Below are 283886 nucleotides of genomic sequence, written 5' to 3' on the forward strand. Positions count from 1 at the left end.
GCACCAGTCAGAGACGAGTGTTTCCATCTGACGGCTGAGGGACGGATCTCAGACGCCAGCTGATGTGTGGCGGAGCCGTCAAACATTACCGTTTGCGTGTTGTTAAATCATGTGTGCGTGCTTAGGAAACAGGTTTTGTCGGATGATTATTGTAATTATTTGGAGGCTTTGCTGGCCAACGCCTGTTTGTCCAACTCCAACTCTTGGTTTCCTGTCATCGCTCATCCTTGGAGACTCGTTTCTTTGAAATTCCAAAGTAAAAGCGCACCAGATTCCGCTGCAGTGGTGGAAAAATACTGAAAAGAATGAACATATTTTCTCTCTCTGCTTCGACAGCATGGATAAGAGAACATCACACAGTCAGGAACAGCAGGAATATTTAAGCCTTCCTAAAACCTCCTGCCCCGTGTCTCTGTTCCCTCTCACCTTTCATCTCAGTTTCCACCCTGCTTTGATCCTCCGGGTTGGACTTGGGACTCTTGCAGTTGTTCCAGGATGCTGCTGTGGGGCCGCTGGCAGAGTCGGCTGCGTTCGTTAGAGCTTGATCGGGCTTCCCTGCCACGCCTGCGGCTTTCTTCCCGTCCACAGTGTCCATCTTCACCAGGCAGAGAGTCTGCAGCAGACCCATGGCATCAAAGCTCTCTCCGGAACATTCGCCTCGCTTCCTCAGCAACTCCAAGACCTGCAAACGAGAGAGGTCCGGTCAAAGAAGAGCGGCTCACGTGTTCCTTCATGAGTATGTTCTCATGAGCGTGAGATCCTCTCAGTCTAAGAGTGGCAGTGGTTTGTTAGCATGTTTACTAGCTCCCTGGGCAGCACAGTGCAGAAGATGGTACTTTTTTGGCTTCACAAGCTCCTGAGCAACTCTCCCAGTGACGAATACGGCGGCTCAGTTGTAAAATGAGACTTGGATGAAAACTGCAGTTGCTGATCGAGAGGAATGAGAAGCAGCGACGGGTCGACCTTGATGTATTTGTAGGACTTGAGTTCGCTGATGTTCTCCTCCAGGAAGAGCAGATACACAGCCAGGTCATCCCATTTGCCAGCGGGGGTGGGCAGGACACCCACGGTGGGCAGGGATTGGTAGGTTTCCAGGAAGCTGGCGTACCCATGGCAGAAGAGGGGGCGGAGACTGGCGTAGATCACAACAGGGATCAGCGCAAGGAACAGCACCAGGTTGACATAGCTGGGAAGACAACGGCGGACGGAGGAGTGTGACATGTTGGAACTGTGCTGTACTACAACATGGATTTTTTCTTTCCAGGACTTTTCCACTTTTTCCAAGAAAAATTTGATGAGTCTCAGGAGACGAGACAACAGACAAATACCTCAACAGCGAGAAGACTCCCACGGCGATGAGCTTACACTGCACCTTTTCAGGGATGCTGGGGTCGGAGGCCAGCAGTCCGACACGCAGCGAGCAGCCAAACTCGTCAGTCACGGAGGCCAGGCGGAGGTAGTAGCCCAGGTAGACGCAGGCACCCAGCAAGGTGACCAGAGTCAGGACACGACACAGCAGGTAGAAGAAGAGCAACTTCAGCGAGCAGCGTTTGGTCATCAGAAACTTCTCCACCAGCGGGTAGTTGAAGCATCCCTCCGTGGGGTCGCTGCTCAAACACTCAGACGTTAGAAGAGCATCACTCAGAGGGAGAGGTTGACGTTAGCTGGTCGATAAATCAGCTCGCCACGCTACCTGTCAGTGGGGAGCATTCCTGAGGCGGTCATGCGTTTGGCTAGAGTGACGGCGCGATTGTAACACCTGTCCAACTCCTCCATGATGAAGCTGAGGTCCGACTGCAGGAGCGGCACCGCGGAAAACCTCCAAAACAAGGCAGGCGAGTACATGAGGACCGCCACCAGCAGCAGGATGTAGGGGAAGAACTAGCGAGGAGAGACGGGAAGCATTAGAACGCGACACTCTTCCTAGATTCCAGCCCAAGAACTCCGATAATCATCGACTTGACTTTGGCTTCCGAACTGGAGACTCTCAGCTGCGCACGTCTGTGTTTATACACTGTAAAATATTAGCACATTGGCTCCACCCACTACTGCTACGTATCCGTCCCTGACAGTACAGCAATACTTCAAGTGTTGGAATACTTGTTTTCTTAGAGCAGCAAAGAACCAATTTCCTGTCTTTAATATCAATCAGAGATAACTGAGCTAACTGGGAAGTAGCAGGCTAACTGGGAAGTAGCAGGCTAACTGGGAAGTAGCAGGCTAACTGGGAAGTAGCAAGGCGAATAAATTACATGATGCAGTTTTTGATTAAAAAAAAAGAAATAGGGCTGGGGGGGAACTCGGTTAAGATTCAGTTTTGTGTGTGTGTGTGTGTGTGTGTGTGTGTACCTTGTGCAGCCACAGAGGGAGAGTGTGTGTATGAACAGACGCCCAGCAGTAGGAGTCAACATAAGCAGCCTGCCTCCAGGAGAAGTTGGTGGGAGCGAAACAGCTGATCTGAGTCCCTGAGAGAAGCAAGAGCAGGAGGTGATGAACGGGCGACCTGATCCATCGAGTCGCGCCCAGCATCTCTCACTTCGCTCGCTGTCGTCTGGTGTTACTTTGGTACGAGACCAACCACACAACACCACCTGACCTCAGCTCTCAGGACGCGGCTCTCCAACCACACAGTTCCCTCTGGGCTATTTTTTTTTTCCTCGCCCAGACTGATCTTGTGACAACACGTTGCGCGTGTCATGGCGATCAGCTCAGACGTGATTTGTCCACTTCTATAAAGATAAAAAGGTTGGGCCTCACGATTGATTTGAGTGGACGGCGCTTCAAATTCTTCAGGATATTCAGGTTCTCTCACAAATTCCTCATTTTGAAAGAAAGCGAACTGGAACTAACCCGGATTTTTGGGAACCTGTCCCTCATTTTTTGAGAGCGCCTCCTCTACGGCGCTCTCTCAGCTTCCTGTCCGAGCCACGACTCACCAACTGAAACTTCCTGAGCGAAGGCCAGAGAGATGAGGAGGAGGGGAAGTCCCACGGCCACGCACGTCACCAGCTTGTCCACCGCCAGCTCGGTGCGGACGCTGCGGTATCGAGCCTGGCTGGGATCCTTCAGCAGGAAATCACTGAACACATACTCGGTGGCCACGTGGGCGATGGCCATCTCTCCACGCCGCTGACACCTGAAGCATCAATCACACACACAAACACCACAGAGAGATTCAGGTTCTCCTGCTCTTCCAGAGGCCCTTCATCCCCACGCATCCTTTGAGGAACAACAGAATATCTGGTTAACTGCAACACTTTTATTTGTTCGTCATGTTTTTTACATGTTTGTATTTGAGTCAACCGCCTCCTGACGGTAGAATTTGTTTCAGTTGGGTTAAATGTTGTGTTCTTTGTTGAATACAGGCAGGATTCACGATATCCGATTGTTTTTTTGTTTGTTTGTTTTTGTTTTCCCAGTATCCCATATTTCACACCCCATTACGGTTAATAGCTGAGAATATCAGGATGAGAACAAGTTTATATGATAACCCAATCTGGTAGATATTGGAAAACGCTGGGAATATTGTAAATTTGAAAAAGAAAATGTTTCATTCTTTCCAAAAGATTTGGAAAAGCCCACTGGTGTTTTTGCTCTGGTCTCTTGAGCGCCGATGTAAGGATCGGCCATCGGGGCGACGTGGGAACAGCTCAGAATCAGATTACTGCTCCTGATAGATGACAAACAGAACACTCTTGTTGGCGGATGAGGAGGAAATGAACTGTTCCTACAGATTAATCTGTCAGACGTTATTTAGTCCACAGTTTAGTCTTGCAGACAGGAAGCAAAGCCTGGTGGCTATGATATTGCCCCCTGTAACCGCAAAGATTTTACTGGAGTGTGTGTGTGTGTGTTACACAAAGCAGAGAGTGACAAATACGCTGGTTTACAAGACTGAAACCAGTCACCAGATTGGCAATGATTTGCCACCACTTCTCCTCTGCATCATTCACAGGTCACATGTATACGGTTTGCCTGGACGCATGACACTGAACCAAAATGTATTATCACATCTTTTTCTTCCCATTTTTTTAAAGTTAATGATAAACAAGTCTCATTTTAAGTCCAAGACTCGTCAGTTCATCTCTGTCAGACCTGACGACATGAACAGCTAAGACGGGTTTAACTTAAATGTTGCGGGGAGGGGGGGTCATATTGTGATTATAATTTAGTTCATTAAAGTATCAGAGTCCACAGGTTTGGCTGTCTGGATACACTGATAACTAAACCACAGCAGACAGCGGACAGGGCCTGTCTGAACCCACCGAACAGCCATGAATCCCCTGTCTCAGTCTCCGTCGTTCCAGCTGTGGCTGCTTTGTGTCCTGAGAGGGTTAAAAAAGGTCAGGCCTGCTAATTTAATACAAATGATTGAAAACAAACTCGTGAGCTCCGCGTCCAACAAACCCCTTGTTCTCTGTTTCGCTGCCAGTCTGCGGCGTGACGTCACTTGAAGCAGCATTTTACAGACTTTCGAGGGTTCCACAGGTGTTTATGAGCGCTCCAGCAGCTGGACAAGCTTAAACGGAAGCTAAACCGTTTATCCTGGTAAGTTAGTGGGTTAACAGTCCTGGACGAGTCACAAGCATCCCCACATGAAGCTTTTCTTCAGCTCACCAATTCAACGAAAAGCGGGAAAATGAACTTGAACTCACCTGCGTAGGTTGTTGAAATTATTACGCTGTCATGACGTCAGTAAAAAAAAAAAAACGTCGGGTGCATCAAAAGTGAGATTAGGTGTTTTCCAGGTTTCGAGGTGACTGGTGAGGCAGACGGGGAGTCATTCAACGTGCAACACAACCATCAACTTTCGCAATGAATGTTTTTCCTGTGGACAAAAAACTAACTTCCGTCAAGATTGTTCACGTGCCAGCGGTCAGCTCGGATTTTTCGGACACGGATGCCACCTCTCCAGGAAGCTCCATAAAATGTGGCGTGTTTGCGTTTACTTTTTGCCCCGAATCATAGAACTAGATTCGTCTTCATAGAGGGGAACACTCGATTTGGAATTTGGGGGACTTAGGCTACTTGTTTTCATTGGAATTGCCCTTCACGGAAATTAGATTTTACATGAGATTTAGATTTATTGGTAAATTCTCACAGCCTTGTTAAATTTTTCAAGGGGGGGGGGATTAAATAAATCTTTTTTTTTCCTCTTTGTTATTTCTCGTTGGAGTTTGTGAATTAATTAGCTCTCATTTCCTCTAAAACGAGATGTGATATACGTGAATTTTTTTTTCACATAATTTAAAATGGTGTACATGGTATACTTACCGACGGTTTTATGTTTTGATGGAGTGATAATATATTAATTTTTGTCCACCCCTCCAAAGAAAAAAAAACACAAAAATTCCTTTATTATATAGTAATTTAGACTTCTTTAGACTTGCGACCTGTCCAGGGTGAACCTCTCGCCTGAAAGCCGCTGGGATAGGCTCCAGCCCCCCCGCGACCCTTAACAGGATAAGTGGAAGAAAATGGATGGATGGACTCCCTTAAATTATAAATGTATTTAAGGTTGTGTCACCCGTTTAGAGTCCGTTTTGGACTTCTCTTGTTCCAAAGCAAATACAGATATTCTTTCACTATTTTGAAAAAAATAAAATCGGCATATTGTATTAAATACTGTGTACTAGAACAGTATTTGGAACAACAGATGCAAATTAGCACAGCTTTCTAAAAATAAAATAATTAACACTGAGTATTTTTTTCTGAACAAAATAATTCCTTTCATTATAAAATCCCAATGTGATGTTAGTGTATGTAAACAGATTATAAAGTTCACCCACGAGGGAAGATTGTTCCTCTCAGTGTTCAGAGTCTGTACATTTACAAGTCCGTGAATGCAGCATTCATCCCAAGCGGCGTCACAATGTACATAGCATGCTAATATCTCCTATCTTCAATAAAAGCTGCACACGTTGTGAACGTTTATTTTATTCACACGAATATCGTGATACCAAATTATAAGCAAGGCGGATTTTGTGTTTGGTTCCCACCGGGGTCGTGTTTGTTCTTGCTGTTAGGATGGTATGTTCTTTTCTGGAGACATTTGAGGAATGAAACCAAAACCATTTTGAACTGCTGCTGATGTTTTTCTATCGCGATAAACCACTCCGGTCCTCCCAACTTCTCGCTCTGTCAAGTTGCCGTGAGGAAACCGGAACAAGAAGGGTGCGTTTCTTCAGCATACTAATTTGGGACATATCAAGAACTAAACGTACTGCTAAGCCGCTTTTCAATTGTATTTCGAGTTGTTTAGCTGACATTTTTGGTGAAAGAACAGTGGCGAAATTAAGGCTTTTGGTTGGTTTTCTTTCTTATATTTGATACGAACGTCCTTGTTACTTTTATGTTGAAAATACTTCCCGGAAGTTGCTTTCTCTCGCGCTCAGTAAATTCACGCTTGTAAACTACGCTTCAGTCCTTCCATTCATTTAATTCGCACAGTCGCATCCCAGAAGCGGCCCTCCCCTCCTGTTTCTCTCCGCCTGGAAAGATGGCTGCTCCGGCGGTTTTGAGGAGCTCCGGCCCGGCGCTCTGCCCGAGCTTCGCGGAGGTCTGTTCGTTTATGGAGCGGTACGGTGCGGCGCTGGACCTGCCGGAGATGACCTTCCCGCAGATGGAACGGTATCTGCGGGACAAAAACACAGGTGAGAGGCTGGCAGTGGCGGGTGAAGAAGTGGTTGAAAGCTGCGACACTTGAGACCGGAGGAGAAGGGGGCCACTACCACCACCACCATCACCACCACCATCATCATCATCATCATCTACACCAACACGGTTGTGGTGATGAAGATGTGCGTGTGTATACGTGTGTGGCCCCTCAGAACAGCGTCAGATTAACACTTTATTCCGGCTGCTTTTACGGATTATTTACCCGGGTTTGAAGTCAGCTCCTACTCGAGAAACCAACCAGACCAAGTTTTTAAGTTCTGACAAGGAGAAAACGCTGGTTGCTAACATCGAGCTAGCACCCAAATCACACTCTCACTCTCTCTGTCTCTCTCTCGCTCACACACAGTCTCCGTCTCTCTCTCTCTCTCACTCTCTCTCTCTCTCTCTCTCACACACACACACATAGACACTTCTGACTAAAGGTTTGTAGGGAAGTTGGAGAGAGCGGTGTAGGGGATTCGGCTCAGCATCCCTCCAGCAAACCAAGTGTCAGGTCGACGGTGTTCATGCTAGTATAGACGTGAATGCTAAACTTGGTGAGGGAGCCATGATGCAGCAGTGACCACACACAGTCAGCCAGTTAGCTCCGGAGTGTTGTCAGGTGTAATTTTTCAACGGCCTCGCCTCAAATAGGCAGCCGAACAGCAACCCCGACAATGTCCGCCGGCTCGATACGCTGATTATGGTGTTATACTTTCCGTCTGACTGTATTTTAACCGGCTGTCATTACCGAGCGACGGATGCCAGCTAAAAACAGAGGATGTTATTTTCTTGGAAGAGTGGCTGTCAAATGTGCACATGCGCAGTCGGTTATGTAGCCGACGAGCTGCTTGCTGGCTAGCTAGGCGAGCTAACTTAAAATCCCGTCAACTTTTTGTTGTTGTTGTTGTTGTTGTTAAAGTTGTACTTCCACGTTGCTGTGTTTTGTTTGAAGGCACTTTGGGGATCAGTAGCTCAATAACCCGGCCTTGCTCCTCGGCTAATGCGGGTTTTGTGACAACATTCCCGTTAGTTCAGTGGCTCGTCCTCGCTTTCCATTTTGCAGTGAAAGAAAGTCCCGATAGCTGCGACTGTTTGAGGTTCTGATCAACTCATGTTAACAATGCTGTGGTTCAGTTAAAAGCAGGGGGAACTTAACCCCCCCCCCCAATTCAAAGGTTTCTTTTCAGTCTCACACTTCACACACACGTCTTTACATCGTGGAAGTAGAAATTAAAGGATATTCCTCATTTATTTACCATGAGTGGGGGAAAAAAGGTGTTTTTAAGTCTCCATTCGTTGGTGCTGCATATGTTGACTTTAAAAAAGATGTGTAAACTGGTGTTTTTTTTTAAATTTCAAGATTCTTCACTTCAAAAAGGTCACAACTGTGTAAACCACACAAGTCGCGTATGGGATAGCGACTGATTTTTGAACCTGCGAGAGTGAGAAGGGAGAAAGTCTCAGCAGACAAACGTGAAATCAGCCGTCTAGTTTCAGGCTGGCTGACGTCACCCTGCACGGTGGACGTCAGACCAGTGGTAAGTAAAACACATTTTGAGTGGAGGAGGACCTCAAGTGTTGGTACCTGGCTGCTGGGAGTGTGAAACACACACACACACACACACACACACACACACAGCGTACAGCGAGTCAAGTAAAGTCATGTTTATTTATAGAGAAGAAGAAAAGAACTTCATTGAAGGATTAAAACCCCTGAGATGAATCGTCTGGTTATCCAGGGGGTCGTTAACAGCGAGCACCGCAACAAACCAAACTGAAGATGATTTTTGTGGGTTAAGATGAAGAAAAGAACTGACAAAAGTTCTTTCTTTTTTTAAATTCCTGTGCAAAACTGAGAAAATGTGCTTGTCAAACCATATCGAAAGTAACTTGAATGCTGTTGATGAAACATCTGGTGCGTCCCTGTTCTGGTTTCGTATGAACTCAGAACACTTTTGGGGGGGGGGGTTATTTAGACAAATATTGCGATTGCGGTATGACTCGTTATTTTAGAGGGAATTTTTTTGCTGTCAGTTTCACTGCAATAGGTTGAAGCTATGATTTCAGCTGCAGTCGGTTCTAAGCGGGCCCGTCCCCGTCCCCGTCCCCCTCGGTTCTAGAGAATCTGGATCATGTCTGATAATGAGAGTGTTTAGAAGAGCGCCTTCTGTGGTCCTCAGGGGTCTGACGTATGTCACCAGAAATTGCAGCTCATGTCATTTGGATAATATTACATTTGATTGCAAAGTCCAGTCCAGTCAACAAAGGTAAAACTGGGTTATTATCTTTGAACAGAATTTGAACGTCCTTCTCTCTTTCCTGGAAAGCACTTTGTTCTCAGACTGACAAAGTTTTTTCCTGTTATTATTGTTACCTAAACATCGCGGGGTAGTCGGATGACACGATGGCCGTATAGGTCATTTTCCTTCTTTCAAATCGAACGCATTTGCCCGTCATAAATGGGTGTTTTCCCAGTGCTGGCAGGAATCTTCGAGTCCAAAGCAGCGCCAAAGCTGTTTCTTGTTCTTGTCGGCGTGTTTGAGCGTCTGTTCTTTTCAGGCCTGATTCAGGGGAAGACGACACGTATCAACACAACCAGCCAACGATCTTTGTGTCACTGATTTTTATTTAAATGTGAAGGTTTTAGCGAGGCAACGCCAGTGAGACTCTCATTCCAGAAATGATCAGGGCCGCGTTTCATCTGTTTTTGTTTTGTTTTTTTCCCATTGTGTGTTTTTTCAGTTCCGAAACCTCTTGTGGAGCTCCATGTGAAGCTGCTCCGAAAACTTGGGAAGACCGTTACCACTGACCGCTGGGAAAAGTACCTGGCCAAGGTTAGTTACTCACTGTGTGTGTGTGTGTGTGTGTGTGTGGCTTCCGATCACATGTGCTAGCCTGTCCTGACGATGCACAACCACCACTCAGCATTACTTTGGACCCAGATCTCCTGAACGTGCCAGCAGCTGAGGTGATGTGTTGGTGTTGAAGTTTTTGGATATTTAGGGTCATAACAAAGATGCGTTCGACCTGAGGATGTCCCATAGCTCTGTTTTACTCCAGCTGACGGAGGGTGAACCAGATGTGGAAGTTGGGCTTGTATGCAACCACTAAATGGCGTCGTTGTCCCCGCAGGTTTGCCAGGAGCTGAACAGCACCTGGGCGTGGGAGCTGGAACAAAACGGCTACCAGGAAATGACCATGGAGTCTAAGTCCAGCATCCTCAAAGTACGACACTTCCTCCTTTTGATAGCTTTTGTTTTGTCAGTCTATCTGTGGAAAGGCCCATTCCCGTGGGTGCGACATCTATCAGGAAGAGGGAACGTGTTCGCATTTGGGACGAACGTCCACTAGGATTCAAGGATGAGCTGATTCGGTTGTGTGTGGCCTTTTTTTTGGCCGTATCTCAGGAATTCATTAATTGGTTATGACAAAATTCCACATAAATGTCAAAGGCGAAACTGAAGAAGTGTTGACATTTTATATCCAGGTTACAACATTCTGCAGAAGCACTTTTCTGGCCCGATTGGCCCTGAACCAGGGCTGGGAAAAATATTGATTTTTACAGGCTTCATTCCAATATAGTGATGAGATTTTCTGAACTTCTACAACTGCTCTAACATTTGCTTTGTCCACTTAACTATGATATCAGTGATGTCGACCCCAGGGCATCTAAAATGACAGCGTGTCTCACTCGCTCATATTTACGCTGTTGTCTTCACACCGAAACTCGCCTCCATGAGCTTTCGGATCTCTTGAATACTGTTGGTGTTTGTCAGCAGCAGAAACAAGTGCCGGCCATTCCTCTCAGCGCTCTGCTTTTATTTATGTTGTTTTTGTTTTAACCTGTCAGTATCTCTGCGAGTGTCAGTTCGATGACAACCTCAAGTTCAAGATGGCGGTCAATGAGGAAGACCCCGAGAAAATGCGCCTGCAGCCTATCGGGCGGGACCGTCAGGGCCTGATGTACTGGCTTCAGCTGGACCAGGAGCAGAACATCCGGCTGTACACGGAGGAGCAGGACGACCTGGACGGATCCACCTGGAAGTGCATCGTCAGGTAGACCTGTTCTCTCGCTCTGGTTCAGTACAGCGTGCTCTCACGGCCGCCACTCTTGTTTTCTCTGGTCTTTTCAGGCTCCGAGGTAGTTTCAGGGTTCATGGGGTAATGAACATCCTGACAAAGTCGTTAAGTTTCCAGGCATGGAAGATTAATTGTGATTGCTAATGATGCAAAGCCCTGAGGTTCGAGTTTCAAATGCTCAGTAGAGGTTTATGTGTGTCTATGACGCGTGTCCACCGTCTACGACGCATGTCTACGACGCCTGTCCACCGTCTACGACGCATGTCTACGACGCCTGTCCACCGTCTACGACACGTGTCTGCAGTGCGACTAGCAGTAGAATACTAGAAGAATACAGCTGTGACCCCCGTCCAGGTCTCATCCTTCTCCTCCTGCTTTACCGCAAAAGAAATGTCCACTGAACTGAAGTGTCTCATTAGGACTCGTAACGACCTGGCGGATGCTCTGGAGCTGCTGAAGGCCCAAGTAGAACCAAACCAGAACCGGGATCAGAACCAGGCTGGATCCAGAAGTGCCAGCCCTACAGAGAGAGTTGCAGGTATGTTGGGTAAATGAAAGAAGTACAGGCTGGAAACGTCGGAACGTAGCGTAACAAAATGAAGTTGACAACTGAAATGTGCTCAGAACTAAAACTCTGTGAGGTGCAGCTTTAAAGACAACAACCAAAAACAGTCGCTGTACTGAGAGAAAGTTGTCGCGACAAACGGAGTTCACAACGTCAACATGTCATTGTGTCACATGTTCTGTAGTGCCAGGCTGAAGTCGGAATAATGAGAGAAAGAATGAAAGGAACCAGCAGGCCAAGATTTCTGATTTTAACTCAAGTGGGTGAAGATTTACTAACGCGGTTTCCTGTGTGTGATTGTTATGATGACTTAGAGGACGAGGCCAGCGGAGGCACCGACCCCCGACCCTCCAAGACCCCAGAAGAGCTCTCTGATGATAAGAAGGTTGCCCAGGAGGAGAAACCGCCGATCGAAGGTAACGAAGACCGCTTTTATGTTCGGTTGCTTCTGCCATGTTTGTGATGGCGTTTATCAGCAAGACTTCTTGATAAATGTGTGTTCCACACTGCTGCCTGACGCAGGACGCAGACAATCCCCTCCCTTCAGTTCGATGGAACTGACACACACTGTGACATGCATGGGAGTGTCAGCTTTCATCAGGGTTTCAGCACCAAAGTGTCAGGGGCCAGAATCTTTCGCTTGCAGAGGTTTGCGCTCCTCAAGTGCTTCCTACTTCACCAAGGTTCCCTTAAATTGACATCAGCTCCACACGCTTTGGTTTAACCAATTATTTCAATACCTGCATGTTTCTGGCTTTTTTCAACATGTATGATTTTCTTTTACTTTTTTTTTTTTTTTTGCAGTAAAGCAGGAAGAGACCCCAATTATCAAGCAGGAGGAGAAAGAAGAGAAGCCCAACCATAAACCGCCCGTCTTTGATAACCGCGTGAGCACAATCACCACCGTCAGCAAATCAGAACCCAGTAACACGGACGCACACAAAAATGCCGTGTCTGTCGTCATGGCAGCGGGCACGGCTGCTGTAAAGCAAGAGATGAAAAAGGAAGAGGAGGCAGAGCGGGCGGTCGTCAGGAGCAACCAGCAGGCCAAGATACCGCTGAAGAAGAGGGAGCTCAAACTGGCTGAGAGTTACCACAGCAACCATCTCAACAACAGCAACAGTAGCAGTATAATCGTGTGTAACCCATCGGTGATCCAGACCAAGGAGAGTCAAGGGACTCTGCCTCTCTGTCCAGCGCCCCCTGGGGGGCCACAGCCCCCCCAGCAGCTGCAAGCAGTGAGTGCACTGAGGCAGGAACTGACCAATGGGAGATCATCTGTCCTCCTGCCACACAAAGAAGGACAAAATGGAGTCATAGGGGTCATAGGTCAAGTTGTAGGTCACGTAGGGGTTATCCGCAGCTCATCTGAGTGTCACAGGACACCCGGTGCGGAGCAGCAGGAACAAAATGGGCCGAGTTTAGATCATCGTGGCTCCAGAGCTGTGGAGGAGGAGAGGGAGGTGAGCCGGCAGTCGGTGCTGGTGAGGAAAGGACCTGTGGAGGCCAAGACCACCATGTCCTCAGTGTCTCAGTCCACAGAGGAAGCCAAGACACAGCCGGCAGAGGATCAGGCTAAAAAGATGATAGAGGAACAGTCGGGTAAGGACATGGGGCCAAAAACTGGGTTGAGCAGTCATGATGATACGGACACGAGAGATGAGGGGACTAAAGGGCGGTCTGGGAGTCCTGAGGCTGAAGACGGAAGTAAAGATAAGCAAGAAAAGAATAAAAGCACTTTAGCAAAGGTGGAGGCAGAACCAACGAGCGCTGTCCTACCTCTAAAAGAGGGTCAGCCAGAGGGGATCAATGGCGGGTTGGCAGCCCAGGTTAAAGTGAAGGATGCTGGGCCTGGATCACAGGAGAGGCTGGCTCCCCTGGAGGAAGCCTCCTCTGAGCTCCAGAAAGAAGGAATCAGGTTGAAGATTAAGATCCCTCCTCATCGCAGAAACAAGTTGAGGGAAAAACAGGCAGAGAAGAGCAGGGAGGAGGTCCAGCAGGAGGGGAGGTCACTGAGGAGATCTGCAAGGATTTGCAGGTATGTGGACGATAACATTCATGAGACTAGTTTCAGCTGGTCTGAGTGGACGGACAGTAAATACATCTGCACCTTTTTTCTTGAAGATCGTCTGCTTTGCCAACCTGCAGGCCAAGCTCGAAGGTGGCTGAGAGCCAGAGAAAGAAACCACAAAGAAGAAAGGCCACGCCTAGCAGAACGAGGGAAGAAGAGGAAGAGGAGGAAGGAGAGGAAGAAGATGAGGAGCACAGCTCAGCGACCAAGAAAGACAAAAAAACGGAGTCTGTAAGACAGATAAGGAAACGAAGGGTAAGTGTCTCCTGTCCTACCAACCATGTTTTCAACGACGTCGACTTCTCTCAGCAGGGTTTTGTAAAAGCTATGAGGCGGATCTGGACCAGGCTTGGTTGAGGGTGTCGTAAGAGTCCAGGAAGACCCCAGCAGTGTCATGATGTTTTTGTTATTTTTATACACGTACATGTCCTCCTCCTGGGAGCTGCAGGACTGTAAGCTGTGATTCTCTAGATCATTTACAAAAGACATTTTTCAAAATAGAGTGAAAACCCAGCTTGCTGTGTCAGCAGGAAGTGCTATTTGCACCTCAGTGCAGCGTTTGCCTGCTCCTTCATGCCACTTCCACCACCCTCGCTCAGAGCAGCCTCACGCTGCTGGCAGCTTTCATCCCGACGCAAAAGTGCTGGGGCTGAAAGTTAGCTGTGGTGGAGCTATGCTTTCTCTCTCAGTTCCTTATGCTGTCTGTCCTTTTTGCCCTTTTCTCTTTTTAATGTTACATTTTCAGGGTAAACGGAGGCATCGACATGCCCCGTGGTCCAACATGCGCTTGAAAAGACGCAAACTGAACGAGGGACAGGAGGTGAAGGATGGAGGGCGGGAGCGAGGAGAAGAGGAGAGCGAAGGAGGCAGCGACTCGGAGGAATCGTGTAAATCCGAGGAGATTCCCATTGAGGACGCCTGCACCCACTGTGGCCTGCCCAACCACCCTGAGCTGGTGAGGGAGGACTGATTTACTAATTCATTACACACACATGCTCACACACACACACACACACACACACACGAGTAATTGGACACCCACATAAACACAGGCTGTTGTTTAAAAGTTGAGGTCACTTAAAGATTAATGCTGCAAGAAGAAAGGAGACAGCTCCTGTCCCTGGACCTGAGTCTGGACCTCAGGCCCTAATGGAGCTGCGTGGATGGAGCTGAAGCGGAGCGCTAAGCCTGAGAGCAGAAGACTGGAGGCTGGCAGAGCAGCAGTGTAACCCTTGTGGTGTTGTGACATCCCAGTCAGCACAGAGCACTTGATGATATCATTCACTCAAGGTTGTGGCTCATTCTTCCTTGCACGTGTCCCTTTTGCTAACATACAGTTACTTCATGTAGAAGCACCTGCTTGTGGCCTGACGGTTGAGCAAGGGCACCATTTGTAAGGTGATAATTTAATCCCTAACAACCCAGCAGCAGCTCAGTTCCTCCAGTGGCAGCACTGGACCCTGAGCTTTACTATGATCTCCCCCTGAGCCCGTTACCAGGCGGCTGGCCTGACCCTGGCGCCAGACGCAGCAGCGCTCCAGGGCTCTTTACATGGCAGCGGTGGGGAAATTAAGACAATAGGCCAGTCGTGGTATATTCCATAATGTAGCATGAATCCAGCCAAAGTTATGGAATAAACGCTGCCGCATCTATCTTGATCTTACAGCCACTGACAAAAGCTTGTGAGTGTTCGTGTAGATTTATGGGTCCAAAGCAGAACTTCTGGTTGGCTACAGATCGTACCGTGTTTAAATGTCGGCAGTCCCGACAAATCCGTTATCAATTCCAGCGTCAAGTTGACAAGTAAAAGTGTCAAGAGTGGAGAGTGTAGGAAAGTATCACATTCAATCCCACCCCTGTCCATATGTGTGTACAAATACGTGTTTATAGTTGGTTGTCATCCTCAGATCCTGCTGTGTGACTCTTGTGACAGCGGGTACCACACCGCCTGTCTGCGCCCGCCACTCATGTTGATTCCAGATGGAGAGTGGTTCTGTCCTCCCTGCCAACATGTAAGCACTCATACTGGATCAGACTGGAAACCACTTACCACTGATATCACATGGAGCAGAAGTAGTAGTAGAAGAAGTAGTAGTAGCAGTAGTAGTCGTTGTTGTTGTTGTAGTAGTCGTAGTAGTAGTAGTAGTAGTGAGGGAGAAATTGTCATGATTTTCAATCTGACTGCATCAGATGAGTGCTTTGGTTTTTCTGCCTTCAGAAGCTGCTATGTGAGAAACTGGAGGAGCAACTACAGAATCTGGACAGTGCTCTCAAGAAAAAGGAGCGAGCAGAGAGGAGGTACAAACACACACACACACACACGCAGACACACTGGAATACTTTGAGGGACTATCTGAAACCCTCTCAGGCTACAAACATGCTCAATGTAAGAAAGCAAGTGGCTCAACTGCAGCAAACGCACGACCGCAGTGAACATCCCCGGAGTCCCGTCACTGAAGAAGCTCTATAAACACGCCAGGGCTGCCCAAAGTGCTGCCGGACCAGGGCCCAGATTTGGCCCACCAGATGTAAAAAAAAACAAACAAACAAAACAGACCCGATCTCATTTTAAAAAATGACACTGTAAATCCCTGTTGATGCTTCATTCTTTTTTGTGTTGTTTAAAGATTTAGGATCTCCATTTTTAATTTATTCTGGACGGTTCGACATGAGGAAAACAAGAAAAAAAGCATTTCAACAACATTTTGTTTGTTTGTGGCCCAGCACCCTTCATGAGTTTAACTGAAGCCCCTCCAAGGGAGAAAGTGGAGACACCCCAGATATGAACTTGATTTACTTCGGAGGTCACAGTGAGGTCTCAGTTGCAAGTGAGACCAGAGTACAGAGATAAAAATGATAATAAAACATTCTGGAAACGGTAACGATGCAGCAATGATGGTAATAAAGTGAGAGGACTGCTGTGGGCATCATTGTGCTGGTAGTGTGCACGGAAAAACGAGGAGTAGAGATTCAAATGTTCGTTTGGAACGTGGTGGTTGTGGTCGTCACGACAGACGGCCTCAGCGCGAGCAGCTCTGATCCAGTAGCTCACATTAGCGTCGAATCCATTCCTGTATAGCATTCTCACGCTTCTTCAGAGGAGGAGGGGAGGTGTCAGAAGGATGAAGTCTAATAATTAGCAGGGTGACGCTCTCCTGTCCGACAACTGAAATGATGATGTGAGTTTTGACCCTCGTCTCTTCCCGTCTGTCCAGGAGGGAGAGGCTGGTGTACGTGGGCATCAGCGTGGAGAACATCATTCCTGTGAGTAAACTGCTGAGACCGTGATGTCTTCCAGCTCCATCTGCTTTTTGACATCACCGACCCCCCCCCCCCCCAACTCCATAGCAGGCGTTTCTATTCACAGCAAGTTCTCACAAGACTTAAAATCAAAATATAAATGTCAACTCAGATCTGCTTCTTTTCTGTTTCCTGTCAAGGAATCAAGTCTTACAGGTGCTCATGTTTCTTTCAGCAGAGATGCTGGCATTTTCGTGATTTTAGAAGGAAGGTCAACAACGATGTCATCTTGGGGAATTATGGGAGTCTGCAGTGTGGTTAAGACTCGTCTCGTCTGTTGCAGGAGGGAGACGAGGGAGACGAGGAGGAGGAGGAGAAATCGGCGAAGAAAGACTCCAAGAAGAGTAAAAACCTGGGGAGAAGGTCGACCAGGACCAGGAAGCACATCAGCTACAGGTTAGCTTCTTTAACTCTACTCTGTCGGCAGAAAGTGATGGTTGGTGAAAGTGATACTTGGTCCAAAATGTAGCCGCCCTGCATTCATGATAACATGTCCTGCCGTGGACTTAAAGGGGCTCAACAGCTTTGCAAAGGTTTGAGAGAAATTCTGTTCATGATTAAAACAATTCTCCCATTTGTCATGACGAGCAAATCTAGCGTTTGTAATCTTTCTTACCATGAGAAACTCCCAGAAAGAGACGATCAGCTTCCTGTTTGCGTGTGCGTTTTTTCAGGTTTGATGACTTTGACGACGCCATTGATGAGGCGATAGAGGAGGACGTCGGCGACATCTGTGGCGGTGAGTGAAGGACGTTCAAGCTCTCGATTCTCCAGTGCAGCGTTAGCATTTAGAGAATCATCAACTCACTCCTGGTACTGTGTTGAATCGTCTTCATCTCTGCCTTTAGACGCCAGGCTTTGGTTTGCAGTTCAGTGTTGAGGCTGAATCTCAGTTTGTAGTTTGTACCGGGAGTGAGGATGTGATCGCTTCCCCGGAAGTTGCTCCAGTAACTGGCACACTGACATGGAATGTGGCCTTTATTAATGTTCCTGGATCACACACCTCTTCATCCTGCTGGTACACGACAATTTTCTGGCTGACTCGTAGCTGCGATTCAGGATTTTGATGTGGAACTAAAATTCCTGTCCTGTGAGAATCACGCACTTTAGCCAAAATTGTCAGAGAATTTTCACAACATGAAAATGATGGAGTCTGATTCCCTAAGAGAGTCACACCTACAACTGCGCCTAACCTGGATGACTCTGATGCAGCAGGGCGGGGCAAAAACGTGACCTCCATCCTGTCGGAGGATGGGAAGGAGGGCCAGCGGCCAGCCAGAGGCCAGACTCACCTGGCCAGGAGCAGGAAGAGGCGGAGGCTGAACGACCTGGAGAGTGACAGCACAGCGGCCGAGAGCGAGGACGAGTTCATGCTCAGCAACAGGTGACTTGCTTCCTCATTATTATTCACCACTCGCGCTGGTTTCCTCTTTTTATTCCCCCTCTCCTGCCATCTGTTCTCTTTTTATGACTTCAGTTCTTTCAAGAAAAAAATGTGTTTGTTTCTTTCAGTTCATGTTTACTTTGTTGAATTTAAGTTGTAAGCACGAGGTCATGAGGAGTGGCGACAGTTGCAGAATTGTGTGAATATTGAAAAAAGAAAGAGAAGCTGGAAACTTTCCATGGTAATGAACAGGAATTAACGGGAAACAACAGGAAACTTGGGGTCATTCGTATCTATAAACATGATCGACATTGTGAATTTACTTGGGTTGAACTTTCATGGTTTCTTTCACTGAGTCATGGGTGTTGAGTCCAAGGAGTATCCTCTCTATGTTCAGTTCAGTGAGCATAAGTTACCTTGGGAACTTGTTCATTCAGCATTGGAACTGAACCTGGCGCATGTTGTCCTTGTGCAGCTCAGAGGATGAGGATTTTGGTGCGTCGGGTGCAGACGATGATGAGGAGGAAGATGAAGATGCGGGCAGTGATGTGGGCAGCTGGGCCAGCGGGAGCCGACCCAGGCGGGCACTGAAAGCGGCGCCGAAGCAGAAACCCGGCCGTTTTCAACACAGGGCCAGAAAACGGCTGAGACGGCGGCGGAGACACTCGTCTGAGGAGGAGGAGGAGGGCAGCGATGAAGAGATGGGTGGGTGCAAAGAAGCGCAACTGAACCACTCGACTTGTAAGGTCGTGTGTGTCAGCGGCCGATTAACCATCAAACTAACCCTGGAGGACGACAGTCACACCCTCTGCTGTAAGCTCCTCCCATCTCAGCTTTGGCTGTAGTTCTGCACGCTCCCATCACCCTCCTGCCAGGTGCATGCAGGTGGACGTCGGCAGGAACGCAGCTCGTTGATGCCGTTTGACCGACTAGTCCAGTGAATAACGAATGTGAACGAAACGAGTTGCAGGAAGTGCCGTAGTTCCATGTCACAGTGGTGATTGTACACTTGGAGACATGTTTGGTAGAAAAATCAGCCTCAGAGCTTCTGCATAAACCTGCTGACAAACAGAAAAAAAACAAAACAAAAACGAGCTAAAATGGCCTCAGACGATGGAATCGGATCGAGTTTTCCCGTTCTGATAAAAATCTTGTCCTGACATCTGTTTCGTCACAGTCTCTCCTCCTGTCTCTCCAGACTCAGATCAGTTCAGTGACATGAGTGACAGCGATGCAGACAAAAAGAGGGGCGGTCTAAGGCGGGGCCAGCGTCAGCAGGTCAACTACCGTGAGACGTCCGACTCTTCAGACAACTCCCGGGCCTCACCGAAAAGAAACAAGAAGAAGGCTCGTGGTCGACCACGCAGGGAGCATCTCTCCAGCGACTACAGTGATGGTCAGTTGCCATGTCTTTTCCTCTCTGATCGTCGGAGGAAGCAACAGCAGTCGTAGTATTAGTAGTAGTAGTATTCTTTTGTAGTACGAGTAGCAGTAGTTCCTTATATAACAGTTCTGGATGGATAACAAAGTGTCTGACATGATTGCGTCCTGCAGATTTACTCCACGCAACAATCTTTCCGTCTCTTTCAGTGTCACCTTCTTCCAGAGACTCAGAGGATGAGGAAGACTTTGAGGATGAAGAGGAAGATGGCCGGAGAAGGAGAGTCAACAGGAGGAGAGGAGAGGAGGAAGATCTCCACAGAAGCCGGAAGAGAGGAAAGCGGAGGCGATACTCCGACGAGGATGAGGAGGATGACGGGGAGAGAGGGAGGAGGCTTAAAAGGAAACTATCAGGAAAGGAGGAAGAAGCAGAGAAGGGGAGGAGATTAAAGAGGACAGACAGAGAAGAAGAGGACCTGGAGAAGATGGGAAGGGGGAGGAGGAGGGAGATACTGTCGCAGCAGCGGCGCAAACGGCTCGCTCAGATGCTGAAGAAACGGAGACCTTCAACGGATGATGACGAGGACGAGTCCGACGACTCCGAGTCGTCTTCGGAGGAGGACCGTCCCATCCGCAAAAGACTCAACCGCATCGACTCTGATGAGGAAGAGGAGGGGGAGGAAGAGGAAGACGATGATGATGAGGAGGAGGAGGAGGAGGAGGGTGGACAGGAAATTAAAAACTCTGCGCTGGCAGAGAGGAGTTCTCGCTGCGCTGATAGTGACGCTCAGGAAAAGGGGAGGGGCCAAAGCCTGCCTCCAACAAACAGACATCGAACCTCCAGAGGCCTGGCGAAGCCGGAGGCTGGAGGTCCAGCTGAGGCCAGAGACAGTGCAGGACCAGGCAGGCTGGACAGACACAATGGCCCCTCACACACAGAGGAGGAGGAGGAGATGGAGGAGGAGGAGGAGGAGGAGGAAGAGGAGGGCCAGACAGACTCGTTAAACTCTGTCCAGAACAGTCCGCAGTTGTGATGCTGCGTTTGTGTGAATAATCTCACTTCTTTGTTTCAGTTTTCTTCTTTTTAACGGTCGGGCCCACAAACCACCTTTGAAACTGGATAGCTCCTCCCCCTGGCTCCCTGTCTTGCTCCTCCTCCTCACTGTCGTATTGTGGTAGTCCACCAACACATAGCAGAAACTCACGAGTACCGTTTGCACTCATCGTCACCCCCGGCAGAGCAACCGGCCAGCCGGACCAAAAGCTTCCTCGCACCAGGACTGGCGGCACTTGACGTGTCAGTGGGGCGAGCCGGAGGTCCCAGTGACCGTTTCCCTAAAAGTTACTGACGTCTTTCTGGTGGGTCCACTTAGCAGGATGATGGTAGATCAGTCCGGTCTGGGCCTCAGCAGTCTGTTTGTAGTGTACCTCCTTCTTAAAGCACTTCTTCATTCTCATAGCACTTAAAAACCCGCCGCCCATCAGAGTGCCAGTATCAAACCGAACACTTTGGGTCCGATCACCTGACCACAACAGCTAAGGGTCAGTTTCTCGTCTGAGATTTCTGCCTGGCAACACAGCGGAAGCGTGTTTACTTGTGAGCGTGTCGCACCTTGTTCAGTTGGCTTGAGTCGAACTCTGGGCCATTTTTTCGTCGCGGCGCAGTTCGTTGGGGAAGGCGTGAACACAGCAGTCGTACTTACACGCGCCCCCAAAAGCTGACAGAGACCTTGTTGAAGAGGTGGTCTGCTTCCAAATCAACACAGCTGGCGTCTAAACGGCTCCTGTAAGCAGGCAGACGCGTCACAGCCTCCGAACCGCAGCAGTCAGCGTAGAAGAAATAGACACAAGGAGCGACTGAAATATGTACGGTTGCTCATACATGTAGAAATACGTATGACAGCTGCACAGTGGATCAGCGTTCATGAGAGCTCCTTATCGCTTCTCTTTTTTTCTTTTTTTTCCATAATTTGATCAGGCTTTATCTAGGATGTCAATGTGGCACAAGTGATGTCATAAAAACTGAAGAGGGACCAGAGACAGAAGCTGACAGACCAAAGTCATCAGAACTAGACAGGAAGTGTGTTTTTGGTTTTTTTTTTGTTTGTTTGTTTGTTTGTTTGTTTGTTTTTCGTCTGAACCGGCGGGAGAAGTTTGGTCACGTCTGACGTCGAGGCCGTTTGTCCTGCAGGAGGTGAACAGGAAGGTTTTAGAGTTGTCAGTAACCATTAAAACCAGACACACACACACACACACACACACACACACACACCCCCCTCCTCTGTGTTGTGGCAGAAATCTCGTTCAGGTGTGTGATAGTGGCGCCTGAGCTATGAGACTCTCACAGGTGAGTGAGAAGATGCCTTTTAACATTTGAGTGAATCAACTTTCTACAGAAGGCGCACAGTTGCACATGTAAAGTCCATCAAGTTCCCATGTTGAAGGTAGAGCTGCAAGTGTTGATGGTTGATTAATCCAGAATTCACTCAGTCCACACTCAAAAACTATTAACAGCTGTTTTAATAGACTTTTATTGTTTTAGGTCAATAAAAAAAAAAATGTGGATTTACTGCTTTTCTTTGTGATCGTATGGAATCTGGAATTTTTAGAGTTTATTCTGTGAAACAAAAACAAGCAAAAACTAAACACTGAAATATGCTTTTTGAGGTTTTAGCAGGCGTTTTCACTATTTTTGACATTTTATGCATTAAATAATCAGTGGATCAACAATCGATAATCAATCAATAATGGAAGTAATCTGTGTTGACATCCCAGCTAAATGCTTCCTTCGAGTTTATTCCCGCGGTGATTTTGTGTTCAAACGATGAGGAAGCAAAGCGCAAGTTCCGTGTTCCATCAGCTCAGACGGTCAAACGGTGACGTTTAGCATCCAGCTGCTGATGTTTGCTGGGGTGGAGGCGTGTCCAGATGTGCTGGTGTGGGATTTTTTTCCTCCTCTGAGTTCCACTGATCACCAACTCGCTACGACCCTCGTAGCTAGCTAATGTTAGCATAGCAAACAGTTGCAGGAGCTAACAGGACAGGAGCTCGGTTCTCTGGTCCTTCTGTGTTCGTGAAGGACCTCGCCAACCTTTTGGGGAATGCACTTCCCCACCGCCCTCGCCAGTGAGTTTTCAGGACCTGAGGCCTGCTAGTTAGCATAGCACAAAGGGTGATCGTGGATGGGCTATGTAGCGCAATTAACTGCACTTTTCTTTAAAAGGAGCTTCACCTGCGTTAATACGATAATGGTCGTCCTCAACATTCATTGTCAAGTAGTGACTTAAATTAGAGATTGTAATTTCAGAGTTGGAGTTGAAGCAGCACCTCTGGACAAAAGGTTTGAGAGGAGCGACTGCTGCTCGTGATCACCGCCGCCTCGGTGAGAGGAAGAGGAGGATTCCTGCTGGACGGACCGACATCCTGGCTAATTTGCACCCAGACGCACAGAAGAGGAACTGCATGTTTTAGAAGCAGGGGGGACGAAGATGGAGGCTTGCTAACACTTCCCATCCACTACCATTCATTGTGCTAAGCTAACTAGCGGTCTGCTCATCCCTGAGCGTCTCAGCTCCCCGATAAAGGAGGAGCAACTGACCTCTTCTCTGGCGGTGGGGACATTGGTGAAAAACTCTTTTTACCCCTAAAAATGGTGGCGTTTTCTTGGAGTTTGTTAAAAAAAAAGTCCACAAAAACGAGAGCCGGGCTGCGTTCAAATGTTTGACAGGAAAAAAGAAAAAAAAAAACCTACACTGGCACATTTCTTATATCATGTAGTTCAGAATTTCTTGTTTTAATAGAATTAATTTAAAGGTAAAAGAAGAACGATTGGCCCATCTGGATAAACTCTCCGGCAGCCAAAGTGTTCGGTTTCAGGTTGTAGTGTGGACGAAGCCTCGGGCCGGCGGGAACATGTTTGCTGTACATACTCTGCCTGTATGCTGTTCCTTGTAAGATAATGGATGTTCTGTTCTTAGTCCTCTTGTAAAATATAGTGCTATATTTTCTATATGAAGGGGAGGAGGAGAGGCGCCGCTGAGAGCGAGGCGGGGGTCTCTCAGCTGAGAGTTGGTCAGCGGATGTTCATGAAGGGAGACCAGCATGGAGCCCGAGTCAGACGCCTACAGAGAACACCGCTCGTTCTCGTCTTTCTTTTTAGGTTTTTATCTCTTCACATCCCCAAACGGAACACTGATACATGCAGACTAGTTTGGTTCAAACTTTTTTTTTTTACTAAAACTCTTTAATCAGGCTGGGTGGTTTCACAGCTAAGCTGGTCTCTTTGTTGGGTATTTCTTTAACTCGTCACGGTCAAACCACTGTTGAGGTTTTAGCCTGCTGCCGTTCGCGCCAGAAGAGTCTTGTACTACCAGTGTCTTGATTTGACCCCGTCAGGCTCCCGTAGGAATGATGGGTTTGATCCGAGGGGGTCAGCAGGTTGCAGCAGACGTCGCCGCGGTGACCTGAACCGATTAAAGGTGCAGCAGCTTCATGTTGTTCAAGTCTTGATCCCAAAGATGCGTGGCGGATGAAATAATCTCACCTGCTGATCCAGGCTCTTGTTTTCAACGGGTGACGGCAGGTTATCCTTTTTCCAGATTCTCCGTTTTAAAACGCAGGCAAAAACAGATTCTGGATCTTTTTGTCAGCACCTTCTCTTTGGTTATTGCGGGCCACCAGACGGAATCATTTCCCTCAATTTAATGAACTCATGGCCACAAGGTAATTTGTGCCCTTGACTGAAGTCATTTGTGGCCACAACATAGATTTTGTTTCCACAAATGTTTGGCTCATTTCTTGGGACACGTTGTATCTCACAGCCTCGGTTTGATTGAGTCGAGGGAACGCGTTATGGCCAAGAGTTGATTAAGGTGAGGGAACGTGTTACCTCTTGTGGCTGACTGAACAGAGCCTGTAATTTACTTTAAATATCTTTGGCGGGGAGAACTTGTGGATCTTTTTTCCGCTCACAGACGTTCTCTGTGCTGAGTTTTGTCTTTCAGGCTCAAGCTGACGAAGTGGAAATGTGCTTGTTTTTTTTGGTACCATTTAATCTGGTGAACCGCATGGTCGACGTGGAAGAGCGAACTTCCAGAATTGTCCTGCTTTTATTCTGTTTGTGTGTATCGAACGTCCTCGTCCTGATTCACAGCCCCCAGAGAGCTCGGGAGTAATCGTCACACCCAACGACGCGTTGGGATTCACCAACAAAATCAAGTGTTTCTCACGCCTGATTCACGTCTTTTTGAGGCTGAACGCAAAGTGGGTTTTTAGCAGAAATGTCACCGTTTCACAAATAAAAGTCCAGCCGTGGCAGGATTTCTCAGGATTCCCTCCCGACCTGCAGGTCCTCCTCGGCAGGTTCAGACAGTTTCACCTCTAAATTCTTCAGAGATGTGCTTTTCAAACATCCGGCTCCCAACTGGCTGAAGGTTCTTTCAGGTACTTTCCTGCGGCGGTCCAGGCGTTGACCGGGCCGAGGCTCCTCACCTGTTCTTCCTTCAACCGCCCGGTTATTTTCAGTATTTGGCCAGGGGGGTCCTGGAAAGTCCCCCGCATGCAGGTCACTTGACCTTCAGGCCATTTGGGCTGCGCCGCTGCGGACATTTCCTCTTTGACTTCATAGATTTGTCATCATTCCTGACAGATGTGACCTTGACATGATTAAAAAGAACAAACCCCAAAAAAAGAATCCAACCCTCATGTTCACTTCTAGAAATCAGCGAGTGGGTTTGCTGTGAAACCACTGGAACTCCCCAAGGATGAACGCAGGTCTCGGCGTCGTCCCCCAGAGCCTGGCGTGCGTCTGCTGTGTACAAAACAAACAAGAAAACCGTTTGTTCAGTGCGACTAATCAGGATTCACCAGCTGATGTGGACGAGGCTCCTTCCACGTTGTACTGTTAACTGTAGTATCACTGTCGCATCAATGTTTTCTAAGTTATTAAACCGACATCCAGGCATCTCCTCAAACCGCCCTCGTGTCTGTGCTTTATTGAAATACTCACAGAGACGACGAAGGAGGAGGAGGAGGAGGAGGAACCGCTCGAATCACAGTTTCCTGGCAGATGTTTTCAAATCCACCTCAGAGGTGCAGCACTTCCGCTCACCTTCCAGGTTACTGCACACTCTTCTGCAGGTACCGGGGATGAGGTCATGACCCCGACACCTGAAGGCGTGTGTCTGTTCCCTGATGGACCTGTTTGTACACAGATGTCACATGTTTCTGGTAAATATCAGGGTTGAAAATAGTAAATGAATGGACAGACATGTATGAAAAAGAAATTTTTACATACGTACATTCTAAGAGGGGGGAAAAAATACCTAGATTTTAGCTGTAAAGTGACTGTAGGTTAATATCGGTGCTCTTTTCTATTTTTTTAGGTAAAAGTACTCTTTAAATAAATAGGAACACTAAATATTAGGGTTTATTTAGCATTTTTGAGAAAGTGCTGAGTGGTATTGCAGTTAATCACTGGTTAAGTGGAGTTAATTTCGCATGATAAAGAACATTAATCATTAATCTGATTATTTCAGCCTGTCGTGTGATGTAAGCGCCACTAAAAACAAAATACAGTTATGATTTATTCATGTTGATGTTCAATGTTTATGTTTGCAGATTCATAATAAGAACAATCAATAGTATTGACAAGTGTTTTTGTTCCAACCATATTTATCCACGGAGAGAACCGCAGCGTCAAATATAGGACGAGGGAGGGCTGTCCTCTAGTGGCCAGAATTTGTCACTACATGTTCACTGACATTAAAACTTTAAAATTAAAGTTTCACTGAGACGTTCATATACACACTGACTGATTAAATTTATTAAAATAATGATAATTTTAAATAAAAGAAAGAAATCTTGATTAAAATAAGTGTATTTATCAAGGAAAATTCTACTTTTAAATATTAAAGTGGATTTAAAATAAAAACGGACAAGCAATCATCATCATATCATAATTAAATCAGTTTAAGGGTTTAGAAGTGTAATATTACCTGACTTTTTAAATTGTTTACAACGCTGAAGTTGAAAAGAAAAAAAACTGAAAAAATAAATTCTGGGTGAAATTTCAATCATGAATGAAATGTTGTTGTTGGTTTTTTTTAAATTTATTAATCTTTATTATAAAGATTTTTTTCAACCCCCCACCAAAAAAAACAACTTAATGGGTTTACGTTTAATGATTAGATTCTGATTATTTTTGATTGTCTAAAGTTGAATTTATTCGAGTCGAAATATTTGATTATTTAGCTTTTACTGTTCTTACTCGTTTTCTTAATGTACAAATTGAAAGGTTCCTTTTTTTAATATAAAACAGAAACTGATTAAGTTTAACAAGTGTCAATGCAAATATAATAAACAATAGCACGTTTTTTGGATTTGACGTTGATGTAGTTCTACTATCTGAACACTGGAGGGCAGCAAGCACTCATTTAAAACGACTTAAGTTTGCAAAATAATCGATTGGTCCATTTTTTTTTATTATCCAACTCTTATTTGCCCGTATCTTTCGTGATTTGGGATGTGATATGTGTATTTAAATATATATGTGTATAATAATAGGGAAGGTTTACTTTCTAAGAAAATTGATAGTGGCGGTTTCAGTGTCACGAACTACACTTCCCAGCATGCTCCCCGGCCAAACATGGACGCGCTCAACCCGCTCGACTGAGGACTTTCAGGATAAGTTCTCTACTAAACCGTTAGCAGCGATGCAGAGTGTTGTCGCGATGATTTTGCTGTTCGGGGGTGGCGTGTCTGCCTCGGACGCTACAGGTGAGTTCGTTTAAACCCCCCCCCCGGACGCGAAAGCTAACGCGTCACTGAACGTTGGCGCTGTTGTTTGCTAGCTAGCCTAGCCACCTGCCCTCTGCTCACGAGGAGCAGGTGAGCTAAACCCTCCTCTCTTTACAGTCGCTGAAGGTGCAATCAAATACCCCGGCAAGTTTGTATGAATTCAGTTTGTAGTTGAATTTTAACATGTTCCTGGATGTTAGCCGATATTCTAAGCTATGCTAGCTGGTCTGTCTTTGTGTACCCACGCGATTCTCTCTCCCCACCAGTGTCCCAGTCTCCCCGCAGTCCTCATGGGAACTACTTCATGTCGATATGGCACAACAGGCTGTACTTGTACACAGCTGCTGCTCTGGCCTTCGGGCTCTGGCTGTCACTGAGGATGGCGCTGAAGAAGGTGGGTTGGTGTCCCACTGGGGTCTCAGCTGCAGCCCTGCGAAGGGAGGAGCGGCTGATTGATGCTGCGGGCTCCATACTTTCAATTCTGAGTCCTATAAAATATATCTTTCTATATATAGATATATTTTACTTCAACTGTCGGTGGCTGGCTACTGCATCACCTAGTTTGTGTAGCAAAACGGCCGTCAATTTTAAAAGTGACCTACCAGAACAATTGGTCTTGTAAAAACCGTAATAAAAATTATCTGTCATATCAAGTATAAACAGTTGGTTGCGCGCTGCTGTTTTTTGAAATTCAAAGTTGTTGAGCCTCAGAAACTTTTGAATATTTTGTCTTGCCGTGGAAAGTAATTCTAACGTGCTGTCACGTTCTTCCGTTTGCTTCTAGAAGAGCTTCTCCAGCGACGTGGGCTCATGGGTCTTTCAGCCTGTGAAGAAGAACGACTGCTCCGGCAGAGAGGCCGCGGTTCTCGTGTCACGGGTCAAAATCTTCTATGGCTCCCAGACTGGAACCGCAAAGGTAGAACACCTCCGTCCTGTTCTACTGATTCACAGTGCAACGTACATGCAGTGCTCACTCCTTACTTCTTAATCATGAGAAACACAGCAGACAACACATTTCCTCTCGTGGGCAGAGTTTTGCCAGCGAGCTGTCAGAGGCGGTGAGGACGTCGGGTTTGCCAGCCGAGGTGATTGACATGAAGGACTACGACCCCGAGGATCACCTGGCTGATGAGGTGAGTCTTGCACTGGCGCGGCACCTCCTCTACCGTTGGAGCCCTGAGGAGTGAATCCCAGCTCTTCTCCTCTGGCATCGCTCAAGCCAATCAGAGAACGTGTCCCTTCATCTTTGCGGTTCTCGGTTCAGGATCTCTTCTCTAAAACAGTCTCTCGGATCTGTTTGTACGTGCTTGAAGCTGCATTTCAGTCTGTCTGTTTGTACTCAACAAAACAAATCAGAGCTTAATGAACTGTAACCGTCCGGTTGTCGTCCGGCTGACTATTGTGTCCTCCTCACCACACAGTGCACCAACAAGTCAGTCTGTGTGTTCCTGGTGGCCACCTACACGGACGGGCAGCCCACCGAGAACGCCGAATGGTTCTGCAAGTGGCTGGAAGAGGCGTCCACTGACTTCAGGTACGGGAAGACCTACCTGAAGGGCCTCAGATACGCTGTGTTTGGTCTCGGCAACTCCGTCTACGTCGGTCACTACAACACGGTGAGACACAAACTTTTTCTTAGCCATTATTTGAATTAAAAGAAGATCCAAAACTAACAAGTTTGACAACTGTGGTGTGATGCACAAAGTGCAGCGGGAGGACATGTCGGCAGCACGTTGAATCTGTTGAAACCGCCTTCCCCTCTCAGGTTGGTAAAAACGTGGACAAGTGGCTTTGGATGCTGAGCGGCGTGCGGATCATGACCCGGGCGGAAGGGGACTGTAACGTGGTGAAGAGCTGTAACGGCAGCATCCAGGCAGACTTCCAGGCCTGGAAGGTCAAGTTCCTGAAACGCCTGCAAGCCCTCTCAAAGGGAGAGAAGAAGAGCTGCAACGGGAACTGTAAGACCGGAGGTTCCTGTAAGAACAAGGAGGAGACGGAGGACGTAGCGGCTCAGAGTGACGCCTCCGAGGTAATGACCCTTTGTGCCTGTGCCAGTATTAGAGCTGACCAGAGAATTTGGTCAGAACTGACTTCAGATCAGTGTCAAGGTCACTTCATCGCTGGAGGAGAGGATCGAACCAGTGACCCTGTGGTTACTCGACAGCCTCTCCTCCTCTGAGTCATGCCCTGCAAAAATACCACAATGTTGAAGTGACGCTGTGCTGTCTTCTTCTGATGTGCAGCATGTGTTCTCCAGCGCCACCTAGTGGATGCAGGATCTGTATGCGGTCGGGTTTCACCACCCTAGCTCAGACACGCACCGTGGAATGAGTGCAGCTGTAATCAAGAGCTGCTAATTACAGAATATTTCAAATGCAGCTCTAAAATTAGCTCGTAATCACAAAAATCAATCATAAAATAAAAAAAAAAATCATAGTCATCAAGACGCATCGTTTCATCACCGGGTCGAGGCCGCCTGATTGCTCCCCCCTTCTCCTCATTGGTCTGTTCCAGGGTTTTGAGTCGGGCAGCCATGTTCATCAGGGTTTGAGATGTTTTGCTCTTCACTCATTCACAACCAAGTCAACCATCAGCAGCATTGTTTTGAGGACGCAGCGCAGAGCTCGCCGCAACATCAGCTGGGAGTCGGCAGGTCAAGAGCGTTTTAACAGGTTTAAGAAAGGCGGTGGGAGGGTGTTGGGAGGTCAGATCGTTAGCTTGATGAGAGCTTTCACCGTCACAGAGGCACTCCAGATAAAAAAGAAAAACCCTCATCGCTGCCGTCAGAAGGTCACCAGCTATTTCACTCTAGCAGTGATTAAAATCAGCAGGGGACTCCGAATATCTCAGGAAGACGAGTGTTACTCTCAGATTATCGTGTCCCTATTTAGCAGCACCGATGGTCTGAATTGTCAGAGTGTTACAAAATGTTCTGCACGGATCTCATGCAGTTTCTGTTAACGCCATCCATCAGAATATCACTCTCTCACTTGCCAATCACGGAAACTACACATTTCACAAGAAGACACACACACACACACACACACACACACACACACAAGGCTTTTATACGCATCATGGCACACAGATGACCAGTTGTCATGGCAGCGGGCACCTCAGAGCCAAGCTCTAACTGAGACTTCTTCCTCTCTGCCGGCAACGCTCAGTGCACTTAGCCGAGGTGGCATTCAACCGGAACCCAGAGTAGCTGAGAAGGGGCGTGGGCGGGGGGTGGGTTTGGGGGGGGGGGGGGGTGGATGTGGGGGTGGGGAGCTCTTTGATATGTCTTCCTCCTCTTCTGTTCATGCTGGCAGCACTGGTGCTCGTGTGTTTCATCCAGTCGCCCCAGAGCGGCGAGTTGGGATGTACAGTAAACGCCACGTTGGCATCCAGTCTCATTCATGGATGAGCTGTTACGGGATGGAACCTGTGACCCCTCCCCCCGCCACCCCCCAAAATTATTCACGCTTGTTCTCCCAGTTATGTCATTAGCCAGCAGGTGGTTGGACCGGAAGTTGGAAGAATTATAAGTCCTTTGATCAGCCTTTTGAAATAGAACATTTTTTTTTAAAAAGGAAAAATGTTGATTGGTAACACTGCCAATAAATTATAAAAAAAACAACAACCCAAAATTAGAAATTTGCCGTCTCCCGATCCTGCTTGTCTGACCCCTCAAAACAAAGACGTGTCTTCTGCTCCTGTAGGACGACCTGGTGGAGTCCAGCAGTGATGAAGAGGAATCTGCCCTGCAAGATGAGAAGAAGTCCGTGGTGGACGTGGAGGATCTGGGCAACATCATGAGCAGCATGAAAAAAGTCAAGGTCAGACTCCACAAGCTCAGTGGCGCCAAAGCCAAAAACAATTTTTTTTTTAAAAGTGTGTGTTTTCTGGTTTGTTGCTGACTCACCAAGTGGAGAAACCAGGAAGGTTCCAGTGAGTTTGGTTGTAGCTGAAGTCAAAGTGTTTGTGCTTCACTGAGGAAGAAAAAAAAACCTTCATGAGCTGCAGACACCTTTTTGGAGTGCTTTAAAGGCAAAATCTACTTTTTTTTTGAGTAAAATGTTTCCTTAGATAACTACCAGGACGCTTCCTAAGCCTCTGGGCCGCTGTGCAGTCAAACATGTTTGCACGGCTGCTCGTCGACTTCCCACTTACACGGTCAGGTGGTGGAATCACGGCGAACTGGAGTCCAGCGGCTCTATTTTTAGCCTCTCTGCCGGCCTCGTCCTGTCATTAAGCTCCCAGCGCCTCGGTCCAATCTGAGTGAAGAGAAAAGTGGTGTCATTGAAGGAAGATGTGGCAGATGGGTTGATAGACAGCAGAGCCGGGCAGGCGAGAAGCAGAGGCTTGCGTAAGAGCGAGGACGCCCACCTCACAGACTTGTGAGGGGTGATGAGTGACTCAAGATGAGCAGGAGAAAAAAAAAAACCCCGAAGGAAGCGATGTTACCAGTCCCCTTTTTATAGGTTGTTGTCATGCACGGGCCCAAGCGAACAGGTGGAGGGGGGGTGGAGATGGAGGGGACAGAATGCTGAGGTTTCAGACCCTCGGATGAAGCTGTGCCTTAAAATCTCTGAATTTACCAACAATGGATCAAACAAATACAAGAAAACCGGCAGGAAAACTTTGGATTTCAGGGGCCGGTTTCAGAAAAGAGGGTCAAGAAACTCTGAGTCTCACCCTGAGCTGTGCGTTGACTCACCCCCTGACAGAAGAAAAACTCTTGAGCTTCCAGTTAATTTAATGAACAATTTGAGTTCAGCACATGTACCAGAAGCGTAAATAGCCTACATTAATGGAGCCCTGATACCATGATTCGCCATGGCAACCACTAGCAAAAGAAGTACAAACCCTCATGCAAACACACTTTCAGATTTTAATATCTTTTACAAAACTATTTTTAGGGGGAAAAAAGTGATGTGGATCGAGAGAGAGAGAGAGAGAGAGAGGCACTGAAGTTAGGGCGTGTCGTCGTTTAGGCGGAATCCCGCGAGCGAATGGTGAACATGGAAGCAGCTGAAAATGAAACACAAACGTCTTGTTTAATCCACGTATCAAAGCAAATATCATTGGGTGGCGATTTCAGTGTGATGTCACTTTGGTTGCAGTGGAACGAGTCGTCTTGAGGAAAATGCTCAAAATTCTGATGCCTGTGGATGTGGCGGGAGATCCCCGACCAAGGTGCCGTGCTGGGGGGCAGGGGGGCGTGTTTTTAACCCTCCGGACCGCGTGAGCTAACGGGGACCTTTGTTCGGACGGATGGCGAAACAGCAAAAAGGCCTCCAGGCCAGGTTAGGTTCACAGATTCTGTTACCGTAGTAACCGTTTGCATTGGCTCCCTCTGTGTTTCTGAAAACTCAGACTTTCCCCCTGCAGCCTCAGGGGTCCTCAGGTGTTTGTTTGATTTTTAATCTCAGTTTGACGTCTGGAGTGCTTCTCTACGTTGATGTGGAAGTGTGGGTCCTGTGTTAAGTCCTTGGATTCACGTGTGGTCCAAATGACCACGATGTCAAACATCCCCACCGTGACTTCCTGTCAGTTGAAGTGTTATTGCCGCTTCATTTTGCTATTCCCCATCAGGTGCAGGCTCGGTTTGCGTTCGACCACTAGATGATGACAAAGCCTCTCGACTGCTGGAGGCTGAATGAGCTGCTGGTGTTTGGCGGAGCTGCATCAGAAGCTCTCGCCTCACCGCGGCACTTGACATTCCTCTCACTGGCAGCAGCCAAAGATGGGAGTCTGAGCTTGTTTCGCCAGGGCCGCGTGTCAGCTGATCAATAGGGACCAATATTGAGTTACAACACCGTGACGGCTGCGCGGTGATGACATTGGACATTTGTTTCCCATCAAATTTCCCCACAGTCGCTGAATTACGGGTCATATTTGTTCCTCCAGTGGACAGAAAAACACACGGGCGACTTTGTTGTTGATTAAAAAAATATCATAGACGCACAACGACATCAGTGTATCGATAATATCTGCAGAAGTCAGTCCTTTTCCTCCTAAATCAGCTTCGGCGAGATTGAGGTGGCTCCTGTCTTTGCTCATCATCAGATTATTTATGATGAAGGAACCATGGAAGAAATGTATGATTTTATCGACGAGATGTTTTGGAAGTGAAGACAAATGTTACTTTTTCAAAATTAACCGTGTTTAAAAAAAAAAAAAAAAAAGAGAGAGAGAGAGAGAAAGAAAAAAGTTCCCCATATGCACAAAATGTGAATATCTCATTAGCTTGTTTTCATAAAGATAAGATTGCAAAAACCAACCAAATCAGGTGTAAAAACAGAAGAACCTTTGAAAACTTCCTATGTAATGCACCTTAATTAAGATGATCTAAAATGGTGATTAAAAAAAATAATAAAAATACTTTATTCGCATAGCAACTTTCATACAAATGGCTCCATGTCGTGTTAATTTTCTTTTAATTCGAAAGCCCTACAAAGAAGTGTATTCTGCAATGGTGGATATATTCCAGTGTGTCAAGTCTAGCAAACGTCAATCGTTTGCCTTCGTCCGTCTTCTCTCGCATCAGCCCTCGTGTGAGCCGCCACGGTTCTGGAGCCCAGTGTGTCGCTGAGATGTCCCGGTTCTGTTGGTCCAGACGGGCAGCTTCAGGACCGGGCCTCTGACGGCTTTCATGTGAGGGTGGGAACCACAGACGCAGGAAGGGATTGCTGCACCGTCGGATACATGTTGAGTTTTCAGTCACCGTGGTTCGCGTCATGGATGCTCTTCCTCCGAGCCGACGAGTCTCATGAACCCAGACGGTTGTTGGTAATTTGCAGCCTCCTTTTTTTTTTTTTTTTTTTTAAGAGCTTTTGTTGTTTTTCTTCAAGACAGAAGTTGTGGATGAAAACCCACTACAGACCTTTTGATGCACATTAGTTCCTATAACCAGGATCAGATTGAGCAGACGGGTCGATGCCCCTTTTATTCAGCATAGTGATGTGATCTGGTGGTTATTGGTCATATACGGTCGTGCAAGAGCTGCAGAATCACCATCCTTGATCTTCAGGGCTGTCGAACATCAAACACTTTAGAGGAGCTCTTTGAAAACTCCTGCTTTTAAGTTAGTTCCTTAAATGCTGAGCATCACATCATGGAGCAAGCAGCTCCTCAAACTTCCAGCAGGCTTGTTAAGCTCCTCTGGAGTCTGTTTCTTTGGTGATGAAGATCTGAAGTTATCCTATCACGCATCTCCTCCTCCTCTTGTGTTTTGCTTTTTTTTTTTGTGCCGATGACCTTCGCTGTAGCTTCTCGTTGGAACATTTCAGATCTTTGATGTTGCAGCTTGCTGCTGCAATTTATTCTGCCAGCATGTCGGGACTGTAGATGGGGTTGAATAAAAGGCAGGTCGCACCTCCTCATCGGCAGGTGACATGAAAGCCTGTTAGCGTCTCCCAATGACTCGCTAATGGTTCTTTAGCTGTTAGCTGGAAGAATAACCCTGCCGGGTGACAAGTGTGTGGATGCAGACACTTGATTTGCTCGGGAACATATTTCATCTCACTGGAGGCAGAGAGCATTTTTGTAGTTTGCGTCTTTGTGTTTGTACTGTTGATTCGCAGTTGCTGCTTGACGAGGGAGGGAATAAACAGCGGCTGTGGGTGAGCGTGGATATAAACGGCCTTCTTCACCGCAGATACTTTTTTCTTGACAAAGGTGCGAAATGCAGACATCCATTTGCGGGCTCAGATTTCGGTAATTGCGTGAAATGCTCATCTCGCACCTCTGTGCCACCTCCTGGGTGGAAGGGTTTTGACTTGTATGAAACAAAAATAAATATGACCCATCAGGGAAAGTTGCGGTGACGATGACCTTGACCTTTGACCACCAGGTTCTTCTCAGTTCGTGCAGAAGTCTCAGCGGACGTTAGTGTCTGTTTTATTTTGATAGCTGATGATTTCCAGGCACTCATGACGGTTGTAGCCTCAGATTTGCATCGAGTCGACGGGCTGTTCCCTCTGCTGTTTCTGCATCCTGTTGAGAAAGTCTGCTGTGAAAAGGGGCTGTTGAATACGTGCTGACTGCGGCTATTTGTCATGTTATTGTTCGATATACTCGACACGTTCCCTGTATGTCCTCACATCAGTTGTCACAACATTGGTAGACCGGTGTTGGTGTTAATAAATAATACTCTGTGGGGTTCTTTTCCTTTTTTTTTGGTTAGCTGCATTGTTATTTTTCCTCCAGGCCCAAACTGACACCTGAGCCTGATCTGTCATGGATTCCATCCCGGCTGTAAACAATAACTTCCCTCTGTGTGTGTGGCTACAGAGCAAAGACGAGGTCCAAGGAAATGGCCAGTTGGTGAAACTGTCCAAGAACGGAACGAGGAAGAGCAGCATCGAAGGTGAAAGGAGAGAGATGATCACCCCGGCTCTCAGAGAAGCACTGACCAAACAAGGTGAGGCGTATCCACGGCTCGAGACGAGAGATCGCGCATTGTACTTGATAAACAAAGAGCTCTTCATTTCGACCTCTGTTGACTGATTCAGTTGAAATTTATGAATCGTTGGCTCTTGGATCTGAAACTGATTCACTTCTTCCCGGGGTAACATCTGCTCGGTGTCAGCGGATGAATATCCAGCTATGAAAAATACATTACAGACCGAACACGCCAGCTGCTCGACGGTGTTTGTGTAACCTTGTGTTTCCACAAGAGCAGCGAAGATGTAATTCACTTCGCTAAATTACGAGCCGTGACATAAAAAAAAAAAAATCACCATCAAATCCAACAGACATACGCGGTTACCGGTGCTACAGTCAGTTTAGACTGTTCATGTTCCCAAACTCGCTGTACCTGAGCTACTCAAGTCCACATTCAGGTCAAGGACAGGGCTGGTAGAGGGACGACACAACAAGCTTGGTCATGTGCAAAGGTCAGAGGATCAGCTAACCGGACGCTGTTGGACGAGATGTTCCAGAGCCGAAAGGCCCTCTGGTACACTTCGTTCTCATCCCTGACTCTGGAACAGTTCAGAGACCAGACACACACTCTGGGAGGTTGAAGGTCGCGATGGGCCTTCGAGGTAATCGGTGAAACATGCAGGTGCTGTTCGGCCATGAACTCTGCCTGGAACGTGTTGGGATCGTTCCTGTTTTCTGCAGTCACCAGTCCAGGGCTGGCTGGTCAACATCCTCCCCTGCTAGCTTACACAGCGCTCTATAAATAGCACCCAACCAGCAAGGCTTCACTCCATCTGACCAACTGTTGACCCGTTTGATGGTTTGTGAGTTGGCAACTGTCAGTCGGTGTGTTTTACTTGGACGAAGGGATAAACGTTTGGCGTGGCTTTAAAGATGGCGGGTCCCCCGGGAGGCCGTTTACCTCGACTAAACCTTCTCTGGCCTGGCATGGAGGCGCACGTCTACGAATGTCTGAGAAAGTTTGAACTTGTTTGCTTTTTAGTGTTAAACGAAATCATGTAGAGTCAAACTTTACAGCAGTGACCCGTCACGGCAGACATGTTCCCCCGTGACCCGTCACGGCAGACATGTTCCCCCGTGACCCGTCACGGCAGACATGTTCCCCGCTCTCTTTCCTCTCACATATATATATCCACATATATGTTCTGATAAAACCGTATCCTGTGTTGGCAAATATTTAAGGTTATAAGCCCTTAAGATGATCCTCGCTAACATTATCATTCCTCATCAGAATCTTTTTGCTGTGTCAGAGGATGGCGTGAACACAGAGGTTTAGTCTCGGGTCTTTTTGATGACACACAAGCATGCTGGAAAGTTAGCAACAGTGAAATGGGGGGGGGCTCCTTCGGACCTCTCAGAGCCCATTAACGGGATTTTCTCACACCTCACCTCCTCGACCCGCTCATTTCATTTCCTCCAGACATCTTGGAACAGGTGATGAACCCTGACGGCTCAAGAGTAACGGTTTTGTTCCAGTGAGTGTTGTACTCGCGGCCACAGTTGGCCATCGTGGGGAACAGAACAGGTTTTGTGCTTTATTTCCTGTGCGGAACAGCTGCTCTTCAACAGGAGTTCGCGGAGAGATGGATGCTGATACTCTGTGTGGATGAAATGTGCGGTAAATCAAAATAAACTGACGTAAAGCGACTGGCCACCGGTGAGCCCTCATTGATCAGCCCTCATTTACCGTCTCTAATCAGAGCTGCTGGCAAACTGAAGTCTCTTACCAGTTGGTGAGGAACCAGCTGGCACTGATCTGGAGTTCAGATTGTTTGAGGAACAGCAGATTTCTGTCAGACCGGTTCGTTTTTGTTTTTTGTTAAATGCCTCAAGTGTGAAGTTGTGCTGAGAATATATTAGTGAGCTGGTTCATTTCAGGTCTTCGGAGAAGAACCCGGACCCACTGAGATCCCGTCAGTCAGGCCCCGCGTTCCGAGGTGGTCTGGCACGCGTGACATTTATGCAGAAAATATCATTCCAGCTGGAAGAACTGAAAGTCAGAAGCGCCCCCACACTTGAGATGCTTTTGTTTCAGCATTGCGCCGACGTGCAGGATGGGGTCACGTCATCCCTCCCCCTCTCTCGTTTGTGTTGTTGGTCTCTCCACTCTCACCCAGATGGGCCCCCAGAACCCAGAATGTGACAGGGGCTGATTTGCTGTGTATTGGTACTCTGTTTACCTCGCCAGGCAGCTGGGTTCCTGATATCACACCATGCATCATCTTGTCAGGCTTCATGTCATGTGTTGGTGTCAGAACTGGACAGCTTCCTTTGAGGAGACGAGGGTTGCGGTTTGGGTGTGACGCCATTGAGACGTGTCCTCTCAAAACAACAATGGCGGCTCCTGAGGAGGCTGGCGTCGGCGCCGCTCTAGCGTCAGTCACATCAGAGTCGGTTTCTTTGACAACCCCATTAAAATGATATGGATGGGATGTTAGTGTGAATCTGTGCTGAACGTGATGTGCAGGCAGGCCGCCGCTGTGCCGCCACGTCGGCCTTTATCAAAGATCCCACCTTCCCGTGGAAGTTGCAGCAGGCCGTATCTCAGTTTCATTAATTGGGCATCCCTAATTATTCTAGAATTAAGAAGTGGAAATGAATATAATGGATCCCTCGAACATCATTCATAGTTAAGCTGCCGGCCGGGCTGTGGGTGTCTCAGGTTTGCAGGCCAGTTTTATTGATATTTCCGTGTTTCTTGCAGTTGCTAGGAGTGAGATCACGGGAGGATATGTGAGGGCCCAGTATTTTCAGGTGGAAGACCAATTTGATGTCGCTCGGTGTTTTGTTTTTTTTCCCTTTCTTTCTTTCTTTTTCCGGAAAAATTAAAAATCCTGGTGAACATTCTGGTGTTTGAAGAGGGAATTGAATTCTCTGCGTGTAGTCTTGTGCCTCAGAAGCCATCCCTGTATCATGTCCTGGTATTTCTTGAGCAGATTAAGTGGTGGAGATTACTCTCTTTGATCGGCAGGCATCATAGAGGAGGACCGGCAAAAGCGCAGAAGCTTAGTTGGATGAGGAACAGGGGGAAAGTCTTGGGAGGAAAGCGAATTCTAACACTCTATTTTAACAGTTTATCCTCCCCCCGCAGAGAAATAGAATTTCATCTCCTTTTTCTCGACTTTTTCAACATGAATATAACTTTACATTATTTCTTTTTTTTACTTTAAAGAAATATGACCTCCGCTTCTCTGTGTATCGAGTCTCTTTTGAATGTTATAGAGGCGTAACTGATTGACAGCCTTTCTCTCTCTCTCTCTCTCTCTCCCTCTCTCTGTGTAGGGTACAAACTAATTGGAAGTCACTCGGGGGTAAAGCTCTGTCGATGGACCAAGGTATATGAATTCACTCTTCAGTAAAGAATTAAACCTTTTGGCGGCGAATGCTTGATCCACAACAAAGGTGTTTTTTGCATGTGTTGGTTAGTCTATGCTGCGAGGTAGAGGAGGCTGTTACAAGCACACCTTCTATGGCATTGAATCCCACCGGTGCATGGAGACCACCCCCAGCCTCGCCTGCGCCAACAAGTGCGTCTTCTGCTGGAGGTACGTAACTGCGCCGCGACGGATTGGGTGCTCAGCTGAGCCAGAAGCCATGTTTGTTTGTTTTTTTCTTTCTTTCTCCTCAATACCACATCAGTCAAGAACAAAGATCTTTGGAAAAAGGGAAGGATTTCATTTAAAGCTGCAGTTCATCACATCAATTAACATCTCTTAACACTCCCAAGCCCAAACCAAACGAGATCACATGATGCTCGTTAAGCTCATTATGACCAAGTGAATCCCTCTACCTTCCACACGGATAATTGATTCCCTGCATCGCTGCTACAAAAAATGACTCGACAAATGTGCAGATATGTAGTAACTTGTCAAGGGACTCTTGGTCATCAAGAAATGCCTCATGTCATTCCATTTATTATTAATTTTGTCTATTTCACACCAACCTCCATCTTACCTGCAGCTTAATTTCATGGTTTGACATCACGTTGTATGTTAGAGGCTAACTGAACCGTACTAGCATGCATCACAGGTGGACTGGGAGCCTCCACTCACAGCATTCCAGGATTGTTGTCTGTCCTGCGTGCTTCAGGATTAGCGCTGGCCCTCTCTGAGCCCTGCTTCTGTACCTCGTTAGCCGAGACCGCTCCCTGTCATAAACAAGCTAATGGTTTTCGCACAGGAGGCTAATGGCCAGCATAACGAGGTCAACAGTTGGACACTGATTCCTTGTGACACCGGCAAGACGCAGGGTGTTTTACTCCCTCCATTTGGAAAAGGCGACCGCGTTGAGCGCTGAAAGGTCGCTGTCAGAGTGTGCGGCGGTGAACTGCTTCCCTGTCACCACAGATATGCTGGTCTCTCTTTATCCAGCGATGTAGGATGACAGGACGTAAGCAATTCCAGGACACGTATTTATTGATGCAGCTGACCTCCCCATCCACCTCTGTTGGGGGGGGGGTCTGATGGGGAAGGGCAGAGCGCATGGAGGGGTGTGCTCATATACATGTGACGCCCGAGGACTTGTTACACCTAGACATCACACTCAGTCTGTCAGAAGGCGCCATTAACACCCAAAGGAGGTGTAATGCTTTACAACAGGATGCCTTGGGTACTTTACATGTTTTTGTATGGGTGGCAGGACACATGGCCTTTAAATTACAGTTTCAAGTTGGTGAATAAACTTCTGCCTTTAATATTTTATACATATTTACACATTTTGGTCCTGCAGCGTGAAATTCATCAGTAGCTAGCGCACGTGATTGCTAACAAGTGGCTAAATGAAACTACAGAGGTTGTGGAGGACATCAGATGTCATCCTGCTAGCGACAGAAGCAGCGTGAAGTTGAGTTGTGCTGGAGTCGTGTGACCGGTGTAGTCTGAGTGCGCAGTGTTAGCTTTTTTTTACATCTAGCGGTTGTGTTTCTGCTTCAGAAATCGTTTACCACTGAATTTATTTCCTCTAATAATTTAAATCAAGTGTATAAATCCCGTTAGATTTTGGTTGAGGGAAATCAATGGCGATGCAAAATTTCTTGTTTGCCAACTAAATGTCATCCCTGCACTTTTCTATAACCCCAGATTACTGTGAGTCATGATCGGGAGCGATGCTCCGGGGCACTGAACAAGTAGAATCCCAAACTGAATTTGTCTTCTCTCACCTTTTCTGTTTGTGCTGGTCCCTCTACAAGACACCACACCAACCCTGTGGGCACAGAGTGGCGCTGGAAGATGGACCCTGCTGAGAAGATACTGCAGGACGCCCTGGAGAAGCATCAAAACATGATCCGACAATTCCGAGGTCAGTGCTCCAGCATGGCAACAGGATCTATTTCTTTTAGATACCTTAGAGAAGTCTGTCTGGGTCTCTAAATACCCCTCCACCAGTTAGGGGCCATGTGTCCTGATCTGATTTATTCTCTGCTTAAACACCAAAAGCAGCACCGTCTTCAGGGACTCGCGGTGCACCCTGACTGGCACTGTGGCCTACTTTTAAAATGTCATCCATAGTACTTGTAGTTCACGCTGTTAAATTTAGCAAACAAAATAGAGATCGCCATCAGAGACTGCTTAGTCGACATGTACCACTGTAGTTACTGCCAGAGAACAGAGGCCGACCGCGAGCTGCGGATCCCATTATTAAACAGTGAAGCCGGTGAACTCAGGCAATGATGCCAAGTCCTCAAACCCTCTGAGACGTATCTTCTTCAAAGGGCTACTTAATGGCTAATATCGTTCTCAGAGCAGTTGTTCATGGCTGGCGTTATAGAAAATGTAATTTTATGATGCGATCATAGAAGCACACTGGAGAGTAGCACAAGCCTTTATTGTCCTTGTGTTCATATTTTCCTTCTCCACGTCTGGTGCAGTGTACACACAGTGCCTTTGAAAATCTTCATTACGTTTGAATCGATTCTTCTCGGGCTGAATGAAAATGAGTTCAAACTTGTTCTTATTTATGCCTGAAATGAACTTTTCACCTCACCAGCCAAACTTTCTGGTCGATTAAAAACTCTACCTGCCTGACTCTTTCGAATAGTCAAGGCAGACTGGAAGCAACATAAGTTAATTTGTGTTTTGCATTAATGATGATGATTATACAAAAGCGCAACAAAGCACGACAGCTCTTTTTTCTTTCATTGTTTTATTGAATTTTCAAGATTGAACGAGGAAAAGGAAATGACCCTCCTGTCCTTTTGAGAATGTGTGTCTGACTTTAGGAAATGCAAATGAACTTACGACAAAGTCTTTCACCGTTTTCCGTTCTGACTGATTTCGGTGTCGGAGTTTGCAAACTCCACCTGAATACGACATGAGGCGGCTCATTTAGGTTATTAGTAGGGCTGTAGTGATACACTAATCTCACGATACGATACACAATGTTTGTCTCACGATACGATATATATCACGATATTCAGCTAACGATACAATTCGATACTTACGTGCTTTTCTGAAGGATTTTAAAGAGACAAAGTGACTTTGGTGACATCTTGTGAGTTCCATTGACTTGGATTGAATGAATTGAACTGAGAGCATCAATTACACACCGTATGGCTCTGACTGGCAGCTTGCAAATGCTGGACAAAATGAATCAAAGATGTGGTGAGAAAACTAGTTTCATTTATTGAAACTGAGTGCAAACTGTAGCTTTCAAGCTTCTGAAAAGTAAAGTGAACAATGGAGAGTTGAAGTGCAGCCAGTGGCCTTCTTAGGCAGCTTTTTTAGCTTGATACTGAACATAGGAGGTAGCTGCTAGCCAGTATAGCCACCAGACAGACAGACAGACAGATTACTTTATTAATCCCTTTTGGACGTTCCGCCAGGAAAATTGCAATCTCCTCCACAGTCACAGCACTGTTCCCATAAAGGTAAAAAGAAAAGACATGAAAAACCAGATTAACTAAGAAAAAACCATGGCAGCCAATAATTCAATTCGTGGGTGACGACAGCACAGCGGAGCTCCATCGCGTTCACCATGTTTCCCACCACCCAATAAGGTCTCAAATCCTGACAAATAAAGTCAGCAACGGACTCCGAAATTTTCTGCGACCTCGGTGAAGAAAATGGGAACTTGAGGCAACAACCGCCGTCACTGTCCAGCGTGGTTTGTTTCGGGTCGCGCCACAGCTTCTTTGGCCCGGTCTCAGTGAGCATTTCCTTGTCCAGGTGATGACGTTTTAGGTGGGCTCGCAGGTTGGTGGTATTTCCAGAGTCCTTAACGTTTGCGTGACAAAGTTTGCAAACTGCCTTTTGTCTCAATCGTCGCTTTTCTGTTCATCTTTGAACCCCAAATGCTCCCACACGTCTGCGTTTAAGCCTGCAGGCGATGGATTTATCCTCGCCGCCATTCTCCTGAATCTCTCAGCTCTAACCGGCTGAGAGAGGCATCGGCGTCTGGGGAACTAGAAATGCTCTACAGTGACACCAGCGGCTGGCAGACCGAATTGTGCGGGACACGGGGGATTTGAATGGGGCGTTAATTCATCGATACTCATGGCTGAAAAATCAATGCTCTCTGGAAACAAAATATCGATATACATATCGCAGAATTGATCAAATTGCTCAGCCCTAGTTTTTAGCACTAACTTTGCTGCATCGTAATCTGCTCCAGGAGCAAAATGAGCACGGCACATCAAGAAGGTGATGTCATAGCTTCAGTTGCAAAGTCGGTGCATGCATGCATTAAATATTTGGGTCTGCGATTCTCTTGGTCACAACACAGCACTGAATTTTTAAAGTAACCCTCTCTAGTCATGCGTACCGCGCTGCAACCTCCATCCCAGCATCTGTGTGCTTTTGTTTCACCAAGTGGATGAACGGAGTAGACGGGACAAAAAACAAAAACAAAAACTGCCACCTGAAATCACTGAATTACTCGTCAGTAAGGGAAAAAGAACAGACCTTGACCGCAACTGGTGTTGAGCAGATCCTCCAAACCCCAGGTGATGCAGATGGAGTCTGGAGGACATAGAAGGTCCTTGATTTGAGTCGTCGCCTTCAAGTTGACGTGCGGCTTCTATTTCAGTCGCCAGCCGTAAGAAAGCTGCACGTCCTTTGTTGATACTTGAGTTTTATGGGACACTTCAGAAAAATGAGTTTCCCCACTGAACCTCAAGATAATGAACAATAAGAGAATGTTATATATGTATAAAAAAAGAGGTTTCACACTGGTGTGGTAAGAGGCGCGCGCTGGCCTCCTCAGCTGCCAGAGTTAAGTGGGATCCTCCAGGGGGGGAAAGTTGTTTGATGTCTGTGCAGCTTCGTCCTTGAGAGATGGCGCACCAGCACTCTCTATCTTGCTCCACTGTGGATGATTTCCCCACAAAAGAAGCAGTACGATACGAATTAATAAACACAGTGGAGGCTGTATAATAAGGCGTCGTTGGATACCGGCACTGCTGTTCTTTCCGGTACATTTACGTGCATTCCTTATTCTGTTGATTTTTCTCTTTGTGCTGATGTGTTCACGTATACACTGACATTTTTTTTATTTTCCCAGAACGAGGCACATTGTTTTACATACTTTTGATTTGATGTATTTTTAATTATCATTCAGTTTCTGATTCGAGTTCAAAGAGAGATGTGTGTGTGTGTGTGTGTGTGTGTGAGAGAGAGGGAGAGAGGGACGCAGCTCTACATCTGAGTCGATGTCAGACTGGGCAGGTGTATTGCTGGCCTGACCTTTCACTGTTAAGCCCCACGTTTTTGTTTTTTTTGTTTTTGGTAACCTTTCTATCAGGAGGTCTTTAGTCTCCGACTCCATGTGAGGCCCCTTGATTCTTTGTTTGGAGGGAAAAGTGGAGTTCACTTCAGAAGAACCTTTATTGATCCGGTGACTTTTCTGCATCCAGGTGTCCCTGGAGTGAAGGCCGAGCGATATGAGGAGGGTTTGACGGTGAAGCACTGCGCCCTCTCACTGGTGGGCGAGCCGATCATGTACCCTGAGATCAACGCCTTCATCCGCCTCCTCCACTCCCACCGCATCTCCAGTTTTTTGGTCACTAATGCTCAGTTCCCACAGGAAATCAGGTAGGAGCCAAATGACTCACGTGACTGTGGTCGGCCTCCATCTTGCGCTCGTATCATCCTCCGGCTTGTCTGCTGAGGCTCGTATGAGCCGGTGCTATTTCACCGCTCTGCCTTTGCCGACCATCTCCTTTGAAGTATGGGTAGATTAAATAGAACGTAGGGATTCCCTGCGGTTAGACGAACCCCAGCAGATCTTCACACAGACAGTGTGTTGCATTAAAACATTTTTTGTGGTGCTCAAAGTATTAGAGTGAATTATTCAGTAATTATTACTCAAAACTTGGGGGGGGGGGGTGCCAAGAGGAAACAATTACTTTTTAGAATGAAGTTCTCAAAGCCAGCTCTGACAAAATGATAAAGCATTCTGGCTTTTAATTTGAAGGGGGAAATAACTGCATTGGAAGTGACTTTGGTGGCAGCTGATCCAGCATCACGAGGCGGATAAGTGGAAGTAGATACTTCTGAGATACGTTTGAAATTATAAAACCCATAAAAATGGACTCGCATGAGTTCAACTGCTTCAGAGAGCAGACAGGAACAAACGCACGTTTTGGTGGAAGTGTGTAGATGTTTGTTATCGGAGGGGTGCTTCTGTCATTCTCGTGCTCCTCCATTTTCTCTGCAATTTCCAGGAGCCTTGTGCCGGTCACTCAGTTGTATGTGAGTGTGGACGCAAGCACCAAAGACAGCCTGAAGAAGATTGACCGGCCACTCTTCAAGGACTTCTGGCCTCGTTTCCTGGAAAGCCTCAAGGCTCTGGGAGAGAAGGTGAGCTGCCTGAGTTTGGTTACTCAGCCAAAAGATCCAGAAGATGCTGTCGGTGCGTGGAGCGAGGCGCCGCTCCTACAGCTGCACGGTGCCGGATTGCTATGTTTTTAAAGTTTTTTGTTGTTGTTGTTTTTTTGTTTTGTTTCACGTAACTTCTTTTCATCTCCCTTCAATTATGATCCAAGAGGTGATGTGTACTTGTGTTAAAGGAGGCAGTGTTTTCGGCGTTCAGTCAGGTTTTATGACCAGCGGATCTCCAAACAGAGCAGGGTGGCTGTGTTTGCTGGGAGGTTTCACTCGTGTGTTTGTGGATGCACACCCTACTCTCACAATATGGTTTGTCTCTGTTGGACTTCCCAGTTTCCAAAAATAAACTCCCTTTTTCCCTCCCCTCTGTTCCCACCACCCTCCTCTCCCCATGCCTCAACTCCATATTCCTAAGTCTCCATTTCACGGGGGGCTGTATCACCATCCTTCCTGAGGGCTTATCCCTCTCTCTTCTCCGTCTGACAGCTCTCCTCCACCTGGCCTCCCTGCCAGTGTGCTGGGGACTGATAGATTCAGAATTGAGACTGCTTGAAATGTCTCACCTCCCTGCTTCCACTGGCCAATTATTCTCTTCCCTGCTGGTTGAGATAACCTTCCAGTGAGAGAGGGAGTAGATGAGGGAGAGAGTCCACTTTTCTCCTGGTTGTCCTCTATTTTTTTTTTTTTTTTTTTTTTGTATTATCAACTCTTGGTGTCCTCTGCCTGCACCCTTCCCCTACCTCCTCCTTTCCTTGTGTCCTCTAGATAACCCTCTCTACAGATACACAGCCACAGCAGCTCTGAACTGTGAGCAGTCCTGTTTTCAGGGGTTTTTTTATTTACTGGGGGAGAGTGAGAGCCCCAATCTCAGTCTTCTGTTCTAACGTAGGGCAGACTCGGCTTTGGCCCAGTTGCCTGTTAGTTCTTAGAAGAATCCTCACGTCGTCACCGCCCTGAACACTGAGGCTTAAGTTTGTTTGGAATTTTTGTGGGTCACTAATTTTTTTCATCGAGTCACAGGAATGGGATGGGATGGGAGGATTCCTGTGGGAATGGGAGAATATTCTCATGCCCACCTTGAGCTGCTATGTCCCTCGTGTATCTGGGGGGGGAATTGCGCTCCATCTGCAGGAGTTTAGTTGTTAGCTCTCCACAGTCTGGTGCCACTGTACCGCGCTGAAGTGAATCTCTTCCAACTCTGACCCAGTCAGAAAGAAATGTGGCCATGGTGTGGAGGGAGTCCGCCTGTCAAACAAACCTGTTTGGGTGCAGTATGGTCGGGTCACCCAGTGTGAGTGGGCCCTGAAAGCTGTTGGCGACTCTATTTTTGATTCGTTGCATGCTCACCTCCCTGGTGACTGGCTCACACAGCTCCAGAGTGCCAGTGTCTCACAGAGTGAGACACTTTTGACAGCCTGGAATAAACAAGATGAAAGTGTATTGGGGAAAAGGCTTTGTACAGCAAATAGCTTTCCAAAAATTCCTGGCATTGCCTTGGTGCCGGTCCTTGAGACTGTCATCCTGGGTGTGCACTCACAGCAGTTGTTAATCAACCGCTAACAGCCTTCATTACAATTCAGACAAAGCTGCAGCGTCGCCTCCAGAGGACGGACATTGGTGGTTATAAATCGTCACGGTCAGAGATTTAAATAATGCGTGGAATTTTAAGTTTGAATTGACCAGAATCCTCAGAATGTCTTCCTAGGATGTCAACCTTGGCTTGGATGAACCACTTTTTTTTTTCCCCCATTCCTTAGCAAAGCTTCTTTCACCTTTTTCACCGCATGCGTTGACACTTAGCATTTTCTCTCATTCAGAGGCAGAGGACGGTGTACAGACTGACGCTGGTGAAGGCCTGGAATGTTGAGGAGATGCAGGCCTACTCGGAGCTCATAGCTTTAGGCCAGCCGGACTTCATCGAGGTCAAGGTGGGCACCGGCGGCATCTTACCCTGTATCTGTTTGGGGATTACGGTTGATGTCTTATAGAGCGGCACAGGCTAGTTTTTGTTTTTAATCAGTCTGAAAGTTAGCATCACCATGGGTTCCTTCAACCAAAAGCCAATGGGATTTTTACACACATCGCTGAAAATCAGCTCTGTGGCCAAAAAAAACAGCAAAAAAGCAGAGGAGACTCATACGTTTTGTTCAAAAAGATCATGTCCCTCAACGTTAGGGTCGCCACAACCAGCCTCTCAATGGCGTGATGACGTTTCTAGTCTCATCTGGCTGCTTGCTGGCAATTGCCTTAAAAAAAAAAAAAAAGAAAAGAAAAATCACATAAACCCTTTGAAATTCTTGAGCGTGCTTTTGACTGATTTATTTTACAGTGCAGAACAAAACGCTCAAATTTACTGAGCTAGCTTAACCACAGACGTCTGACAGGAAACCCATTGGGTGTGGGATGAGGGAACCGGATGCTCAACAACTTCCTTCCAGGTTTGAGGACTCATTCCTGTCCCGCTCCATTTGTAAGTAATTATATTTCTCTTTTCTAGCTTAACTGACCCCTAGCTGTCTATTTGTATCAGCACGTGTCTGCACGTAGCTTTGATGAATGTCACACTTGGTGCGAATAATCCGAGGACATCGGCCAGCGCGCTGTTTTTTCAGCTGTGTTTCATTCAGGATGAGAACTTGGCACGGTTGCTTCATTCACATGCCCTGCAATTCCTTAAAATTGATGGAGTTATATAACAGATGCAGTGCCTCAGAAATGCGGGGAGTCTATTCCCAGGTGAAAAGAAACAAGGGGAATTAACGGGAAAGGTTTGTATTGAATTATTTCAGCAGCCTCGGAAACGTACCTAAATATTTCAAGTAAGAGCGACCCGCCAGCATCGCCCTGGCTCCACGCGTTTAACCAAGGGCATCCTCGCAATGTCAACTTTGCTCAAGTCCTGTATCTTAAGTCCCAGCTGTTTGTTTGTTTGTTTGTTTTTCTAAATATAAAAGCCCAAATACATTTCATGGAATATTATGATTCCTCTTACCGGGAGCCTGAGACACATTAAGCCTTTATTATTTAGGAACATCAGGGTCCTCTGTGTGCAAGTACATTTATTTTTGCCTAACAGTATAAATTATTGACTGTCAGAGACTCGACAAGTCTGCGTGTTTGTCTGTTTCTGCCTGCTGCTTCTTCTTCTTCTTCTTCTTCTTCTTCTTCTTCTTCTTCTTCTTCTTCTTCTTCTTCTTCTTCTTCTTCGGGGGGAGTTTTTTGTGGTTTTTGTCATTTGTACTGTGAGCTTTTTACCTCTCTTGTTTCTCCACCTACCTGTTGGGGCCTCTACCTGGAGCGTTTTAGCTGACAGATCCTCGTGTTGTTGGAGGAGCACTTTGTTGCCCCTCTGACAGAAATGTGCTGACAGTTATTTTTCCACATGACATCCGTAGTTATTTTCGCACTTAAAAAAAAAAAACCCGCTGTGAAGGATTTGCGATGTCAGGATGTGTCTGCGTGTACCGTGCCCACCTCTCGATGGACGGGGCTGCGCTGGCGTCGCAGGCTGGGAAGCACAGAGACCGTTACCAGTCTTTTAGTGGACATCCTATTAAAAGTATGGAGAGCGGCACCGTTGTGTGTCGTGGTTCTTGGAACGGCAGACTCAGCAGAGTGTTGGTTCTTCAGTGCATCAGCGGTAGTTGAGTACAGATTGATTGTTGCTCAGCTGTAACAGCAGAACAACGAACAGAGCTGTTCAGCTGATATCAGCCGGTAGAGCACGCCAGTGGCTGCAGTCTGAGACGCCAGGGATAGCCGCTACGTTGTTCGTGTCGTGTTTCTGTTTTCATGCTACAGATGAAAATGGAAGTCGTGTCTGAGGACACGCCCACATCTTTAATTCTACTTGGTCGTTTCCTTCTGGAATTTGACTTGAACTTGGTTCCTGTCCTGGTACAATTCGAGTTTTTTTTTCCTTCCTTTTTCCAGCGATTCAAAACGCTGTGCTACGAGCCGTTCGTAACTCTGGCCGGTCGCTGGACCGTAGGGCTGCAGAATGTGTGTAACTGTTACTGTTTTGACTGATCTTGCAATGTGATGTGCGCTGCTGACTGTAGCGGGGGGGTAGTCACCCCGTGCTGGTGTCTGACCCTGGTCTGTGGGTACCAAACACGCTCACCGACCAGACGCCATATGCATACTAATAGTGCATATTTTTAACTGACCCTTGAAACTATGATTCATACTGAAACATTTCAACGCTTCTTTTAAAAAAACCACAATTTATTTTGGGTGCTGTCCTTCATTATTTCATGTTGTACTCTTCAGAAGCGCCTCCTCTGAGTTTGATAGTTTCCAGCATAAATCTTTGTGCCCACAAATAGAGTTGGAATAGACTTGAAACTTCTTTGTTATGATAATGTATTCTGCCTCACCACAGTACACAAAACTTAAATTTGCTAACCGGTGCAGTTTATTCTCGGCTCCTTTTAAACAGCGCCTGGACTCCATGAAAATTAGACCAGCCCAATTAATTGCCGCCACTTCAGATAGCCGTGATAAGAGAGGGCCGTGACCTTTGAAGCGCTGTAAAGTTGAGATTCAGCTGCAGTCTGTTTTCATTTAGCTGCAGGAGTGCAAGCTAATGAGATAGAACAGGTGATCTGCTGGTATGCCAGACCTCATCCTGCCTCCCCTGACACACACACACACACACCCACACACACACACACATATTGATGCCCTCATTCAGTTTCCATACTCACGCCTCCCTCATCCTGAGTTCTGTTACCGAGACAACAGGTGAGAGGCTTGGCTATCAAGAGTCCCTCCTCCTTACTGTCATGGGAGAACCTCCTCACAGACTCATTCATAATCCAGAGCACATCTCATTCCTGCTCCACCTGACAACATTAGTTCCTCCACGTCGGCGTCCGCTGGGATCCCACTGCCCACAGCTATTACTTTCTTTAACCCTCGTTCATCCTGGTGAGGCTGATTAAGCTGACTGGTTCTTTTCTGCTGCAGCAGGCTCAAAGTTCCACGGGGCCGCACCGGGGAACAGCCAGGACCCTCGGACTCTTGGAACTGCTGCTTCAGCGGTTTTAGTGTGCAAGCAGCAACGGACAGCTCCTTTAAAAGCAAAACAGAGTGTCCGCCATGTTGTGGACCAAACCCCCGCCCAGGGTCACATATTGGTCTTAGCCTGCAGGATGTGCTGCTTACAGTGGCCTCGGAAAGCAATGCATTCTGGTTATTTAAAGTTGAGCTGAAATCACAAATGGCCTTTGAACCCTTTTTGGTTAAGATTCTTGGTCGAATTCCTCAACTATTCAAAAATACCATTTTTTTTATTTTTTTAAGAACAGAATTGCTGCTAGTGTGACATGAGCAGTAAAAAAGAGAAAAAAACGATTGGCATTTTGACATCTGGATGACAGCTTTAGGGAGAGGAAGTGCTCAAATTTGAAAAACTGAAACTGTTGGTTCATTCATATTTAACCGTAAGTCTGGCTAACGCTTTTTCCTCCAGGCTGCAGCACCCAGGAGCAAAATTTTTCTCTCCGTCTTTGCTCTTCGCCTCTGCTGATGTTCGGTAGTGCTGGTGGTGCTGAAGCGGAGGCCGACTTCACTCACCAGAATCCGTTATGATTCCTGTTTATTTTGTTGAATACGTGCAGACGCCAACCCGACCGTCGGCGTCTGGTGGTTATAGCGCTGGAGCCTCGAGCAGCGTATTGACTCGACTCCTCACACCAGACGTGAGCGCGGTCAGATCTGCAGCGCCGCCCGAACCATAGAACACACTCAACAAACCAGTGATGCCCACTCTTTCATGCAACTTCACACACACACACACACACACACACAACTACATTTTTAACTCAAAATAATGAGGTGAGCCTGTGTTGTAATGAGAGGATGGAAGTGTTGTGGTGGAGGAACAAAAACTTTGCAAGGGGCCAGCAGGCGGCTGGATCGTCTGCGGGTTTCCTACTGCAGGATTGTTATGTGAAGAAGGGTTGTTTTCTCCCTAATTAAGTGTCTGTGGGAGTCTTGCTCGCCTTGCAGTTTGGTCCATATTAGAAAATAACAAGTTCCTGTAACACCGTTCCCGTTTACCAGCGCCTCGTGTGAGTGCAGGTGCACAGTATGTCCACCCAGTGAAACATCTTTGCACTGCAACCATACATCACCTGTCTCTCTCTCTCTGTCTCACACACACACACAAACACACACACACAGGCAGAGGCAGCATATGTTTAGGGGTGGATGTTTTTCCATGTGAATTGGAGGCTGTTTGTCTGATTAAAGATACAGACCAGAGCCAGAGTTGTGTTTGGAGCTGCGTTCTATAAGAGGACGACTGCAGGGAGTGAGCAAGAGCCAGCCAGGCAATTAAATCAAAGCAAGATGGATGTGTGTGTGTGTACATGTAGAGGATCGATCAGGAAGGCTGGGGAGTGGGATCCTATTGCAAACTGGGAAAGGGGTCTCAAGGCAACCCTCCAGCGGTTACCGCTAACTGGGACACACTGGTATAGAGATGACACAACTCTTTAACGGAACCACCGCGGTGATGCCGCTGAAGACCAGGAGAACCCAACAAGTCAGAGATAAATAAATCCTGCTGCCGAGCAGTTACAGGAGGAGAGAGAGCTCAGGGTAAAGAGGCTGACGTAGAACCACGAGCAGGGAGGAAAGTGAGGGCCGAGGCAACCGGGAATCCACTCAGACATCCACACAGGAGCCGAAGCATGAGGATGGTTTCTGGAGCTTTGTTGGAGAGTCAGTGAGTCAGCGCCGAGTGCTGGTAGGCGAGGCTTCATGTCACCTTCCACAACCTGACCTTTGCAATCACGCAGCGGCCTCAGGTTAGGGTTCATCACCCCACAGATCTGAACCAGACTCAGGCGCCTCTCGCAGGATCAGCTATTGGATCTTTCAGAACTGATCCTGACTGTAACCAGTGACAACACAAATATTTTAAATTCAATATAATGAAAGTGAACATTTATTATCAAGTATTAAAACAGACAAGCCCATGTGCTGCTTTCTGAGAGTTTTAAAGTTTGATTTATTAGTTAATTTTCTCATGGCACTTCCTGAACGCGCCACTGAGCATCACACCTGTTATAACGCTGGCTGTCTGCGAGCCACTCGTGGCGCCTTCCTCCATCATCCAGGGATATGAGAGACTGTTTCCTGTTTCCGAGCCAGGGTTGGTTTGTTCTCCTTAATTTAGAGTGTTTGTACTGAACGTTCCACCGTGCAGGTTTCATATTGCTAGCGATACGTCTGACGCTGGTTCTTTCGGCCCTGGACTTATCGGGAACGGGTTTCGCAGGCTCATTGGCTCATTTCTACCAAAAACCTGAATTCCCTCATCTTATCAACTGCTGTCTCCACTCATCCTGTCAGTGCATCCCTGTCTCCTGAGTGCGTGCAGGTCTATAAATATATGCAGTGACGGGCCCGTGTTCAGTCAGTCTCCCTCTGCTACCTCGTCTCCTCTTTGTCTCTTTTGATTCTGTCTGTTTTCAACTCTGCTCTTTCTCTGAGGTTTGTCGTGTGCTGTAAATGTCAGAGCAGCATTTTACCATCTGCGCGATCGGAGCAGCCCTCTGACAACGAGAGCGTTCCTCCCCCCGTCACCTCTCCGTCGTTCCTCTGAATGAAACTAATCTTCTCCGCTTTACTGCAGTGTTTTACTGCTTATTAAGGAATCATCAACCTGCCTCAGGCAACTCTTGGCTTTATGACGGCGCAGCTAATGGGGGGAAAACAACCGAGTATTGATTGAACACTGCACAGCATTTCATTATATCAGCGTGTAGCCGTAAGAAGACAGTATAATAAAAAGGGAGTTTAATAACGGGGAGGCAATCGGAGATGCTCATCAAATGTGTTGAACACACCGTCTACACGTGAGCCGCGACGCTCGTGTAATCAAACTGGACTGAACGTTCCGATTTGTTCATCTGCTGCTTTCTGTTATCACAGTGAAGGAAACAAATTAAAAAATGTAAACCGTCCCTCGGCGTGCGCTGGAGGGAAGGGAAATAAATGGCAGTAAACACTGGCGGTTGATCAACGAAACCAGCAGCTTAATCATGGGATGGTTGCAAGTGATCCTTCAATACCCGACTGGTTCCGGTCGGTTTCACTTGATTTCTCTTTGTGAAGTGAATAATTCCGGTTTTTGGTTTGGAGAAAGAAAAAAAAAAGCATTTAGAAGGAGAACGTCACTTTTTCACTCTATTTTCTAGACTTTTATATTTCTGTGAGCCGCGACCAGGCCGGTTGTCCCTAGATGGAGGGTTACAGCCGGCTGCCCCGAATATTTCAGACGCGTTTGTGAAGGTTTTGTTGTTGTTTTTTTGAAGTTGCAACAAATACCACATCTATGAGTAACCGGAGGATGTCGCCGTAGACATATCAGCCCATTTCTGTGACAAGTTCAGACACAATGTTTCATGTTGTTCTCGTCAAGATTCTCCTCGGAAAATCACTGATAATGTTGGAAAAGTCTCTGTTTATCTGCTGGCGTGTGCAGAGGAACTTCCCTCTGATGATCAGATACTGAATTACTAATTTGCACATTTATAAACTGCTTTTTTTGGGAGTATAAACTGACATCCTATTGGATATTTACACAGTTACTCTTTCATAGTTCCCAGACTTATTTACTGGATGTGAAAACAAATTCCAGATTTCAAGTTGTTTCTGAGATATTGTGTTGATGCGAGGTGACGGTGACCTTTGACCTCAGAAATCTCTCCAGTCACTTTGGCTGTTCGTTGAAGAAATCCCCTCCAAGTGTCCCTGGGACGTCACATGGACGAGAACAGGAGGGACGCAGGAGCGGATGGAGTGACGAGCAAAGCCAGAGCTTTGATGAGATGAACATCAACAGTTTGAGCTGTTCTGTCTCACCAACACAGTCAGAGGTATTTAAAGTTAGAAAGCCCGCGTTGCCTGGCATTTGATAAATTGTATTAATTATTAAGTGTCTGACCTTCAGGGCAGTGAAAACTGTCCTGAAGCATCCGGCTCATCCTGACAGGCTGCTATTCCACCCGTCTGACTGGCGCAGGCAAAGGGAAACTCTCGTTTCTCTCCCGTCCTCTGTATTATCGCCTCTGTCTCTCATACCTATCCGTCCTCCGCACGTGATGTCCTCCACTGAGCAGATGACCCCCGCGGGCTGCTGAGCTTGAGGCGAGCTAACAACTGCAGCATCATGAGCCCAGTAATCAGTGTGTCCCAGGATGGGCTGGTGACAGAATGACAGAGGGAGCCGCTCGGTCGGATCGCCAGCTCTCATTAGTCCTCCCTGCTGACTGATGGGGATCCAGGGCAGGAGCAGGAGGGAAGGGTGTTAATAGCCAGCTAGCATCTTATGTAATGGGACTAATGGTTATTTAAAACCATGCAGATGGTGAACCTGATTAAACTAGAACTGCTGTTTGGGAGCGGAAGTGCTCTGCTCACCTGTTGTTGTCTGAGTAGTGTCGACCAATCACGTTGGAGCCAGCTTGCGTCCCCTGCGGGTGACGAGTGTATTTTCATCTGTACTTTTGATTTTTTTTACCAACATTTCCGTTTTCCCCTTTTTTATAAAAAACAACAACAACAATCTGTGAGAATGTCGACGCATTCATCATCAAGATAAATTGTGTTTTTACACGTGTCCGCCAGAATATCTATCATTGACCCGCTAATTATTTGTCCACCATCTTATGCTGCGCATCACATCCTCCCTGCATAATTTTCCGCCCACTGTCCAATTGTTGTCCAGTGTGTGATTTATTATCTCACTGTTGCATCAATTCTACTTACCTGCCGCTGGTCCAAAGCTGCCCAAGAAGGAAATGGATTACTGGGATGGAGAGAGAGAGAGAAGGAATTGGGCAACGGTGTAAAAGTACCAAGATAAATACCGTCTGCAGACAGGCTGCGTGTTGTGCACAGAGACGGGAGGCCCGGAGGATCAACATTTATGATTTCCATTAAAGGTAGAAGACGTAATTTATTTGTGAAGCGGTGAAAGGTTATCACTCTTTCCCTCCACGCTTTCCACGCGCTCCCGAGGTCCTTGGTGATGCCGTACATTCATTCCTCCCTCCTCCGGCTGGGCCCGTTCATCGTGATTTATCCCAAGTCCTCGATAGTTGATGTTTATTCAGCGAGCCTCCGGGCAATGCAGATAATGCCGATGTCCCTCATCAATTCTGTCCGGCGTCCCTGTCCAGCTGTTCTCCCTGCCACGCCTTCACTCCGTCTGAATACTTTCACACTACTTTGTAGGGTGAAGTCACAAACGACCCTAAAAGACAAACGAGGAGAAAGGACCCCAGATGATAAAAGCGGAGTGAGAGATCCCCTTTAGCTGCAGACTGGACAGGCTTGATTAGACGTGAATGGCAATTTTGAAATAACATGGCCGGCGGCAGAGAGACGTCAGCTGTAAGAATGTTCCTGGTGTAATCTGCTGAAACAGAGAGCAGGTAAACAGCCCAGAGGAGGACTGGGTTCTGCGTCCTCTGACAAACCACCCATTTCATGGGTATAATTCCACCTTATTAGATTTGAGAATTTGGCCTCGGCTATCAAACGGGTGGAGTTTGTCTGGTCGCTGGTGTTTCGCCTTCTCTAATTTCTGGTTTTGTTATTTTCAGTGTTCAGAACAGTTTAGGTTCACCGAGTTGAGAGTCGCAAGGTGCTCGACGACTTTAGCGTAGCAAGTGTGTCCCGCAGGGAGCGGAGAGGTACCTCCTGAGCAGAAGAAGAATCCTGAGTGACGCCAGCATTCAAGCTGCCTGTCGCTTCAGGACGTGAAATACGAGAGGCGCTTTCAGTGCGGCGGATACACACGAGAGAGTTGGTGACCACGGTGATGCTGCTACCAAGGTTCCAGGAGAAGGTCTTCACCTGGCCAAAGACTTGTGGGCAAACCCACTGGGATGTGGAAATGCACATCCGTCTCTGAACCTGTCTCTCAGTTTAATGCCGGTACTCAAACTATGCGATGTCTGACCTGGAAGCAGCTGAGAGATCCAGGCAGCAGCGACATCACATGGCGTCTAACTGAAAATCGAAAACACTGTTGAAACTAAACTATGCATGCGAAAGACGATGAACGCCAGTAGAGACATGCAGCGGCAGCAGTTCTTAGATTTAAACCTCTGTAGTTTCAAGCAAATTAAGCGTTTCATGAGGTTGCGTTTTGAATCTTCGAAGACAGAAAACTGAAGCCTAAATCTACTTAGTGTGTTTCCTCAGGGGAACTGGAGCCGTCCTGTCCCGGTAATGACTGAGTGCTCCTCTCTGTGCAGCAGACGCCATCATAGCCGGAGATTTTGCCACAGCAAATCATTGCTGTTAAAGAGACTCAGGCAAAATCTGTTGTTCTTTTTTAACCTCACCGAGGAGAGGGTGCTGCTGTTTTTATGTACCAACAGGAAGGGAGCCATTGTTCAGTGTCTGGCATGACTATAGAATCATACATCTGCCTTTGCCCGACGTAGCGTGCGTGTGCTGTGCAGGGGGGGGAGCTCATGAATAACCAGCTGGAACAATGGGCTTCTGCAGGCTCCTGAACATTCACGCCACAAAGCCGCCTTTTCTTTCTTTTGCTGCTGGTTTTGAGGAGTGATCGGGTTCTGTGAGACAGAAGGGAGGATTGCTGGCTGCTTGACACCGAGATTTGCTCCTGTTAGTCCCCCTTCAGTTACCTGGTTTAGGATCAGACGGTGTTGCTGGCCGACAAATCCTGGAATATCGGTAACACAGCTGCTGCCTCGGCTCCATTACTGGTGCTGGCACACCCACGGGGTGTGTGTGTGTGTGTGTGAGAGAGAGAGAGAGAGAGAGAGAGTTGTAAGTTTAACCTCTGTTGGAAAGACACAGAAGTCTTTCATCAAGTGGTCAAGTCCAGTTATTACTTTAAAAAAAAGAAAAGAAAAGCCATGACAAGCCCATTTCAGTGTCTGGTAGGGAAGAGAGGTACGTTGTTAAAGTGAGAGCAGTTCCGTGCGATGGCTTTGACTGATTGAAATTCCACGTTTGCACCAAAGAGCTGCGGCAGCACGGTGTTACCAAGGATCCCGCAGGCATGCGGAGGACTTTGGCAGGACTGAAGCGACTTCGGTGCCGTCTGGTGGACAAGCACACCTAATAAGGCCGTTTCTAAAGGGCAGCGTTGTGCAGGCCTCAAGACCCTCACAATAACTGTCCCTGAAAATACCATTTCACACACGAGCAAAGACTTCTCATCCACTTATTTTCCAGGTAGTAACTTTTGTGAAAGTCATGAATATAAGAGCGCTGTGCCCAGTTGTTTAGAGGGAGCTACAGCAAATGGAAAATAACCGGATGTTAATCAGAAAATGACCAAATTTACAGAGAACGGACAGGAAAACGACCCTGTGGTGAGTTTGCTGCTCCTGAATCAGGAGAGGTCGGCGTCTTCGGTCCTTCCCGTCACAGTCTGGACATGGACTCCATCCTTGGCCAAGAGCTGCAGCTCCAAGAACCCTCTTATATATGAGAATATGTTATATGATACCGAGCTGTCATTGAAACAGGTGCACCTGCAGCCCAAATGTAGTTCATTATTTATCTAAAAACTCCTGAAATCTTAATTACTCCTCTGATCTCCTCACTCAGCACTGCCTTCGTTCTCTCTCCCTCACTGATGCTCATGTAACCTAAAACTATAAATTAAGAAGCAGCTCTCCTGATGGCTCTGCTGGCTCCGTTGGACCTGGCTTATCGACACTGGTTTTTCAAGAACTCTGCCAATCCTGCATTGTACCGGCGGAAATCTCAGTCCAGGTTTGGTTCCCGGCGGCAGCCTGACAGGGAACTGCAGTCGCGATGATTTTAGGTGGAGATCACGTCTGACAGGAGGAAGAGTATCTTCACGCCCTTTGAGTTTGAGTTTTTTTTGTTTTGTTTTTTTCCTGGGGTTGGATTATGGATCCTGTGAGTTTGGTTTGGGGCTGGAAATTATATGAATGAACCAAAGCTGTTTTAATTTAAATTATTAAGTATTTGATGATGGTCACTGGTCAGGATTACGTGTGATGAATAATTGGTTGGAGTCGCTGGCTAATGGTTTGTGGGGATAATAGGAACCTTTGTAATTATTATTAAAATTAGAAGGCACAAGAAGAAGAAAGGTCGCATAAATCCTTGAGCTCCAAAGATGCAAAAGCACGAGCAAGCGGAATAGATTGGAACGGGGTTTGGTAGGAGACGGGGACGAACATTGGTGGCGTGTTTTCCGTTGGACAGGTCACTCACCAGCTGTTGCAGCTCTCATCCCCAGATAAACCTTTCGTCCTGCTGTGTGTGCAGGGAGTGACGTACTGCGGGGAAAGCTCCGCCAGCAGCCTGACCATGGCCAACGTTCCGTGGCACCAGGAAGTGGTTGCCTTCGTCCAGCAGCTGGCGGACATGTTGCCTCAGTATGAGATCGCCTGCGAGCACGAGCACTCCAACTGTCTGCTCATTGCTCACACCAAGGTAAGAATTCCTCCTCTGACGGTCCCGGGCGGTGCCAGAATCCACAGCTCGGCGGACTTCACTCTATAATCCGCTGACATGGCACGTTGGATGTTTATTAGGTCCGACTTACCAGCCACTGCTGTTTGTGTGTGTGTTGGTGTTTGTAAGACATCATGGTGAATAGAGGAGACAGCGTAAACGTCCCTTCACTCATAATCATAAATAATGTGCAGCTGGTGCTCCAGTGTGCAGCTCTGATAAGCCTGCATCAGTTCCTGTCAGACACAAACACACATTCTTCATCTCCAGTTTCCTTTTAGGTGCTTTTCCAGACAGCTCAAACACTCACCCCCCGGCTCTGGGTTATAAGTTATCGTTTTGGTTTGGTCTGGTCTTGTTTTATTATATATATACATATACACACACACACACACACACACACACACACACACACACATATATATATATATATATATATAATTCACAGTCAAAGTGTCCTTGTGATACGGGGCCCCTCCCCTCAGCCAAAGGAGATGCTGGTGCCAGTGCAGCCGTTCTGTAGCCTGGATGAATCCTGCATCAAACCCTTACATCTCCAAATCATTTCAGCCCCGTCGCGTATGATAATAATGGATTTAAATGGAGACGCTGAAAACAAAAGGTCAAAGGCACCTGAAGTGAGAGTGGGACAGGTTGCTGTTGGTCGTATTTCAGTCATCGATGGTCGTTCTATTTCAGACAGCAGCAGAAAGGGTCGCTAACGTGTGGAAGTTCAAACGTTTGCTTCTGTTAAGACGCTTAGAAAGTTTCGCCGATGTCTCCGAAAAGCAAACGGAAAACGTAGCGAAAGTGGATGCAATCAGTAGGGAGGATCGGGGGTGTGAGCGCAGGGTGCTCCACCAGTAGAACGGGCTAGAGGGCTGCCGCTAAGCAACACCAAGAAGGAATTTACGAGTCCAGTTCGCCTTTGTTTAATCAAAGCAGCGGCTGGCAGAACTGGGAGTGCCTCAGTACCCGGACCTTCCCGCTAACATGGAGCAGAAACTGGAACTTCTGTCCCAAACAGGAGGACCAAACGTCTTCCTGTCAACCCCGGCCTGCCGAGTGTGAAGCAGACCGGGTGGATGGTCTCAAACAGTGAATGTCAAGAGCAATAAAAGCATCCTGTGGACTCGCCTGAGTTAAAAAGCCAATTGTGAGTTAATTCTGTTCCTTTCCTCACACACCAGTGAGGACGCAGCCAATATGCTCCTGAATTGATTTCCACCTCCCCTCCTCCCTCCCCTCTTTCCTCTTCCTTCTCAGTCTCCCTCTCTCCAACACTCAAGTCTCGATCTATAAAGGTGGCCGCTTGTGCGAGTGCTCTAGACGCCATAATCCATTTGCACCTCCTTGCCTACGACTGTCAGTATTTCTTAATATACTCGCACGCTTACGTCCTCTCCATCTCTCTCCGCTTCCTGCTCTGTCACGCAGACGGCGGCGTTTTGTGATTCACTGAAGCAGATGTATCCTCCTGTTAACCAAGAGCTCAAGCTGAGACACGCTGACCAGAGCAAACAGAATTATGCACTCTGAGGCTTTTTTAGCTTCGATGGAACCAAGACATGTTCAGGGGGGGGAAACCCATAACAGCCAACACTCCTCCCCCCGTTATCCTCGTTTCCTTGGTTTCCAAAGGCACATTTGTCATTTGTTATTATTTGTATGTATGTTCCTCCTCTGTGTCCAGAATTGCTTTCGAGGAAGTGTGTCAGGGTTGTCATCGCAATGTGAAACTGAAAAAGTGAAATGAGTTACAGATTAAACCGCCATCAGTGGCATGAATGCTGACGGGATTTTTCCACAAGACGCGACTGGTCGGCCGACGGTGTTTGTTGATGCAAAACTGCCTTTTAACCGGCCTGGACACGGGCGGCCATCTGCCTCGACCAGTTGGTCCATCCGTATGAGTCCAGGCGCAGAAGTGAATCGCTGGAGGGACTTGAAATCGAACTGAACGCCAAAGCAAGAATCTCACTGGTCTCACTGGACGTCTTCGGGCGTGCCGCGGCGCCACTCTCCTCTCGCTGTTGTCCGTAATCCAGAAGGATTAGGGAACAATTTGATGATTTTATCCAGCCTCCCGAGCGCCATCCCATAGCACCGTCTCGCAGGGGGAAAAAAAACCATCCTGAAATCCTCCAGGTTTTAATGTTAACTTGCATAACAGCAGAGTTTAAAAGGCATCGCAGGGACGCACAGTATCATATTGTCGGCGTCTGCGTGCCTGCAGTCCTCTGATCTCCCAGTTCCAGTTGGAGGATATCACTTTTTGATGTAGTCTTTAAAAGACATCAGAGCTCTGTGTGTGTGTGTGTGTGTGTGTGTGTGTGTGTGTGTGTGTGTGTGTGTGTGTGTGTGTGTGTGTGAGATCACTCACTCCAGCAGCGAGTGGCGTTAGATCCTCCCTGCAATGACACTTCATCATCATTAACTCCTTTCCAACCCCTGAGATCTCCCCATTGATAGTCCTTCGCTCTCTCGCTGCATCAACCCTACGTCTTCCTTCTCTCCCGCTCTTTTTTCTCTCTCTTTCATCTCCCCCCCCCTCCCTCCGTTTCTTCTGCCTTGCTCCCCATCTTCTTCCACCCTCCTCTAGTCCCACTTCCCTCAGAGGATGGTGTAATGAAAACGCCTCCTTCACAAACCTCGCAAACTTTCAAACGAACATCGCTCTGGTGCTGTTAGCGCACTCGTGTGCGCTCAAGTCCTACGAGTCCAAGTCCTCACAAGTCTTTTTTTTTTTTTTTTTAAAGGGAACTGTGTGACTGCCTTTCACTGCCTCACAGGCGGAGAGCTTCAGATTTTCAGTGTTGACGTCTGGACGGGCAGAAACTGAAGCTCTGAGGGTCGATGCTCAGACGGCCGACAAATCTGACTTGTTTTTCTGAAACCTGTCTATTTTTTTTTTCAGTCACTGCTGTTATTTGCAAATGATGAGATTGGATTTGTTGTCCCCAGACATCACCCAACCTATCTTCATGGGTTGCTATGGTAACAGCGTAGCCATCAGTAACGGAGACGTGCCCTCAGAACAGCAGGGGTGCAGAGCTCTTCTCCTGCTCCAGACCAGGTCGGGGCAGGAGGGGGCTGGTTTGCGTCATCATGAACGGTACCCCTGCCATGGCGGTCTTTTGGAACGCCAATTTTGTAATGCAGTGGGAATGTTTGTCAGACAGACAGTTAGTTAGTTTTTAGCTGTTAAGAGTGTCGAGAGTCCCACTGGGATCACGTGACTCGTCAGGTCAAGCGACATCAGTCAGGATTGTGAACTGCAGGTTGTTGTTTCTGCCAGCAGACGTCGCGCCGTCCATCGTTGGTTCCCTGTGTTTCAACGTGTTGATCCAAAATATGTCTGATATTGAGCTGCACATTAGCCTGAAGTGCTTTTACTTTTGCATATAAATGCCCTGTAAGTACGAAAACAAATGAGATCTTCAAATGGCAGTTGTAGCTGAACCGGTAGGATGCAGAGCTCCTCGTCTCTGTGGGCTCGGGGGTCAAATGTGCTGCGAAAACCTTCAAAGACCGACAGGTTGGAGCGAGTCTGCTGAATAATCCACTCGACCGGGACCTGTGTCTGTGGGAAGGTTCTGCAGGGATCCGTTTGATGCGCAGCAGCCGGAATGATGAGCTGCCTGGTTCCACCTGAGATGAAGCCGTCAGTGAGGGGGCGGGGTTATGCCCTGCTCAGGAAATACTTGCAACTTAAAAAAAACATGATTTAATTCCTACTGAGCTGGAAGGGTGGAAGAAACAGGCCTTTATTTTCCACCCGACTTCATCGAAAACCCAAGCTGTTTGCGCAATACGGGGCCTTTTTCAACGAGAGAAAAGGTGTTGGTCCTGGAGTTGTTTTTATTTTTATTTTTTTTAAAGAGTCACTGATGTCCCGGTAGCTCCCTCCTGTTGTGAGAATGACAGAAGTGGAAGCTGTTTTCTGTTGGGGAATTTTAAATAGCAGCCCAGGCGTTCACATGGGGACATGAGGCACCCATAAACTTGAAAGAGCTTTTTAATGCTGAGAGCTAAAAGCATAACAGACATCCCCTGTGACATCTTAGTGGAGTTCTTCATGTAGAAAAAAAACCTCCCAACAACACCCGGGAGTGCGCCCAAGTCACCAAGGAGCACTTTGAATATTAAACTTGGATAAACGCTGCTGTACGACTCTCAACTTTGAATAAAAAGGTTATTTGGTTTAAATTCCTGCTTTACTCGCCACCTTTACAGGTAACAGGAAGCTGATTGGATCTGCTGGAGAGCCCTATTGCATGCTGGGAAAGTAAAGTTCCCCTCTCCTTCTTTACTGATTTGAGAAAGAAAAACTTGAGCTTGAAAGGCAGAGCGATGTTGGAATCTCTTCTCTCAAACACACACACTCACACACGCTGCCTCCTCCGTGGTAGTTACACTCCGTGGCGGCACACTCGCATGTAAAAACACACACACTCTCATTTCTCACTTCGCTTCACCGCTGTCCATTTATCTCCCTCTCTTTCACTCTTTAGCGTGATGGATGATGATTTGGATGAAGGAGCGTGCGAGCGGTGATTTATGAAAAGAAATATGTGAGGCGAAGGGAAGAGATGGAGCCGAGGAATCGACAAGGCCGAACCAATCAAACGGGCCTCGATGATCAGCTTTGAGTCCCATTCTTTAATTCTGAGTTTAGAGACGGCAGCTCTCCTCTAGAGCCTCACATGTTTGACCAACTGCAGGTTTGGTTTGTTTTAATCGCAGAAGGATTAAATGTGTGAACGTTTAAGATTTGAGTGTGGTGTCGCAGCGATGCCCTGACTTGGAGCAACACTTTTCAAGTACTGCATCGATTCTGCGAGAGTCCAGAGTGCAGAGAAGAGCCAGCCACGTATGTTTAGCTTAAAGCTAACGGCTATTCACAGCTAACAACAACCCCAGAAGCGAAACTCCCCACAGACTTCAGTTTGTCAACTTTGAAGAGCTTCATCTGGCATAATTCCCCCCCCCAAAAAGGTTTATGGACATTTTTTTTGACAGTTTTTGCTTTGGCTTTAGCAGCTGTTGGCCGTTAGCCTCAAGCTTGATATACGTGCCTGGCTCTTTCTGCGTTCTGAATAGGGTGGCCATACGTCCGGATCTAGGCAGGACAGTCCGGAATTTAAATGCCTTGTCTGGCATCCTGCGCAGCCTCAAGCAGGACGCTTATTTGTCCTGCTTTTTGGAGCTGCACTTGAACGCAACGCTGCATATCGTCCAATGGTGTAAGCGCGGTTAAAAATGTGCAGGCTCCAGAGATGCATTAATAAGTCCTGGAAAGGTAAAATACAGATTTGGGGTGAAGTATCACTTAAGAAAACATCTTTTGTTGCTACAGATCCAAACAAAGTCACATAAACATTTTAAAAGAAAACAAAGTGACTTCTCACAAATCTGTTACAACATCAGTCCCAAAACAAAAGTCTGATTTAGAGTTTAATCAGAGTTGCGCAGCTTCATCAAGAGCCACGTTTCTCGCCTGTGTGCCTGAGGACGTCCTCACGCTCTCAGCCTCCATTTCTCTGTTTCAGTTCAAGATGGACGGTGAGTGGTGGACGTGGATCGACTACGAGCGTTTCCAGGAGCTGGTCCAGGCTCATGAGGCCAGCGGGGGCCATCAGAGCTTCTCAGCGCTGGACTACGTGGCCCAGACCCCCAGCTGGGCTCTGTTCGGAGCCCGGGAGCAAGGTTTCGACCCCTCTGACACACGCTTTCAACGACGCAACAAAACTAAAGACATCTCAGGATGTTGATAGGTGGGATGAGCGGAGGTTTCTGATTGGTTCTGCCCTTCATAGTTCCAGACAGGAAGCTGGGCCGGATCTTTTTATTTCTCTGCACTCGGGTCCGAGCTTCCTCTTCTTTTAAAGATCAGGCCAAACTGCTAGAGTCAATTCACGTATGTGATTATTTCAGAGGCATTCCACTTGACTGTAACTGCTTCCTTTTCTCTTTATCGAGAACTTTGTTGCGACCCTTTTATTTTGAATGAGTCATTCTTATAAATGTCTCCAGCTTTGATCTTCCCGACCGTCTGGCGGCTCCTGGGAAGGTTTATATCGGTTAAATGAACTCACAGGGGCTTCATCACTGCCCCGTCTCTGTTATCGTCCCGGTTCTAGGAAGGTTACTGCACTGATTGGCGCAGCCCCTCCACTTCTTCATCCGTGGGAGCTGCGCATCTCTCCCAGACATTTTTGCTCTCCCGCCCACTCATTAGGACGGTGGTGGTCTTTGCTGTGTGGTGAGAGAGGTTTCTTCCAGCGCAGGCCACTTATTGCTTCGTCTTTTACAGAGAGAGAGAGAGAGAGAATCACACACAGACAGTCCAGCTAATCTTCCTCCTGTGTGACCCTCTCAACTCGTTCACCTGCTGTTTAAAACATCCAGGGGTCGTTTGTGGGAGAGATCAGACTCACTACTTGCAAAGACGTACGCCGCAACTGTCATTTTGGTTTTCCATGCAGAAATAATAACAAACAAAACACAGATAAAACTCTGGCAGCTCAGCGTTGAACAGAAAGACGATCGGACACGCGGGGGGGGGGGGGGGCGTGAACGTGCAGCGCAGTTTAAAATCAGCGTTCAGCTTCCAATCAGGAGACGCACCAAGAGCCGCGATGTAGCTTCATGCGCACGCCAGCCCGCGTCCGGCTGCCGGAACTAAGCCATCCCTGGTATCTGAGTTATGGGTGTGTAAGTTTAAGGTTAGTTTGTATTCGTCTCATTTTGAATCTCGTTTTTGGTTTGTTTTGTGAATGTTGATGTTGCAGCGTCGGTCAGGAGGAGCAGCAGGTGTGTGTTCATACCTGTAATAAATGATTGTGGACGAATCTGCCTTGTCGTCTGTGCACCGCCTCTACAGCACACCTTCATACACCTGCATCCACCTCCCACGCGCTGTACTTCTAAATATGGTTATTATTAATAATGTTTCTAACCAGCCAAAGAGTGGAGCCTGACATTTCAACACCTCCCAACAAAAGTTCTCTGTGCTGCTCTCAGGGGCCGACAGCAGCGCTCCAGTCATCACGACCGGGCGGCTGGTGGTGCCGCCGGTGTGCTGGTGTATTCTGGGCACCGGCTGGAGGAGGAAGCCATTAAACTTTCCAGCAGATCGGTTTTTAAGAGGCAAAAAAAACCTTTTCCTTTCCACACTGGCCTTTGCGGAGGTCTGTGGTTTCAGAGAGGCTTTCTAACCGCAGCGAGGGTGAAGGACCTCCATCACCTCCTCCGAAATCCCCCCAAATCAAACTTGTCTGTACATTTTTGTAAAAGACAAAAACAGGTGAGAATCTCCAGTGCGTGCGTGCGCGTGTGTGTGTGTGTGTTCTGAGGAATATTGTGCTACATGAGGCTTTCAACGCTGCTGCAATGTCAGGGAAGTGGTGACAGACGGCAACTGCTTCTGTAGGAGATTTATTTATTGAATCTATGAATTCCCAGGGCTGGAATATTGAGACGGTATTGTGAAAAGAAATTGTGAAAGACTTGGAACGCCTCTCCTGAAATGCTAAATGCTAAAGATGTAAAACTGCCTGAAGCAGCAGCTCCCTAACTTTTCCCCTTGGAGGGCTGAAACTCAAACTCCTGGTTGGGCCACGGGCCAAAGCACACACACACACACACACACACACACACTCACACCGTCAGCGGTGAGTTTGGTCGGTGTCCCGCTGACGGCCTCTGCTGCCTCTTAGCTTAATTCAATTCAGCCGACATCACCGAGTGTCGCCGTGCAGAAGTGATCATCAGCATCTTGCATCTTTAAAGAGCATCTGTGTTTGTATGCTGATTTCATGTTTTTTAAAAGTGTTGTATATTTTCAGCAGGAGGAAGAATTGTTGTTATTAGTCGGACCAGATTTGGCCCCTGGGCCCCACTTTGAGCAGCCCTGGGCTGAAACAAAGATTTCATATTTGTGAGTGATATGTCAGCGTCTTGAACTCCAACAGAAAATTTGCAAGGAGAAAAGAAAAGAAAAGGGCCAGTGATTTACAAAGGCTCAGCACAGATTCCAGCGGTGAATCACTGAGTTGCCATAAACCGTTACTTCCCATGGCGGTGATGCGCTCGTACACGAAGCAGGAGAGAGAGGAAGCTGCTGGGCGGGCGAGCCGGAGACGATGGAGGCGAGCGTGTGTGAAACCATGGAACTGTGTGGTGTGTGAGCAGCCGCTGACCTCCACCTGCCATTCATCAGCTGCATCACACTTCCACACATCTACAGTGTAAATCTGTATCTATATTTATCTATACGTGTGTGTGTGTGTGTGTGTGTGTGTGTGTGTAGATACACATGAGTGGGTATGTGTGACAGAGTACATACCAGATATACATATGTGTGTGTGTGTATGTTTTATATATACAGTGTACTGCTGCAGTACTGCTGTTGCTGCTTTCTGCACTAGTGTGTTCATATAGCTTTAGTATTAGCATTACTGCAGTACTATCATGTACTGTCATGAACAGTATCCTGTATTCCTGACTTTTCCTGCTAAAGTCCAGCGGTGTTTTACGTCCTGAGAACTTCACCCGACCTTCCACCTGCAGGAGGATGAGTGGATGAACCTCCATGTTTGGGTGAACTGTCCCTTTAACTCATCTGCTGAACGCTGAGAGCGAAGCCCCGCCCACCCCGCCTCCCTCCCTGCGGTCAGGAAGTTTACTGAGGGAAACATTGATCTTGCAGAGTTCCTCCAGGGAGTGTGGAGAGACAACCCTCCTGGAGACGGTGACAGGGCCCTGGGGATGAAGGCTGATGGCTGCGGGGCCCCGGGGAACCCTGGGAAGCAGGTTGCACAGCTACACCTGCATCCTGGTCCATTTATGTATCACCCAGACAAACTGTTGAGACCTTTTCCTCCACAAGTCACGGTTACCTGGTCGGTGTTTCAGGAGGTCGCCGCTTTTATGCGTGTCGTCCTGAATCAGAGGAGAGAGGCTTTCAGTGACAAATCCTGCATGAATTATGAATGCAGTGACAGACTTTTAAAATGCTCTTTTCACAGCAAAATAATGAATATTAAGTGACTCACGGTGAGATTTGTTCCGTTTCGGGGGGGGGGGGGGGGGGGGGATTGTAGTTGGGTTGAGTGGCGCGTTCAGGGTCGGTCGCTTCACCTGAAACACCTGAGCGATGCATGAATTCAGGAGAGCGTTTTCTTCATCATAATTTACTGTCAAAAACAGCACAAGGCTGTGGTTCTCGGGAGCAGGTCTTCTTGTGCAGCAGCAGAAGTAGCAAGTCTTCATGAACTCATCGGTGGTCATGAGGTCGCTTCATTGGGGTTCAACAAATATGGCTCTTTACATGTGTTTAGTTAAGACTGAGATCAAGAATTTCTTCCAGAAAGAAGCTATTAAAATGCAAATGAAGTAATTAGGATAAAAAAAGAAAAATATATTCTCAGTCGCAAACATAAACCACAGAAGAAAGAAAAAAAAGGCATCTCGTGTTTTAGACGCTAGATTCTAACATCGGTTATTCGTAATGTGAATGCAGTGATAATTGTTAAAATGTGGGGTTTTTTATCGTCCTCCAGCAATGCTTCAACACCAAAGAGATGATAATTAAAAATTAAAGACGACCTGAAACAGAAAATTGAAGAATTGGTTTTGGTTTTGTTTTGTTTTTTGTTACCGGGGGTGCAGGATTTTGTGGGAGGGCTGAGAAATGAACAGAGAAGATGCGCTTGATTCCAGCCCTCCTGTGGGGCCCAGGATTTATCACAGGGAGACTGCTGGAGGCTTTCAGAGTTTACAATCCCACACCTCAAGAACCGTGTCCCACACACGCTTCCTAAACGTGGAGTTAAAACATTTGAAACTCAAAACACATATTTGGCTCCTCAGGACAACAGATGGAGAGATGAATGGCTGCACGTCATCCAAAATGCTTCGCTGAGAGGAAAAAAATAAACCCCGCCATGTAGAAAACACAGGATCCAGTCCGGGGAGGCGAGACAGCACGAGTAATGAAGTGTCCCCCGGCGCGGGGCCGGTCGCCATCGCCTGGAATATCCAATGAAATAAAAGAGAAGGGCCCAGGACAGAAAAATGAACATGAAGTCACTGAGTTAACGTGTGACCTCAAACGCCTCCAAGGAATTCCTGCACTTGACACCAGCGTCCCGAAGAAAAAATGAAACAGAAACGACATAAACAAGGATTTAAATCATTCTTTTATTTCGTTTTTATGATTGTTCCATCTGTTTTTGTAATTATCATTATTTATTACAGTTGGCTGGCAGAACTGAACTGAGCGGTGGGCCGAATTTGGCCTCAGGAGAACCTGGATTCGCGATCTGTAAATTATATGCCAGGTTCCCGGATGCCTTCGATCGGACCTCCAGTGGGAGGAAGCGGTGCCTCGTGGTTTGAATGTGGACGTCACGCCGCATTCGTTGGCTCGCCAAGGCCAATAAAACTGGCCACAAAGACCAAAACAGCTCGCCGTCGAGCGTCCTGCCGTCCGGCTCTACCTGTGCGCCCCACGGCCCACGTCGTGATCAGTGTCCCCGGCTAACGCTGGAAAATGTGACGGTCTGTTGTCAAGGTCCTGTGCTGCTGCACACTTGCGCGCTCCGGAGGAGAGGAGGCCGGCCTGCTCGCTGAGCAGACGTCAGCTTGCTTGTTTGTCTTCGGAGCAGCGGGAAGTCCGCTGAGCTCACAAGCGCCGCTGTTGGAAAAATAGCTGCAGGTGGTGATGTTTTCCTCTTGCTTTTGTTCCCGCAGGTCTCATCCATTTTAGAGGCCTCCTTCCACGGCGAGGCTGTAAACGGCTGGCGTGTCGTTGTGCGCGCAGACGCTGAGGTTTGTTTTTAGATGAAGGTGATGTCTTCACGCGCGTGAGTCTGGTCGCTGCTGCTGCTGCTCAAACCTCAAGCCATCGTCGACTTCTCATTATTACTACTCATGAATGTGTGTGTGTGTGTTTGCTCCAGATGTCCAAACATCTGGACCCGTGCAGTCCTCTGGCTCATCTTACTTGCCTCCATCTGTAACTCAGTATCCTCTAAAGCAGCTCAGACCTGGTGGACCAGGTCCAGGACCCGGGCCAGGCAGTATCATGGACTCAGAGTGTCCTGGGATGCTGCTGCTTTGTGGTAAATAAAGAGCCGCTGGCAGACGTGTGAGCGGGCAGCAGGTCCCGGGCTTCAAGTCCCCCCTCCCCCAGTAAACCCCAGTCCTGCCTGGCCCAGACAAAGAGACACTATGCAGACTGCATCACAGCTGCGTGTGACCTTGACCTTTGACCACCAAAGTCTCTCCAGGTCATCCGGTGGTCCCAGTGGACATGAAAGCCAAATTTTTGAGAAATTCCATCAAAGCACCCCAGAGGTGTTGTGTTACTGCGTTTTTATTAGTTTCTCATCTCTCTTTGCTCTGTTTTATCTTTTTATTTTGATTAATAACTTTTATTCTGTTTTAATTGCTCCCTATGCGTCAGTCTCCGCCTCCATTTTTGCTCTTTTTGATTCACACCACATTGGATATGAGGTGAGAGTGACCTCTGACCACCAAAATCTTTCCAGTTCATCCTTGAATCCCAGTGGACGTGTGTCAGGCCCTCCAGAGACATCGGGTCTGACCGGGCGAGACCGGGCGTTCTGTGGGTTGGAGCTTGGTGGGAGCTTTGATGTGATTTTCGGCTTCTCTCTGTCTCTCTAGCAGGCGGCAGCAGCTCAGCGTTTGGCTCCGGCTCCCCTCAAATCTGCTGGGTTGTTGGTGCTGGCGAGACGCATTCATGTGCAGACACACAGGCGAAGCCACGCGTTCGTTCATCCATCTGAGGCGCAGTTGGTGCAGGCAGGTCGCTCAGTTCATAGGTTGTCCTTTACACACGTGTTGAACTATAAATCTACAAAGACACCAGGACAAACGTGCCAGCCGTGACTCACACAGGCACGGATCAAATAGGATACACACACACACACACACACACGCTGCATCCTCTTCAGTAGTGGCTGTGGACGCTCGTGTGAGAGCTTCACCAGAGAAATGCGATTAGGTGTTGAAAAGCGACCCCCGAGACAACTGAGCGAAAAGAAATCAATCGGTTGTGATGAATGTGAGGAAATCCATCACAATCACACAAGGTAGGAAAAATGACGGGGGAAAAACGGGAGGGGAAAAAAATGTCGGTTCTATTCAGATTTGGTCTGATGTGAAAACTACGTCATGTTGCGATCTGAGGTGGAGAAGTGGAGGTTCCAGTGGAGCTGGACTGCTCTGTCCTGGGGGGGCAGGACCAGGGGATCTGAATGTGCTGCTGCAGGTTTATTCATCACTGGAAAGTCAGCTGGAAAGTTTGGCTTCGTTTCCTCCGTTAGAAAGTCTGCGTCTGCAAAAACGACCGTATGACATCACACAGTTGGCCCCTCCCCCCCCAACGAGCTGGGCTCTTGCATCCAAGTGAAGCGTGTTTTAAACGAAGAGCTCAGGATGATTGAATGTTGTGGTAGGATTTTATTTGTGTCGCCCAAACTCTCAAATGTCTCTCCGTGATCCAGGCTCCCAGCGGCGTTTTCATGAAGGTGTGAGCGTCCTCCTCCCCGTCCCCGGGAGACAGAACCAGCTGGACTTGAGAACTGGACCTCGGGGTTTGTTTCCTGCTGCAGGTGAGGGGAGGTGCTGCCACGAGTTTAGCTCTGTTTCACATCTGAACCTTTATTCAGTCGAGAGCTTGACGATAAAACCTGGAGGTGGGACGTCCCGTGAGGATCAGCTGATCAGGCCGTGATCGGACCTCGTGCCCCCTCCACACCGCACGTTTGAACCTTCAACTGAGACAAAAACCGGGTCAGAAACAGGCAGAAATCCTACGGTGCACTCAGAACACAGGCTAAGACAAGAGGTTCTAATTTAAACCGGTCCTTTCACACCAGAGCTCCCTGGGGTGCTCCTGAAGATCCTGGCTACTGGACTCAGGTCACCGGTGGCCGACTCACCAGCGCCGCGTCACACAGCTGGTTAGGGTTAGGGTTAGGGTTAGGGTTAGGAAGAGTGATTGATGGGGGGGGGGGTTTGGGAGGTGTGGAGGTGGAAGAAGCCCTCAGAGAGAAAAAGAGAAACTCCAGCACTCGAAAGCAGGAAAACGTGTGCAACATTTGGCTCAAGGAGCCTCCTCGGTGGATCGTTCATTGACACTAAAGAATAATTCAAGGCAGGTCAAAATAAACAAGAAGAGTCTCTTAGTCTTCTTAGACAGAGATGTCCCATGAGCCTTGGTTCATGGGACATCTCTGTCTAAGAAGAGTCTCTTCTTAGACAGAGATGTCCCATGAACCAAGGCTCATGTCTCCTGAGAGGCCAGTTACCGTCTTTTTCAAACTGAGCCTTATTTTTTCCCATGAGTTGAAAAATTAATTAAGACCGAAATTAATTCGGAATTAATAAGGAGAAGAAACAAACCCGCTGCCGGGCACATGCACGGGGACCCTCCCTGGGACTCGGGAGCCGTAAACGACCCCTGGAATGACTCGCCGGATCCTTCCATCGGCTCATCGCTGCCCAACAACTCAGATGTGTTCATTTTCCATCAGTCCTGATAATGCTAGCCCACATAACAAGTAATTACAGGAATGACTGCTGAGGTACTGCGGGAGGAAAAAGCTCTGTTGACGTGTGTGTGTGTGTGTGTGTGTGTGTGATGTTTTTGGCTCCAGCTGTATTTGATGCCTCCATCTCCTGGGCTTCAGTTCATTTTTCACCTGACTGGAAGCATCAGAGGAGCTCAGCTGTGATTATAAGGCAGCAGACACACACACCTGACCTGCGTTGTGGGAATTCTCTCTCTCTCTCCCTCTATATTCACAGAAATATTTATATATTTGCACACACACACACACTCACACTCACTCTCACGTATTGAGCATCTGGAGGTCTTGTAGCACATCACTCAAAATTGTAGCGAACGTTTGCCCCCTGAAGTGAGAAGCTGTGACCGTCTCGTCTTGGTGAGCGACCGTTGCTGTGGCCTTGATCGGCCCCTGTGCTAATCCCCCCCCCCCCAGAGAAACTTACTCAATTATCCAAACGACCGCCTAACGAAGCCATCACCTTGCATATTGATGCCTATTGATTTGCATTCCAATGCAGTAATGAATTCTCGCCTGACTACTGACGGCTGGTAAATCGCACGGCAGCGCGATGAATCATAGAAAATCTGTCTCAATAATGAGTGTTGAAGTGTGTGCAGCGTGCCGAGCGATTAGCAGAGATACGTGCTAATTGCCTGCTGGGTGTCCTGGATCATTCCCTCCGTCCTGCGGCTCAGCTGTCATATGGTCGGTTTCACAAATCATCGCACGAGGAAGAACAAAAGTTTTCACAATATTGTTGTAAAGGAGCTTCTGTGTCTCCCCTGCAGCACCGAGACGTCCTGCGTCACGCCGGTTAGCTGCAGCGACCCGCAACAAAAGGGGATCTGCATTGTATTCATTTTGTACAGGGTGTAGGATGGTTAGTATATGAATGAGGTACCGCACCCCAAAGATGTACTTTCTCTTTAAAGTACTAACAAAAAGGTATCCCGAGCTCACAGGGACATTTTACCTGCTTCTTTGTGACTCCAGAACGCCGTAAGAGCCCGTCACCTACATTTAGCTTAAGGCTAATGGAGACTGATGGCTTTCAACACTTAAAGCTGTCAGTTCTCCAGAGCATCAACCTACTTAATCTGCGTCTTCCGTTTGCGCCGCTGCGCTCCCCAAACCACAAGAACTCTTATTCCAGCTAAAAACTGAAAGCAGAACCCTTCTGCGGGCATCCTGTTCCTCCAGCTGGTCCTGGATCCCCACCAGTCCAGCTGGTTCATGAAGTCCCACCAGTCTGCTCCAGGATGCACCTCCAACTTCACCCACCCCCCCCCCCCCCCACGTTTCTCCTTCCTCTGCTGTGCATGATGGGATACGGTTGCCAAGCCAGCAGCTTTTCCTTCAAGCTGAGTCCCAATCTGATTGACATCACTGTAAAATAGTCTCAGTTCAGGAGGCAGCTGAGATAAATGTCACCAAGGGTTCGTCACGTGAGGCGGCCGCTGATGCTAACCAGGTGACAGCGAGCAGCAGGTCAGCTGTTTGGCTGCGCTGCATTGAACCTACATGGTTATATAATATATCCCAGTTACTGAACTACATGCCGTCCCGTGGATGGCGGTGAGGGAAGTCGAGCACGTGTTAGCATGTTCCTGAACTGCGTGTGTGTCTGCCAATGGAATATTTAACAAAAAAAAGAAAAACATGAATGAAGCCTAAATTGAAAGATTCCATTTAGTGATTGAAGGCCTCCTCACCAGGTCATTGGTGTGACGCTGCATTTGAACATTAGAAAACCAACCCAGCGCCTTCGCTTTTTGAAATATTTGAGCAAAATCTTCTCGTTTGAATTTGAATTCTTTTTTCAAAAATGCAAGGAAAAGGACACGAGTACTTTGGCGAGATGCTCGGTACAAAGCGAGGCGATGAGAAAAGGAATAATCACAACATGACGTCACTCAAAGGAAGTGAAAAGACGATCGTCATTTCCTTCAGATATTAAAACGGCCTCTCAATGCGCCCTTCGAGCGTTGGGATCGAATGTTCGTCATGTTGCTGAAGGAACCTCGGGAAACCTTTGGAGAACCCAGAGTGCGGCGTCGTCCAGCTCTGCCTCAGGAACAAACCTGACGGGGTTCATGGGGGTTTTTTTCAGTCACAAATCTGACTTGGTTCTTCCCGACTGGTGCGGCGCTGTGGTTAAACGACACGAACCGTGAGAGGGCTGAACAGAATTTGAGCATTTTCATACTAGAGCTTGTAAATATCCATCAATCTGTGCGTGCCTGCTCTCTGCACATGGACCCGGTGTTGCACACGACCAGTCACGGAGCACAGATGCCCCCCCAGTTGGTCGATGCGTGTGCCGAGCAGATCTACGACACAGCGAGGGAAGGAGCTGGAGCTTTATGTGCTGACGGCTGCAGCTCAGCGGCGGTGATGAAAGGAAGCGGCAGAGACATTTAGAGAGGCATCCCGATAACCTGTGAAACGTTTGGATCATACAAATGAAGTGGTTGACATTTCCGGCGCTCGCGCAGCGTGTTGAATGTCAGTCCAGAGTGTTGACGGAGAGATCCGAGTAAACAGCAGCGGCGCACGGAAGTATATTTTATCTATTTGTTAGTGACTGACATCTCAGGAAGGCTTTGATTAAGTCTGAAATCCAAAAGATGGAAAAGACCGAATCAATTAGCAGCAGAAATCTGCAAAACCACGCAACGGGCGAACGCTCCTTGCACCTGGGCAAATATTCTTCTTCATCCAGAAACCCTGCAAGCACAAGACTAACGTGCTGGAACAATCCCACGGCAAACTCAAAGCCAGCAGGCCTGTGACATCACAGGCGCGTGCGTGTGGTCAGAGGAGGCTGCGGTTCAAGCGCCCCAAACATATTTATCCTCAGATTTCATCAAATTTTACAAAACTGAAGCCAGGTAAAAAAAAAAAAAAGCATACGAAGCTAAGCTGACTAGCATTCGGCCGTCTGGCCTGTGGCTCTAAAAATGAAGGACTGTGAGTTTATTTCCCTAAAAAGTTGGCGCATCGCTTTAAATCTGGAGGATTAAACCATAAACTGCAAGAAATATGAGAAACATAAATGCAGGCTGAAAGTTGTGGGGAAATCAGCAGCCTACAGAGATTCTTAAGGAAATTAATGAAGTCTGTTCGAATCCACTTTTAAAAGCCATGAGAAAACAACAACACACAAAATGCAACCAAACATTCCCGGTATCCATGATTTCCTCTTTGAAATGTCATTGAAAGTGATTTTCTGCTTTCACGCGGCCTTGAGAGCCTTGTGGAGGAACCTGGAGGGCGCGGACAAACCCTGAAGAGGGAAAATAAAAATGGTTGCTGTTGCCTCAAGTCAAGTGCAAACTGGTGTTGGTTTTTATCAAATCCGACAAGCAGCCCTGGACCCTGGACACGGTGGAGGGATTATATCTCTCGGCTGGCCTGGGAACGCCTCGGGATCCTCCCGGAAGAGCTGGTGGAAGTGGCTGAGGAGAGGGCAGTCTGGGCTTCCTTGCTGAGACTGCTGCCCCCGCGACCCGGACCCACCGGATGAAGCGGAGGACGACGAAGACGAAGAAGCCCTGGAAATATCACCACGAAGAAATCATCCCTGATAAAAAGTCTGCTGCTGATTGGACGTGTTTACTGGCCGGCAGCTTTGACCTTCGACATCTGTTAGGACTGACCTGTGGCGATTGATGAGCATGGCTATTGATTAATGATTGGTTATTCCTCTGCAGACTCTCCCTCTCGTTGTACTCAGGGAGCAATCAGGGTGAAACGACCCTCAGCTGTAAACCCAGAGGTGCGCAGCATCTGGAAGGACGTCTGCACGCTCTCTGTTTGGCCTCATGACTTGAAAAAGATCCGGCTTCATTCACAAAGTGACAGATGCACGGCTGGAGGTGTGAGTGTGTGAGACGGACCGCTGGCGTTTGTGCTCCCCGCCCGTTGCCTCGTGCGTGCCGGTGAACGGTGAATTTCATTGGCTGGTTCAGACAACAGCACCAAGCTGGTCTGGGATCAGATCTGCGAAGGTCAGGAGGCGGCAGGTCAACTAGACTGAGTCTTTTTCTCATCACTGTCGTCAGGTGTTGCTCACAGGGAAGATGGAGGTGTGAGGAGTGTGTGTGTGTAAGTCTCTCTCTCTCTCTCTCTCTCTCTCTCTCTCTCTCTCTCTCTCTCTCTCACACACACACGCACACACACCTGCTGTACCTGCAAAGATCAGGTAGGATAATTTCTCTTATGTCTGTCTGTCTGTCTCTCTCTCTCTCACACACACACACACACACACACACATCATCTCTGTTGCTGCTACACTCCAATAGGAGGAAGGGAAAGTTGAAGTATTTATATACTATACAACAAATTAATCCACTTAATTTCTGTGTGTGTGTTTCTGTTTGTGTGTGTGTGTGTCACTTAGGAGACAGGGAGTGTTCATTATCTCACTCTGTTGCTGGATCCTTTGTTTCGGAGCATCCTTGATTACGGTCCCCTGGTGGTCTCGGTCTGCAGCAGATGCTTTCACTGCTGCCTTGCTGTTTAGAACTGGTTTGTTCCGGCACCAGAAGGGAAACAAATAAATGGACTGAGACCTTCCCTCCTTCCCTCCTTCCCTCCTTCCTTCCTTCCTTCCTTCCTTCCTTGCTGTACATGGAAACGGCTGCACGTTTGTTTCTGTTTGTATGTTGGATTGATAAATGAAGGCCGTTATAATGTCAGTGTGAACGCGCTCTAAAAGGGCGAACACGCACTGAACTGCTTCACCCTGCTTCGACGGAACCACCTGTAGACCAGTGGTCATTGCTGTGACTGTGAACGGGCTGTGGGCCGTCACTGCGCCGTCACGTCACTGAGCCGTCACTGAGCCGTCACTGAGCCCACAGGTGTTGCTATGAAGGGGATTGAAGCTGCAGTTTCATCTCAGCTGTTAGATTGGCTTTTTGAAAAAGTTTGATGAGACTACAGAAGGACGAGAGAAAGTTGTGACTCGTTCCGACACACACACACACACACACACACACACACACACACACACACACACACACACACCCCTCTCATAGTGATGAGCTTTCCAAGGCTAATCTGGTGTAGGAACTGAGCACAGATTGTATACATGATACATGGTCTGTGTGTGTGTGTGTGTGTGTGTGTGTGTGTGTGTGTGTGTGTGTGTGTGTGTGTGTGCAAAAGAAACAGATCAGGGAAGCTTACAGGGTTCCCTGCAGGAGGCACATAATAAATCAAATCCTGATAAAACTGCTAAGACTGCAGTTTATTTGGAAGGGAGTTTCTCTCTAAATCACTCCAGTAATAATTCATCAAGTTCATGTGCTCACTTATTACTTTGTTTCTCTACACTACAGTACAGGCGTCTTTGACTCAGATTCTAAATGTTTTCATTATGTTCCTGTGGGAAGCTTGCAGCCGTTGTTGCAGTCGGTGTACTCGACCGATGTTGACGGTTCTGGTTCCAGGACCGGTTCTCGTCCGTTAGGTTCCCTCTCAGTCTTTGAATAAAACCCTCTGATGTCGCCATGTTGGGAATGAACAACAAAGTCTCTCGCTCTTTGCCTACCAAAAGTATGAATGTATCGAGGTCCTCATGTGGTACTTTTCTGTGTACTTGCAGTATGTCATTGTTTGTTTGTTTTAATTTACCACGTGACTGAATCAGTGTGTGTGTAAATAACAGGCACGGATGATTGCAAGCAACAATCAGGTGAATCTGAGTTTATTTTCTGACTGCATGCACTGATTATAGTGTACAGAACAAAGTGTACACAGTAAAATGGGTCTGTTATATAAAGACAAAATGGTGCAGATCGTTCCAGAACCTTCCTGTGAACAAAGCTGTAGGTGATCTGAACCGGCTCCAAGCTCCCAAACGGCACAGGGGTCAGAAGTAAGCTGGCGCTGTCGAACGTCTGTGGGTTTTGACCTTAAAGGCCTGGGGTTTGACGTGTGGTTCACACTGGCCGATTTATTTGTTCTACAGCATGAACTCGTCTTTGAAAGCATCCGCAGTGTGTGTCTTCAACATGGCGGCTGCTGAGTGCCTAAAGAGTACAGACGTCCTGACATGAAACGCCATCACGCTGGAAACAGAAGCACGTGAGATCTCAGTTGTTCGCGACAGAGCTGATTTCCAGCAATCATCCAGAATCCAGCGTGGAAATCTCACCGGCTTTTGGTGCAGGGAACCCGGAAGATGCTAACTTCCTGTTGAACAACAAACACCCAATCGTAAGAACTTGGAAATGCTAACTTCCTTAGCGTCAGTGTCTGTTCTCTTAGGAAATTATCAGGTTGAAGTGCATGAGCTGATGCGGAGGTGGTTTTGCTGCACAGTTATTCTGTATGGGGTGGCACGGTGGAGCAGTGGTCCTCACTGTGGCCCCCCAGCAAGAAGGTTGTGGTTGGAGCCCCGGCTGCAGCACGGGGTCTTTCTGGGTGAGTCTCCATGTTCTCCCTGTTCCTGCTGGGTTCTCTCTGGTACTCCAGCTTCCTCCACAGTCCAAAGACATCAAGAGGGACCAGGTTAATCCAGACTCTAAATTGACCGTAGGCGTGGCTGGGAGAGCCAATGGTTGTCTGTCTCTATGTGTTGGCCCTGCCATGGACTGGTGACCTGTCCAGGGGGAAGGCTGCTGGGATAGGCTCCACCCACACCACCCTGAACAGGAGAAGAGGGAGAACATGGATGGATGATCTGTGTTATGTTGAGTTTGTTTGACCAGGCATCCACCAACCGTCCTCCCTCCTTAAATTGACGCTCTGCCTAAATATAGAAGTCATCTGATAATCTTAACCACTTCGGCCTCTCGGGGGCGTCTGTGACCTGAGCTGCGCATGTAAGAGTAGCGCCATCGCCTCAAATACACGACTTCAGCTAATTCTTTGCATCTCATGTGCCGATAACGTCTGAATCTGCCTAGAAGGCTTTCAGTCATACGTCTGAGACGTCGGCCTCCGGCCTGCCGACTCACGCCAGGCAAAAGCTCTCCAAATGTGAAACATAATCGTCGTAATGCTGACAGTAAAAAGGTGGGTGGCGGGTTTTTTTTGGCAGGGCTTTTTTGTCTTCTGGCATTCCTAGTGGGCACATTAGCTTGACACGAGAGTACCACCATTTTACTGACAAAGACCCTTGGTCTGATTTAACTGACAGAAATGGGAATAAAGAGAAAGGCAGAGTGGGTGGCTGGAAAGTTCTGACATCAACCTCGTAGCCCTCAACCTGAAACGGCCATCAAATCAGCAAAATGTTTTTTGCGGAAAGTGACGGTAGCCGTCATAGTCAGCAGAAACAGAGCTGCACATGTTTGCAGGGGGAGAGGCGTTCAAAGTGTGGGGCGTTTGGTGGAGAGTTCAGGAAACTTCTGTGCGCGTAGCCTAAAACCCAGCAGCGGGTTTGGAGAGTGTATTTGCTTTTAAGACTTCCATAAAACGACACCATTTAGCACAGCTGGAAGCTGTCAAAGCACAAAGCGCCGACATATTTTTAACTGCAACATTCTGCTGTCTGGAAGTTGTGACATTTCATTATTTCGCGTTTAAATGTCAACAAAAATAAACCGGATTCTGACAAGACGTAAGATTCTGCACCACCAGGCGTCACGTGACCACAACCAAACATTTCTGTTAATTAGAAGAAAAAAAAAAATATATATATATATATATAGTATATAGTTTTTTTTAATTATCTTTTTTAAATGTTGTGGTAATTTAATGAACATTTTTGTAGAAAACTTGCAAAATGTGACTAATTTACAAAAGAATTGGGAATTCAAAGCAATTATAAAAGGAACATTTTATTTATATTACATTTATAGTGTCAGTCACTGATACTGGATCAGATTCTTGTGCTTAAATGCAGCTTAACACAAATGTGAGCAGGATCCCATTCGAATGAGGTTCTGCAGCCTCCTGAGGATCCCAGCAAGAGTGACAACGACTGGACGTCTGCATCAGAATGATTTATCAGGCAAACCGGGTGACACCTCAGCCGCAAAACGCCACCAAAACAAGAGCATCAGTTAAAGCCGCCTGCCTGAGCGAAGTTTATTCAGCTGTTCATCACGCCGGAGGTGTCTGGTCACTCTCATCGATCTTGTTTCTGCTGTTTACACGTCTCAGCTGGACCCAGACCACGAAATCACCACGGCAGCTGATTCAGGAGGGGCCAACCTGCAAGTCTGCGCCATCTCAACAAAGAACCAGTGAGATCTTCACTGGTTTTTAGTGATGGATTGATGATTATAGCAAAAAATAAGAGATTATCTTCACAAAATAAGAGATTATCTTCACAAAATAAGAGATTATCTTCACAAAATAAGAGATTATCTTCCAAAAAGTAAGAGATTATCTTCACAAAATAAGAGATTATCTTCACATAATAAGAGATTATCTTCACAAAATAAGAGATTACCTTCACAAAATAAGAGATTATCTTCCAAAAAGTAAGAGATTATCTTCACAAAATAACTCCACTTTTATCATTTTTTTCAGGTGGAAATGCAACATGGATGCATGAAACAGCACTTCAAAGGTTTGGCTCGTGAAAAATGAAAAACTGGTTTTCTCTGGCTGCTTGTGAGAGAAATATATATATATATATATATATATATATATATATATATATTTATTTATATTTATATTTATATATATACAATTCACTACTGCAGGATCTACTGTTGAATTAGATACAACTGACAGTAAGAGGACATTTTTGGGCAGTATTGTTGTTTTTAGTCTCCATTAGCTTCTAGCTAACTGTACGTGGCTGGCTCTTACGGTATAGTGACATCACTAAGAGGCGACACAGCACGGAAAAACGTGTCTGTCAGCGCAAGACTCCAGTTTGTGTGTCGAACCCTAACGTCAGGCATTTAAACAGACTTTGAGGCGGCGTTTCTTACTGAACTTCATCTTTTACCACTTTATTGAGGAAAACTACGTGTTTCCTGTGCCTCTCACCCTGTTTATCCTGTCACCAGACACAAAGTGAAGCTTGTTTGTGTGTGTGTGTGTTGTGAAAATGTGGTCGTATCGCAAAAGGCCTTCACGCCAGCAAAGCTTGACTTAAATACGTACAATAATTGATAAATGTATTTGCAGAGGACAGAACATCAGTTGCGTGCTCCCAGTCGGGGTTGAAGATGCTGTTTAACCCATCAGGGAGGCAGAGTCGCATCAGCCAATCGCTGCTCTCCGTCATGATGTCGTATGGCCGGACTGGGCTCGGAGCGTCTGGTCTGGGCTCCGGGCTGCTCCCTCCCATCAATCCTGCCGCCGCCTGGCACCTGTGAACGCGGATCTCCAGCTCATGGAACTCTACCTTCAGCTTGTGAAAGCTGTTTTTTTCTCGTCTTTTGTTGTTGTTGTTGTTGTTGTTGTTTTTTCCTCCCCCCGAGCAGATCTCATTGCTCCTGAATATAACCGGATACAAAAAAAACCCACTGATGAGAGTTTTTCATTAAAAGTAAAACTCGACTGCATGAGCTGCTGCTGATTAAACCAGCCGGCGGTGTGTGACCTATTTAGGATGGGAGGAGACGCCTGCCTGCACCCCGCCGATGAAGGAATCAATGAATAAACCAGAAACAGCGATCGATAAGCGATCCAGTCTCTAACCTGGATCCTCCCGCGGGCGTCGATCACCGGATCTGACTGACAACCTTCACGCACTCAACCGCCTCAGAGGTAAGAAGGAGACGGTAACAACAGCTGCTCGGTGTCACAGGTGCTCCCCGGTGGCCCCGCGGTTGGGTTTCTACCTCGGATCGATAATCGCGTCGACTGACTGACTGACTGACTGACTGACTGATTGATTGATTGATTAGTCGTGTTCGACTTTACTGAGCTTTCACAACGTCAGGAACAGGAGCAGAGTGTCTGCATGGATGCAACAGATGAGGTGTGTGTGTGTGTGTGTGTGTGTGTGTGTGTGTGTGTGTGTGTGTGTGTGTGTGTTGGGTGACTTAGATGATGGAGCTCAGTGGGGATCCCCCGCCGGGAAGACGCCCCCCCCCGCCCCACCCCCCCCCCCCCCCCCCCCGTCCCTACGTTGCGCAGCGTCCGGGACTGTCGCTCCACACGGTGGCGCACGCTGGTACGCGCCGCGGCGCGCTCCGTCGGAGATGCTCCGTGTGTGATGTACTTTCGCAGCATCCCAATGATGACCTGCAGAGCGCACTGTAATCCACTGAGATGTTAAGGGTGTGTGTGTGTGTGTGTGTGTGTGTGTGTTCCTCCTGCTCTATACACGCATTGTTCCTTCACCTTGTGCGTCAGCCTTGTCTCTTCCTGTCTTGTCTCATGCTTTATTTAATCTCTCTCTCTTCTGTTCTCTCCCTCTCTGAGTGTTTTGTGAACACCGCTGCCGGCAGCGCTGACTGTCATTGGGACTCGCTAATGAGCGCTTCCACATGTGGAGGAATGTTTGCTCTGAATGGTGAGGGGGAGAGTAGGGGGAGGCTGAGAGGGGGAGAGAGGGAGTGAGGAGCCGTCGTACCTGCTGCTCTAGCTGCTCAAATATTCACGGGGTTGTGGGAACCGATGCTGCTGCTCTGGGGCTCGGTGGTTTGGGGACAGGCGGTCTGCTGCTGCTGGACGCATCACTGCATCTAAAAGTCTAATGGAGGAGGAGGTCGCAGAGCCCGATGCTCAGACGGCAGAGCCCACCGGCTCACTGCCGCTGGGAACAGAGGTGAATGGAGACTTGCCGGGGAACCCATACCTGAGGGACGGGACACTGGACGTGATGGAGAGTCCTGTGAGGGAGCCTGTGGTGCTGCAGTATCCTGCCCAGGAGTGTGGGTAAGATTCTGCTGCTGCAGGACGCGGCTGCCACTTCTGTGGGACGCTCCTGCCTCAGTTTGGGAGCATCGCGCCCATTTGTCTTTCACCCTCTTGGCCGCCTCTTGAAGCGCCTCAGGTTCTGGCACTGATTCTCAGAAAGGTCCCTGTCATCCGTGTGGCGGGGACTCGTTTGCTTGGCGTTCACAGCTGGATAACTCGGTGGTGTTTCACACACCTGAGGGAGTGACAGAGCATCTGAGATGAAGCCGATCTCTGTCTTGAAACGATTTTGGCGTTTCCCGTTTCTGCTTTAACGTGTTCACTTGAAAAAAATGGGCTGATGTCAGTATAACTGGAGCCAGATTTACTTCTTCTGACTTGATGTGAAGTTTAAAGGTTCTTGGTCTGGGCAGCGCCGCTGTTTATGGAATCGTGGTCACACCTCCGCCTGTGATGTCACAGCAGGTGTTTGTATTTAGCTGAAACCTCCGTAATGGAGGTGAAGTTAGAAACCAAGTGAGAGAGAGAGATCGGATGTAACTTCCCCTTGCACACCTTCCTGGTTAGTCTCTGCTGATGATGCGATGGATGTCATGGAACGGCGTCTTCGTTAGACCCTGATGGGGGGGGGGGCAGGTAACCCGACTTAGTCGTCTCGCCGCAGGTTCCCCTCAAACTGTGAAGATGTTTTTTTTTTCATCACCTAAATCAAAACCAATCGGAATTCACATTTTGTGAAGCGTGGATGCTGACGGTCCGCTTGGGGTTGAAATGGTCACATGATGAAAAACTCGCCGCCTCTGTGTTTGTGCTGATGCTGTATTTCTATGTCTGATTGCTCAAACTGTGACATGTCGTTTTCATGAGCGCTGGCCCGTGCAGCGGTCCGAACGCTGATTCCCCTGAACGCATCACAAGGGGCTTCATAGAGACTGCATCCGCTCCTGCAGCTTTCTTAACGCATGCTCCGCCCACGAGGCTTCTTCGCCCCTCGATTATTCGCCGTGAAGAGATTTCTTCCCTGAATGACTGAGCAAAATACCGGCTTCAGCTCAACATTATAAACACGGCAACAGCAAAACTGTTTGAATTTGCTTTCAAAAACCCTCGAACGCATCGCCCAGTTTCAGCCAAGTCTTCCTCCTCCTCCTCCTGGCGAGCGAGTGCGACCAGCTCAAGCATCCGCGCAAATCCGTCCGTGTTTGTCCACGCTGAGGGGTTTTAATGAGTTGGTATTGAGCTCGGATCAAAGTGTGCGTGGATTACAGGATTAAAAGGACGATACTATCAAATACTTAGGTAATTGTATGTGATTGAACCAAGTATTGTGATTCCACATTGCAATTATTAGCATTTTAAGTGAAATAGATCCGCGCCCCCCCAGGAGACCAGGCTCTCCCTCGGCCTCTGCTCCACCAGAACTCATGGAAGTCCTGCTGAGGGACGAACGTAGACAGGAGCAATAACAGCACAATCTTCAGTGACGTGAAAAAAGAACCTGTCATTTACGTCTGGACGTCGTTCCAGGACTGAAGCGTGTCTCTTCTCACGCGCCATCTGTCCTGCAAGTTCCATGGTAGTTGGTGCGGTATTTTAAATCCATGGACACATAGCTGGTAGTAACACAGGAGCAACAACAATGTAATATCAAATGTTTTCATTGTGTGTTTCCATGAGTCGTTCCCCCCCCCCCCCCGCCCCCCCTCGGCTGGTACTCCGTGTTCTGCTGGTGTCCCCCTCAGTGCTGCCGGGTCTGATGTGAGACTTTGCCATCTGGCCTCCTCGTCATGCAGAAAGCTCTGAATAAAGCGCCGCTCTCCTTGTCAGCTCGCTTCTGCTCGCGAGCCGAGACCCGGAACAGAGACCCGGTTGGGTTCTCTGGTCTGGTTCTGGTTGATGAGAGGACTGTTGGCCCTCCACGTTCAGACTGACATGTAGGTACACTTCAGATTTAAGACAGATGGAGGATCTTGGTGTCTTTTTTGGACAATTGATTGAAAACTGCATTGCATTTCTCAGTATTTTCTTTTCAAGCGGCGATTGTGTAAATGTCAAATCAGTGGGGGTTTTTAGGGCTGGGAAAAAAAAATGTTGACAGTTAAATGAACAATACCGGAATATCTTGGAAAGTCATGGAAATTTTTCTTCACAATCATATGAAGTTGCAACAAATAAACATTTTATCATTTGGTCCAGTTTACTTTCACACTGTCAAACCCCCCAAACGTTGTAGAGCAACATGCGAGCAGAGGCGTCGCTGATGATGGTGGCCTTCCCTTCCACCGCTGTCCTTGAACACACCACTTGTGTGTGTGTGTGTGTGTGTGTGTGAGCCTGGAAACACTACAGTGTATGTTTCTGCTTCTGGGTAACTCAATGTGTGGAAACTGTAGCGCCACAATGATAAATCGAAAGAGTGGAAAAAAGGTCCAGAAACCACTTCCTGTCAACCATCACTTATCCTGTTGAGGGTGGTGGGGGTGGAGCCTATCCCAGCAGCCTTCCCCCTGGACAGGTCACCAGTCCATGGCAGGGCCAACACATAGAGACAGACAACCATTGGCTCTCCCAGCCACGCCTACGGTCAATTTAGAGTCTGGATTAACCTGGTCCCTCTTGATGTCTTTGGACTGTGGAGGAAGCTGGAGTACCAGAGAGAACCCAGCAGGAACAGGGAGAACATGGAGACTCACACAGAAAGACCCCGTGCTGCAGCCGGGGCTCCACCCACAACCTTCTTGCTGGGGGGCCACAGTATTGCTCCACCGTGCCGCCCTATCTCAAAAACATTTGAGTTCCTGCAAAACCTTTGCTTGCCACTGACTTTATTTGTCTAACGAGAACCCAAAATTCAATCTCTACCTGGTTATTTATGGTCACTTGGATAAATATGTCATCCCCACAGCCCCGGCCTGCTGACCGCAGGCTGTATTCTGGGTTTTGCCTGCTGTTTTCTCCTTGAAGTGCCAGTGCGAGCGGCGTTCTCCCTGGAAGGCATTCCTACAAGTTGAGCGGAGGTGGTTTTATTTATGTCTCTGCTGTAATTGGGTTCAGCTCTGCTGACCTGAACTCAACAACACTGTCAAACCCACCTGGAACAAATGTTGATGCGGCTGCGCTTGTAAAGAAAAACATGAGTCAACAAACCTTTTCTTTTAAAAGGTTATATTTTGGTTCTTGCATTTATTGACTGGACAGTAGTGAGATGACCCGATCTGAGAGTAATGAGGAGTCACCATTTGAGGATAACTGGAATGGTTGGTTGTTTTTACTGAGTTCCAATAAAATGGCAGCTCACCAGCAGAGGGCGCTGCACTTCACGGCAGAATTTTTTTTTTTTCCTTTTACATTAAACACTTTTAAAACAATAATTACTGACTTTAAGTTTTGGTATGTTTGGAAATGACGATAACAGGTCATTTGTAAGCCATCGGTCCCTGCAGCGCAGGTGACAGAGGTGATAACAGAGCAGGTGCTGTGATGTGCAGCGTTACCGTGGCGACGGTCGCTGCTGTCACTACTCGTTTGGCCGACTGAAACAGCTGTGTGTAACAAAAGATGTGTAAAAATGTCCCTGTAAAAGAACCTTGCCCTTGTAGCTAAACTGGTCATGTGACCCGTTTCACTCAACATCAAAATAACACTGCATGTTTTTTTTTCTAACCAAACATTTTAAGATGGTATATTTTGGCCAATTTTTCAAATCCAGTTATTTGACTTGTTCCACTTCACTCATCAGTTTCTGTTAAAATCATAGCGGAAAAGTCAAGTTTTCAGTGAAGGGACCAACGTCTCAGACGCTCCTTCGGTCCGTCAATCAAACGTTATTTATAAATCAAAAAATATCTCAGCAGTAATCTGTGCGTGACGCTGCATCCTCTGCTCTAGAACTCAGTCCTCTGAGGGGAAAAAAATCCCCAAAACCTCCTTAACAGAGGAAATAAAGGAAGCCGCTGAACCCGTGTAGCAGCTCAGTGCAGCTCACACACACCCGTGTGCTTCAGGCCCACACAGTCGCGACCACGAACGATTCTGTACCAGCTTGTGTACAAGCGTGACCTTTTTATTAGCTGCCATATTTTCTCAGCGACGCTAACGCAGCGTCTCTCAGATCTGCTTCCGTAGAAACACGGTCGAGCAGAAGAGACAGCAGAGCAACAGGTCGTCCTTGTGATTAAAAGCCTCCGCCGCCGGCACGCCACGTGTCCCATCAGATCAACATGTCCTTGAGCGGGACTTGGACTCTCCACACGCTCGCTCGCTGAAAGTCAATGCAGATAAAAGCCTCACTGATATAAAGTTTGAGTTAGTAGCCTATAAAAACCAGGCAGCTTCTATCATCTGCTTTCATTTCATTTTTATGTGAGGTTTTACTCATGATTGTATTGTCTTTATTATTCTAGAAGCAACCGACTGACAGAGTCTGCAGGTCAGGCGGCGCGCGCTCTCTGCATACATCATCACGGCCAGGGAGATTTCTTTTATCTATACGGATGAAATTTAGGTGACAGATTAATCGGCGGTGAAGAAAATCATCAGTTGTAATAGCGAGGCGACAAAGGCACTCATGTATCATCAAAGGGTTGGTGATGCAGGATTAGCGGGAGCGGCAGGCTCACCGGAATACGAAAGAACCATCCGGTGACGAGATCTCCCAGGCGCTTCCACGGCTCATTCTCTGTCAGCCGGTCGATCGGATTATTAGAACCACAAGCCTCGCCTCCTTTATGCACGGTAGCACTCTGGCAATTGTGTGATTTGATGACAAAAGAAAATAACCCCTCTCTGTTTCTGTGCATCTCGAGGGTTCCGATGGTTTTTTTACTCTTCCGGTGAGAACTTGATTAATTTAATGAGGCATTATTGAGCTCCAGGGTGTGATTTATTGTTGCTACAGTGACATTAAAATAAGAGTGTAATATTGCCATCACACCACAGTCACCAAAGAAATGAAAATATGTGAGCGAGCGCATACACACACACCCTTGTATGTCTTTGTGAGGACCTTCATGTGCGTTTCCGCGCCCCGTAATCTAACTTGAACCATCACGACTAAATACCTGACCCTTAACTTAACCCTAATTCTAACCTGGCTTTCAAATCAAGTTTTGACCTTCAGACACACCTTTGAATTTGTGAGGACCGACCCAGACGTCCCCACTCTGCGGTTGAAAACTTTTGGTCCTCACTGTGTAGCAAGAACAAGAACAGATCGTCCTCACACATCATCGTGGCGACTGTGACTCCATGCGGAGCTGCGTTGATTATTGTTGCGGGGAATCGATCGTACATCAAAACGGAGATGACGATGTTCAGGTAAGACTAAACAGTTTACTGAAATGTTATTGAAGTCACAGTGTGGCTTTGTACTGAAGGCAGGACGCGTGTCATCCTTTCGGTGTGAGTGATGATTGTTGTTACATCCTGCAAGTGCAGCATCAGCCACCATCCACAGATCTTTCAGTCCTAAATCCAAATCATATTCAAGCCAAAATGCAAAAGAAACAAAAATTAAAAGAACAAAAACAAGGGTGTGTAAAACAGTTGTCAGTTCACCGCGGTGAAAACATGAGACAGATTTATGACGTTGATGTGAGGTCACGTGACCCCGATCTAGCGTCGTTTCAGAGGCACCAGCAGTCCACACGCCAAGTTTGACCTCGATCAGATTAACGGCTCTTGAGATTATCCAGCGCTTTGGGCAGATTTTTAATATTGAGCCACATTTTTTTTTAAACTTAAATAAACTTCTTGAAGGGGGATTCAGTGAAGAAAAGTTCAGCTCCTCCATTTTAAATGTGACGAATGAATTCAGCAGTGACTTTTACATGTAAAAGTCCCTTTAGTTAGGAGACGGATGAATTAGTACTCACCTCTGAGAAGTACTCAAGTATTACTGAGATGTTTCTGACTGCTGAGGTTCCTGTAGGCAACAACATCCTGGTCCTCGTTGTTTGGACTTCTCTCACTGCTGGTTTCTCTCAGCTCTTAGCAAGATAAGCAGATTAGTGAGTTATGGCGGGCAGCAGGTGTCAGGAACGTGAAATAACTCCCAATGGAAGCTGCAAACACACACACACACACACACTGCACATTGTACACTCTCACAGCTGACTTTTGTTGCTGTAAAGCTGCTGTCTTGATTGTGTCCCTCACTCCATCTCTTCTTTCTTTTTAAAAACACCTCAAAGTCGTTCCAAGGTTTCCACACGCGGCCAATCGATCAGCGCCGAGAGCTCAGCCGAAAGTTGATGGAAAAGAGGGAGGACATTCATTCACCTGCATCAAACAGCTGTAATCAATAAGTCGACTCGTCGCCGCAATAAAAGCCACCAGGAGGAGGATTGTTATGTTTATTTTAACACAGATAAATAATTGATGAATCAGGAAGTGAGCGATGCTGACGTGAGGTGTGAGGACGGCTCTCTGCCGCAGACGTCTCCGTACCAACGCCCATTTAACTGACAAACAAGATGGATGCCGCGAACAAGTTTCCAATCTGTGAGGAAACGGGCGCCTGGCCACTGAAACTACTTGGACGTATTCGGATGGTTCGATTATTCTAACGGAGAATTCTCTCACACGGCTGCTGGAAATGAGAAACACCAAGTTTGAAATTGAACAGTTTTATGTACACGTGCAGCTTCATCATCTGGTCCAAAGCCGAAAATTAAGTTTAAGCTCAAAACTTACTTGCTTCAGGAAAGACGGTGTTTTTAGTTCACGTACGTATGAATTAATAAAAATCCCGTCATGTCCCTGCTGGCTAATGGTAACGCGGATAATATATGAATATCAGGGCATTACGATTGCATGAGAACAGCCTGAGTCACTCAGGCAGCGTAACACTCAGCTGCGTTGGAGGAGAACAGCCAAAAGACCTCAGTCACCCCTGCGGTTGCTTCCTAAAACCCCAAGAATTTATACACGTCTAACTTGTCCTCTGGCTTTCCAAAAGAGTCTCGTTTTAAAGCATCCGACAGCGTCTGCGAAACCAAAGCTTGCATAATTGGGGCGATTTCTTGACTCTGAATGAGAACCCCGTGAACCCGCTCACACCCCGGTAAAATATCATATGTTATCCAGAAAATAACCACGTTTACGCCTGGTGCAGTCGGCGCGTTCCCCTCTCTGTGGCGGGATCTCTGTCCTCCAGACCAAATCCCGCTGGAGTCTGAGATGGCAGCAAATCATCAATCAGGTGTCAACAAGGCACTCAATGATTTGCTTTCCTCTGGGAGGCTGCAGCAGGTTCACAGCCAGCTTTGTTCCTCCACTTCTTTTTGAAAAATACTTTGGAAAAGTTCCTTTTTCTGTAGGAACTGTTCTGCTTGGCCAGAGACGTCGACCCTTAAACCCAGCGAGCCTGTCGTTTACCTGAGACCACCCGTTGTTTTTTGTTTCGTCCCTGTGGTACGACACGCTTTTGGTTTAGGAACAAAAAAAAAAGTTTCGGTTTGGCAAAAAGACGACGGTTTGGGGTGAAAACGAACTCGGCAAATGAACACTCACCGCTGGGGGCAGGAAATCGAGCTCATCCAAACAGAAGCAACCATCAGCAGAGCTTCCTCCGCTCAGCAGCCTCGAACAGGAGTCCATCCATTACTCCCTCCACCTCCTTATACGGATATTTCTTCTCTTTTACGACATCATGGGACTTCCTCCTTTCCCAACCACTCGATGGCGTCAGTCCCGTCTATTAATCCTCTATTTGGGGCTTCTGATAGTCGTGCTTTGGGGTATTTGCAGTTAGAACCCAGAGTGACGATGGTGATGTCGGCACCTCCAGGTGTGGTCGTGCGAATCAGATCACGATGCATGTGCGCCTTTTCTTTCCTTGAACATGTGACCTCCCTTTGAATCACCAGGTGTGATGGCGTTTCTGTCTATGAACCATCTGGCGGAGACGAAATCTAATTACAAGGGCGGCAGCGGCGGGGGGGGGGGGGGGGGGGCACTTTTCCAAACTCTCTGCAATGTGCTTACTTTTCCTCTGAGCCCTCGAGCTTCAATTTACTGAATTATTTATCTCTTACATTTGCTCGTAGGGCGCGCGCGTGTTCTCACGCACTCACACATTCACTTCCAGTTATTTGAGCCTCCGTCACTGTGTGACTTTCCATTTATTTAACACATTCTGCCTCATTTAGGTTTTATTGTACGCTGTGCTCTTTGGATGCTAATTTGTTTCACTTTTACCAACATCAGAAACGGCAGATCAGCGCTTGGCACTCGCAGGTCAAGTCTAAAGCCTGGCGAAGGACAACACGTGTATCTCCTTAAGAATGTTGCTTATCGGAGCTTAGGCCTTGATACTGCCTCCCTACCATCCAAACGTTTCTGTGTGTGTGTGTGTGTGTGTGTGTGTGTGTGTGTGTGTGCGTGTGCGCGCGCTGCCTCAGGGAGAAGATGCCGTTCCACCATGTGACGGCAGGCTTGCTCTACAAGGGAAACTACCTGAGTCGCTCGCTGTCGGACAGTGACAGCGATGTGCTGGCCAGCATCTCGGTGGAGGAGCTCGATGGTGAGTAAACGGCGCCCAGCTGCCGGCCTGCCTCATGATGAATTCCCATTTAAAGTCATTTCAATGCAATTGCCATCATCATCAGCAGCATCATCATCATCATCATCATCATCATCACACAAACGAGCACAGGCCTCGCTCTCAGCACTGTGCTGCAGTGTGGAAAATGTTCTTGAGTATTCAGATGGTCAGTGCACAGCTGCACACGAGTCTCTGCAGCTGTAAAAAAAAAGAAAAAAAGAAAAGCTTTATTAAAGCAAACATACCTGATAAATAAATAAAGTTGTTTATGCTGGACATTTCATTGATTCGCATAACCGAGCCGCTGAGGGAAGAATCAGCCATTCTCTCCTACATTCTCAGTTGTTTGACATCAGAAGGCCGGTGAAGCCACATGTACTTTTGAAGTGATACTTCCTGTAAAACAAATAGCTGTGGGTAGATTTTGATGCTGGTCTTTTCCTGGTGTTGCAGTTTGAGTACTTGGCGAGTGACACGAACCTCAGCAGAGTTTATCAGAGCGTAGCGGGCCTGTATGTTCAGTTTCAAATGTTGTGAAACCAACTTATACCACATATCTTCTTTTGTTCGGAATCATCGGACCGTCTGAATCTGCAGGGCCGCAGGATTCATGATTGTGGCGTTACCAAGTCTGTACCAGCCAACTTTGAACCCTCAAGCATTTATGCTTTTATGAATTTCTTTCAAAATGCATTTAATCAAAAATATTTTAGTCAATAAAACCACTTTTTTTCTGAAAGGATAAAATGATGTGTGTGTGTGGTTTTAAAGGCCAACGCGAGTCTATTTTGCAGCAATTTTCAGTTAATTTATCTTCAGAAGGTTACAGTCAGGACAACTTTACAGTGTGCAAAAAAGAACATCAAAGTGAGACTAAAATACTGGCACCTGGAACGTGGCGCTGCATACAAATGACTCCAAACTCTCTGCAGCTTTGTGTTTAGTTATGCTTCATGCCAGCTGGAGGCTGTAGAATTGAAACTAAGGGGAGAAGTTACCCAAAGTACAATATAGTAATAAAAAAGCTGCAGAGACGGTGATGATTTTCATTGATTTGAGGCATGTGATTATAAGGAGAATCAGACACGAGAGAAAAGGGACTTTAATCCTAAACACTCATTTTAAACACTCAAAGCCACTTGGAGCTTATTTTTCAGATAAAGTTCCCAGTTAGTTAATAGTTGCAGTATTTGAGTTTCTTGATGCAGCTCCAACTCGCATCAGTCAGTTTTATAGACAGATGTGTTTCCAAAGTGCTAAAAACCCTCATCAGAGCCAGCGCAGCGGCGTGATGCTTTATGTTGTGGGTAGCTTATCTTCCAGGAGGCACTCACGCTCTGCTCCCTTCCTTCTCCGACTTCACGTCTGTACTGTAGCTGAGGCTGTTTACGATGCGTGGTTTGTGTCTGAGAGTAATCGCCCCGGCCCGCGGAACACAAACCTGATCAATAACAGTGCAGGAGTCAGCAGTGACAGCCAACAACAAACTAACCTCCAAAATATTAATCCACTGGAGCAACATTAAGCTGCCACCTGCAAAATTGGCTGCACAGAGAACGATAATAGCCAGATACTCTGTCACACTCCGGTATGAAAATGCACCCACGTATTTGCGGCGCTCTAATTTCTCATTCCTCTTTCTGTGAGTTGATATTGTTCGGTGGATAAAAAATGGCGTGTAGAAAGAGGGTCCTCGCGAGTTCAACCCAACGCTGTGAAAGTGACAAACTGGAGCCTGTCGGTGCCGTAATTATTTGATCAATATGAACTAAATGCTGCATGTTAGCTGAGGGGTGCTATCACAGGGGGCTGCAGCTACAAGGTCAGTAGATGGAAGGAAGCGGGGGGGGGGGGGGGCAAGAGTTGGTCATTCTAGTTAGTGAGTGAGTGGAGTGCAATCACAGACGTCCTGCACCACTGCTGAGACGATGTCCAGGATAAGGTCTAGTACATTAGCACTCTTAGCATTCCTATTAGCATTTCAAACTATATTGGGGTTTTTTTTGCTCTGATGTCATTGACTCTGTCCCTCTCTTTCTTTTTTATCCATCTCTTGTCTCCGTCTCTTCCTCTTCCATCCGTTCCTGCCTGTTAAAAGGTTCCGCCGTTGCAGATGTGTTGGCTCGTGGGGACTGTTGGGTCTGCATTCTATTCAAAGAGTAGGGTTCTAGATGTACGTGACATGTATGTGGTGTAGCGGGTTCAGTTTGAACCGGGCTCAGGCCCAACCTGGAGAGCCAGGCGTGATGCCAACAGCTGATGTTAACTTGCTGGGTTGGGTAAGTGGCTGCGCCGTCCATGCTGCTGGTTTGCTGTCAATCATGTGTCAGGACGTTCTACACATCAGCACAAAGGCTGAATACTGTTCTAATTATAAAATAGTACGCGCCGCTGTGGTTGCCGTGCGTTCACTGCAGACATGCTGTGCGTGGGATGCTGAGGTTGAATCCTGGAAATATTGTTTCTGGGTATTTGTTAAAGCAATGGACCTACTAAACGTGAGCCGGGGGAAACGAGGTAGCCATAGACAGACAGACGGACACACTTAGATAGAAATGTAAGGTCCCATACTGCAGTGTACAAGAATGAAATATCAGAAACACCCACATGCATGATAAGAAGCACAGTAAATCATTGGGGAGCAGAGATATATGTGATGGTTTCGCATTTCACCGTGTGTGTGTGTGTGTGTGTGTGTGTGTGTGTGTGTGTGTGTGTTAGACTGACTTCCATTGGTGCTACTGAGTACATATTTGAAACAGAAGTATAAACCAGGCTTTACTCCAACTGCTGTAAACAAATACCAGCGTGTGAAGTTGAATCCTGAGTAAACCTCCAGGTTCTCCGCCGCCGCCTCCCTCCTCATCTGGGGTTTGTAATGGGGAACATTTCTCTTTACATTCAGCTGTGAAAACACTCTTACACGCTACTTACACCTGGTTCTACCTAACAGGGATTTATATGGCCGTCGGGCTCCTGGTGTCCCAGATATCTCCCTCGCATCAACAGTGATCGCAAACTTGGAAGCCAGTCCACTTAAACGCATGTAGCGACTCGTGGTGGAACTTCCTCTGGACGAGCGACAGTTCCATAAATGGGATATTTCCCTCATCGATTATCACCTTGATTCCTGCATCTTCCTGTTCTCTCTAGCGGAACTCTAAACTTCCACATTCGGCAAATTCAACACTTCTGCTTCGCCGCGTTAGAAAAGGCACATCACTGTATTTGTCCAGGTCCATTATGAAGCAGACGGCGTAGCGGGCCGGGCTGTCACATGGCTGGTGGTGTGGCATCAGTCAGCCGCTGCGTTTGGCGAACGTCTCATTCCTCATGAAATGCTGCTGTTGCAAGTCTGAATGTATAAAGACGGGACTGCTCCTCAGCCTTGGGAGGTGATAACGCTGTCAGTCACACGTGGAGGCGGTAAATGCCTCGGTGCCGGCAGCTCTGTAATAAAGATGTGCCGCCCTTGTTTCTATGTGAAGGTAAATGTTTGCAGAAGAAAAGATGGACGTATCCTTGTGTCATCTGGAGGAACGACTGGGCCGACTGAGAGGGTGAGCGGTGAAGATGGTGGCGTGGAAGAGAGAGATGCCTCCTGCTGCTGCTTGTGTCACGTCAGGTTACATAACGACCCCAGAAATCAATTAAGACCGTTTTTCCTTGTGGACACACAAAGTCCCTGAATCAACAAGGATGGATGCTGCTTTGCTTAGTTAGAACAAGAGTGTGTGCATCACGGGTTGGGCTGGGGTGCCTGGTACCAGCAACACAGCACAGTAACGTCTCACGACATCAAACTCAGCATGCGTGAGACTTCTGCCCTGATTTTTGAGCAGCAGGAAGAAAACCAGACTCACAACGTCACGAGGTGGTGGCGTGGTTGATTACTGGCTGTAACGGCTGTCGCTACGCTGACGTTCCAGGTCACAGATGGACCGGTCGTCACAGAAGAACTTGGCTAAAGTACAAATCATCGAACCACGTATTGATGTTATTCAGGCTCTGGGCATAAAACATCATCATTTACACGGCGCAACGTTCAAGTGCTTACAGGAGAAGTGTTTTTGTGTCGTGTCAGAGGCTCAGGACAACATGGATGCTCGTGCTGCAGGCTCTTAAATCTTAAATCTCAGGGATTTGAATCGATACGTGTGAACATGCCGGTGTGGCTCCAGAACTGAGACGAGCTCCAGAACCACATGCTGGCTGGTTGATTTGTCTTCATTTGCAACAACCTCCTTCATTCCCTCCTCAAAGCTGATGCTCCGGTGTTTATCCTCGCTGTCGCTACTGTGTGATTATGCTAGCATGGTAGGAGCCCTGTAGCTGCTGTGGAACCACGCCTGTTAAGAAATTAGAACCTTTCTTGGTCCTTGTTCTTCTCTGGCAAAACAGAGGTGCAGAATGTGGCGTCCTTGGAAGCAGCGAGCGATTAAAAACAGCTGGAAGTGCAGTTGGAGCAGGAGTCGACTCAATGACAGCAACTAAACAAGAACAGGAAGACGCTCGAGAGAGTTTCTGACACTGAAGACTTGTTAGGGGTTTGTTTGGCTTGTGGCGGTGTCACGTGTGCGCGACACTGATTGGCTGAAGGAGTTTGAGTGTGAAGGCGAGTCCTGCACCCTCTCACGCTGGTTCTGGAGGCTCCAGTGGGGAGAACCAGGCGTAGCTGCACAGCTCAGCTTTTGAGCTCACCAGGCTATTATGCATAATTGACAATAGGCTTTTTTTTTATCTTGATGCACTTAAGACTGTACTGTATATTCATTTTTTTTAATTCTCTATTCTATTTTATCTTTTTCATCTTATTTCTTCTGACTTGGTAGCTGATGGACGCTGCAGCTTCCTCCCGGGGATTAATACCGGCTTGTCTGAGTCCGTGCAGACACTCCCGTGCAGCCCAGGACGTTCCTGACAGGTGTATGAAAGATCGTCTTTAATGTGGGCAAAAGAATCAGCAAAGCCATCATCAAAGCAATGGAAATGCCCAGAAAAATATCAGCGTATAGAATTTAGGAGGAGTATCACAAACAGCCGCTGGAGGGAAAACAAAGATCCACTGAGATGCAGCTGCTTTGGCATTAAGGAGACAGCAGAATAAAGAAAACTCTCATGATGAAAGAGCGAACATCAGAGAGGGAATCACTCACGAAGCTTTGGATACAGAACATGAACGTGGTGTCACCAGAGTCCATTCACCAGTTTACTTCCCAAACATCAAAAAGAAGTCTCTGCAGTCCTGATCCCAAACGGGAATCATCCCATCTCCCTAAATGTAGTATTCCATTGGTTTCATCAGCATGTTGTTCACATTCCTCTGGGATATTCTGCATTACTACAACAATACTTGTACTGAGTCACAGATCCAGAGTAGAGCCGACACGTTCAGAGTGCAGCACACAGCTAGCGTGTCAGCAGGTGTTGGCTTTGGTGGGAGCGGTTGAAGAAAAGCTTCCTGGTCGGCAGAGCCAGAGGTCTGCGTCTGCTGGGCTGCGGCGCCGCTTCCTTCAGCACACAAGCAGCTGCTCCCACTCTGCTGTTTTGCTGCCTGGTGATGGAAACTCGCCGAGTCCAAACTGAGCAAGTCGCTGAGGGATGTCCACCACCTGCGGGACAGCTGACGCAGGTGAGGAGCCGACCGGGCCGCAGCGCCGGTGGGTCCTTAAGGCGCTGACCCTGTTATCGCCACGGTCAACGCCGCAGCGGCTGAAGTCCTCGTGAATTCTGATGTTAGGAGACAAACACGTGCAGGGAAATATGAAAATAATAACAATGCCAGAAGGCGTCTTGACCTCACAGATGTGTTTCCCTCCTGCATTTTTCTTTGACTCCAGAGTGCAGGAAGCACCAGCCACATCTGTTTAGGCAAACGGCAGCACCATCTCTCCGAAACCCTAACCTAACCTAACCCTAACCTTAAACTAACCCTAACCTAACCTAACCTAACCCTAACCCTAAACTAACCCTAACCTAACCTAACCCTAAACTAACCCTAACCCTAAACTAACCCTAACATAACCTAACCCTAACCCTAAACTAACCCTAACCTAACCTAACCCTAACCTAACCTAACCCTAACCTAACCTAACATAACCTAACCCTAACCCTAAACTAACCCTAACTCCTTGGTTCAGCGCGTATTCACGTTAGCGCCAAACTGCAAGTGAAGCACCCCTCGCCTGTGGTACCGCCCAGAGGGTTCCATCGGCTACACGGAGCACCTGAGGGGATGCTGATAGGTTAAAAAAAGCCAAATCAAAGTCTTTATTTTATCGAACGTTTTGCTGGGTTTTATTTATTTCACTAAATTCACAAAAGTGTTGAATTATTCAGTACACCCCCCCCCCCACTTGATGTATTTAAGAATTAGTTCACTGAGATTATTGTAATCCATCAGAGCAGCAACAGGCCTGCGACGCCCCTGCAGATTACATAACACAAGTAAACATCCGACCGACATCACGGACGCACTGACAATACATCGCTGACCTCCGTGGTGGCACGGAGGATCATTTGCGCAGAAAAAGATCAAAGTCTTTGGAGCCGCTGTGATTGTCTCGAGAGTTCGCATCACAGCAACAAATGGACAGAAGCTGCATGAAGTGGAAATGTCGATGAATACGGTCGGACTCTGATTTATTTTGTTCCAACAGGAAACATGCGTCCGATCTCTCATCCGGAGAACGTTCTCCCTAAAACAAGGTTCTACACGGACGCCAACGGTCCTGACACTCTGTTTGTCGTGGATCAGCAGTTACACGCTGTTGCAGGTGGAACAACATGACCTCTCATTATTTACTGGAGCTAATTATCAGAGTCAAAACAGCGTTCTCACCTTCATCAGACGATTCATAATTCACGCTCTATTTGCTGGCGGAGGTGTGGAGCAGCAGCAGCGGCGGATAATGAGCTGATTGATGGACCCGTTTCTCACTCGTGATATTTAGTTTGGCAATTTCATGGTTCGGCTGCTCTCAGCGTGTTTTCATGGGGTAGAAGGATGAAGATGGAACCACACAGAATGTGATGTACACTTCCTGGCACCACGACGAGGTGCATGTTTGTTCTTTTGAGGTCAAACATCTCGACGTCTTCCTGAACCACACCGAGCGACCAAACAACCACAAAACTGATGACATCATTATCAGCCACAGCTGAACTTTGTGTTTCAGACTGCTAAGCATGTGGTAGCACGCTAGCATTAGCATTAGTGTGAAGGCACTCTCTTTCACCTGAAATATCTGGCGTGTCCTCTCCTACCTCAGGGCCTGAGGACACCAGGTCCGCCACCTGAGCGTAGCGATGCCGTCAGTTCTGTGTGTTACTTTGGGTCTTGTTTGTCTTTGCAAATGACAACGTGCTCCTCTGGGCGCTCAAATGACAATGACACTGTAGAAGCGTGCAGCTGTTTGGCCTGGTGCACATCTGGCGTTGCGCTGCTTCATTGTTATGAATTAGGGAAGGTGCAGCCATAAATTTCCGGCCATGATGGAGCTGAGGTGTGGATGCATCTGGACCTGGTGTGAACCGGCTGTTAGCACTAGCGAGCTTGTTTCTTTCTTAGCTCCGCCTCCTGTTCTGGTGCTGCTTTGTTTTGTTTTTGTTAGCTTACTTCCTGAGGAAGCTGTTCTCTGTTTCTTTTTTGTTGTTGTTGCAAGAACTGACACAACAGGACGAAACAAAAACGTGACACTTGCTGGAGTGTCAGCATCATCAAGCACTTCTGTCAGGAAGAAGGACTTGTTAGGTTTTATTGTTGTTCCTTTTAGTCGGTCCAAAAAAATCAGATGTAAAGATGCCGTAAGTATCAGAAGTATCACTCAGCAGCTGATTGTTTCTGAAATAACGAGCATGTACAAATAGATTTTTTGCGGCTCAGGCAGGACTGAGTTAAAACCTCTCGTCCAGCGTGCAGCCTGGAATTATTCAGGGCTCCACAGTGTGCTCATGCGTGTCGTGCAGTCACGGCGTTCTCCAGAGAAGTGACATTCCACCTCTATTTAAAAAGACCAGATGCCCGTCACTCTTTCTCCTTTCTTGCCATCAACCCTCTCCTGCCTGTTACTCAGCAATGAAACCAAATGAGGTTAAGATCCCATTCCTGCCTCAGTTTTTATCAACCGTAACTCACACAGCCGCTTGTCTCCTTCCAGACGAGGAGGCGGGAGCAATGTGCGGCCCCCTGATGTAGTTTTACTCCATTAGAACACAATTACTTCTCCACACATTTCGAGAACCAATCACCACCTTTGAAATGATGCTTGCGTGAGGCGGTAATGTTACCGTCACAACACACACTCACAGCGCCCTCATGAGTTTTCCCTCTAAATGTACCACTTTGTCTTTGACATGCCAACGTGACGCTCGGGTCACGCTAATAACCCTGACAGAGTGAATTTGACCAGGAGTGTGCTGGTGTGTGTACATGCCAGTGTGTGTGTGTATGTGCCAGTGTTTGTACATACCGGTGTGTGTACATGCTGGTGTTTGTACATGCCTGTGTGTGTACATGCCGGTGTTTGAACATGCCTGTGTGTGTGTGCCTGTGTGTGTTTGACTGGCATATGTACGTACTGTACCTGTGTGTGTTTGACTGGCGTGTGTACATACCTGTGTGTGTTTGACTGGCGTGTGTACGTGCCGGCGTGTGTTTGATTGGCGTGTTTACATGAGTGTACGTGCCAGCGTGTGTTTGACTGGCATGTTTACATGCGTGTACGTGCAGGTGTGTGTACATGCTGGTGTGTGTACGTGCCGGTGTGTGTACGTGCCGGTGTGTGTACGTGCAGGTGTGTGGACGTGCCGGCGCGTGTACGTGCAGGTGTGTGTACGTGCCGGTGTGTGTACGTGCAGGTGTGTGGACGTGCCGGTGCGTGTACGTGCAGGTGTGTGTACGTGCAGGTGTGTGTACGTGCAGGTGTGTGTACGTGCAGGTGTGTGGACGTGCCGGTGCGTGTACGTGCAGGCGCGTGGACGTGCCGGCGCGTGTACGTGCAGGTGTGTGTACGTGCCGGTGTGTGTACGTGCAGGTGTGTGGACGTGCCGGTGCGTGTACGTGCCTGCGCGTGTACGTGCAGGTGTGTGGACGTGCCGGTGTGTGGACGTGCCGGCGCGTGTACGTGCAGGTGTGTGGACGTGCCGGCGCGTGTACGTGCAGGTGTGTGGACGTGCCGGCGCGTGGACGTGCAGGTGTGTGTACATGTCAGAGTTGGGTTGAGGGATTGAAGCGGCAACTACAAACAGAATCAAATGATTGGGCGTAATTCAAACCTCAGACGCAGTCGATCACCTCACCTGACAGGATCAGTGGGTGGGGCTTCAGGAAACAGGTGTGGAACGGTTCTTACCTGGAAAGGAAACATTTTTCCATCGCTCCTATTTTTCCTCCCCCCTCAAATGGAAGAACGCTGATTGGGCGCACGGATTTACTTCCTGTTAAAAGCAAGAGTCCTCAGTCTCGGCGGTTTTTTACCTCCTCCCCTTTCCAGGAAGACAGCTTCTCTCTGGCGCCCCCCCCCCCCCCCCCACGCTGCTCGCACGCTCTTTCCATACTTTCTGTTTATATGTAATCAGTAACTATAATTTGTGTATAATAGTGAGCCAGGAGTGAGACTGTGGGACGTCTGAAGTGCTTCTTCTTTTTTTTTTTTTAAATCTTTGTGTATTTCAACCCTAAACATCTTTCCTTTACTAAGTTTTGTTTTTTTATGCATTGAACGTTCGGCCTGCTGGACGCAGCAGCTTCACTTTTGTAGGACGTCATCTGAGCGTTTCATGTAGAAACTAAAGCATCTAAAGCATCAGCAGATTAAAATAAAACAAGAAAAGAACCTTTGACGAATTTAAGAGATTAATTATGAGACAAACACAAATTCTCTGGCAAGATGCCACGACTACAAATCTCAACAAAAAGCAAGTAAAACATTTTCGCTCATTTGAAATCACTTAATCAGTAATCTATTACAGTTGGTCTCGATTACTTTAACTCCTCATACTCAGATCCACCTTCAACTCCCCAAACTGCGGAATGAACTGCGACGTCACGCCGGCTCTGCTCTCTGGCTTGAGTCCTTCGAAGAGTCTCTCCTGAGTGTGGCTTTAATCTTTAATTGAATGCTTTTATTTTTGTTCTTGGGTTCCAATGTTTGAAGAAGAGGTCGACCGTTTATTCTGAAGAATCCCTTTCCCAAATCCCTCGCCAAAACCAGTAAGGAACATCCTCACTATTTTGAAGGGCGAAGAAAAAAGGCCCAAAACCCCCAAAACATTTCTGTTGAAATTCAGAGAGAGCGAAGGAAAATACTGACGGTGAGGAAGGTGAGGAAATGAGCAGAGGTGACAGCAGCTGAGGCGGCAGGTGAAGAAAAGGAATCGATGGGTGGAATTGATCTTGTTAACTTGAGGCACTGATGCAAGACCAATTGCGTTTCAGTTCATCTCAAAGCTGGGGGGTGGGGGGGGCACGCGGGGGGGGTTGTATGACGGAGAACGAGGGGTGAAATGCCAACCGTCTTCATTGTATTTAAGATGAATTCAAAGCCATGAGAGAGGAAACATTGAAGCACAGTGCTGAGACCTTTTAGATTCTGGCAGAGCAACACACACACACACACACACACTGACTCTTACACACACAGCTGTAACTCAGCATGAATTAAGGTCTGCAGCAGGAAGTGAAGTTACTGTTGGAAGATGACGGTTCTATTTCCTGTTTGTGTTGGCAGAGATCCGGGAGGCGTTTAAGGTGCTGGATCGGGATGGAAACGGGTTCATTTCCAAGCAGGAGCTGGGTATGGCCATGAGGTCTCTGGGGTACATGCCCAGTGAGGTGGAGCTGGCCATCATCATGCAGAGACTAGACATGGATGGTGAGACACACACACATTCAGGACCAGGAAAACTACTAAAGATCCGAGATGCGTGGTCATGGGAGGTTGCCCGCATCCCGTATGTCTCATGTTTCGTTGAACCTGATATTTACAAATCGGGTTCAAACGTTCCGGGATGGTCGAGGATGAACTGAAAGCGTTTTGATGGTCAAAGGTCGAAGCCTTGTCGTGTTTTCCTGTCCAACATTTTTGATTCGCCGTCGGGATCCCCTCTTGGTCCCTGCGCTGTCTGTAACCCTGCCCCTGTGTTTCGTGTTGTGTTCTCTTATTTGTGGTACTTGTGATTTGCTTCTTGTTGCAGGCATGAACAACTTTTTAATAATGTCGTAATAATTTGAATATCAAGAGGACTGCAGCGTCACCAGCTGGCTTCTTTACAGGGAATCCTGATGAATATTTAGTTTTTTTAATGTTATTCTCACCCCAAAAGGCTCACACGCGTTGCTCCGCGTCCCGCATGAAAGATTATTCATGCATGCTTGAGTGCGTCGTGTGTTTCAGCCTCATCCACACGTCGCCTCCTCGTTAAACGCGTTCACACATGAAACATGGGAGGTTTGTGCATCCGCGCCAGCAGCTGGTCTGAAGGGAGAAGCACCGCAACATCGATCAGAACCGCGATAGCTGCTCCTGCCGAGACTCAGAGGTGGAACCGAGCTAATACTCCACTAATACCACACCCACAGTGAGGTACTACTACAACTGATTACACAAGTACAGCGAAAGCTATTTTGTTGTATGATAAATTAGTTGAGATCAAATTTATGGGTGATTATTTTTTCATGCTAAGACGCTCCAAGGTTCCAGCAGGCTTCTGCTTCCAGTGAGAGGAAGCCGTTAAACCTCCTCTCCATAAAGAGCTTGTTTCATGTGAACTGGCTTTTCACTGCTTCGTTACTTGACGACGTCTCATTGGTGGAAGTATTGGGACTTGTCCTTCCCAGCAGCTCGTCACAGAAATGAATTAGAATAAAAACACACATTCTTTTCCTTCTCCAGTCGCCAGGTTTCAGGCAAAGTTATTCAATGTGATTGACTTTGTATGAAGCCTTGACTCTGAAGCTTTTATACAAGGGAGGGACACAAATGTTTGATTGCTGGGAAAATATTCAAGATGTCCACGTTGCTGTCACAGCCGTTGAAAAGTGCTTTTCCTTTTCACAGAGAGAGAAACACTGTTCAAGGCTGAATATTAAAGTCGAGGAAGTCTGACTGCCTTTCTGCCTCTCCTGATTCATCGGCTGCAGAATCTCAGGAGAGCGTCGCTGCTTTTATGCCTCAGGGCCTGGTCCTGTTGCATCATCAGCTGCGACTTGAGGAAGCACTTCTGAGGCGGCTACTTCTGGTGCCAGCCAAGGTCACGGCAGCTTTTGTCTCCGCGAGTCTTTTATGTGCGAAGCTACTCAGGACCCTCCAGGAGGAACCGGCGTCAGAGTCTTGGCTCCGTGGCAGCGCGATGCAGATGTTCATCATTTTGCGACCGACAGCCAGGTATTTTTCCCCCGAGGGTGGCTGACGGCTACAGAGCAACAAAAAAAACAGAGGTGGAGCTGGAGGATGTCGTCCCCTCCATCAGGGACGGCTCCCTCCCTCTACGGCGTTCTAGTTAGCCAGAGATTAATGACTTAATACTCCACCGAACACCACAGCTGCTTCTTCCTTCCCGTGGATTCGTTTTTGAAAACCATCCCAACTTCCCAACTGATGTATTCCTGCACATCTCTATCAAATCTCTGCTGCTCGTCCCTTCAGATGGGAGCTCACAAAGACGTTTTCCCTCCTGCATCACTTCTTTGACACTCCAGAGTGCAGAAAGAGCCAGCCACGTGTACCTGCAGTAGCTTGAAGCTAATAGAGACTGAGGGCTACCGACAGCAAAACTCTCCAAAAATGTCGGCTCTCAAACTCTGCCGCCATCATCTGGTATAACCACGGCTTCAGCTGCAAGCTCAGTAATCCAGCACAAAGCCTGAGAGCTAAAAACCAACCCCAACCCTTCAGTTCGGCTGCTCCAAACGCAGGCGCGTTCTAAAGTTTTCTTTAACCGAAATTGTTTGGCTTCTAGCAAATGGATCTGAAGCTTGATTTAATAATTAATTGCGCCTTCCTGCTGGAACGGGCTACTCGGTTGATGATCCAACGCTGGAGGTCAAAGCAACCGGCTCATTAGAAGGCCGACGCACAGAAGGTGACTCTGTGACTTTGTGGTGAACTTGAGAAAACTGGCTGGGAGAGACTAGAGAGTGGAGGAAGCAGCAGCTTGCTCCTGAAGTCAGGTGGGTGACGAGCCTGCATCCAACTGCAAACGCCTCTCCTTCACATTTTCAGAGCCCGTGTCAGATGGCGCCGTCCCTCAGTCCCTATATGAACTGCTTCGTCACCTCTCCAAACCTCCTACTGCAGGGTTTGTTTACGTCTTCATCTGTGCTGAGGAAATCATTTGGTTTTCTTTTGCTGGTTTACACTCACTGAATAGCGCATCGTCTGCTAAAGTGCTGATACCAGATGAAGATACTGCCAGAAATCTGGGAGCCGCACAGATCTGCCACCTCGGCTTTTGTTCGCTCTGGCAGGTGTGATTTGGTCTGGTGACGTCAGGCTCAACCGCTGTCATTAGTGAGTTCTGATTTTAAAAGTACTTTTGTCGGCGGTACTTTAATTATACAAGTATACTGAAATGAAAGAGCAGAGAGAATACAGGAAATGTTTGATAAAATGTTGACTATCGCAGTCGCAGCTCCGGGTCCGCTGTTTGCAGGCAGCAGCTGATATCCAGAGGAGGAAGCGTCAAAGTACTACTGATCATGTCAAGTACTTCATCCCAGTCTCCACAAACCAGGACCGTTGCTGGATGCTTCCCCCGGCCGCAGCTCTACGTTTCTCTGTCTGTCTTAACCCAGCTGGTCGAGGCAGACGGCCGCCCACCAGGAAGTCTGGATCTGCTTGTAGATGGGCTCCATTTGGAAAACCGTTGAGAGATGACCTTTCCTGAGATGCGGCACTAGATGAAACCTTGATAGCCAAAATAGCGACAAGCATCAGTGGAGCAGGAAGCATCTTTGTGGGATCCTGCAATCATTTAAAAAAAAAAGAAAAAAGCTTCTTCAGGTACAACCATGTAGGTTTTCAATGGGGGGGGGGGGCGTAATTCTTCTCCCACTTCCTGAATGTCTACGTTCGTCCAAGGTTTAGGACGACCTCCCCTCCACGCCACCACAGGTCCCATCCCCCGATCAGTCGGGGTTCTTGTTATGGCCGGCTTATTTATCCTGTTACCTGAGAGAGAGAACGGTCTGTCGCTTCCTGGGGATGAGATAAATGAAGCCATTACCTTCACAAGCCTTTTTTTGTTTCAAGATAACAAAATAATTAACGCGTATAATCGATGGAATCTGAGCCAATTCATAGTGTCAAATGCTTAAATTGATCTTGTGTTCTTGTTCCCCAGCACGTCTGCTGATTGCGCTCTCAGCCTGATTGCTGCCTTGTTTTATCAGTAACAAAAGTAAAAAAAAAAAAGTCCAATGGATGAAACAAATTGCTTTGACTTTGTCAAGAAGACTTTTTTTAAACACTGTAATTCTTCTTTCAACCCTGTGAAGCCCAAAATTAGCTTGAAACAATGTGTCTGCTCTTTCCCTGATCCTGAGTCCTTCATCTCCACCATCATCCCTCCGTCCTGACACCCCAGGGTCCCGGCCCTGCCTGATCTGGCCCACCGCCCTGCATTTACACTCAGTATGCATGGATTCAGGTCCAGTTAGTGGCCACCAACCTGCAGGACGGCTGCTGCAGTCGGAACAGGAGCAGAAGGGGAACAAATTGGACATTCCTGCATGGGTGACTTTCCTCGGACAAGGTCCCGCTTTCATCTGCAGACACAGGAGGAGGAGAGGAAATTGGTTTACAACTAGAGCATGAGGAACACGAGACAACAGGAAGAACAGAGGAGGGTAACGCGTGTCCCCGCTTCACGTTATCGGCCATGCTTTTGAGTCATTCTGAAGATGCTTGCATACTGAGGACAAAAGTAATTAAGCTGAATTTTTTTTCTTGGTCATATTATTTTCTATAAACCCCTCCGTCTCTTCTGTGCAGCAGGAGCTTTCATTGTTAGACTACGGAGATAATAAACAGCAGTCGAGAGAGACCTCGGGGGAGACAAAGAAGCCCCACTAGGCTTATAAAAACTTTCGCTCAGAGAGCAAAAGAGAGAAGTGATGCAAGTGTTGTCATTCATTGATTTGTTATTGTCCGAAGGCTTTGGCGCCGCGTTCTGTCAGAAGTTTTGACAACTATCAGCGGGCGTGTGGATCAGTCCTGTTTGAATCAGTGAGCGCAGCAGGAGCTGGCGGTTGCCAGTCTTACATTGCATCCAGGATTAGAGAGCCTGTCGGAGCTCGCTGCCTCGCCACGGTTGTAAAGGACGTTGAGAACCGGGAGAACTGAAGGGTTCTTGCCCTCATTAAAACAACAAAGACACAAACAAGCAGCCACGTTTCCCTTTAATCCCAACGCACAGAAACACAGACGGCTTTAATTGCGAGTGTCAGGCTCACTTCTGCGTCCTGCTTCGCCCTCAACCTGGCGCTCCTGTGCGCGGAGGTTCTCGCTCATCATTCGCTCACCATCCCTTAACTGTGAGAAGTCGTTGGTTGTCAGATTCAAGACTGGACAGGATGTTTTTGGGGGTTTTTTTATCCTACAACACAAGACGGGAGCGACTGTAACCAAGAACTAATACCAACTGTGGATCCCACGCTCAGAACTTCTCTGTTCTCTGTTCCACATTGATACAGACGCAGGTCTAGACCTTCACCTCCGCGTCTGCTGCTCTGCGAGTCGTGAGTGTCCGAGAGTGTTGGATGGTGATTTAAGACCAAAGGGAAACGTGAAAGGAAGAGTTCACACAGCATCGACTACCACGTAATCCATCTGTCTTCTTCTTTGGTCGTGTCAGGTGACGGGCAGGTCGACTTCGAGGAGTTCATGACGATTCTCGGACCCAAGCTGCTGTCGTCTGAGACGCGGGAGGGCTTCCTGGGCAGCACCATAGACACCATCTTCTGGCAGGTAAAACTTCTGCCTCCTTTAAGTGTTTGTTCTCTGAGCTCCAAATGGTTGAATGATAATTACTCTGAAGAAGAGTAGAGAAACATAATCCTTTTTGTTCCTGAGCCTCGGGGTGTTTTTGCACTTTGGCTGAGTTTCTCACAGACATCATTTACTCTCAAGGCTTCAGTGTCTTTCATCTCTACTGGTGGCGCGACTGCTCAGAGCGCCACGAAGGGCCGGCCGCTTTGATCCAAGCTGGAATAGCTCAACAACTGTCGGCTCGGCTGCCATACTGTGCAGCGGTGTACGGTCCACATGGTCCGTGATCCCCAAACTGGGGCACGTGTACCTCGGGGGGGGGGGGGACACCTGAACTACTCGTCTACACGTCAGTCTCCTCCTGAATCTGAATGGTAGAATGGATGGATGGATGGTTGCAGCCCCCTGTTGAAAGGTCTGCTCTCTCCATGTCTGACAGAGCTGGCATCCACGTTAGCAGTGCTAGCAGCTCATGTCAACATCCTCGCGGTTGTTTTTTCATGATATTTGAGGAGGTTTAACAGCTGATACAGATGTGCAGCAGACAGCATTGCTCTTTGTTGGGATTCCTCTGGTGTGATGCCCAGACTTTCAGCTGTCTCCGTTTGCCCCAAGCTACCTGGCCGGCTCTTCCTGCAACCTGGAGTCACAAAGAAGTGGTGCGGGAGGGAAAAATGTCTTGGAAGTGTTTTATGTGTTTTATGAGTTCTTGAGAGGCAAAAAAACAAAAACAAAAACAAAAACCTTTTATTCTGAAGTATCACTTTAAAAAGGTAAAGGTAAGCAGCTCAAAGTTCTCTCCACTTAACAGTTTTTCCTCAAACTTGTAGACATGGAGCTCAAATTTTAGGGAACTTCAAGTAGTGGAAAGACACCATTCGTGCTTGTGTTTGAAGTGAAGTATTTGTACAACACGTTGGAAGCCCAGAGTGACTCCTGTACGTCTTTGTACCGCCTATAAATACATCTGCAAATGACATGAGAGGAAGCCCAATCCCCTCAGGTTTCAACCTGGGAGGTTTCAACTTGACATCGGAGAAAATTGACGAGTCGTTGCGCTCATCTTCAGTCTGAAATCACTTCCACTCTGATCAATTCTCCATTTTCCCAGCCAGTCACTGGAGACCAACCTCTCCAGCTGAACCATTTCAGAGGTGGACGCTGATACGCGGCCTCGTACGTGTTTGACTTCAGCAAAGTAAAGAAGCAAACCACAGTGTTCAGAGATACGCCGCACGGCGTCAGAATTCTTCTGTGGCGGCAACTTGTTGGGCCTCTGCGGTCTCAGATGGATCGGTAGGATCCAAAGATGGATCAGGGAAGTCACTGGATCCAAAGTTCTGGACCCAGGTGAAGGACCTTTTGAGTGGATATGAAACACTCCAGAGAAAATATCAGTGGAGCATAGAAACAGGCCAACTCAGAGTGAGAGGGACAGAGTGATGAATGTTCAGACAATAGAAAGTCAGAGAGAGGAATGACGACAAATCTAGCAGGTGTGAAGGAAAGAACGGGACATTTGGCTCTGATAGTAACGCTTGGCAAGCCTGTCTTCCTGATGCAATCATTGGATTGACCCCAGCGCTTTCTCCTGGACGGGAACACGGCGAGGACGCGGGTCTCGCCGGGCGGTGGAGAGCAGGTGGGGCCAGGGCTCTCCCGGACCCTGCTGCTGTGACCTTGGCTTTTACAGGAGATTAGCTGGACTGAGAAGGATTTTTCTCCTCCCTCAAACGGCAGGCGGCTTGTGGGTTGGCCGCGTCTGTTCCTTCTCCACTTACAAACCTGTTGAACTGGTGCCCAGAGGCAGGGATCACACATCCGAGGTGTGGAGCATATTCACAGCGAATAAATTGTCTGTCAAACCTTGATTTATCATGATGGTTTCTCCACACGCCTCACGCATGATTAGCAGCCTGAGGTATTGTAGTTTTGTGCTTGGTTTAGTTTGTAAATGGACTGTGGTGCATGACTCAGCCTCTTTCTACATATTAATTACGTGTGCAGTCATCCTGCATGAATCTCAGCCCTTAAGTGAAGTTTTAACCTTTTCAGGCTCTGGTAAGGTGGAACAGATGCAGCGTTACGGCTTCATTTCCAGGTGGAATGTCGGTCCTCTACTTAAAACCCATTTATTTGATGAAATATTAAAATATTACATCTGTTCAACTTCCACCTTTATGAGACAATGAAAAATGGAACTCTAGAGGAGGAAGGATAGCGCCGTCTGCTTGAAAGCCCACCAGCAAACACTGAATAAACCATCACCATGTCTCTGACTCAGAAACGACTCTCCTGCCTCCATCAGCGGGTCTCGCATTCCTAGAAACCCACCGACTTTTTTAGTGTGCGTCAGCTACCACGGACAGGAGAGCGCACGTGTTTGGGCGCCGAGCCTCTGCAGGAGCTGTGGTCACGTGTTTTCCTGTTTGCGAGGCAGAACCGTGTTTTTTACGCTTTTTTCTTTTACCACAAATGCCACCAACAGCACGGCGGGTTATTGGGGCGAGGGATGAGGAAAAAAAGAGGCGGAGGGTTTTTAACCATTATGCACTTCGACCAAAAAAAAAGAAGTCAAAATGTCAAGTAAAACATGAAATGTCAAGTACGGAGCCGGAAGTGAGAAGTTCTTCTTTTTCATCAGGAACTTGGAGGAAAGAAGTGGAAATGTTGAGAGTAAAGATTTTCCTTTCATGCTGCATGTCAGGAATAAACGTCTCCAGATTAAAGCCGATACCAGGAAGCAGGTATGGCGGCCTCTACAAACGCCCCCGCATCGATGAATTATGCACCAGAATCTGAGTTGTTATCGGCTCTTCCCACTTTCCTGGCCCCAATATTCCTTGGTTCCAACACGGTGACATTCCGAGCGTTCTACCCTGCTTCCTGGCAGACGTGTTCATCAGGAAATGAGGAAGAAGGTAACAGGCGGGAGCCTCTGTTTTTGCAGGAGTTGCTGCGGCAGAGCGAACCGCCAGCGATCAGATGGCTCGTGATAAACGCCGCTCGAGGTACAGGAGGCCGTGTCTGTCACGCTGCCCGGGACGTTTTCTGCCTCTTTGTGGCAAATTAGAGTAAAATATGTTTTACAAATGAATTACAAAAAAAAAAAAAAAGGCCGGCATAGTCTTCAGGGACAGGGCGAGATGAATAAAAGTGGCTCTTCCAAACATTTCATTGGTGTTCATGTTCATTTGAATTTATGACTGGAGAATAAGAAGCCAATAAACTTGCGGTGGAGGATCCGCTGCTGTTTCATCTGCTGGTTTCAGAGCTGCGTCATCCGAGGTGAAGGAAGCGAATGGATCACGGAGGCCGTGCCAGGCGGCAGCGTCACGGCTGATCGACACTCTCAGAAGCTCGATGGTGGTGCCTTTTAATGCCTTCTGTACGCGTACAGTACGCATCACGATAAGGTTACAACAAAGGCGCCTTGTCGGAGGAGCGCTGAGACTCATCAAAGCCTTCGTCGAGGCTTCATATTTTCTTCCATCTGGCGTTTAGTCTGATTTTGTGATTAAGTATTTATTTTCTCCAGCTTTACTTGTCAGAGTTTGTCTCCGTCAAATCGGAGGAGAATCCACTCGGGGAGGGGACACGAGCCCTGATAACTTGTTTGAACTTTGCTTCATGTTCTGGGTTTTTGAATCACAGGAGCGTCTCGGCTCTCCTCTCAGCTGAAGGATGTTCTCATCATTCCACTAATGTCAGGAAGAGTGTTACATCCCTACCAGCTGGAGTGACAGGATAATGATTCACCCGCTCGCACACACTCACCTTCCTACTCACTCGTATCTGCTCTTGAACATTTTGTTAACGCATCTAATTATCCCGTCTGGGTAATTATGAGCTTGTAATTGAGCAACTGCAAACATTTCGTTTTGCTATGTTTTGCTAATCAGCGGCGCCATGACGACGAGGCTGCAAACCATCGTGAGGACTTTTGTGTCATTTCATCTTTTGTGAGTTTCTTTTTTTTGTTGTTGTTGCTACGATGGACTGATTTTTCTTTAGTGTCCCACATAGTTTAGAAGACAGGGCTTTGATATCCTTTATAATTACAGGTCAGTGTCCCTTACAGTGTACTAATTAATCCCCGGGGGGATCGCATCACTGTGATTCCTGCCAAGTGACCCAATTAAAGTGAAGCTGTGAGTGAGGCTGGAGAAAATATAACATAATTGTTGTCATAATTCCAACAATAATCCTCCCAAGAAAAACAGGGGGGATGATTACAAGCAGCGGAACCAGCATGCATCGCTGTTGCAGTGACGTAGTAATTATGACCCCAGGAGAGCGGGGAATCTGTTCACGGCAACACCGTGAAGTCCATGTGAGGCGGCGGTGGACTGTCCTCGCAAACTCGTTTGTTTTCTCCTAACCTATAAAAACAGCAACACTTATTTGAACTCTGAACTCATTTTTGGGACCAAAACTCGGAGCAAAAGTCACTAGTGGACAGCTGGTGGTTCGGTTTCAGACCCAGACGCCGTCCTATCCAGACCTGCACCTGTAACCTATACTGATTCATTAAAACATTTTGGCAAAGCGCTTTTTATTTTTCCATCTTTCTTGCCCTTATTGAACTCGTTTAAGTTACCAAGAAACTCCGTGGCATGCTTGATACACCGCGATGATGGTTGAGGAAATTCTTCTCTTCTTGGACGTCTTTGAACTCCAACCTGTTCGTCTCTACGGACCCGCAGGTCCAGAAAAACGGTGTCAAATCAAAAGCCCGAAGCATTTTGGGTGTCCAAGTGCACCGCCTAGAGTCCAGCATGTTGCGTCATTGCTAGAAGCTCTGTAGAATCCGTCTGCCTTCAGGAGCTTCTCTCATTGGGGTGCAGTTGTAGTCCTGAATGGATTCGGTGGTGTTTCTGTGTATCGGATCATCCCTGTCGTGCCTCACATCTCACAAATGAACTTTGCTTTCATGCAGCCGTTTTCCAAACAATTTTCAGGTTCAGTGTTGATGAAGATATAAAGATAATTTGGGGATAAAAAAAAAAAGTGACTTAAAACTACGAGACATTTTCATCTAAAGACTAAGAATAAATCCACAACCGCTGCCAAAGTCAACGCCGGAGTTTTGTTTCAGCAGAATGTTTGTTGCTCTCTGCTGCTGTGGCTGTTAACTCCAGATTAGATGAGATTAGATTAGTTTAGCTGTTAATGAAGCCCGTGGAGGAATCAGGCCGCAGCGTATTAAGCATCATAGCAGCAGCCTCGGCAGCAGGAGCTCAAATGGCTGCGTCATTAAAAAGGTGATCATTTGTCTTGGATGTCAGTGTTGGTACCTTCTCCGAGATGTTGCTGTTTCGGTTACAAGTTTTTTTTGTGTTTTTTTTTTTAAACCCCCCCTCTCCCCGAAAAAAAACTTTTAATGATTTGTCATTATTTTAATCTCCATTCACGTAGATGCCTGGTTGAAGCAACACTTCACCACCGTTACTCAAAAATAGGACTTGGTTTTCCCTCCTGTGTCACGTCTTTGTGAGTCTAGAATGCAGAAAGTGCACAAGTACTACACGGTGCAGGAGTACTACACGACTAGTACTACTTAGCCTGCTGCTGTAAACGGATTTTACTGTGTGCTTCACCTTTAGAAAGTCAGCTGATCCATGACTAGAAGATGAAGCAGAAGAAGGACTGATTAGGGTTCGCTGACCTTTTGACAGAACAGCATGAGTGAGATTCTTCCTTGAGCATCTTTGAAAAAAGACTTGTTACGACTGAGCTGAAGAGGGTTTGGAGAACCTGGTGGAAAACTGAAGCTGATTCATTGTTTGGAAGACAGCAACTCTGCACAGATTTGTTAACGAGCGGACGAAGATTTATGACATAATCTGAAAAAAAACCCAGAACAATCCTGATCAAAACGTCCTCATTCAGCCAGAAGTCAGATTATTGCAGTCCATGTATTGTCATTTTTAGATGTGAACATAATCAGGGAAGACAAATCTGGATGGCAATAATCTGACCTACTGACCTTTTTATAAATATGACAAGATTTCCTTTTTGAATGTCGGAGTTTTGTCCCAAACTGCTTCTGTGATTCTGTCTGCGACGGCGGAATCTCCGGTGTTTTCCCGGCTAAAATCAAACAAAAACACAAAACTGTGTTCACGGCCGACTTTGCAACACTCGCTGGAAGCTGGATTTTCCTGTCGGAAAGCAGTTTGATGGACGTTGCCAAATGTTGCTGGAGCGCTGAAGGTGCACAGATCTTTACAGCGACTTGGGCCGTGAAATCCCGAGAAGTTCTCACTCTTGACTTCATCGCGTTTTTCAAGCTTGTCAGAAAACGTTGCTGGCACAGGTTTGTATTTATTTCGAGTTTTTTTTCTTGATGGGGTGAAGAGTGATATCCTGTCCCTTTGCTCCTCCCAGACATGTTGGAGGGTCATTTCCACGTTCTCCACATCGACTCTGCGCAAAAATCCCATCTGCGGCACAGTTTTACCGTTTTTTTCTATCAGTGGCAACAACAAAAACAAGGCAACCAAAATGCCAAAGTCTCTGCTGGCCCACTGGATGATGAGCTGAGAGTTGCTCTCCGGCTCCAGGTGAGGAGGGAGCGTAGAGCCAGGCCACAAATGTCTTGAGAACCTTTGTTCCAGGTGTCGCCTCACATGAAACATGTCTGAGCGCGAAGCCTGACACCCTCGCCCTCGACAGATGTAGACTTCCACTACAGCTTGGACATTTTAAGTGCGAGTCACGGCGCAATTTAGGATTTAGAGTATCTTTTCTTTAGAGGGTTGGCTAACATTTGTCTTTGCCCGGTGCCGGGGAATGAGACCTCGTCAGAAGCTCGGTGATTGTTTCTGCGCTGTGGCGGTCTGCAGAGCACACTGATCAGAACTATTCATTTGATGCCCTCACCCCCAGAAATAAAATGTAATATCCTGGGAGAGGCGAGTCATTTGTATCAGCTGTCAAACAATAATTTCAAAGTTCATTTCCCCGTGATATGATGGATAATGCGGCGGTTTTACGTCTGTGTGAGCTGCGGTTATCTGCGGTCCTATCACAGACGGCGAAGGAGAAGCGGTGACGACCAGTGGCTGATGATGAGGACAAAAAAAAAAAGTCTCTTGAGTACAGGTGTGTCCGTGTGGCTCGTGTGTGCGCAAAACTGCTTTTAAAAACTTTTTTCTCAGTGTTTACATGTCATCGTAGGGGGCGCCGCTATAGTTCATCTGACAAAAAAGGAAACGTACCACTGGAAGGTCGCATGAGAGGCTAGCAGCTAGCCGTGTCACTCCCTGAAGAATAAGATGTAAAATAATTGAATATGCTGGATACTTCTCATCCTTAAAAGAATACTTCTCTGAAAAAAGTGTATTTCACCTCTTAAATACTCACAAGTAGGAGTCTTGAGCTGATAAGGAAAGTCAGCCCTGTGTACTTAGCTTGAAGCTAACTAGCTTGAAGCTAATTGTTTTTAGCTCAGATCCAAGTGTTTGTGGATTACTGAGCGTACGTCTGGATAAAGAGGACATGGGTTGTCCTTAATGATACGCTTGAGGGTTTGTAAACGGACGTTTTTGGACAGTTTAGCTGTGGTTAGCCGTCAGTCGTCACGCGCGTCCAGCAGAATCTACGTGGCTGGCTCTTACTGCGCCCTGGAGTCATAAAGAGAGCGAGCTGGAGATACTTATTTGTGAGTACCTGAAAGGCAAAGTACACTTTTAGCTGAATTTTCACTTTAGGGGTTGCACTGATGTGGGAATAACTGAACAACTAAACTGACATGCTGAAGTCAAAATGGAGACATCCCTTTAAAAAACTGCTGACTGTCAACAGTCCTGCTGCAGGCGGGGAACATGAAGGGAGACAGCACTTCTCTGGGTGTGGGATGGATTTAAGGCCGCTGTGCTGGATGTAAATACGCTCGAGTGTGTTCATGTGTTTGCTGATAAGGCAGGGAAGGAACAAACATCAGATTGTCAGATGTGGACTTGAATAGTAATGAAGACGGCACAGAAACATGAGATAATCAACACCCCCACACACACTGTTGAGACCAGCCGATGAGAGTGGCGTCCCCCTAATGCGCTCGTCCTCAGATTCCAGCAGGTCGGTGATTATTTAAGTCAAAATGGATTCATTTGTCTCAATTTTACCAGGAGTTACAGCGCCATTACGCCAGTAAAGAGCATAGATTTGATCATCAGCCAGAACCCTCTGCTCTGCTCTGCTCCCTCTCAGGCTGAAATAGAAGCTATCACTGCGAGTATGCGGCGCAGCTCCTACGCTCCTTTATTCCTCCTTGATGAATTTGTGGTCAGACAAACAGGATGGCGAGATTTGTCACACTCGGCTACATCACTGCAACAGAGTCTCGCCTGAGTTCCAGTTGAATTCCAGCACCACTGAGTGTGTTTTGTGTGATGCTTCACAAGGATGTAAAGGTTAGCAAGACTGTACTTTAATAATGCTGCTCCTGTAAATAACCCAACTGATGCTCCTTTGTGAGCACGAACCCAGGGTCCGCCGGTGCAATGTCTCCATTTATCTTTTGTTTTTCTTTCTGTTCTATCCTGCAGAATTAACACGCCCAGCTGGATGTTACCGTGCGTTTGCCTGAGCGATTGTACACGCAGTGATACTTCAAAACCCTCAAGGGCCACGTGAGGCGTTTGGCGCTCGTAATGCCGTGGATAACGTTGGCTGTGTTAATGATTCTTCCATGAATGTCGTCATCAAGCGTCAAGCTAAATACGCGTGGCTGCTTGTGGAGTCACGGAGAAGTGACGCGGAGTGTTGCTTCTGTGAGCTCATGACACCTTTTTGTGAGAAGTCAAAAGGCAAAAATGCACTTTTTGCCCAAAGTATCACTTTGTTTGCTAACTTAGCATTTCTTGTTTTGCACTGTAGACGCGGTCACCCAAGTTTCCGGTCCGATGCTGCCCCCTGTTGGGTTGATATGTAAAACAGGGTGTTTCTTGCTTGCCATCACATGACACCTTCTCACAGTTTAATCTATTATTCAGTGTGAGTTGCAGATTTCTATCTAGTTAATCTATGGCGAGCTTGCGGAGCAGTACAGAGTTACCATTCTGCTCATCAGCCCAGCGACGGGGAATCATGAGTGGCTCCGTTTGAAGTTCCGCTGGTCATGCAGGCGCAGTATCAGTACATCCTCAGGCCTCCTGAGAAGCTGCAGCTCATCTGACTTGGATTTTTTTCCCGCCTTTTCGCTGTTATTGACCTTTTAAATCCCATTTAATTGACGGGTGGAGCTCATTTGTCAGCCAACTGCAGCTGAGAAGACAATGCTGGATGTTCATCAAATGTTTCCCGCTGATGTGGATCTAAAACCTCTACAGATTTCAGGTTCAAGCTCATCACGTAGCTTTCATGTGCAGCTGGTTTAGTCCATCTTTGTCTGAGCGTCAAACAGCAGCATGAATTAACATATTCACCAGCTTCCACACTGCGTGGTGCGGTCCTCAGCACGCTGACACAGGGACACTCGTGTGAGAGATGATTTTAATTTCAGATGCGACCGTGCACAAGTGGGTCGCCGTGACTGTGCTCTGCTCTCTGTGCTCTGCAGCCTCACGCCGGCTGTTGGTCTTCAACCCAGCGAGCCCCCCTGGTGTCAGCAGAGAGGAAATAAAAGTCCGGCTTCTCAGTCACTTTCAGAAACGTCTGAGAAGTTTGAATATTTGGTTTGAAAAACGTATCGTTGAAGCCTGTGTGATGGCCCCCCCCCCCCCGTATGTTTAAGAGGATAAAACAACACAACAACATTTATATAACTTCTGTTATATTTATTTCATAAACACGTAATCTGCGCGTCTACAGAGGACAAAAGTAACAAATGAAAATCTGATTTGTCCACAACTGAAGCTTTATGGTTCATGGAATTGAACACAAAACAGGAAATCATCAATTTACTGCTCCACCTCTTTAAACCCACCTGGTCGAGGCAGACGGCCGCCCACGTGAAGTCTGGGTCGGGGGAAGGGTTGGTCTCTCTCAGTTGATTAAAACTTCATTCAGTTTAATCACATTAAATGAAGGACTGTGGTTCTAAGTCTGCTCTTCCGTGAGGGATATTTGCTGTGAGTCGGTCCCGTGTAGGTAAAGTTTGACTTGACGTGGTGACCCAATGAGACCCCGGAGTTTAATCGACCCAGAACCGAACCAGATTATTATTGCTGCTATCACTATTAGAAAACTGAGACCTGGACCCACCCAGAAGTGAACTGCGGGCCCTGAACCCGGTCACGCCAGAGAGACGTAGACCAGAACTGCAACAGAACTTTGTGTCCTCTGGGATTTAGAAGCGTTTGTGTTGCAGTATCGGAAAAGAAATGTAATTAAATAGATTAAATTCAAATGTAGGATATTTGTTGACAGATGGCTGCTAATCTCTCCACTCACAGATGTGTACAGTGCCTCTCCCAGCTGAAGCCAGGGAGCGCCGTACATCGCTGACGGAGAAAAGAGAAGAGGAAAAAAAAAAACAACCCCAGTAAAGCAAAGTAACGCCGGAGGTCGTCGCTGTACTTCTCACTTTTGAAAGTTTGAGGGGTGAAGAAGTGAAGGTGGAGTGAAGCTGTGGACTCTAATTAGGTTCCAGTCAAACTCCCAGAAAACAGCCTCTTTAGTAGATGAGGGGGGAAAAAGACAGGTGTTTGGCTCCTCTTGACGGAAGTTGTGACGCTTTAGGCGTCATTGCGAGGAGCAGGAAGTGTTCCTCAAGTTTGAATGTTACCCCCCCCCCCACCGCCGTATCCATATCCTCCAGTGTTTGTGTTGCTGTCCTCATCTTGCTACTCTCCATCTTTTCCTCCTCCCCGTTCTTCTTCATGACTTACATGGAGCAGGACTATGGATCGGCTCAATCCCGTTAACGAGCGCCCGCAGGCGGCGCCTTCTCTGGTTAATGGGCTTAACTTCTCCTGGATTAATCAAACTAACTATAATTGGTTATTGATAACTTGATAACAGCTTTCGGCCGTCTCGTCTTTTCTCACGTTCCTGAGATTATCCCATCTCAGGTCGACGGTGGTTTTTCTTCGCCGCTGGTTGTGTTATTCCTGCTCGCAGCAAATGAAAAGTGAATATAAAATGAGACGACTTCTCAAAGTGATAGAATTACTTCCTGTTTCCCCTGAGAGGCTTTCAGGCTGTTTAATACCTGATGGGAGCTCTTTTTTTTTGGAGCTTCAGTCTTCTGCTGATATCTGAGGATACAAAAACCCTTGAAACCTCAAGATGAAACTTTCAGACTGCATGATTTCTTCCTCTATGGGTCCAGTTTATTGCTCAGAGGTTGGAAACCTTTCAAGGCTGCAGGAAACTGAAGTCAAACTGCCATTTGTTTCTGCGTGTTTCTGCGTTTCCAGTCCAAACACCAAGCCAGACATTGAATTAGCATCCACGTGAGCCATGGCGGAGCGCCTGCCCCGGGCTTGGCCTTCCTCTGGTTTGCTGTCCGCCACAGAATCTTCAGGAATGTTTTAAGCCGACCAAATGGGGGCTAAATTGTGGCTTTGAAATCAGTCATTTCAAGGGATTATGTGACGCCCAGAACAATTACCCACAATCCAAAACAGAACCGCCCTTGCATAAAACGAAGGGGGCTCCTTAGTAAGGGGGAGGATGTGATAGAGGATGTTGCCCCCCCCATCATGAGGGCTTCAACCTTTCCAACAGCGACTGTTACAGCAGAACATCCACCCCCAACAAGCCCCGCCAGCACGATAAAGTCCAGAATCTGTTATTGATGCTGTGTGTTGTGGTGCAGGTCGGGTGCATTTAGGGACGAAGTTTTGTATTTTTGACGTTCACCTCCACCGCCTTCACCGGGCGTTCCGACGATGGTCCCTCGGTTCTCACATTACTGTTTCCCAGAGGGCCGGTGGGTTTGGTGGCTTCCGTGCACGCTCGCTGATGAAGGCTTTTATGGGCCGGGAGGGGGGTGGGGGGTTGGATAGGGGCCAGTTTTGGGAATGAAAGTAAATCTATGGGAAACATCTTTGCGAACTCAAGCCTGCAGTCATCAAAGTCTGTTTTCAGCAGTGTCCCACGTGGCCGATGTTTCGGTGACCAGCCAGATATGAGCTCTAATTCTTTGCAGCCGCCGGTTTTTGACTCTCGCGGTGCACATTATGTTTTCTTTTCTCCATCAATTAATCCTCCAAGCCTTTGACGGCTCGGCGACGCAGCGTTAATGGAGACATAAATTTCTCCCGATAGCCGGGGGCCTTTCAGCAGCGACGGATCGGATGTTTAAAAGCAGGGATTGATAAAGATGCTGAGCAATCATTTTATGAGTGAAACAGACGTCTGCTTGTTAGCCGAGCAGGAAGAGGAGGACAGAAACTACCCGGTGCAGTCCGCCGTCACCTGGAGCACGCCGTACGCAGTCACACTCAGGTGTGGTAGAGAGACGGAAACTTCATTGAGGGCCATGCATGTTCTGGAATGTTTCCTGATGACATCCGTTCCTTATTCACCAATTTTAAATGAAATTCACTGTTGAAAGGAAAAAAAAAAGTTCTACAGATAAAGATTAGAGGCGGTTAGGTTTTGGCACAAAAGCATTAAAATGGATGATTGGCATAATTGTCTTAGCTTGGGTTAAATTTGTGAAACCTGGTGTCCTAAACGGGCCTTAAACAGGACATCAACGCTGATCTCCTGTTGCAAAGTCCAACAGGACTCCAGTCTCCAATCTTCCTGCCTCTCGGTGACGCCATCGATGTCACCACCGCGGAGAAAGATGTGACGAGGACGTCCTGGGGCGTGATGGCGCAAAGACGGAATCCGTGTCCGTTCCGTGGTCACGGGGGTCACTGATTACTGTGTCTGATGGCTGTCAGCACCTCATCGTGTTAACATCCGTGTCCCATCTCATGTATAAAAATATTCAATATGTCGGGTTCAGCCGAGTGGAGGAAAACAGCTTATATTCGGGCTCTTGTGACGAATGAAAGTGACGACTGCAGAAACTCAGGACGAAGGAGATATTGAGTTTGACAGCTGTGTGCAAAAGGGTGCTGATTGTTCTGAGGCAAGCAAACTGTCGCGGGAGATAAAATCGCTCGATAAAAGACCATGGCCAAGCAGCCCAGGCAGGAATAAATCACTTTACATTCAGTCGCTGCAATCCACATCTCAATCTTTCTCTGGGTTCTGGGATTATCCCGGGCCTGGGAAACCCACCAGTCCGTACCTTCACGATTGTTTGCCCTCCGAAATTATCCTGAACTCGCTGTGACAGATTTCCATCACTTCTGAGGTTCGGCCAATCACAAGAGGTGATCAGATACGGGGCAGGCTTGATACGATGACCGACAGGCGGGGGCGGGCTCAAGATGGCTGCTGCTGATGTGGAGCAGTCTGATGGCGAGTGTTTAACAATCCAGGCTGTTTGTGTTCTGGAGCATAGATTCATTTTGCATCCAATTAAATGTTTATAGTGTCTTGTGCAGCAGCTGCTCGCTGTGTGGCGCTGACCCTCCTCCTAACTCCAGACTCATGGCTGGAGATGGTTTGCTGAGACGACATGTAAAGTCAAGTTTGTCGTGAGCCGTGTCAAAACTACAGGTCGCACCCGAACTTCAACACGCGCACATGCAGCTAAATTGTCTACTTTTTGATCTCTTTTTCTCTTTTGTCTTTCAAGCTCACACAAGTAGGCGTCTTGAGCTCACAAAGATGTTCTTCCCCTCTGCATGTGTGTATTTGGCGGGAGGCTAACGGCAGCTACGTTCAGAAAAGCTGTCTGAAGATGCCAGTTTACGTGCAGCACCAGAATGGTAGCGTTACGCTTTGTTTTTAGCTGTTCACCCCTGGGTGGGACGCACCCGGGAGCTTGTGAACTGACATTTTTCGAACAGTTTTGCTTCTGTCCAGTTTGTGGCTGGCTCCTCCTGCATTCTGGTGTCCCAAAGAAGAAATGCAGGGAAAAAAATAAAATAAAAAAGCACCTTTGTGAGAGCAGGTCACCTCTTTAGGAGGCAAAATACACTTTGTAGGTGAAGTATGACTCAAATCAACCCCTTGGAAATGGACAGTGCACTGACAGGCTCCAGACCTGTTTGTAAATGAAAATTGGACCGGTGCTGTGGGACGAGTTTACCTCGGCACTCTGCAGCCGGGAGACTTGATCTGATACGTGGAAGAGGGCCAACGGACCTCGGAGGATTTAACACCTTCCAACAGCTTTTCTTAGTTCGCTGCAACTTTTCTTTTTTTTGATTCAGTTTGTTAATTTCCAAACCTTTGTTTATGTTGTGAAAATCCAAATCTCTGTCTGTAACCCGCTCAGATATCTGACTCCCAGTCGGCTGCAGAAACATCCTACTGAGGATTATATCATCTGCTGTGTTTTACTGTTGCCATTCCAAAAAGCTCAGAGTAATCGAAAGTCACTACTATCAGATCCTAAGTAAATAAAACAACTCCAGATGTAATTAAACTTCTGCATTCATGTCCAGGGATTTTCCAGGACAAGCATGTGCTCAGCAACATACTTCTGGTATTAACAACAAAATGGAACGCCATTATTTTAAAATGGAGATGTGAAAATGCCTATAATTGGATTCTACAGCATGTGCGAAGCATTATCTGTAGCTGCATAATTTGGCCGAGCTGCAAAGGGCTGGACTCAGCAGATGGAGGGATGCTGGTTCTTGGCACCTTGTCACAGCTTGTGAGCAGCTGAACATGCAGTGTGGAGAGGAGCTCGCAATCGATGAGCAAAATCAAAAAGTTCATGGTTTAATCCAAGGACAGTTCTGCTACCAGTTCCGCAACCGGCCACGTCAATGCATCGCCTCAGGATAGGCCTCACCAAGCTGCTGGTAATTACAGGCTATTGAATGCTGCTCACACTTGGTTTCTTGGAAACTCTCCTGAGTTTTCATGGAGATTTCTCTTGCTTCTGACACACAAAATATAAAGTAAATCAACGGCTTTTTTCTTTAAAGGGAGAACTCCAGGCTTTTGGTGGAGGGTTGGTGATCGCTGCTTCACGTCAGCAGGAGCAACGTCCCTCTTGCCCTTTGCTATGTTCACATCCCAGATCAGGAATCATGACACCAGAAGGACACGTCGTAGGGAACTCCTCTCTCCTATCCATCAGTCCAGCTCTCCCTCCACCTCCGTGTACAGATTTTCCTCCTTTTTTTTAACAACAGTTTGGCTGCTAAACGACATTCAGTCTGATTCTAGGTTGTGTCTCGCAGTTGTGTTTGCGATCTATTCTTCAGGGGGTTGAAGAAAGTCACTGGAGTGCTAGACTTTCCGTCACGGAGCATCCGAGACGCCTCGTTGCCGTCCTTGATTGGTGTCACACAAGACCGCATGAGGAACCTTTTGTCGGTCCTAATGTTCATAGCTGGGCAGGATGGTGTCCAAGTGCAGTCACAACGAAAAAACACCTGAAAGTCTTTTGTCTGGTCCCGGAAATGAAGGTTTCTGCCTTGAACCTGCTTCAAACCATCACAAGGTGATTGGAACTGGCCGAGAACGTCTCTGATCGTAAAGAGCAGCGCACGCCGCGCTCATGTGAGGTAACAGCGGTTTACGCCGACGAATGAACGACCAGGTGGGCTGAAATCAGAGAGATGACGGTGCCCCCTTTCTAAAAAAAACAAACAAAACAACCCTCTGCGATCCAACCACTGCGCACCCTAGCGGTGACGCTTTCAACGGGAAAGCGCCTCAGCCTGAGATGTGGGGTTAAACTTTGAGCGGAGACTTCCGGAGGTTTGGTCTCTGGGCTGGAGCTTCAGCGTAAAACTGCAGCTGCAACTACAGCCGGTGGTCACGGGTCAGCCGAAGTCCAGGGGCGACATTATTTTCTACCGCTCTTCTTTCCTCACATCCTCCTACAAAGGTCACTCCCTGCATGAATGTGAATATTGTCTTGGGCGGGGGGGCGGCAAGAGAAAATAAATGGCTTTTCCTTATCTGCCGCTGGAGCGCTCAGTGAATAAATCTGCCCTCGCTCTCGTCCTTCTTTTCTCTGGCAAATAAAGCTCCGTCAGTCTCTTGATGTCGGCCAGCAAATGGCGTCATTATGTACAGGAAGGTTGTGCGAAGGTCGGGTAAACAGCAATTAGGCTACTAACCTGTCTCCTGGGGGGGGGGCACGGGAGCGGACTGTAACTTTGAATGGCGGATGCAGCAGGGCCTGTGTTCGGGATGTGCTGGCTCGTCAGTGCCTCTCTGAGAAAAGAAGGAAACGCCCTTGTTTTGTTTGTTTTTTACCGAAAAAAGAAAATGTGCACAAACGCCAAGGCCTCGAGTTTGCGAGTACTCAGGTCCTGAAGTGTGAGGACACCGTATCGACTGTTTACAAGGCGTCTGCTGCAGCGCCTCGCAAACTTGAGTCAGGTTCGGAGTCGATGATTTCCAAGGACGGGGAGGTCTCTGTCTGAATGTCCGTCTCAAATCCATATTCCTTTGACTCAAGCAGCAGCCGATGGCAGACGTTTCCTTCATCTTGTCTCATCATCTTTTGTACAGCGAGCGTCAAAAGGGGTTTTCTGTTCACCTCTTCAGACAAACTCTTTCCAAAGATGAGGGTTCAGCAGGACACTGGCGGTAATCCAGCCATCATAATTAACTGTCACAAGCAGTGCAGTTCTGTCCTGCTACAGAGGGGGGCGCCGCAGAGGCCCTGTGTACTCCAGAAGTCCAGCAGATTTAGTGCTCCTGCTAGTTTCCATCAGCTCCTCTTGTGTGGGTGGTTCCGTCCTGTTGTCCTCCCTTCCGTGAGCTGGAAGGAGCCGCAGACACGGGGCAGGTGCTGCCTTTATTTGGGATCCAGACAAAACTGTCAGGAATGTTTTCCCCCAGCCTCGTGTTTACATGATTTACATTTCGCTAAAACGGACGTGATTTATTGCTCCATTATTACGTACCTTTTATTTTACCTCGGCCTTGCCAACACTTACATTTGCTTTCCTCTCAGATTAAAGACCTGGCAAACAAAAGATGAAACATGGAATCCACGAGCTTCTGATAATGAATCTTTTATGCCGGCTGATGGAGTGAAGGGGTGAGCGTTCATTAGTTCACTCCGGGGTGGAGAGATAACAAACCCTACTGACGGTCAGCGTGATTTACGCGACTACCCGACGAGTGACTTGGCCAGGAAGTCCAATAAATGTTGTCCTCTCCGTGTACGGGCACTATTGATCGCAATATGGCTGAGTGCTACGAATGCACCTCGGGGCTCCCAAAATGGGAGCTTCTCAGATCTATCCCATAAGTCCTTGTGTATAAAGACGCCAAGGTTAAGCTTCCATCAATATTTCTAACCAACAACATGTTTGTCAATGCCAGGCAGTCCGCTAATATCCATCGAGACACGCGCTCTCCTTTTACAACCTCAGTAAGACTGATTAGTTCCACTGAGGCGGTCATGGTTTCTCTCCGCCCTCGAGTCGGCGGGTCGGCGTCTCTCACCACTGGACCCGACTTGAATTTGCTCCCCTGTCTGTGATAGTTGACTTGTTCTCGGTCAGGTTAGTGGCACATTCGCTCACCTGACGGTGTTTCAACCGCTGTTGCTCTCAAGAACCATCACGTAGGGAAGGTTACGTCACTTTTTATTGGTTTTTTTTTTCTAAGTGATTCATCTGGCGTGTGCGCGTGCAGGAGGCTGAGTGTCTCTCTTAACTTCCCATCAAACACTTGGAAGGGTCTTTACTCTCTGTGAGACCTTCAGACCTGTTTGGCTTGCAAGTTGTGCCGTTGTGTCTGTGCCTGGGCATACAAATACTTGTGTGTGTGTGCTTGTGTCTGTGTGTGAGTGTGTGTGTGTGTGTGCTTGTGTCTGTGTGTGAGTGTGTGTGCGCGCGCGCCAATAAATCAATGTCTTTCAGACAGCAAGTCCAGCCCTTCCAACTCAGTCAGTGCGTCAGCTTTGATTGACGCTGATCAGAAGTTGATGGTCAAGAATTCTCATCCTGATTCTCGTATTTTCATTCGTCTTTCGGCGCCTAAGAATTCAATTTAACAGCAGAAGTTGACCGTGCGCTTCTTGTGCCGCACAGCGAACGATGACACGAGGATTATTTCTCGTGTCGGCGGAGTCGATCACGTTCTCGGTGGCGTTTGTCAGCAGGATTACACAAACGCTATGAGGCTGATTGTCACCCGGGAGGAGTGTTGTGTGAGCCCAGGAGGAGCCCATTCAGTTTAGGGGCAGAATCGTAACAGCACCACCTAGTGGCAACAGGAAATGACACGCCATCGCCATGGCGAGGCAGCCAATCCCGATACTGCACCACAGAACTGTAGTGGCTGGCGTCCTCGTGGTCGGATCTGTTCCAGACTTCATGTTCGATCAGAGTCGCGACTTGAAGACGCTGTCAGTCAAAACTAGATTCCAGAGCACTCAATCCCCTCTTTAGTGATTCCTGCAGTTAGGAACAATCGCTCGTGCGCATCGCTGAGAGGGCGTGTGTGTTCTCTAGCGCCACCTTGTGGACACAGGACAGGACCCAGTCTGCTCCATCACATAAAAAAAATCCAAATCCCATCAGGTTCCAGGTCCCTCTGGCGCGGCGGAGCCGACCCAACGTCCCTGCCAGGTTTTGAGTGTTTAATCCTTTATGCTAATTTTAATCTCTGCTTTGCTTCAAGGTATTTATGTGTCAATAAACTGTCATTTTAGCGATGGTTAGTCTGGAGATTTGCCTTTGCCTCTACTTCAAAAAGTTGGCTTGAATCGGTCACCTCGTCTACGTGATGATGATCCAGACTTGGAGCTTGAAAAAGACCACAATTATTGGTTTCATTGATGCTCACCAAAGGGTGGTAGAGTTCTGAACTGTATCCGTCCGTAACGCTGGCGGTATTCAGAGTACTTCATGGAACTCTGAACCCTGAAAGGTGAAGAATGCTGCCGAGTTCCAGGAGCTCTCCAGATCAACTCCCACATCGGTCACTTCCTCCTCCTAACTTGACTCATCTTTCCTCTAAATTTGATCAAAATCCATCTGTCAGTGTTGGAGATGGAGTGCAAATAAAGACGCGGAGGCCAGCCTCAGTCAGGTAACTGATCCAGATGGAGCCATCGTGCTAGTTGTGGCATGACTGACCTGTTCGGATTCGCTGATACTTGCTCGTGTGCCGAGACTAACCGATGCCTCCGGCTTCATAATGTACTCGTCGAGCAGCGCAGCTTCTCTCTAAATGACACAGTTGTACTCAAGAGAAGGGGAGCCACTGTCTGAAAATCTCCTCTCCTGCAGTTTGACATGCAGAGGATCACCTTGGAGGAGCTGAAACACATCCTGTTCTACGCCTTCCGTGACCACCTGACCATGAAGGACATCGAGAACATCATCATCAACGAGGAAGAGAGCCTGAAGGAAAACTCGGGGAACTGTCAGACAGAGTTTGAGGGAGGTAAGTCCCTGAACTCCACCAACAGCCACTCGGATAAGTGTGTGTGTGTGCGTCAGAGACACTGGTGTGTGTGTGTGTGTGTGTGTGTGTGTGTGTGTGTGCGTCAGAGACACTGGTGTGTGTGTGTGTGTGTGTGTGGAGGTAGAGGAAGTAATCCATGCTGTCAGAAAGTATTTGAGTTTTGTCATCAAACCTGCAGCCAACAGACCTGCTGATTTATTGATTTGGGCCGTTGTCGGGGGGTGGGGGCGACGTCAGCGGGTCACCTGTTCAGAAGTGGAGCCGATGAAATATGAATGACCTCACTCGGCGAAACTGGCCATCCAAAATTTATGGGTATCAGGACAGCTGAGGAGGACTTTTCATCCCCGCTGTAATAAAAAAGAAAAAGAAAAAGCAAGTGTTTTGTTTTGGGTTCAGTCTTTGATGATTGGAGGTTTTATGAGAAGAACATTTGGATGAGATAAGAACAAGAACACAACCCCAGTTGGATTTACTTCAAACCTGTTACCGTTCACATGAAACTCCCAGGCGATCTCATTGTGGCTCGCGGTGTTTGGTTTGCAGGCCAGACTGGCTGAAGCAAATACGCTCAGCGTTAACAAGCATCTGCTCGGCTGTTGGTGAGCAGATGCTTGTTGCTGTTCATAGCGGCAGTCAGAGGATCAGAAACGTAGTTAATTCACCCGTGTCACTGGCCTGCTAGCGCGTCCAGGCTGCTCGCTCGCCCTCTCTGTTACTCTCCCGCTCGGGGCGAGCAGAGCTACCAGCGTTTCCTACGGGGAACAAGTAGAGGTTGAGTGTTTATCAGGTTAGGAATTTAAATAGATGAAAAGTTTGTTTGCAAGTTAAAATATTACTCTGTCCTTCACGTATCCTCGGAGTGGTACTTCACCCATCAAGTGTATTTTGCCTCTCAAGTGCTCACTAATAGGTGTCTTGAGCTCACACGGATGCGTTCTGCCTCCAGCATGAGAAAGACGTCTCAAAAGTCATCTGGTACATCCAACGCCACCCGGAACGCCACCATAAGAAAACTGCAAGGTCTTCCTGTTTGGAGTCAGAGTCCAAACCCTGCGGTTCCTCCTCTCTGTGCTGGTTTGCCCAGCGGTCATCTTCCTCCTCGTCCTCCTCCTTCTAGTCGGAGCAGTGGTCGCTCTTGTGTGTATCTTTTTTTTTTTTACAGCCATTATTAAACACACCTCTCGTTCCTCTAACGCTGCCGAGACCGTTGTGGATTTAAAAGGTAATCGATGACTTTTGAGATGTCCTTCTCTCTCACTGCTAGCTTTCACTGTAGCTAAGCTAACCCTGAAAGCAACAGCGCTCGTCTTCTGATGAAAGTGATGAGCCGTAAGCGCGTTTCCTAAAAGTTGGCACGTTCCTTTTAAACTACAGCAATCGACTGACTTGATCAGAAATGTTCTACGGAAGAAGATCCAGCCTCATCGTTCCTTGAACCTCCGAACATGCTCCTACCACCTGAGGAAGCGCTAGAACCTGGTTCTTGCGGTAGGGAGAAGGTAGTTCCCACGGTAACTGTAGGGGCGTGAGTTTATGTAAGACATACTGGTCTCCAAGTAAACAGGGTATTGTTAGTACAAGGTCTTAAGTTCAGGTCATATGAGGACGGGAGGACTGGATGTTCCAGTAAACCTGTACCCCAGTACCTTGCCAAACAGGATGCACCTTGCTGAAGAGAAGCACGTACACACACACGAGTAATGACGTCAACAAAAGGTACAAAATGTGAATGCAAGTTGTAAGGAGGGTTCTGTCTGTATGCAAGATGTGAGGTGGTTGATCTGTGCATTAAACCCGCAAGAGGCTATGAGACGATCCGTCGTTGAGTCTCGTTTGTCCTCTCAACTTGAATGAGAGATCCGAGGTCAACTCCAACATAACACAGGAAGAATCATCAAGAGTCCGTTTGTGTTGAGATTTGTCCCAGTGGTCGAGGCAAACCCCGTCTAGAGTCAAGGACGCAGCGGCGCTTCATCAGAGTCTTAAACCAGACGAGCAGTGATGACAACATGATGCTTCTGCTGACCAGCACAAGGAAACCTACGGCCCCCGGCATGGCAAAGTGCCACAATCAATGCGCTTCATATAGACCACAATGCATCATGCTACCGTGGTACCGCTGCTCACTGATACACGAGGTGTCACATGACTTCCCCCTGGCTCCACCTCGCTCTGCAATCGATGTGTTCTGCAGCTGAAAAGCAACAGAATGAAGTCCAGAGACGTTTATTCGATGCTGATCAAATTGCTATGAAGGCGTGGAGACATGGCGCAACAGCAGCAGCAGCAACCGCCGCCGCCGCTCGGGGAGCGTCTGAAGGCGTGAAATCGGCTCTGAACTGTCAATGTCACAGCTGCCACACAGGCGAATCGATCAAGGGCCTCCGTCTCCCCAGCAGGCTTTTTAATTCACGCTCGCTTCATCTTAAGCTGTAATTTTTTGACCTTTCGTGCGTGTCGTATCACCAAATGAACAAAACCTGAGGCTGCACTCAACAGTTGATGTGCTTTTGTATTTGGGATCAAATGAAATGAGCCAAAGGAGTACTGAAGCAGTACTACTCCATTTACCTTTTACTTTACCTCAACCTTGCCTTTCAAGGTTTTTTTTTTCCTCCTGCGTAATTTTTCTGTGGTTATGCATGGCTGGCTATTCCAGAAGTAGTAGTGTATGAGGGGAAAACAGCCAAAAGTATCTATTTGGGAGTACTTTAAAGAAGAAATACGTCTTTTGGATGAATGTCTTCCCGCCAACTCGTGTGTGCGGATGCATTTTTCTTGGCTCAGGTGAGCTGTGTTTTCCTCTGTCTGATTTCAGGGCCACATCCCTGCATAATTACTGACAAGTATGCAGATGAGGAACCACGTGGGGAAGACAACTGGATCCTGTACCGAACTTCATTCATTAAAGCAGAATTTTAGAGGTGTTTGCTTGTGGTCTTGCACGGACGCGTAACAGAGCGTCGTTAACGCCGGGTTCGTGTCAGGGCTGGTTATTGAATGATGTCTGCATCCTTTTATGACAATTAGAGAACAGCAAAAAGAGAGAGAACAGCAAAAAGAGAGAGAACAGCAAAGAAGGACGCAGTCATGCAGTTGCAACTCCTGCAGGCAGCTGTGGCAGTCGGTCCTCATTATCTGCAGGGACTTCGATCACACGGAGCCGGATGATTGTTTCCTCTTTCCTTCCTCTTTTTGAGCAAACGGCAAAACTAAATTGTTCTAATCACGTGTCATACGAGACATGGCGAGGTACGGGGCAGCTATCGCCTATTCAAACATGAGATCCCCCACAATGTTAATGATGGGATCCAGCTTGTCTAGGATCTTCATGAAGGGATCCAGCATGTCTAGGATCTTCATGAAGGGATCCAGCATGTCTAGGATCTTCATGAAGGGATCCAGCATGTCTAGGATCTTCATGAAGGGATCCAGCATTTATAGGATCTTCATGAAGGGATCCAGCATGTCTAGGATCTTCATGAAGGGATCCAGCATGTCTAGGATCTTCATGAAGGGATCCAGCATGTCTAGGATCTTCATGAAGTGATCCAGCATGTATAGGATCTTCATGAAGGGATCCAGCATGTCTAGGATCTTCATGAAGGGATCCAGCATGTATAGGATCTTCATGAAGGGATCCAGCATGTCTAGGATCTTCATGAAGTGATCCAGCATGTATAGGATCTTCACTGAGGAGCCACTGAAAGATGAGTGCATGTGAAACACGTGGACATAGAGCGCTGCGCCGTGGACACCAGCGTTACTCCATCACCCTCGTAGCCCCGCCTTCAGCTGAAGGAAATCACCTGAGTGTTTGGCGGTGACGTGCAACTGTGAGTGGCTGAGGAGGTGATTTAGGAGGCGCGGTGAGTTCAGGCGACTGGACGGAGAGCTGAGGTGGAGACCACAGCTGGCGCTGCGTCCTCCTCACACTCACTCCTACGACAAAGACTTGACACCTCACGTCACCTGCAAAAAAACCATCCAAAGCCTCATTCAGCCTTGTTCTCCTTTAAAGGAGAGAAACTGTAGGTTTGTCGCACTCGTCTACAGTCGCTCGTGTTGGTGCTGCTGCAGCTGTGACAGCTGTGGAGGGAGGGATCGCGCGGTTGTGTTGTGCCTCATCTGTCCCAGTCTCGCTGGTGCAATACCTTGGGAACGCCATCTCGCTCAAATGCACAAACGTCCACAAGGCCTCAAAAAGGTTTTGGTGGCCAAAAGGTCAAGTTCACTGTCACTTCACTCGAAAGCGACCCGGTAGGGAGGGAATTTTCTTCAATTTAGCACAAACGTCCTCTCGGATCCCAGGAGAACCTTGGAATCTTTATGGGTTCAAAGGTCACATCGCAGAGGCAAACCTCACTTGTATTCCTGGCTGAATTTGCAATGAAGAATTCAGGAGCTATAGAAGTAATATTCGCTGGTATGTTAGCAGTGACATTGATGTATTGTATTGGTAACGCGCTTCTCATCAGGTACAAATGTCCAAGAGTGCAAACATTAGCATAAAACAAACTGCTAGCGTAGCAAGCACCGCACCGGCTCTGCTACAAAGGAAGAATTGTAGGGCTTTTTGACAAACGTCATCTGTCTGTGGAGCAGCGGAGAGAGAGAAGGCCTCACCTCCCCCGGTGTGGTGGAGCTCGATCCTGGGAGGGGGTTGGGGGGGGTGGGTGTATATGGAGTAATTAAAGGGCTTTAACATCCAGTGTCAAACAACAGGATGCTGGTTGGGTTCTGATCAGAGGGTTCTATTGTTGCAAACCGGCCGTCTGCTATATGCTTGTGCTGGGGTTACATAACCAGCTGGCTGCTCCTTCTTAGATCATCTAATTGGGCAGAAATCCCTTTCTTGTGTGGACGACGCTGCCAACATTTCACGCCGCCTCAACACCTCAGCCAAGAGAGATCGAGCAACTTCTGTCCTACTTTCCGCTCTGCGTTTTCCCCAGAATAGAAGTCAAGACGCATTATTCTTATTGTTATTCTTATTTTATTTTTTTGTGATGACTTCAGTGCTTTTTTGAATCGCGAGTTAAAAATAGAGAGAGAGAGAGCCATGTGGGTGTGGGTCGTTGGCCCGGCTCCCCTTATTACCACGGCCTGCTAGAATAATCCCGGCCGCGGTCCACTTCACTGCAGGGAGGATGAACGGCTGACTCGCCTGCCAACAGCGGAGGTTGATTCAACCAGAAAATGATCTCATAAAGAGTACCTGATAGTATTTGGACTGCCGCTGTATGTGTGTGTAAATTTCAGCTGCTATCACTGCTCACCAAGGATGTTACTTCCTTGGACCGTGGCATTGTGGGTAAAAGTCGAGCCTCGTGTCGAGTCCTGCTGATGAAGCTGCTCACTGCTGTTGTTTTTATGCAAAGAAATGACGTGAACAACTGAGTGGTGGTAACTTTTCTTGTATTTACACCCTCATTGTGAACGGGCAAGTAGGATACAATACAGCTTAATGGCCCCACAAAGGCTCGGAAATGACATTAAACCCTCTATAAAACGATTTAATTAAAAAGTTAACTTTCATGGTGTAATAACTGCTGCATCAGACGGTCATATATTTTTTTAGCTACTCATAACTAATAAACCCACGCTGAGTCTATATGTTTGGAAGCCAGGTTCTCTTCCGGTCAAGTCAATTTTATTTGTATGGCATCAAATCTCCATAAAGCTTATAGAGGTATTCAGACTCCAAGTGGGTGGCCATCTGCCTCGACCAACGGGGGAGAGAGAGAGAATGTGTTTTTAACTGTTAAATGGACATTAGGTGTGTTTCCATCAGCTGGTTTGGAGCGAATACAGGAGGCTGTTGGCGGTGGAGGCGACGCCGTGCGTGGCTGCAGCTTCACGCCGTATAAGAGGAGACACCTGTCTGAGGAACACTTGTGAATATTCTTGAAGTTGTGGCGGTGGAAACAGGCGGGCAGTCGCTTAGAGATTAGAAATGTCGGGGTGTGTTCCATGTCAGGGCTCCCTTCTCCTCAAACGCGTGTGAAAACCAGCATGCGGTTTTGATTCTGTTATTTTGTGTCCTGGTTTTCTAAGGGCTCGGTAGAATCCTCCATTGTGGGCCAACAGACACATTCTTTCCTTCTCCTTCTCTCCTTTGTGTTTGTCTTTTAGTTCATCCTTCAAAGAAAAACCGTCAGACATGCGTGAGGAAGAGCCTCATCTGCGCCTTTGCCATGGCGTTCATCATCAGCGTCATGCTCATCGCAGCCAATCAGATGCTGAGGAACGGCATGGAGTAGCCACGCCCACTGTGAGCGGGGAACAAGCCAGCCTGCATGTGCATGCCAGTGGGTGAGGTCATGTCCCTGTTAATACAAAAAAGAACACGGAATAACATCTTTTCTTTTTTCTTTTTTTCAAACGGGTGACACCTCTTCACCCTTGGTCTAACGAAACCATGAAGCCAGCATGAGGAGTCATGCAGGACTCCTCCCCCTTTACTCTGACAGGGACACTCAAGGGCTGACATCACGCATCATACTCTGTTGTCTCTGTCTCCCTGATGCAATAAGAAATTTTAGGGAAAAAAAAATAGTGCAAGAGTTCAGAGCTCCTGTGAGACGTGATGAAGGAGATCTGTCGCCCGCTGGGATTCTGATGAGCTAAACCAGTACGGATCCAGAGGGGGGGCCAGGACAGGAACCCCTGTCCGGTGGCAGAGCCTCCTGCCCCTCCATCAGACTGCATCCTGGACATCTTGTGGTGCTACGATACTTCAGCCCTCCACTCAGCCACTGCGTCTCTGGGCTGCTTTGAGCTGCTGGCATCGGTTCATCAATCCTCCCCTGCAAGGACGTCTGAAAGTCTCTCCTGAACATCTTTGTTTCGGTGAAAGTGAAACAAGTGTCCTCGGTATTGTATTGAATGGGATGAAATCCACCCTCTGCTGTACTCACACTTACATTTTATCTATTTTGTGGGTGATTTCATTCAACATTTTGCCGGTGGTGGTTCCGCGTCAGTGGCCAGTCCCGTCCCTGAGCGAACGGCCCCCCAGGGAGCCATCAGATCACCGCTCACATTCAGCAGCGTGCAGGTGGAGAGACGGTGGCGAGAGGAAAAAACAAAGCAAAACGGCGAGATGCTTTCCAGTTGCAGTACCCTGAATTGCACCTGTCACCCAAAGTGCAGTGTGGTGGAGCTGCGGTCCATTCAGGCTGGGATTGGTTTCCACCTGCGTGTCTGTCTGTGCCGTTAATAAATGCAGGTTTTGCTCTTTAGAGGTGCGGACAGCGATTCTAATCATCAGTGCATAAATATCTCCTCACAGGACATGAGCTGTCACTTCTGTGTCCGCGCTGTAAGAAAAATAACCCAGAACAACACAAGGCTGTCCGTACACAACCGGGCTCTGTAAACAAGAGATAAACAAGCCAGATAAGGCTCCTCCGTCAGCCCGCCTCACCCCCGGCTCACACGGCGAGGCCTGCAGATACGTCTCCGTCCCTTTTCATCTATAATGACTAAGAGGACAGAGTACCAGCCTTGACACAAGAGCTCCCGCAGCCAATCAGAGTAGCAACACGTGACACCGTCACTTGACACATCCAGTTGGAAGAGCACCAAAAACGTCCTTTCTGCAGTTTTCTCCAGCTCTGTCAGGAGCAGCATTCCTGATCGGGAGCTGTTAGAACGCAGTCCTGGCTGGTTCGGTCGTTGTGGTTCTAGATAGGTTCCATTCGTAGATGCAGGGCTGGATGCTTGAGCTGCAAAGATACGCACGGTCTCGCCAGGCCGCTTGTCCAGCCAATCAGCTTCTGTCTCTCTTGTCCTCGGCCAGGAGGAACAGAGCTACATCATGATCGAAACAACAAAGATACACAAATGAGTACAACCCCAAAAGTGCATTTTTGGCCTTTCAAGCATTCTTAAATGGGTGCTTTGAGCTCACGATGACAACTTTTCCTCCCCTGCGTCACTTTTTTCTGACTCCAAAATGCAGTCAGAGCCAGCCACGTATACTTAGCCTGAAGCTAATGGCCGCTGACAGCCAACAACAACAAAACTGTCCAAGAATGTCCTATACTACTCTTAAATGTACGACCCAGCATAATCCACATCCTCTTGATCCACAAACTCTTAAAACCAACAGTAACACTTCCGGTCCAACGCTACGGCGCTCGTTCACTGTAGCGCCGAGGGTGACCAGCTGGCACATTCAGTTCAACCGACTTGCTCCTACTCATCTGTGCCTGTTCACAGTCGCGCTGAAACAGAAGTGTTATAATTTTATTTGGATCTAAAACCGACATTTTTGGCTAGTTAGCCATTAGCGTCAAGCTAAATATATGTGGCTGGCTCTTTCTGCATTTCGGACTCACGAAGAAGTGATGCAGGTGGGGGGGGGGGACCTCATGAGCTCAGTATACCTGCAGTATTTGTGAGTACTTGAAAGGAAAAGTAAAAGTTTTGGTTGAATATTCACTTTAATTTCACAGGTATAATCATGCTACATTTAGCTGTCCTCAGATTCATGTTTTCTTTCATTTTTAAACGTGACATCGGTTGCCATCACAGCTTGTGAATAACTGTCGGCGAGCATTCGTACCCTTGTTGGTGCACATTTGTGTTTCTAGGTGTGTGCGCTTCAGTGACGCTGTTGAGCCCTAACAAAGCGAGCAATATCATTTGTGACCTCTTAGTTTCGCATAAAACTGAGTTGTCTAAGGGTGAGGAAGTGAAATAAACAAATACTAATAAATAATTTTGTTGGATGACAAACTGCAAAAACCCCGAGCGGTGTAAAAACTTTGTGACAGCACTAAATAATTCACTGACTTGTCTCCACCAGCTGATTCCAGCTGATCGGCTCTGAGCTCCTGCACTGACTCTCATCCCCACACGCGACCCCGGCGGAGGGTCACCAACTGCTGTAGTATAGAGTGCATGCGGTCACGTCCAGTCTGTCGTCTGTAAATAGCGTCAACACGCCTGAAGTGTCTGTTAAAGGTGCATGACTGCCGATGTTCAGTCAGATGATCAGAGGTACAGGAGGGGAGCCCAGCAGGCAGGATGGCGGCTGCTTCATCACAAACACGCCAGACTGTGAAAGCCCTTTCTGCTTCCCCTCAGCCCCCCCCCCCTTCCCAAAGCCATAGCGCTCTGCAGAAGTGAACCAGACAATACAGACAATGTTCCCATGTGGAAACACACAATCAAAGGGGCATTTTTTTCACAGAAATGTGTCAATCATGTTGGTTTGTTGTTTTTTTCCAACGTGTTCCAGTGAAGCGACAGGCAGGGCTGTGCAAGAGTGCCATCTAGTGGTGAAAAGACATCACACCGTCCATGCTGTTGTGGGCATCGTTCTTTTCACAAAGTCTTGCAGATGTTTGATGTTCAGTTGTGCAATGTGAGAATTTTTGTCCATGATCCGTGTGTTACTTTGGTCGATCGGCACCTGCACACGAACAGTTACAGGAATGGATTTGCTGCCTGGTAGAGAACCTTTCCAACCTGTGGGAGGTTTTATTGACTCGTCACCGTTCGGAGGCTGAATGGAGAGATTTGCCCAGGAAACAAAACCTTGTAGGTCTCACTGGTTCACCCAGACAGTGTTTGGGTGTCACGAGGACAAGTTTTCCCCTTGTCCTTGTGATTCCAGAATGCAGAAAGAGCCAGCCACGTATGTCTATCTACCTACGCATCATCCGGTATAATCCATGTCGGCTTTACCTTCCACGAAGGAACACAAAGGAGTTCTAGTGACCTGATTCGGTAGCCATGGATGGCACCAGAAGAAGCCCTGGAGGGTTTGTCAGCGGACGTTTTTCCGGATAGTTTTGTCGTTATCCTTCATACGTGGATGGCTCTTTCTGCGTTCCCGAGTCACAAAGAAGTGATGCGGGGGCGGGGGGGGGGGGGGGGGGGCGGAACTCAAGACACATATTTCTTAGTACTTGAAAGGCAAAATCCACATATATTGGGTGAAGTGTCGGTTTAATCTGATTTGTTTTTCACGTCAATCCGTTCATTCTGCAGTTCTGGTGGAAATTTCCCAGCTGGTCGCTGCTGTTCTGTAGTGTTTAACCCGAGTGTCCATCTATGTGTTCTTTAATGAGAACTGTGTATCTTAAATTTTCATTGATGAATGTCTTCTCATGCTTTTAGTTGGTCACCATGTTTGCTGTGATTGAACCGTCTTGTCCCTGCATGTCTCCAGTCTGAAGTTTTATTTTGGAGGGGAAGCGCGGTGTCTCTTCTGTAGCATGGTAGCTGGACCCCCGGTGTTTTTGTTCTGTATCTTTGTACATAGCTAATAAGACAGCATATCTATTAGACAAGCACATACTATACATACTTTGCATGTGCAACACTTAAACATGTAGACTAGAGAGGAAGATTTTAAGTTGTACTATTTATTAGAGGCATAATAATTATGAATCTGTAAATACTGAAACCTGTACAAAAGTCAAAGGATAAAGCATTGATGCAATAAAACATTGTTTTCTAAAACGGTGCTTAACTTTTCATTTTACAGTGGATTTATGTTGGTTAAGGATTTGTGGCACTCGACTAATTTGAGTTTTAAAAGATGGTTGGTTAAACTTCATCATAGCCTGAACTACTTTCCTGACAATGTGATTTCACGCAGCGCCTCAAAAGCCGCTGCTGCTAATCACGGCCGACATTGTTAGAGAGGATGAGGAGGAGAACCGCCGGACCTGCCGAGACCCTGGTCCTGATCCATCTGAACCCGAATACCCACAGAGGAGCAACTGCAGGCTTTGGAAGGTGAGAGGACAGGATGAATCTTTGTGCTAAGCTAACTAGCGCTTACTGGGACTGATCTCGTGATTCAATACCAAGTCTGAGCCCTGATACTGTTGGTTTATGACTTCTGCTCTGTCCAGACGCATTTGTAAGTTTCTGGCAATTGGAAAGTTGGGAAGTAACTGAAGTAACTATACATGAAGACCTCTTAATATTCTTTCACCTCTATTCACGAGTCTCCCCCAAAACCGCCTGGAGCCCCCCTGGAGAGCCCCCCCCCCCCCCCCCCCCACGCTCTGAGAGCCCCTGCTTTGAGGTGAATGAATGACAAAGTCGCCGCAGTGATTCCAGGGAGTTCTTGCATCAACCTTCCACGACTTCAAGCGACATGATGGGAACTTTTTACAAGAGAACGAGCGCAAAATGAATGAGTTCTACACTCAAGAACCTTAAAAACATGCACAGACCAGGAAAACCAGTTGTTTATTGGAAGACGTTCTTGGGAGCGGAAAAACTCATTTGATGACACTGAATCATGGAGTATGACATCATATATATATCTCAGTACAACAAAAGCCTAGACAGTCCTCCTGCATTTCCACAATCCAAACACTCCTTCACTTCCTGCTTCATAGGTTTATCCTCCAGAACGGCGACAGCGAAGCTGCAGCCTGGTCGTTCTGTCCGTCTGCAGCAGAACCAATCAGCTTATTTCTCCTGAACGTCGTCCCCATGTGCATACAGTACTTACAATCATGCAACGAGATGTACTGCAGTCAGTGCTACAGAATGCTTTGAGTAGAAATTACAATTAAAAATATCCACAACATAGAAAACCATGATTTCGCCCTCGGTAGCCCTCAATAGACCGATTCCACATGTTGGACTACAACGGCTGAGAATCAGCCTCCGTACGCCAAGAATAACTTGTCATGAACCTGCTTTTCTTCCTAAATATTTACAGGATCTGTTGAAGGGAAATCCACAAAAAAAAAAGAAAGAAAGGCGATTGAGTTCAATGTTCAGGCGTTGCTTCGTCTGCAGGTGAAAGGTGAGAACCACGAATGAGGCTCATGTAAACCCACACGTTTTCTGCCCAGTGCACCAGACTGGAATCCAATTCGGGGTTTATGTTCTTAAACATCACATCTAAAAGTACACATCAAGGCGACACGTTTATAAGAATGAAGGCGGACGTCAGGCAGAGCACGGAGGATCAAATCTTCAACCTTAAGCTGAAAAATACTGAAGATGAATGGCACTTACAGAACTTATGGCACACGTCAAAGATCTGATGGAGAGACAGTCCTCATGCGAAACTTGCATCTTTTTTCTTTTTTTTTTAAACGTCCGACTTTTAGTAAAAAACATTTACTTCATACTGAGATGGTCGGGGCTCATCTCTGCTCTCCGGAGGACGCCGGGTCACTGGACGGTTAAAAATGTCCTCCGGTGTCGTGGTGCTGTTGTCTACTGCCTCATGGTGTTCTTGATGGTCCACCTCTGCCCGGAGCAGGGCTGCAGGACCAGCAGGTGGCCGAAGTAAACGTTGGCCGGCAACACCTCCACACAGCGTCCCGTGGCTCGATTCACGATCGATTCACCCTGCAGGGCAGCAGACACAGAACTCAGGCTCAGACGGATGAGCCGCACGGATGAACTCATTCTGCTGCGGCGTCCCAAGCGTTGGGCCACGCGGGGGGGAAAAAGTCACAATATTTAGAAGCCTTTTTCTGACGTCAGTGTTTCCTGAATCACAATCTCTACTGAGGTGAAAGCAGACAATTCCACTGCTTCATCAAGTTAATCCTGCGTGTCAATGTCTGACGGTGTGTAAACATTCTTCAAACATTGATTTATTCATTTCAAAGGTTCTGAAACATTTCATTCTACATTTTCAACAGCAAACTTCAGTCACATTTTTCCGTTTCTACGTCTTTGAGGAAATCTTTCATGACCACACGTCAAAATCTGCCAGCGTACATTTAACTACAACCAATGACAAGTGATGTGGCTCGACACGAAACACCAGCATATTAATATATAGTAAGATATGCTAAGATATGCTAAGATATAGTGATATATGGTAAGATATGGTAAGATATGGTAATATATAGTAAGATATAGTAATATATAGTAATATATGGTAATATATAGTAAGATATAGTAAGATATGGTAATAATATAGTAAGATATAGTGATATTAACCAAATTAGGTTTTGCTTTCTTTTTGTTTTTTCTTGTTTCCATCCCACCTGAACCGCATCGGCTCTTCGGCTGTTTCTGAAACAAATTTCCATTTCAGTCCAGTCCTTCTCAGTGTTACAATGGACTGATTACATTCAAATGTCATTCATTAAATGCAATAAATTGTTGCCACTGAATTACGAGCCTTACAAAGGCGGCAGCTGCAGACCCTCTCGTCTTCCTCTGAACTAATGGTTGCTTTGCATGCGAGGGAACGGAGGATCGATGCGTCTGAAGGTCTGCTGTGTTCTGTGTGTGAAATAAAGCTTGGGGCTGTTTAAAGTTTCACAGTCGGAGCTGAGGCGCTGATGGAAAAATCAATTGGAACTTCGTGTTAAGAAAAGGAGAGAATTCATGTCAAGGTGAAAGGAGAGTGGCACATTGTGTCACGGAAAACGCATTTGTTTTGGGTATTTGTACCATAAATAAATGGCAAATTACTCAGGTAATGAAGAGTTTTAAATAATAATATCAAAAAGACAAATGATGCCGGCTTTTCTGGGTAATTTCCTCATTTAGCATCGTCCTCAGAGCCGGACAAGAAGATGGAGACCCTTCTGTGCAGCTTCAGGGAGCGGAGACCCACGCTAGTTGGCTTAGCACAATGAATGGTAGTGGGTGGGAAGTGTTAGCATTGGTCAAATGTCATCATACACACGTTTGTCCAAAACGGTCTGTAATGCCAGTTTGACACAATATTTTTGATATGAAATTGAGAGATGTTGTCAGTTTAGAGTCAGACACAAACATGGAACTACTTTCCTGACCGGGCGTAGGGATTTCACGCAGCCTCTTGTTGTTACTTGGGTCAAAGAATGTTCGTTGTCGACTAAACGAGGGAATTTGTGAGAGAGGATGAGGAGGACAAACCTGCTGCTGGACAAACCAAGACCCTGATTCTGATCTGGTTGATGACATCCCGCAGAAGCGCAGGAACCCTTCCCATCCACGATCATTCACAGCGCTAAGCTAACTAGCGCTCAGCTGGTTTCTGTGGGTCTAAAGGTCCTAAATAGCAGATGTGCTCATCATAGTTGTTCCAGACATGTATCTTTTAAGACACAAAGGTCTCTTGTTGTCAATTGGCCGGAACGCCAGTCTCACAACTGCTTTTTGACAATAACACCAAGCCTCACACTTTTCTTTTTAGAAAAGAAAAAAAAAATCAAGCTATAAAAATCATATACATGAAGACTGAGTTCATGTTGTTATCAAGTCCTGGTCATTAACATCTAAGAGTGATTACATTTGCTGTTTTTTCCCCACACATATTTTCCCCCCAAAATCCCCACATTCATGGCTGTATTCTGTTAGCATGCAGCACCCCTAGTGGAAAAAGCATGTAATTGCGAGGTCAAATGAAGTAAAATGGCACCACAAAGTGGACAATAGTTAAAACTGTACATTTCCAGTGACTCCCAGAAACAATGACATTCATCTTTTTATATTCTGACGACACTGAGACCAAAAATTGCAGTCTTAATAGCTCTTTTTTTTGCACTTATGAGATTAAGTACACATTTGTTGTGTTTCTAGGAGCTTGAGTTGAATATCTGAGATCCCGTGATGATCAAAAACCAGCGCTGAGTGATGGAAGAGAATTAAAAGCAACAAGCACCTGAGAGAAACGCCATGTCTTCTGCTTCACGTTGGTCACCTTGTCACAGCTGAGGAGCTGAGGGAAGCTGCTGATCTGGTCGTCCACCACGCAGCGGGTGTCCTCGCCGGTGCTGCCCAGAGGACCCAGGAACAGCTGCCCCTCTTTGGTGAAACGTCCCAGCTGAGGGGGAACCCACAGAGAGGTCATGTGACTTTGCGGCTGTGTGTTCAGAGGCGTTAAAATGAAGACAACAGTTCAGAATCAGTGAGTCTGGTCGTGATGGCTGCTGTTGTTCTGCTCAAGTTTTTGCGAGCTTCCGACGCACAGAACACTGTGTTCTTAATGCTGCGGAGGGGTCATTTTTTTGTACTCAGGGCTCCAAATACTGCAGTACTTTCTTTAAAACTACGTTCATCCTTTCAGTCTAAATCACAGCGAGATGCTGTCCTCTCAGGATACTGCTGAGGTAACGCATCCAAAGCACAAATACTTGCTTATCAAAGTACTACACAGAATGCTAGTGTGTGTTTTTATTACAATAAAAGTCATTTGTAGTTTGAAAAGACAAAAATATGAAAGTTCATGGCCAGGCAGACAAAAACAGAGACGACAGGAGAGGGGGGTTCTGGAGGAGTTCTGGCTTCTGATTGGATCTTCGTCTGTCCTCCTTACGTTAAGACCCTGCTGCAGTCAAGCAGTCTGACCACGTTAACTGAAAGTCCTGTTTCTGGCCTCTAGAGGTCGCTGCTGCTTCTCAAGACGGTTTGTGGTGCATTCACCTGCATAAAGCAGCAGGAATCTCAACTACACGGGAAAGTCAAGCGCGTTTGCTCGCTCACACGGACAACTGTGCCTTCAGCAATCACGTGTTGAAGTTATTTTTAGCTTCTCTTGCTTTTAGCCCTTCACCTGCACACCCTGAAGCACCTGTTTACAGCGGTGAGATGAAAATAGGTGCGCGGCGGTTTAGAGGAAACATAAACACAACACAGAAGCAGAGATGGTGCATGGAGATGCAGTGGGCGTGGCCGTGTTCTACCTGAGGACCCCATCCGTGGCAGGGGTGCAGAGTGGCGGTGTGGTTCTCCTTCATACCCTGGTCCATACACAGGTGGCTCACTTTAGAGTTACGGATCTGAAACCCAGACGTCGATACAACAGGAATTAACCACCAACCTGCTTCCTGTCTGTCCAGACTCACAAGTGCAAGTGTGTGAGATTTAGTGTTAAATTACTAGCAGGTAAATTCTAGAGTTTAGGGCTTAAATATTTTTTGAGCACTCACAGCGACCTTTGACCCCCAAAACTAGATCACCTCATCCTGATTGAGATTAAATTGAATCGTGTAGTAAATCATTTTTAGGCCAAAGCTTCTAAAGTCTGCCAGCCCTTTTTGATCAATCTTCTCAAATACTGAGTTAGTGTACTACTTTCACAGATGTACTTCTATTTCTGATCATTTCCCTCCCCCTCCTTTTGTTCTTAAAGATACCCTTTCCCCCAAAATAACTCTTGCTGTCTGCAGTTTCAAGTGAAATATTAAAGGCTCCGCGTGTTGAAATTGAAAGTGGTGTAAATGTATGAATCCACTATACACGATAAACCGTCGTAACAACGGTGTATTTTGTTGCAGATCTGGATCCAAACACAAAGTTTAAACATTCAGATGCTCTGGAATCGGCATCAGCCTGCTCAGTGAGTCAGAGTTTCTCCCTGAGTGCTGTCTCCTCTCAGCCTGACATATTTCATAAACTCTTCAGGGTTTATTTGTCTGATCTGCTTCACCCAGCGGTGCCAACACCCTCAACTTTGGGTAAACCGGCGTCCGTTTCCGCTTTCCGCCTGAGCTTCTCGTGCCTGTCAGCGTGACAGGCCGACTCACCTCGCCGTAGAACAGCGTGTTGTTGTACCTCCTCATCTCCGGGTAAACATTGTCAAGGTACCACTCGAAGCTTTTGCACTGCAAGCTCTTCCTCAGCGCCACCCTCTGTGACACGTCTCCGTAGTCGATGCCGTGGTTCTGCAAGAGAACAAGTGAGAGACGTCTTTGCGGTGCAGATGTGCTCCACCTGAGTCGTTCCAGGAATCATTTTAACACAATGACCGTGTTGCTGGTTGTATTGATCACAATGCTACACAATGAATGCAGTCACACCTGGGGAGGACTCTCAAGATTTCCAACATCGATACTGAGATCTAATAGTAAGATTGTTCCACACGCTTGCCAGAAGGATCCTCAACACCCTGAAGACGGCTGTAAGGTCTTAGATGGCAAAGGAAGCGTGAAAGAGGACCTTTTAAGGTTATTTGCAATAAAAAAAAAGAACTGTGGCTGCTCAGCATCCGATGGAGCCCTGAAGTAAACAGAGAGAGTCTGCTTTTGTGGGGCATAATGAGAAATATATATATATATATATATATATATATATATATATATATATAGAGAGAGAGAGAGAGAGATATATATAAAGCAACCGGATAGAAAGCGTTCCCTTAATGTAATTGTTTTGAGGCAACAACATATAAGTCATTCCCTCTATGTAGTTACTTTATATTTTTGAAGTACTTTGTATTTTGTGGGCTCAAAATAACTACATTGAGGGAACAAGGTATATCTTTTGGCCAAAAATTCACTAAAATAAGTACTTTTTTTTTTTTTTTTTGGTTCTCTGACTACTTCAGGGCGCCGAAACATCCAGATATTTATGGTAGACAGTTTAGTAAGTTCAGGAAGGGAAGGGTGGTGGTGTAAAGTTGTGTGTCATTGACAAAACAGTGAAAGTGAATTTAAAAGGAAAAAAAAAGTCATCCAGGGGAAGGACATGTATGATGAAGAGGAGCGGTCCCAACAGGGATCCCTGAGGAACGCCATATGTCGCTGGCGCTGATTTCGAAGGGCAATTTGTCCCTGTCAGATAGTTATGAGGTGTTCCATTAGGAATGGCATCATGGTTGTTTCGTGTTGTTGCCATAACAACAGCTCCTCTCACCTCCATGGGGATATTCCAGGCCAGGTAAACGTTAGATTTGTACTCGTCCATCCAGACTTCCGCCACGCGCAGGGCATTCCGCCGTGTGTGGAAGGCTATGTTACTGTGGTAGGGTTTCTTCACCCGGGCGATGTGAGCCACCCTGGAGCAAGGAAGCACCTCCATGCTGCCGCCACACAGCCACACCTGCAGGTGGGTGGTGAGAGGAGGCAACCAAGAGATTAACTTGAAATTTGGTTGAGTCTACTGAGTCAAGGTTCTTTCGGTACTCAAAGGGCTCAAGTGTGTTTTGATAACTTGTCTAGTTCAGTGTCTGAGACAGAGAGGCTCAGAAGATCTTTTCTCTAATGAAAAAACAAGAACAAATGCTGCAGGACAACAACAGACTCTGGCGCATCACGACAGCGACAGACTCCCCAACCTTCCCTCTCAATGTGACCTATTTATCTCAATTGCCCTGCTGTGAGCTGCACAAACAGGTCTGGTCCCCCAGGACTCTTAATGGGGTCTCATTTATCAGCAGTAGCCAGCGATGGTGGCCCCTGCCCCACTTAAACCTACAGAGCTCAGAGACAAGGGGAAACTTGGCGACACACAAACCCTGATGCCCAGCTCGATGTTCTCCCCTCCGTAGACATCCATGCCAGAGTCCAGCAGGCCCAGCTCTCCAAAGTAGTCCCGGTTGGCCACGAAGGAGCAGCCGATCATGGCAGGAGTCCTGCCGCAAACACAACAACAGAAACACAAATTGCCTTTGCAGCAAGTTTAATTTAGTGGTGTGATTCTGCTCTGGGACCTAGAAAGCCAAAGGAAGCTCCAGCAGCTCCAGCTAGGAACCCCGCAGGATCCAGAGCCAGCAACAAAGACAGCACAAGTGACATCGAGTCATAAACAGAATGTGGTGCGGAGGCGGGTTGTTAGATGGCACGCAGACGAAGCAGGCACTTTAAAGAGGAACTTTAGTTCTTGTCCGTCTGGGTCGCCAGCTGAAGTGAGCTGGTTTTGAACAGCTGATTATCAGCTGTTACAGCAGGGTTAGCATAGCAATGAATGGCGTGTTGGAGGAGGAGGAGGCGGCGGCGGCGGCAGCGGCCTACCTGATAGGAGCAGACATGTCCCCCTCGTCCCACCACTGTTTGGGCGGGTTGATGTACATGCACCACAGCTCCCAGTTGTACCCGTGGCCAGAATTCTCGTAGCGCTCCACCTCAAACGTGTCATGCTTGATGTTGTCGATGGAGGGCAGGATAATCCTCTTGTGGTCCTCTTTGATTCTGGCTAGAACTGGTTCGGCCCTTTGGGGAGCGGAAACACATTTGCGGACCTTACAGAAGGGAACTAAAGCAGGGCTGCGCCTCCCCCAAGACCTCTCCTCTCTCGCCCGCTTCAGTCAGTTTGAAAGTCCCTGAAGTCGTACCAACTTTATTACTTATTCTATTTAATTCAGCTGAGTGCAGCGCTGGAGGGCGTGTATGTGTTTATGCTGAGTGAACAAGGTTGTGTTCATGCTCTTTCACACACAGGAAGAGGAGATGTTAAAAAAAAAGGGTGTCAGTGGAAAACGTTAGCAGTCCAACTATGAACAGGCTTCTGAGAACCTGCGTCTGTACGTCGTGGTACTGAGCTTCATGTCCTACGACGCGTTGGAATCCCTGTTCTACGTCCTCCAGCCTCCACCTTCGCTGCTAATCTCAAACTTCCTCAGGTGTGAAATTGCTTTGTGTTCGTTTTACGCCGTTTCTGCTTCCCTTTGTCCTCCCCTGCTGGGTCACATTCTCTTTTTCGAGCAAAGACACCAGTTCTGCCACTGATATTTGTGGTACTGTAACACGTGATCTGATATGCGTTACGCATCTCCAAGAGTTACAGAATTCACGAATGCGACTGGTTTAAGTTCATAGTGATTTGAAGAGACTGCAAACATCCTCCAGTTACCTGAGAGTTCTCAACAGTCCAGCTTTCAAAGATCAGGTATTGGTCGTCACAATCCATCCTCTTCCTTCTCCCACCCACTTGTATTCATTGTGCTAAGCTAACTAGCATGGATCTCTGCTCCCTAATGCAGCTCAGAGGAGAGGAGAGTCTCCATCTTCCTGACTGCCTCTAGGGAGGATGGGAAAATAATCCGACCCATTTGTACTCACCAGGACGGGGTGAACTCCACATGCGCATCGAAAAAGCCCGTCACCTCGGCTGTAGCCACCTTCCAGCCCTCGATTCTGGCTCGGATCAGTCCCTCTCTCTTCTGGTTCCTGACGATCTTGATGAGACCAGGGTAGCGCTTGTTCACGTACTCCTCCAGTGGCGCCTTTAACTGCTCTGCAATCCGTAAGACACAACGACAGCAGCTTTACGTAGAGCTTCGACTGCTCGCTGGTGCTATTCAGATCTCCATAGCTCACATCCATGATGATTCATTCTGTTGATCACTCACTACTCACTATTGTCCCAAGAGCAGAGGTGCTGAGCTGAACTCCTTCTGGTTGCCATTTTAAACTTAAATCTTATGAAGACTTTTTCCCCCACCAACGTTTCTGACTGAGCCAACAGATCTTTCAACGCATCCAGAATATTCACTTCTCTCCACGTGTGAGCTGGAGATGTGGAGCTGGCCTGGTGTACACATTACTCACGTATCCGCGTCCCAGGTGCAGCGGACGTCTGACAGTCACCAGAGACGTGACGCAGGTGGCGAGCGGCTTCTTCTCTTGTTTAAATGACCTGTTTTTACCAAGAGCAGAAATTACAGCAGCTCTCTCCACCGTAAAGCCGTGTTTCTCTAACTTCTCCACGCCATGCACTCTCATACCAGCTCTCAATAACCTGCAAACCCCCACTTGACGGGTTTTTATTCAGTGGGGGCCATTTTATCCAAAACAGCGTGTTTTTGATTTTTATCTGAAAACAAGAAACTTGATCCCACTCCTCCAATCTGAGCCTCGAAACCATAATGACTAATTAAGATCATTTTTTTGCCAGCTTTTGATTTGTTTTTACTAAATTTCACAAGTGAAGGGTAATATACTCCTCGTTTCCGCCATCGATTGAATATTTTTTGATACATTTCTCTGCACACGTGAAACAGTCCTTGTGTAATGGGTAGACGGCGTGAACTGGACCTTCCACCACCAAAATCCTTGAGTCCCAGTGGACCTTTGTGACAAATTCGGAGACCCTCCCTCGAAGCAAACTGAAAACGTTTTTAAATGAGCTTTGTCATTATTATTTAAAGGGCTCATCATAAATAAACCACTCTTTGCTGGAGCCTTTGAAGAGGGAAAAATGTGTTGATGGGACATTTTTAGTTATGAGGACATTTTTCTTGATGACTTTGGCAGCGATTATCTGGCATCGCTCAAAATGTCTGCAGGATTTTTGGAGTTTGATAATCATCACATTATCTCTTCTTCTGGGCTGTTAAAGATCAGCGCGTTTGATGACACGGCGACCGCGAAGCTCGGCACGTGCTGATCGGAATGTCCAACGCCAAAGAGAGTCAGCTTCCCGAGCATCAGTGACCTCGCCACCTTTGATCGCTTGGTCAGCTCATCAGGCACTCCCCAACACACACACACACACACACACACACGCACACACACAGGTATACACACTCGGGTGTTAAATGCAGGGCCCTGGCGCTGGGTGACTCGTGCAGCCTCTGAGTGCTGAGCAGCATTTGTTTGCATGTCTTGCTCGGTGCGGTGTGATGGATAGGTGGCGCTTAGCCAGCCAGTGGTGCCGTGGTGTTGAGGAGGGGAGGGGAGGAGCTGTCGGTGGATGGGCAGCCTGCTAATGTATACTTTTCTTTTTGTCACATAATCCCATTGAAAGACAATTGGCTAATGATGATGAATCCCGTACAAAGGAACATGAATATTCTGATCCAGGTCTTGCGTTCAGTTTCGGGGTTGAATCAGTAACGTTAGCATTCATTAAAGCGATATACCTGAAGCGCCTCCTGCCTCTGAAGCGCTCACTAATAGGAGTTTCACCAAGATGTTGTTTCATCCTGACTCAGAAGGAACCAGCCACGTAGGTTTAGCTTGACGCTAACGGAGACCGACCACCTGCTCTTTAACCCCGCTGTTTGCTCAGCACTCCACAAACTTACTGATGTGACCACAGAACAAACACCTTAATTTTCTCTAGATGAATATGACGACCTCCTAGAGGCCCAGTGGATGTTTGGTCCAGGTTCTACAGAAGCTCACCTGGAGGGATTCTGGGATACCATATTAATGCAACCGAGACAGATGGATGAACAGAAAACCCCAAACCCGAATGCCTCCAGCCCCCAGCGGCCGTCAGCACCAAGGTGTGAAAAGTCGCTGTTAGCGCTGGTAAAAATGGAAGCGCCCAGCTGTTCTGGGGAACTTAGGAACCCTGTATTAAAAAAACCAAATCATTTACAATTCAAAATTCTACAGGGGAGCGCATGTAATAAGCAGGAAGTCAGAGGGCATCGAGACAGACACGGTTGGTGTTTCCATCAGACGGGAGGACAGGAGGAGGAGCAGCTCCCTCCCCTCCTCCTCCTAAATGTATCTTAGCTTTCCGTTTGGTTGCTCCCTCTTTGTCTCTCGCTGTCTCCTCTTCTCTGTCCGACCTCATTTATCTTTGAGCCTCTCTGTCCTCCGTCTCTGCCTCTCCTCCCCTGCTTCTTATTCTCTTTTTTCCATGCCCTCCAGCCCTCATGACTCCGTGACCTTTTCCTTCCTTCCTTCCTCACTACTTCTTTCCTAATTTCCTCGCCTGGTTTCACGTCCTCCCACCTCTTCATCTAACACGACTCAGCCTGGCAGCTCAGCTCCACGAGGGAGACGTCTGCATCGCTCCCTCAACATCCAGTTGCAATGCTCCGCCTCCATCTCGCTGACAGCAGATTGATATATCATATATTATCAGCCCCTTATCGGTTGTAATCTGGAGGAATGATGTGAGGTAGCCGGGCGCTTCGCTACCTGCTGGAGTACAGAGGGCTGATGCTCCCTCGGAGGAGAGGCGGAGGAGCCGCAGGCGTGAGGCGGCTGTTTGATGTACTTGTACTTCACTTGAATATTTTTGTTGCCTCATAAAACAAATCAAGTAGTAGAACAGCCGCCTGTCGTACTTTGATCCGGTCTGAACTCAGCTTCGCCCTGCTGTTGTCACATTCTCTCCTCAGATACGAAGAGTCACCAGGCCTCAGATCAGCTCGTCGGGCTGAGTGCTGTGACGAGAGGCAAGAATCTGGGAGTGAGAACCTGCCTCACCCCGCCCCTCTCTCCTCACCCCTCCACCGTAACCTCACGCCTTTCACCTGAGATTCGACACGTCTTTCCTCGTGTACTGACCGTCATCGCTGTTGTCATCCACCAGGATAATCTCCTTCAGCAGGTGAGCCGGCGTGTGATTGACAGCCGAGTGGACGGAGCGAAGGATCACGGACAGAGCCTCGTTGACGAAGATGAAGATGAGGGACATTTGGGGGAGGTCTCGTGAGTAGCTGGCCTTTCTGCATCTGCACAGAGACACACACCAAATAAACCCTGCGTCCTGGGCGCCGCCTCCGCTCTAGAAAACCTCACGCCGTTTCATAATGGTCTCCTCTCCACCAGCGCTCCGATTCCACTGTGAGTGCCAGCAGTTGTGTTTCCATTTAACTGCCAAGTGAAATTCTACTTCATCATCAAAAAGACTTCATAATAGTCTTGATTTTAATAATTCATACTCGCTGTTGGTCTATGCAGAAAACACAAGACGTAGTTTTCAGACATACGATGACAACGGAGAGCTAATTAGAGAAATCACTGACATCAGGAGGACGATTAGTTCCTGTGCTGCAAAAACCGTCCAGTCAGACGCAAACTGAATTTATTAAACAGGAGGAGCTTCATTTTCAGAGCAGCACCGGTGCTGAGAAGGAAGATGAGCAAATAAATCCAAACAGAAATATAAAATTCAACCTTCCCGAGACGCCTGCTAAGGAAAAACAACCACGGGATGCAAATTCCACGGATATGGGACACGGATCCGCACACGCGCTGCACATGATGTGTAAGGCGAGAGGTGCCAGAGCAATTATGGTGATGAGGAGCGGAAACAGGAGGAGGGAGGGATGGAGTAAAAAGCAGCAGCAGAGGGGAGCAGCGTGACTGCTGTCAAGTGTGAAAGTGTGAGCTTGTCACATTAAAAGAACAGCTTCACTGTCTGACTGCGAGTGGGAGGAGCTTCTCCTGCCGTCAGCGCGGCACCGACTTCAGCTGCCCCCCACCCCCCGATACAGGAGCCTCGTACCCATGTAGAACCATCTAGTTCCAGGATCCGCCGCCATCCATCCACCCGCCTGTTCAACGTACCTCTCAGCCTTCATGACAAATGCTAGCCTCCCATGTAAGAAGCCCATATTTAATATATCCTGGGTGGAGTCCACACACACCTCCTCCACCCACTTTTGTCTCCTGAGCTGCCAGTTCTGTAAAAAAGAGACGTTTCAGGCGAATCAATGTAACATAAAAAGAGAGCGAGCTGATTGCAAAGTCTGTCTTCCTTCTGCGGGTAAATGATCACCTCCTCCGCTTCTCTGTCTCCTCCCGTCTCACCGGCACCTCAGGCAGCGTGATTCAAACGCACCTCCACTCAAACAGCTCATCACTCCATGATGCTGCTCAGCCTGAAGACATCACGCCTCAACACGCTTCACGCAAAGCAACACAAAAGACCCTGTAAGTGACAAATAAGACTGCTGGATGCTGATCCCGCCACCCCTGAAACGCACACATGCGCAGCTGGCGGCGGTGGCAGCGGCGGGCTTTTGAATCATCTGGCACTCCAACAGAAGGACTGTTAGCGACGGTGGCCACAGGCAGGCCTTTTATGCAGAAGAACCTTCGGCGTGAGTGCAGCTACACACTGCACCACTGACAGGGATGTGTGAACTCTTCAGTGACAACCAAACCCAATTTGAGAGACACCTGCTCAGCCAAACACTGCCCGGTTGTGTGTCAGTGCTGGTGGGACGTGTGTATCCGCGCATGCAAACTGCAGCTCCATTCTGGTGCAATGTCGTCAAATATGAGCAAACTAAAGGGGACGGGTGGAGAGCTCTGTAATCCAGGACCGCGTTCAGCGACTAAAGGATCCCCCGACGGCTCCCGGCGACGTCCGTGAGGTGGAGCAGAACTGGCTCGCAATTCCAAGCTCAAACTGTAAACCAGAGCTGCATCTTTTACAAAAACCAAGCTGTCCCTCGGACACCATTTCCTCCACACAGAGGCGTTGAGGGGACAGCAGGGGGCGGATTCAACCCATTGAACGCCGGAGCTGCAGAAGCTGCTGTGTGACGGGGGAACGAGGAGGCTTCTCAACACTTCCCATCGAGTTCAGGAAGGAGACACGAGAAAGAGTATGCACGCCGATGCAGCCGGAGGGAGGGCCAATGGAGCCCCTCCCCCACTGGACAGAAAACCAAAATGGTGGACCTCTGTCATGTGACGTGACTTCCTTTCAGTTGCAGAGGTTACGATGTCTGGCCACATGGTCTCCAGTAGGGTGCTCTTGGCTGTTCACACCGTTCGTCCATCAGCTCTGGTTCTCTAACCCCGGCACTGCTGACCCGCGTATCAACAACGTACACGCCACCGCCCCCTGCTGGTGACCTCTGGGACTATCTGCCAGCGCAGCTGCATATTCAGCCCTTGGTGGCGCCACAGCAGCACGTCACTGCCTTCAACTGCTGGTGCACTCAGTTCTCAGGTGTGTTGACCACGTTTGTGACGTCACACGCGTCCCAAACCAACCCACAGAGGCACCTGCTCAACTTCTCACGATGGGAGACAAATCAGTCAGCTTTGATCGGCGAGTTTACACAAGTTTAAAGAACCTGCATGCAGCAGGGAAAAAAGGTATCAGAGAGGAGAAGTAAGTACCTTTTGCCTTACCTGTACTCACAAATGTACACAAAAGTAAATTCTAGTTCTGAATGTGGAGTTGCAGTAGGTGAGACTCAGCTGGGTACTCACTTGCTGGGCCGGTGGTCCGGTATGGTCCGATCCAGGGAGATTCTGTCACTCAGGTAGGCGTTGTAGCCGTACTTCTCCCTCAGGTATTTAGCATCGCTCTCCTCGGCCGGGGACAGAGTGGCAGGTAGACCTCCTTTACCTCGACCCCCAAAGCCTTCAATCAGGCCCAGAGATTTGGACAGACCTGAGCCGCGCAAACAGGAGAAGATTACATGTCAGGATCCGCTAGTCTGGCTGAGCCGCTCGCCTCAGTCAGGAGCTCAGTGGCTCCAAACTGAAAGCCTGCCTTCCCATCCCGGCATGACGCAGCACAGGTGAGCCGCTTAGCCGAAGTCACGTGAGGAGAAGAGCTGACGGAGATTCACGTGGAACGCCGCAGGGTTTCCTCCTTTTTCATTTGGCTACTTACTGAGATCAGCCAAGGAATTTACCCCCATGGAACTCTTTACTTCATGACATTCATGGGCTGCCGGCTGCTAATGAAGCTTCATGACGCCCTCCCTCTTTCAAATTAGGGCTAAAATAAGCTTCCTCTCAGTGTGACTGCGTGTATTTGTGGGTCGGAAAGTGATTAAAGGCAAAAATCCTTCAACTGTCTGTTTGCAAACATTCTGCTTAAGCGTCCTGGAGACGGAGCCTCCTCCCGGCTGAGCCCTCTCATCTCCTCGGCATTGTCCCGGTGGGGATTAATTCCAGTGTTTAAAGATTAAGTGAAAGCAAAAGTCAACTGCATCGCACCCTTTTAACTTCGTCAGAGCTTTAATTGGGACATGTTAAAGGATGCGTCCGTGCCCGGCTCTGCCCTCCTCCTCGGGGCAAAGAGCTGCAGATTGATGGCAAAGCAAAGAGCAGAAATGTGTCATTGAATTTTGGAAAATCAGATCAGGTTTCATTGGAGGCAAATGTCCAGGATTCAAATGAGGAGAAGCAAACTGGGGGGGGGGCAAATGTTGCAGGCAAATGTTGCTTGAGTCAATGTTCTCTCTCCATTACAGCTTAGATAAGACGCTCATGTCTCTGTTATTAACATTAATTATGATCTTTGTTTGATCTTTATTTGAAGTGACCTATGACGGTCATCAGTCGCTGATGTCATCACGGCGAGACCAGGCCCAGCTGCTGGGGCTCCTCGGGGAAGTTTGCCCCGAGGTTGGAACGGCAGGTCAGATCCAAACTCCGCTCAAACCAAAGCACGCATTTTAAAACCAGTTTGCTTGCCAGGAGACGACACAAAGCCTTTGTTCTTGCTCTGCGCTAATGAGCACCGTGCTGCTGATCGCAAAATCCCTTTTAGAGAAATGAAATCACAGCAGATCTGAGGAGGACGTGGAAGCCGGTGACTCTTCAGACGCCTGCGTCTCCATGTCGACGCTGGGACCAGCCAGACCCCGCAGCACCGCTGGACCCACTTCTAGTGTTGAAGAGCCACCAAGACGGCTCACACATTGACCTCTGACCCCGTCTGCATCGGTCCTGGTCACAGTGTCACGGTGTTACACACAATCTCCCAAGGAAAGTCCCAAATGGAACAACGTGATCAGGTTGGCCAGGCAGGAGGGGACTTCTAACAGTCACCAGTACAAAGTTGCAAGATGATTGACTCACAAGTTGACAAGTGTCGTTCAAAACACGGCGGTAATGAACCCAACCTCCACATCCAAAAACAAACTGGAGCTGAAAATGCAACAGAGAGACTGTCACTGTCCTCTGTGCTGCTCTTGCTACAGCCCCCCCCCCCCCCCACACACACACACACACACACACACAAGGTCCCTGACGTCATTCTACAGTGATGATGTCACAAGCACCTTCACCTCTTCCCGGGTCAGTGACGCCAGACCAGCTCTGATATTCAATCACTTTACTTTTGCAGTGTTTCCAGAACTACAACAGCGCCAATCTAAAGCCAGGACCAGGGCCGGCTCTGACAGGGTCCGGGTCCTGGTTTTAGATCGGCCAAGCACTTCTCCTTCCTTTGTTTGTGCAGTTAAACGCCACCGAGCCTGCTGTCTACCGTTCAGCTGCCTGTAGACCACGTCCTCCAGCGAGCTGAGCCTCTTCAGCAGCACCTCATGGCTGATGCCGGGCCCCTGCGCCGTCCCGTTTCCTCGGGGCCGCTTCCCGTCCGCCGGAGCCTCCGGACCGGCTGCTTGGATGCTGCGTGTGTTGCACTTGGCCCAGAAAGTCATGAACCCCGCAACGGCAAGCACGTTCAGCACCAGTAAGACCCTCCATCTTCTGAACACAAAAGCCATGAAAAAAGTCGGGGTCCAGGTGGTTGGGAGGGGAGGGGGGCAGGAGGGCGGGTGGGGAGAGGGAGCCTTACGTGTCAGGGATTCAGGGCTCCCTGCGACGCGCAGAAAGCTGCGGGGTTCAAGCGACAATCAGCGGGAAAAATCCTCCTGGTAGTGACATAGCGAGGCAGCGCGCAGAGAAAGCAGCCGTCCTACCATCAGCGGGGGGGTGTTTGAGGCTGCAGCCCCCCCTTCTGAGCACATTCGGGGCGCCTGGCCATCGACTTTCATCCGTGTCACCACCGGGCTCTGAAATCACGCACTGGAGGTGCAGGACAAAGACCCCCGCATGTGTTGAGCTGGAGAAACGGATGAATAATTGACCGGTGAAGAGATTCCGAGTCCCCCCCCCCTCCCCCCCGCCCCAACGACCCCCCCGGTCTCACGCAATAATCTCCAGCCGGGTAGAGCCCGCATGTATGAAGGGAGAGCAGCAGCGGCGACGGCGGCGGCGGCGGCTCGGGAGCTGCAGCATCCTCCGGAGAAGGTGGCGATGCTCCGGGACCGCAGCGGAGGAGGAGACGTCCCGACGCGTCTCTCTCTCTCTCTCTCTCTCTCTCTCTCTCTCTCTCTCTCTCTCTCTCTCTCTCTCTCTCCTCCACGCGCTTCGGTCAACACACGGACGCCTTCCTGTTGTTTCTACGCCCTCGTTGTTTGTTGCTCGGTCTTATTTCCTCTCATTCTCCTTAAAACGCGCTGAAAGCCGCGGAGAGGAACGTGGAGCGGAGTCGCTGACGTTTGAATGGGGGGGTGGGGGGTGGGATCCAATAACCTGCAGTTCCAAAACATTGAAACCTCTTGTTTTTGCCGTCAATCACGTCACATTCAGTGACTTACAAGAACAGGCACGGGACCAGGATTCAACACAAATTTGGTGTGAAAAGCAAATAAGTTGCATAAAATGTGTTTTCATTGCACCGCAAAAACACTCCATCCAATAGTTGCAGTGGTTTGGGTCCCTTAGGGTTGTCCCCCCTCCCTCAGCACTTCTTTGTGTGTCCAGAATCAGGAGGAGCCAGACCCATCCCAAACACCCACACCTATCCACATGTGCTTGGAAGCAGAAACACTGGTGGGATTTGCAGCGTTTGTGCTTCTCTCCCTGGTGTGCGGGGTCATGGGGAAGCTCGCAGCCCTTCTCCTGGACGCCGCCCAGCTGCGGTCTTGGTTTCGCTGGTGTTTTCTGGACGGTTGGCGCGCTGGGACATCGGGGGCCAGCAGAGACAACAGCTTGACCTTTTTACTGACAACGTGCTTGTGATCCAAGCCTCAAACACTTGTTGTATTTACTGTACAGGAAGGGTTGAGCTGTTTGTGGCAGTGGGCCTGGGTTCTGAGTGGACTGGTGTGTGTGGGAGATGCCCAGCACGTTCCGTCAGGACCGGGACTTTTGGGAACAGGCTGGAACACAGATTTACATCAAACACTGGAATAATGGCAGGCTTGGCCGCCGGAAGCGTTTCCTGTGTCCTCCTTCCTTCCAAACACGTGAACTTGAAGGAGTCGCCTGTCCGTCCTCGCTGCCATCTGCAACTCCAACTCAGATTTTTGGTTCCTCCTTCACACGGCTGCTTCTCCAACATCTTGTTCATGAAAAGTTCTGCCTTGTTTTTCTGAATTTTTGAGATACAATTTCATAAAAAGTGATCACAAATTATCTCAATTAATAAAAACATGGACTTTTTTTTCTTTTTAGTTAAATGCGATATGCTTCTGTAACATTTCGGTCAAAAGTGACTGGAAATAAACCCAGACCCCCCCCCCCCCCCCCCCCCCCCCACGCTCTTAGCACCATCTGTTCATTTACATCTTCCCCAAGCACTCGCTGTTTCCCAGCTGTGGTTGTTTGCTGCCTCCGTGAGCCTCAAGCTACATACGTGACTGGCTCCTTCTGCATTCTGGAGTCACACCTGACGCGGGTGCGACAAAAATATCAGGAGGAGCTGAAGAAACATATTTCTTGAATACTTGCAAGGTAAAACACACCATCTGGTTGAAGTATTCCTCGCATCGGTTTAGACACATGAAAACGAAATTGGAGCAGCATGGAATTGGGAAAGTTGCCATTTGGAAAGGTCCCACCTCACAAACTGTAGCGAGCAGGGAACATGGCCACCCCCAGAAAATCTGCTCTGCTGCTGCTGTCGGAATACAGACCCATCACCCGCATCAACGCCGCCAAACGATGCTCAGGAAGTTGATGTCAGATTCAGAGCTGACAGCTCGTAAGCCAGAGAGGCTGATTACACTACACACTGTTACACAACGGCTAACGCATGTCAACCTGTTTGGACGTGTTTCTCGCTCTCTATTCTAAGAATAGACCCCCGTGTCAAGTGCAGGATTTATGGAGCCCGGCTTGTTCTATCCTGTCCTGCGTTCTGTTGAAGTGATGTGGTAAAAACACTCGACTGTGCTTCATTTCACAGCTCAGATGTGTGCGAGTGCGAGCAGAAATGGGTCACCCAGATCGCTGGGAAGAATCAAGGAGCTCAGAAACTCCGCAGCTTATTGAGAGACACGCCAGCTCTGATCTACAGGCAACGCAGGAGGACGAGAGACAGTCGGGCGAGAGACGGAGCGGCAGAGCCAGATCAAAACTACATTCAGGAGACAAATCTGAGAGAAAAATCAAGGAAGAAGAGGACAGCGGGAGTGAGACGCACACGCAGAGGTACTCAGAGAAAACTAGAGCAGGGAGTTTTAGAGGAAGCCAGAGGAGAGTGAGAGACACTCAGGAGGAATCAAAATACAAAGGAGGAAAAACCTCCTGCAGCAGTGGAGAGTGACAGCAGCAGTGAAGGCAGCGGAATAGGAAGCACTTGATGTCAGCCGAAGGGCCGGGTGTGACGGCCTCACGCCGAGGGGCCGGCGGAACCCAAGCCCGGTAGAACCTCAGCACGTTTTTATCATCAGTGCTGCTTGATCTGACGAACTGTCACGATGGAAGAACCGAGGCAGGGAGGGGGAGCGGGAGATAAATGAAACGGGCCATGAAGTGGAGAAAAGCGCAGAGTAGCAGGGCTGCCAGTGTCATCCTCTGCTCACCACTTTCCAGCTGCCGCGGATCCAGGCTCCTTCAGTACAGAAGATACGCTTCTCTTTATTTGAAAGTCGTTTTTTGCAACAAATTTTTATTTTTATTTTACAAATGTGTGTAAAGTATGGAAGCCCATTTCTGCAGCAGGTACAAGAAAAACTAAACAAATTTAGCCTGGCAATAAACATCGTAGTATTACTTTTTTTTTTTCTTTTTTTTTTAAATCCGGGATAAATAAAAAGTATAAGATTTTAAAAAGTCAGAACTAAAAGTACAAACTATGAGATGAGAAGTTTATGGACCAAAATGATACGTTACACAATAATAAAAAAAAAAAAAGTCCAGATCGGGAGATGCTTCACACAAAAGTTGAAAGAACTTTGAATTTTGATAAATGTTGTCATGGGAATCTTTTTGTGTGCGTTGACTTTATGCAACTCGCTGTTCTAATTTTGTCACTGTGGTTCTGTCAGCTGCTCAGCGGAGGTGCAGTTTGACCTGCAAATGCACACCAAATACACAAATCTGCATTCTTATTGAAATGAGATCATCTGGATTAAACTCGTGGAGATAAACTGAATCAGGCTTTGAGACGTTGGGAAGGTGAGACACTTTGATGCCTCCTCACGCGTGGCAGGATGGAAGGACGTGAGGAGGCTGCGCAGTCTGACGTCACTGATCAGACAGACAGACGGAGCAGCAGAAGGATGAACGGGTGAATGGATGAGGGCGTGAGCTGTTTGTCCTCTTCTTCTTCTTCAGTTTGGCTAATCCCAGTTTAGCGGCGGAGGCCTGCACTCGACAGTTGCCCCGGTAAACATCTACTTTGATTTGAATGTCATTATAATTAAGATACTTGTTTGTTGCGTCTCCGCGACGACTCATAGCTGGAACCTTCAGCCACATAGAACATCAGATGAAGGTTTTCACAAGTCAGCGTTTTAGCCCTGGGCCTCGTGGAGGACGCCGCGCATGCGTGCGTGCGTGCGTGCGAGCGAGCGTGCAGCACTCACGGGCGAGGAGCAAGAAACAATGCAACTACATATGAAGACATGAAAGGGAGGAAAAATGCAGCCGCGAGGCTTCGGCTCATCTGGCTGTGAGACGCCTGACTGTTTCTGTAGAGGCTCCTACAATGAGCACCACTTAGACCACTGACCTGGACTGTGCTGGTGTCCCAGTAAGATGAACTACAGAATGTTCTGATTCATGGGAAAAAGCAGTCTGATGTTTTTTGGAGCCCCGGCTGCAGCACGGGGTCTTTCTGGGTGAGTCTCCATGTTCTCCCTGTTCCTGCTGGGTTCTCTCTGGTACTCCAGCTTCCTCCACAGTCCAAAGACATCAAGAGGGACCAGGTTAATCCAGACTCTAAATTGACCGTAGGCGTGGCTGGGAGAGCCAATGGTTGTCTGTCTATATGTGTTGGCCCTGCCATGGACTGGTGACCTGTCCAGGGGGAAGGCTGCTGGGATAGGCTCCACCCCCTGTGACCCTTAACAGAGGTAGAAAATGGATGGCATGATTGCCAAGGCATCATTTCAGTCAGATTAACATGCTAACATGAGCTTTAGAAGTTCAGTTTTAGTTTGTCAGCTCCGCAAACATGAGCACCTTTAGTGGATGGACTTTGACGAGGGAAACGGCTCTCATGCTGGTTGCAGTCACGGCGTTCTCGCTCAGCATTGGAACGATTCAAATGAGTTCAGTTCTTATCAACTATGTTGAAAGGACAGAGACAAACTATCCTTAACGTGGTGTGAAAACAGCAGGCGCACTCTCAAATCTCCGTGGTGCTCTCGACGTCCTCGTTAGAGTATCGAACTCCCACGCTCCCTTTTCTCTCCTTTATTTGATGACATTTCGGTTAACCGTGCACCTCCATCAGGACCCCATCACGTTATGGTTTCTGAGGAAATTTCTCCAAATCTGCCACGAAGGTCCACTGGGATTCAAGGACGAACTGGGAAAAGTGTGACTGGTTCGGTCGTACGTCAACGATTACAGTATTAATAATAAGAGCAGCACACTTGATGAGAGCGCTGATGAAGGAACTGACAAGTGTGTGGGAGTACAAAGACTCTGACTGCCAAACAGGAAGTTCCACAAAGGGGCAGAGAAGATAAAAGCTAATTGTAAGAGGGAGGTGAGTCTGGGCTGCAAGTGATGGGAAGGTGTGTGTGTGTGTGTGTGGGGGGGGTGTCCTATAAATAGTGCAGGTTCTTTAGTCATCGCCGATGCCAGAATCTAACTCTGGCACACAAGTGATGAAAAGGAGCCGAGGGCTCGTACCGCTGCACGTAAACGCCGTGCTCCGCCAGACTTGAGGAGGATTTGATGAAGTAAATCGCTGTGCTGGGGGCAGAGCAGAAACTCTGCCATCCAAACCTGTCTTAGCTTTTATTCATTCACTCCGTGGTGTCTTCCCTCAGTCCCTCAGGAGTGAATCGGGATCTCGGTTGGTCCTCGCAGACAAAAAATACAAATTGACCTTCACGACGGATTGTTGAGTGTTTTTTTGTTCCGAGGGATTATGCTACATGGCAGCGGGGCAGCACGCCTCTTTCTTTTAAGCTCTACAAGAGAGCCGAGGGGTATTTTAGGTCAGTTACTACCAGGTTTCCAGCTTCTCCACATGCCTGGACTGAAATAGAGCTCGGTCGCGGTGTGTTTGGTTATCTACAAGGTCACAATGTTGGAAGGCTGCAGCTGGAGTTAAATAATCAGAGCTCTTACTGTTTTTCTGGCTTCACTGTGCAGTTTCCAACAGGATTACCCATGGAATCAAACATTCTGCATTCTCGTGACCAGCGTCAACCACAGCTGGAGGAGCGCGACCACAAATCTGTCACGTTCATGTCAGATTTGATGCATGTGGTGCAAAAGCATCCTCAGTAACTCTTAAATGCGTCGATGAATTCACATTTTAAACCATCATTTACAAGACCATCAAAATTGTTGACCGCAGTCAGTAAACCGTCTGCTGTTACACTACCAAGCGTGTAGCCGGTAGTTTGGTGCAGACCTGGGTCCTGAAACCCAGAAGTGTTTGGCATTGTTGAACGTCAGGGGATTTTTGTAATTGGTTTCCAGTTAGATGCCAGAAGGAATACCAGCTCTGCAGACTCTCAAAGGCAAACCCCACACGTACCAAACCAGATCTGAAACCCCATTTGTGAGTACTTCTTAGTACAAAGTACACATTTTGATTGAGGGGTTGTTTCAAAGCAAGGTGAACCCAAGGCACAGAGCAGGTGTTGTCATCTAGCAATGACAGACTCTCATACGGGCCACTACGCTGCAGGGTCCCATGCTGCGGGGCCCTACGCTGCAGGGCCCAATGCTACAGGCCCCCACACTACAGGGCCCATTGCTACAGGCCCCCACATTGCAGGGCCCATTGCTACAGGCCCCCACATTGCAGAGCCCCATGCTGCAGGGCCCAATGCTACAGGCCCCCACGCTGCAGGGCCCAATGCTACAGGCCCCCACATTGCAGGGCCCATTGCTACAGGCCCCCACATTGCAGGGCCCCACGCTGCAGGGCCCAATGCTACAGGCTCCCACGCTGCAGGGTCCCATGCTGCGGGGCCCTACGCTGCAGGGCCCAATGCTACAGGCCCCAATGCTACAGGCCCCCACACTGCAGGGCCCATTGCTACAGGCCCCCACATTGCAGGGCCCATTGCTACAGGCCCCCACATTGCAGGGCCCCTTGCTGCAGGGCCCAATGCTACAGGCCCCCACGCTGCAGGGCCCAATGCTACAGGCCCCCACATTGCAGGGCCCATTGCTGCAGGCCCTCACATTGCAGGGTCCATCGCAGGGCCCCACGCTGCAGGGCCCATTGCTACAGGCCCCCACATTGCAGGGTCCATTGCAGGGCCCCACGCTGCAGGGCCCAATGCTACAGGCTCCCACGCTGCAGGGCCCAATGCTACAGGCCCCCACATTGCAGGGCCCCATGCTGCAGGGCCCCACGCTACTGCACAGACGTAACAGCATCAGCAACGTGGTGAGTCAACAACATCCTCATCCTGTCATGTCCGCCACGTTCCATCCTCCCACATTCGTATTCTGCCGGAGTTTTGTGCCGCGCTCAGCTCCCTCCATGTCACCTGATGTCCCAGCAGTCCCACATCCACCTACTGTAACCTTGGGTGTAGATCTGCTGCTGCCACGTCCGGTCGGAAAGAATCCACAGTTGCACGGCTCTAATTTAAGCTGTCCTACTTGTCATCACGCCCCAGGGCTCCAGGCCCATCTCAGCCAGGGCCGGCTTCGATTCTGCTCCCAGCCACTGTCACCGTCTCGTGTTGTGGAGACGTTTAGAAAGTTTGCAGGAGTGTAGCAAAGTGCTGAGGTGGCCCAAATGCACTGTCCCTCACGGGGACATTCCTCTAAATAATCACAATAAGTAATGATTTGTATTTTGCCCCTAGGTGGCCATTCTCGTCTTGAATAATACATGGTGTACTTTATGTGTTTGCTGGTACTAAAAGAGCTTCATTATGACTGAATTTTCCAGCTCGTAACATCTTTAACGCGAGAAATCCTCGATTTACTAACAAACGTTCATCCAGTCGACACAAATCTCCCCGTGCACTGCTGGCAGCCCGAGAAACTGCAGTTATGAGTTGGAGGGTCTGGGTTTTGAGATGAACTTGGGACTGTGGGTAGTTTTGATGCTGTCTCTGTGTAGGTGGCGATCAGAGCTGTCGAGGATGAAAGATTTCAAGGATGAGAGAGATAAAAGCCACGGTTGTTGGAGAGGTGTTGTGAGGTCGTGGCCCCTCATGCGACGTGGGCTCAAGCAACGTGTGGGCAGGAAGTACTGATGTCAGTCGCAGTGAGGCAGAGATTAAAGCGTGATCCCCTGAGAACGAAATCAGAACTCAGAGATCAAAGTAAGACATTAAAGTCAGGACCAAGAGATCAAACAACATTCCACTAGTTTATTACAAAGGCGCCATGACACAAAAACACCTTGGGGCTTTGCAAAGTGAGGCCTGGACCTTTTGAGTCCATCCCGAACCATGTTGATCAAGTGTGGTAGGCATCACGGATGAGTATCGGACACCGTACTGAATCAGGTTTTCTTAATCTGATGAGAACTAATCTGAGAGGAAAGGATGAATTTGTCAGAATGTCATAAAAAGCCTTGAGAAATCTCACGTGCTCCTCTAGTTCAGACGCCTGAATGACTTTTCCCCCCCTAGCTGACTCAAATTTAACATGAAATAAAAAAATAAAGAAATGTATTTCCATCTCCATTAAACATTAAAATTCCAGCTTCATTTGTGCCAGGAGCGAGTGTTCAGTTATAGCAGCTAACCCCTACTGAGATTTGTGCTCCTGCTCCACTTACAGAGAAGCTCTCTGTTCTGGCTTTGAAAGCAACACTCAAATCTTTACTGTATTTATGTCAACAAGCAGAAAAAGCCCAGGTATGGATGAAAAACAACCTTCAACAGGATCACATCTGAAGAACACCGGCCCGTGAGACTCTGACAGAGGGAGAAAACACCGGAACGGCCCTTCCCTGCTCTCATAGGAACAAACGTGGAACAGACATTTCCATTCCCTCTGGCGTCTCCAGGAGCCTGGGCAATGAAGCAGGGATAGAGGTGACTTCAGGGTCAACCTGGAGTTCTCTGTGCTCTTAGGGGGGTCAACAAAAGTCAGCCAGCAAATAGGTCTTGATATAAATGTCTCGACTTTGCCTTTAATTCCAGCGCTTGACGACGTCAGCGTCATCGGTCAAAGCTGCTCGTGCCTTATTAGTGCATGACCTCAAATATCACGCCAGGAAAGCTTTTCACAGCCGACATCGGCTCCGTGGCGCGTGAACACAAGCGACTCCAGGGCAACGGTTCAAGGGCATCTTTCTCTGGAAGCAGAGTTTCGACCGAGCTTCATGAGAGCAGCATTCAGTTGTCAAACCTCCTCAGTCTCCTCCGCCGGGTCTCCTCGGCTCTCGCTGCCTCCTCAGAAAGATGGAAACCATAGGGAGGGGGCGCATCTCCCTGGCTGTTTTGTCCTATAAAGAAACTTTTTATTAGAAACAGTTTTTTTCACACATTCATTAGCGGATTCAGCATTTAAAATCAGCGTTACTCCGCCCACACGTCGCTTCTGGCTGTCTGCCTTACCTCTGTCATTCAGACTGTTTCTGATGGCTGCCTCTAACTGCTCCTCCTCCGTCAGTCCACCTGTATAAGACCCTGTAGGATCTGGGTTGTCTGCTGAAAACTGACTGTATCCTGAGTAGCCTCCACCAGCTCCACCGTAGCCTCCATCGGCTCCACCGTAGCCTCCGCCGTAGCCTCCATCGGCTCCACCGTAGCCTCCACTAGCACCACCGTAGCCTCCGCCGGCTCCACCGTAGCCTCCGCCAGCTCCACCGTAGCCTCCGCCGGCTTCTCCGTAGCCTCCACCGGCTTCTCCGTAGCCTCCACCGGCTCCACCGTAGCCTCCACCAGCTCCACCGTAGCCTCCACTAGTCCCACTGTAGCCTGTGCACACCAGGGTACAAGTACAGGTCTGTGTTTGCACTGGTTTGATATATTTTGACATTTTTCTCTAGGGAATAAAACATCAGCAAATACAGCACTGAAGGATTTCAAAACTATTGAAGAAATGGCGGTTGACTACAAGTGGCAGTTCAAGGCTAAAAAGCGTGAAACCAGAAGCATCAAGTTGAAGTCATGCACTCTTTTAGTTTTGTCTGAACTATATTTCAGAACAAGTACTACTCTGAAGGCGTTCTAATGCTCCGTGAAGAGCGCGGTACCTGAGGATCTGTAGTAGGCACTGTGTCCGGTGGGAGAGCCGTTCAGGGACACCAACCCTGGTGGGAACACAGACAGACAGGCGTCGTCTCACAGGAATTCTTCATCCAGTCATTAGAGTTTTTTAACCACAATACGAGCTCCAGTGCCACAGAGAGACACCTTTGAACACGCTTGACATAAGCAACACACACATGAACTCAGACCTGCACACGTCTTCATGATGGTCTTCAGTGGCCCAAAGGTGTAGAGCAGACCCACCAGGATCCCTGCCAGGTGACCAATGAAAGACGTCCTGAGGAGCACCGCACAGACTTTTAACAACCGACTAATGTGACACTGCCATCTGGTGGACATTTTAATTAGAGGCAGCCTTTCAAGAAAGGCGGGGGGGGGGGGGGGGGCAAGGACTGAAGTTGGCTTGCATCAAGAATTATGTAACTTCATTATGTTCACTTTCATCATGGAGGACAACTTAAACAAGGCCAGTCATGGCAGATTTGGGGTAAAACCAACGGGCATAATCCCCTGATTAGATTACATACTTAGCATAAATACACACTTTATTTATTCATCAGAAAGCTGTATGTTCTTTCAGCAACACGGAGAGCTCACGTCAACCCTCATAACCTCAGGAAGTAACTGTGAAGCGGCGGTTCCGGGTGATAGAGCACGCCCATCAGAGACTTCCACCGACTGAACTGGCTACTTCTGGTTAGCTCTCAGCTAACAAACGTACATGAATAATTTAATCGAGGACCCTTCAGACTTTGCCACTGTTGTCTGACCAAATGGATCCCATCATGGCGGAGAAACCAGTCGTTCTGTGGGAGTTGCGTGATGCTCAAAACAAAGAGTTGAAGCTTAAATTACAGATTTGGGTTGTTAAGAGTGTGACTCACCCAGGTGCTGTTAAATGGATCAGCACAAGCTCCACCCAGCTGGCATAGCGATTGGACACGGGGACACCCATCACATGGGTCACGCCCCCCGGGTGGTAATGGTTGTTGAGCACCTTCAGAGCAAACAGGACCCCTGGAAAGGCCGTCAGTCACACAGATGACGTGAGGTGACGTGTGAATCTTTGAAGATGCTACAGATGTGCATAATAATAATATGTAATATTATTCTGCCACACCATTAACGGTACGTGAGAGAGCGAGAATGACACAGGTACGTCAGGTATGACGCCTGTCTCAACAGCCAATCAGCTACAAAAAAGTCAGAAATAGCAGGGCATAGAAACGAGTCTCAACATCTGGATATAAGTTAGCATTTTGAACGCCCGTGCTGGCCCGTCTACAACAGTCTGTGGGATTTTGGTTAAAAATGTTGGCTTTGTACTTGTAAGATTTGCATTTATGCTTTAAAAAAAATCATCAAAGTGCTGTTCATTGTTGGATGATAATGCTAAACTAAGAGCCTTCAAAACCAAGTAACAATCCCACTGTTTTTTGGTGGAGGGAACCAATGGTGATGCTTACTGCCACACTAGCTGACAGAATTATGTCAACTCTGATACACTAAGACCAGAAGTGCAGAGAGTTGTTGCCATGGAAACAGTATGCTGTCTCATCTTGTCTAGGTGTGACTGCCTGGTTCAATCTGGCCCTAGAAATCCAACCTCCTGTACAAACGCAACTTAACATCATCTTGTAGCAGCACCACCATACCTGAGAAGCCAACAGCACAGGTCATGCTGTGGCCCTGGTCCTGGGTCAGCTCCGTCAGCACAGCCTCCAATACCAGATAGACCAACCCGGTGACCACAGAGAAGACAGAGAGCAGGTAGATGAACCATGCCCCGCCCAGTCGCCGCTCCAGCTTGATACCTTTCATGACGAAGGACACCATGTTGAAGTAAAGGTGCCAATCATCCACATGGTGCACCGGCGACAGCAGAAGGCGACGCCAGTCTTTGAACCAGTACGCCTGCTGGACGCTCACACAGGCCTGCGGATTGAACAGATGAATCAGAATTCTCAGCTGCTCAGGTCAAAGGCTGGCCTGGGTCTCAGTCGCCTCTCACTTATGACCTTTTATACATTTAATATCATCGGCGAGATAAACGGGTGTCTGTCAGACGTAGTGCTCGTGCATTACTTTCATCAGTGGAGCTGCAGGGAAGAGGTAAAGGTACACGTTGAGTCCCAGGACGGCCAGAGTGACGGGGGGGATGTTGTCAAAGCCCAGCTGAAAGAGCTGGGAGGCCAGGAGCAGCAAGCCCAGGTGGGAGCCCCTCTGTCGCCTCTGCATGCTGAATGAAATCTGCAGAGAAAACTGCAAGGTCATTTTTCTCACCTTTCATCTGTAAAGGTCACGAGACAGAGGAAACCTGCATATCACATATCTACTGCGTTCCAGGAGAGATGTGAACGGAACTGCTCACGGCTGAAAGACTCAGCAAGGAGCAACATCTGCTAACAGCCCACATGTTGATGTCCTACCTGACTCACACACCCCCATAGCAGCTCACCTTTGAGTGACAGCTGAACCTACACACACACTTTACTCAAACAATTTTTATCACACACATATTTTCAAGTTCCATCTCACTGACACGCCCTTCTTTCTGTGCACCCTCCATTATCCTTGCTTGCCCTTACTATCGGTGTGCCAACTTTTCCTTTTCAGTATTTGTTGTCGAGTCTCCATCTTTAGTTTTAACTGTGGCTGCTGACTTTGGGATCGTGGGTCTACGAGGGAGTGAATCATTATGGCTGGTGGTCTCAGAGATCTGCACCATTCTCTAAATACAGCAACGCTCGATGTGAACGAAGAAAATGTACATTTGTTTCAAAGCAACTAGTCCTGTAATATAAAGTAAAAACTGAGCTACTGACGCGGTAAATTGACCAGTGGTATCCATCATGTCAGAATACTTTGTCCACCACTGCCAATCATACATATATCTGTGTATAACTACTGCAAAAACTACTACCTAAAGACTGAGTGAAGCAAAATTTACTGATACCATTGCTATTTTTATTTTTTGTGCTTTACATGAAAATAAAATGCGGCCAAACAAACGGAGATAATCTATCCCGGACGGTGAGACGAGCTGAGCAAAGCCTCAAAAGTAACAAGTAACCTGAAAAGTTTATGTTAAGACTTTTTCGTTGTTGTCAATAAAAACATTCAGACCGAAATAAATTTCCACCCCAAACACACAAAGTAACCCTTAAAATGTACGTACAGGTCAGCTCCGTTCAGCCAGCAGTTCAGGGTGAGAGGTCTTCCGCCTTCCGTGGTTCTGGGGCTAATGCTAACGCTAATGCTAATGAGTTTACGCCCACTTCCACCGGATGAAGTCGAATGTAAGAAGCCAGGCGATCGCAGGCTAAATGTCAGCGGACTGGACACGTTAAAGCTGCATCTTAGTGACACGTCAGCCTACATTGTTACTGTTTTTATTGTTGTTATTGCATCATTAGTACAAGTTGACAGGACGTAGCAACACTTCGTCAGCTACCGCGTGACAATAACAAACTGACGAAACATGCGCATGCGCAGTGGGGTTGTGTGTTTATTTTAGTTTCTCAACCTAAAAGTGAAACTCCCCTCAATTTGTAATTATTAATAATAATGCTAGTAATAATCGAATCAGCCGAACATAGCATTTTCTCTCCTCGTTCACTTCAAAACGTGTTAAAAAAAACAACAACTTTATAGTGGAAGTGGAATTGTTTGCCCAGGTTTTCGTTTTATAAGCTGTTGAACATCAACCAAAACGGGATTCGCCAGTGTTTGGGACGCTTTTATGTTTATTTGCTTGTTTCGCAGTGTCCTCATACATGTTTACGATTTTCATGTTGTAATTAGCCTGCCAGTTTACCTGTTAATAAGCCAATTTGAGATTATAAAATGCTCTGGCATCATCTCCCATCCGACCCTCTTACAGAGTGAGCGCTGAGTGTCTGCACCGTCATGAACCGACCGAGTCTATCTGAACACTCGGATCCATAGAAAAACTACCGTCTGCTGCCCTCCAGTGGTCCCAAAGGGGAACTGCAACTCAACTTGTCAAGGCGGCTGCTGTTGATGAAATAAGGTTAACTTTATTAATGTCACGGGTATACGGTATAAAACACGCTCAGCTTGCAAAAAACAATAAGGAAAATCTGCATGGATACAGCCTACGTCATAATTATGAAACTATAATCCAATTTGAGACAAGTTAGTGTCGTATGAAGCCTTTAATTAGCCACGCAGTTTAATTAGCAGCAGGGGAAGGGGATGAACCCTCTCGCCTTACCTACGTAGACTTCGGCATCAGTTACGAGCAGGTGCGTCAGGTGTTTCTCACCTTTTCTTCATAAATTATTCACTGACTCGTTTTCAACTCCTCCAGAAAATTCAGCGGCGCCAACAGCAGCTGGCTCGGTTTAATTCAGGTGAAGTCTGTAGAATAAAATTTCATCAGCGAGCGGGAGCCGAGGGAGAACTGTTGCCATAGTAACAGCAGTACGCAAGGCAGATGGGGGGGATGACGAATCAAGTTTAAGGGAAGCAAGTAGATTATCACCGGGAGCGCAGTGTTCTCTCTACAAATAAGAGCACACGATTGTTCTTGAATCATTAAAAAAAACAACAACCAAAAGACAATAACTTTAAAACGTTTGCTGCCTTGAAGTGGCGCCTTGTTGGCCTAACGTTTGCTGAAATATCCGCGATCACGAGTCATTTACGTGACTTCCGATGTCGTAAACACAGGCTCAACTGCATTTGACGGCAATGTTTGCTGGAGGATATGGCTAAATCATTATAAGAATCATTAGTGTCTGAGTAAACATATTACTTCTCCTCATAAAACGTTTTCCCCCACGCCATGAAACGGTGTGCCTTACTTAATTGGGTGATATTGTTGAAGTGCTTCGCCGATGTGAGTCTTACTTTGAAAGTTGAACCCGGAAGTGTCCTTAATGGCGGCGTTAGCTTGATGCTAGCGGCGAGGTCCGAAGCAAGAGAGCAGCTGGAGAGAGGAGGCAGGTGAGGGCGGTCACGTCGGTTTGTTCATGAATGCGAGGAAGACGAGAGGGACCGACGGCGTGAAGAAGAGACGGAGAGAGACGGGTGAAGGGAGGACAAAGGACCCGGGCGAGAGAGGGGAAAGCTGGACAGCGGGCAGGGGAAAGGGAGGACGGAAGGATGTCGGAGAGGATGGCTTCGTGTGGGAGCTTGTATGACAGCACCAACCTGCTGCTACAGTACTGCAACAACGGTGAGCTTCTATCTCCATTTCACATAAAAAAAATCACCCAAATCTTCTTTCCACTTTTTTTTTTAAAGTCTTTATTGTGGAGAAACCTGCTGAGAAAATTCACCGAAATGGACTGAAAATCTGCTGAGCAGGAAACATTGAAATAATTAGCCTGATTGATTTTTTTTTTGCATGAATATCTAAACATGATTTTATTTGTGCTTTTCTACTTAGGTTATATTTTTTGCAACGCTCACGATCTTTCCTCATTTTTCTGCCTTATGTTAATTTTTTTGTGTAAATTGTTTTTTTTTCCCTGTTATTTTTGTTGAGAGGCTATCTTCTCCTTTTTTTTTTCCTCGGTGCTGGCATTTTCTTCCTTCCTTTTTTTTTTAGAATTTTCTTTGTTTAAGGCTTTAGAACATCTCGGACATGTGTGTTACAAATGTTAAAGGTGGCTTCTCTGCAGCTCCTCCTGCATGCTTCAGCCCTGTGCTTCCATGTTGTGAGCCTCCTCAGGCTGTCTCATGGTCCAGCAGACTGAGTGGACATCAACAGACTGAGTGGACATCAACAGCCTGTCAATCACTCTCAATAACTGGGGAGGCACTGATTAAGAAACTGTTGGCTGACATTTATACCAACATTGGAAGATAATTTGACTGATAACTGATGTTTCTCCTGTTGTTGATCTTTACTTCCTCTGTTGTGGTGGTGGGGGGGGGGGGTGGCAAAAAAAAAAACTCCTTAAAATAACAGTTTGAAAGTGTCACACCTTCATGAATCAGCACAAATTCACATTCCTCCTCGTGACCTTTCACACCGACAGGTCAACGCCGGTGTCCGTCATCTCGCCCTTTTTCGCTGACGGCTAATATTTGTCAGCAGCGTGAATGTTGGCTGATGCCGATGAATGAAGGATGAAGGAGTCTAGAAAACACAAGGCAGAATATTGAGCTCCTTATCGCGATACACATGGCGTCTTCTGGGTGTGTGTGTGTGTGGATGGGTCACTTCCTGCTGCACCATCACAGGGCAGATACTCCGTCTAATCCAATCTGTGAATGATTATTGAAATGGATCTTTGTCTGCTGGGAAAGTAGAACAAGAGTTGCTCCAGCAGGGGGAGGGCTGATGCGTCCCTGCTGTTCCAGTCGGGGTCCATCCGTCCACGCATTTCACCAGATTAGGTTTGTCTAGCAAACCTCTATCATGGAACATCCAGAGCTCCTCAACGACGGGGGATGCTGGGCCGTCCCTGCCGTCGTCTGAACATCCCAGACGGACATATTGAGCAGCAGGTGGAGAGGCAGTGAGGGGTCACGGGAGTCTGACTGGACGGCCGTCAAGTGCCAGGAAACGAGCTCGGCGTGGTTCCTGTAGAACTGCTAGAACCGGTCACTCGTCTCAGTGCGAATATTTGAGCTTCACTGAGTTCATATAAAATAAACGACCTGTGTGCAGGTCACAGGTCACACCAGCTGACTGACAGCCGGTCCTGCCGGGACGCACCAGCGCGCGCGCGTGTGTGTGTGTGTGTGTGTGTGGGGGGGGGGGGGGGTGTTATCAAGATTTCTCCCTCTCCCGGATCTGGAATATTGAGAGAAGCAGGAGTCTTGTCTGCTTCCTTCTGTGGGGAAGAGTTTCCACCAATAAAACAAACGCTAAGAGCACAAAGAAAACAAATCACCAGGCCTGAAAACGCACATGTATTTATGGTCCAGCCGGTAGATGCGACCACCGCAGTACGTCTGTCCAGCCACGTACGACACTGATATTTCATCTTTGAATTGAACTCAGATTACGGTTTATTCCAGATTAGAGACTGGTGATCGATAATCTCCTACTCGGACACTCGTGGGACATGCAGAGAGATGAATTCACAGCCACAAATTATCTCAGAGAAAGATTAACTTTTTTTTATGAAGATCCAGGATGTGTGTGTGTGTGTGTGGGGGGGGGGGTGGTTACAATAGGTCAAAGACTACCTTTTGACATTAATGTGTCTCGCAAGTGTAGAAAAGAAGGCTTGCATGTGCTGCTGGCACATCCTGATATTGTTTTAACCCCCAAAGGAAGAAAAGTGGCCTCCTCCATTCAGAGGTCAGAGGTCAGACTTCGGGAGCGGCTTTCCTTTCTGAACCCCCCCCCCCCCTTCTAAACCCGTAAGCATCTGATTTCATTTTTCAATCAGACTTCAGTGAGCTAGTTTACTGTAGTAATGTGAAGAAATTAAATAGAAACATTCCAAATCTAAAAGAGCTTCAGGAATAGATGCTGTGTGTGTGTGTGTGTGTGTGTGTGTGTGTGTGTGTGTGTGTGTGTGTGTGTGAGAGAGAGAGAGAGAGTGAGAGTGAGAGAATCAAACCTGAGAACACTGCAGAGATGATAAGAGGCAGGTAGAAACGAGGAAGTACTCAGAGCTCCAACCTCCGCCTCAGTTCAGTGGAAACCACTGTGGTTCGTTGGAGCTCTGCTGTACGAGCGGATGGATGTTGTGGCTTGTGGCGCTCACATGGTAGCAGGCTGGCGGCCCACTTCAAGCTATGTGATGGACCTGGTGGTGCTGTACTGTCCTGGGTTCCCCCTTGGCTCGTTCCCCAGCCCTCCACCACGTTTGGTGAAAATCAGCCTCATAGTTTTGCAGAATTCTGCTGAGAGATAAATGGAGGCCAGTTACGTTCTTGGAGGTAGAAGATAATCAGATCGGGTCGAGCAGGTGTGTGTGTGTGTGTGTGTGTGTGTGTGTCTGGATGTCTCTCCGCTAACGTGAGCAGCGTCTGCCAGCTGAACTTTACTCTTTCTCTTGTTTTATCCGTCAGCGTTATCTCTCTCTTTACCTTCCCGTCTCCTCCACCATCTGCCCTCTCACAGTAACCAGAGAGCCTCATCAGAGCTGCTCTCCTCCCTCAACCACCTGCTCACGCTTGGAGCCAAATACTGGCCGGAGCCACATGGCCCCTTTTTATTGTTTTATATTGTTTTATGGAGTCAGATGCAGGTGGGAGGTTTGTGTCCCGTAGTGAGTCACATTTCCAGCAAGGGAAACTATCAGGGCTTTTTTTTTTCCTCTGAATGATCCCTCCGAGGTCAGCGGCATGCGTCTGGGACTCTCTTCTCACTCTGGTTACATCAGCACCGAACCATGAGTTATATCCCTTCAGTTATTAGAGTTATGACTGGCATGTGCAGGGACACACCAGGTGCCCCCGCGTGGCAGCGAGGAGCAACTGCAGGGCTGCAGGAGCTTCAGCTGCACACCAGCTTTCTTCAGTTTTGCGTCTCAACAGATCGGATTTAGCCGCTCCTGGGGAATGTTTCTCAGTGCTCCTGAGCAGAATATCCATAAATGAATAAATGTGGTTTGATGAGCCACTTGTCTTTTAGAGCTCTTGATTTTAAATATTTTATGACAGTCACATTGCACACTTTCACATGCAAATGTATACGGTGGAAAAATGTCATGTTGGTGTCACGTGCTGCATCGTGTGTGTGTGCACCTGCACTAATTTCAGTGTTAAGCCGTTGAGGAAACTCCGTTAACACAAACTGATAAACATAATTAGCATTTCCTTGAATTTCTTTGCACATTTAATAAAACAAGAGAAGTAAAGTCAGACAGGAAGAACAGAGGTAGAAATAAATCACCTGGAGCGCAGGGTTATCTCAGTACCTCCACCTAAACGATGGGAAAACAGGATGTGCATGTCAGCAAATAACAACACACAGTAAAAAAGCAATTCATGCAATTATTATTTTACTTCGTCATAATTATGTGTTGTTGGTCAGAGAAAAATAAAGCAACTGACATCTCTGAGTCTCATTTTGGGTTTGGAGGAAGACGGATCGTTCAGAAGCCAAAAGAGCTCCTGTCGCGTAAACCAGTGCGGCTCTGTGACGTCTGTCCCTCCTGCCCCACTGCTAGCATTTAGCTAGCATTCATTGGAGCTAAGCTAACGTGCAGTCAGCCATCTGGTGGAGGTCTGAAGCTCTGTAATGCACCGGGGGGGGGGGGGGGGGTCTCTGTCTGCATGTCTGGCTCTAAAAAACCATGGGCATTAACATCTTTCCCAGAAAGTGTGCATGCTCATGCAATGATTTACTGAATTCCACTGATGCACGAGTTTGCCTCTCACTTCACTTTAAAATGATCCATCCTAGAAATTGATTGGACGCATGCTAAATGTGCTAGCATTGCAGAGCCGGCAGGAGAGATTGTTTCAGCAGGGCTGTTACTTTACAGGTCAGTAGAGACCAACAATTAATGGAAAGATTGTTGGAAACGGCAGCGGTGGCGATGGGAGGCGGCGTTATCTCAGAATCTCAATGAATGTCCTCGCAAAGATGGAGGTACAGATGAGGGTGTGTGTCATTTATCCTGGAGTCCAGCTCTGCAGCATCTCGTCCCGGTCGTGCCTGGCTGTACGAACACTGCTGCAGTGTGTGTGTGTGTGTGTGTGTGTGTGTGTGTGTGTGTGTGTGGCCCTGAGCCAGGCTCCACCCATCAGGCTCCACCCCTCTCGCCTCTCTTGTCTTTGTATTTTGTTAACAAGAGCAGCAGCAGGAGGATGAGGAGGATGAAAAGTGAAGGAGGAAAATGAGGAGATGGGAGTGGTCCAGGAAGCCTGGGAGAGATGACCAGGAGGAGGAGGAGGCGGTCTGGGGGCGGGGTTCCACAGGAGAGGATGGGCTCTGAAGGAGAGAGAGTGGTGGAGCGCTGGCGGGGAGGGGAGGGGGTCCAGGAAGTCGACAAGTGAACAACCTGACTGACTTACTGACTCGGTGGACTGACAGACTGCCTGATTGACAGGAGGGGTGATTTGACAGCCAGCGTGGCACGATGGCAGGTAGGCGAGGCGCGAGCTCCACCTTCACCACTTCACTGCACCATGAATATTTCATCAGTCTGACTGTTCTTTCTGCCCCAGCCGACCTCCCTATTGTCCATCTCTAACTCAGCATCACACTCTCCCTCTCCCGCTCCTCTATCATCATCATCCGTATCCCTCCATCTTTTCCTCCTGCCTTCCCTCAGTCCACCCCTGCACCGTCCCCTGTCTCTGTGTGGTCAGTTTACTGATGGCGCCCATGTGTCCGTGTCAACACTCGACAGTCATGACTCTTAGTGCTTTGACGCAGAGGGAAGCTAGCTGGTGATACCGTGTGTGTGTGTGTGTGTGTGTGTGTGTGTGTGTGTGTGTGTGTGTGTGTGTGTGAGAGATTCAAGGGCAAACTGAAGAGTCGCCAGCTCATCTGTGTTTTGTTAACAGGTGGAGAGGATGCTCTCGTCTGTCCTCTACGCCGTCTCAAATGGAGCTAAATTTGAAGAAGGTTACCCTGTCATGAAAAACGTTAGCGTCACAGCTCAGAGTAAACATGCACAATGGAAGTTTGTAGATCTTTATCTTATGGGTTATCAGCAATGTTTGCTAATTTGTAATGTTCAGGATTACTACTTTAATGATATTCTATAATAATAACAATAATAATAATAGTAATGATACTTTATACACGCGTGTCCATTCCTTCCATGCAGACATCTGCTAGCCTGATATATTGCAACTTGTTTTTTATATCACCAAACTGATACATACACTTTTTGCCCCATTTAACTGCAAAGACAGTCAAGTGTCTTGTAGAAAATTGAATTATCTTCTTATTGCATTTACTATTATTATTATTGTTGTTATTATTAAAGCTGATGGACCCACTCGACTCTGACTGGGACCAGTGACGTGAGGCTACACGCCTCATTTTCCCACGAGTCAGTAAACACACACTCAGCGCCTGTGGAGCCCTCAGTGGTTTTTGTTGTCTTGCAGAAACGTGCTAGACGGCTACAAGTGAGCTAGCAGGCTATGAGTTGAAGCCACAGGCTGTAAACGCGTTTGTGTGTCTGTTTTAAGTATTTATTTATCGTCTGTTTGTCCTGAGGAGAAAATGAATTCCCCCGACGGACAACGAAGGGTATCTCGTCTGCTCGTACAAGAGGACGCCTCCTCTGTCTTCAAAGGTGGCTGCAACAGGCAGGGATGGAACAGGCTCTTGAGGCCTGAAAAGATGTGCTTGATTTAGCTTTTTTGGGGGAACAAACCCAACAAACATCTCAAGCGTGCAGCGCCATGGTGAGGCTTGTCCTGTGTCGGGGAGGGAGGAGTTATGACGATAAACTACGGGAGCCCACTCAGCCCAGAATTAGTGGCAGTTCCTCTTCCTGATTTGATTTAATAATCTTTTCATGTGTCAAACCACACCACCAGTCAGTGATTTTAGTGACTGCAGGTCATTTTCCTGTGTAGACAAACGTAGAAATTACATATTTGCTTCTGTGTCTACCACAGTCAGAAAAGTAAATATGGGAACAGCTTTAGACGAAGTAGGAAGGCGGCTGTGTCTGCGTCGTCGCAGCAGCTCAGAGGAACAGAATGACTGCCCTCTTCTGTGAGAATGAATCGTCCTCGTTCATTTCTCCGTCTCCTCCCTCCTCCAGTCTGTCCTCCCATTTCTGGTTCTCATTCTCCAGTCTGTGCATGAATCAACCCCACCTAATTTCTCACCTGCCTTCTTTCACTTCACCTTTTATAAGATTTACATAAAAGACATTTCGTCTACAAATTGTAGAAAACAGGATTGGAAGGCTGCTGGGTTCCTACACCCAACTGTGATAGTTTCTCTGAATAATCTGGAGATGAGAAAGATGTGACGGTGACAAGAGACTCTCAGGGAGTTTCTCACCCCGGCAGAAGGTGAGACATCACTCTTGGTGAGGGCAGTTTTCAAATGGGGTCCTGAGCGCCAGGACTGCAAAACGACATTAAGAAGCTCACGACCACAATAGGAACGCTTGTAGTCGAGGCTCACTGCCTTTCAAATAACAGTAGTGATGATAATAATAATAATAATAATGATAATAAAAGCATTTCCATAACTGTTTAAACTGCAGGTTGGGTTTGTGAGATACACAATCAGGTTGGCCCAGCCACAGAAGTTTTATAGAATGAGAAATATGAAGTTATTAAAGAATGAATGAAGGCCCGAGGCCCAAGCTGACATGATGGTCGTGGTTCATCATGCAAATCTCCCCTGAGCCTGATTTCTGGATGTAAATCTGCAGCTTGATTTCCCTGCGGCTCTTCCTGTCTCATTTGACTGTGAGATGTGATACGCTAACAGTAACAGGACTCCATGTGTTTCTCATCTCGGCTGACCTGATGCATCCTGGCAGCCTCCAGCTGAAGCGGTGTCACCTATTAAAAAAACAAACAAAAAGACACACACAGAGAGGTCTTTTGAAGATTTGGCGCTCATTTCAATCGATACCTCACGTAAAAATTGTACTTTGTCTTTCAAGTACTCACAAATCTGTGAATGCAGGAAGGGTTTATTCAGATTGAAGCTCATCACTTCAGTGTCTTGGCAGCTGATTGAATATATTTGGAACAAATGTGTCAAGAAATTTTGTTTGTTTTTGGATGAGAAGGTTATTGAATTTAGATATTAAAAAATGTTTGGTCACATGATATTTTTTGGATCGAGTTGAGATGGTGAAATTTGGTAAACCGGCCTGCTGTTGGGTTTGATGTCAATCAGCCTCGGACACGTTTACGGTCAGCTGTCCCGTGTAAAACACCCTCGTGTCCCATCAGAACCCACGCGATAAAACATAAGAACTCTAAACTGAGCATTTGGGAGTTTTTCTTTTCTTGTTTTTAAGTTTGCAACCTCGTCTGCAGTAGGTTCCCTGATCTGAAACATTTTGGAGCAGCGTCAGTTTCATCCATGTGTGAATCAGCCAGCAACAGCTAGCAGTCTTTCAGCCCTTTCCGTGTTTTTTGGCACGTCTCTACAGCGAACTTCTAATCGTCGTGAACAAAACGTTTCTTCTCCGGGTCGGTGTTGGTCAGAAGCTCCACAGGGTGTCGTTCAATAATTCACGAGGATGTAAGCGAGATAACGGGGCTTTGTTTCCGTCGGCAGCCTCATCCCTCTTTTCTTCTTCCCTCACATGCTGCGATGAAACCCACGGAACCTCGTATGCGTTGTTGTTGTTCTCCATCTGTGACTCGGACACAAAAATCTAAATAATTAAAAACGGCCAAGTTTCCAGTCTGCACTTCTGCCACTGGGAAGCCCAGAAGCAGCGGTGCAGGAAGCAGCAGCAGATATCTGTGACAGCATCTGTTTGTGGTTATGGCCAAATAAACAAACTCAAACACTCTCAGTTTGGATACATTTCCACAGGCTGGAAACATGATGGTGAGAGAAGAGCCTGTCTTTGCTGATGAATTCTTCTGGTCATGGGGAAGAGGATGTAAATTCATTTTAAAAGGAGGTTCATGAATGTTTCTGCTGCTCCTGAGTTTTCAACCCTCTTTTTCTTTTTTTTTTAACCGCTCCGTGAGCTCAACTCTCCTCTCCTGGCCGCTTCTCAGATGACACGGTGTCGGCCGGGAGTAACATGGATATGGAGGACCGGGTTTCTCACCTGGAGCAGAGGTTACAGCTGCAGGAGGATGAGATCCAGCTGCTGAAGTCGGCTCTGGCAGACGCGCTACGCCGGCTGGGTTACTGCGAGGAGCAGAGCCAGGGCACCCAATCGGTCCGCTCTTCTGGGAGGAGGTCTCTGGCCTCCGCGGCTCCTGCTCCGCCCACCAAAGGTGAGTAAGGCAATGGGCAGGTTTCAGCCACATTGAATAGTTTCTTCACATGCAATCTCTGGATGAAGTGCGCAGGTGTGTCGGTCAGTCGTACCCTTGGAGTCTGCTTGTCACCTTCAGATGAAGCTTCTGATGGTTTGTCTCATTTCAGTGCGTCAGCTCCTGCAGGCTCTTCCCTCCAGACCTCTGAGTAACGGCTACATTCAGCAGAAACGTCTCCTCTCCTCGCCGTCATCTCCGAAGAAAGAGACTCTGCAGTCCATTAAAAGGTACCCGGCGTGCAGAGCAGAGGACAACTTGAACACGCGTGCGCTCACTCGGGTCTCTGGACGATTCCTGTATTTGTCTGTTGGCTGTTGTAAGGTGTAAAATGGTGACGAGAGCCAGTCATTTTATTTTAACTGCCATTGTGACATAAATCAAGGTTCCACATGTTCACTGATGTAAAAATGTACCTGCCAGTGGAGTTTTATCAGAAAGGCTCTCATCCAAGCAAGTTGAGGCATGCATTTAGCTTTGAGGAGAAGATGTGGGGCGGCCCGGTGGAGCAGCGGTCCTCACTGTGGCCCCCCAGCAAGAAGGTTGTGGGTGGAGCCCCAGCAGGAGCACGGGGTCTTTCTGGGTGAGTCTCCATGTTCTCCCTGTTCCTGCTGGGTTCTCTCTGGTACTCCAGCTTCCTCCACAGTCCAAAGACATCAAGAGGGACCAGGTTAATCCAGACTCTAAATTGACCGTAGGCGTGGCTGGGAGAGCCAATGGTTGTCTGTCTCTATGTGTTGGCCCTGCCATGGACTGGTGACCTGTCCAGGGGGGAGGCTGCTGGGATAGGCTCCACCCCCACCACCCTCAACAGGAGAAGAGGGAGAACATGGATGAATGGAGTAAATGTGAAGTATTCAACAATATCGATGTCCTCTCTCGTCTTCTCATGTCGTCTCTGTCAGGAAAAGTATGTCCACCGAGCGTCTGACCATGGTGAGGAGGGAGATGGGAGAGAGTCGCAGTCGCACCACCTCGTCCAGCAGCTCGTCCGGAGGCAAAAGGTAGCAAACGTGTGCAGCCGCCTTTTAAAAACATGCTTTGCTTCTTTTTCAGAAAGATTCACTTTTCCTTTTTTGAGTGTTTTGGCCTGTAGTTGAAATTGTCTTCAGAGAGGTGGACGCCACACCTGACCTGGAGAAGGAGGTGGTCGTTAGCCTCCAATACACCAGCAGCCGTTCTCCTTCTAACGGGGGCTCTTGATGGTTCACCCTTGTTGTTTCTGTCAGATCCTCCTCGCTCGTCACCTGTCTGACTGAGTTGTGACATCGCCAAAACAAACTGTCATGTTGTGGATATTTTGACGTCGTTTTCGATGGCTTTAATGAGAAAAGAACACGCACACAAACACATTCTTGTTGGTTACATCTGTAGCAACCATGTTTCCCCACGAGGGGGCGGAGCTAGCGAGGAGCGCTGGGTGGATCTGACTGACAGCTGTAATAAGCCAAAGACTTCAACAGCACGGCTGTTGCGGCACACTGATCCAGTGTAATCAACTGATCCCCGTGCAGGGCAGCCGGTTAGGAGATCAGGCCGGAAAAACCTCGAGTAACGTGATGGTGGTTGGAGCAAACAGAGCCCTGATCGGTAGAAGATGATATGATGATGGCAGAAAATCTCCTCGGAAAACTCTTGAAAACACACCAGTTTGAGACAGCTGATGTAGCCGAAAAAAAAGTCCCCTCTGTCATGCGCACGTGTGTGTGTGTGTGTGTGGTGTATTTTACAGATGAGGCACAGACGGGTCACTGTGGTAGCCACGACGTCATGTGGTCAGCTTGAAGACCGGCTGGTATCATCTGATGAGTGGCTCTCCTGTGCGCTGCCGTCACCGTGAATTACGGTTCTGTGTTAAATGTGCTGCTGGTCTGCAGAGATGTGAAGCTGTGAGTGAGCTCGATGCACACTGAAGCGCTCGCACGTCCGGGGCAAGTGAACACAACACGTGCGCCTCGGCGCAAGCAACGCTGTGTTTTTGATCAGACAGACGTCTTCCCTGGTCCCCTACTTTCAACTCTTTCCTGGCTTTCCAGTCCTTTTATATCATTTCTTAGAATTTCGTCCTCTCAAATATTTTATTTATTCCGCGGAGGCTTCGTGCTTTTGGTGGCATTTCTGTCCGTCACCACACTCGGAGCAGGGGGGTGGTTCGGATCTGATAGGGGCGGGTGTGAGAAGAATCCGTTAAATTTGGGGGCAGATTAGTTATCTGGTGGCAACAGCATGTGAAGTGATTTTTAAAGTTTTGTTTGTTGTTGTTTTTTTCTTACACTTGGATGTCCTCCTCCTCACGCAGACCCGTCTCATTTGTAGTCAGAAACACCTTTAAAACTGGATCTGCATTTACGACACGCAAAATCCAAATCATGCCATGATTCTTTACCCTCACACTGGCACTCTGGGGGGGTGGAACCTCTCACCGCTGCCTGCAGATTTGGTTTAGACCTCAACACTCAAGAACCAGGGTCTGGATTTTCTTGGTAGTTTTTTTCTGTTTCTAATTCCTTAGTCTTTCCTCTTGAATAATCAAACAGATATCTTCTCCTTCCTATGTTTTCCTCTTTCCTTATCTTATCGTCTCTGTTCCTTCGCGTCTCTTCCTCTTTTCTCTTTCTCTGTCTTGCCTGAGTTTCTGCTGACGGCATCAGATTTCTACTCTGGTGAAAGGGGGTGTGGACAGAGGAGGCGGGGGCTACACAGTCAGGAAGTGCATTTTGATTGGATGAGGGCGGCTCCTCAGGCAGTGTTAGAAGTTTGCGGAGTGAAGGGGGAAGTCAGTGTGTTGCTGCAGCTATTGGAGAGGAACCGCCCAGACTGCTCACCCGAGTTACTGTAACGGAAACCCAGCAGCCATGAAGAGAGCTTCCAGGTAAATAAACACTAAACAAACAAGCCATGTCAGCCAGAGCAGGAGCAGAATGGAACTGTTGATGTTCTGTGTAGGAAGGTGGGAGGTTTTAGCACGTAGACGACCAGCTCTGAACTCTCGGAGCCTGGGAGAAGTACGTGTGTGTTATTTAAAGCTAGTAATCACTTCAGAAAGAAAAGAAAAAGTACTTTTTCAACCAGTGTCCAGGTGTTTGATTAGTCTCTTTAATTGGTGGGGTTTTTAATTGCTTTTGTCAGGTAAAGACTTTGGCTTGTTTTCAGTCTGAAGACGCCAGCCGTTAGCGTCTGGCTTCAGTGCAGCCTGAGGATGTCGGTCTGCTTTGTGCAACTGTTGTCACGCAAAGCGCTTGATGCGGAGCGTCTGGCTGTCCTGCAGCGGTGTGGGTGTGGCGGCAGCAGCATGGCAACATGAATGCAACAGAGGCAGGAGCCTGTCGGTGGGCAGTGAATCAAATGGCAGGAGGCAGGTTGGATGACAAAGAGGAGAAGGGAACATGGGAAACCTGTTAGTTTGAGACGGAGGATGCAGTTGCACTGTGAAACCTGCTGTTCATTAAGAGGCTCCCATGAAAAGCGTCTCATCTGCTCAGGAAACACGGAGACACACTTTGGAAACGTGTGGTTTCTCCCTGAAGGGGAAATTTAAGCCTCCGACAAGACGATTTACGCCATCCTAAGCTGAATGAGTTGATGAGCCTTTGAAGTTCCATCAATGGCTCGTTTGTCTTTGGCCTTTTAATTATGGTGGAGACAAACAAACGTGTCGCATTTCTATTCTTGTATAAAGCGCGCGCGCACACTCACACACACTCACACACACACACACACACACACACGCACACACACACACACGCACAGACGGGATGTGAAGTGACAGACAAGCGGCCCTGCTCTGCTCAGCGGTTCTGTCACTTAAGTGATTGTTCTGCTAAATGTGATTGGTTCTGGCAGCAGGCGACTGACAAACTTTGTCAGGCAAAGTTAACAGATAAAGAAATAACTTCTGTTGACGCTGGGGGGGCGGGGTAAAGTTTCATGTCAGCTACTTTGGTCGCACGATTTCTCCTCTGGTGCACGTTTGCTCTTGATTAACACCGGATTAATTAACCTGCAGAGCCGCTTGACAGTGAAGGAGGACAAACTGTTCCGTTGTAACAACTTACAGCCTGTGGGGGGGGCGGGGGGGGGGGGTTGTTGCTCTGTCTGCACAAACTCGGACAGTGACATTGATTGGACCTTCCTGCTGCATGCGCCACGCCTTTAGCAGCACTAAATCCAGGTTTTACATGGACCTGTCGGCCGTTTTATTCATGTCACAGAAGACGCAGTAAAACTGAGTGAGAGGAAGAAGCCTGCAGGTCTGATCCGGATGCAAATACTGGAGTAAAGAAAGGCGTTCGGTCACGTTTCACCCTGATTGATTTCAGATTCGACTCCTTAAGAGAAAAAATATTTGTACACAAAAATGTAACTTTTAATTTTGTTTTATAAAGAAAAAAAAGGGGGGGGGTTGAACTGCGGTGAAACGGCTGAAAAGAAGTGACAACATTTCAAGATGACCCCTTCCCTCCTTTTTTTTTTTAAAAAAGGGATTCAGTCAGAAAATCTGGGACGAGTGGTAGAAAATCTCCCTGCATTATGGATCCTGTATGTATAGGATTATGTAGCGTATCAGTAATGCTAGTAAACTGGTTAAAAATGAAAATAATAGGAGTAAAATAAAGAGTAATGATAAAGGAGAAAACTAAAAACAAACACCCCCCATATCTACACTTGTTCATATTTTATGACGCTTCTTACCGTTTATGGTTATGGTGTGTGATCCCATTAAAAAAAAAAAAAAAAATCAAGGTTAACATGCAGAGGAACTCATTTTCCCCGGTTACCAGATGCAAATACTGACGGAGGGAGAAGTCTCTTCCCAGTTCTCTTCTCTCCGGGGACTCTGCTCCTACGGTATACTCAGAGAGCGTCAGTCTAATGGAGCAAGTAACAGACTGCTGCAGTACTTCAGTCATAATGGACCGGGGAAATGGCCACACGCTTGATCCCCACCCCCTCCTACAGATCAGGGACCACCGCTCATCACTTAGACCACAATATCCATTAACTGTCTTCCCACCGGCCGTCAGACTCTGAGCTGGACTCTCTTCTCACTCAAGAAACAGGCAACAAATACACTGTCTGGGAGTGATGCGTGCCTGTCAGCTGAGGGACAAATGAAGTACAAATACACACTCTAGTCTTCAGTAATATTTGATTTGAACCAGGCGCTCATGAGGTGTGACGGGTAAACAGTACAGGTGCAGCATTCAGTTCCAGACCTGCTCTGTTTGAGAAGCTTCATGATTGAACGCTTTTTTTTTTTTGTTTGTTGTTGTTTTTTTGTGATTTGCTGCTTTTTTTTCCTTTTTTTTTTTACCAATCAAGAACTGGAAATGGCTCAGCATTCTTGTTCCTCAGATGTTTTAGTAGACACCTAAAAGGATGTGGGCGCTCCATCAGGTCTGACAAAGGGAAGCACGCGCACACTGGTGAAGGCAGAACAACACGTATGTTGCATCACGCTGAATAAAACTGGCTTCCATTGTAATCAAATGAATCTGCTTTGCTCCACATGACTCCACCGTCACAAATCTCTGTCGTGGCACAGCCGCTCTGTTCTTCGTTCCCCTCTCAGGGGGACAGATTTGTCCTCCAGGCTCATGGAAAGACAAAAACTGCTTGGAAATGTGTAACTAACAAGTAGAATGTGTTGAGGAATGATTGGAAGAGTCGCCTCTCTGTCCCGGGGCAACACAGGGCAGCACTGCCATGTTGGTTTGTCTACTATGCATCAAATCGGTGTTTACCCATGATCCTTCAGGTGAAGCAATCAATACAGCTACGGTGAAGCTGATGATGAAATCACGCTGCTGCTGCGGCAAACAGCAAAAGCCTGCTGCACTGGGGGGGGGGGGGGAGTTTAGCAGGTTTGATGCTGAGCTGAGCTGAGCTGGCACCTCCACCATCAGCGTGATTGCACCGACAGTAGCATGTGATTAGTCAGTGTCAGGCCAAGCGCTAACTGGTTTTTGAGAGCATCAGGAGTTGAGCTGTGTTGAGAAACTTGACGGAGCCGAGCAGCAGGTCATGGAACCCTTCCATGAACCTTGGCAGGTCCCTGCTGTTGCCTCTGGTTCTGGAACACAGTCGTCTTTTCCTTGTGTGGAGAGAAAATGCCAACAATACACAGTGCGCTTCATGCTAATGAGTGGCCTGTTTGAGCATTCCCTCACCCTGGAAACCTGCAGCCACATGGCCTTTAGATCCACAGTTATGTGCCCCCGCTGCCCTGCCCGGCTGCCAGTTACCCAGCATGCACCACACTAATTATTGGCTCAGAATCCCTCTTGTTCATTGGCTAGAAGCAGAACACTTCCTGGCAGACTACACTGGCACAAACAAAAACACACGGTCCCGGAGACAAACGGGTCTTTATGAGGTTCCTTCAAAGAGCCGCCGCTCTGCCTGGTCGCCTCCAGCGGCGCAGAAGCAGTCTGGTGTATTGTCAGTCCTCTTTAGATGTCACATGTTATTTTCAAACACACACACACACACACACACACACACTTTGCTTTTGCACGTCTGGCCTGCTGGTCTGTTTGTGACTCCACGGTGAGGAGATGTGCTCATGTGGCAGCGGCAGGTTCCAAAGACAAACTCTCGGATTAACTGGATAAAACAAGCCACCGCACCAAGTAAACTCAGATTGAATTCTGCAGAACTGATCTGAGGAAGCGCAGTTGACTCATGAGAGCAGTTCAGCAGACGCCGTTATTCCTGGTGGGAGCTTCACAAAACCAACAGACTTTGCAGCTAAAACGCAGTTACTACAGAATTAAACGCTGAATTACAGGACGAGCGTGTTAGGAAGCAACCGCAGTCACAGCACAGCGTCGCCTCTTCTGCTTGTGCTGCCGTCAAAACCCCTCAGGGGAGTCCAGCATCCTCCCAGACGCTCCCGGTTCTGACGAGGCGATCGGTTGACAGGTGGGGTCGCTTGGTCAGCAGCGAACTTGCTAACAGCTGATTCAGACTGACGAGGCAGCTGCAGGTTTTGATCGACAGGCGTAATTATGCTTTTTGACAAACTGGCTGACTGGATGGTTTTTAGTTTTAAAGTAACTTTCCTATTACTGCATACATGGCTGATATTTTAGCTGCTAATCAGTCTGAGCGCCCTCGTGTGGACACCTAGTAGGACTGTAGTAAACCACACTGCTCTTATTAGGAGAGCAAAGACATGCCAAGGCCTTTGATTTAATAATGGCTTCATGATGACTGTTGCTGTTTATTGTTTGAAACACATTTTCTCTTTGAGTCGTTTTCACTGATTGGTAGAAACGGATCCCGCGTCAGAGGAAAACCTTCATTCATCTTTCTTTTTTATATTTCAGCAGATCTAAAGAAAGCACGTTCAACGCTGGTAAGAGTTTTCATCCCACTGCTCCTCTGTTCTGTGAATGCATTTTCAAACCACACTGTAATCTACTACTAACCCCCCCCCCCCAGAGGACGGCTATGTGAGGATGTTCCTCCGAGGTCGTCCCATCACCATGCACATCCCTGACGCGCAGAGGGAGAGCTACAGCCTGGACCACAAGGTGGCGCTGCCTGACCGCAAGCTTAAGCTGCAGTGGGTGTATCCTTCAAATGGCTGCTGAGGAGAGAATGAAAGATGACATCTGTCCTCACCCATCTTGTTCCTTAACCTCGGCGCTGACCAGGTATGGCTACCGCGGCCGTGACTGTCGCTCCAACCTCTACCTGCTGCCCACCGGAGAGATCGTCTACTTCAACGCCTCGGTAGTTGTGCTGTACAACACTGAGGAGCAGCAGCAGAGACACTACCTGGGCCACAACGACGACGTCAAATGGTGAGAAGACGCCGTCGAGTCTTTGATTCACGGAGGGGAAGGAGAAACCTCCCCACTGATCACGTCATCGTCCTCATGATGCAGGATTTGCCATCAGGCTGTTGTCTGATTCTCAGATGTAGATGAGGTTGACAGTGCAACAGGAAAGTGGTAGTTTAAAGAGAAGACTGATGACGGCGGCGCACCGCTTCACTCTTCCTCCGTGTCTCATTGTCCTTGTTGTGTAGTGCGTCGTCTTCAGCTGTGTTTGTCCGTCATGTGTCCTCCTCCTCCTCCTACCACGGAGAGCCTCTCAGCTGCTGCTGTCCTCATGTTATTAGTTCATATTCCTGCTTCAACGCTTGTCTGATGTCAGTTGTTCATTGTAAACCCACAAAACATCTGCAATTCTGAGGAGGGCGGCCCGAGCCGGTGGGATTGGAGGCCCATCAAGACCTATTTAACCAGTCCGGATCTTGATCTATGTGAAGAATAACGTCCGTTTAGATGGCAGGCACATTTTTGTCCTCATGCAGAGCTGTTCAGTTGCCACACACAGACGTTGGATTGATTTAATAACTCCAATGTACTTGAAGTATTACAGGTTGGGACTTTATCTCTAAGTACTCAGCTAGACGAAATAAATGAGGGCAAAAAAGAGGCTCCTTCCTCCAACTGCTGTCCCCCTGTGGTGTTTGTTAGACGTTTCTACAAAACTTTCCAACCTTTTTGAAGCCGTTTGTTTTTCTGCGCAGGAACAATTAAAACGCACTAATTATTGATATTCCTTCCTTCCTCTTAGCCTGAGTGTACATCCTGACATGGTCACCATAGCAACGGGCCAAGTGGCGGGAAATTCCAAGGATGGAAAGGTACAATGAACTCACCACAAAACACTGACTATTGTAAGATCAAATGTGGCTGTTTTTTTAGTTTTTTTTATCTGTAAATATTTCAAAATCCTTTTTATTGAAACCTTTTTGTTTGTTTCGATGACACTATCGATTCACTGGTGTCGCCTCCCTCTGGTGGTAGACTCAGACGAGGGTGTAGCTGTGTCTGATGTGTGCCGGTCCTCTCTGTTCAGCTGCTGGCTCCTCACGTTCGGGTCTGGGACTCGGTCAGCCTCAACACCCTCCATGTGATCGGGATGGGAGTGTTTGACAGAGCCGTCACATGTGTTGCTTTCTCCAAGTCGGTGAGCTGCTTCACATTCACTATGGATGATGTCACGTCTAGGAAAAATCTCCCGGAAGATTTTGTGACTTTGAGTTGAAAAAAAAATGGAGGTGTAACTTCTTACCGTCTCTCCAGAACGGGGGAACCTTCCTCTGCGCTGTGGATGACGCCAACGACCACATCCTGTCGGTCTGGAACTGGCAGAAGGAGAAGCAACTGGCTGAGGTTAAGGTATTCTGACCTCTGACCTCCTTGATGCCACTGTCTCATTAGTTACATTAGCTGTGTTTCCATCCAGCTTTTCTCATGAACTTTTTTTTTTTTTTTTTTGCCCAAAAGAAACGAGTGAAAGCTCTGAATATTGCAAAAAATGCAATGAATAAAATGGAGATGAATTAAATGCATGAGAGTCGTCGGGGCTGCAGCCATAACTCCTCCTGGGGCTCAAAGCTGGAATATTAGTCGTTCAAAACTCTCCGTTTCTATTCTCCATCAATACGTATTATGTTCTGTTTTTGATTTCCTTTTGTTTGTGTGGTTCCTTTGGCTGGCGCTCCTTTTATGACATCATCTCACTGCACCTTCTGCAGTGTTAGCCGACACTTTTCTCCTGTCCGATTACAAGTCGCCTCACGATACGGCGGCGTTCCCCTCAGAGTGGTAAATGAACCTGTCACGATGCCCTCCTGCCTCTGCAGTGCTCCAACGACTCCGTGCTGGCGGCTGTGTTTCACCCCATGGACGCCAACCTGATTGTCACCTGTGGAAAGTCCCACATCAACTTCTGGAACATGGAGGGAAACTCTCTCACCAAGAAGCAGGGGCTGTTTGAGGTTTGGCACCACAGAACCTTCCTTTTTCCAGGTCTCATTCAGCTGCCACCAGGCCGTCCACCTCAGACCCGTGCAGCGATGATAATCGTTGCTCCTTCATCGGAAAAAGATTCACGACCTCACGTGTCAGTCACAGAGGTTGTAATGTTTTACGCTACTCTGCATACTTGAACGAGTACCTCAGAGTACAGCTGAAAATACAGCCTGCTGGTGATGTAATGACATGGACGTGACATCACAACTCTGAAGACAAAACTGAGGCAAAACTATTTGGTTCCAAATTTCCATTCAGGTTGATCCCACAGATATCTGTAGAGCTGTGGACACATCCTGAGCACCAGACGTGGCTGCCATAACAAATATGGTCACAACATGATTGAGTCACGCAGTAGCAGTACTAGCGGCTGAAATATTGACGCAGTATCTTGAAGAAAAATATCGCCATATGTTGCTGTATGGATTTTATGGCCCGGTTGAAAATGACACTTTCTTTTTGTTGTTCTAGAAACATGAAAAGCCCAAGTACGTGCTGTGTGTGGCCTTCGCTGAGAATGGAGACGCCATCACGGGAGACTCCAGTGGAAACATCTACGTCTGGGCCAAAGGTAGAACCTCTCACTCCAGACATGTGGAGGTGAAATCTCCCAACAGAGAAGTATTCGTAAGATGAGTGTAAAAACACAGGATTTATTTTTGATTTAATTTTCTTTGCATTTTCAGTCTTAAACGTTCATCGCAGTTCATCCTCTAGGAAGCATTTTTAAGGCATCATTTGTTTCTCTAACATGTCTAAAGCCCCGTAAACTCCTCTGCGTGTTCCTCTCAACAGGTGGAAACCGCATCAGTCAGGTGGTGTCGGGGGCCCACGAGGGAGGGATTTTCTCTGTGTGTGTCCTGAAGGACGGGACCATGGTGTCGGGTGGAGGGAAGGACCGCAGGGTGGTGCTGTGGGGGCACGACTACAGGAAACAAGCTGAGATGGAGGTGAGATCAACTGAGGTGACTCCTCTTAAAGACCGGAGCAGTCACATCAGAGGAGAAGGATCCTGAAGAGGCTCAGGGCAACAAACCCGCTCGCAACGATGTGTCTGTGCTGTGTGTGTGTCCAGGTGGGCGAGCCGTTCGGCCCCGTCCGGGCTCTGGCTGAAGGTAAACCAGGAGAACTCTTCATAGGAACCACCAAGAATGCCATCATCAGTGCGGCCTTCCCTGATAGGTTAACGCCTATCGTACAGGTAAGAGACACAGACAAGAGCAGCAGGCAGAGCCGGTTCTCTGCCAGGCGCTTTGAATCAGACGTGTGTGGTGTTGCAGGGTCACACAGATGAACTGTGGGGTCTGGACATCCATCCCTCCATGGAGCAGTTTGTCACCTGCTCCCAGGATAAGCAGGTTCACCTCTGGGACACCAACTCCCATCAGCCCCTCTGGAGCAAGACCATCGAGGTAACAAAGCATGATCTGGGTCGACCCAGGTTCTGTGGAAGTGATCAGGAAGCCTTAGGTTAAATATGATCCACAAAAAAAAAACAAAAAACAGCTCAGTGTTGAATTGAATTCTACTGCAAGTACAGAAGCAGCAACCAGCAGACGCCTGTTGCACAGTTCTGTGCACAAGATAATTCACCAATCGCAGCACACAGACGGCTCCGACGTGACGAACTTGTCATCCTGTAGTGCTGTTTTTGCTAGTTTGGCATTCAGTTTAATTCAAAGTGCTATTATCTTGAACGCTGAGAAAGCCTGAGGCTACGTTGATGAAAGACTGAGCCGACAGTGCCAGGATGCAGACGCTGATTACCTCTCATCCTCATAACATCCATCCTCTGAGTGAAGCCATTAACTCTGTATGCCGCTCCAGGATCCAGGGAGGTCTGCAGGCTTCCATCCCAGTGGGGCTGTTCTGGCTGTGGGGACTCTTTCTGGAAGGTCAGCCTCTCGGCCGTCCACTGAAAATGAAACACAACATTCACCATCAACTTGGTTCTCAGAGCAGCTGCCATGTGAGGCTGTGGACAGAATGTGTGTGACACGCCTACTTATTACTGACTCAAGCGTGTGTGTGTGTGTGTGTGTGTGTGTGTGTGTGTGTGTGTGTGTGTGTGTTGCAGGTGGTTGGTGCTGGACACCGACACCCGGGATCTGGTTTCTATGCACACAGACGGCAACGAAATCATTTCTAACATCAAGTACTCTCCAGGTAAGCCGCGCGCCTCTGTCCCAGGCACATTTTAGTTGATGTGATCTCGTTGTCTGACAGCGGCGCTGCTAACTGAGCTCTTTTCCTCCCGAAGACGGTAACTTCCTGGCTGTCGCCTCCCACGACAACTTTGTTTACATCTATGCCGTCACTGAGAATGGCCGCAAGTACAGTCGTGCTGGGAAATGCACTGTGAGTACACAACTTTATAGGCTGTGTGACACACAAATCTATGTTTAAAGAGGCCACGTTGTGCTTTGTTTACAAGGAGGAGGCATTTGCTTGAAAAGAACATAAAAAGTTTGGGGTAAAGGCACTGCTTGTCTATCATTCTTCTCTCCTCTGGTGCATAACGGAGCTCCAGACCTCCACCAGACGGCTTCAAGTGTATTTGATATTCGTTCTCGTCACCGCTAGTTACCATTTCAGCTGAGCTAACGAGTATCTCCCCGAAAGGTTCTTGCATTCCCTTAAGAGTGAACAGCATTTTCTTTATAAAATGACAAAGAGAGGAATCCGTATTCTTTATTTTGACAAACACAAACATGCAGATTGACGTGAATTCCTCCCTCCTCTTCCTCAGGGCCACTCCAGCTTTGTCACTCATTTGGACTGGTCCACAGACAGCCAATACCTCGTCACCAACTCAGGAGACTACGAGATCCTCTTCTGTGAGTTCTCCTCCCTCCTCACACGCATTCGTAGAGGTGTCCAGGTAGCGCTGAGCTCTCCTGTGAATTGGGGTGAAAGGTCAAAAAACAACCCACTCTCATTGCTTCACTGTTTCACGACAACATTCAGAGCTTTATTTGAATCGTGGTTCTCTCCAGGGGAGGCATCCAGTTGTAAACATGTGACCAACATGGATGCCGTGAGGAACCTGGAATGGGCCACCTCCACCTGCACCCTGGCCTTCAACACCTTCGGTAACGCCCCTTCTGCTCTGTCACGCGCGTGTTGTCGCTATCAGCAGCTCGGCTGTGGAATCGATATCAGACATGGAAAAGTGGAGCAGCTTTGTCCATTCACCTCTCGCTGTTTCTCGCAGGAATCTGGCCAGATGGAGCCGATGGCACAGACATCAACGCCGTGTGCAGGTCACATGACGGATCCCTGCTGGCGTCTGCTGATGACTTTGGCAAAGTGCACTTGTTCTCCTTCCCCTGCTGTCAACCGAGGGTCAGTCACCTTCTTTACTCACTGTTAGCACAGAAAATTCAATCTCAGATTTTATTTATTTTTTAACGTTTCAGTCTTGTAATGCCGTTATTTTGCTTTTCCGCCTGACCTGAGTTTTGACTGCTAATCCCAATGATTTTAGTTTAAAGTTGTTGTTTTGTTTTAGCTTTTTTTTGCATTAATAGAACATTCAAATCCAGTGTCAAACTTCCTCTGGTGATTTCCACAGGCCCAGAGCCACGAGTACGGTGGCCACAGCAGTCACGTGACCAATGTTGCCTTCCTGCACGATGATAGTCACCTGATCTCCACCGGTGGGAAAGACACCAGCATCCTGCAGTGGGTGGCTGCCTAGGTAACGCCAGCCATCCACACCGCTGATCCCACAACGAGGGAGCAGCGTCCCACCAGAACCGTCACCTCTTCACTGTTTCGCCCAACAGGGGGCAGCACCTCCTCTGTGCCTGCTGTAGTTTGAATATAATAACAATAATAATGATGATAACAACACCTACACAACTTGATCAACCCACCGATGTCACACAGGATGAAATGAGTGTTCTAGCATTGTAGTAACTGGAATATTATTTAGTGTCCTCTTGTTTCTGATAGAATGTAGATCAGAGCACTTGTCGCCACACAGGAAGTGAATGCTACAACTACCAAAAACTTCAATACTGCATCACCGACCCAGCTGGATAATGCTGCTGCTGCTGCTGCTGCTGCTGCTGCTGCGGGTTATTTTAGCATCAGCACTAACTGTGCCTGTATTTATTTTGACCTTTAACGGGAATTCCACCTATTTTCAAAAACGTTTCAAGTCTGCTTGATAGCAAATGATAAGCAGGGTTCGTACAGTTAGGAAAAACCTTGAAAAGATAGCATATCCACACATTTCATGAAAAATAAAACCAGAAAATCAGATGTTTTTGTTTTTTACCTTAAAATTTACCTTGAGAAATGTGGAAAAATCATGGAAACTTGTTGTTAAAATGTGAATGAATCCTGTTTGAAAGTTCAGGGTGTTTTTGTTTTGTTTTTTTCCCCTGCTGTTCCTGTCATTTCTCGACAGTTGGAACCGAGTCAGGCGAGGAATCCGTCGGGACTGTAATGAGATGTGAAACACACCTGAAGTAAGAAACGCCAACCCTTCATTTCCATCCTCCTCAGAGCCGGATGCATGCTAACACTTCCCACCCACTACCATTCATTGTGCGAAGCTAACTAGCAGTCAGCTCAGACTCGGTTTTGATATGCGTGTCGGGTGTTCAAGTGGGCAGGTAGACACAGTGGCGTTTACACCTGCGTCCAGCAGAACCCTCCGAATGAGGCCAGCTGACCTCGTGAGGTCATATTTAATTTCAGCCAACGCCGCCTCCACTACAAGGTCAAAGGTCCCTGTCGAACTCCACGAGCGTCGTGTGAGCGAGCTACGAAACAACTAAATGCTGTCAGGACCGGTAAATATTTACGCACTGTCCCTCTAACAACCATTGTGTCCTGCCATAGTCTCCTCCTGCGTCCCTCTCAGAGACACTTCAGGACACGTTAGGTTGTGTCCCACACCACGTCAGCCAGTGGTCACCGTCCACCTGATCCAGCTGTCCAAGATGCTTTTAAAACCAAGTGTTAACAGGGAAAAGACCAGGGTCTCTGTCCTCTTGTCTGGCTCTGAGGAAGATGGACAATAAGCACATTTACCAAAAAGTTTTTGAGTCAATATCAATGTCCTAAACTGAGACATCCCTGACTGGAACCCTGTCAAGACACAAACATTCAATCATCTTCTCATGATGCGTTTTAAGAGCCAACTGGGTCAAAGTCCGCTAAAATAGGTGGTAATCCCCTTTACTCTGACCCCATTGCCTTGTTTCCATCCCTCAGCCTGATTTAGAAAACTTGAAAGTATTACAGAATGCTCGAAGAGTGTAGACATTACAGGGCGGCGGCATTCGATCATGTCACTGCTGTAACTGTCCTGAAGTGGCACCAGATGGCGCTGCAGTGCAAAAGAATGAGCATGAGCGAGGCTGCCCTCATCCTGTAGATGCTGTTAATGTTGCAAAGGTCTATCGAGTAAATAAATCTATATATATATATATATATATATATATTTATATATATATGAATATGATGCAGTATATCTGAGTGGCTGTGTTAATTTAATATTTAACTGTAACAATGATGGATGTTATTCGTGTGCTGTAGAAGTGAGCTTGAGCTGTGCTTTGCCTTCTTCTTCTGTTTTGGTAATAAAGTTTTTACCCAATTACTGCTGAGTGAGAGGAAGAGAGCTGTTCTGTTCCCACACGACGGGCTTAAAGAGCCGTTCCCATGTTTTACATCACATGTTTTCATCAGTGCAACACTCCTTCATAATACCACAAAAGAATGACACCAGGGAATCTGGGTGGAGGAACACAATGAATGGGGTCACAAAGCACAGAAACTTTGGGATGAGTTTAACACAGTGAGTTACTGAGGATGATGGATGGGGGGCTGGGGGGGGGGGGGTTCTGCACCCTTTTTAATCTATTGACAGTCAACATGGTGAGTCTCTGTTGGTGAAAGTTGCTTGTACAAATAATCGGGTCGGTCAAGGTCATCTGGAGAGGAGGGAGGATTCAGAGTGACCACAGTGACGTGTGTGTGTGTGTGTGTTCCTCCGGTGGAGATCATGGCCACTGGGACTGAAGGATGAGATGAAAAGATTCTTTGGGAGGGTCAAAGGTCGAGATTCTAGAAGGCCTTGAGGGGTTTCTCTGTTTTCAGAGTCGACTCAGGTGTTCACGAGGACTCAAGGACGAGCTGAAAGGGTTTTGGTGGTCAAAGGTCACTGTGACACATCGCTGAGATGAACAACCACCACACGTCATCTCTAGTAAACTCAGTGTGTGTGTGTGTGTGTCACTGGAGTGTGAGCAGGGTCGGGTCATGTTAGTGTTGTGGTCATGATGATGTGTTGCCTGTCAACACCTCGTAGGTCACGATGATCGGCTAGATGTCGAGGGAGAACCTTGAGCCCCCATGAGGAACAAAAAACATGAGCACCGGTGACAGTGAGGTGGTTCAAGGGTCGACGGATCCTTGACGGCGGGCGGAAAACCCAACGTCAGGAAGGAATTCTGGAGGTGTCACGACAAAAGTGATCCTAAAACGTTGGCACAGGACGAATGTTAAGCCCGTAAAGTAATAAAATCACACACGTCCATTTGACGTGAATGAGATTTAAAGTGTTTAAACATTCACGGAACTCGTGCGTTACTGGGTGAAGACCAGTATGACCTCAAATAGCAGCAGCAGCGACACAAGTTGTTACAAGTCTCATTTTTAAAACGTGTTCAGTTTTAAGTGTGTTTACTATATTTCATATCAGCTCCCACAGGTTTGGCTTTTCCACTTCCCTCCACTTTTGGAGTGCGATCAATCAGTGTATGGTGTGAGACATAAACAATACGTGTGTGGGTAGTTTTTATAAGCTTAGCGTGTAATGACAACATGGACATCACATGTACAAAAACTGCAGTGCAAAGGAAGAACATGACACCCTAAAGTTTAACACAATAAACACGGACCTGTAGGACAAGGGTGAGACGGAGGACACGGAGAAGGGGGCGGTGGCGGCGGCGGCACTCGCCGGGGGTCACAAACTCTTTTCCAAGGTGGAAACGTAATTACAGTGCTTCTGCATTTCAAGGGTAATTGTAGTTTGTGTTGTGCTGTTGCTAAAGTGCAGGGTCACGCACAATTACAGAGTCAACATACAACATAATTACACATACACAGATAAATGTTCCACTCCTCTCCACTCTATAATTATTCTACCTGAGCAGCACACACACACACACACACACACACACACACACACACACACACACACACACACACACACACACACACACTTCCCTCGTTTCATCATGATTTGATATATTGATTCAGTAGCTCGAATAACAAAGTCTGTCATGATAAAATGTATAATTTGATTTTGAGACCTGTGATTGATGTGAACCAATACATAACTAGATATAACATTAATGTATACATACATACGTATATATGTACTCATCAACGAGAAAAAAAACTAGGTTTGATTCAAAATGAATTCCTCGTCATCCATCTAAGAATATATATAAAAAATTAAGAACACAGAGACAAACAACAAATAAAACAATAATGTTAATAAACATAATATTTGTTCGTATATAGAAATGAACAATTAAAGCTGGAAAAGGAAAAGTAGTCAAGGCCAAGAGGGCGGATCATAATTGACTCTGTATGCTGATACAGTATTGTCACACTTTTACTGTTGTTATTATGATTGTCGAGTAATTTGAAATTTATTTTGCATTATTTTAATGAAGACAGCTTATAAACTAAAATACATTTGTAATAAAAATAGATTGGGTTTGCACAGAGTCAAGCGTAAATTCAGGCAGAGGAGCACGTTCTCGTTAGCTGTGACGCAGCTCTGTCTCCACCAATCACAGCTGCGTATGAATATAGGCGGAAGTATTTAAACCGTCCATCTCGTTTCACTCCGCACAGGCCGAGAAAGGCTTCAACGAGGCAATATGGCCGCTGCCCACCTGGACTTCCTGCTGCTTCCTCTTCCCCGCGTCAGTCTGCCTATTTACTGGACTTAAGCTGCCGTCTTGCCGGGCTGTGAGCTAGGTGCTAAGTGTTCTACTGCTATGCTAAATTTTGTGTCTGTCTGTTTAGCTGCTTGAGCTTTTTCGCCGTCAACTAGCTTGGAAGCTAATTTACGGCTAGTTAGCTAGTAGTTAGCTTAGCTGCTATGTTGTAGGTATGCTATGTTTGCGGTTGGTATTGGCACCTCTCACTTGATTGTCAAGTTATATTTAAAATGCAGTTTTCATTTGCCATGTGTGTGTGTTAGTACTGGTGTGGAAATTGGCTGGTTTAATGTGGCTTATTTTGGTGCCTGTGCCTCCTTGTTGTTTGTGTCCAAATGCTAAACCTGGAATCTGTGCTCCAATCAGGCTGGCAGGGGTTTTAAAGACCAATGAAAACAAACGTGCATGTGAGCTTTTATGCTGAAAAACACACCGGAAACGTTAAATCAAAAAATGACTGCTGCTGATGTATAGATACAACAGGTTATGTCTGTTTATCAGTTTAAGCATCAAGGTGCTTGTGTTTTGGCTTCTTTGTTTTTTTTTATGTTGAAACTTTAATGCTCATTCCTCATTTGTCACATGATTGATTTTTTTTTTTCTCCCAAATGCTGCAGTCAGGTGATGTTGGACCAATCAGAATAATGAGATTCTGATTGTGATAACATCAGGAAAGTCATGAGGTGCCAAAATTTTAAAATTATTTATCCACATTTTTTGGCCAGGTCTAAGATAAAGGTTGGTTGGTTCTGGAGGCATTTTCTCTTGCAGGGACTCTTGCATAACCATGATTTGACAGGAAACACTGAACGCATCTTTGTGAGCTCACATGTGATCTGATAACTGGGGGGTTTTGTTTGCTTCTGGCTCTAATTTTCAGTGGGGGGGGGGGGGGGGGGCGAAGGCCAGAGACGACACCTCCCGCTTTGTCAAATGCTAATGTGGCTCGACTTCTTCTGTGTTTTTACACAAACTGTTTCTTTATTTGATACTAAAGAAGGGTCCTTAAGCTTGGCTCAGGCCTGAGTGGATGTAATTCAAGTCACTTTGGAGTGTGGGCAGGGATTTAGTGACTTCCATTGAGTGAGAGCAGCGTGCTTCGTTTTTGGTGTTTACTTTACTGGAACAGCAGGATGATGATTCATGCTGACACACTAACTTTCCCTTGGCTGGAATCAAAAGAACAACAATAAGTTTACTATAAATCTACTCAGTGGACTGGACTAATGGGGAGATGAAGCAGCTCCATCAGAAAATTAGTTATTTTACCATTTAAAGTGCTGTATTGATCTGACTACAACGGCACACTGAAGCCAAATCTGTGTTATTTCTGACGGCCAGCAGGAGGCGACACCACAGGTACAAGCTCAAACAATATCTCCCATAATTTTAACTTTTTTTAGTAGTGAAATATATTTGACAAAAGCACTGCAGCTTTTTCTGGTGGGAGATGAGTCATGAGAACAAACAACAGGCTGTTCTGATCTCATAACGTAATTGAATCGCCCAGGATGGAAGATTGTGACAGTCTGGGGTCCCGACCACAAAATGTCTAACCTCCAGGCGCTTCACACACTTTATTAGCCTGGGATCGACACAGTGAAGGGCCCCTGCTAGGTCTGTTTCCCACTGTGACGACAACTACACACAAACTAACACTTGTGGAGCTTTAGTAACACCAGTTCGTAAACTAAGAGAGCCAGTCCGAGCGTTGCCGGTTAAACTGGGCATGTGGCTGGCCAGAGCCATGACGACTGTCCGTGTGAACCTGCTTCACATTTGTCACGCTACATCAATAGTGAGCAGCATATAAGTGGGACGCTGGGACTCCCTGGTCAGAGAAACAAGGCAGTGACGACTTCCTTACCACACGTGTTGATGCAGCGTGTGGAGGTCCCTTCATTCCTGTGGAACCCTCCGGAATTTGTCAGTGTGCCGTTTGCCTGAAGTGTGTTTCTTAGGATGTGCTGGTGCAGTGTTGAGCGCCTTGGCCTGCCAGGAAGTGCCCAGCTCGCCATCAGATTCAAACTCAGAACCTTATTTACTCCACTGATTATTAATTAATTTTAATTTTTGGGTGTAAGAACCAAGTAAACTGAAGCAAAGTCTCTTTATGTTCTCCATAAAGGGTGCAGCTCCTATTAATGTCCCCCTTCAGCCTTTGCATGTGAAGGACCGGTGCGACGGTGCAGAGGGAGTGCTGATGCTGGAGGAGTTGGCGGACGGCCTTGTTTTTGTTCTTTGCGTGCCATGAAAAACAGATTTTCCCAGCAAGCGAAGTGGTTGCGTCCAGCAGTGTGGAGCGATCACTAGTTCCTCCGAAGAGTGAGATGATACCTAAGGGTTGGCGTCAAAGACCATAGAAGGCGAGCGTAGGACTGCAGAGCCAGACTTGCTTGTTCAATAACTGACTTAACAACTGTTATTATTAAACCAATGTTTTATTGGAATATATTTTGATTACAAATTGTTTTATTCCAAAGAGAACCTGTGAGGAGTGTAGTTTATGATTTTTACCCTGCCTCTTGTCATGTGATGGGCGCCGGCCCTCCATCTTATGTTGTATATTTGATCTATTTTTAGATCATTCTGGCTTCCTGATGTCTCGGAGTTTGAAGAATTCTTAATTTTGTCCTTTAAAGGTCAATGATGAGGCAGGAACGGTTCATATCAACATGTGACATCATGTCTCTTCACACTCTTCACGTTCTCCTAACACTTGCGCCGGAGCTTTCAAACAACAACAAAATGTGCCGTGTGCTTTTTGCACCGCTTGACAATAAAAATGAAAGCTAAAATCAGATGTTGAAGATGATATTGGATGTTCTCAGTGGAGACGTGACCTCCGTAGCTCTCGCCTGCATCATCTGTTTAGGATAAAAAGTGATGTTTGTGTTATAGCAAGACAGAGTTAAACGACTCAGTGGACTCAAAATTGTGTATTTCTGATATACAAGGGTACTGCTTGATCTCCAAAGAAGTACTATTTGGTTTGTGTGTGGTCCGCATCCGCAAGTATCCAGTTGTTTTGTTTACTTACTTTACAAAGCCTTGCTGCTTCTATTTTGAAGGCCAAATCCCTCTGCTGCCAGTGTTTTTTTTGTTTGTTTTGTTTTTCTTTTTTGTTTTTTTTGTAGGTAACTGATCCAGGATCAGGCCTGACGAGGTAGACGAGCTCCCTCAGTGAGGAGTGGATGACTGGGGCGTTCCTGGTTCACAAACCTCCTTTTTATTTTGTTACTCCTCATATTTGCAACATTTGAAATCAAAGAGAAATTGAGCGGCCTGAGAGGAATCTGGAGGAACTTCATCGTCTTAATGTCAAACAGCAGCTCCACTGTCACGAGTCAGCCTGCTGTGTTTGTGCGGTGAAAGATTGAGGTTAATGTCTTGGTGGAGAAAGCAAGTAGTGTCGACTGAAAACGGATACATCTGGGAGGACTGAAAAAGAGTGTGATAACAGATAAAGAGGAGGCGTTCATGGAGAAGGTCAAGAACCCAGATTGGCTGTAACGGTCTATTCTTCGGAGCTCCAGGGTGTCAGAGCTGCTGCCGCCGGCCCGGTGAGCGTCATGTTGATGTATGGGGCGTTGCCCAATAACAGCAGGTTTGTCTGCTGGTTTTCCTGCAGAGGGGAAAAATCCAGCTTGAGAATCTCCTTCTGTTACACAAACAGTATCAGAGGTACAGCTGTACAAATGGATTCAGGTGCACATCATACTGGCTGTGAGGTCAGGACGCGCGGTCACGCCCACTGCTTCTAACCCGAAAACAGTTCTGAAAATGAGTCTGCAAGCACACAGGTGCTGTTGAGGAGTTCAGCTGCAAAAATATTCCTCACAACATGATGTCATACGTCAGTGAAGGCGTCTGTTCGTTAATCCCCCTTGGCATAATCACTTTACGATGAATCTGAATGCCTCTTATACACTTTAGCTACTTTCTGATCAAGCAATTGTAGGAACTTGGTACAAGAACCAGCCACTAGGGAGCTCCATCGAGAACCACCCTCCCCCTCTGGTTTTTTATTTGTTTGTGTGGGGACGGTGCAGTCAGTCAGCTGCCTGTCGGTGTAGACCGGCTGCTGCTGCTTTCACAGCTCTTTAAAAATGGAGGTTACCTGTACTGCGTCAGTTCATCATCTTTCAGCGAATACTTCCCGATTGTGCTGAGAAAGTAACGACACTGAGGTGGAGCTAAAAGGGTTCCTCAGCTGAGCTGGTTACCAGTGGTAGGGTACTTTCTAAAATGGGTGTTAGAGCTATGAAAAACAGCCTTTTTGCTTCAACTTTAGCTGCGTCCAGAGTCCGGTTGCTTGAGCCGACTGGCTCAGACTTATGAGGGCCACTTTTTGGTTGGGTCACATTCCCAGCATAAACGCACCGGGCCAGAGGTCGACTGATGCTGGTGGTGATCTAGAGCAGGAAAAAAAGCTCATAGCCAATTAATTGAAGCGGCCGTGTTGCGTTCAGGCTACGACACCAATCGCACCCACCGTCAGTGCGTCTTCATCTTTTTGCCCGCACGGCTTGGTTGACTTGCTTGGGTTCTGTTGATTCTATCATTGTCTCTTAGTTCTCGTGCAGGTAGAGTTTGTGGCTATAATATGTCCTCTGTCTGTTTTTGCAGTTTTGCGCATGGCATTTTATTTTGAAATCTGAGGGAATTCACTTTACCGTTCGTGTGGGGACTTCTGGCTTGCTTGACCAGCTCAGTGCAGAATGATGCGCCGTCCGTCAGACTCTCCGCGTGTTCTTTTGTGGAGTTGCATGCTGAGCTGCTTCTTGGACGCAGCTGACCTGCACCACGGAACTTGTGGCATAAACCAAATCGGTGATTAGTACAGCTACAGTTGGCTCTGGCGACCGCGGTACAGCCGGAACCTTGGGCGCACACGCCCTGTGTAAATTAGTGGTAGAGCTGGAATCTTAAATTTGATTAGTGTTTAATGACCTTGATACCTCGCTGGCCTGTTGAAATCACCACCTGTTGTTCAACATGAATAACAAAGTAAATATTACCACGTCAGCACCTGGAGGGGCCCCGACTCACATGCCGGCTTCACCTGTGACTGCCTTTTACACCGGAGACAAATCTCTGGAGGATAAAATGGTCTGAGAACGTCCATAGAGCAAACTGTTGCAGGAATGCAGTCTCTCTTAGCAAAGTCCAACTTTAGTTGTCTTGAACATCCACCCTGCCCTCGGCCCTCTGTAGACTTCATGGCTCTATAATAATGCCGACTGAATTCCCCCAAGAGTCAAAATTACTAGGACCACTAGAGGTCTGTGACTCCTGAACAAAAACAGATGGAGTTTTGTTGTATTCGATGAAGAGGATTTGATTGGAGGAGACATTTCTCTGTCCAAATAAATGTGTGTTATGCCTGAACTTGCGTTTTCCCAGTTTGTAGCCTGCTAACAAGATTGTTTCCATCCATGCAGCGTTTTTGAGAGATTTGGGAAACGTTCACATCCTGAGTGACGCTCAACTCCGTGCCACTAAAGGTGTCATTTGATGCGTTATTTTATTGATCTTTATTGGCTGCAGCAAACTACAATGAACTTTTAAAGAATCTCTCTCGAGCTGGCGGTCTGGATTTGTCCTGAAGTTGTTTTGTTAAATTCACTGTAACATTGCAGATTTTTGTTTTATTGTCATTTTCATTGATGCCTCCGGAGATTTCACATGGACTCGTGTGAAGTACATATGAAATGTTAAATTATACCTTTCTTTTTTTTTGTGTGTAATATTTGGTGCAGATCCTGAGAAGTTGGATCCACTCGAATAAACGAGTTCTCCAGGGCTGCGGTCGGCTGGAGCTGACATTTTCATAAAGGAAAGTTGCTTTCATCCAAACTCCCAGCAAACTTGTTCACGCAGTGCTCGTCATTGCCGCAAAAAATGAATTTCACAATGCATAAAGTCTGTGTCCCTGCTGACTTTAATGTGGATAAATGAAGTAATAGAATCAATTATGATTGCATTTTTTGTTATTGCTTGACACTGGAAACCATTTATCCAGTTTCACAGTCACCGCAGTGGAAAGGGTGTTTGTTAACGGGGGAGCCTTCTGCCCCCTGAACATGGAGTCCCTTTTTTGTATTTTGAATTTTTGCAGGTCCGTCCTGACATAAGTAGGTTTACACATAATATAAGAGTGGGCTGGTGGCCTTGTCGGAGGTCTGAGCTCTCCGTGTGCTCTCCACATTCTGTCTGCACCTGTCTCAACACAGCCGCTGCAGCGGGGATTCACAGAGCTGCTGTAGCACCTTCCATGGTCTGGACAACAAAATATATCCACCGTAAGCAGTTAGTGCAGCTTGAAATGGCACGTGCTGCCATTTTCTTCAAATATCTCCATTGTCTGATAGACACTCTATCAGGTTAGTTTTAAAGCTGGATTCGTCACAAATATTCGATTGTTTTTGATGGCCGTATTCTGCATCGTGGGCAGCAGGGTTCCTGAGCCGTCCTGCAGGGAGGGGACAGTTGCACAACCCTGAAAGTGTCCTCATTGTCCCACATTGCATTCGTGTCCTTCCTGTCCTCTCTTGTGAGGTCTCTACCAGAAGACCTACTGAGATATTTGTAGAGTTGAATTAAGCATTCACAGAGCTGCACAACTGTCCATTTGGCGGTCAAGAAAAATCATTTCAAGGTTTGGAAGAATCTTGCAGTGTTTAGGGATCAAGTAGAGGAAATGCTGCAGGCTTCACTCTCATAAACCAGCGGAAATAAAAGCCAGATTGTCTCTGAGCTTCCTAAATCACACGTAGACGCTGGCTGGACCGCTCACCTTCCACAGTTGACGAGCCGGATGGTGTTTTAATGAGTACTAATGGGACATGATGAGTTGACTGCTGCGAGATGTTTTACACCAGCCAAATGCACACGTGAGCGAGCGCTAACACAGCGGTCTCTCTCTGAGGACATTAAAATGATGCAGCCTCAACAGAACCTGTGAGGCTGTTCTTGACAGCTGTTGCAGCTCGTTGCTGTGGTTTGAAAGTCTTCATCAACTGGGTGGAACAGTGTTGTTGGTTTTTTTGTGCAGGATCACGGTGATACCTTCCTGATTTCTTAAAAATCGTTGTCCTATGTAAGCTTGCACAGTGTAAAGATGACATGACCTACAGGGTCTTCAACATACTTTATGTTCACGTGAGGCTCAGCCATAGAGAGAGAGAGAGAGAGAGCTTTGTGCAGGAGTTGATCTGCAGCTGTTAAGCCCTCCCCTCTCTCTCCCTCCCCTCCTCCCTCCTCCCTCTCTGCCTGGCTCGCTCTCCTTCAGTCTGCAGGCTGCTGCCGCTCAGCTCACACTCATCTGAGCTCTGGAGGTTTTACTGAAACACGATCGCCACCGCTATCATCTTTCAGGGACACTGCGCTGATGGTACTGGTTCCCTGGCTGGATACAGGATATGTTTTAGGAGGTGACTCGGCCCTCAACGTGAGTACTGCACTTTCTCTCTCTCTCTGTTTTTTTTTTTTTTTTTTTTACATAAAGAGGAAGAAGTGAAACTGTCACCTGCTACAAAACAACTCTGCTCAGAGGATGAATGAATTCATACGTACAAAACATGTAATATTAAAAGAAATCATTACTTTGAGCATTTATTTTATTATCTAGTCCTTGAAGTAAAGTATCTTTAGTCCTTATTCTAAGAAATTCTCTAATAACAAAGGAGTTTTGAACTAGTCTTAAAATGACGTGTGTATCAAAGCCTTTGTCTGGAGTTGTTGGGATCCTTCCTTGGCTGTTGCATTATTGGGTCACTATGTCAGCATATTCACATCCCATAACATCCAGTCACACATTGCATGTCTGTTTATGATCTGGGTTAAACACGCCACAGCCTGTGACATAATGCTCTCGTACTGTACATAAACTGTCTGAGGGGTTTTAAGACATCAGTGAAGCAGATTTAGTCCGGTGGTCTCCTCCCCCCCCCAATTCTGAACTCTCCTTGTGCTCTGTGTCCGACTCCGCTTCTCACACAGCAGCCGGAGTTTTGGCCCGTTAAGTTGTTGAAAAACCAAACGCATTAGTTGATGAGAGATGGGCTGAGCTGTGTGAGTACAGTAGGTGCTTGTTCCTCTGCTGCTGCTTCAGAGCGTTTGACTGCAGACAATTAATAAATCATAAGTGGACATCTGCCACTTGACTAATGGGCCAGGGGCAAGGACCGACCGTCCTGGACTCTCATGGGACAATAGAAGTCCTCTCTTCATGCCACAATGGTCCTGGATTTCCTTCTCTCTTTTTTTTTTTTTTCTTTCCTCTGTGGTGTTCCTGCTGGTGTGTGTGACGGCTAGCTAGCTACACGACCGGGCAGGTAGTGCCAACACCTGTCCCAGCATCCCCAGTCATTTTGCTCTTCCTGTTCTTGCTGCAAATCAAACCACCTGTGATGCGGGTCTCTCAGGGTCGTCCATCTTTGGGACTCCGCGTTCTCGTCTCACACACGGCGTCTCATCATCGCTCCGCTGCTTGTTGTGCGGCAAAGCATCATTTGGAGACTGAGATGAGGTGAGGGAGTCTTCCCGGTGAAGTGTTAGAACGCAGTGTACAGGAATAGAACGCGTTAACTCCTCACAAGATAAAATGACTGACAGTCACGCAGAGTGAGTTTAGGAGGATGTGAAGGCAGCCCTTGGGGGGCCTTGAATGTGAGGTTTGACATTGCAGTATGGGGCTGCAGCTCTGTTCCAAGACGAAACAGGGCTGTGGACTCATCATGTATGTCACAAGTCCTCCCTTTTGAGGGCAGGTGAACCACAGAGGAGAACACGCGCAAACGCTGAGCCCACAGTTCACCAAAGTTGGTGGAGAGTTGCAAAGTTTTTGCGTTTTTAGTATTTTTAGGTCCTTCTCCGAGTGGGCGGATGAGGTCCATTGCAGGTTTAGTGAGACTGCGAACTCTGACGGGCCACTGTGGAGCCTGAGAGTTGTGTTACCATGGTGATGAGACCAATTTTTTTCTAATATTTCACCGTCAGAGCCGGAAACAGATGTTTTTCCCAAACATTTATCTTCAAGCTGAATTTAAGTCGTAGCCCCACCTGGTGGTGACATGAAGTAAAGCGGCTGCCGTAAACCTTTCATTTATGTTGCAAGTGTTTTCTTCATTTGATGTGCAGCTTTGTAGCTAGTGTGTTCTCCAGCGCCACCTAGTGGATGGAGGATGTTGCATTCGTCTGCTCCCTCCTGCAAAATCCAAGTGCGATCAGGTGTAAATGTTCTTCCTCTACAGACATGGACACGCGAGGTGTGGCTCCCTCTAGCTGGACAGTTGGAACAGGTGATGATGATGATGATGATGATGATCTTGTGGTTGGTTCATGAATCCTCTAACTGGTCATGTTTGTATTTTCTAATTCAGCCAGCATGACCTCTCGTGGCTGACGGTCAGTGTCAAATGTTAATTATTTTGGATCGTTTGGGTTCTCATGGCTCTTCAGGCCATTTGCTGATGTGACACAAAAGATTGTGTTGTATGATCCTTCCTTCCTGTCCCCGTTTACAGCACGAAGCACACGGCCTCGCTCTGGTCTTTGTTGCTTGGAGGAATGCTTTACAGCCTTCTTTGTGGAGCCTTCGTCACAGTTCAGATGTTTTTACCGCCGCAACGCATCTGCAGAGCTTTAAAACCTCACCGCGGTGTGAAGTAGGAGAACAAAGCCATTGTGTTTACGTCATTTAGAATTTGGTGGTGATCACCGTGTGTGTGTGTGTGTGTGTGTCTTAGAAACAAATAACCATGCTGCAGTAAATCCTGGTGTTGCACTGCTCATGGGAGCATCTTCCCTGTAGCCTCTCATCGTGTTGCAGCTCTGCGAACAGAGACTCTGATGTAGATCACACGGCTGTGACAGTTACGTTTATTAAATCTGAAGATTTATTCAAGAACCTTCTGTTTCTTAATATCGGGGAGATGCAGCACTGATATTAAAACTTCAAGGAGGATAAACCGTTTGACCAAATAATGTTATGAATTCATGCTCACTGGAATCATGATTGCATTTTTATTCTGAAGCAATCCCTGAGCTTTTTATGTGTGTGTGTTCCGCAAATGTAATATATGCATGTACTGTACCACATTAAGGAGTGAAGCAGATGAGCAGCCTGAGGCAGAGAGACAGAGGCAGAGGTCTCCAGGAAAGCATCGAGCTCCACTGAGCTGCAGAAACGTTTCACCAGACCTTAATGGTCCGTTTAGTTGTAACAGTCACCACAATGAATCCTCTGTTCTTCCTACAGAATTCCTTCTTTCAACTCAGACACTTGTAATAATCAAAATGAGTAGAACGCCTTTTCTTCTCTTCTGTCTGCACCCCCCTCCACTCCCCCCCGTGCGTTCAACTCAACTTGATAATCAAGTTTCTCCTTCCTTCTGTACCCGTTTCTCTTCCTGTCTCACTTGCAGAAATATGATTTGCAGCATTTTTATTTTTTTATTTTTTTGCTGCGTCAGCTGTCAAAATATACGTGTAGATGATTGCAAACTGCTGGTGATAAAATAGGAGTATCTAATTAGGATGGTTTAATCATAATGACAGATTCACTACAATACCCACTGACTTTCTGTAGGATTACATCACTTGATAACAGTAGGCCCCGCCCCCTCAGCTCCTGTCACTATCTGAACTACATCTGACCTCGGAGGCAGAGCCAGCCAGCTCGTGCGTGTTTGGTGGCTGACAAGCAGTAGCAGCAACTGACAGAGGATAAGTGTCATTGACTGTCCAAGGAAAAGCAGGAACACATCTTAGTTCATCAAAATACACTTGGGAGTATTAATAAGAAGTATACACAGTTCCCAGAACAGTCCTCACTCTAACTGTGGTGTGTGTGTTTCCTGACATCGTCAAGGACAGCTGGCTATGGTCAGCGTTCCATCTTCAGAAATGGTCAAAGTTCTAAATTCACAAGAAAAGAAATGGGTTTTTATGCTCCCGTGCAGTGGTTTTAAAATCTTCAACTCACAGGACAGACCAGGTTTTGCTGTCGTCTTCACAAATATCCCCAAAAAGTGTTTTTGTCTATGCGCAGCAGCAAGGTGTCTGATATCAGCTGCTGCTTCAGAGCAACCGCAGCTTGTCCAGCTAGAGGTAATTCCTCAAGGCCACTCTCCATTTTGTGAGTCCACCAAACCTGCCAGTTTACAAGATAGAAGACTGGTCCTGTGACTTGGACAGCTGGAACTGTCCCCTTTCGTGGGGAATCTTTTTAAACTGGCCTGTAGACGCGATGACGATGATTAAAAGTTAACACGTGGAGAACAATGTCAAGTGTGTGCAAGACGATAATGGACAGGAGCTGGCAGCAAAATCCCAACTGAAATAACAGCTGCCACCTCAATGGAGGAGCTCCTCAACGTGGATATAATGAACCCAGCGTTGTACAGCAAATCCTCCTTCCATGAGCATTCATCGTGTTGTCATGCATTCAGTTTCCTTCTTAGAGGTGGAGAGAGGGAGGGGGAGAGGTTTTGATTTATTTGAGTGGCTTGTAATTTGTGAGGCTGTTGACCTGGACGGGGTCAAAGGCTGCCTGTTTATGAGTCAGGGTTGACAGGAGCCTACAGTTGAAGCAAAGGCACATCCTCCATGACAGGGGTTAAAGGATGGTTAGCATTTAATAGCTGTGTGTCTGATAACGGCCAGCAGACAGACGCTGGTGGGAAAAAAAATTGGATGACTTTCTCCGTAAAGATCCATGAACTATTTCCTGGGAGTTGATAAGTGACTGAAAACCTCCAGTTTAAATTTTTTGAGGAATCCTTCACAACAGAATGTAGGATCCACAAACCGGGTCAACCACAACACTTCTACTCCCTCGTTCAGGTTCTTCCCGGGTCCGAGAAGCATCTCTGGTGACATGACTTTTTGAAGATTGTGGAAAAACGGCAGACCAGACGGATCACATGACCTCTAAGGTGGGGGACGGGGACGACAATTGACTCAGAGTGAAATGAGAGATCTCCACACACACGCGCGCACACACAGAGTTCTTTGGAGAATGGGAGAGGGTAGAAAATGACCAGCATACTGAGTAGCAGCACTTCACCTCCCAGTCGTGCAGAAGTCAGTCCAAAACATGGAAGCAGCTCACGCAGATTCACTCCTCAAACATGGAAGTGGTACTTAAAGTATCTCGGCCTCTGCTGGATGAAATATTGTTTTACTGTCTCTGCTCTGACAGACGTGGTGCTCCCTCGGCTTTCTTCGGTTTCCTGAATCTGCGCTCGCTTGTAAAGAAAATGGTTTCAGGTTCTTGAACGAATAGAATTTTCAGCCTTTTGTGTGATGGTAATTTAAATGAGCACAAGGATGGTTGATTACCAAATAGAGGATTTATGTTGAAGAAGGAAAAATGGGCTTTGTGTAGAGGTGTAGGTGGCATGGCAAGAAATGTTTCTGGTGAAAGGCAGTGTGAGGGTTAATGGTCAAAGCAAGGGTGGATCAAACCATCCCTGCCATCTTTAAATATCCCCACAAAGATGGTTTTAGATTCACAAGGGTAGCTGTGCTACACACACACACACACTGTCACCTCACCCTGGGATAGATTTCTGTCTATTCAGTCAGGGAGCAGCGTGACCTTTACCAAAATACCTTCACCCTTGAGCAAAGTTAGGCAACAAACACACCTTTTTTTTCTTTTTTTTTTTTTAGTTTAACTTTTCAACTCCGCACTCTGTGTGATGGGTTTGTCAGAACATCAGGAGTGGCTGGAGAGAACGTGAGTCACGCATTGTATTGTTCTTCATCTCCACCCAACTTCCAGCTGTCTTTATTTACCTTGCAGTTTCATTTTAGAACTTGAATTGTGAGCGTGCCAATGAGATAACGAGGAAGTCCACATGGGCATTTCTCAGGAAGAGCTGGGTTTTCATTGCAGTCAGCACTTTTTACTTCCCAGAGGAGGGCAGGAAGAAGTGGTCCTTAAAGATTGTCAGTGGCAAAAGAGTGAGCCATGTTAAAGACGATGATGTGCAGCTGAATATCAACAACTTTCGTAGCTGTGGCTCCACTGGCAGAACGTCCTCGGGCAGGTAACTTTTTTAGGAAACACAAATGTGGACTGGAGTGCAGTGGTAAATGAGTTTTTGACCAAACTCTTCTGAGATAATTCCTCTTAAGTTTTTGTAGTAAGCGTTTAACCTTTAACGCCACTTACAAAGTCGTCCACTAAATGGTAAATGCTACCATTTTTACGTTACGGTTTCATTGCAAATGAACTCACTCATTTATAAGCCTTCTCTGTTTTGCTACTACAGTAACTTCACACTGCGCATGGTCATGTGATCAGGCTTCAGATTTGAGGACTGTCTTTTTGTGAGCTACTGTGGTTTCTGAGCTGGCTGTCCTAGAAGTCAACAGGGTACTCATACTGGACTCTGGGATCTTAAGTCAGTCCCCCAGTCTGGCTGCCAGTGAGTTCCTGGGTCGCCTGCTGACTCCACCTGCCAGCTCTCATTGTGCGGTACACCACCGCTGTGACACTGCTGGAAAGGACAAGCGATACGGCGAAGAATAAGACAAACGGAAAGAGAGAAGTGCTAAGAGTTGCGTTGAGAAGAAAGGAAATGGAAGTGGGCTCTAGAGACGAGGAGGGCAGTCAAGAACCGCCCAGGGATCAGAGACAGATGATGGATAGGGGAGAAGGGATCAGTAGGGGGGGAGGCTCCATAATGAAGTGTGAATGTGAAGGAGAGAGCCGTGATGGTGGACTTGATCTCTAGAGAAGGTCTGATAGGCACTTATGAGCCTCTGTGGTTCAGTAATAATTGTGATTAAGGGCCAGAGTGGCTGCAGCAGCAGAGGATGATGTTAACAGCTAGCACGTCACCCGCACATCACTATTAACAGGGATGTGGACCCAACTTCAATGTGTGACGGGTAAAACTCCCAAGTTGTGGTTTATTTTGGCAAGTTTTTAAAACGGCTTTGAAAACGCTAAGGTGTTAAACGTTGAAATGGACTGGTAGTAAACATTTAGAGGGGAAAATGCCAAGGAGCTGACAAGTAAAACCAAAGATCTGGAAAGGTGCACTTTTCACTCTGTTGAAATGAATTCTAACGGCTATCAAAAGAGGAACAGGATCCAGTTCTGCTGACATGTGACACCGCCTGTCCAGTCCCCCTCCGGAGGATGAACACGGTTGTTTCATAGTTCAGAAAACATCATTGATAACAGCCTCTTGAAATGAAGGTCATTGCTGGGACTTTTTTTGTCCCGTCAGGCTTCAGGATCACCTGCCTGCCGCCTCACGTGGCGTCTAAGTGGATAAATGCTCTGCAGACGCTGCTGTGTCACGACTGCGATTTCCCAATTAGCCGGATGACTCACGAGGCGGTGAAAGTGGCGGTGGCCTGAGCCGCGCCGCGCCGTCCACCCCCACACACTTCCGGAATTAAGTACTAAGTGGAACTGGAGGTCTTTATGCAGAGTTTGTGTCAGTGTGTTTCATCGTTGGCCACCTCTGATGTGTTGTCATGGTAACACGACACGAATGTCTCCAAGTGTGAAAAGGCTGAGGACGTCACTTCTCTGTCGGACTCTTGTCCTCCATGCTTGCCCTCACATTGATGACGTGAGAGGTCAAATCAGTCTGACGTCACATTTCACTGCTCTGTCACTTCATCTACCGATGGTGGACCCCCCCCCCCCCCCCCTCCAAAAAAAAAATTTCTAATTCGTCACAGTGAGTGCAAAAATTTAAGCCTTTATTGACTCCCGAGACCTTTGGCTCTAGATTTCTGTTTCAGAAATCAATGGCCAATCAACCAAAAGTAATTTTTAACTAACTTCAGACGTCCTGTAGCTGATGCTTCTTGGACTTTGGTGGCTGTTTGTGGCTTAGGACTGTGTATTTCTTTTTTAAATTGTTTATTGCAGTCAGCTGATTATTTATCTGGCTGAGATAATAATTCCTACTTTTTGGTTCATTCTTTCGTCGGTTACACAGATATCATGATCTGTATTGTAGAGAAATTATCTTGCAATGTATCTGTATTGCAGAGTGGCTGTGTAGTGATGTTGTTATCCTGTGAGTTTGCAATGTAGTACGAAATGCTATAATAATAATAATAATAATAACAATAATAATAACAATAATAACAATAATAACAATAATAACAATAATAACAATAACAATAATAACAATAACAATATAATAATAACAATATAATAATAACAATATAATAATAACAATATAATAATAATAATAATAATAATAATAATAATAATAATAATAATAATAATAATAATAATAATATCCTCTCCATCAGAATTAACAGTGGTGTGGGTTTGGATGGACTGAATGTGAGGATGATGCAGCTCCCTTCCCACTGAACTGAGCTACGTCACAGTTTGGAGGACAAATTAGTTTATTTTGTTTTAATTGGAGAATCATTCATAGGATCTGACACTCAAGGCAAAGACTAATTTACGTTGCGCAAAGTCTTAAACGAAGCGCAAAAAAGTGCCCCAGTGAGGCCAAAACTCTAGACAGGCTAACCCAGTTTAAAAAAAGGTTGCTCTAAGGAGTGAGGGAGGAAGTGGAGCAGGGAGCATGCAGACTAACTACAGGAGGAAAGGGAAGACAATGGGACACAGGTGAATAATCAAACACAGGTGAATCACGTTAGGGCGGGGCCAGACATTCCCAGGAGCGGCTGCAGGAAACACCTAAATAAATACAGAGCTGCTGAGTGATTTTAAAAGAAACAAAAACATGAATGTGGAAAGACTGTAGATTTTGAACGCTCATTTGTTTGTTAATGTGTGACCAGGCGCGCATCAACAGCAGGTCTAGGTGTCTTCATGGCTCACTGTTCCATGGAAGACAGGTTCAATGCAGAGGACAGATCATTGTTTTTATGCACAATGAAAATAAAGACTTCCTCTTCTTGTGCCAAAAATGTGAGTGCCCAGCCCTTTCTGTTTGTGCTAAGAAAGGAAAGTAGGACCTGGTATGACAGAGCCCTGTACCCTCGTGCAACGCCACGGCAAACATCTCTGTGTGCAGATGAAATGATACGGCTGACGGCCTGCAGACGGAGAGGGGGACTAAAACGAGAGGGAGACCAAAGCAAAGAGGTGGAAGAGGGGATACAGGGATCTGTAGTGTGTATTTGTATAAGTGCTGACAGTCTGACGCCAAGTCGAAATGCACTCAGGGTGTGATGAGGTCACTGTCTGTCTATAAGTAACACACACACACAGCCACCCACACCACCATGTCTCCAGTGTGGAAACGGCATTAGAGCAGTTTCATATGGTCGATAACCCCCCACCCTGTTTGTGAGCCTGCTTTCATCCCCATTAAACTTCCAGCTCAGTTTCCCTCTCCATCCCCATCCCATTTCCTTGCACCACTCATTGTGGTTCCCTGTTTTCTATCTTCTTACAGCTCACGCCAGTCTTTCAACTCTTCTTTTTTAATCATTCTCTGTTATTTTCTTTCTGCCCAGATCTAAAATTACAGTCTTTCTTTCTTCCCATTTGGCTCTTTTCCTTCCCTCACATGGTCTCGTTGCTATCTTTTCTCACTATTTATTTTCCTTTGAGCGACGATAATATCCTCTCTAGCTGTGTCGCTTCTCTCTTCCCTCTCACCTAAAACCCATTTTTTACCACTATTAGGCACCTGTGGAGGAACTAACCAACCACAACAACCAGAGTCTAAACTTAATATCGGTGAAATTATTTTTACCCCCCCAAAAGTTCCCCCTCCCCAGAGAACCAAAGACATGATGCTGCTGCCATTTGGACTAAATAAGTCTTTGGAAACAGTGCAGAAAAATAACTAGAAGGGAGGGTGGAGTCAAAAGTAGCATTATGAAGTTTCTTGATATTTTATTGCATATTTACACATTTTTATTGTAGGTTTTCATTGCACAGTGGCTGAAACTTCCATGTACCGATGATGAAATCAATGGCAACATGTGATCCTTTCACTTCATGTCAGAGTAAGCTCTTCTGTAGTACTACAAGAAGTTTCAGCAGGTGGGTTTCTTTCCATCCATCCATGTTCTCCCTCTTCTCCTGTTGAGGGTGGTGGGGGTGGAGCCTATCCCAGCAGCCTTCCCCCTGGACAGGTCACCAGTCCATGGCAGGGCCAACACATAGAGACAGACAACCATTGGCTCTCCCAGCCACGCCTACGGTCAATTTAGAGTCTGGATTAACCTGGTCCCCTCTTGATGTCTTTGGACTGTGGAGGAAGCTGGAGTACCAGAGAGAACCCAGCAGGAACAGGGAGAACATGGAGACTCACACAGAAAGACCCCGTGCTGCAGCCGGGGCTCCACCCACAACCTTCTTGCTGGGGGGCCACAGGGAGGATCACTGCACCACCGGGCTGCTGGGTCTTTTTCCATACAGCATTTTTTTGATTGGGATGTTGAGCGGTTCAACGCAACAAAGATTCAGAAATGAGGAAAGCGTACACGGGCTCCCACCTTTCAGAGTTAGGTGTGTTCTCTGGTGCTGCTTCGGACAGAACGTGGATCATCGACGTAGCAAAAGAGCCTTCTGGTCCAGTAGAACCACCAGAAGCATTTGGAGGATATTTTAGGTGAACGTGTACGGAGGATGTTCCCATTGAGAGTCCCGTCCATTGAAACTTCTTTCAGGGAACAGTTTGTTCCCCTGTAATGACATGTAAAGCTCCTGAATGTTCCCTTGTAATGACATGTAAAGCTCCTGAATGTTCCCTTAACATCCACCTCATCTCTAAAGAAAACCTCTTGAACGTTCTGGGAATGTTGCTTACCATCTTCTGAGCATTCCTAATGTTCTGAACGTTCTTCTCGTCATTTCCACGACGCCTGACCCGAGAACTTTATATGGCAATAATAAACCTTAGTCTTGTGGGATGGCCCGTTTCAAGCTGGAGGAACTTCATATGACATAGAGAACCATATGGGAAAAGTGAAATCCCTAAAGAGCTCTTGCATTGCGTGCTGTTACACGACCTTAAAATAACCAAAATGAAATGCTCCCCCATGGAGGGACCTTGGAGCTGCAGGACTTTCAGAATCAAATGCTTTTGTGTTCTGTCAAGCTTCAAGACGATTGGTCGATCCTGGTCCTTTTAAACATGGCGTGTAATAATCTCTGCTTGATTACATACTGCAGGTCGAGTGATACATTTGGGATGATAAGTAGGTTCGGAAGTGCTGACAGATGCCTAAGAGGGGCACAGTGCATGGGGGGGGGTCTCTCATGAACTCTGATGTGATACCATCTTCTTTCCATCTTCCAGCAGTCTCTCTGCAGGTCTGTAGCTATCGACCGCCTCAGTAATGGACTATTGAAGATGATGAGATGATGCTTTATTGAGCAGCTGGAAGGAATGAGACGCGTCGTACGTAAAAATAGATTTCTGGGCTATGATAGGAGCCTGTGTCAAATATATTGAGCAGTTGTAAATAAAGCAAACTCAACAAGCAGCAGCAGCGTTGGAGATTTTGTGTTCTACCTAAACCCGAATGAGGCAGCGTCAAAACGGTTGTCATCCGTCTGTGGTGGGTTTGGAAGGTGTGGAGGTTTTAATGCATATTTAGCTCGAAGCTAAATGGACCAACTGGGCACAAAAGCAGAACCGCTCAAAAATGTCCATTAAAACCTCTCAAACACCTTATTTGTTGTCATCCACGTCGTCTTTAATCCAGCCGTGTGCTCAGTTTGGTGTAAGCTGTCATTCTTCTGGTTTGGCACTACCATAAACTATCGTGACCAGCTGCAGCATTCAGCTAAACCCACTTGCTCGCGGTCGTTCAGCGCCAAACTAGAAATCTGTTTTTGGTTTTTTTTGAGTCTTTTTTGTCAGTTGGTGTTAATTGTGATCCAACACATCCGTGTAAAAAAGCGACATTTGTTGGTGGTTGTTTGTTTGTTTTTTGAAGGTTTAATCATTTTAAATGTCACCGTGTATTAACTGAACTATGACAAAATTGTTAAGTTGCATACATTAAATGAATTAACAATGCTAGCAGTGTCTGTTTTTTGGTACCAGAGAACATTATTACGATTGCCATTTTAACACACGTGTATTTTTTTGACTTGAACACGGGAAAAAAATACTTAAGGCATCGATTGAATGACATGTTTTACCCAAAGATGAACATTTTAGCAGTTGTGACATCCAGTAGAAATGTGTGTCACCACCGAGGACAAACATGGCAGCCTCACAGTAAAGGCTTGGGTGGACACAAGTCATAATTTAGCTGTAACTTGTGTTCCGTGATGGCGGCAGCCGACTTCGGCTCTGCTAATCTGAGCAACTTATCGCCTCAATCAAGCGGGCAGAGAGGCATGTTTGTTTTCAGTGCGGTTTAAAACACTCTCAATCACACTGAGAGGCTTTGTTGTTTCCAGATTCCTTTTTTCTCTTATGCTAGAAAGAGTTTTCATTGTTCTTCAATCTTGATTAAAGACTGAAATGTATTGCTGTGACCAGCGAGTGCGAAACAAGTTGCAGTACCACTCTTTTCTGAGAGTACAAGAAAAATGACTTTAAATGTTCCTCCTCCTGTCTGCGCTTTTATTTATCCTCATGTTCTGCACAACGGCTCTACAAATCTTTAACTTAGTAACGTACACATCGTTTATTTTACACTTCAGTGGTGCATGTAAATGAGACGCAGGCACTCTGCAGTCCTGCTCGGAGAGAACAAGAGGGACTCTCAGCACTCTGTATCACACGGCTGGATTTATTCATGAATTCATTTATTCAATCACTTTAATGCAGCGGAGTACGTAGTTCTGCTGTGATGCTCAGGCTACTCTGACTTCTGTCACCGGAAGCTTTTGAATTAATGACTTTTAGGCTTTTGTGTATGTTGCTTGTCAATTTATGCTCACTGGGTAGCTCAATGCTCCTTTGACTGTTGTTCAGTTTTGTTCAGCGCAGCTTTAAACTGTAATCTTGATTGTTTTTGAAATGGGCAACACGCATTTTTAGTCACAAATGAGAGTGAAATGCTTTTAATCCCTTGGTAATTGCAACATTGTGCATCTTGACATGACTTTTTGTTCACAAGCTTGTGCCTTTCAAGTATAAATGTACCTTTTTTTTTGTGAGTAATTGTGTCTAATCTTCTTCGGTTTTAATTCATATCAGATATTTGTAAGCTGCTGCAGCCGTAAATCAAAAAAGGGAAACTTCAGCACATTGTGCTCACTTGTCATTCGACACCAGTTACCAGAATAGAACAGACCAATCGGATGAGATGAAACAAAACAGGAAGGAACACAGGAAGCAGACACGTTTTGGCAGAATAATGGATCGAGCGTGGCAAACAGATTTACATGCGTTCTGGTACTTAAAAGCAGGGTAACGGCACAGAGACACGGGGCAGTGAGGCCCTCTCTGGTCCTCCACGCTATTTGTTCTACCTTTTTAACCCAAGAAACGACCCCTGACCATCAGACCTCATTTTGAAGAGGTCCGAAACCAGGAAAAATGTTCTCTTGTTCAGGTTAAAACCTGCTCAGAGACTTTATTAACATCCCATTTTAAATACTAATTAATAAAAACAATTTCCTAAGCAGTTCCTTGATCACGCCACCTCTTCGTGTCGTGATGCATTTCTATTTCAGGAGGAAATTAACTTGATTGCGTGCTGACACACCAGCCATGTCTGCGTACACCAATAACAGCAATATGTAATATTATTTTTAGATGCTGCCATGAGATATTTATGTTCTGTTTTATTGTCAACATTTTATCGTGCATTATTAATATTAATTTTTTTGTTTGTTTCTTATTTCATAAATATTTCTCTGTCTTTTAATTTATTATCCTGTCTTCTTCCCTCTGTAAATGCTGCTGAAACTGCCTCAAGTGTGGGATTAATGAAATGGTCTTATTCTTAAGTGAATCTTGAGGAGTCTTCAGGCCTGCCTTCTGTCATGGAACTGTAGATGCAGGCGTAGCTAATGTTAGCCTACATCATGCATCAAGTCTGTGGGAGGAGTTTCCTTGGTGGCGGCGTGTGTTTTTTTTTTTACCTCAGTTATCTGATCTGATGGCCTCGCTGGTAAATGTGGCAAGAGGACGTGGACGCCCCTCACGTACGCCATTCTTGGTGGGGATGTTTGTCAAGGAGTGACATTGACATCACCTCCAATCTGAATCAGCCATGTAGCCCCCAAGCCCCAGCTAATGAGCCTCCACTAGCTGCTAATGTAGGGGCAATAGCATCATTAGCATCACCTTAACCGCAGTGACACTCGGCAGCCATTTTTGGGCCCAGTGGCCCTCATCCCATTAACCCTGAGAGGATGCTAACAAGCAGGGAGGGAAATGTGCCTTTCGAGGTGGAAAGTCACGTCCCCCGCTGTTTTCTTCCTCGTCTGGAGATCGTGCTCATGAACCACCGTTAGTCTTTTGTGGACAGCAGGTCTCAGGCTCAGGCAGTCTCCTGCATCCAAATATTCTTTTATTCTCCAAAATCTATAACCTTTTTGTTTCAGATTGTCCTTTCTCACCAGTTTTGGTGTGGCTGACCACAGGCCCCTCCCATAGTGTGTGTGTGTGTGTGTGTGTTATCTATTCTGTTCGGCAGTCAATCATTTTAACTTCTGTCAACAGTCTCACACACACTCGCCCATCACCACACGCCCACACATACTCTTGAGTCGACAGAAACTCAGACAATTATGTGCATATTTGATACTCCCTCAGTCTCTCTCTCGCTCTCCCTCTCTCTCACACTCGCACACACTGGTGGGATTCAGCAGCACCACAAAAACGGGTGGAGGTTTTTTTTTTCTTCCCTGAGTGGAGCTGTCACTAAAACTGCTGACACCTCCGACTCCAAACCTCCACTGGAATATCATTTGTCCGAGGTGCAGTTAGCAGCCAAGTACTCGGTGTACAAACCACTGTGTCACTCACTCTCGTGTTCAATATTCTCCTTAAGTAAAAAGGGAAAAGCCTTCTGATATTTAGTTTACTTAGGCATCAAAAGGAAAAGTACACATTCTACGTGACCGTGTATTCCAGTGCTTGAGAGCCCTCAATTTTCTAAAAGTTCATGGCAAAGCCCAATGAAGATGACATACCTTCAGATTTACGCCTGACAGCTTAGAAAGAACACAACTTCAACACGTTTTCTCTTCAAGGTGACGAGAGACAAATGTAGTGGAGTAAAAGTACAAGGTCCCCTAAATTATAAATACTCAACTACAGTACAGGTATTTTGATATTGCTTAAAGGTGCAGTGGTCAGCATTTTCACCTCCAGGCCAGCAGGTGTCTCCGTCACTCCTGCAGCACTAATCTAGTCTCCTGGTTACCAGGGTGACTCCAATAGCAGTGATAAGATCGACAAGTCATGTGGTCGACCGTGACACCATACACGTGGTGATGATGTCACACAGTAACAATCAACATGAAACTGCTAAATTTGCTAACTTGAGCTATGCTACTGTTCGTTAGCAGCCATTAGCTGTCCATCAGAGAAAGCGACCACCTCTCGAGGCTTTTGAGCCCAAAGAAGAGGAACAAAAGCCAAGCTTACCACCTAATTACAACACAACGGCCATAGCAGCACACGGTCAGAATCTAGAGTTTATATGACGCGGAAGAGAAGATTACAAGTCCAGTTCAGCTGCTGGATGACGGTTCAAATGTTTCAGTAACAGGGTGGTGCGGAATCCCAAGTACTTAACTGATGGATTCACTCCTGGTTTATTTTGAACAGTCAGGATCAATCACAGGAATGTGGGACAAAACCAGGGTAGCACCACCAAGACAGGGTGTTCCCAGCTCACTTTCCATTCCTGCCCCGAAGCCGCGAGACTCCTGTGAGAACTCGGTCAAAGCAGATGAGGAGAGACGATTTCATGCAGGCTGATGATTTTCAAGACGCTTCATAACGACGCACAGTTCCTTCCATCGGTCGCTGCGACCGCTCTTTGTCACAGTTGAAAATCCAAGCATTTAGACCAGTAAAAATAAGCTGGTTTTGGTGACGCATAATCAGGGGGCTTTGTTGTTTTGGGTATATTTGCTTGAGCGGGATTTTCTAGTACCTGTCGATTTCTTTCTTTTCAAACTCGAGACTTTTGCTCCACTCTTCTCAAATATTGAAGTGTTGCTCTGCTACATTTTCATGAAGGCCACCATGGAACTTTAAAATCTGTGATTGTTTTATTCATTTTTTTAAAAATGTGATCGGCCAGAACCTGTTTTCCTCAGAGGAGGACAACAAAAATGATCCCAGTTGATTCAAATGCATTTTCTCTGCTGAAGGTTTTATAGCTGTGTCTATAGACCCTGTTTGGTGCCGTGTGGTTCTTCGACTGCATAGTAAAAACAGCAATCAAGACAATGTGCTTTTCAATATCCAAGTATTTTTATATGCAAGTACTGCTTACTTCAGCTCAAACAAAACATATACTTCAATTGCAGTGGAGTAGGATTTCACCAGGAGTATCTACAACTTGACTAAAGTACCGGGGTTGTGTTCTTTGTCCACCACCCGTTACTGACGTGCTGCGTTCTCCAGCTCTGTACCTTCCCCGTCATAAAAAGTGCTGACAACACTTTAATTTATTCCCAGAGGTGCAATAATAAGCCCTAGTGATCTGTCCGCCAAATTAAGATTTGTCCAACAAAGCTCGATGCGGGAATTTTTAGAGGACAATGTGGCGCTTTTATTGGAATCATTAATTTTCCCTGCAGGGCGTCGGGTCAAGCCTGCGAGGGCTTGGAAACATGGCGAGGCTGCACGGCTACCTGAGCGTGAAATGATCAGCCAGAATTAAGCACCCCCAGCAGCGTTCCCCTCTGTCTCCTCTGGCCTTCCTCTCTTTCTTTTCCTCCTCACTGCTGATGACTTTGTGTAGTAATATCATTTATTAAGTAATATTGTTAGTAAAGAAAAGGTGCGTGTGTGTGTGTGTGTGTGTGTGTGTAAAAAGATTTATATGCCTGTGCAGCAGGAGGTCAACACGTGAGAAAGCAGTTCCAGGTGCCAGCAAGCACCTCATTAAAAATGTATTATTCCTGCAGCCACACGGAGACTGACGTCTCCGTCCAAACACACAGTCCGAGTTTGAGACGGAGCATTTGAACAAGGCCCCCCCCACCACCACCACCCTTTCTTGGTTTACTCGCTCAGTTTCGACAAATTCCTGGACGCCTATCAGATCAGTTAATTGATCTGAGACGCTCCAACGGTTGAGCCGGAGCAGCCAATAACGCTCTTTGACACAATTTCAGACTCCATCAAAAATGATCTGTCCCAAGGCATTTATTACTTTGTGTCTGGGAAAGTAAGGAGAGCAGCAGAATTCCCCCAAAGTACTTTAGCTCTTGTACATGATGTTCTTCTGATAACTGTTTATTTCATTTCAATTCACTCGGCGTTCCCTTAACCCCCCCCCCGGGAGGTCCCTTCCCACTTCCAAACCTCTACTTTGGTTTGACTGAAACTGAGATTATTGAACATTTCTTCTACTGGGCCTTAAACTGGCACGGTCAGAATGTGGGCAACAGTTCTGCGGTAGGTTCACCCACCGTGAGGACGGGGTTCCCCCAGAGTCTTAAAAAGGTCTTAATTCACCACTCTAATTTTAAGGCCTTAAAAGACATTAAAAAGTCTTTCAATTTGAGGTCCAAGGTCTTAAATATTCAAAGACATGGGACAATAATTTGGTAGATCAAAAAATAATCACACACACAAAAAAAAAACTGGTCTGAAGGAACAGCGCATTCAGTATTGGACATTGGTTGGATGAGTACAAGCTCCGGGGCGTATTGGGTCGTCACGTCCTCCGTGGAGTGGTCACGCGCTAATAAACTGTCTCGCCCATGGTGGCGGAAGAATTTTACAATCAGCACAATGGGGGTTAAAGCCATCGAGTCTCACGTGAAGAGCAAAAAACACCATTTAGGGCCATATAGAGGGCGCCAGAGTGCCGTGGTCTCCAAAGTTGGTCGGAAATGTAGTTCCGAGAGGTCTTAAAGTCGTGAATTCAACTAGCTGGGGGAACCCTGGAGGAGAACCCCCGGAGACTGTTCCCCTGTTTGACTTGGAGTTTAACACCACAACGGATCCAACGGAACACGCGCAGAATGCCAGGCTGGCTAGAACGATAGCCAGAGTGAATTTCCTAAAGTCGGATCAGAAATTGTGGTTAAGGATCTAATCAGTGACTTCACTTGAACGCTGATGTATTTTAAAAGTCCCGTTGAGCTGGACGAACGCAGCAATCATTTAAAGTACCGAGTGTCCTGGTCCAAAGGAAACGTCCGTGTGTTTTGTTTCGGTTTTTGTTTTAACTCGCCAGAGCTTCACCGAATCATCGCGTTTGATCCGATATCAGAAACGTCAGGAAGCTTCTGTCGGCGGTATTATTCTTATAGATTCTTTTGTCTGTGAAGGAGTCCGTAGATTCAGGACCAGAGCAGGTTCACAAAGCACCCAAAGCCCCTGTTATTGTGTGCACGTTCACATTTGATGAACATCCCATTACTTCTACGGCTCTCTTTGTTTCCCTTGTGTCTTTGTGCTGCTGCCACTGTAAACAGGCGGCTGCAGAGCAGAGATGAAGATGGAGCTGCTTGATGGAGTTGAGCTTTCCTGGAGCCTGATATAGAAACAGGAAGTGAGAACACTTGTAAGAGGGGCTAACCTCTGAGCCTATATTGTTGGGTATAATAAAGTCTGCAGTTTTTCCACTTCACCTAGAATTCCTGAAATATTTCCTTGATTCATGTGACAAAGCAGGAAGGGAGAACATTTTCAGGAGAGGAAAGGCAAAGGTATTTCTACAGCCTCTCATTCTGCTGCCCTGAGTGCTTCAGCGGTACAATTAAACAAGAGATGTAAAAATACAGAGAACAGTTTGACCATCAAGACATCAGGAAACACCGAATAACCACGAGAAGAGAAGTCTTTAGCTTAGACTTTTAAAATCCTCAGCTACGGGGGTCCGGAGAGGTCTCCAGGCTCAGGACCAGTATTTTAGACCTTGGCTGCTCTACAGCTACCAGTTTCTGACGCGATTAAATTTAAAAATCACTGAAGCGATCTGAGAACTTGAGGTCTGTGCTGAAGAGAGTCTGGTACAAATGTGGAAAAGCTTGAGGAATTTAGATTGGTAATAAAGTTAAGGAAGGAAGTGAGCCTCCTCTCTTTTTTTTGTTTGTTGGGCTGGAGTCATGCCCTCCTGGAGAGGTCTCGAGGCTCAGAGTCCCCTGCTTGTCCCTTGTTGAAGTCTGTGTCAGTCACAGAGACGACAAACAACTTCAGTTAACAACAGATTGATTGCTGATATCAGCGACTGGATTTGGGTTTTTTATCTTGAGTTTTGACTCTGCTGTTGCCAATCACGCGCCCAGAGACCTTTCTAGAGTGTTTTCTTTGCCTGACCAGCAACCAAAAACCCCATGGCGCCATGAACGGAGCAAAGCGTCCGTGAAGCTGTGACCGATGGTGGAGGATGTCCTCCCAAGTAAAACAACGGGATAGGTTGTAAACTCAAAGGATGAAAACACAGATATCATCTGGGGGCATTAGGCCCTCAGGATACCAGATACTGCTGTTTTGGAGGGGGATGTTGGGGAGAGGCAGGAGTAATCGATTACTGGCTGTTACGAGGAAACCTGAGGGATAAATGAGGGAACGCCGAGGTTCACCTACCGCAAAAGCCCCTTCTAGAACAGCGGTGTGTCTCGCCCCTGTTTGATTTACTACCACACTTTGACCTTTTATTTAAATAGTCACGGGTGCAAAGGTTAGGTATTTTTTAACTTAAGTTCGATAGCTGACACGGTTTGGGCCTACGTGATGTTCTGGTTCTTTGATGCCCTTTTGTTACTCCAGGATAAATTATGGATATCAGAGCTCACGCTCCAGACGTATCACCGTGTCCTGTATTCTAGGCTGATTTCTGAGGCGTCGATCGTCCCTCAGGTCGTCATTCGATTACTGGAGCAGGGAGGTCATTAATCATGCTCCTCGCTCGTAGATGCAGCGGTCGTAGCCTTCCGTTTGGTTGATTTATTCTTCAGCTAGAAATGTTGCATAATGTCCTCTTACAGGAGCAGGAGCCATTGTTTACAACCTGCTCGCCGTGGTGTCTGCTTCGGATGGTTATGACATCACGGCTCTACGGAGAACATGATCGGAACCTCACCGTTGCAGTCAGCTCTTGTTTCTCTCCGCCTTCTTCTCTGTCAGCGGCTCGTTCTCGCCGCCATTGTGACTCGGCTCCACACTCAGGTGATCCGGTGGTGACATGATGGTGGCATGCAGCTCCTCAGGCTTCAGTCTCCTGACTCAGCTCAGCAGATGACAGCGTGCTGGAAGCTGTTATCATCGCGCCCCCAGCATCTTTACTTACACGAACGGCGGTGACAGCCGTTGTGTTCCTGTCCTCATTGTTGTCATGTAGTTGTTTGACACTTGCAGTCGTTAACGTCGTCGTATCTGAAACGTCCATGAGATGAGCGTTGATCTGCGTTTGTTCCGGAGCCTCCTGCTGTTCCACTCTCTTTACTCTACTTACCACTTCAGACAACACTTTTTGATCAGCAACATCTTTGATTGCTTGGGTAAAATTGGAATTTTGTTATTGATTGAAAACAGCAGGGAACTGAACAACAGACAGATGGTGGAATTCAAGAAAGCTCATTGAGGTCCCGTTACCCTGGGCCAGAGCCTTGAATACGTTCATTTGCTGAGTGACAATGGAGACTAAATCACATCGTCATTTTATTTTAATTTGGAGAGTTTAGAGGCGCGGATCGGCCAGAGGGAGGAGAACGGAACATGGGAACAAACAAAATCTTGTGCAATAGCATTTTGAGTGCTGTTGTAAATCGGGTATGATTTATTTGTGGATGAGAGCTCAGCGTGTCTCAGCCAGTCAAACAGACTGTGCACTTCACCCTTCAGGATGAAGTTTGGAAAAAAAAATACATGGGGGGGAAAAAAGGCCACAAATTCCAGCTAAGCAGATCAATAACTCACAAGTTGTTAAAACCTCGATGCTGAAAAGAACACAGCTCTTGCGTCGTTGGACGGGTGAGTGCCAGCTCTTTGTCTCATGCACACAAACTTAAATGTGGGAATGAAAAGCGTCTAATCTGAGATTACCTGTCATTGTCATTCTTGTGTGTTTTTATTTAAAGGTTGTCCTTCAAAAACAACAACAAGTAATGAAAGCTATTGATTATCAATAAATGGAGTCCTGTTCTGTAGCGTCAGCCTATACATGCACTCTCGTCTTAGTATGTGAAGGCCTGATAGAGTAAAACTCGTCCAGACATTCCTTGCTGATCTTCACACACAGGACCGATGTGAGACACCTGGGACTGACTTCATCTGGTCGCACACACTTGTGCTGAGTCACTCTGCGGGAACCTTGATGTCAGGATGCCATAGTAGTGCATTTTTCTCCAAAGTTATTAGAAAACCCGATTATGGTGCTGGAGACTGAGCCATCCTAATAACGCCGTCTGGCCGCTCGCTCAGGAGATCACCAATCATCTGGGCCGTAATCTCATCACGACCTGCTGTCTGCTGTGACTCACCTGTAAAGAGATTAGGGCTTTGAAAGATCGCTGCAATAACTGTGACCCTGAGCTGCAGCCGCCGCGCCGCTGACAACTGGCTGTCAGCACTTCCTGTAAAAGACTGTTTAAACAAGGTGCTGGAACATCTCAGTAACCGGAGACTGTGGCATCAGCAGCAGCGTGCCGGTAAACTGCCATTACTCGACGGCCGCCTCCTGGGACGCGCTGCCCCGTTAAGCCATCTGTGTTGCCGTTATTCTCCCGCTTTCTCCCGTAATGAAAGAAGAACCTATTCACTCATAGCTTGAGTTGAGTTACCAGCCGGCCTCCGTCCAGCTGTGCAGCACAGCTGCCGCTTTGCTTTCGTGTGACGCAGCACATTTGTTTTAGCTCGCCGCACGTGTTCAAGCTAGCAAACCAAATGGGCCACCGCTGCAACCGTCACGGGAATGTTTATCAGGCCTCAGGCAAAGCCACCTGTGGAGGGGGATGAACTGAACCTGAGCAAACCCACCAGAGGGTCCCTGAAATCTTGGACACAAGAGTTATGCTTCCGCCTGCCTCAAAACTGACATTGTATCATCGAGGGCTGGGTTAAGTTAAGAGGATTTCACAGGGGTCTTCTTGCATACCTCAAGTGTTTGTTTTTTTTAGCCTCAGCATCAGCGTGTCTGATACGAGCTGGTGCCGAAGAACATTTACAGCATGTCCAACTGTCCTCTGTTTTCCGCCGGTGGACGCCGTCTGTCTTCTTCGACTCTTTTATTTGCTCCACCAGCCGATGTAGCTATTGCACGTTTCCTTTCTGCAGCGTCGCCACAGCTCACTTAAAATTCGCTTGACAGTCATGTAGAAACACGAGTATTTTCGTCGGTGTCTTGACGCCCACATCTCCATTCTTGCATCATCTCCTCGCTCAGATTCCTCACACCACATTTCTCTCCCGCTCTTGTAAATTACTAAAAAAGAAAATGTCCTTTTCATTGCTGGTTGTCTCTCCCCCCCCCCTGAACCCGTTGTCAATATTCGTCCATCTTTGACGCTGGAGCTCAGACGGCGTGCTGTGTACTCTCTGAATGCTGGGTTGTGATGAGATAATAAATATTAGATTGTATGAGCTCTCCTGGTCGTGTGCTGCTGTGACACACTGCAGCATAATGGTGACGGCCTGCTGGGTCCTTTCGTGCCTTTCATTTGGCTCTTAGCGCGCGCGCGCACACACACACACACACATTTATGTTCCTTCTTCAGCCCCTTAACCAAAAATAAAGTGGGATCAGTGTAATGATGTAACTAGTATATCTGGTACTTTGGATCAAAGATATTTGCTGTCGTCTAGAAGAGGATATACAAGCGGGAGGACTCTTCAGCACCACAATAAATCATTCTAATTCAATCCCGTTACAAATATTGTGTCTTTCAGAGCTCTGCAGGAATCGATATCGGTCAAATCAAAATGTATAAAATCTTGATGAACTGCTCAGCCTTAATCTCAACTCTCCTCATGGCGGTAAATAGTTGGTGGCAGTTGCTAGAATGAAGACTGACATCCATGTAATCTGCTGATGAGGTCCAAATCCCGAGCAGACGCACAGGAAAGTGGCTGAGTTCAGGCCGACCATCGCTGTGTCAGCGAGATGATAAACAGTTTCTGCTCCTCTGGAGTTCAGAGGCTTTTCCCACCACACTGACAGCGAGTCGTCCTCCCTCCTGTTTACAGCTCATTATAACAGTCGGGCCCCTCGGGATGTCGGAACCCCGAGGACAGGAAACGTTGCCCAACTGTTTTCTCTGATGCTGATGACTGGGATGAATGTGCCCGAGACCGTGCTTTCTTAATTTCCTGAAAGGAGCCCAAAGCTGAGGTGAGCGTGGGTGTGGCCGCTGTGATGGGAAGGTTAATCCAAGAGCTGCGGTAGACATCTTTAATTTTAGCTTCAGGTGAACTTGGTCAGCTGGTTCTGTTCTATTTATAACTGCCTTACACACTTGGCTGCTGCAGCCTCTCAGCGCAGAGACCACGGCTGGATCCAATCTAGCGTCTTCGCTGCTGTATCTGGCTCAGCAGCACCAGGAAGGTCTGTGGTGAATCCGTCAGATGTATGTTATTTTCCATAAAGACTGTCAGTTAAAGCGAAGCTCTGGGTTTAAATTGCACTATCACTCATACGGCTGCTTTAAAGTTGCAGTTGGTAATCACGTTCCCCAGAAATGACAGACTTTATAAAGAAGTCTGGTGCTTCAGGGAGGCTCACTGATTGGACGCCTGGGTGCTTCCATGTCAGCTTGGTACCATGTCCCTGCCTGGATGCCCTCGATGGATGTTCAAGTGACTTCCTGCACAGAAAAACTTCTCGACTTGATTTCCTGCTCATTTTTTCTGCACCCACCTGCGTCTCTCAGGAGTCTGAAACTCAACATACCTGGAGGTGCGCGTCTTGTCACGTGGGGCCACCTCACATTTTCAACTGTACTGTTTTTTTCCTTTTTTTTTGAAGGAGATGTGTCAGTGTGTTGCTGTGCAACAGAACTCAGAAGGAGCGTTAGGAGACGTCAGCTTGGTTCTACTCGTGTCGCCAGCCGCGAGTCAAATGCAACAGAATCTGACAAGTGGTTGTGTTCAGTGACTCATCCACGCACTGAAGTGGTTCTTTTTCATGTATTATTTGAACGCACAAGGAAGTTGGTGGTTCGGTCACTACAGAAGCACAGTCGATCCAGTTCTTAAGTGAGGAAGCGTGACTGCAGCTCTCCGGTGTAGCTGGTGTGACGTGTCCTCCAGGGGGAAGAGAGGTTCAGGACGGAGGGAAGGAGTGACGGTGCAGACGTGTCCGTTCCCCGACATTCACCGAGCAGCAGATGGCCCTCCAAGGTCCACACGCATTTGGTGGCATTAGTTTGAGACCCCGACAGTGATGAAATACGTGCAGGGGACCTCTGATCTGGTTCGTAACTCGCCTGGTGTGTGTTTGTAGGTCACCGACACAGTCATCAGTTTTCAGCTGCTACATGGAGATGGACGATGTAGATTTAAAGGGTATCTGATGCTTCGTATTCAAGCCAGAAGGAGTCTTGTGAGCAAAGACACAATAAATGGTTGCTGGCGGTTCTTTTACTGTCAAACGCAAGTCAGTAAGTTTTATGTCCAACTCACATTCCGCTCAAAATGTTCATTCTCTCTTTTCATCCAGAGACTAAAGTGAGAAATAAACATGGGAATGATCGAGGCTGCGGAAAACTTCCTGTCACATGGTTCTGCAGAGGAAGCATTACTGGCATTCTGACTGTCAGAGGTCCATAAAGGCTCAGTGCAGTGAACAGGCACGTCTTTGTCCGCTGTCGTGGTGAATCTCCACCAGGTCTAAGTGCTTTTAATGCCCGTAGACTGAGGCCGGCTGCACCGCGGCATTGCTGGTAGAAAGCGGCTCGGTCAGCAAGTTCTTCAGTGGTCCTCGCTGGGACGGCCTGGAGGAGAGAAGACGAGCGAGCCCAACTTTAGGAACCAGAGACAATCAGACGGAGGGGCTGCACCTGCTGATGGGACCATGAGGAAGGTGATCTAGAGAGGCTGGCTCAGACTGTCCAGGGCTGCTAAACTCTGAAATGAATCAATTAACAAACCTTTACTCAGTTTCCAACTGTTTTCCCAAAAACAAAAAGGAAAGGTTAAAATGCCATCACTTGCATGGAAAGTTTCTGGAACTCTTTGCCTCCCTGTTTTGGTCTTTTTTTTGTTTCTGACCGAGGGACTTTGAGAGTGGGAGGTGAGCGACGTTGGCGGGAGGAGCTCCCTCCACCTGCTCTGATCAGACTGACCACCATGTTGGTCGACCTCAGTAGCTGCTGGTCTCTGACGTGTCTTCGCTCTGCTCGGCAGCGGTGCCTGTAACAAGCTCTCCTAAACAAGTCAGTCGAGACTTCAGTGTGATTTATTTATAATCAGCATGTGCAGATCTAAACAAACCAAATCCAAAATGACAGGGAAATGTTTCCACTGTGCTTTGTGCCAAAGAAAATGTAGTGTAGGCGTGATGACACCCTGGGGGTGCGACCCTGACATGTCTCGGACTCTGGTCACCATGCTAACAAAAGAGGGACCCCCCCTCCCTAAAAACAAAAACTGTGCAGGGTCACTGAGTAGTGACGGCAGCATTAGCAATGGGAACGCAGAATTTGCTGCCTGCAAGCTCAGCTGTGACTTGGCGGTGGCGTGTGGGGACTGAACGAGGCTGCGCAGCTCCAGGGTTGAAGCCTTAGGTGTTCCAAGCTTTGGCGCCCTGATCTGTGAGGCCACCTGGATCACACGTCTCAACTCTCCTGTGACAGGACGCAAACCACTGTGTTGTTTAGGAGTAAATGTCTTTAAATAAAGATTTCATTGAGGAAAATTAAACTTTTTTTCCTTCAGCTTTTTTTGCCATAGGCACTTCGATTTTTATTTATTTTTTAACATTAAACCATCAATTATGAATTGTTCATTTGTATTTTAAACTTAAAACCGTCCAGACTCTCTAGCAGAGACGTTGGAGCGGTGGAGGTGTTGAGAATTCTGGCGCCTCCCCTCTGAAAGTCTCCATAGGTTGAGTCACACTGTTAGAATAATGGATGAATTTATCTGCGTGTGTAGTTTGTAAACCAGTTTGTTGGAACATTATTTGCTGCTGACATCCTCCATGACCTGCATGGGTCAAGACAAGTTGCCCAATGATGGATTTTTGGGCAAAAAAATCTTTTCTTTTGACTCCATTTGGTATTTTAAATGTATTTTGAAAAAAATTAAATTTAAGACTGTGTTTTTTGTTGTTGTATGATTTAAGATTGTTCACCTCACCTGTGATGAGGGCATTGAGGTCACTGGATCAGGATTGTGTGTGTGTGTGTGTGTGTGTGTGTCTTGGAAATGAGCGCGTTGTTTTGTGTAGTATTCAAGGAGTGTCAACGTGCTTGATGGCGTTGCATCGCCGTCTTCCTGATTCCTCTGTTTGACTATCAACAGGAATGTTTGGCAATCAGCCACACAGTTGCTGCCAGCACACACACACACACACACACACACACACACACGCTGACTTAAACTCACTTCCTGGACCCTTCTGTAACCAAAAGAACCAAGTCCCTCCTTCCCCTCTACTTCAAACTTTAGTGCAGTAAACAGCAGCATCAAAACCCCTGGCAGGTTCCAGCGGCCCTGCAGTAAACCTCCCTTTCATGAGGATTCAGTTCTTTCATTATTTCAATTATTACAGCATAAACACCCCCCCCCCATGTCATGTGACCATCAGTCGAGCCAGAAACAAGATTGGAAGTGCAGGTTAGGCCTCTTTTTTTTTTCTTTTTAGAATTTTATAGTAGCAACTCCAAGTCGGTAGCAGATATTAGTACTAAATAGGACATATTGGACACGCCCCCTTTTTGCATTTTATTGCATTATAGGTTTTATACGTGTATTTACAATGCGTTTTCCATATCCCGCCAAATTGAGTATTGTTCTATGTGGGTTTGTTTGGACGCCGTGCGACGACGGTGCTTTCATGCGTTGACGTGATGATCCGAAGCAGAAATGCAAAGCTGGTCTCTCCTCTGCTGTGAACCGTCTCAGTGGGCAGCAGCTGACCTGAAAACATCCAACTGATCCACCAACTGTTCGACTGAAGCCAGGAAATATGTTCAAAGTCGGTAGGTGAGGTAAGAGAGGCGGTTCTGTTTGTCCAGACCTTTTAAGGTTGTGATATCATGTAGCATTTTGATGTCTAGAAATCACCTTGTTCTGTTTTGTCAAGGATTATTTTCCTAGTGTAACAATATAATTCACGTGTCTGACTCAAAGGGAATGAGGGAACGACACCATCATCGTGAGCAGTTAATCACGGCCGCTGACGACGCAGGTCTCCAGCTGGACGACGCAGGTCTCCAGCTGGACGACGCAGGTCTCCAGCTGGACGACGCAGGTCTCCAGCTGGACGACGCAGGTCTCCAGCTGGACTCAGGCATCGGTGATGCTGAGACCTGAGAAGCTGCGATGAGTTTAAGGACAGTTCGATGAAACGGCTGAGAGAGAGGGAGGGAGTGTGTGTGCTCATGCAGGTGGGCTCCACCAGCGTCTGCTATGTGGGCAGGTGAGGATGTAAACCAGTAGAACAGGGATCCCTGGTATGTTTACGTTTCTGCACATTTCTAAAAGAGCGGCTGACGTTTTGGAGGCAGTTTGGGCCTCAACTTGAGAGTGGAGAGGTGAAACATGGATGCACCAAAGGTCAGCAGCCACTGAGGCTCCTGGGTCGAATCTTCCTGTGTATATTAGTTGTATTTACCCAGAAGGATGCTTCACGTCAAGCCTCTGTGTGTGTGTGTGTGTGTGTGTGTGTGTGTGTGTGTGGTAGCAGGTGGATGACAATCCTTCCTTCCTGTCATCACTCCTCCACAACAACAGGCTAATTGTCACCTGCTGACAGAACAAGCAGGCACGTGGAACTCCATGTCAGCAGAGGTGTGCGTGTGCGTGTGTGTGTGTGTGTGTGTTGCCATTGCATGCAAAAGCTGCCAGATAAACATCTGTGCTTGACAGAACAAGCAACATTTCTTGTGACGAGCCGTGCAGAGATCACACGGGTGATGTTTACCGCATGCTGAGAAACCAAACCCCTGTCACTCTGCGTTAGTCTCACTGGGAGGCGAAATGAGGAGTGACGCTGTGCCCTTTAGCAAGACACGGCACCACAAACTCCTCACACCCCTGCATGAGATGCATGTTAAACCTGTTGTAAACAACAGTTTGTTTGTATGAGACAGAATCACATTCCACCCTCCACGCCGTGAGCAGTGTTGAGTACAAAAGGAAGTGATGTCACTCAGTGGTGACAGTCTCACCTCTGTGACTGCGGGTGATACTCTAGTTTGTGTGGTCCTTAAAGATGACAATGCACAACATTTCTGTATGGAGTCTTCCCAGCCATTGAGGAGTTTACCATGTAATACTTAAAACACAAATTGCAGGTAGAGGACGCTGTTGTAACAGAGCATTGCACTTCTAGGTTTAACCACCACTGAAGAAGAAGCTCCAGAAACTTATTTTCTTCCAAGTTAACAATTGAGGCAACCATATGAGAGTGACAATAACCCAAGGTAAATAATTACAAATATAAGTACATTATGTCTGACAATCCTTGCTTTTACAGAAATGTCTGTTTTTCATCTGGAATTTTTGATCAAAGGGTCCCTCATTCGCGTGTTGATTTGGTAAAACACAAAGAATGAACTTGCAAAGAAATGTAAAATATTATAATATGAAACATTTTGGCGGTCTTAGCATGCTGGCGACTTAAAAAAAAAAAAAACAACAACCTGTCAGGGAAAGAGCTAAGATGAGGGGCCACTTTGAGGAAGTGTCCTCAGTCGATCACTTTGGAAATGAACGAATCCAGTGTGAATCCGCATCCCGCTAATCTGGAATCCTGGCCACAAACTCACGGCGCGTCGCTACCTGAGGTGATGCGGTTGAGACTGAGAGGCAGTGATGGAGGATTCATTGTTTAGTCGCCTGTCACCAGATCATCGTGTCCCCTTAGCAGCGGGAAATGAGGGGAAGTTCCTCTCGAGGGCTGAGGACAAGTTTACTCTCCTCAGGGAACCGAAATCCTGCCAAGGCTATTTTTGGCTTGTATCTGTGTGGAATTCTAAAAATGCAAACAAAACGTTTTTGGGAGAATTGAAGCAACAAGAAGCTATTTAACCTTGATTTATTCCAGTGAAACGGAGACTTGGACACGTTTGGATTATTGGCATTCATGTGTCTTTGTAGAGGAAACAGTTGATTACCTGCCAGCGAGACGGCTTTAATATTAACTGACGCTGGACGTTGCGTCACGCAGCTCCTAATCTGTGTAGTGTTCACGAACCGCTTCCTAGCTAACACACTTTTGTGTTTATCTGTGTCAAGATGACACACAGACAGTTGGTGATCCAGTGATTATGATGTCACATAACTCACACTTTGCCAATCCTATCAGGTGATAAAGCAGCCTGTGTGTGTGTGTGTGTGTGTGTGTGTTAGCGAAGGAGAAGGGGAGTGCTAATGTTAGCTGTTGGCTAAAGGTAGCTATTGACTGATTTAAAAAAAACAAAAAACTGTCGACCAACATTAAAATCAACAGTTTTATACACCCTTGCCGCTGGCGCTGACGCTGGGATTTCCCAACGGTAAAGCTGTTGCACAGGCTACATGCTAACTCTCATGCATCACCTGCTATTAGCGCTACATTTAGGTCACGTCAGAAAAAAGAACCCTAAAGGATACAAAAGGACCCCTGGCCTGCTTCCGGTGTTTGGATCATCAAGTTAAACTTGATTTTTATTGGGTGCTCCTCCCTCGTTCATTTCAGCCGGAGGTCATTAGCTATCTCATGCTAAGCGCCTAGCCAGCACTGGTGTCCATTTCTGCCAAAAGCAACATTCGTTCTTACCTTCAACGTTAAGACGGTTCTGTCTTCTTCAGTCACACTCGTTTTTTTGCATCAGACGTGGTTCACTGCAGCTGCTTCTTCAGGCTGCGTGTTTCTGAAATGTATTGATTCAAGACCAGCGAGAGGAAATGTACATAAACTGTGGAGAGCGGCTGCCCACGGTGCTCAGGGAGATATTTAAATGACGTGACTGAAAACACACGGCAAATCACATCGGCCATACTGAAAAATGCCGGGGCGGTCCAAGATGAATAAACAGGGGCTGAGGAGAGGGATGGCGAGGGAGAGGTTGAGGGGTGAAACAGAACTTAGCTCTCACACTGGTTTCTGTCTCTCTCTCTCCCCTCCCTCACCTTTTCTCCCCTCCCTCACTCCTCTGTCCTTCCTCGGCTGATTGTTTTCTTCTGTTTTAAATGTACGAATGAGGCTTTATTAAGTTTATTATACTCAGACTTGCAAATTTAAAAATGTGAGCATATAAAACTAAAGGTAAGGGGTAGTGTTGAAAATGTGACTATGAATATTAGTGCCTGGAATGTGAGGTTGTTGCCCCGGCATTGTCTTTTTGTGTGTGTTTTTATCTGTAGTTTCAGAAAAGTTATTTAAAAAATAAATAATAAAAATGTCAAGTATTGGCAAAATTGTTCAGAAAGTCTGATCCGAAATAAACAGCCGTGTGTAGTTTGGTACTTCTGTTGTGTAGAAGCAGAACGGCCTGACGCGGTTCTGTCCGGAGAGCTGGAAACACGATCATCTGTACGTCATTGGATGTGCCAGTGATTGATTATGAAGCGTCATCATTCGAGTCTGTCTCTCTCTTGCAGAGTCTTTTCAAGAGTTCCAGGAGGACGAGTCGGCGTGGGAGTGGTGAAGTTATTCCTGTGTCTTAACATCCCTGAGGACTGAAGTGTCTCTCTCTCTCTCTCACTCACACACACACACACACACACACACACACACACACGTGGATGTTCAGCCTCTCACAGTGGACCTGACAGACCTCTATGCTCTCAAAGATTGATGAGGTCATCTCCAGAGCCCCGAGGCCTGGCACAGCGTCGATAAGGCAGGTTCATTTCACCACAATTCATTCCCTGATCCTTCCTTTCTTCTCCTCCACTCCCACATTCTGAGGGACGTGGGGGTTGGCTTTGAAGTGAGGGAGAGGATTATGACACACCGAGGCCCTCGGGCGAGGAGGACAGGTTTTAAGGAATAGGAACCATGAAATGTCCTGGCGATGACAGTTCTGTTTACATCTGTCGCTCCGTGTTGGATGGCCGAGGAGGACGTCAGAGTCGGCATGTCACTGTCAGCCCGCTGGAGCTGGAACACAGTGAAACCACCGAGCGATACACAGAGCTGAGAGTCCTGTAACACACACACACACACACACACACACACAGTATTCCACTCAGGACAATGTGCAACATCTCGTTCTGTGACGTGGACAGTAAGGTGGACCTGTTCTTCCAGCCCACGCTCTACATCATCGTCATCGTTCTGGGGTTCCCCACTAACTGCATGGCCCTGTGGGCTGCCTACATGCAGGTGAGGAACACACACACACACACACACACACACAGACACACGTTATACACTCACATTGATACATTTCCGTAAGGATCCTGGTCAAGTTGTTGTGTTTCCCAGAAAAAGTTCCCCGGTAGTTCAGTGAAAGAGAAGTCCTTGTTGCGTCAGTCTGATATTCATCCAAGACAAGTAAACGCTGCGATGATGTCAGAACTGACGTTTGCAGCGGCGCATGTTGGGTTTTAGTCCAGCGAACTCATCAAACTGAGACGTTTGTCAGACTTGAGGTCGTTGAATTATTAGCTTTAAATTGTTTTGTCAAATAATCAACTCTGACCCTAAATCACACCAAATGGCTGTAATAATATATGGAGATTTTACCACATTTGTCTGGAAGAAGTGATAAATTTGAAATTATCATTGTTGTAATTGATGGGAAAAGTAATAAAAAGATTCTTGCTAGCAGTCTTAACTTCGTCTTATGAGCACATGTAAAAGTTTTGCTTGCTGTTAAGCTGCATTTGAGACGTCCAGAAATTTGGGACTTCACTAAGAGAAGTTTTGTGCTTGAATTCTAACATTTTTTAATCCTAAATCTATATTAATTGTAATGAAACCTCCATGGGAAAACAGTGGCGAGGGTTCTGATTACGTGTTTCACGGAAGTCGGATGATTTGTACGATGGACAAATAATAGCAGCAAAGTGAAACCACACAGGAAGGTGTTTGGATAAACCACATTTAAGGTGTGTGTGTGTGTGTGTGTGTGTGTGTGTGTGACTAAATTTGTTCCAGATTTTTTTTTAAATCGGTTTCAGTGATGGAAAAATATTTGCATAAGCAGATTCATCTTTCAGAAATGCTGCCTGCATTCAATGATGGATATTTAACGTGTCCCATTACATCGCAGTGTCTTGTTTTCTGTAAACTGCCCACAAAGGAGGAAAGGTAATGTAATGAGAGGCTTGAGTAATCACTGCTGCTGATCGGTGATTGGTAATAGAACGATGGCGGCCAGGAATCCCCGTCTGCGTTAGGAGAGATGGGTCATATTTCACATGACGTGCTCCATATGTTGGTGTCCAGTCAGCTGAGCTCGGGGGATATTTTCCCATCCAGCATCAAACATTCCCAGTGTTTCCCACAGACTCTTAGTTATCTTTGGCACCAGCAGACAGACAGAATTGTTATTGACTTTTCATTCAACAGAGTTCGCCAGCTCATATACTTTCAAGCACAAATGTCATTAAGTGTGACTGACGTTTCCTCATAACGGCTGAGCTTCAGTCTCGCCAGCATCGCCGCCTCTGTTTCGACTTTTACCGTCAACAGAGTTTAGGCCTTGGTGTCAGAGGCACCGCTGTCGCTCAGAGACACCGTGTCATTGCTTTGGTAACTTAAAAACTCTGCAGTTGATTTAGCAGTAATATCAGCAGTGGTCCTCCCTGTGGCCCCCCAGCAAGAAGGTTGTGGGTGGAGCCCCGGCTGCAGCACGGGGTCTTTCTGGGTGAGTCTCCATGTTCTCCCTGTTCCTGCTGGGTTCTCTCTGGTACTCCGGCTTCCTCCCACAGTCCAAAGGCATCAAGAGGGGACCAGGTTAATCCAGACTCTAAATTGACCGTAGGCGTGGCTGGGAGAGCCAATGGTTGTCTGTCTCTATGTGTTGGCCCTGCCATGGACTGGTGACCCGTCCAGGGTGAACCCCGCCTCTCGCCTGAAGGCTGTTAGGATAGGCTCCACCCCCTGCCACCCTTAACAGGATAGGCGGTCCAGGATGGATGGATCAGCAGCCTTGGAAACTGTATTTCCAACTAAATATTGATAAATCAAACGTTTTCTCCCCTAAATCTCAACCCACTCCTCCTCTCCTTCTCCTGGCCTTCATCTCCTTTCATTGTCTTCCTCTCCCACAGGTACGCCAGCACAACGAGCTGGGTATCTACCTGATCAACCTGTCGGTGGCCGACCTCCTCTACATCACCACGCTTCCTCTCTGGATTGACTACTTCCTGCAGCACGATGACTGGATCCACGGCCAGGGGAGCTGCAAGCTCTTCGGCTTCATCTTCTACACTAATATCTACGTCAGCATCGCCTTTCTCTGCTGTATATCGCTGGACAGGTATCTGGCCGTGGCCTATCCTCTACGGTTTGCAAAGGTTCGACGCATTAAAACAGGTGTGTGGTTTTTCCTGAAATAATAACTCCATGTGACTCTGTTGCTGTGTGACAGAGGATGAGCTGTTCGCACATTTCACCAGTGGTTGATAGATGTGATGTGTAGTGGTTTGTTTGTTTTTTTGGCTACTCTTGATGCTAATAGAGCGAAATTTTAGAGATGCTGTGGTCCTGTCAGTGTTGAAAGATGTCCTCAGAGATGGACGGGGGGGGGGGGGTGGACACTGAGCTTGAGGACGGCTCTCCCGTGACCTCTGACCAAAACTGCCTGATCGCTGGGCAGAGCCAGGATGCGTAGAAGGGACAGTGTGTGTGCAGTTGTTCCTGTTTGTGAAGAACCATCTTGTACGTTTTTGGATTGGGGCTGTGTGCTCTGTAGGGGGATCACACGAGTTGCGTGAGTCTTTGTGGCGTATAGATCCTTGTTGCCAGGAGTGAGAATCAGAATGCAGGCGCTTGTAATAAAAATCCAATTTTGAAAAAAACACAACTTGCATTTCATTTCAGACAAACTGATACGGTTGAGCAGGTGGACAGTGAATGTAGAGTAAAACTTTTCTCTCCTCTCCTGAACTTCCTGCAGCTGTCTTGGTCAGCATCATGGTGTGGCTCATCGAGATCGTCGCCAACTCGGCCCCTCTGTTCCACGATGAGCTCTTCCAGGATCGCTTCAACCACACCTTCTGCTTTGAGAAGTACCCCATGCAGGACTGGGTGGCGGGGATGAACCTGTACAGGACATTTCTGGGTTTCCTGGCTCCGTGGACAGCGATGCTGGTAGCTTACCGTGGGATCTTAGCAGCAGTACGCTGCAACGTCTCAACGGAGCGCCAGGAAAAGGCCAAAATCCAGCGGTTGGCGTTGAGTCTGATCCTGATTGTTTTGCTCTGCTTTGGGCCGTACCACATTCTTCTCCTGGTACGGAGCATCATGTTCCTAAGGAAACCGTGTGACTGTGGCTCAGAGGAGAGCTTATTTGCAGCGTACCATGTTTCACTGGCGCTGACCAGCCTCAACTGTGTCGCAGACCCCATTTTGTACTGTTTTGTCAACGAGGGGGCGAGGCACGATGTTGGCCGAGCCCTCTCTGCGTTAATGTCCGCAGCCTGCCATAAGGGCTCTTCATCTTCACCGTCGCACGGAGACATACTCAATGCCGGTTCAGTAACCATGGAAACGCCGCTGTCAACAAAGAAACAGCCGTATGTCTACGCTGATGGGGGCAAAACAAGCAACTACAAGACAGAACTGGTGGCTCTGAAGGAGGAGTGTCTACAGATGACCATCCTCAGCGTTAGAAAGTGACTACGGACGGTGACGGGTCCAAACACCACTGGGCGCCGATTCTTTCTGGCCTAAAATCGGGCGCCTTGATGCGACTGTAGGTGCTTGGAGTGAAGGTCCTTGTAGACACAACACCAGCACACCAGTCAGAGCCACTGAGATGTGCAGCGGCTTCTGTGAGGTCACACTGTTGGGTGAATGAAGAAGGAGAACTTCCTCCACTATTGTTTGACTGTCATCATTGGGGGGGGGGTTGACGTGAGGGTGGTGCCACTCTCCTCCATATGAGCGCCATTTTAGAATAACTGGGACTGGCAGCTTGTCAGGCCCGACCCTGCGTTGCTTACAGTCGGTGGTTCATCACTTCAAGCTATAGTTTGTCAGCCTCTTGCGCAGCATGCTAACGTTAGCATGCTAATACGTCACGCAGGCTGTAGAGTATCCAGACATCAGACGTAGACGCATCCTCACAGAGCGGCCTGAGGAAAATTTCACTTATTTGCCGCTGTGTCAGGAGCCATTAACAGTCCACAGAGAGATTTTTGAATCTTCAAATCAAATCAGCCCGACCGGCGTCTGCATGGCTGCGTGTCAGCGTGCATGAGCATCCAGCCGATGTAGGAGGACAACTGGAGATTAACGCCTGTCCGAAACGTCGTCGCCATTTCACGAGCTGCTTTTATGAAGGAGGGAACGAGGCCTTTTGACGTCCCTCAGTAAGAAAACGGTGATACGGGGAGGAGCGTCTCAAGTTGTTTGAGCCATTCTTCGGTTTTGCTTTCATCCACACAACTTTTGCCGCAAGTTCAGCTTCAGAGAGTACTACTGTATGTGGAGCAGACAGAATGTTCTAGTGCTCTGACAGATGAAACGGATGAGTGCAGTAGATGTCTACTCGTGATGTATATGCTGGATGGACAAAATGGCTTCTTTCTATTTTTTTAAAAAAAGTTCTTGTTGTTTTAGTTCTGCTATTTTAAAACCTGGGCTCTACTTTCCCATGTTTTGGGATCTTAAATGATTAAATAGGACAACAGTTACTGGAGTCTGTCCAGTTCTGAGTGAGGAAGCTGCGACCGGCTGCCGCGGGGCAATCGTGACTGCGCTTGAGAGACGAGTCTTCATGGAGCCAGAACGTAATCCCCAAACCTGAAGATCGTACCCAGGCCCGGCCCGGCCCGTACCAAGACCTGCCGGCCCTAAACCTTACTGTGTAGTATTACGATGATACTTTGCTTAAATTGTGTATTTAAAGTACTCACAAATGGGGGCACTGAGGTCGCGAAGAGGGTTTTGTTTTTTTTCCCCTCGAAAAGTCAGAAAAATGTCCATTTATGAACTCTCAGGTGCGTCGTCCGGTGCGACCTGGGCCATCTTTATCCCACCGTTTGCTCCTAATGAACAAACACAAGCACCGACCCGCACGTGGAACCGCATTTGGTCTGACGTGCTTTTGTCCGCTTGCTCTCACGCAGCAGATTTAGAACCACCTGCAATGTTTGCATGGGGTTCTGCAGGATCTCATCCTCAGCAGTCTTTTTTTTTTTTCAGTTGTGAATCACATGATATTCGTCACATCACATTTTCCTTCCGTAACCACTAGTGGTGCTGTGGCGTCCGCAGGGACTCGGCAGACCTGTAAAGTTTGGTAAAGATCCGATCACGTGTCACTAGTTTCCTGTTCCAGGGTGAAAAATGAATCAGAAGCTCTGAAGGCGGCCGACCCACGAGGAGGCGGGCGTCAGGGTGTAATTTGATGGTCCCAGCTTCCACAAACCCGGACTCCAGGTGTGATGACGGATCAGATCGTGTTTCCGTTCCTCCAACAGTCAGACGCCTTCTCCCTGAATCACTCTCTCACTTCCTGGATGACTCCTCCGTCCGTGTACTCGCCAGTTGTAGCGCAGGAAAACTGATCAGGGAATCTTTCTCTCCCATGACCATAAGTGTGATGAGGAAATTAAGTTTCAGTATTAAAAAAAGAAGAGAAAAAAAAAACAAACCTCCAGCAGAAGCTGCAAGAGTGCGCGGCACCATTTTATGAAGAAAGTGTCGTTTTATCGTTTATATTTTCAGCCGGCCTTCTGCCGTGTGCATGTTTGACAGCATGACGGAAACAGAAATGGCCGTTTTTAATTTGGTGGTACACTGACTGCTCTGAGGTCTGGAGGCTGCCAAAAAGAAATTAAAACGACTCGACATACGGGCGTTTTGGCCTTTTTGTCCCCAATTGTCCATCAACCAAGCGGTTGCTCCGCCCCCTCTGCTGCCCCAGGGCAACCACGTGCTTCCTCCGTCTGTCCTTCTCTAAAAGTGTCATCAACAACTGAAACGTAGCATTGATAAAGAGTTAGAAAATGACCCTCACGGCTATCAGAGGACCGCCGGCTTCCTCTTCAGTCCCGTTGTCCTTGGCAACCGTTTACCTTCCGCAACGTCCCGCAACGTTGGCGTGTTCAGAGACGGGAGCGACCTGCAGGCTTTGCCGTGTTCAGTTTGCTGGCTCAGATAACGTGAGACGGAGAGCAGGTGTTTGCGTCGCTGACCAAAATTTGAGGTTTTCAAGGAGACACCAGCAGCAGTCCCACTTTCGTACGGTGCCTTACCAGAACCGAGGCGTTCTGGTGAAATGAGTTTCGGACTAAATGCTGTTTTGTGTGAGTGTGTGTGTGTGTGTCTGTGTCTGTGTGTCTGTCGTCGTTTTGCATCGGTTTAAATATCAGGCTTTGTAATGTATTCATTCATCAACTGTGTCTGTGAGAAATAAATTATACATGAACATTTGTATCCCGCGTGTTGGTTTGGACCGTTGAACTTTAACCACCAAGATCCTCTCAGTTCAGGATGTTCGCTGCCGTTGTGGCGAAATTCCCGGCAGGCTTCCAGAGACGACATGGCCACCTGATGTCAAGGTAAAGACCACCAAATCTTTCAGTTCCCCCTGGAGTCCCTGGGGAGGTTTGAGGAAGTTCCTGAGATGTCACACGGTGATTTCACCAAGCAAAAGTCTTGGTTCTGGTCACATGACCAATCTGAGTGGAAACCGAAGTGGGATCGGTGCGTCTGCGCCGGATCTCTGTGCAGTCCCGCAATGCGGCAACTCTCCTCTCATCTCCTCATCAGAATGAGCCGATCTGGGACGCCGCCAACACGCCAGCACCTTCTTCAGTTATCGGTGTCACCTTGTCGGCTGAACCACCTCTGACGACATGAAGGACAGGCGACGTGTGTGTGTGTGTGTGTGTGTGTGTGTTTACCTCTGACAATGTGGGAACTTTCCCATCACCATATCAGAGGGAACATTATATCAAGGTCCAGTTCTCAGGAGGTTTGACTATGTAGGACAAAGAAAACGCTCACACTTCATGTTCTTGAGAGGAGGGAAAGGACATTGCTCTCTCTGTCTCTCTCTCTGTCTCTCTCTCTCTGTCTCTGTCTCTCTCTCTCTGTCTCTCTCTCTGTCTCTCATTATAGATCATCTCACCTGAAGGTGATGGAACGACAGATAGACGCTTCAGAACCAATGGTTCATTTCTGGCTTCACAGTTTAGGAACAGACGTGTCACTGGAGAGCTCTGAGTAAATGAGCCCCCCGCCGCCCCCCTTTCTATTTTTCTTTTCCCCTCCATTTTCCTCCCCAGTTCTAAATTTCCAGAGATTACAGTTGTTTTTGTTTGTTGTATTATTTGATTTTTAGAAGCAGCTCTGGCTTTTTGAAACGAAGTCGGTGGAAAGTTGATGTAAAATATCTTGGAAGTGCAGCCACTGGGAACGTGCTTAAAACGTGAGGCTCTGCTGGCAGCAACCATGTCCTTCATGTAGCCTTAATTCATACATAATGAAAGGCCTTTTCTTTGCGGTCCCCGTGGAGCAGCCGCTGAGCTGTGCTGGCCTCCCACAGCTGAATCCATCTTAAGATGCAGGTTCTAATCTCATTACCAACTCAGCCGGTCGTGGTTCCGTCCTGGCGGAGGAAGCAGGTCTCCAGCTCCCGAGCAGCCAGACAAACGCACCTCACGGTCGAAGCAGACTTTGCCGCTTTGGGCTGATGGAGACTAGAGCGTTGTTCACAAGTTGGATCTTGTGCCCTCTAGATAACTAAATCGAGGGAACAAGTTATAGCTCCATCCTATCCAAAGTGGAGAGGGAACCCCGGGATCCTCTTTCCATCGTTCCCAGTCCACTGTGGAGGTCTAGTCCCTCCACCTGGTCCTCGGTCTGCTGAGAGACTCTGAGATTGGACGGCCCAGTGCAGGCCCTTAAGAACCGGGTCACAACCCTTCTCCTGATCCACCCCATGCATGTAGACTGGCTGGATATACAGCCGGGACCCCTCAAGGACCCTTGCTGGAGTGAAGCTATGGTTGATTGTTCCAAACTTTAACACGTACGCACTGTGCCAGGTGTGTTTTCTCGATATTCCTACATCACCGCCCTCCCCCTGGCCTCTTCGGGGCTTCGTAGTTTTGGATTCTAATCTGTAGTGGAAAAAGTATAATTTAGGAACCAGTTTAGAAGTGAGAGAATCTCTAAAGGAACCGATCCTCATCCCCATCAAAGCTCATCTCTCCTGCAGACTTCCACGCCATGGTCACTTTGAGAGTCGCCGACCCGCTCCAGCAGCAAAGCCTCCAGGAGGCCAGTGGCGAGCGGCATGAGTCGGGCGACCCGACTCTTCCTGCCGCTGTGGTTGAAGTCAGTGGGGAGATGAACTGCAACATGCTGTGTTTATTCAAATGATCCGAACTTCATTATTCAAATCCTGCTCGTTTGAAACCCAAATTCAAGGCGCCTGATTGCATCAAAGCCTTGAGGTCAAACTACCGTCCCCAATTCACGCGCCCTCTGACCCTCCAAGGTCAGGACATCGGCGTGACTGGAGCCGCCGCGTCTCACTCAGGTTTATTTAGCCTCGCGTTGCAAATGACAGGAGATGATCTTTTACTACGTTCCTCTACGGCGGCGCTCTGACACGTCAGCACCCAGATTACAGCAACGACAAATCATCGACGGGCTCGGCCTCTCCATGAAGGAGAGGAGCTCGGATAGATTCCTGCTGACTGCAGCTCCTCACACACCAGCGCAGTTCTTCATCCAGTATTGAACGGTGAGTCACCAGGCACTAATAACTAGAAGATTCACAGGAGGCCATTTCAACTGTGTGTGTGTGTGTCAGGTATTCCTCTTATTGTGGGAATATAAATCTCTTCTCCTGGTGCAGGGACAGGCTGCACCAGTAAACCGGGGCAGGTTTCTACCTCCTCCTGGCTGATAAGTTGGGTTTTTCGGGTGATGAGTGTTTGCCAGCTCATCAGGAGGTTCGTACAAAAACAGAGAAGTTGAAAGAAGTCGCGTTAAGAGACTGAATGTCCTGAAGAAGTTTTTCTTGTCCTTGATCATGATCAGATTCTTAGAACCGTCTTGATCTGATAGTTCTCAGATAGTACTACATGTATACATATATATGTGTATATATTTGTATATCTGTATGTGTATGTGTATATGTATGTATGTGTGTGTGTATATATGTATGTATATCTATGTGTGTGTGTGTGTATATATGTATGTATATATATGTGTGTGTGTGTGTATATATGTATGTATATGTGTGTGTGTATATGTATGTGTGTGTATATATGTATGTATATGTGTGTGTGTGTATATATGTATGTATATGTGTGTGTGTATATGTATGTGTATGTATATATGTGTGTGTGTGTATATGTATGTGTATGTATATGTGTGTGTGTATGTATGTGTATATATGTGTGTATGTGTATATATGTGTGTGTGTGTGTGTATATATGTATGTGTGTATATATATATATATGTGTGTGTGTATATGTATGTGTATGTATATGTGTGTGTATGTATGTGTTTGTATATGTGTGTGTGTATGTATGTGTATATATGTGTGTGTGTGTGTATATATGTATGTGTGTGTGTGTGTATATGTATGTGTGTGTATATATATATATATATATGTGTGTGTGTATGTGTGTATGTATATATTACATTATAAAAGACTCCTATCACCCAGCACACAGCCTGTTTGTCCTCCTGCCGTCTGGGAGGCGCTACAGGAACCTATGGACAAAAACCACCAGGTTCAGGAACAGATTCTTTCCCACAGCTGTCTCCCTGCTGAACTCTGCCCCACGGTGCCCCCACCCCCGTTCGCACACACACTCCAACCCCCCACCCCTCCACCCCCTCAGGAAGTGAACTGCACTATCAATGCTGAACTCTACCCCTCGGTGCCCCCCCCCCCCCCCCCTTCGCTCACACACACATCAACCCCCCACCCCTCCACCCCATCAGGAAGTGAACTGGACTATCACTGTACTATCAACTGCACCTTCTCCATTGCACTACTGTACATAACTGTAATTACATCATAATCATTGGAATCATACAAAAGTATCATAGTCATCTACGGTATTATTACATGACTTCATCCTTGCACCTTCCACTGTATTTAACTGCATCTACGGTATTATTACGTAACTTCATCCTTGCACCTTCCACTGTATTTAACTGCATCTACGGTATTATTACGTAACTTCATCCTTGCACCATCCACTGTATTTAACTGCATCTACGGTTATATTACGTAACTTCATCCTTGCACCATCCACTGTATTTAACTGCATCTACGGTATTATTACGTAACTTCATCCTTGCACCATCCACTGTATTTAACTGCATCTACGGTATTATTACGTAACTTCATCCTTGCACCTTCCACTGTATTTAACTGCATCTACGGTGTTATTACGTAACTTCATCCTTGCACCTTCCACTGTATTTAACTGCATCTACGGTGTTATTACGTAACTTCATCCTTGCACCTTCCACTGTATTTAACTGCATCTACGGTATTATTACGTAACTTCATCCTTGCACCTTCTACTGTATTTAACTGCATCTACGGTATTATTACGTAACTTCATCCTTGCACCATCCACTGTATTTAACTGCATCTACGGTGTTATTACGTAACTTCATCCTTGCACCATCCACTGTATTTAACTGCATCTACGGTATTATTACGTAACTTCATCCTTGCACCATCCACTGTATTTAACTGCATCTACGGTATTATTACGTAACTTCATCCTTGCACCTTCCACTGTATTTAACTGCATCTACGGTATTATTACGTAACTTCATCCTTGCACCTTCCACTGTATTTAACTGCATCTACGGTATTATTACGTAACTTCATCCTTGCACCATCCACTGTATTTAACTGCATCTACGGTGTTATTACATAACTTCATCCTTGCACCTTCCACTGTATTTAACTGCATCTACGGTATTATTACGTAACTTCATCCTTGCACCTTCCACTGTATTTAACTGCATCTACGGTATTATTACGTAACTTCACCCTCCGCCTTCCACTGTATTTAACTGCATCTACGGTATTATTACGTAACTTCACCCTCTGCCTTCCACTGTATTTAACTGCATCTACGGTATTATTACGTAACTTCATCCTTGCGCCTTCCACTGTATTTAACTGCATCTACGGTGTTATTACATAACTTCATCCTTGCGCCTTCCACTGTATTTAACTGCATCTACGGTATTATTACTTAACTTCATCCTTGCACCTTCCACTGTATTTAACTGCATCTACGGTATTATTACGTAACTTTATCCTTGCACCATCCACTGTATTTAACTGCATCTACGGTATTATTACGTAACTTCATCCTTGCACCTTCCACTGTATTTAACTGCATCTACGGTATTATTACGTAACTTCATCCTTGCACCATCCACTGTATTTAACTGCATCTACGGTATTATTACGTAACTTCATCCTTGCACCTTCCACTGTATTTAACTGCATCTACGGTATTATTACGTAACTTCATCCTTGCACCTTCCACTGTATTTAACTGCATCTACGGTATTATTACGTAACTTCACCCTCCGCCTTCCACTGTATTTAACTGCATCTACGGTGTTATTACGTAACTTCATCCTTGCACCTTCCACTGTATTTAACTGCATCTACGGTGTTATTACGTAACTTCATCCTTGCACCTTCTACTGTATTTAACTGCATCTACGGTATTATTGCATAACTTCATCCTTGCACCTTCCACTGTATTTAACTGCATCTACGGTATTATTGCGTAACTTCATCCTTGCACCTTCCACTGTATTTAACTGCATCTACGGTGTTATTACGTAACTTCATCCTTGCACCTTCCACTGTATTTAACTGCATCTACGGTGTTATTACGTAACTTCATCCTTGCACCTTCCACTGTATTTAACTGCATCTACGGTGTTATTACATAACTTCATCCTTGCACCTTCTACTGTATTTAACTGCATCTACGGTATTATTGCGTAACTTCATCCTTGCACCTTCCACTGTATTTAACTGCATCTACGGTGTTATTACATAACTTCATCCTGCACCATCCACTGTATTTAACTGCATCTGCAGTATTATTACATAACTTCATCCTGCACCTTCTACTGCATTACCTGTATCTATAGTACTTATTACTTAACTTCATTCTTGCACCTTTACTGTGTTTATACCGTACATAATCATATTATTACTGCTAATGCACTTCTGGTTAGATGCTAACAGTGGCCTGTACTATGACGTGTGCAATGACAATAAAGTTGAATCTAATCTAATATGTATGTACATGTACTGTATATCTGTATGTATATGTGTATGTGTGTGTGTGTGTGTATATGTATACATGTGTATATGTGTGTATGTAGTACTATCAGTTTTAAATCAATGTAACTGTGACAATTTACTCGTTCTACGGTATGAAAACCTGCCTGCATGTTGCTGGGCCTTCCTGCTCTCTGAGCTGTTAGCTCCTACTTGTTAGCCCCCGGCTAACTGCATTAATTAAAAGGAGTTATTTCATGTTTTTTTATTTACTCAACACAATCTATCCTTTTTTTTTCAATCGAAGCTCAACCATTTCAGATGAAGGTGTAGCAGCAGTGGAACCGTCTTCAGGATGGAGGCAGAGCCAACACTTCATCTTAGTTTGTTGGAAACCTTCATTTTCTTGTCAGCGGCTCACTGAAACGTTAGCTGTGTGTAGACGCGTGCATGCTAATCCGTCTGTGCCGGTTATTGTGAGTAACATTTTATTATTAGATAAGATAAGAAGGGACTGGAAGTGAGACAATGGCTGCTTGTGCCTCGGGGTCATGAAGTCATGGCCTTCATCGCCTCGCTGCCTCCGCAACAATGACCCGGGAAGAGCGACTCACATCTGGAGGTGATACCAGGCCCGTGCTTGACCGCTCGGAATCCAACGCCGTCATGTTTAGACTGCGTGGCCCATTAACTCTCACACACACACACACACACACAGACACACACACACACACACACACACACAAAACTGACTAACTCGCTAATTCAGACGCTCTGATCTCACACAGCGAAGGTTCTTTGAACCATCCATCAGCAGAACCGCACAGTTCTGAGCCGGTTCTTCCCACACAACAGTCAGCCTGCTGACTGAGTCACACACCAGCGAGCGGCAACAGCACACACACTCATTATACATCTCCAGCTACAAAATTAAATAAGTCACCAGTATGTCCTCTGTTTTTTTCCCATTTGGAAAGAGTTATTGGAGGAGTGTTTCCATCTTATAAAGATTAGAAAGTCCCCAGAAGAACTCTGTGATTTATTACATCGGTTATGTAAACACGATCTGACAAAAGGACCGATGCCCCTAAACAGAAAGAGTTTCATGGATGTTTCACTTCGTCTGTGTGAGATTTTTACGGGATTCATTTCCTGCTGACTTGCATGCAGTGGGAAAAAATCCCAGACCAACATATTTTTACGTCCTCTGAAGAGAAACCAGCAGAGCAGCGTCGTCGTTCAGAGTGTTGATCTGGTCCTGGTGTGTTCGTCCAGAGAGAAGACATTATGCTACAGATCTACACACACACACACACACACACACACACACACACACACACACACACACACACGTTCTATAAACGTGTTAATATTCCTATGTCTGATTTTCATTTTCAACTAAAATGGTTCATTTTCTAATTGTAAAATGACATCAGGCGCCATCTGAATATTTACTCCTATTTGAACCTGATTATTGCTTCCATTTTTTTTTTTTACGTTTAAGGAACATTATGACTTTTCAGGAAACGCTGGCCGTCCATCGTCCCCACACCCTTCTCTCCTCTGCTGCATTAGCGAGCTGAGAGCCATGCTAGTTAGCTTAGCATAAAGAAGGATAGAGGGTGGGAGGTGTTAGCCAGCAAGTTGTCAGCAGGCTTTTAAACTCATTTCCTCCAAGCTGCTGCGTGAACTTTCCATACGGTTGGAGCAGGAACGCCAGAACGCCGGTGGGCTTCCTCACACTGGATCTTCTCAACGGGCCTTCAGTTTCTGGGGGAAGAGTCGAGGGCAAACCGAATCAAACCTTTCCTTGTGAGTGAGAATGAATTACTTGTTTCTTCATGTTTGTGTTGCAGTTTCTCGTGACCTCTTATTATCACATTATCTCATAACCGTGTGACCTGATGACTTTTACCACATGATTATGAATGAAATACCCGCAGAGCTCCCGTGTCGAATGGGAGAGGGAGAGTTATTGGTTTATTCAGACGGATCGGCGCAGGAGCTGATGTTTGAGAGCATAGTTACTCTAAATTGACATGCATTACGGGGGCTGATCTTTAGTTCGTTACTAATTTTAATTATTTCTGTTTGATCTGGAAGTCACGCTGACATCAGGATCTCATTTGCAAGGGAGACCTGAGCGCAGAACTGAACAGAATACCAGAAAAAAAAGGAAATTAATACGATAAAAAGGAAATGGAGATAAAATAAAATATAATGTGACGTTTTATCTCAAACAGTCACACCTGAAATCAGTAACATTCTTATGTTTCTGCTCATCCAGCTTTAGTCGATTCCGCAAATGTTTCCAGTCGAGCGGTGCGAAATATCCGACAGCTGCTTTTCTTTTTTCAGAGATTCCAATTTAAGCACTTTCATTGCAGCTGGAGGGAAACGGAGTCACACTGGACTCTCAGACGGTCCTCATTTATCTGGTGCCCTAAAAAGATTTAAACAAACTGAGGAGAACTGGGTCGGACTGGGAACTTCAGTCTGGAAATCAGTTTCGCTTGAGTTCTGGCATCGATGGAACTGGAACCCGCTCCAACCTAAAACCACTTACGGAAAGTAACCCACGGAAAGTAACCGACCTAATCAGAACCGAGTTCTAACTGCTCCTCCTCCATCAAACAGTAATGTAGCTCCTGATTGGTTTTCATCGTTGATGATGCAGGCAAAGCAGTTGGAAAATTAGTAGAATAAACACAGCTGGAAGTGCAGAAATAGACTCAGTGAGGTAATTAAACAGGAACAGGATGACGCACAAGAAGAAGTCTTTTATTGGCGTTCTTCTGACTGGGTTTGGCATTTGGTGGTTTTGAGGCAACTGGGACTGGAGCATGAAATGAGGGGAGTTTGGTGGTCAAAGGTCATCCAGTATTTCTAGTTTCTGCATGAATGTCACAACCATGAAGCAAATATAAACAAAATGGAATTTTCCATTTTGTGAATCTGGACTGACGTTAGCTTGTTTTAGCTAGCACGGTCTCTACGCCTATCTGAAACACTGCCGTAAATATTACTTTTATTTTTCAAAGTACTTGACGCAGATTCTGGGTCAAAAACAAAATACGGGAGAAGGAATTTGGATAATTTTTGGAGATCACATGGTCGGAAAAAAAGCATGAATCTTGCTATCATGACGTTAGCTTTACTGCTATTAGCCACAGACTTCATAGAGCTGCCATTCCCAGCTCTTGAACTTTTCAGGTAGTAGCCAAACTGTCAGGTTTTAGTAGATACAAAAGTGTAACTGAAAAATAATGGTTTTTGTTTGCAAAATGGTCACACTGATTTTTTTTTTTCTTTGGTAAGTGACTGTGGCATTAATGAAATAATGTTCTGTTGGGAATTAATGTGTCGTATTACCTTTGACATAACCACCATTATCTATGGCTCTGCCTATGTAGATCCTTCACAATCGTCACGCATTTGAACATGTGACCCATGACAGACTTCTATTCATTCATAGAACAGAAAACTCACCCATTATGAAACTGAAGGGAGGGCACTTTGTTCATAGAAATAACAATGTTATTTAAAAATATTGCATAAATTCCCGCTTTCCTCTTATTTTCAGCCCCATGACGCTAATCCTGCAGCCAAAAACGTCATTTTTGTTGATGTGTAACATAAGCAAAATGTTTTGCTTCCTACAAAAAGAATTCATGAAGTTCAAACTAGTGTCTCCGCTCTGCCAGCTGCTCCAGCCATTAGCAGTCGCTCCCAGTCGTGACCCGGCAGCTTCAACTTATCTGGAGTTTACGTCAGACGTTCTGACTTCCTCGGGAACCCCTGCTGATGCTTCCCAACAGTCCGCTGAGCCGGTGGTCTGTTCTGGTGTGTGAATTTCACTCTGATTGGCTCGTCTTAAGAGGAAATAAGAAAATGAACCCCGAGGCGTAAAGCCAGACTTCTTCCTGTCAACGGTCCCACTGGTGGTGACAGCTGTGTCAGTGTGTAGGGTCTGTGACATCTGGGAGAAGAGGGTTGAGAAAACTGGAGCCCTGATGGAGCCCCGGTCTGGGGTCTCTGGACAATACTGAGCACGGAAATGCAACTGGAGACTGGAACGTGGTGTGTAGCTCAACAAAAGCAAAGGCTAAATATTCCTGTTGGGTTCACTTCAGAGTGTGGAGATAAGAATATGCCTGGACGATATCCTGAATATGTGTGAGTGTGTGCACGTGCCTACTTAATCTAAAACATTTTAAAAGAACAGCTCGACAAGTATCAAGATGGTACACCTTCTACATACGCTGCACAAAATAAAGAATTAAAGGAACACTTTGAAAACACACCAGATTTCAATGGAAAAGCAAAATCCTGCTGGATGGTGATACTGAACGGGTTTGGGTAAAGTGCCACATCACCTGTAAAACCGTTCCTGTTGTGGGGGGTTGTCTCATGGCTGCCCCTCTAGTGCACCTGTTGTTGACGTCATTAACGCCAAAGCAGCTGAAACTGATTAACAACCCCCTCTGTTACGTAACTGACCCAATGAATGTCCCAGAAGTTCAGTTGACTTGATGCTGTACTCTGATTAAAAAGTGTTTCCTCTTCTTTTGTTATGGGGGGGGAGAACCAGAGCGAAAGAAATAGCTTGTTAGCTCACTTGTAGCCCGTTAGCTCACATTTGCCTTACACTGTCCAGTCTTTCTGAAATCCTTGAAAAACTCCATTTTGTTTCGTCATACCTGAGACGAACACGCGTCACAGTTTTACCCATCACATCACGTGGGTTTCCATGAATGAACGGAATCCCACTGGATTCATGGACTCCAGAGGTACACGTAAGTATTTGTTCCTCTCTGTCTTGAAAATGTTATGGGGTCTTCCGGGACCCATGCTACATCTCTCCAGTAGGTTTCATTAAAATCAGCCAAATGGTCTTTGCATAATTTGGGTGAAAGTCAGACAAGTTTTAACTCTTTTGGCAGACCTCTTGCTCAAAAGACTCAGAAGCAGAAAGGTTTGCGGAGCGTCGTGTGACTTGGAGTTGCACTGTGGACTTGGGAGCCAACAGGATTTCTAATTAAAATTGTGTTTACATGCAAAGACAGAAACCAGTACGTTTGTACATCAGTTTTTAAGTTTCAATCTCTGGCCTGGACATGGTAATAAATGGCAGTCAACCCTTCTTTTAGTTTGCGATCAGTTCGACTCCCTGAAGTGAACCGTGAGAACACCGATTCCAGCCAGACATATTTTGACTTTTACTCCAAGTTTCTTCTGGGGTTGTTTGGTTCTCAGTGCTTGAAATCGATTTGATTTGGATTTATGATGGCGTAAGAATCTTGTGAACAAATCTACTGTTCGCTGCTCTATCATGGGGTCACATTTGGTTCAGGAGCTTTTATTTCGGGCGCCGTAGCTCAGGGCGGTCCAAGGTTTGATCTCGGGCCCCTCCAGAGAAACGGTCCGAGTGGACCTCAGACTGGTTCTGTCAGTCTGTCTTTGCCCGTCTGCTTCTGGATACCTCGTTGCTGGATTTTCTTTGTCCTGACCTGGAACTCTTATATGGACTTGAAGCTGTGGGAAGTTATACTCTCAAGCTGTACCTTCAGCAGCAGGACAAGTAGTACTAGCATGCCCTGGCAGCCATCTTTCCCTCTTCTTCTTCTTCTTCTTCTTCTTCTTCTTCTTCTCTCAGCTGGTTCCCAGTTTGGCATAAACCACAACAACTTTAGGTCCAAACCACTCAATAAAAGGTTCTGCGCTTGGAACGAACCGAACCACGGTTAAGTTTGATCTATTTTGGTCAGAGCAGATCTTGGCCTCTTTCTAATTTTATTTTAACCGATAGCCGATATTAAACTGATGCTAATATTATGGGGGGCGATGATAACGTGCCGTGTGTTCTGACTGAGCGGAGATGAGTGTTTTAACCAGAGAGGAGACTTCCTCTCAGGTAAAGGTATACTGTTGTTCCACAAGCAAGGGGAGGGGAGGATTGACGCTCTTGTCATCAGCAGGTGTGTTAGCCTAGCTTAGCATCAGGGCCTCACTCACCTCGCTGCCGTTTGCCCGTCTGACTTCTGCAGGATTACACCGAAGCTGTCGGGCCGATTTGTCGGAAACTTGGTGGAGGAGTGGAGCAGGAACCGAGGAGGAGGAACCGCCCTGGATCTCAGGACCCATCCAGGACTTCACCGTGGGTCCAAGGTTCACTTCTTCTCATTGATGTAAACTTCATTTCAGTTTATGTCTCCAGAGGTGTGTGATAGTTGTTTTTGTTTTTTTAACTAATATTCTAATATGAACTGATTTGATTAGCCAACATCTACAGAAGTCTAGATTATCCAAACAAATATAACATAAATTATGATATTTATATTTTATACATCCTAAAAAAAAAAAAGTGTAATCATTGTGAGAAAAGTTTTACTTCCAAAACATTGAGAAAAGTCCATCAATCCCATTTTCTGCATTGTTTCTTCTTAATAAACAAAGCGGAGAGCAAAGAGACCCTGAATGTTCAGGTACATTTAACAGGAAGCAGTAACTGCGGCACACAGACGTGTTGATGGAACCCTCCCATAAAACCTGAAACTTAAAAAGTACTTCAGACACGTACATGTACTTCACTCTGCCTGTCTTCGCCGTCTTTAAAGAAGCCATTTTTTGCATATTTGTGTTAATTTCTCTGGAAATATTACATTTGATTAATTGATTATATTCAATTAAGTTGCCTCTGCACCAGGCTGTTGGTGCCACCGTTTCTTCCCTCCAGTTACAAAAAAAAACCAAGATGGCGACGGGCCAACACGCTGATCTCCAGGCTCCTCAGTGGCCGGCGCCACACTTTGTCGATGATCACATGATCTTTAACGGGTCCCAGTGTCATCAGGTCTGCAGCCGTCTGTGTCTCAGCTGCCAGGACTTGAACCTGAGGTGTCTGCAGGTGGGAGGAACCCTTAGAGCTGCTGTTTATGAGCAGGAATGCGTTCATGGCTGCCGCCGTGTAAACCAGCAGGCACAGACGAGAAAGTCCAGAATAAACAAACGCTGAGGAAAACAAACACACTCCATCATCTGCAGGACAGACGGCAGGAATCTGCCCCCGCGTTTACCGCTCAGCGGTTCCACGCCGGTTTATTTTCTATTCAGAATCATCTCATCTCACAGACCAATAAGCAGGCTTATTTACAGCTGGTGGTATTGTTATTCTACTTGGTTCATACCAGCGGCTCATGTTTCCGGCCCGATTTGGTTCGGCACCGTCGTACGTTTGAGCGGAACCTCCCCAGAGAGGTTCAGCCGTGCACCGCGACACTCTGACACCTTGTGCCTGCAGAGACGTGAAGAGAAAAAAACATTCATTTGATTCTTATAATTTGGAAGAGTGGATGTAGTACCAAACTATATATATATTTTTTATCAATATACAAGTGTTTTAAACTAGGAGAAGCTAGAATAATGCTACTTTATGACTGGTAATTGTGTACAAATATTATATACTTAATGTCACTGTAGATGCTTGAGGCCTGGAGGACGCAAGGGTCTCTCAGCTCCATACAGAACAAATATATACGTTCTGTTTGTTTCTGTTTTGAACCAGAAGCGTTCTCACGGTACCCAGACGGAACTGATGCTGAGCAAACAAACTGCTCCGCTAACAGGACATCGGCTACGTGACGTCCATGTTGACCGTCCTCTCTGCGTCGGTCGTCGTTACGTAAAGACACATAATCAGAAGGGATGATATCAGATTGCTTCATCAGATTCATTTATTCTCTCCTGACAGCAGCGGCTCAGACTTAGGACCTCCTCACACAACCAGCGCAGAGCCACAAGCGGCTCAGACACGTTTCACCTCAAGAGTGCAGTTGTTCGAGTCTTCGCCGCGACGTTCCTTCATCTTCGGTCTCTGGAAGCTTCTACCAACTGTTGCCTTTCCTGTATTCTAAAGTGAGGCGTCACGCCGACGGGGGAAAAAAAATCTCTTAACGAGACATTTAACAGTCAGCAGTTAATAAACAGCCGTTTACAACGAGCTGTCGCTTTAACAGAGAGGAGACGCCATCATTGTGGACGCGCATTTGTTTGGCGTAAAAGTTCGCCGATTGTGGATCCTGCTCTTGTAAAATCTTTGCCTTTGATTATGCTAATTTTACTCTAAATCACAGCAATCTCAAAGTGCTACAAAGTGTATTACAATTAAAATGTATTATTATTATTATTAAACGGTTTCCGTCCATCACAAATGGACTTTTATCTGAATGCTCCTGGTCTCACCAGCACCAAAGTGGCCTGGTAACATTGCGAGGGCATGGTTACCACCAGGGATCTGACACGTTAAAAGACCTGAGACAACAGCACCAACAGGGGTTATTATCTTTAATTTATTATTCATATTCGTGGACCGGATCAAACCTCACGGGGAGCAGAATTTGGCCCTCGAGCCCCACTTTGGGCAGCCGTGTCTTGGAGGGAAACACATAGGAAATAAACCAGGAGGCGGATTGTTAATTGGAGCATCTTTGGGCTTTCATGGTGAGGGACGAGAACGTAGACGAGAGCTCCATCTAGTGTTGGAGCAGCGCAACCACATGACGTCCACTCAGCCGAGTCTGTTTGTGGTTCGGCTCACAGCAGGAAGTCAAGGAGCAGCCGGTCTGACTGTAGTATTCTGTCAGTACCTGTACTGCAGCTGGATCAGCTGTTTTTGCTGCGTTTTTATCCAAAGCTACAAGTTCTGATACGTTTGTGTGTTTTAATTACTACGAATGTTGTGTTGCCTCGACTACGGCCGGTCAGGTGAAACAAGCAGAACAATTGGACGCTCACATTTCTTTCACACTCCAAGAAGTTGGGTTTCCCCTCCTCTCTCTCACACACACACACACACACACACACACACACACACACACACACACACACACACCACCTGCAGCGGATCGCTGACCTGTAGGAGCCATAGATGTCAGTGTGAACGGTTGCACACCTCAGCAACCGCAGAGTTACACCTGGATGATGTCATCGTCACGCTTCAGGGGGTTGGCGTCTTCATAGAGGATCCTAATTACCGTCTTTGTCTGAGAGAGAGAGTTCACGGTTTATCACCGCCGTGATGCGTGCCGCCACCTTTGACCTTTGACCTCCACTTCTTTTCAGGTGGTTCTTGAGTCTCGTGGCTTCTCCTCTGACCCGTCTGCACCCGCCGGCGTGTCACGTGTTCACGTATCAAGACTTTTGGTAGTAAAATGTGGCTCTGGTATCTCAGGTGAAGGTGAGAGGACACGTCTACTGCAGGTGGGTGACGGCCATTTTTACTGTGTCATTATCTTCATGCCCTGGTGCGGCGGCGGTAGAGTGGAACCATCGTGATCTCGCCACCGCGGCGGTGGACAGCAGCTTCATTCTAACCGCACAGTTTCTTTGAGAGAAAACAACATCTTTTCTCGAAAAACTCTCTCAGCCCGTCATCGTTGGACTGCCAGCAGACTGGAGCTCGCTGATTTTGATGTTTAACCATCAGTTCATGTTCAAGTACTGCAGAACTCACTGGGAATGAAAAGGTACTTCATAGTTTTTTTCACTGTTTTCTTGAACTGTAGTTTTACGTGTATTTTGACGCAGGTTGTTGTTGTTCCTTCCGTCCTCACTCGGTCGCGACGATCCCGACAGAAGCGCAGCAGAATCCTGTCAGACCCGTGGGTGCAGGATGGAACCTCCAGAGTGAGTGAGTATATTTACTGCAACATCAGTAGTTTTAAATGAAATAGTACTACAGTATAGTTGTAAGATTCTACTGAGGTGAAAGTGGAGAAGTTCTTGATATTGAGTAAACACCGAAAACTACATATTCTACATGACGTATTTGTGTATTCGGGCACTTGGATGCGTTTGGTTCTGGAACCGCTGGCCTGTGAACGTCACGCCAGTGTCATATGTGTTCTGTCGACAAGCTTCTCATGTGAACACACGTCATGTTAATCGAGTTTGTCGTGTTTTTCTACTCAAACTCTTCAGAGTAACTGATGGGGAAAGATGAATTTAGCGCAGTTGAAGTACAACACGTAATTTGAAATGTAGGAGATTGGAAGTCCTCTGAAAGAAGTAATATTCAAGTACAGATACCTTGACATTGCAGTTAAGTGCAGTACTTGAGGAAAAATATCTGGTTACTTCATCACTGAAATCCTTGTAGTACATCTGCCACATGTAAATACTTCTTCTGGATAGACAGATGGGTAAAAGCTGTGAAAGTACTACTGTTGTTGAAGTAGATTCCCTCCTGCTGCTGTTCTGTGCTGCTGCCAGCGGGGGGCGCCAGAGGCTGAGGAGACGCTTGTTTTCAGAAGCTGAGTTTCAATGCAGCTGCAGTCTCACTTGAGTCTGAGGCAGAGAAACGCAGAATACTGCGAGACCAGCAGAGAAAACAGGTGTCACACCTGGTTACCTCCGTGAACTACCAGCTTTTACTCCAGTAGATACTTGTACCGAGGACGCTGATGTGCTGGCGCTCACACGGAAACGCTCTTCCTCGCCAGAGACGGTTCTCGTCATCCTGGCTCTACCTCTCTTTTGCTCATGAGTCACTGTAAACATTTTATCCACATAACTGCAAAATAAAAGGCCCAGCAGCAGAGAGGCTCCTCCTCCTCCTCCTCTCCTCCTCCTCCTCCTCCGCGGTTCATGGGAGTAAAATGGACCTCGGAGCGCCGTTCGTTCTCTGTTGGCCAAACCAAAGTCTTCACGTTTCAAATCTGCCATGTTAGGAGAACCGAGCTGCTCCGACGCTGCTGCTCCTCTAAGCTGGATGCTGGCTCCTTGAGGAGCGTTAACCCTGCGAGCCGCGGTCGGTGCTGGGGGGTCAGAGTCCAGAGTCCAGCCTCTGTTTCCTGGGCCGACTCTGTCCCTCTAACATCTGCTCAGCCTCATAAAACCAAGCCTGCTGCTGGGCTTCCAGCTTTACTGCTTGTGGGGCTGTTTGACTTTTTCCACAAGCTGCAGCCGTGTGGACAGTCTGGCAGCGTGGGACTCTCACACGTCTCGACTAAAAATGTATAAATGTGTGTGTGTGTGAGGAGGCGCCACCATCCAGGCCTTTGGTCCCTGCTATTTGTGGTGCAGAATCGTTTTCAGACTGTGGCTCCGGGTCCTCGGATGTGCCACGTATTTCCAGAGCTGCACGCTGGCTCACCGGAGCATTTCTCATGGCGATGTGAAATAGTGTGCGATAGCTGCTCTGTGAGTGAGTGACTGTGTGTGTGTGTGTGTGTGTGTGTGTGTGTGTGCGTGTGCGTGTGCGTGCGTGCAGTACAATGTCACCTTGACTACAATCTACAGGAGGCAATGAGGGCGCGCTGCATCTGTATACAGCGCTGGACAGAGGAGAGAGGGAGTAGAAGGTATTTGTGTGTCTCTGTGTGAAAATATGCCAAATGTGTGAGTGTGTGTGTGTGTGTGTGTGAGAGTGAGTGAGTGTGTGTGAGAGGGAGAGAGCAGGAGAGAAAGCCTAAGGAGGGTATAGCTGTTTCAGGCAGCTCGCAGTGCTGGAGGATCCCTCTTCAGATCCAGGCAGAGCAGCGCCGGCGACATGTCAGGAGCAGCACACACAGGTGGGTCACACAGTCGCTGCACGCGGGTGAGACGGGTGAGTCGGGTGAGACGGGCTCGGGTCGGTCCTCTGTTACAGGCGGGCTTCCTGCTGGAGGCCTGCGTCTGACCTACTGCAGGGGTCACCAGCTGGCCTTGGGAGACATGAAGCTCAGATTGTTGTCAGTGTTTAAAAAAAAAAAAGAAGAGATTTTAGGATTTGTAATTTCTTCCTGGTGGAAACATCGTCCCCACAACTCTGGTTCCACTTGCTGGTTCCTCACATTCAAGACAGGGCTGCACCTCCTCCGCCTCCTCCTCCGCGGACCTTCTCATCTCTGCTCAGCGACCTCCGGGCTTCCGTTAATTGCAATAGACGCGACGGTAACGGAGTAAAACCTTTCCTCCTCGTCACGTGACCCCGGCCAGCAAATATATCTGCGCTCTTCAGCTGGAGAAATGAATCATCGGCCAATCGCGTCTCGACAGAGGCGTCGCTCTCCGTTACTTCCCAGCTTTCTCTGCTGTGATGCCTTCAGGTGCCATCGGAACTAAATGAGTGTGCTCCTCATCAGGGGATGGTCTGAATCTGAGCTCAGGACACACAAATAATCATCGGCTGGAAAGTTCCCTGGTGGCTTTATTATATTCTAATGTGGGACGTTTGTTGTGCGTCTGTTTTGCTGGACATCAGCGGGAGTATCAGGTCATGTGACGCAGCAGCCCAACGCGCTGCTCAGAACCGGATTTATTGTCGTTGCATCAGTATTTCCACAGTTTCTCAGCACAGAGCCACAACTAATACATGCTGCAGTACTACAAAACAACGCTGGCTTCTCAGTATCGCAGTACTCATGCAAGTGAAAGTATCTCAGTCAGATTGTTAGTCTTTCAAAGTACTGGAGTACTATAAAACAAACATACTTGATTTTAGAAAAATGTATTTGAAAGTGTACTTTTTTAGGAAGTACTTAATTTGACTTTTTCTCAAGCAGCAATTTGATGTAAATACTTGGAGGGATTTTTGTGTATTTATACAACAAACCTTAATATTAAAAAAAGAATAATAACAGGAACACAGTACATGAACTACTGCAGATTTTGAGTGGTGGGGGTCATGCAGTGTCAGGTCAAATACTGCCACTCAGTAACGTTCATCCTTTTTTAATTTATTCAAAAAAATGTACCACATGAGGCTTTGATCTTAAACACGTTTGCAGGACTGAGACTTGTGGCTGGCGCTGGGTGCAGGACTGGCGTCAGGATAAATAAACGCGAACGCGAGTGTTTGGTTCAGAGGAGGGCAAAAAAACGAATTACTGAAGTAGAAAAATACAAAAATGAATGTACAGTTTCCAAAATAACATAAGATATTTCATAGTTTAATGAACGAAGGGGAATTTCTGCGACGTTGGTACGTGTCACGGGTGGGGGGCACTAATTGTTGTGATAATGTAACAGCAGACTCTCTCTCTCACACACACATACACACACACACACACACACCCTTGTACTTATATTTTTCATTGACGTAATGCATCCCCTCGCCCCTGGACCCTCAACCTAACCAGAACTACAATCTAAACTCGACCCCAAAACCAAGTCTTGACCTTCAAGCAGGCTGCGGCTAAAATCTCCTCACTGTCCCCAAAATGTCTCCTCACTCTGCGGTTACATGCGTGTTCTGGTCCTCCATGTGTAGAAGGAGAGGAGACTACAAGGTTGGTCCCCACCCCCCCCACCCCCCCACACACACACACACACACACGTTTTTTTTTGAAGTTGCTGGAAATCCGACTGCGCGGAGAGGCCGTGAAGGCACCCGGAGGCCCTGTGACGTCAGCCGCTCCCCTGCGTTCCCCTCCAGCAGCCAGTCAAGAGCGGGAGGGAGGGAGGGATGCTCTGAACCAGCGCACAGACTGCAGCATCTTCGCCGAGAGAGAACGAGCAGGAAAAACACGCCACCGCCAGCGTCTCTCTCTTTCTCTTCGTGTTTCTTCCAGCCGCGGACTCCGCTCCTCTCTCACCTCCCTCCCTCCCTCCCCCCACCCCGGCGCGTCTTCATGGTCGGAGCCGGGACAGGATAAAGAAATCTCCCCCTTTTGGGTTTTATTAACCGCCCCGTCGCAGAGGAGCGCCGCCGCCGCCTGACATGAGTACGTTCCTCTCCCGGGCTGCAGCGCTATGACACGCACATCCTCTCCCGCATATCAGAAGCTTTGATGGAAGAGTGACGCTCCCCCCCGCGCGCTCCAGTAGCCTCGACCGCCACCGCGCACACACACGCAGGTTCGCGGAATTCTCTCTCTCTCTCTCTCTCTCTCTCTCTCTCTCTCTCTCTCTCTGTCTCCGCCGCTGCGCAGCATCTCTCTCCCCTCCACACACGCAGGCGTATATTCTCCCGATTCCCTAAACCCGCTTCCTCCATCTACACGGCTGCGCTGCGTGAAAAGAAGAAGAAGAAGAAGAAGAAGGGAAAAAAAACAAAAACAAGACGGGAGAAGAGGCGCACACGCAGCCCCCGAAGCATCCGAGCTCGAAGATGATGGCCGGCGGAGCAGTGCAGCAGAACGGGATTTTCTCAAATCCTCACCATCACAATCAACAACCGCACATGGAGTCCGACCCGCCGGACTCGCGCAAGAGACCCCTGGAGACCCCGACGGAGGCCAGCAGCACCAAGCGCACCAACACGGGAGGTAAGAGGAGCGATGGAGGAGGTGGAGGAGGAGGAGGAGGCGGGGGGGGGGGGCTACTGCTGCCCCCCCACCTCCCCTGGTCAATGTGGCTTCTTCCCCGGGAGAGAAAGGAAGGGGGGGGGGGGCAGCAGCAGGTTGATCCTGGTTCTTGACGTACATACTAGCACGCCGCACGCGCACAAGCAACGTTCGGTTTAAAAAAAGATCGTTGCTCCGTGATTTCTCCACCGATTCGTGTTTCATGACCTCCATCGGTTCATGACGGAGGGCCAAGACGGGAGACAATGAGAGGGACGGGGGAGGGGGGGTTTGGAGGGAAGCCGCCCCCCCCCCGCCTCCCCGGTGTAGCCTAGCTTAGCTTACATCCATTTTTATTGCGTTTTTTTCTTTTTTGTTTTTTTATGAACGTTAAAGATCGACGCGCAGTCGCGGCGGCCATGCTGGCGCGAGGATGTAAACAAGCCAGAGCCAGATCGGGCTGGTGCGCGCGGAGGCGGCGGTGGCGGTAGCGCCCCCCCCCCCCCCCCTCGATGGGTGACCTTGTGATCATCTCAACACATCATCGGCCACCGTCGCCGCTTTGTGTACAATTTACACACAAAGCCGGTGGAGAAGCGGGGCTCGCTCACCGGCCGCCTCGCGCCTCCCTCCGTGCCCCGGACTCGATCCCGCTCCTCGCTGTTCGCCGTCCTGCTTTGAACAACCTGCCGCTGAGAGACTATTTCCTTCTTCTTCTTCCTCCTCAGCGTCCAATCCTGTTTCTACACTATTATCATGATATTCTCTCTCTGCTGGCTGGGGGGTGGAATATGGATCTGTTACCATGGAGATCACCATATTTGGTTTTTTGTTTACATGCTGTCATGCGCCAAGCATTTCCCATCACCCGGCATTACAACCATCAGCAGCCTCTCCCGGCCATGCACCCATCATCTGAACATGCTACACCTCTAAATGGGTTCCACAACAGCACGCAGGCCTGACGGACGCAGAGAAAAGACCTAGAAACCAGAACTAACTAAAACTACTCTTTTTGTATTATTGTGGTAAATGACCTTTTTAATTAGGCGAAAACAACTTGATTAAACCCATCAGGACAATTTTAGTTGGTGTAAAAGGTCAAAATGTTCATCTTAATTTAGCTAATTTGTATAATTGGAGAACAAAAGGACAGCACAACCGTATCCACGTGCAGACTCCGGGTTCCCAATGTTGGATTTTTCATCCACTTTTTTTTTTTTTTTTAGTTTGAGTTTTAGGCAAAATTTTAAAAACAAACAGTGAGCTCAACAACGTCTGTAAATACAGAAAAATAAAATCCGGCGCCGCTGGCGTGAAGCTAACGGTCGTTGACTGTTGTTCACGGGAGAAGTTCTACTGCGTTGGTGTGAATATTAAAAGTTGGTGTAGAGAACCAAAGTTAGCATGTGTAGAATAATTCAGCGAATTCCTTTGGTTGAAGAAGGGAAAATAAAAGACAGGACAGCTCAAACTGTGGAATCACATGATTCGATGTTTCAAAACTGCTTGGGCCGATATTTGCAGGTACCGACGTTGTCAGAATACTCACAGGTTTGTGTGATATTCGTAGTTTGCCAACTGAGAAACGCAAACATTGCGATTTTGATTTTTATTGACGTCCAAAACATTTGCAGGAGCCCATGAATCCTTTTATTTTTGTCGCTTCCTCGTCGCTGAGCGAACTCCCCACATCGGGGGACGCAACGGCGAACACCTGCCGATGTCGCGCCGCATCTGTGGTTCAAACCACGCGCCAGCACACCAGAGCTAGCATGGAGGCTAATTTTCTTCAAATACAAAAAGGAGGAAAAAAAGTAAAACAAATGCAGATGTTTGAGGTCAAACTGGGAAAAGTTTACATTTAATGCAGAAATATTAATTTACCAAATGCCAGACATGTTCCGGGGACTCGTTCTCGTCAATCATTCAGTCTACAATGACCATGAGAGTGTTTTATTCGCGTGTGATGAGAGACGGATCTAATATTCTCATGAGAGCTGGGATGGTCAGTAATTTGTTTATTTTAATGACATCATCAAACTGGGCCTGACCGCCAACGGAACACGTGACTCTGTAGCCCTTGGTTGGTGGAGCAGCCCATCTCAGTGGATTCTTGGGTGACCCGATCCCGGAAAAGAACTGGACGGTCGTTTCTAAGTTGCAGCAGGGCTCGACGCCAGCTGTCGTCCAGACAAATCATGTGACGGCAAGAGTAGAGGAGGTGTGAACCCTGAGGTTAGCCAGCGTTGCTCCGCAGCCGATCGATGCAGCTTCTTGCTCTATGTAAAAAAAAAAAAACCTAAGGACCCCCCCCCCTTCCCCTCCCTCCCCCCCACCTCCCCCTGGGGGATGGTTCAGTCCGGCAGCTCGTCCATTTAGACAAATGAAAAGGTTTGACTGGTGATTACGAGCACAGCTGACCAGACTTCCACTCAGGCAGAGAGGACGGCCGCCCCGCCACCGCCGCCGCCGCCACCAGGTCAACAAGCTCAAATGACATTTGGAAGATTACAAAAAAAAAAAAAAAGTCCCAGAGACAAAGAGGAATCAGAGCTTGGTTGCGGGTCTTTTCTAAACAAACAATGTGTGTTTGCTCCCATTATATAAGAATTTGATCTTGATTCTCTCTGAGTGACAGTCTCCAAATTCCTTGATTTTTACTGCTAATAGGATGCAGCTACTTTTAAAGTGACGCTTCGCCTCCATCTTTGAATTACTCACTGCTGGGGCCTCCAGCTGGAGGAAATGTTGCTCTCCCTCCTTCATCTCTTCTTTGTGAGCCCAGAATGCAGAAAGAGCCAACCACACATGTTTAGCCTGCAGCTAACGGTGGCTGTCGGTTAGCAACAACCACAAACCCGTCTGAGTCCGGTAGAACCCATGCCTCTATGTCACCATGTGCTCAGGTGTGCACAATCGTTTCCACAAAACAAACTGCGGCAGAGCCGCTGAGGTTCCGTCCCTCTCACTGGCGAGCCCGGTGGAACCAACTGGCTCGTACCAGAAGTTTGGTTTTAGCTCCAATCAAAGTGTTTGTGGATTAATGAGCAAACAACCGGATAAAGAAGACGTGGCTCAAACCCGACGACGCACCTGAGAGTTGTAACTGATGGTCCTGGGAGGGTTTTGCTGCTGTTAGCCGCCGTCAGTCTCCGTTAGCTTCAAGCTAAATATCCATAGCTGGCTCTTGCTGCATTCTGGGCTAACTAGGCAGTGATGCAGGAGGGGAAAACGTCAGCTCGAGGCGCTAATATGTGAGTACTTGAAAGGCAGGATACGGTTTCAGGGTGAAGTGTGGCTTTAAATTGAATCCAGGTTGTGTTTTGAACAGTCTAAGCTGCATCCAGGCTAGCGTTTGACAGTTCTAGAGTGCTGCTAAGAGATCATAACAATGGTTGTTTCTCTGTATGATTAGTTTACGCCACACACTCCCCACCCCTGTGCTTCCTCTCTCTGTAGTGGCCTTCCTGCAGCCCCTATTTGAAACTGAAGGCATTGTATTCCCACACCAAGAAACTGAGAGTCATGGTAAGACTGACTTTGATTTTGATCTTCTACCTGTTTTTATAATCGTTCACTGTAACCTTCTTCAATGCAGGACTGATGCAGCAGTAACGTGTTGTGTTCTCGAAAGCCAAAAAAAATCTAAATTTCAGGGCATTTTTAGTGACTGCTGCAGGGCCTGGCATTTAAATAGGATTTCAAGTAAAGCTTGGATAACACCCTCATATTCTACTCATGATCCAGATTAATGCATGCTGATATTGTTTATGTGTTATCACATCCATTCTCATGCTTTTTTTTTTTTAAATACAAATCCAGTGTTTCTTTTCTGTCATGATATCAAACAAAAGTCCCAGTGACCTCTGACCTCATGCTAGCCATGTCATCCCAGCATTTGGGTTTATCACTGCTGATGTGGAGATGTTTATTCATGATGCTGAAGTCGTCCTTGGCTGGATTGTGTGCTGTGAAAATGTTGGGGTTTTATTTATGTATCTATTTATTTATTTATTTTGCTTTCTCACAATGTGTGATTTTCTGACTGAAACCAAAGAGACGGTCCTCTCAGGTCACTTTTCTGACCCGGGGGTCGCAGGAATATCCAGATACTGGAGGTGTTTTTCTTTCGCATCCGTGGGTACGTCAGAGGAATAAGCAGCTGCTTCGCCCAAAGGAGGCGAGGGCGGTTGATGTGGAGTCGGTCTGAGCGTGCAGATGTGTGTTGGCGTGAGGGTTGCTGTAGGAACCAGTCCAAACGGGATGTAGATCGCGGCAGCGCCGCATGTAAAGCTGGAGGTCTTAAAGATGGACGGATCAGTGAGTGGCTGCCCCCTCCCCCCTCTGGCCTGTTCTTATCTCTGCAGCCCCTCGCGCAGGCCCAGCGGGGCTCGCCCCCGACATGAGAGGAATTCACACCCCCTCTAATCGCGCACATATACGATCACAGACGCTTGAAGAGCTTATTGTTAATATTTGATTTAGTTTCAAACACGAGATCGTTTCCTGACGCCGGACTTGATCCTGACGGAGGAGTAATTGACCCGCCGCCGTCGCACCGTCACAGCAGCGAGGAGCGCCGGCTGACCGAGCTGCACCGGGTGCCGGTGAGAGTCATTTAGGAAACGGCCAAAGTGGAGGAGCAGAAAGTAAAAATGAGACGGTAAATGGAAGTGGGTCACTGAATCCTTTAGTCTGAAAAGAACGGAACAGAAAAACACAAACGCCTCGACGTAAAATTTGACCTGAGTCAATAAACCGTTGCACCCCCCAGCGGCATCCTGCCACCAGAATATTCCATTTTAAACCACAGCCCAGAAGCTCTCGGCAATATTCTGCTTTTTAGGCGCAGTGGAAACCCTGCTAGTTGTTGGAGTGTTTATGTCCCACACGCCGTTCACACTGAACTCCTCCCAGCGCCGGCCGCTAATCCATCGACCGGATCGTTTCAGATGGGATTGATTTATAGAGAGGGAATCGATAACCTCTCCGCTCGTGTCGCTGTGGAGACTGTCAGTAGCGACCGCTCGCCTCTCAATTCCAGCGTTTCTAAGAGGAAGAAAATCACTTTTTTTTATCACAAAAATGAGAACGAAAAAAAAAAACCTTGTGAAGTTCTCCTGAGCTGGTGAAATATTTGAAAGTCGTCTCAAGGAAACTCGAGTGCCACGTGGTAACTTTCCTTTCATCCTCGGCGGGGAACGCGGTATGAGGAGGTAGTTGTGGGAACACGGCGGCCGGACCCCTCGGGGTCAGCGAACCGCCGGGACGACTCGGGTTAAATAGCCGTGTGTGTCGCACCGTCTCGCTCCAGATGCTCGATTACATGGGTTGTACTTGAACTACCGGGCTTTACTTTTTTAGACTGAAGTACTCGCACCTCCATGACGTTCCATCCATCCGTTGATCCGCCGCAGTGAAATCAAGAAGCTTTTTGTTAATCTCTCCTGCACGTGGACCAGGGCTTAGCACTGAAATGGGTACTTTTACGGGCACAGACCCAAATATGTTGGTACTACACAGTACTGATTCATGTTATATAAGTATACAGTAGTACAGGGCAGCCAAAGGGGCGCCAAATTTGGCCACCAAATTGAGGATGCAAATATTGAGCGTTTGTAGATGGATGTCTTTATGCTAGTTTTGCTGCTGTTAGCCGTCAGTCACAGTTAGCTTCAAGCTAAACACGCGTGGCTGGCTCCTCTTGCAATCTGGAGTCACAAAGAAGTCACGCAGGAGGGAAAAACGCCTCTGAGACGCCTACTTGTGTACTTAAAAGGCAAAATATACTTTTACAGAGACTTGCTGGAACAACTTAGACTTCATACGGTGTACTTGAGAAAATCGCTATGCAGTGAAAACGTCCGCACTGATGAGCAGAACCTTCGCCATATCAGGTGTGCCGATAAGCAGCACTGATGCGGTTCTCAGCAGCAGCCTCTCCCGCTCATAGAAGTGAGTCAGTGGACTCAGACGCAGCCCTGCTGCTTGTATAAGCCGTTCTGAACTCTTATATAAGCACCAACAACATAAATTGGATGGATTTTGTTCCTGTTCTCATGAAGGTGTTCAGAGAACGAGCACGCCAGCGAGACACAGGCAGGTTCAGGGAAAAGTTTGCTGATCTTGGAGGACGGCGCTCTCAGTCCTTCGGTCATCAAGTATACGAAGACATTCATTTAGTAAATGGAGGCACTGGCAGGAGGCTGTTGGGAAGGAGGGAGCGGGCGCCTTCAGACGCCCTTCACAAGCCACGTTATGGGATTAGCAATATGCTGGCAGATTTCTCTGTGTGTTTGTGTGAAGTTTAACGAGAGGTGCTTAGTGATGTCTTGCACTACAGATGGACGCGCACCCCCACACGCGCACGCACACACACACACACACACACACACACACACACACACACACACGGGTGTATGCATTGACGATTGAATTCTGTCGCCCCTCGAGCGTCTTTTTTTAGGACGTTCGTGCAAACGGAGAGGAATTGACGGGCAGCGGGGAGGGAGGAGCCCACGTTTGCTTTTGGAGACTTGAAAATAAAACGAGGAAGAGGAGTGCAACACGTTTTTTTACTGAGACGTTGAATAATCACAGCGTTTCCTCAATTCAGCAGCGTTTCCACAACGAGAACCAAGTGAGCTTTTCCGTCTCCCTTTTGTCCTTCAGTCCCGGTAGCATCTAGAACAGAACGTTCTCCTCTGCGACACGGCTGTTTTGTTCCCCCGCCAGCCTGAGCGTTCCTCGGCTGCACCCTCGCCTCTCTTTCACTCGCTTCATCTTCCTCTCCTCCTCATCCACACTAATCACGGTCTACTTCAGACCATCACGACTGCCCTCTCCTCCTCCTTCAACCCTCAGTCATTTCACCCTCCACCCACCCCTCCTTTATCAATCACCGGCTGCCATTGACGACGCTCGCTCGGCAACCGCGTCTGAGGCTGCCGATCGATTTTTTTCAGCCGCCGTCGGCAGGCCACTACATCCAGTATCTTCGACCTTCTTTCTCATCCTCCACCCTCTCCTCTTCGTCTTTTTTTTTTTTCAAACCACTGCGTCAAAGTAAAAAAAAAAAAGAAGAAGCCATTGTACAGGGTGGGGTGAAGGAAGCGGAGAGGTGGGATATTCCCACAAAGGGAGGCGTGCGGTTGGTGGAGCGAGACGCTAGTTACAGCTAGCTGGTCGCTGATAGGTGAGGAGAGCAGGGCGGCCATGAATATGGATGAGGGAGCCATAAAAGGGCTGATCCAGCAAGGACGACTGGAAGGGCCCCCTCCTCGGAAATTGCCGTGAACAATACACACCAGTTTTCACACAAATACAGACGGTGAAAAGAGAGAGACGCTGGCTGCTGCACGTGTTAGCATAGCCACTGTGTGCGCGCTGCCGGTACGGAGGCATTTCATTGGTTCTCCTTGAGCAGGGTGTTGTTCGACTTGGTTTGTCTCCCTCCTCTGTTGCTCATCTGCACTTCTTTCTTCTCCTTCTAAATATCTTCATGAGCAACTTTTCTGCTTTTCTTTTCTTCTTTTTTTGTGTGCAAATTGCTGCGTGTCATTTTCAAATTAAAAAACAAAACAAAAAAACCCCGAAGCCTCTAAAAGCGTAAAACAAGATGCTGCGGGTGACTCATGAAGACCTGCAGGACCAAACACACTCATCCGTGGTTTGGTGATTCAGGATTTACAAGCCAAAACATTCAAACTGCTGCATTTAAATCCCGCCGCAGCTCCGTTACTGAGCAGCAGCGCCCGCCTCATTTTTCTCGTGTCTTATTCAAATATTCGACTCCTAAAACGGTCGCGGGGAGTTTGACGTGGTTGATGAGCTAGAGCTTCGCTGCCTCAAATCCAAATTGGATGGATGAGACGTGAATGGAGGGGAAAAGTGAGTTTTCACCCGCTGGTCTCCTGCGGCGCTACGAGGGACGGCGGCCATCTTTCAGGCTGAAGACAGCTGGCCTGGGCTTCACTGCTGGAGAGCTTTACATGTTTGTGTGAGCGCAACCTCCCAACAAAAGAGCAGAGCAGCGGAGGGGGGGTGTCAGACAAAGCCGCTCCCCCCCCCAACTCTCCCTGCTTAGGGGAGATGAATATTTTTAAGTCCTCAGAGCCACCAGAAGCCCCCCCGCCCCCTGCATGTGGGACTCCTATCAGATGTTTGCAGCGAGCCGGGACCACATGGGTACATTTGACCCATATTAGATTATGAGGACAGAATGTGAAACATTAATTTTTCATATTTGGATGTGATAATAACTTTATTTTTGTACCACTCCTCAAAACAAGCCTGAGGGAAGTTTTTTCACGCAAACAATCCCGCAATTACAAACTCCCAAATGTAAAAAAAAAAAACCAACAAGTTTGAGTGTCAATAAAATAAGAAATAAAAGTAACAGAAGAGATGGAATCGAACAGAAAGGAGAGCAAAAACAACCCGTAAGCAGCAGAAGAATAATCTTTACCCATAATGCAAAGCTTGTGTGGATATTGAAGACTTCATTTACAAACTTTAATTGAATTGTGATCAAATTAACTACATCACACCCAAAGTGTCAGTTGCAACAAAACTTGGCTGCAATTGGATTGAAGAGGAAATCGGCGTAGGACAGATGCCACGACATCCGAGATGCAGATGTGCTTGTTTTCAAGGAAGTCATTGTGTGTGAGATGCATTTAGTTTAATGACTTTAATTTGATTCATTCAATGAAAAAAGATGAAAATATGGCTTGTTTAAATCTGCCTCTTGTTAAAGATCCCCATCATGTTTCTCTCTCTTCTTTGGAAGGCCAGTATTTCGTAGGAGGCGTCTGTGTTTCCGCTGCTGCTCACCTTCGCCAGCAGACTGCAGATTCATTTCTTCCTTCATTAGTTTCACATTAAAAGCCTCGCTGACATTTGGAGGAAGAAACTTTCTCGCTTCCATTTTGAAGCTCCTGCCGGGAGGTGTTGACTTTTATCAAAGTGGCTTCACAAAATGAAAATGCAGCCAAGCTCCCTTTTTTTGAAGAAGAAGAAGGAGCAGTAAAAGAAAACATTTCTAGTAGCGACCAAGAGCTTTGACTCAGTAACGCGCGTGCAGCCCGACGCTGTTTAATTCAACACAAACATCGACTCCTCCTTGACTGTTTTTTGGTGCTTGTGCCTGCTGATGAGGAATCCTTTGGTCCCTTTAATTAAACTAGATTCTTTTAAATAGTGTTGCTCTACCGATGTGTGATGAGCCAACTTGCTTTGATTTATACAAACAAATAGAATTCAAAAACAGGTCGTAGCTGTGACTTTGGTTCTGTGAGTTGGGCTGCTCGGCGTTGGGGACCTGGACTTGAGTCTGAGGTCTGTGTGCTTGTTTTAGAGGCTTCGGTGTCTCCGTCAAGGTCTACATGATGTTGGCTGCTCTTTAGGAGCGTTGAGGTCAAGGCAGAAGCTTCAAGACGAAATCTACGATCAGAGAATTTCTTTAAAAGCTGAATGCGACGGACCGGCCGGAAAATCAAAAGGGAATGTTTCAGAGTCCCACTCGGTTCATTTGAGGCGTCTCTGTGCCGGACCGAAGCCAGTTAGAAACGCAGAACACGAGAAACGGATTGTGATCTTGAGCTGTCCCTCTCTCTCTCACACACTCACACACACACACACACACACACACACCCCTGCGGGCTGGTGGACATCAGATCCCAGGATTTGAGCCTCCAATCCCCCAGCATGTAGAGCCTATTCTGGGCCTGGCGGGTCCTTAGGGGCCTTAGCAACAGATTGGACTGTTTACTCATACAGACACATCGCAGTGGATGATGATCAATTATTTATGATCAACGACCTCTCCAAAAAACCCTCTCCCCCCGCCGTGACCCGCAGTGACTTTAACACACAAAAACACAGCTGAAGAACAGTTTGATAAAGAGTTACATGCACCAGGTGACCTCTGACCTCCCTGGCCTGCCATCCAGCTTCCTCCATGACAAACCACTGGAAGTGGTGGGTTGGTCATGTTTTCATTAATGTGTACACACACACACACACACACACACACACACACACCCTCCCTCTCTGCCTTCCTTGTGGCTGCACTGCTTCTGTATTTTCATTTTTACGGCTCTATCTCGCTGCTCCGTGCTGCAGGACTGTGTTCAGGGGCGATAAGACGGCTGGACGGTTGCCAGTTTACGTCATGTCGGAAAACCGTCAGAGGAAATGTCCCCAGATTTCCCGCCATTTGGACCTGCTTTGTCTTACGAAAGTGTCAGCGAGCCTTAGAAATGCAACGTGTAAGAGATTAAGACGTCTGGTTCTGTGCTCTCCAGCTCATGCAGGCAGTTGGAAGGTACTTAGACGATCAGCTGGACCCTGCTGAGCCGGCGTGGACCACCCAGACCTCTGCCAGCTCAGAACCGCACCATCTGAGCCCGGAACCTCTAAGGTTCCTCTGTCTCGGTGAAAACTGTTCAACACAAGAAACTATGAACTTCCAGCTTGTCACGGATGCAAGTCGTCTGATGGATCTTAAACATTAAATCTGGCTCCTAATTATGCGTCGGGAATCTGCTTGCTGACATCACACCTGGTGATCAGGTGCTGCCTTATTGTGCTGGTAAATGGAGGCGTGACCAGGAAATCAAACCACAACCTGACTTAATCTGCAGCAAACAATGCGAATGGCGCCACGCTGGTGTTCGTCCCTTTCCTCCTAACACAATACCCCTGGAACGCCTGCAGAGAATTCCTACAATCGTGACGAAAAAATTCCGCTCGTTCTCGAAGATGAATAGATTTTGGCGGTGGAAGGTCAAAGGTCAAGGTCACTGCCTCATAAATGTGGTACCTCTGGAAACACTAAGGGAAATTCTCCAAACTTTCCACAAACTGGGTCTCATTTTGCCGGTCAAAGGTCACCCAGACGCGCACGGTACAAAATGCACGCCTTCAGTAAAACCTTCCACTGGGTCTCAGGTGTGACCTCAACTTGCTCCCGTGGTTGAATGCCAGCGGTACAAGCATGAATCACGGAGCCACACAGGTGCAATGCAGTATTTCTACCTGCCGCTTCACGCCGACAGTCACCGCTACGGCTCTTCTTCTTACCGCCACTGTAACGGTTAATACATCTCTTTATCAGCTTGCGGTCATTTGGAATGCTATCAGAAACGCTCTGTAAACTCTCCCCCTATGCTGCACCAGAACCGGTTTGATTGACGTGTTGTTTACATGTTTAAATGCGCAAGTGTTTATAACAGTTTAGCACATTCAAAGCTAATTGGCTGCGTTTCACTGGCACCTGCATCTCTCCAATAATTCTTAATGTGCTTCCTCGTGCGCCGGAGGGTGAAGCTGCACGCTTCCAGGACATCGTCTCTGCTGCTAGCCACATCTCAGTGAGGACAGAAAGCAGAGCTCAGTGGAGATTTTCCAGTAATAATGGACCACCTGGCCATCAGGAGGAGGGCGTGACTGTTGGACTGATGGGGAGAGAAACCACGGGATGCAGCTTTCTTTGATTCCGCTGTTGGAACGGAGGTGTCATTGTTTGATAAGTGCTCTGTTTGAAGCTGGAAACTAGCCTTCCACTGCTCCTTCCATCGGCTCCAGGGTCCCTCCACAGCTATGTGACGGACCTCCGGCGCGCTGCTTCTGCTCCGACAGCTGAGGCATGAGGAACAAATCTGTAACAATAACCACAGCTGTAATTATGGTGTTTTTCTGGCTCTTATTTGGAATGAAAGTTTACATGCTCATTATCTTGTCAGTGTGAAAGAGCCGCTGCTCGCGGGGAGCCGAGACGCCGGATCTTCGGTGACGCTTCGTAGCAACAAGTGCAGAAAAAAACAAGTGCAGTAGAAGCGGATAATGAGTTTGACACCTCGCTGAGACGTCAGCGTCTCTCAGCGGTGTTGCAGTTTTGAATAAACGTGGATGGTTGGAGTTTGCTGATTCCGTGGTTCGGTATTGAATTCCTGTGAAAGAGGACTTTATTGCATCCCTTTTCTGTTTACATTCCATCGGAAAGAGTCACACTTTCCATTGAGACGTTTTGTTCAAACACACGCGTGTAAAACATTGATACCTTCATTTTGAATTTGTCTGAGCTGTGAAAGGGAATCACGCTTTTTTGGCGTCATTCAGAAGAACAGGCGCAACTACAGCCGCAGGCCAACACCCTCACCTTCCCTCAGCATCAACCAGCGGCTAACAAAGCTATGCTGTTGGTTCAGCAAGTCCACAAATGGACAGAGCTTTTATGACGTGACGCAACGTGATGAACGTCATCACAGCCAGTCACGTGTCTCTTCTGCTCTCAGAGGTTTGTAGTCTTGTTAGCAACTGTTGCTAACGTAAACAAACAATGCAACTGTTTTTTTTTCACAGAACAAAATGTAAAAAAAAACAACCTTAAAGTGACCAAAGCTCAGTCAGTATCCAGTCACGTTCGTGCTGACGATTTCAGGTGTTTAACCATAAACTCAAACTTGGCTCGGAGGCGAGGGACGCTGAATATACGTGGCCGGCTCCTCCCGCGTTCAGCAGAGCCTCTGGCTGATGAGTCAGACCTGCAGGTCTGAGTGTCGCCTACATCCGCGGGTGAGGGATGGCACACTGAAGGGACTGTAGATTTTAATTACACGTAATGAGAGTTTGCAGCTGTGACAGTTAAGTAAATGAGTTTTGTTTCGTTTTGCTTTTCCAAAACTTGTTCAAATTCGACCAGACTCCGTGGGCGGAGTTCACACCGCGCTGGAGTGACATGAGTGGCAGGATAATTTCACTAAATCAGGATTCGCTTCTGTCGCCTCCATCATGGTAATTTGCTGGGGTTCGGTGAGGTGAAACGAGCTCCTCATTGACGGCGTGCGTTGCGTAAATGTGCTTCTCAACAGCGGTCTGTCGTCTGCGGTGCCTCACTGCTTTGGTCCGGTGTTTCTCAGCTTTTTCCAGCTCGTTCTGCTCAGATTTGAGAAATTAGCAGATACAAACAAAATGCTTCATGAAGTGCACTCAGTATCCAAAGGAGAAAAAAAAGAGTTTATTGGACTTTACTAATGTTTCTACATGAAGCTGTTAAATGTCGCACACAGAGAGCTTTGACTTCGAACCCAGAGAGAAATCAGCGCTCAGACCTTTGTGGTTGATTTCTTGGAGGCTTTTTAAAAAGTCCAGGTAGATGTGAAGCGTTTTGATCAGGGCCTCATTCAGCGCGGTGCTGTGTGGGAGGAGGAGGCGGGTGGTTGAACCGTGTCCGAGCTTTATTTAATATCTGCACCTTTATTCATGTCGTACAGTCATACAGTAGCTTTTATCCTACCTGCTAAAAGCTGTAAGCTTAATTCAGTGTGTTACATAACCCTGTTAAAGGAACACAACAAACTTCAGGAAAGTGCAGTTGTTGTCCATCATGTTAGCGTCAGGCTCGCAGGCAGAGACCTTCCTCTTCCCTCTGGAGCCTTACGGATCTCCAGAAACCCACCACACCCCTAGTTAGCTTGAACGCTAACGCAAACTGAAACTTCTCAGAGGACGTCAAATACTCTTATTGGAGGCGACCGCGCTTATCTTTTCCATTGCTAGCGTTCGTCAGAGCCAAGCACGCCAGTGAGGAGAGGAGGGTCTCTGTCTGGCTGTCAGGTTCTAAAAAAGACGCACAACATGTCCGAAGTCGTAGTGGATGGAGGCTCAGTTTAAAATTTAGACTCCAGGGTGACCAAACTAATGCTTGTACGATGCGCGATGACATCACTCGTCATCGCTTCACATCCATGATGAATCCTGTTGCCGAGGTGTGTAGGTGAGACATCAGAAATGGTCTGCCTGTGGAGGAGGTGTGTGTGTGTGTGTGTATGTGTGTGTGTTAGTATGTGTTTTGTGCTGCTTTTGTATTTGTGTGTGTTTCGTATTTATCAAATCCCCTGCCTTATTAATACAGGCTGGTTATAATTAGCTAGCCTCTATGTAAAGCAGGTCAGTCCGAGGCTTCACACTCAAAGTGGGTCACTGCGGAGAGGAGAGGAGAGAAAACTAGAAGAACGGAGACGACTTCAGGCCATTATGTTGCATCTCTTTGTCAATTATGTCTGAGTTTTGTCACATCAGACTAAACACAACGCGGCGCGATAAATGTTACGCCATTGTTGTATTCGCTGCTAATTAGCGAGCACTAGCCTGTCGGAGGTTCCTGAGACTAAGTCATTGATCACATCTTGGAAATGTAAAGAAGCGTCGCCACCCGGCTCTTAGAGACCAGGAGAACGTGAAATGGCTGATGAGCTAAGAGCTGCCCTGGAGCGGCTGCTCCCAAAATGATGCCACTTCCACGACCGAGGAAGCTGGTGCGCTGCAAATAAAAGTGCTGAGGTGAAGAACAGACGTCCTTCGTATCAGCTCATTCATCAGACATGAAGAAAAAAGTAAGAGGGAGGTGAAGCTGAGATGGAGATTACAGTAGAGAGTGAGCTTCCCAGAGTCGCTCCTCGGAACCCAGCAACACCCACCGCCATCTGGCTTTTGTCTTCAGCGGGACAGGGCGCAACTGCCAATTATTCCCACGTCAAGTGACTCTGAAGTGGCTTCAGTTAAACCATCAGCAGCGATGGAAACACGATACGCGCAAGTTTCTGTCCCATTTTCCACAGTGAAGCGACGCACGTGTTGACCAGACGCCATGAGAACACCTGTCACCTGCCCAGCACATGGCTGTTAGCGAGGAAGGAAAAACGGAAAGTTTGAGTTTAAAATCAAGCGAGACAGTAAAACTACTTAGCAGTGGACACCCCAGAATTATAAGATATAAGACCAGTTGTGGGATGAAAAGGTAATTTTGCCATCTACTCACAAAAAGGTGTCTAATGAGGACAGTCCTTCCCTGCACCTCCTCTCTGTGACTCCAGAATGCCAGAAGAACCAGCCACGTGTATTTAGCTTGACGCTCATGGCGCCTGACGGCTAACGAAAACGTCAGTGTGGGTTGCGTTGTGTCACATGTCAGCTGTTTGCTCAGTAATCCACAAGCAGCTGGAGCTCCTCCCAGTTAGACGCTACCGTGACCACTGTCGTTAGCTGCCAACAGCTTCTAGCTAAACGTTCGTGGTTGGCTCTTCCCGCCTGAGTCATTGGAGGTGGGGGGGGCAACAGAATTGTGAGGTCAAGACACGTCCCGTTACCGCATCCACGTCTGCTGCTCTAGAGATGTTTTAACTTCAGTTTTGTTTTGCTGTAAAACGGGAGGACTTGTTGGAAGCAGTCCGTTAAGAATCCAGTCGCTGCTGCGTTGGTCTGGAGGGCCGCTGACAGACGGCGAGGTGATTATTTATTACGATTAAAGGGAGGCAAACGCATGGACTGGCACCGGGAGGCCGGTCCGGTTTTAGAGGATTCGAAGTTCTGATGTAAACTAGAAGTGGAAACCTGTAAACTTTTCCAGCCTCAGTACATTTAAGCTGATCTCCATCTTTGTGATTTCACTCCCCCAACAGTTTGACCTGTCGGAGCAGGGATAGCTGGAGTGGAAAGAATAGAGACGTCAGTGAGTGAACAATAGCAGCAGCCTGCGACTGGCCCACCTCGCTAGAACATTAATATTATTATTATTTCCACTTGCGCTTTTGCTGCAAGTGGAAATAAGTGCTCGGGAACAAAAGGTCTAACGTCCGCGAGCACTGAGGGACTCAACCCTCTTCTGAATGAAGAGTGGGACTCCGGCAGAGACGATGAAGAAGAGAACTGGTGATTTTATTAGTGAGCTCGTTTTGGAAAAAAATCCCTGCGTGTATTGAATTTTTCAGCGAAGGTAAAAACGCAGCTAGCTGGATGATGCATGATAGCTTGGATAGCAGGAGGGTTGAATGGAATTAAAGGTAAAATAAGGTTAGTTTTTGTGTGTGTGTGTGTGTGTGTGTGTGTGTGTGTGTGTGTGTGTGTTCTGTGTTGGAGCTCCTGCGGTGTGTATTTCATCACTGGCGTTGAGGAGGAGCGGCAGGGGCGTGTCAGGTTTCTCAGGCTGAACGCTGACAGATGAGAGCCGAGCCCACCCAGCCAGGAACGCTGGAACTTTCCCATTTTGTGTTTTTTTTTTTATTTTTTTTATTTTTTTTTTTTTTAAAGACAGTGCAACACCTCTCAGTTTGTCGGTGCGTGGATGTTGTGGTGATTTGCGTTTCCTCAGCTGAGTGGATCGCCAGCCAACGGTGGAGTTCTTCTGCATGAGAATCTGCATGAGAGCAAACTCAGGGCGCAAGAAACAAACACGAGGCGATGTTAGTGTGTTGACACCCGTCACCATGGAGACAGCTCTGTTTTTTTTCATTTGGAGGGATTTGGCTCTTATCAACTCAGTCCCAACGTGAAACACAAACACACACACACACACACACACACACACACACACACACACACACACACACACAACCAAACCCTCACCTGAAGCCAAGTCACCCCCCCTTCAATTTAACAGTTTAATAAAACAACCCAAGCGGAGGGCGACAGTCCCCCAACAGGGAATAGAAGGAGAGAATGTAGAGAAATATCTGGCGCACACATTGATGACTGCGTGCTACCAGCGAGTGATGCAACGTGGAGGATGACGGAACGCTGCTGTCGCCTCCGATTCACAAAGAGATCTTTTCTTCTTTTACGAGATCTCGCTCCAGCTAACGTTTCAGTTCTTTCCACACTGGAGATCCCAAACCTGCTGAGAGCAGCGCTGGAGAAGTGGGGGAGGAAACGACGAGGTCGGTCGGTAAAAAACATGTCCGACTTTTCAATGTCTTAAAAAACCATACAAACGTACTCGTGTCGGCCAAAGTCACTGAAGGTAGAAAGATTATTTTATTTTTAGATGAACGCTCTCCGTTCTAACGCCGCGTCGGTTGTAAACATGCGTCTCCTTCCCGCGTGGCGCCTGAATCATCCTGAGTGGTCCCAGCACGCCCACACACTCCACTCATCCAAAATAAATGGACACCTGTTGGAGGGTTTTGGTGTCATTAGTCATTACTGTCATCATCTCCGGCTTGAAGTGAGTTGGGAGATTCGCTGGTGAGAGAGAGGAATCCAGATCTGATCCAGGAGAAGCTGGAGTCCCGCCGGCCCACCTTCAGAATCGGAACGCCAGAGCAGGTGCTTCTGTCCTGGCGCAGACGGAAACTGGGCTCATCCTCCGCTCCCAGGCCACGTTTTTGCCAAATTCAAAGGAATTCGTTCCTGGTAACAAGGTGCCACAAACACCTGCCTCTCACTTCTGTTTGATAAGTTCCAACAGGATTTATGCAGAGGGGTTTAATCAGATGCAGCGTGGGGCCGCCAGCGCTCCGTCTGTACCTGCTGAATCTCACATTGTTGTGTGTTTTTACAGCCGGGGCCTCAGCAGCGAGACCAGCGGTGTCACAAGGTGCCGTGCCCTTGTAATAATAATCCTATTTTAATCTTCCTCCTGAGGTTATGTGTCCTGGATTATCAAATATGAGAGCGAGTGTGTGTGTGTGTGTGTGGGGGGGGTTCGTTTAAAGTAACATAGTACTGCAAATCTGTGTCAGAAACATGTAACATACTCAGTCTCTGAAGGTAAATCTGCATCACTTGTGAAAAAATATAAACCAGAACTCCTGGACTGAAAGCGTTGAAGGATATTTGGTTCTCAAACGAGGGAGATGGTTCTGTTTCACGGAATTCATAAAATTAAAAAAAAAACGCCATGCTCTCATTTGACAGTTTTCGGAGTATATTCGAGTAGCCGATGACCTAATTTCCTGTTGAAGTATTTTTCACCAGTGTGTGTGTGTGTGTGTGTGTGTGTGAGAGAGAGAGAGAGAGAGAGAGACGTTGACACACACTTGCCACCATTGGGACGTTCTCTTTATAAAATGGAATTCTCAGATTAATGTGTCCTGTGGATGAAAGAAAGCTTAAAAAAAACAAAACAGGAATACTTCGGCACGTTGATATCATCGCCATGGAAACAATGGCAGTTCTGTTTTGTCAATGGGAGGGATTTGTTCTTATCGACCCCGTCCCAACTGTCCACCAGCACACACACACACACACACGGTTCCCTCACTGCAGAGCGCGGTAGGTTCCAAACTTCACCCTGACCTTGTTATTGTGTGCGATTCTGTGCTGTTGGAGGGTCACTAGTTTTTCCTGTCACGGCCAGCGGGAGGAAAAGAACTGGCCTGTAAAGTTCAGTTTCCTCTGCTATAATCAGAAGAGCAGCAGGTGACGACGACAGTCAGTTCAGGTTCCGCTTCTCTTCAGCTCACGGGACGAAACTCCTGGAGCCGTCGCAGAGTGAATAGCATCAGGCTGCTTGGAGTAAAATCTGAAAAACGACTAACGTTTTAATATCTGGGCTGGTGTTCATTGACACTGAACAGCCAAAGTCTTCTGCTCCTCCCCTTTGCCCTGTTGTGCGCCGCTCGGTAGTTTTGTGTCTTCCTGGAGACGTTAGCATCGTCAGCTGAAAGGCACATCTGGACGGTCTTGAAAGAAAGTCAGGCGGCTCCTTGGTGTAAAATCCCAGTATTACCAGTTTTGACCTCTCGCTCATGGAACAGACACAGCCTCCATGGCTGCTGGCTGATATAAGCAGTAGTATGGGGGGGGGGGTACACTCTCCCTCTGAGTACTTCTACTTCACTTGCATTTATAGTCTTGAGTCTTTGGAATGTGAAACTGCTGTTGGTTCACGGCTCCAGTTCTTTTTTGCAACCCTGACAACAGAGCAGGATGTTTCCTCACTTGAAGTGTGTGTGTGTGTGTGTGTGTGTGTGTGTGTGTGTGTGTGTGGTTCCAAACTTAATCAGAGCATAACGCCACCACGCCGCCGATCCCCGTGATCACCGGCGGCGGATGATCCCCGTTGTCTAATCCCTGTTGTGTAATCCACCGGATCCACGGCAGTGAAGGTGTTAAATGTTTCAAACCACGCTTGAAAGAGGAGGTGACAAATGTGAACGCGTCTGTAGGGAATATCGTCCTTCATATTTAATAAATGGCTGCTCTTGTTTCAAGGTCATCTCTCTCTCTCTCTCTCTGCCCCCCCCCGCCTGCAGGCTGATAAGACAATTTTATTTGTTCCATAAAACTCAGACATCTTTGTCCCATCAGGACAATTAGCTGAGATCAGCACAGACAGCAGTCAACACAAGGCCACGTGAAACCAAGGACGCCCTCCTCTCGCTCCCTCGCTCGCTCGTCCCTCTACAGGTGCAGCTCCAGTCGTCAGGACCGAGTCGCTCTCTGCTCCGTGTTACTTCATGTGAGCTTATCTGCACGTGTTGATTAGTCGGCGTGCGCATTGTGTGGCGCATTGGTTGCATCCACAGTTGAACCTTGTTTAACTTAAATGACGAAAGCTGGCGAGCGGCGTATTCCTCCACTCCTTCCCCTCGTGCCATTGCAGTGACGAGGACCAGATTCCTTGCTGAAATTAGATCAGACCAATCTAGGGAGAGTGTTTAAAGCCTTCACGCAAATGGACGTGCAGAGAAAAGGGAGAGATAGCGCCGGCGGGGAATCATGAGATTATGGAAATAATTAGTTGTCATGGATATCAGTCATCATTTGCTGTGATTGGGTGGATCTGCGCAGCTTTGGGAGGCCGTGTCCGTGGAGGACGGAGGACCAGACGAGTGTTCTGTGGTGTGGTGATGCAGCTCCGCCTCACGTCTGGTCCGTCTGATGAGGACTGACGGTCCCTCCGCTTCCACCTCGGGATCCACTCACCTAAACGAGATCATTCCTGCTTTCTTTTTGTTGGTTTTTTTCCTGCAAAAATTCTCTGAAAAGTGATAAAACCTGAAAGGCAAGCATGGGGGCAAAGGTGCAGAGACTATGAGCTTTTGTAATGTTTTTTTTTTTCAATTTCCTTTTTCAACTTAATTTGAAGCCAGAGTTGCTCTTTCTGACTTCCTGTTTCCTGTTTCCTGCTGCAGAGGAAGGCGAGTACTTCCTGAAGGTTTTGATTCCCAGCTACGCGGCGGGTTCCATCATCGGGAAGGGAGGTCAGACCATCGTCCAGCTGCAGAAGGAGACCGGAGCCACCATCAAACTGTCCAAATCCAAAGACTTCTATCCTGGTAAGACGCCTCCGGCCCTGCAGACATGTCTCACACTCGCCTGCGCTTCTGCCCTCCTGAGGTGCATGACGAGTACACAGCACCACTGACAGGACTCCAGCTAAGATGGCCGATGAAAACGCTGCTGACCATCAACAACTTGCATGGAGTTTTGGTGTGGCTTGTTTTCTTCAGCCGTCTTTGGTAGACACAGAACGGTCCTGAGGGGGAACGTTGCTACATGAGCAGAACAGTCGATCGCTCGATGGATGGATGGATGGCACACACACACACACACACACACACACACCAGGACCAAAGGTGATATTTGGACCTTTGTTTGTGACACAGCTGCGATGTTGTGAGTCAGTTTGGGTTGTGTGTCTGTTCTGTGTGTAGTTTCTGGTTGTTTAATGGCGTGGACGTTCTACAGCTGTCAGGTCTGTAAAACGTTTCTTCAACAGTCGTTAGTTCATGGCCTCCTGCTTCGGCGTGCAGGTGTGTGTTCGCCCTGCTACCTGCAGGCGTCCCGCTGGGCCGCAGGAACATCTGGAGCTGAGGCTGAAACTGAGACACCTCTGGTTCAACTCCCCATGTCTCCCCAGTGTTGTCATAGCACCTGCAGGGTCTCTGCAGTAAACGCTTCCCTCCAGCCAATCACAGCGTGACATCGCTCCCGCTCAGCTTGTCTCTCACTCACACACACACACACACACACACACACACACACACACACACACACACACACTGCTTCTGAGACTGTTGTGGCTCAGTGAAAAAAAAAAGAACTTCATGTCCAGAGAATAATAATGGCTACCGCACGTCCTGCCCGTGGCCTTGAGGAGTCCAGCTGATCCAGATTGTGCCCATAATCCCACCTCGAGTTGTGGAGATGTCCTGCTAACACGCAGACACGCCAGTGATCACATGACCTCTTTGGTGAAGGTGATAACCACAGAAACTAAATAATCCCCTGGAGGATCCAGAGCTTGACGCCTCTGCAGACAGACATGTTGAATGTTATGCTTTTAGAAGAATTATTACCTTTTTTGAAGAAAAAACCCCCCCCAAAAATTTCACTTTTTTTCAGCAGTTGAAGATGCAGCAGGATTTGCTTCTGCTCCCTGATGTTTATTTAACTTTGTGTTTTACTGTCTGACTGTCAGCCTGAAGCAACATTACACACAACTGTCCTTTAAAGCCTGATTTCACATCTCCAAACTTTACTGATCTCAGATCAGCTGCGTTTACTCATTTCCCTTCTACTTCCAGCTCCTCCTCAGGCTCTTTATTGGCTTTGAAATTCAGCTCTTGTTCTTGTTGTCTAAGTGTGTGTGTGTGTGTGTGTGTGTGTGTGTGTGTGTGTGTGTGTGTGTGTGTGTGTGTTCAGTGTTGGGGTCCACAAACAAGCCGCTGTTGTTTGACCCGTGCACACGAGACTACTGAAAAACCCTGCCAGCGACAACAGATGTGAGGTGCAAGCACTGCAGAGATGATACACGCACTCACACACACACACACACGCACTCACACACACACACACACACACACACACACGCACAGGCTGGCAGCATCAAAGAGATCCAGAATCCTGTCTGTCATCTCGAATGCTCCGTCTGTCATCTTCATCTCACTCTGGCTGTCATCTCGGACCCCCAGACACCCTCAGCACTTCCTGGAGACACCAGCAGTGTGTGACACTGACTGAGTGGGCAGTTGTTGAGTCTTTGAGGTTTCAGTCACATTTCCTGCATGGGTAGTTGAACTAGTGGGACTCATCCCAGAACTTTTCTGACAAATCCCTGCCTCCTCCTCACTTTGATCCCAGAGTTCTGACTACATTTCCGCCCTTCGAAAACCTGGATAAACATAGTTAATAAAACTGTCAATCATCTTTTCATGACACACACACGCAGACACACACACACACACACACAAAGGTATGCAAAAATTCTTTCAATTACAAGAGCACATACATTCATAGAAACAAAGCAGTGCGTCTCTTCAAGGGTTTGTTTGCAAAAAATTCTTAGAGAGAGGAAGAAAGAGGAAGATGAAGAGAGAGAGGGAGGGAGAGTGAGCGGGAGGGAGGGAGCGATAGTGGGGGGGGAGAAAGAGAGAGAGAGGGGGACAAGTAAGACAGCAAAATAAAGAAAGAGAGGTTTGTATGGGCCCCTG

At 47.3% G+C, this 283886-nt stretch overlaps 9 protein-coding genes across 30 annotated transcripts in view; 6 read left to right on the forward strand and 3 right to left on the reverse strand.

Moving 5' to 3' along the window:
- LOC147255103 (pannexin-1-like) overlaps positions 1–4809 on the reverse strand; it is a 7058-nt gene extending 2249 nt beyond the window's left edge. The window contains exons 1-7 of one of the 2 annotated variants that reach the window (XM_086215289.1): positions 4266–4311; positions 2937–3136; positions 2350–2465; positions 1694–1881; positions 1329–1607; positions 964–1186; positions 427–682 (exon numbers count right to left, since the gene is read on the reverse strand). In XM_086215289.1, coding sequence (XP_086071415.1) covers positions 427–682; positions 964–1186; positions 1329–1607; positions 1694–1881; positions 2350–2465; positions 2937–3136; positions 4266–4276 — 1273 coding nt within the window. In that variant the 5' untranslated portion in view covers positions 4277–4311. Of the gene's footprint in view, positions 1–426; positions 683–963; positions 1187–1328; positions 1608–1693; positions 1882–2349; positions 2466–2936; positions 3137–4265; positions 4312–4655 lie in introns of those variants that run through there. The other variant, XM_086215290.1, reaches the window with a different exon arrangement.
- A 1610-nt stretch (positions 4810–6419) lies between these two features.
- On the forward strand, positions 6420–25407 carry rsf1a (remodeling and spacing factor 1a). 4 transcript variants are annotated; one of them, XM_086216783.1, is made up of 18 exons: positions 6420–6653; positions 9403–9494; positions 9793–9885; positions 10511–10716; positions 11160–11278; positions 11620–11721; positions 12110–13343; positions 13430–13631; positions 14122–14331; positions 15284–15388; positions 15595–15674; positions 16592–16640; positions 16960–17072; positions 17351–17415; positions 17889–18060; positions 18536–18765; positions 19259–19456; positions 19651–25407. In XM_086216783.1, the coding sequence occupies exons 1-18, from the start codon at positions 6500–6502 to the stop codon at positions 20472–20474; spliced, it is 4248 nt and encodes a 1415-aa protein (XP_086072909.1). In that variant the 5' UTR covers positions 6420–6499; the 3' UTR covers positions 20475–25407. The 4 variants fall into 4 exon arrangements, with proteins under 4 accessions (XP_086072909.1, XP_086072910.1, XP_086072911.1 ...); XM_086216784.1 differs by having other exon boundaries at positions 17892–18060; XM_086216785.1 differs by having other exon boundaries at positions 13454–13631.
- Positions 25408–27057: 1650 nt separating this feature from the next.
- Positions 27058–67276, forward strand: tyw1 (tRNA-yW synthesizing protein 1 homolog (S. cerevisiae)). Of its 3 annotated transcripts, none has more exons than XM_086216787.1 (16): positions 27058–27216; positions 27504–27631; positions 28022–28153; positions 28269–28370; positions 28659–28853; positions 29003–29266; positions 30942–31058; positions 35518–35647; positions 38953–39005; positions 39097–39215; positions 40859–40968; positions 44519–44696; positions 45329–45464; positions 47309–47419; positions 58800–58967; positions 64541–67276. In XM_086216787.1, exons 1-16 carry the CDS (start codon positions 27069–27071, stop codon positions 64760–64762), a joined length of 2313 nt encoding a protein of 770 aa, XP_086072913.1. In that variant the 5' UTR covers positions 27058–27068; the 3' UTR covers positions 64763–67276. The 3 variants fall into 3 exon arrangements, with proteins under 3 accessions (XP_086072913.1, XP_086072914.1, XP_086072915.1); XM_086216788.1 differs by having other exon boundaries at positions 28025–28153; XM_086216789.1 differs by lacking the exons at positions 58800–58967; positions 64541–67276 and adding an exon at positions 47821–47908.
- Positions 67277–83075: 15799 nt separating this feature from the next.
- Positions 83076–137182, forward strand: caln1 (calneuron 1). 2 transcript variants are annotated; one of them, XM_086216790.1, is made up of 6 exons: positions 83076–83395; positions 91780–91901; positions 102653–102796; positions 107778–107890; positions 127150–127306; positions 133466–137182. In XM_086216790.1, the coding sequence occupies exons 1-6, from the start codon at positions 83214–83216 to the stop codon at positions 133591–133593; spliced, it is 846 nt and encodes a 281-aa protein (XP_086072916.1). In that variant the 5' UTR covers positions 83076–83213; the 3' UTR covers positions 133594–137182. The 2 variants fall into 2 exon arrangements, with proteins under 2 accessions (XP_086072916.1, XP_086072917.1); XM_086216791.1 differs by lacking the exon at positions 83076–83395 and adding an exon at positions 91137–91166.
- Positions 137183–138527: 1345 nt separating this feature from the next.
- On the reverse strand, positions 138528–155902 carry galnt17 (polypeptide N-acetylgalactosaminyltransferase 17). The gene is made up of 11 exons (XM_086216792.1): positions 154919–155902; positions 152905–153088; positions 150238–150404; positions 147049–147223; positions 146002–146199; positions 145505–145622; positions 144905–145090; positions 143797–143934; positions 142954–143049; positions 141933–142094; positions 138528–139672 (listed from the first exon to the last, which is right to left on the reverse strand). The coding sequence occupies exons 1-11, from the start codon at positions 155157–155159 to the stop codon at positions 139538–139540; spliced, it is 1800 nt and encodes a 599-aa protein (XP_086072918.1). The 5' UTR covers positions 155160–155902; the 3' UTR covers positions 138528–139537.
- A 7279-nt stretch (positions 155903–163181) lies between these two features.
- On the reverse strand, positions 163182–169651 carry rhbdd1 (rhomboid domain containing 1). 3 transcript variants are annotated; one of them, XM_086216799.1, is made up of 8 exons: positions 169282–169651; positions 167130–167294; positions 166700–166979; positions 165929–166061; positions 165233–165321; positions 165029–165085; positions 164388–164750; positions 163182–164275 (listed from the first exon to the last, which is right to left on the reverse strand). In XM_086216799.1, exons 2-8 carry the CDS (start codon positions 167280–167282, stop codon positions 164166–164168), a joined length of 1185 nt encoding a protein of 394 aa, XP_086072925.1. In that variant the 5' UTR covers positions 167283–167294; positions 169282–169651; the 3' UTR covers positions 163182–164165. The 3 variants fall into 3 exon arrangements, with proteins under 3 accessions (XP_086072925.1, XP_086072924.1, XP_086072923.1); XM_086216798.1 differs by having other exon boundaries at positions 169333–169649; XM_086216797.1 differs by lacking the exon at positions 169282–169651 and adding an exon at positions 168223–169144.
- On the forward strand, positions 169649–194361 carry eml2 (EMAP like 2). Of its 4 annotated transcripts, none has more exons than XM_086216794.1 (22): positions 169649–170247; positions 178659–178883; positions 179035–179152; positions 179828–179926; positions 186257–186282; positions 186369–186498; positions 186584–186733; positions 187515–187584; positions 187800–187910; positions 188027–188122; positions 188590–188724; positions 189230–189329; positions 189554–189708; positions 189834–189959; positions 190039–190170; positions 190586–190653; positions 190836–190924; positions 191019–191116; positions 191508–191595; positions 191755–191850; positions 191973–192103; positions 192333–194361. In XM_086216794.1, exons 1-22 carry the CDS (start codon positions 170175–170177, stop codon positions 192456–192458), a joined length of 2442 nt encoding a protein of 813 aa, XP_086072920.1. In that variant the 5' UTR covers positions 169649–170174; the 3' UTR covers positions 192459–194361. The 4 variants fall into 4 exon arrangements, with proteins under 4 accessions (XP_086072920.1, XP_086072919.1, XP_086072921.1 ...); XM_086216793.1 differs by having other exon boundaries at positions 169655–170247; positions 186254–186282; XM_086216795.1 differs by lacking the exon at positions 169649–170247 and adding an exon at positions 175035–175073 and having other exon boundaries at positions 186254–186282.
- Positions 194362–196651: 2290 nt separating this feature from the next.
- gpr4 (G protein-coupled receptor 4) lies at positions 196652–241515 on the forward strand. Of its 9 annotated transcripts, none has more exons than XM_086216803.1 (6): positions 196652–196774; positions 204032–204190; positions 227010–227154; positions 234573–235299; positions 237195–237459; positions 238043–241515. In XM_086216803.1, exons 4-6 carry the CDS (start codon positions 235171–235173, stop codon positions 238762–238764), a joined length of 1116 nt encoding a protein of 371 aa, XP_086072929.1. In that variant the 5' UTR covers positions 196652–196774; positions 204032–204190; positions 227010–227154; positions 234573–235170; the 3' UTR covers positions 238765–241515. The 9 variants fall into 9 exon arrangements, with proteins under 9 accessions (XP_086072929.1, XP_086072928.1, XP_086072934.1 ...); XM_086216802.1 differs by lacking the exon at positions 227010–227154 and adding an exon at positions 232321–232411; XM_086216808.1 differs by lacking the exon at positions 227010–227154 and having other exon boundaries at positions 234573–235121; positions 235225–235299.
- A 19263-nt stretch (positions 241516–260778) lies between these two features.
- Positions 260779–283886, forward strand: part of nova2 (NOVA alternative splicing regulator 2) — an 83865-nt gene continuing 60757 nt past the window's right edge. The window contains exons 1-3 of one of the 2 annotated variants that reach the window (XM_086216809.1): positions 260781–261645; positions 265126–265194; positions 281586–281729. In XM_086216809.1, the coding sequence (XP_086072935.1) occupies positions 261489–261645; positions 265126–265194; positions 281586–281729 (370 nt within the window). In that variant the 5' untranslated portion in view covers positions 260781–261488. Of the gene's footprint in view, positions 261646–265125; positions 265195–281585; positions 281730–283886 lie in introns of both variants that reach the window. The other variant, XM_086216810.1, reaches the window with a different exon arrangement.

This window comes from Aulostomus chinensis, chromosome 10 (genome assembly GCF_037954235.1).
Source record: "Aulostomus chinensis isolate RoL2024-O1b breed Wild chromosome 10, RoL_Achi_v1.0, whole genome shotgun sequence".
NCBI classification, from domain to species: domain Eukaryota; kingdom Metazoa; phylum Chordata; class Actinopteri; order Syngnathiformes; family Aulostomidae; genus Aulostomus; species Aulostomus chinensis.

Excerpts from the sequence above, each read along its gene's own strand:
- tyw1 (XM_086216787.1), top strand. The coding sequence starts at position 27,069 with ATGCTCCCCGGCCAAACATGGACGCGCTCAACCCGCTCGACTGAGGAC. Across the intron at positions 31,059-35,517 it reads GCAGCATGAAAAAAGTCAAG|AGCAAAGACGAGGTCCAAGG; the intron begins GTCAGACTCCAC and ends GTGTGGCTACAG. Across the intron at positions 45,465-47,308 it reads TCAAGGCTCTGGGAGAGAAG|AGGCAGAGGACGGTGTACAG; the intron begins GTGAGCTGCCTG and ends TCTCTCATTCAG.
- galnt17 (XM_086216792.1), bottom strand. The coding sequence starts at position 155,159 with ATGGCTTTTGTGTTCAGAAGATGGAGGGTCTTACTGGTGCTGAACGTG. Across the intron at positions 153,089-154,918 it reads GGTCTACAGGCAGCTGAACG|GTCTGTCCAAATCTCTGGGC; the intron begins GTAGACAGCAGG and ends TGCGCGGCTCAG. Across the intron at positions 146,200-147,048 it reads GTGGAGTTCACCCCGTCCTG|GGCCGAACCAGTTCTAGCCA; the intron begins GTGAGTACAAAT and ends CGCTCCCCAAAG.
- rsf1a (XM_086216783.1), top strand. The coding sequence starts at position 6,500 with ATGGCTGCTCCGGCGGTTTTGAGGAGCTCCGGCCCGGCGCTCTGCCCG. Across the intron at positions 13,632-14,121 it reads GACAGATAAGGAAACGAAGG|GGTAAACGGAGGCATCGACA; the intron begins GTAAGTGTCTCC and ends TTACATTTTCAG. Across the intron at positions 15,389-15,594 it reads TCTGTCCTCCCTGCCAACAT|AAGCTGCTATGTGAGAAACT; the intron begins GTAAGCACTCAT and ends TTCTGCCTTCAG.
- caln1 (XM_086216790.1), top strand. The coding sequence starts at position 83,214 with ATGGAGGAGGAGGTCGCAGAGCCCGATGCTCAGACGGCAGAGCCCACC. Across the intron at positions 107,891-127,149 it reads TAGACACCATCTTCTGGCAG|TTTGACATGCAGAGGATCAC; the intron begins GTAAAACTTCTG and ends CCTCTCCTGCAG. Across the intron at positions 127,307-133,465 it reads TCAGACAGAGTTTGAGGGAG|TTCATCCTTCAAAGAAAAAC; the intron begins GTAAGTCCCTGA and ends TTTGTCTTTTAG.
- rhbdd1 (XM_086216799.1), bottom strand. The coding sequence starts at position 167,282 with ATGCAGAGGCGACAGAGGGGCTCCCACCTGGGCTTGCTGCTCCTGGCC. Across the intron at positions 165,322-165,928 it reads ATCCATTTAACAGCACCTGG|GACGTCTTTCATTGGTCACC; the intron begins GTGAGTCACACT and ends GGTGCTCCTCAG. Across the intron at positions 164,276-164,387 it reads AAACAGTCTGAATGACAGAG|GACAAAACAGCCAGGGAGAT; the intron begins GTAAGGCAGACA and ends GTTTCTTTATAG.
- gpr4 (XM_086216803.1), top strand. The coding sequence starts at position 235,171 with ATGTGCAACATCTCGTTCTGTGACGTGGACAGTAAGGTGGACCTGTTC. Across the intron at positions 235,300-237,194 it reads TGTGGGCTGCCTACATGCAG|GTACGCCAGCACAACGAGCT; the intron begins GTGAGGAACACA and ends CCTCTCCCACAG. Across the intron at positions 237,460-238,042 it reads GGTTCGACGCATTAAAACAG|CTGTCTTGGTCAGCATCATG; the intron begins GTGTGTGGTTTT and ends AACTTCCTGCAG.
- eml2 (XM_086216793.1), top strand. The coding sequence starts at position 170,175 with ATGTCGGAGAGGATGGCTTCGTGTGGGAGCTTGTATGACAGCACCAAC. Across the intron at positions 186,734-187,514 it reads CACAACGACGACGTCAAATG|CCTGAGTGTACATCCTGACA; the intron begins GTGAGAAGACGC and ends CCTTCCTCTTAG. Across the intron at positions 190,925-191,018 it reads TAACATCAAGTACTCTCCAG|ACGGTAACTTCCTGGCTGTC; the intron begins GTAAGCCGCGCG and ends TTCCTCCCGAAG.